The sequence below is a fragment of the Chaetodon trifascialis genome, chromosome 20 (assembly GCF_039877785.1).
Source record: "Chaetodon trifascialis isolate fChaTrf1 chromosome 20, fChaTrf1.hap1, whole genome shotgun sequence".
Lineage (NCBI taxonomy): Eukaryota > Metazoa > Chordata > Actinopteri > Chaetodontiformes > Chaetodontidae > Chaetodon > Chaetodon trifascialis.
This window is the reverse complement of record NC_092075.1, coordinates 14,074,681-14,342,735: the sequence shown is the minus strand read 5'-3', so window position 1 is coordinate 14,342,735 and position 268,055 is coordinate 14,074,681. Positions and strand designations below refer to the sequence as shown.

Genomic DNA, 268,055 nt, shown 5'->3' with positions numbered 1-268,055 from the left:
TCTCAGGTGTTATTAGACTATGAGACTGACCTTGAAAATCTAGTTAGAGTAGCATAACTGAATCTATCCTTAGATGAATCAATGGCAACCACTTTTCTTTCTGCTTTAATTTGATGATGATGCACATTTATTTACTTGTAGAAGTGGTGTGTCCAGCAAACCAACTGCTCTGCAATTTGCTGATGCCAAAATGATAAATATGTTTTTTTTTTTCTTGTTAGAAAAGTTTATCACAGATCATCCCTTTTGAGGGGAAAGAAGTTCAAAACAAGTAGAGAGAAAATCCTCCTGATTGAGCAATAACAAGGGAACTGTCAGCCACTCTGAAGCCACTGCCTTTCCAAAATAAGTAACTCAAGTCTAAATACACCTTTTCAGCCTAACTAAAGTTACGAGTTTGATCCCAGTCTACAGCCCAGTCACTGCCATGGCAGTTCTTTGCCTTTTTCCAGACAATATTGAGTAAATCTATCCCGTGGACCAATAAATACATGAGAACTGAAAAATACATCTGTCATAGCCTTGTGATATACTGGAGATCTGTCCAGGGTGTACCCGACTTCTTAGCCAATGTAAACTGGAATAGGCTCCAGCCCTCCATGACGACCCTGAAAAAAGATATGTGGGCATAGATAATGGCTGCAAATCTGTGATGCTGCATTGAACTCCACACCCCTGATGTATCACATTCACTCTGAATAAAGAAATACTGTATAAACACAGAAATCAACCATCTGCAGAGTGCAGGCTTTGGAGTTAAATTCACAGAGAGATTTAAAGCATGCAGCAGGGAGAAGTAGTGGCAGTGATAGTATTTCCAATGTTGATGATAGCAGCAAGTCGACGACCTCCCGACAAAAAATTAAACACTTAGTGGCTTTAACGGTTAATCAAGCTGTTTAAGTCAAAGTACAATCAGGGATTTTATATTCTTCTAAAAAGTAATATCCCCTGATGAGTTACTTCCCACCCCCGATGCCAGTAAAGTACAAATTGAGTTAAATGAAGTGACCTGCAGAGAGGGACAGACAACGAGAGACAGAGGAAGAGAAAAACAGAAAAAAAAAAAAACATTTATGTAAAGAATAGGAAGGAACAAAGTGTGCAAAATTGCTATTACAGAAGAGAGAGGGGAAGTAAACGGGAACGCGAGGTTAGAGGAGGGAAATGTCCGGTGGCTGATTGAGGTGAAGTGGAAGTTTGGGTGTGATTGTTCAAACTGCAGGACACACTCCCTCGTCTGTATCCTGAACCCCTCCCACCCTCTAACCTACTGGCCCTGCACACACACACACACACACACACACACACACACACACACACACACACACACACACACACACACACACACACACACACACACAGATAAACACACGCACACAAACATACACTGAAATGTGCTGTAATGCTGCAGCTCAAGAGAGAGAGACTTTGGTCCATTAAACTGTTGAAAGAACACATAAGGGCTTTTATCCAGCTGCTTATTCAAACTCTGCTTGGCTTGCACATGAGAGGAGGGCTGTTTTTAGGTTTAGTTCCCAGGATGTTGAATAATAGACTCTGCAGCCTGGTTTCTTAAGCGAAGGGGTCACACCCAAAATGGGTCACAGTTCAGCTGGTGACGAGCCCTCTCATGATGAGAGTGGTGGTGTGTTTTAATGAGCCTGGATCCCACGCTGAGAGGATTACCGTCTTGTCATTTGGGATGGAAAAGTCTTTTAAGTGTTTTTTTCTTTCTTTTCAACGCTCAAGCTAAACTAATTTGAATGTTTACATTGCGTTCACATGCAAGGAATTAATTGTTTCTGCCCATCAGGACCCATTTGCTGGGAAATTCTGATGCTCAATGCAAATAAGCATTTCTAATTACAAATATACAATTACTTACAAGCCCAATTTCACAAAAGTTGTGTAAAAAGTAAACAAAAACAGAATGCTTTTTTGAAATCTGGATTCTATAATGCAACTACAGAAGAGATAAAATATATTTGCCTGTTTACTGTTACCTACTTGGAAATAAAAAGCAAACATTTCAAAGTTATTCCCAAAGTCATTTTAGATATTGCAGAGCAACTTCCTGGTTTCACTTTGAAGTACCACAGTTGCGTGCTTGTAGCTTTAGGATGCAAGGGAGAGATATGATGCATATTTTGGGTTCATTAGTTCTCACTTTCACATTGGTGGTTTAATTATGTTACACTTGATATTTAACCATCTGTTTGTCAGACTGGTCGTGTTGCTCGCCCTCTTGGACACTGTTGTAAAGCTGTGGCTAACACTGTCGTTGCAACCACAGAATCAGGAAGCTAATAAGTAAACAGTAACCTTTGAACCAAAACTACAAAAACTGAGAAAGTTATGTATTTTAATCAAATGAATGATCACCTATAAGGTTATTAGCTGTGCAGATACATGTTTTTCTATAGACATATTCACTTAAGTTGCAACATGCTCATCTCACTGAATACAATTGTTTGCTGTCCTTTGACTTTACCAAAATGAATCTTCTATTAATGCTAGAAACAACAATCCAACATAGACCAGTACGCAGGTCCTGAGAATTCTTGGTGGGTTCTCTGAGAGCAGTACCAGGGACTGTGAAACTGGTAGAACACAAGCTAAAGAACAGGAACCACCTGGATAAGGCAAACAGTGCAGACCAGGAAGAGATGGAGTATTGGGACCGATTTAACTCCAGCAGCAGCTAAAACAACAAAAAACACAGCACACAGCTGGACAGACAAACCTAAAAGGCCTTTGCTTCTTATCGTTTCAGCAACGCTTGGCTTAACGTTCAACTGAACATGTAAAGAAAAGAAAACAGAAAGCCAAGCCTCCTTCCCTCTTGGAAAAAATGGACAATCTTTTCCCATCCTTCCTTCCTTCCTTCCTTCCTTCCTCACCTTTGTGTCTTATCCTATATGTGCTGGCACATTTGCTCATGCTTGCACACGTGTCAGGTCCAGGTTTCATGAGGCATTTGATGGAGATCTATTGATTTTTGAGTTGCTAAACAAACATTAAAAAAAAGAACAAAAAAAGCCCAGCGCGTTATCTACCTGTGCAGCCCAGATCAATGAGTCACCGTGTTTTGATACTGCAGCAAAAATAAAGTTAATGGAAGAAGGCTTAAAACTATGTGTGGGCTCGGCTATAAACCTTGGCCTGAGCCTTTAGTCCATTTCCAGTATAAATACAGTAATTGAGTGACACATCCATTTTCTATTTATGAGCTGGTTGCATAAGAACAGAGAGAGAAAAAAATGGGGCTGTGGAGAAAGGCCAGAGTCTCAGACAGAGAGAAGTTTAGAGAGGCTGTCTGAGGGTGGAGGTCTATAGGTAGACATTAAACCAGAAACAACGCAGACAATTAACAAGCTGCTGTTTTTCTTTGCTCCGGGCCTTTTTAGCATTTAGCTTAAATATCATGGCATTTTTAACAAAACTCAACAAAGAGCAGCTCAGGACATTTGATCCTGTGGAGTCGGGGGAGTGCATGTTTGTGTGGGTGCGTGTGCGCGTTTGTGAGGGAGGGAGGCCAGAGCTTGGCCAGCCATTCATTAGGTGGACTCTCACCATCCCTGGCAAATACGAGGTGCATTAAGTCGTAAGACACACCAGTCTATTCACAGTCAGTGTGTGTGTGTGTGTGTGTGTGTGTGTGTGTGTGTGTGTGTGTGTGTGTGTGTGTGTGTGTGTGTGCGCTCCATCTCCAGAGGCACCTCTTCAAATCTTTCGGGGATCTTTTCAGATATTTGATATTTCTCTCCTAAAACATGCAACGTGATGCTGGGACCAGCTGCTACCTTTGCTTAGGGACACCTTCGAGTCTTTGTTTGCGTGTGTGTGTGTGTTAGTGTTTGTGTTAGTGTGTGCGTGTGTTAATGTGTGCGTGCCCACGTTCACAGGAAAGTGATTGAGGTGTGAGTCACATTGAGTCATAGCTGCTTTTTTTAGTTCACCCGTCGAAAGAGAAGCAGCAACATAATAAGACACAAGAAGAGGTGATAAGAATCAGAGACTGGATGACAAAATTTAACATCAGAAGTTCAAATGAAATCATTCATCAAAGATAAGAAAAAAGACAAGAAGCAGCAGGGCTCACTACAGTATCTTTACTCCACCGTCCAACAGAAAACAGACCAACTGCTCATCCTCTCCTGCTTGCCAGCCATTCAGTCTTGTCTTGGATCTGGTCTTGTCTCTTTGCAGGTGTTGCTGGCTCTCACACACTTTGGGAAATAAGATTAAAAGTAAGCCCAGCTAGCAGCTCAATCACAGCATGCTAACATACTACAGCAGTGCTAGCATAGTGATGTTTAGCAGGCATGTAGTTTTCCATGTTCACTAGTGTAATGTGTTAGCATGCTAATATTTGCTAATATCATAAAGCACGAACTACAGCTGAGACTGATGGGAAGGTCAGTGGTTCTGCAAGTTTTTGTCATAAGTACTGGATATTTTTTTGCCTGATGATGATGCAAGATAAGAAGTTAAGGACTCACCAAATTTATGCAGCTCAGCCTGAGGGAGGCCGACAGACCAACAGACACAAGCTCTAATTCATAGTCATTTTGAGCTCCTGGTAGCCTACACCGCATTAACACCTCAAAAGCAAACTATGAAAGGCCCAAAATAAACTGATAATGGTGATATTAGAAACCCATTTACATACACATCATGATCCTGCACATTTGAAAACATTTGGCTGGTTGACAATAAAGAAAGAACCATTTATATTAATATGTTTCTCACCGACAAAATTGTTAAAACGTATGGTACCAAAGTAGGCTACTTGATTATTTCTCAGTGCTTAGACACAATCATGGCTACTTTATAAGAGGTAGCTTGACAGACTCAATTTAAGAGCCTACACACAGTTCTCTGCAGTACAGCAGCACAGAGGAATAATCTGCCCACAAATCAGAAATTGAGTGTTTCACAGACTAAATTTGTAGTGGCCTTAAAGAAATGACTACAAAGTACCACGTGCTGTCGCATTCTCAGCTGTAATTCATGACCAAGAAAACATGAGCCGTTAAATGTGTTTTTTAATCATCACATACATTCATTCATTCGTTCACTCATGGCAGGTAAAGCACAGGCGGAAACACGAACATTAACGATGGCTCAGCTCCATTGAAGTGTCCCAGTGAGTTCACAATACCAGGGCCGCAAAGAGGCAAGACTGAGTGGAATGCAGCCATCGTTTATGTTACAAGTTACACCTGTGTTTTTCTGGCTATTGCCACATGTCCACTCTGAAAAGGATACCTTTAAGATAACACCATGTTTTCTTGATTTCTAGCACACTGTATTTGACTTTGACTTTGGAACTTTTGCAAACTCCATCGGCTCAAATCCCAACTGTCTTCAGACAGTTACTTTAAATTTCCTCTCCTCCTTACCAACCTATAAATCACAGATCACTCTGAGAAAACAAAGACGGGCAACATCTGCGACCTCAGCACTCACAGTGAGGACTGACGGAAGGGAAAGTGCACAGAAGGAAGGATGGGAAGGGATGAGAGGAAGCGACCGGTGGTTATCTTCCAATGTTTTTTCTATCAACTCGGAAAGAAAGAAGAGGGAGAAGCCTGCTCACAAGTCAGGAGGTCTTGGTCTTCAGTGCTTTCTTTTTGCAATGTTCAGCTCTATGAACAGTCATGCAAGAGTGGTGATTCTCTTCCAAAACCTTCCAAAACAAGTGCACGAGGAAATCACACCACAGCCTTTGTCTGAATTCAATTTTTCCATGATTTAACACTTTGATCACATGCACTTAAACAAGCTCAAAAGCGTAAGAACACGCTTTTAAATCTAAAAACATGCATGCATGCAGGCACTTGAATCCTTAACAAGTTACATGGATCATTTTGCTCTCTTCCACACACTGCTCCTCTGACACAATGTCACGCTTTCAGCTGTAGACTGTTTTGCTCTTGTTTCAAGTCTTCCTCTCCATCACTGTGACAAAGGTCAGTCCCCAGAGACAATGGCTGCCAGCAGCTGGTGGCCTGACTCACCGCCAAACCACTTGACCCTGCTGCTTCGGGTGATTTAACATTGTTAAAGATTTCGTAGCAAAACATCATCTGAGTCACTGCTTCTGTCTTAGTCATAACAGCAAGTGCTCTACGTACTATATGAAACGATAGACACTGCACATCACGTCACTCTCTAAGCTGGACTTTGACATGTTTGTTGTACACATTTACAGTCGGCTACAGCACACCACGTGATCGATGACACGCACAGGGCACGGTAGCTTCACTGTCCTGCGCACAACGTGCCAGCACAACTTGGCGCTTTGTTAGTTTTCAAACATTTCAAACTTTCCTCTTGCTTATGGGCCTTAAAAAACAGACGACAGGCTAGTTCGTGAGTTCAAAAACAGGAAATTCGTTACAAATCATGTGCTGCACCCAAAACTAATGTCTGCTCTCTCCCTGTGATCTTCTCCCATGCGACATCTAACTGGATTATCTGAGGTTATACAGTGCACTCACCAGAAGCTGTTGGAGTGGCGGCGATTTTTCATCCCAGGAATATCAAACAAAAACAGCATGATGCTGAAAATGTGATCATAATATTTAATGTGCTGACACAGTGGACACAGTGTGTGCCTAAAGCAGAATGTGGTAATATTACCTTAGTAGTTTTCATCACCTATTCAGTCTTTTTTTTTTTTTTTTTTTTTTTTTACAACCAATTCACTGCCACAGTTAATAAGCAGTATGCAAAACTGAAATGAAGAAACATTCACTCTGTGTTGCACAGTAACAGATTTATCAGTTTCTACGTAGTTATTTGTATCCTTTACCAGCTCTAATGTGCAGATGCACAAAGATCTTGACTATGCCTGGATTTCAGGGACTCCTTTGTTGCCAGCTAAACTAGCAAAACCAGTACAACAGCTCCTTACTGTCTTGTCTTTTTAAAAAACAACGGTGACCCTGGGAAGACAGGCAGTCTGATGGATGTATGAAAGAGCCAGTTGTAAAGTTGAACTAATTAGGAGGCCACGATTGAGAGTCAGGGACAAAAACCGGGGTCAGAGGGTCAAACTGCAACCTGGTCATTAAGTGAGTTAGATATGAATCAGCTATTGTTGTCTAACTGTCTCATTTTTAGGCCTTATACTGTAATTGAGTTTTACTCTAATATAAGAAGTATTCATTAAATGAGCTCATTCACAGGAAACATGTCGGCGCATTTGTCCTCCTCATTACATCTCTTGCACAGTTTACAGAAAACTGCTACGCATCACGCTGAGGAGTGATTAGATGCTGTTGTGAAGCCAGCCGCTTTAAAGCGTCACTGCTTGTGTTTGAACACGGCCAAAAATTTTGTGAGACAAGCTCGGATGTGTATCGTGTGTTGAGGAAAAGATTTTTTTTTTCCTTCATCACAAAAGGGTTTGGGAACAAAACCGGCTAACGCTAAAATTTTCTCTTGTCACATAGAAGCTAACTGGCAGGAAGTCCTTTAACTTTTAACTATGGTTTAGTTGGCCAGAGCCTGAGAAAAAAAATTATATTTGCTGTTTTTGTTTCTGGATGTTTGACCCAGGATATCTGACTTTGTCGCTCTACAACAGCGTCACCTGACTTCCTCTTTTGCTCACATCAGAAGAATTTTAGACACTGAGGTGTTTGACATATGTGTCATTTTGGAGAAACTTGACTTTATGATTTAAAAAAATCTGATTTTGCTAATTAAAATTTGTGTTTATCTCACCTCTCAAATACCTTATGGAAACTACTGTGTAGGCTTTCTCGCATTTTGTTGTATCCCCCCCCCTCTATGTCTCTCTCTGTCTCTCATTTGCTTCAGGAATGAATCACTCCCATGAGAGGAGCTGGAGTGGCACTTCACTCTAAAAACAAGCAAACTCCACCCTCAATTTTGGCGCCGATGTTTACAGAGGAGCTGTTTGTAGCCCAGATTCAGGTCACAAATCATTGTTGTTATGTGAAAACAACAAAATATATCTGCTGATATTCATAGGAAAATCACGAAAATCCTGCTGAAGGATCACTCACTCATCCAAGAACTGCAGCCATTTTCAATCTCATGACACACTTTTAAAATCAAGTTGCATAAACCCAGAAACAATTGGCAGTGTGGCTGGAATTTTGTTTTTTCCCATTCCTGAAAACTTGACATCTCAGAGCTGCAATGTCTCCACAAGATTTGTGACTATTCTAAAATAATCACTTCAAAAACATTTGTTACACTCAAATGCACAACTGCTTAACCCACAAACTGTCTCAAAGTTCCTCCTATCAGTTACTTCAGACGATTGCACAAATCATCCTCCAGGCCAAAATGAGACAAAAGCAATTTTAAGAAATCCTATGATAGCTGGATTGTGCCAGAGTCAGTCAGCAAATCCTCCAAACTGGAGGAAAAATTAGAGCTAAGCAAACAGACGACCCCTCCCGTAACAAACTGTCTGCCCCAAAACACGTTTCTCAAGTCTGAGACGAAGTGACGGGAGTGAGAGGACAGCATGAAGACACAGACAGGCAGGAATGTTTGCCGTGACTCGTTAGTGACGCACTATTTGTTGTTGTGTCGTGCTGCAGTGCACTTATTGTTGAGGAGGGACACTTGGCACTTGTTGGGGGAGGAGAAGGGGGCAGCGTGGGGAAGGGGCAGAGGGAGGGGTTTTGTTGTGAGAATGAAAAGTCGAGGGTGTTCTCCTTTCGTTTCCTTCTTTCCCTGAAAGCCCCCCCGTCTCCCTCCCCTCTCCCCAACACTCCTGTTGTTCCAAATGTCTTTCCGGTGTAGGGGTAGGACCTGTTCCCACACCGTGTAGGACATCCCTCAGACACACACACACACAAGGAAAACACACCCTGCTACATATACAGACCTACATACTGTTGCAGCCTGGCCAGACAACAAACTTCATAGTGTGAAGGACAGCATTGGACATTTTAGGGCAATCATTAAAACTTTGAATGCTTTGGCAGCGACATTTCTTTATTCCTTAAGAGTAAGTTCAGTTTTTTGCTGAGCAAATGAATAAAACTGTCGTTCAGAACGTGCCTAATTTCGAGTGCTGAGCTTTATTGCTCTGAGGTTTGTTATAAATGTTTTCCCAAAAGACTCTCTGTCACTTTATCATATGTCCTACACTTTTCTCTTTTGTCACCTTATTGCCTTTTTTCTCCCCCAGTGGTTCACATTGCCTGGATTTTTCACACTCTTGCCGGCTGCCTGGTGCTAACACTTTTACTGCTTAGACTCAGTATTTGCTTGTTTTGGGTTCAAACGACCCTTTTTAATGTGTTCTGGCTGAGAGCAAATACAGAAAGACTTGTCTGGTCTGTCCCCAATACTGAGACAAAGAGGACAGTTGTCCTATATTTTACGAATGCTTTTTTTAGCATGTTCAAAGGTGAATATGCTAAAAAAAGAGACTTGTTTTGGCATCACTTTTTTGAATCAAGAAGCATTTCCTGAACTTCCACTGGCATTTTGCCCAGACCTCCCATTAAGTTCTGACTCAGATCTGTTCTCACATAGAGGTCTGTGAGAAGATAAAAACTGTGATCAATGAGACTTAAAAAGATTTCAGAATGATGGAGGTGAATTTAGTAGGTTAATATCTTTCAACAGCTCTTGTTATGTAAGCTCCTGGCAAAACACATTGTGTTAGATAAGCCTACAAAATAGCATGCACAGGGGAGAAGTTTGGAATAAACCTTTCGTGTGCACTGCTGAGCAGAAGGGAGCACAAAGCTTGTTTCCTGTTTGTGTCACATTCAAACCCCTCCCCTCCATTTCCTTCCCTTGGGTTTGATTGTGCACCTGCACCTAGAGGCCACCACAAACACTCAGCGCTCGACTGGACGCCGAATTCATCAGCAAAACAACACATGTGGAGAAACAATACAGCTCCTGGGTGAAAACAAGTTTGTTTTTCACTGATCCTTGACTGCATGAATAGAAAGTCCAGGATGCCTTCAGATTCCTTGGCATCCCTCTCATTTGTTGTTGATTGTTGACATTTGGTCAGTGAGATGAATATAGATGTCGTATCCATCTTATTATGTCGAGGACTGAAAGGAATGCGACCAGCTGCTGGACTCTGTTAAAATGTAAAGATGGGGGTTACATTGATGGACGCTGTAGGGACTGGTCAAGGTGCTTTAGAACACGTATAGACAAATAGCGCAAGAATCATAAGAAAAACAGTACAGAGTCAGGAGGTAAGTTTTTTTGAAGCTATTGAGCTCACAGCGGTTATGTTTACAGACAGTTTATGACTGAAATGTTGCCTATAACCTTGTTTGAACTCTGGTCTGGATTATAAATTATCATGAACAATATGCAAGCCAATAATATCTTCCATAGCTATGGTACAACAACCATTAATATACAGTGTTATTATGCATTAAGTCACTGTATTTTTGGAAGCAAGGCAATGACAGCTTTGCAGATGGAAGCTCTGTATTGTATCTTTTCTTTTCTATTTTTAATAAATGGCCTTGTGAAATTGTAGGGAGGAGGTTAACGTTTTACTGAATCTTGAAAACAAAGTTTGTGTGACCCAGAGTTTGAAAAACATTGCAAATTGTAGCCACAACCAGGCAGGAAGTTTTCATTTTTCTGATTAAACTGTGACCAAAGTCTGAGGCAAAGTTGTTTCACTGACCTGTTTCAACACTTCACTGTTTTGAACATGAGGGACATAGAAAGAGGTTGTGTTACTTACGAAATGTGGCTGTTGACTGATGTCACATACTCTCTCTATATACTGTATATATACACTATATGCATATATATGTATATATAGAGAGAGTATTAACTGTTTTTTGGCCCTCTGAGAGCAGCAGAAACAGGTTGTAAACACAGCACTGATATGTTACTAACTTCCAAGTTGATATGCAGAAGTTGTTAGCATCCAGCAGCTTTAGAGCGACATTGGCATCTGTGTTCCTGAGCACCTGGAGAACAAAGGCAAGTCCAATCTTCACCAGAATTTTAGCTCAAATTTTTGGTCTCCACCAGCTCCTTATAGAAATGTTTTGGCTTTTGAGCTGCTAAATGCTCCATTTTGTTTATTAGCTAGTCTGCTGTTCAACGCTGGACAGCTTGCTGTTTAGACATCTGAAAACAACAGTGATGAAAGCTGTGAGAGTGAACCGAAACAGTGAGCTGAAAGATGCTGAGACTCTCGAGACCTGAGGGGACCTGCAGAGTTGGTGTTCACATACATTTAGTCACACGATCCATTATTAACATATCTTCCGTTCCTTGCATCAGGCCTTGCTGCACTCTGAAATTTTCTCTCAACAGGACTCATCAGAGGTCTGCGGCATGTCATCGGATTTTATTGTTTAGACCACTAACGAGTGCAGAATTTTAGTCAGAAAACACATTTTGCTGTGTTTTCAATTGTCCTGCAAAAGAGTGATTGATTAACCCTTGTGAAGAGTGAAGTCAGTTTGCTTTGAAAACACTTGTGGAATTCCTTCGAAAGAATCCAATTTGGTTTGGACATGTAGCAGAACACACACACACCCACACACCCACACACACACACACACACACACACACACACACACACACACACACACACACACACACACACACACACACACACACACACACATACATTCCCTCCCACTAAATCCAGTGCCACATCTGCAGACAGTGTAGGAGTGGTTTACAGTAAAACCACCGGAGCTACAGTGAAATTACAGAAGTAAATCAAAACACTCACAGACTGTGCTCGCTCCCAGATGTATCTTTACTTTTGTTTTTAGTAAGAGCGTGGGCAGCTCACATCCCACCTCAGACATCTACTGGGTTTAACACTTTATTGGGAGGACTGGGAAGCTGCAGAGTGGGCACTTCATACGGATATAGAGCTGAACGAAAGCCTACGCTGTGTCTTTAAAAAAAGACCGCTACTTGAATATGTGTTTCACTGACTCAGTTTAAATATTTACTTTTCATGGGTTGTCACCTTTAATTAGACAGTAAATAGGGTCATGAGAGGAGGGATAATTGAGACCAACAGAGGCAAGGAGACAGAGTGAGATGTGAACTGGTGCATGAACTCTGGAAACCACAGTCAGACCTTCACCTTCCAAATGAACAGTAAAGACATGGACATGGAAAAGAATATCTTAAAAAACAAAAGTTTTTTTTTCTGTTGTCACAAAATTCTGTCCAAATCTCACCCACATACGAAGTGCTGCGCATGGCTGTGACGGCAGCATTTTCATTGTCCACTTGGCAATGAAATAGTGTGCAACTAGAGTGTTATTAACAGGTTTTGTTTTTAGTGACCCATAATCCAAACAATAAATCCCACAATGGAAAGAAAAAGTTGTATTTTCAAAGCTTTTTTTTTTTGTATTATCCTCACACAAGAGACCAAGAACATGTCTTTCAGAATTGGTATCTTAAAGAAAGAGCTCCTCCATAATGAAAACGAGTTACATCACCCAAATTGAACAAAACATCTTTCTTCAAAGATGACGAAACACACTCTTAAGAGCGTGTTGGCCGTCAGTGCACCACAGTATAACTGAGGTTAAGGTTGGAATTTTCTGTGCAGTGATGCACATGTTTTCCATGGATTTATTGGAAGCAAGTTTGTAGTTTTTGGCAGAACATTTAGTCTGAGGAGGGTTGGGTGAAAGGGTCCACCTGGCCGATGCCTTTTCGCAGGTACTGATCATATTTTATAGGCTTGCTGTGCTGTAACACGATGTGACTTAAAATGTTCTAAACGTATGCACAGAGACGTCAGGCACATAAAAAGTCTTTGATATAGAAAGAAAAAAGTTCTAATGAACTGACATTTGACCTTCTATCTATCTAACCTTTCGTCTTTCATCTCCCATCTTTCATACTGAGCAGATGTAGGTCAGTGTCAGGACTGTAAGGTTTTTCTCTCCAGAGAGAATAATATGGAGGGTTGTGTTGTGCATGTGAATGTGTGCGTATGCGTGTTCCTCCCATCCTCAGAGGATATCTGTATGTGTGACATGGAAGCTAAGGCCACGTCCAGGAAACAGGTCCTCTGCCCTCCCATCATCCATCACCAGCAACCCTCACAGGAGTCCCACGCGAAGAGAGCAGGCAGATCCAATTTGTTCTTCAAAATTGCAGTCTTGTTTCACAGATATTTTTAAGTTCAAGCAACTTGAGTCAAGTGGAAAGTTGATTCTCACTAAAGGTGCGATTTGCTGGTGGACTTTTCCTGGTGGCGAAATGCGGTGCAGTTTTCTAGCAGTGAGAACACAAACCAAACCAGATAAGGAAAACACTAAACACAAAAGATTCGGGGTATGAAAGGATGGGTGCTGAACTGGCAAGCAACAGTTCCTCTCGCTTGGTTTGATGCCTCTTCATGTGTTCAGATCTGTTCTTAACAGCAGGAGAGAGCACACGCAGATGACGAGTGACGTTCGAGCTTTAGTCATCAATTACGTAATCAAACACCTGCAATTTCCCCGTTGTTTTGCTAAATAACAGCCAAAAACAAAGAACAAATAGCACAAAAGAAACCTTCAAAATGCTGTAAAAGTTGGCGTTCATTTACATATCAGCTGTCTGCCAGACTGACTCATAATGGAGCATCACTTCAGCGGTTCCCGTCATTACACGGCTGCTGTTGCTGTGGAAGAAAGTGATCCCCTTTCAGAGCAGAAAGATGGATCACTTCAAAGAAACAGCCGAGCTGTGGGAGTGACTGAATCAAACAATGTGTACATGAATGAATGGCGAATAGTGTGCTTTTAATAGGGAGGGTGAGGTGGGAATCATATGCTCAGTGCAAATGGGTGTGACTCAAATACTCATATTTTCTCGAAGTCAGAGGATCCTTAAAACTGATCTGAGGCCTGTTGCTGCTGCTGACAAAAGTGTCTGAGGATCTTTTTCTTTTTTTTTCTCTCCAGTCACAAAAGCATGTCTTCAAAACACATAAGAAGAACCCAAACATTGTGCATTATTCACAATGCCGACAGTTTATACACACATTTCCACCTCTAACTGTCGGTTAGCGTAAATACTCCCTTGCTGCAATCTTTTTGTTTTCCATGACATTTTGGGTCTCTCTTTTTTCCACTAAAGTGAAAACACAGATTATTGCCCACATATTGTCTCCAGCCTGGGTCAGGGGGCTTCCAGAAGCTGAGTCAGACCTCTTACTGGAAGCCTCTGAGTCACCCTTCTTCCTCTCCCCCCCAAAGCCACCCCTCTTCTCCACTCCTCATACGTATATCCCACATATCAACTACTCCTCTCATCCTGAACTGTCCTCGTGCTCTCTTGCTGCAGGTCCACCATGCATGTTAACATAAATGCAAAAGGACAGCTAGAGCATGTTGGGATTTGAAGAGGGTTGGTGTTATTCTGCATCTAGATTATTGCTCCTTTTGAACTTTTCCAACATGTAAGTGTGCATGCATTCCTCAGAGAAAAGAATGTCACTATAAAAGCCTCCCACCCCTCTGCCCCAACACCCATTATTCCCTGTCCCCTCCCCTCCCCCGATTCTCGAGTTCTCCCCCTTCTTGTCCCCCTTTCCCGAATCGTAATGATCTCACCCAGCTGTCACTGTGTAATCCCACCCACACTACACACACTACAGCACTAAAGTCTGTTGCTGCTGCTGGTGGCGGCTGACATCATTTGTTTTGTCCGTGTCATCGTTTCCCTGAAATCCAAAATACGCTGCCGGTCTGAAGCTTTTTATGGCATTTTGCTGAACTTTAAGCAAAGTGCTAACTGTCAATGCTCTAAAACGTAAAAATGGAAAAGGAAAAGGGAATAACTTTGTCACATTTTAATTTTATACTGTAGAGTTGGAAATAATAATGATTAGGATTATAATGAGGATTTGGATTATATTGTGCGACTGGGGTTCAAAGCAGAAAGCACAAATCCTATTAATGTGAGACAAACTGAACAAGATTAGTAGGACTAATATGGACAAAATATTACAGACGTAATTCAATATAAAGCAGTACAAGACAGCACCATCACTAATTACTGAATCAAAAATCTAGCTGCTGAAGGAAATATCTGGCTCTTAAGCAGCTAAATGCTCCACTAGCTAGAAGACATTTCACATGGTGAAACACATGTGATTCGATCTGATCACCCAAAACACATTTTCCACATGATTTCAACTAAAGTGCGTCACAGTTCTGAAAGATAGTCAATTTCTTGGAACTGTCTAATATCTGTTACACAACCTTTCATTGCTCAGAGCCTCTCATGATGACTCTTGAGTGTCATACTGAATTTACTATTGTCACATCTTACTGGGCCGAGTAGTATAAATAATGTTAAATTCAATACCTGCTCCCCAGAAAGATCAGCCACTGAACCTGAAGACAAGTGAAGGCAACAAGTGCATCTCTAATACAATAAAAAAAAGTAATTTCTCAATTAAACTATGTCTGTTCCTGACTTATTTACAATTGGATTGCATCACATTTTACCTGGAAACATTCGGATGATAGTATACAACCCTGATTCCAAAGAAGTTGGGATGTTGTGTAAAACAGAATGCAGTCATCTGCAAACAAACTGTTCACCGACAACAGTTTTACAAAGTGTTTCTGAGTCCATGTAGTTAAATCCTATATACAATCATGTGTTCACAAATGGTGAACCTCTCTCCAGCCTTACTTGTGAACCCCTGAGCCTTTCCAGGATGCCCCTTTCATATCCAATCATGACACGATCACCTGTTACCAATGAACCTGTTTACCTGTGGAATGATCCAAACAGGTGTTTTGGAGAATTCCACAACTTTCACAGTCTTAAGTTGCTTCTGTCCCAACTTGTTTGAAACACATCATATTCAGAATAAGCATATATTTACAAAAAAATCAATGAAGTTGCGTAGGTAAAACATTAAATATGTTGTCTTTGTGCTGTTTTCAATTGAGTATGTCAAGAAAGATGAGCAAGAACTAAGAACCAAGGGCAAGACACCTACTGTCATTGTTTCTCCTGATGATGCTTTCAGTGTCTGCTTGAACAATTTCGATGAACACTGTCTGTGTGTGTGAGACCTGTGGGCAAGATGATGAGTGGTTCTCTAGTGGTTTCCATAAATACTGAGCAACTTAAACAAAGTGACCTTTATACTAAATGGCTGCACATCAGCTATGTGCATTTACACAGGAAAACAGATTATTTTTTCAGAACTATTTTCTTTTCACTAATGTTCTGACTGTTTTCTGACACAACAATGCAGGCAGACAAGATGCAGAAAGCGTCCTAAACTCAATAAGCCACCTTTTAACCAATTAAGTGCCTGCAACCAAGTGGCCTCGGCTTGAATCCTGCAGGATGTTCCCCTCCTGTTTCTCCATTATTACATTCTCTCTTGTTAGAGGAAATTACATCATACTAAAAAGACAGTGAATTCTCTTTTCTATCTGAGGTTTGCAACAGAGCAAGGTGACATGATGAATAGAGGACAAACATCCAAGCTGGGAAAGTAACTGTATGCCATACACGTCCATAAAGCACACATTTGGGTGATGTTGGTGGTGTTACCATCATGGTGAGCGCTAGATGAGGTTAATCTTATTTACACTGACATCAACTGAATTCATATGCCACTCGGACACAGAGTCTTCCTCAACAGCACTCTGGCGGCTGTAGGTGTTAAGCAATCAATCAAGAACCAGCAAAAAAGAGGCAAATCTCATGAGCGTCCTCACCAGAGCGTCGCCATGGTCAAGCACCACCGGAAGCACATGTGTATACGTGCGTGCATGGGCGGACTTTGTGTTTCAGCACATTTGTGATCCACACACAGCCGAGTGCAGCCGGAAGCTGTGTGCTCGGGTGCTTGGTGTGGGAGTTGGGTTATTGAAATGAGAAAACCCTGCAGCCTGAAAGACTCAGAGATCAGCTATTCTCGCCTGAGCGGTGATGTGTCAGAATGTAAGAGGCGTCAGTGATCAAAAAATGAGCGCCGCCCACAACTCCAGGGCCTGGCCGTAGTGTATGTCTAACGGTGTGTTTATGTAATTTGATGTTTATGCAATGAAAAGGACTGGACTGTACTGAGGTGGATGGTAGTGGTGCAGTGGTGGTTGAGGGGGTGGGTATAGAGTGCACCCACCTTGCTTTAATTATCATATTTCAGAGGAAATTAGACTGTTGGAGGCAGTGTAGTATATATATTTAGAGTATATTCTAAACATTTACAGAAAGAGATGGGGTGTGTTTTATACTCTGACAGTAAAAGTAAAAAAGTGTCCACAGTCTGATTTTTGCTTTGTTTTAACCTTGTCGTGCCCAAAAAGACCCGCACAGGGCCGAAAGCACACAAGCACAGCAGAATTCACTGTTTATATTCCTGTTGTTTTTGACAACCTACTTCTGATAATCTTCTTGTTTTCACTTCAATTTAAGGATTACGTTGCGTTATGGGTTGAGTAACTTGTGGGTTTGCGAAATCGTTTCAAAACCCCATCGGATATCGAGAAAATCAGTGTCATCAACACTGTTTTTTCTTAATTCCTGAAAAAAAAAAGTTAATGCAACCACATGCAATTAATGCAGTCCCTGTAAATAAAAAAGATCCTGTAAATTACCACTTTGCCCTTACTGCCTGCCGGCTTGAACAGTGTACTCACTACGGCTGAGAGAGTCAATAACTGTGTTTATGCGTTTACTCAAAGCCAGGTACAATTTAACGGTTTAGAAATATACGGTTACAACTAACAGCTATGACCAGGTATAATTACCTGTGACCAACAGTCTGGTGTGAATGACCCAATGTGGTTTTAGAGTGTGTGCATCATACTGCACCTTCACACACAAACATCATATGCAAAAGTGGTAATAGGTGAAATGTAATACGACGTGCAATTGTAAAAAATGACTAAGTGTAATTGAATAAAAGAGATGACACCACCAACAACACTTGATTAATCCTGCCTTAAACTGCACTACTACCAGACAATGACACAACTAAAAGAAAAAGCTTTAAGCCAACGCGTTCCTGAGTCAGGCCAATTTTAAAGATGCGTCCACACACTGCAATCTGATGCTGGAATGAATGGCAGCATAAGGCAGGTCGGCCAAAACACTCCAATGGTCAGTAATGTATTACAGCAAATAACCTTCATATGCAAAAACAATGATACAACAAGCAATGCTATGTCTCAGGACTACTCTTCATAACACCATCATCTTTCTAAGAATATAGATAAAGAATAGCTGCTACATTTCCACTAACATTCCATTAAAAACAGTGCTTCATGACATCATTTTCAACATAAAACCTGACAAACACACACTAAACCAGCTCAGAGGCTTCTGCTCTTTCAAACTCTTCACTTTTAAGTCACTGAGAGCAACTTAGAGCCTCGCACACAATCACATTCCGGGCGGAAACCTTACACCTTCCATATTTCGGCTCTCCAACAAAAACACTCGCTGCTTCTGGCTGTGGTTGAAAAGAAAGAACTCGACGAACGACGAGCCAGCCAATCAAAACGTCCGGAGATTTCGATTTTTCCACTCCTCCACCGCGATTGGTGCGCGCCGCCCCCTGAGGCACCCTCCCCCGCGCTGTGATTGGCCGCTTTTCCCGGCTCTCTGGAAGTCATTTGAATACGCCTCGCTTTGAGGCTCATCACAGCGCCGCTGGTTCAAATTGACTCAACTAAGAGGAACGGAGTACAATGGAGGAGAGCGCGGTGTAGACTCACTGCTGAAAGACTGAACCCACACCAGTGTTTCCACACCGTGCAGCTTTAACCGGATCGGAGATTACAAGTCTGGGATCGTCTCTTATTTTTTTCAGCCAGAGGAAGAGATTGCATTCGGACGTTGAGCTGCATCTCATAAGAGGTAAGTACTTCAGGGTGTGGATGATGGGGTTATTTATAGACACAATAAACTTTATTTTTATGGAAATAAGCTTCATGGTCATAAAGTTTTTGTTTTTGTCTTTTTTGGTAATGTCATGTAACTCCTGGAGACGTTTAATGGGATGGCGTTACCACATTTTACCTCATATAATCAACATTTTTTTAGTCACAAAAGTATGTGTGCATGTTCATTTCATTGCATTTAGGTTTTTAGAAGTCAGGTTTAGAAATGGAAATTCATAAAAAATAAACTTTATACAACAAACAAACAAACAAACTCAAAAGCTTTTGTTCAGTCTGGTGTTATTTGAACAAAAAAACAAGAACTATCCTCCCTTGTGTCCATGTTCCTGCTACATTTGTTGTTGTTATTGTTTACCACCCATGTGAGTTTATAATTAGGCTGGCTGTCAGACACAAACAAACCTTACTCACCAGCACCTGTGATGGGACTGTGGTTACACAGCATGGCGTTTTCACAGTCAGCTTTTACTTTTACTGTGTTGTGACTCAGTTAGAAGCCCATAATGTAGACCAGGCATGGTGGGCTGGTGTGTGTATGTGTGTGCGAGAGAATAACAGATTGTGTATGAGTCTGTAGGGAAAAGAAAAAAGAGTGAGAGAAAGTGTGTGTACTTCTGGCCAAACAGACTTTAAACAGCTTTATTCCCTCCACACCTCTCTATATAGACCAATGGACTGTTAACTCGATGAAATGAATACCTCCATTCCCCCTGACTTTGCAAGCTTACCTGACATGCTCCTTACATAAACCTCAAATTAAACAGTTTAATAATTAACACAAAGGCAGTTTGGGGAGCACAAGCCACATTCGGGGGTTTCGGCTGATCAAGTGCAGTTTGTTTCCCAACTTTAAATCTACTATAAAATGCTCCTGTTGTGCTGTGAGGCGGTGGCTTGTGGGACCTGTGCGTTTATAGACAGCAGAAAATGTGTGTGTGTGTGTGTGTGTGTGTGAGTGTGAGAGAGCTTAGCTTTACTATATCCCAGCAGCACAGATAATGTGTCTTTATCCTTTCTGACTCTAGGTTAATACTGTACTAGCCTACCAGATCATACTAGGGACAGGTGTGTGTGTGTGTGCGTGAGCGTGTGCTTGTTTGGCCCTGTGGGCGTGTGCGTAGAGCCTACACACAAAGAAATGCATGCTTGAATGCAGTGTGTGTGGGAATAAAAGATGAAAAACAGGACCAGCAGTGGGTGAATTGTACTCCACATATCTCTCCAGCCAATCTGAGCGTGGTGTCTGTATCCGGCTCTGTTTGCCTGTCTATCAGATTTCGTTGCAGGTGCAGCCTTTTAAACTGGTCAGCGGGTCCCAGCGTCTGGTGTTTTGACAGCGGCTGCAGGCCTCGTCTGACCCCGTGCGCTTACTCGAGCATGAGGGGAGCGGTTTGTTTGAGCTCAGCAGTGTTTCCTAACCTTAGTTTGGCTCGTTCGGGCAGGTGGTGATGACGATGGAGGCCTGGTGGTTAAGATCTCAGACCTCAGACTCGAGAGCTGTGGTCCAGGTTAAGGGTGTTGGATTGAATAGTCAGCTAGAAGAAAATTCAGCTGCTTATTCATAAGTTCTAAAAGACAGAATAAAGACAGGCAAGTCCATTATGTAAGTGGACTCAAGTATGGTGGCAAACGTTATTTTAACTATCGATGATTATGTTTAAAGTTTAAAAATGTCAGAAAATAGTGAAAAATGTCCTTTTCCGTTTCCTTGATGTTTTGCTTTGTTTGACCAACCTTGCAACATTCAATTTATGCTCACATAAGCTAAAAAGAAGACACAAATCTTTACATTAGAAGAGTGTAATGTTTGTAATGTTTGACATTTTAAATATATTTTATTGCTGAATGAAAAACATACTCATGGATTTTCCTGCATAGAACATTTTAATGCCCGTTGATCAAATTCTGCCCCACGGTTGCTAAAACTTGTCAATTTCTGCGGGGGTAAAAAGAGCGTTTCTTCAGAACACCTCTGCCAACTGTAATGTCAACAAGCAGAATCAGTGCAAGGTGGTGTCAGGTGAAAGGTGACGTAGCCGGATCGTGACACACCAGCTAATTAAAACTATGAAGGTGGGGTGAGTTAGTCAGGTCTGGTGGTATTTGAAGGTTTCAGCTGGCCACACTGGCAGCACTTCATAAAATTAAGACCAGACTGTCCTCGCTCCATGAATTGCAGCATCATATATTCATCTTAGTCGACCTAAATGGCATTCTGAAGTGAAGTAAAGTCGCTACTCCTGTCACAGGAAGTAACAAATCAAAGTTTGGGAGTGAAGGCTTTTGAGCCGCAGTGAGTAAAGCCCTCTTTGCAGAGAAAAAATGAACTGACTAATGTAAGATCTCTTCCCTCCCTGTCTTTGTTTTTCTTAGTGCTCTGCGCGGTTCACTGAGCTGGTCTTCCAGCATTTCAGAGTCTGGCAATGAGCTGTTGAAAGGGTTAACTCTTGTACTTGTTTAGTGTGCAGCTTTCACAAAACTAGGAGTAAGTGATGCGAGCACATCCTGTACTTTAACGTGCTTTATTGTGACAAATAAGGCTGACTGCGAAGGATTTGCCCCCCAACTCCTGACCTGCTGCAACTTATTAGTGTCAAAGTACATCAGGTACAAAGTAGAACAAAGATAGCACTGCATTACGTTGGCCTTTTACTACTCTGATAAATAGTTTTACAGGTCCTGTTATCAGCTGCTTTGCTCTCACGCCATGTGGTCACGTTGTTTTAACCTACATGCTGAAGTCAGTCCATTAAAAGCAGCTTGGCATCCCTATTGTTAACGCAGATTATGGCACGTATCAGGAGCTCCATTGGTTGCTTTCCAATAAACTGGGCAGAATATCCCAATTGTGATAAATTAGTCAGTAATTTAGTTGATTTCATAGTGCTTTAGATACGTTAGATAACTTCACCCTCGCATGACTTGAAAGATGCTGTAATGTTGAATTGTTTTCTAGTGACTAGTCCTGCTTAAAGGCTTCAAATTTGATTAGACAGCTCAAAAAGCAGGAGCCCCTGCAAACAGATCTTCTCTTGTTCCTCTCAGCTCCTGCTGTGGTGGAGCATCAGGGGGTTTCGGCACTGACTATTATTAGGTCGGTGTGTGCGTAGATGCTCACAGGGGTCAGTTAGCTTTGAATAATGACAATTTAGACTGGCCAAGTTAGCTGCAGACTGCTTAGACGTGACATTGCTTGATTATGCTGTGCTTGTATTTCCCCTTACACTAAATGAGAGCTGACCTTGAGGCCCTTGAGACCCTTGAGACACGTGCCATTATATCTGCTTATGTCAATATATAAGTTTCGATATGCTCCTTCACTGAAGCCATCAAGACACATTCCTGTATTTTTATTGCACTTGGCAAATAAAAGTGGTGGCCTTATGGTGCATTACCTCACATTAGATGATGCATGGCAAGGTGTAATAAGAGTTCACACCTTTCAGAAGAAGGAGAAAGTCTACAATACTGGTTCGACTGATGTGAAAATGATCCCAGCCTCAGTTCGTGGAAAAGCAGGGCGTCATATGTCCCGGCGGTGGCGAGCAGAGTGTGTGAAAGCTGCTGTGTGTGTCTGATCTGCTGTGATCTGCTCTGATCTCTTCCTGGGGGTCTTTGTGTGGCTGTTAATGCCATGACAGGATAGATAATACCTCTATTGTTGAAGACCTCCCCCTCGTTCTCCCCCGCCCGTTATAACCGGCCTCAGCGTGGCAGGGTGTACCTTTTTAAAATCACATTATGTGATTTAGGAAAAAAAAAAAAACAGTCCAGCAAAGGTTGAAAAATTGAGGTTTTCAGCTCTGGAACCAACTGGAGTGAAGTTGGTCTTAAACCAGCTGTGATTGTGATAATCTGCAGGGATCCAAGAGGGAAGACGATCCAGCTGCAAAACAAATGGATTAACACTTCCCACTAATCAGTTTATTCTTGTCAGGTCCAAAAATTCTCGAAAAATCTCTTCAGACATTTCATAAAACGCTAAAACTAAAGCCAGACAAAAGGTACAGTAGGATATTTGACAGCTGTCACATTCACTGAAACCATCGAATCATGTCTCTTTGAAACAGTTTGTACAGATTTCACTGGTTCGAAGCCATTAGCAGATGATATTTTGCCTGCAGCTCCATCAAACATTCAATTACTTTTAACCTTTTGATGAACCGGGCTGTGACATTCAGGCACCGCAGACTACAGTCTGTGCCATTTGTCAGCACGGGAGATATTGTCTGTTGTGCCACATTACAAAACTGATGCCAGATAAAGGGAAAATGCAAAGCACACATGAAACAGTATTCTTGTGGTTTTGTTGGTACGACGTTTGAACGAATCTTTACATTTCTGCCTTTTCCTCTGTTTTCTATTCCCACATCAAACCTCCTTGTAAGGCTGCAATTTTTCAAAGTTTACAAACAAGAGAATTTAAACAATGCTCTCAATATGAAATTATGCTCCCAACGCCATCATTAAGTCGTCCATAGAGAGTCCAACCTATGATTTAGAGCGAGTAAAATTTCAGTGCTGCAGCACGGCAGCCGCAAACGAGCCAAAGGGTCAACTTTTCAGGAAGCCAGTCTGGAAAAACCGAGATTGGTTTTAAAATTTTGAGACGTGTTTTCCATTTGTGTGAGGTCACTTTTCAATGCGAACACGAGCTTGGAGACAGAAAACAAACAAAAAAAAACGGCATCCAAACTGGAGCAAGTATCAGTGGATTCTTATCTCAGCTTGACCAGCAGAGCTGCGCTGTTCCCGATCGCATATTGTAAGTTTAGGAAGGTGAAGCCACTGTAATCTTTTAACCGAGTTAGAAGGAAAACAGCAGGCAGAGATCACAGAGTTCAGAAGACGGGCTGGCACTGGACTGGCTTACACTGGCGTGACGCCAGGCGCTGTGGTACACAAGAGTGTGCGTGTGTGTCGCTCAAACCATCATTTGTTTATGTGTGACATGTGTGTGTGTTTGGATTGTACCGGCATGGGGCTAGGCGCCATGGTGGACAAGGGTGTGTGTATGTGTGTGTAAGATGTTGGCTCAGGCAGACACTCCTCTGCCGGCGCTGTGATGGACAAACAAAAGTCTGCTGGATTCCTGCGGGGTTTTGTTTTCTGGCACAGTGTACGTGCATGTGTATACGTCGATGTGTGGGGTACATATGTGTGTGTGTGTGTGGCTTGAATTACCCTGGCATGTGGTTCCTAGACAGACAACAGTAGCAGGATAAAGATGGCTCCAGAGTTAAAGCACGCCTTGGTGGTGATCTGGGATCAGCTTACCTACCTCAGATCCAATTATCTCCACCATTACGGCAAAAAAAATCATCGCTGCCTTGAGATCATCCATCTGTTGGCCTATTTTTTTTCCTTATGCAGCCCTGATGGCGAAAAGTTAGCTAAAGCACAAGACAAAATCTGCATTTTGAAGTCGATTTGTAAAATTTTTCACCAACAAATAACCTTTAGGGAAAGTGGATTTCACAATCTTTCAACAGTTCAAAGTCAAAACAGTAAACAGAGGAGGGTAAAATTATGTGATTAAGTATAATTACTTTCACAGACAGGTCTAACTCTCTGCTTTGCGTGATCGAGTTGCTCAAACAGTTATTTTCACAACATGCGAACGCAACAGAAACACTCCCAGGGAGTGAGGGGGGGTTGTGTCGTAGTATAAAAGCACAGTGTGCTGACTGTTGCACACGTTCTTCATCTACAGACTCATTTATTACTACGTGCTGGTCCCTGCTTCTTCAGTCTGTGGATGGCTGCTTTTAAATAAACTGAATAGATGTGGGTTTTAGAGTGCCAAAAAAAAAAGCAAGGAAGAAATTGATTCATTCAGGGAACAGTCATACGGCGTCATTCACACCTTCTGACGGGTTGGGCAATGACAAAATGTGCTCTGAGACAATGTGAATTTGTCTGCACTTGCTTGGTTGCTACACTTTTCTGCTCGATGTAGGTCAGTGGTTCCCAGAGCAAGATAAATCTGAGTGGTCATGAGATGAGTAATTACAACAAAAACTATATTTATTGCACTGTTCTTGTGAAATACTACTAATGAAATAATAAAGTTATCCTTCAGGCTACCAGAAATCACTCATAAGATAGTGAATATTGTACTGTTTTAGACAAGGTGAGGGGTCACAAGTGGATGTGGCTTAGTTTTAAGGGGATACAGGCCAAAAAGGAAGCACTGCATTAGACTAGATTAGGGCAGTGTTGCGAGTCTGCTTCATTGGTTTTTATATGATTTTTGCATCTATGTGATGAAATACCTTGATGTATTACAACAGGGATGCAATCTCTCACTCGACTGAGGTATTATATCAACATCATGGCCTGAAAGTGCATATTGCATGTTAGGGGATTTGGTCCATACACCCCACTCCTAACCTCCTCCTGTCTTTTCAACAGGTCATCATGCCCCCCACAACACCGTATGCCGGAAAGTTCAACTCTTACGGCAACAACAACAGCCATCCTCAGCCTCACAGCCCGTATCGCAGCGGCACCGCCCCGAAGCCCGCGAAGGAAAACGTCTACAACGGCGCCTACTCTTCCTCAGAAAACCCCTACGACATACCACAGCCGCACAGTTCGTACCGCAGCTCTTCTGTCTCCTCTGCCGCCACTAAGGAGCATCACTACAAGAGCAGCTGCGCCGTGTCGGACAACCCGTACTGCTCACCGCCGCCCCACAGCCCGCGGCAGCACAGCACTTCCTGCCCTGGACGTGCGTACCGCCACACCAGCAGCAGCAGCGGCAGCGAGCAGTCGTGTCGTAACAACTCAACGAAAGGCCGACTTTACGGACACGGCATCACCGCTAGCTATGGGGAGATGTGTTACCATGACAACAGTTTGGTTTCCGCATCCCTCGAGGCGCTGATCCAGCACCTGGTCCCCACAGTCGACTACTACCCTGATGTAAGGAAGCTCCTCTAAATGTTGTGGTAGTAGTTGTGAGCAGACCGCCTGTGTCACCCTTTCTCGTCCTCTGTCGTATCTCTGAGAGCTGTTTTCTTCCCTCGTCATCAGAGGTCGTACGTGTTCACCTTCCTGCTGAGTTCACGCCTCTTCCTGCACCCGTACGAGCTCATGACCAGGGTTTGTCACCTGTGTGTGGAGCAGCAGCGGTCTGGAGACGCCCTGCTGGATAAGGTGGGCGGATTACATACACACACGCACAGACCCACACATTTGTGTACATACCCAATGAGGTCTAATTATTCCTCTCTGTTTCACTCACCCACAGAAACTCACACCCACCTTAACGCTGTTACACTCTCTCACCCACACACACACGCACACAAACCTCTGTCATTCTTTTTTTGGAGAAAATATTTATTGACAATTTCATAAGCAAAATTAAAATGAAGGGAGCACATTTAATGGGAACAATAAAGCAAATGAACAAATAACAGCAGCACATTTTCTCAGAAGGACAGACCACAGTGGTGACTTTTGTGCTCTCTGAGAGCTTTAGGTTTTGTCTCAACTGATTACATCCACAGTTGCTATAGAATTATGGAACATCTACTTGACTCTTGACGTGATGTTTTCTTAGATCCGTTTCCGTGAGGTGGCTCCGAAGCTGGTGCAGCTGCTGACCGAGTGGACGGAGACGTTTCCATACGACTTCAGAGACGAGAGGATGATGCGTTGCCTCAAGGACATGACGCACCACGTGGCCCGTGGCGACGAGGCTGGTGTAAGTTCTGCTCTGTAGTTACATTTCAAAACAGTTTTAAACAAAGAACACGTGGGCAAATGTGGAGAGCGATATGTGGCAAGAGTGATTTCTGTTGGCCACTAAATCCAGCAAACCACTCTCAGACTCATGAAGAATAACACATCTTGAGCCCCTGGAATGATTATAAGTGGCGAAACTAGCCCAAAGCTAATTGCTGCTGATTTTAGCTCAAATCCGGCCGAGGTTGCACCCCCACGTCCTAACCAAATAAGGCGGTCAGAACTGGCTTACATTTGGTAGCAAAGTAACACAAAGTAGTCTCAGTCAGCCCAACTCAGCTAGCTGCCATGCTAACCTCTCAAACCATCATATTCATTTAACATTTTTTAGCCATGCTAGCGGCTTGTACTTTGATAAATGGCCAAATACCTAAAAAATTGTGACATTCCCATCAGCTTGTGCTTTTTTGTGTTTAGTGCTAATTAGCAAATGACGACATGCTAATGCTGAAAAACATTATACCTGTTCAGTATCAGCATGTTAGCTGTTGTCACTGAGAGCAGATTAGCATGCTTGTGGTAGTATTTAGCTCAAAGCAGCCTCACAGAGCTGCTAGCATGGCTGTAGACTTGTTTATGGCTGCAGTCTGGACAAACGTGTACGTGAGTCTGTAGTTTGAGCTGGTTAATGAAGGAAATCTGAACGGGGTGACCTTGTCTGGGATCCTATCGAGCCAAAGTCTGTGCATGTGTTGGGATTCCTCTGGTCTTAGTCAAGTGAGAGTTTCATGTTCCTCTTTTTGCGTCATGCGTGTTGATTTGCGTCATGTTTGTGTCGTGCCTCCAGTACTCATGGCGAGCCATGCAGCAGATGACCCAGCGGCTGATCAAACGTCTGTCTGCCCTCGGCCAGTACGAGGAGGCCGTCGCCGCGCTCAACGCCGTGGCGATGGAGCGTCCCGCATCCCTGAAGAGCAAACAAGCCTCGGGCCAGCGAAGCGACGTAATGAGCGTGTGTGACGACCCATTCATCCTCGCCCAGCAGCTCACACACGTCGAACTGGTAGGAGGCGCCCAGATTTTGGACTCGTTTTTATGTAGTAATGTGTCATAAGTCTCTCCTGTGTAACCCTCTGCTGTTGTGTCAGTGATGAAACAGCCCTTTTTTTTCATGAGTGCTGCTTTACAGGCCTTTTTCACTCATCTAAATATAGCAAGTTTATTATTTGGTGGTGTATAACAGTGTTTCAGATCACTCTTAATGAAACTGTTAAACTGCTAAGTTGCCTTCTATTCGTTGTGTGCTCTGTGTGTGTTTTGACCTTTTGTTTTATGATAGTTATTTCTTGGTTTTATTGTCTTGCCATAAACCACCTTTGTGCGGTCTGTTTTGGTGTGGCAGCGATGATATAGAAAGTGTATGAACACTGTAATTTTATAGAAAGATAAATGGCTTTCAGCCACGTGTCGTCTTATGTATCACTGCCATCGCTGTCCTGACGATTTTCTCTCCCTGTTCTCTGCCTATCAGGACAGACTGAGTTTCATCGGTCCTGAGGAGTTCATCCAGACATTCGCCATGAAGGATCCTCTGGAGAACCATAAGGTACAATTGAGTTTGAATGAATGCCATGTATTAGCTTTGTCTCATAGCTTGCAGCATTTCTCGTCGCTTTATTGAGACCATAACCCTGTGAGGTAGTTAGTCACTGAACATTATCATAAACCAGATAACGTGTTTTTGGCTTCTGGAATTTTATGTCACTCATTAAAAGGATTTGTGAATGATTAAAGCAGTCTCTCCACTACAAGATTCAGTGATCACATTAGATGAACTAGCTCCAGTCTGAATTGGCAGATTGATGGATCTAGCAGCTACGACTAGCTGCACAGTGTGAAGACGGCTTAAGAATACATCAACATGACCTGTTTTTAATTATCAGCATCAAAGGAATGATACAGAAAAGCCTCAGATTGTAGTCATTTTTAACTCATTCCTTATTATTTTGATTTCAAGTGCCTTCATTTTAGATCTGCTTTGAGTGCAATTTGTGGTCTGCTTCACTTCAAGTTAATTTGCTTTAGAAACCACATGAAAGATCCGACTGGGAGATTTTGTGCAGCGTTTTTGGGGGGGATTTGGCTTTTGAAATGCATCAAACACATGATGAAAGGGCCATTCTGCGTACGTCTAAGTGTATCTGAAGGGCTGTTTCCCTCCTAAGTGGCCCTGTGAGTCAGCTGAAGGGTCGTTTTCAATCAGTGATGCTTAGAACAAGCTTTCAGCCGCTGTTTGTGACCGCGCTGCCTCACCGGTGCTACGCCACTTATATAAGATCCACTTTGTGTAAAAGAGCGGTTGAGTCAGCGTAAGGGGTCCTGGAGTGTAGAAGGGAAGTTTGGAGTGGAGTGGGCTGCCGGTGTTGTGTAAGCATTTAATAGAGCCATGAATCTCCGGATTACATCATCACAGCCAAGTCAAGGTTATTTATACAGAGCTTTTACAATGTTTATTTATATAAAAGTGCCCCCGGCAAACAGGTTCATCACTGAGTGTCTAACAGGAAATCGAAAGCAGATGTAAATGAGATGAAAATAACAACAGACACGTCACTGTGCAGGTCCACAGGTTGTGTGGGTTGAAGGCTGTCAAGATCCATTTGAAAAGGAAATCACAGAGTGGCACATTTATCTTTTCATCCACTTAATTATTGGACACTCTCAAGAAAATTAGGATGCAGAATTTCATTGAGCTGAGCAGAATTTGTCCTCTTACAAATTACAGTGTGTTCCAAATGCCCAAAAAGATCATCATAGATTATCATAACAAAAAGCAGCCTGAACTCAACATCCACTTACTCACTGGCTTTCTCTTGGTCGTCCTCAGCGGGTCGAGTTAGCTTTATATTTGCTGTGTATTGATACTCCTCAGTACTCTTGACCAAACCTCATCTGCTGAGGAAACCATGAGGTGCAGTTGAAAGCTTCAGAAAATGCTAGCAAGGGTACTTAGCGTCATTTCTTCCATTTATCACACAGATACGTTATACATTTGTATATTTAGAGATTTAGAGGAAAGAAAGGCTTGAGTAGGATTCAAATCTTGGCGCTGAGGCAGCGGCAAGACTCCTTCTACCCAAAATCCCTTGATACTGTATTTTTTTTCTGGATGGTTCACTAAAACAATGACATACTGACAGAAACATGATTGAGAAAGACTGATAAAAACACTAAGAAAAGCATCCTTTTCACTCTGTGGGCTTGTATGTGTGTTGATAATGTTATCTCCCTCCTTTTTGTTAGGGTTTCTTCCGGAAGCGTAAAACCAGTAACCTGGAGGCCTACGTCAACTGGTTCAACAGACTGAGTTACCTGGTGGCCACAGAGATTTGCATGGTACGTGTTTTACACGCACCAGAGCTCTTGTTGTTCACTGGCAGGTTCCAGTTTTAAGTCTATCCAGCCATTTATATCTGACAAAACGTCAAAATCTCAAACTTCTCCTGCAGCTTAAACAAGATTTGCCTTCTGCACACATGCTCATTATGCTCTGAAAACATGTATCTATAAGAAATAATTTACGTGAACATTGTACTCATATTTCACGGCCAGTGATCAAGGAGTCTTTGATTCACTTCCTGTTGTGTTCTTTCATTACAGCCAGTGAAGAAGAAACACAGAGCTCGGATCATAGAATTCTTCATTGATGTGGCTCAGGAGTGTTTCAACATTGGCAACTTCAACTCCCTCATGGCCATCATCAGTGAGTGTTGGACAGAAAAACGTACAAAAACTGGCTTTTCATCAACAGACAATTAAAAACCGCCCACATGCTGTTTTGAGTGATGGGTGATTTCTGGGGAGTGAAGTGCAGAATCACCACGGTGCTTAAACCTGTGTCAGCACACATTAAAGAAAGTAGAAATCCTGCAGCAGCTCACGCAGATCACATGCTGCTGAAGGCGCTTGATATTTCTGAAATGATTTTAATGGCTTCCACTTAAATCAGTAATTAACATTCTTCTTGAGTTCAGAAACCATTTGTGACAGCTTGTTTTTGAAACAGGGGACGCAGTTAAAATGTAGTTACCACTATGTCTTTGTCCTTTAGCCAATAATCAAATTCAATAAGGTGTACAAATAGAGTGCCAGCTCAAGTTTAGGCTAACGCTAAGCAGTTCATGGAAGCTCAAACTGAATAAGTGGAGACTTGAAGCTGTCCAGCCTGCTCATTTTCCTCACGCTGCCTCTGTAAATACTCATACTGTCTCTTTCTTTCAGCTGGGATGAACATGAGTCCTGTTGCCAGATTGAAGAAAACCTGGAGTAAAGTCAACACTGACAAGTTTGAAATCCTGGAGGTGAGAAAACCTGCACACATCAGTCATTCTTGTACTCACGTGCACCAGCGGACTGAAGATTTTATGCTGGGATGTGCGTGCATGTCTTCACGTTTGATCAATGTCTGCTCTGTCTGACCTCATGCAGCACCAGATGGATCCCTCAAGTAACTTCAGCAACTACCGCACTGCGCTCCGTGGCGCCACCCAGAGGTCTGAGACTGCACACAGCAGCCAGGAGAAGGTAAGAGAACCCACAGGACACTTAGAAATTAAAAAAACAATAAATATCCCAAATGTAAAATGTCAATATAAACTGTTGCCTCTTTCCTCCAGATTGTGATCCCGTTCTTCAGTCTCCTCATTAAAGACATCTACTTCCTGAATGAAGGCTGTGCCACCAGGCTGGCCAACGGTCACATCAACTTTGAGGTCAGTCCAAGTAAAGATATTTGTTTTAAAAAGATGCCTTCAGTGTCTGAATGAATCAGACTGAGGTCTGTGCCTGTGTTTTAAACTTTAAACACAGAAAGAGCTGATAATTTACTGTGAGATTATGTAACACTACACACTGATAGTTAAGGCTTTCACATGTGATGTAATCGCTCCCCCTTCTGACTGAAAAGAGAATTTCAGTGTGGAGACCCTTTGTATTTCCACAATCCATGAGAGCCAGTCAGACACATATTGTTAAATTTATGTCATAAAGTCTGTTGTTGCTGTGTCTCAACAGAAACTGTGGGACCTTGCAAAGCAGGTGAGCGAGTTCCTGGTTTGGCGTCAGGTGATTTGTCCATTTGACAGAGACCGCCGCATCCTACAGTACCTCGTCACCACGCCTGTCTTCAGCGAAGATGGTCAGTGTGCGATCTGCTCCGCTTTCTATAGAAATCACACAGCCAGCCTGTTTAGGAGAAAACATAGGAATGATGCAGTACAATACAATATAGCTTCTCTTTTTCAACTTTTTCACTTTTGACTGTTTGCCAGCAAGTGCGAGAGCAAACTCAACTCAGGTTTTGTCTTGTTTTATCGCTGCAGAGCTGCATCTGGCCTCATATGAGAGTGAAGGACCTGAGAACAACATGGAGAAAGACAGTCGTAGGTCTCTCAGGTGAGTGTCCACACTTGAAACAATCAAACCACCTCAACAGTAATGTATAATAAATCAATTAACATAATTAATTAATTACCTACGTTCTGTTTTGCAGATCTTCCCTCCTACATCGAGAGAATCGAACCTAAGAGAATGACAATCCCCCCACTCAACACACTGTAAATGAACGAGGTGTTTTACAGGTTCCTCAGTATTATCCTATGGACACATTTTTACATCCCCTCGGCCAAATGTTAGGTCTCAGACAAACACTGATCTACAGGGTAACAAACGCAGCTGGACCCATATTCTCACAGAGTAATATGCTCTCAAAGAGCATAAATGATTCAGAAATCAGATACTGTTCCAGTCCTTGATGAGATCCATCCAGTGCCAAAGCACCTCAGTGCTGAAGTTATTACTACAACCCTCTGCCTTGCAAGCATTCATGGACTGAAACCATTCTTGAAACTAATGAGTCCTAAGAGGAGCTCGGATTACCGATCTGTCATCACCTTCAACATCAGCTCTGCCCAAAGGCACTTAGAGGATTTCAGACTGCAGAACATGTATGGATTCTGGTTATATCTCCAGTGGACCTCCATCATGGCGTCACCGGCCTCATGCTATGGAAGCACAAAGGGCTGGTTTTGTCTCTGAATGAACCCAATTGGTCACATCACAACATTAGCACTGCCTCTCTGCTGAGTTCAGTCAAACAGGAGAGAGAGAGAGAGAGAGAGAGAGATCCACTCTGAAAGCAAGAGTTGATTATCATTGATTTGTATTATAAATAATGGGCTAACAACTGCTTTTAGAAGTGGTGTTGTCTGCATTGTTGTCTTGTTGAGTGCATGATTTGGCAGCAACTGTACCACATCCAGTCCATCTGCTCTCAGTTTGCACACAGCAGCAATGTCCGGCTATTTCGCAGCCATTCGAGCCGCCTTTTATCTAATTAAACATATAATGCAAGCCAATGCATCTGCTCCATATTTCCAAACCCGCTTTACAGACACTGTTTTCATCAATCGTGCTATTTGGTTCTAAACATATTGTGAGGTGTGCACTTTGACTGCGTATTGGTGATGCAAAATTGTGCTAATCATGCAAGTTAAATCAAATGCACTTCAGTGGGTTCTTGCGTATTGTATTATAGGATATGGTGACTCCTATTTTAAGGCGTCTTTCTATACAGTATTATGTTGTATTTTGTATCAGAAGGCTAAAAAAAGGTTTTTTCTTTGTGTACTTTCTCTGAAGTTTCACCGTGAGCTTGTTGCTGGTTGGCTGGCTCTGCGTTGGTAAGCTATCTTGTTAATACAGCACCAGTTCGTGTGTGACAAAGAAGTGTTTTGGGTGTGAGTGAAGCACAAATTGGTGTGTGTGTGTGTGTGTGTGTGTGTGGGTGTGCAGCTTAGATACAAACAGGATCCTCATCCTCCTCTTCATCTCATCTGTGATGATGTGAGCGTGATGTGATCCTTTCAAAACTGCCTGTGAGTGAACGTGATGCTATTTTTATGTTTTAAAAAAGCTCATTTTATGTTTCATTCTATAAGTGTTTCACATGTATGCTTTTCCAATCTTGTTTTTTCTTTGTGTATCATTTGTGTTACCGGTCAGGGTACTTGTACTGAAGGTCTTTGTGAAAAGAGAATTATATTTTTTCTTTCAAATAAACAGAATAACTGAGTCATGTGTTCTTTGGTTTGGTTTTAACTGATGCACAAGAACAAGTCATAACAGGTCACGTTTTTCAAAATACAAAAATAACACCAGAATATAAGTAAATACATTTATTTACAAGACACAACAAATCTGAACATTTATCTCTTGAGTGTACATCTTTGGCCAAAAACTGGAATAAAGTGAAAAGTGTTGGTCGTCATGTTTGAACATCAGTGACTCTGAACTCTGGTGAAATGAATGCAGCGGCCCTGGAGACAACAAAAGACAAAGAAACAATACGTAAAACAACACAAGCCAAACAGCGTGAAGCTAAATGTCACCTTCTCCTGAGAAGGAACCTGCGTCAGGCCGCTGCCAAAATGCATTTTCCTTAAACTTTTTGGACGCTGTAAGGCCATTGAGAATATTTAAACACTTGACCACAGTCAGAAACTGTAGCATCCTTCAAATTTGCGCCAAATCTGCTTGAGATGGCAAATAATAATAATTGATGTTTAAAATGTTGCCTTTAATAAGAGCTCAGCTCAGATCATCCATATCAGGCCAGTCAATATTGTAAGAAGCACACAATGCTAAATAACTGGAGGGCCTGTAGCCTGTCTCATGATGCACTGAACGAGTGTTGGTATTTAGACTGTTACTTATAACAACTGAGTTGATGTAGTAAGCGTCAACGTCAACACGTCTGTTGAGTGGATACGTAGAGGGGCGAAATCGGGCAGGATTATTTTCTGTTATTATCTAATCAAAATCCAGTCATGTGGGTGGATCCATTTGCTAATCAAATGAATTTGTCCTAGATGGCTGCAGACAGTCTAACCGGAAGATGTGATAATCAAAGTACTCTTAATTGTTTTCTTTCATCCCAAGCAGACTTTTAATTGTTTTTGGGGGGGCGTTTCTTACCTTGTCCTGAGATGTCGGTCTCATGATCGCCACTCTGTCGTACTGTCTCCTCAGTAATGCCAGCAGTGCATCAAAACGCCCCTGAGGGTCCAACCACGTCAGGTTAATGCATTACAGAGAAACATCTGATCAAAGTGGACAGCACTGATTGGTGATTAATGAGCCTGTTGCCTTACCTTGATGGGAGTGTACCATTTGGACTGTGATGGGGGGTTGTAGACCGGAGGAGGTCGTGGTGGGGGTCGGGGTATGATGGGCTCCTCCACTTCCTCAGGCATAGTGACGACGGCATCTTTGGCTTTCTCTAGCCGTGAGCCTTCCTCTGTGGACCCCTTCTGCCCCCAACGCACCTACAGACCAAAGGTAAAAGGCTGCATTTTGAAGTTGAAAACCTCAATGAATGTAAAAATCTATACGTAGGGGGGCCATCAAAGTGGATAGACTGTGGATATTTTATATGATTATTGTGTCTGTATTTTGCTTACCTCCATGCGTTTGATTCCTCCAGGGCCTCTGCCTCCATAGTACGAAGCATCCACCGTAGGCCACCTGTGTTTGGGTGAAGAAGCTTCCTCTGGATCCTTGAAAACAAGAGAAGTAAACTGACATAACTTTTTCAATGATAACACAAGGTTTAAAGAGAGACATGTTTAGAAGTGTGATTGTCAGGAGCTGCAGCCAATCAGACACAGCTGCAGGTAGTAAATTATTTAATGTGTCGGGCATATAGAAGCTCTGAGCCCAAACAGACTTATAGACACTGAAAATATGGCTGAAACAATGAAACGTTCATCAGACTAGAACCTCGTACATGTAACATTACATTGCAAACAGAGAACGCTGTTTTCCAGAAGTTCTGCAAATCAAATTAGCCAAAAAAAAAAGCTTGTCTCCCTAAAAACACACGACCCAGTTTTTAAATAATTATCCAACCTCAGAAATGCAGGACATTTTACTAAAAAAGGGCTCATAAATCATCATATAAAGAGCAACACAACATGAAATCTCACCTAAAAAACTTAACAAACAAAGCCTTTCTCTCTTCAGTGAGACCAAAAAACTTCCTGAACTTAACTTTGCAAGTAAAGATCTTTGACTTTCAACTTTAAATTCTGCTTCAGATAAAGTGCTACACTGAGGTGTCTTTTCATGAGGCAACATGCTCGTAATTTAGGTTTGTAAGAAAGGCTTTAGGACATCAGATGATGCAGCATTAAGACCTAACAAAGTTCATCTTTGGAGCAAGCTGTGGTGGATACATTTTGATTGGGGTTCGTGTTCAGTGTGAAACCAAATGTCAGTGATGGCTAATTGATTTTTGGACTCATTTGACATATTTTCATTTTCTTTTTTTAAGTATTATTTGCAGTTGCACTTTGGTTAGGTTTTGGAAAAAAAAAAAAGTGGTTCAGGTTAAATAGACCTTTTCAGAAAGTTAGCCATTCTGTCAGAAAATGCGTTCTGGAGGCAAACTTCAGCAGACCATCTTTCCTCATACATATGAATTAAATGCAAAAATCCCGATCCACATTAGTCTCACTATAAAGTTGTTCTTTGTTGCTGCAGTTTTGATCTCTTCAGATTTGCTTCCTTTTCTTCATGCATCTTCAAAGTGGGTGAAGTTTTGACAGAAATCTCTACTCTGCTCCTTGAAAAATAGTCTCTCCAGTCAGTGCAAAAAAACCCCCAAAAACCCCAGACTTCAGGCTCAAATTGGCCCTTCGGAAACCCACTGGTGATGTAAGAGAAATATATTTGTCAGCAGTCTGCGGTCTACTCACAATGACAGGAGGTGGAGGTGGCGGGCGAGAGGGGGGTGGGTCTCTGATCACCTGTAAGAAACAATATGACTAAGTACTAAACAACACTTAACACCGTCTATGGACGAAATCAATAGGAGTGTTACTAAAGGAACCCTGGCCAACCTGCAACACTTACACTCAAGCTATTTCCATAAATAACAATAGCACTGAATTATGGTTCGTGCTTCCACGGGCACATACACATACTTCAGACTCACCACAGTGCAGCAGAGAGGCCAGAACCACCAGAGTAAAACCAGAGCCAGTAACAGCAACAGAGCCAGCAGCAACCAGAGCACCCACGTCCCATCTGACTGCAATAAACACACGCTAATCAGCCAAACACGTTACACCATACACCTGCAGATGTGCTTTTATATCTTATGTTGTGATTACACTGGCACGGATACCACTGAGCCACATGTGCACTGACTCAGAGATACTTATTTTCCCATTTGTTTTTAAGTGCTCCTCTTCAGTTATAACAGCAGGTATGATGGGTAAATGTTGACTCTTTGGTTATATAAGGCTAAATGCAAAATTGGCTATATTCATACTGTAGTGATATAATTGTAATTACTGGCAATCTATCATGACAGCATCATATCATGAGTTGATATTCATTTCTGACTCTAATATGAATTGGGCAAATCAACTGATCTCCTTCAAGCCTCTGTGTTTTTGGTGCTATGCGACTGCTACTCACACACGTCGTGGCATAGATGGTGATGGGACTGGAGATGTAGGACTGTCCATTGTTGAGGCTGACCAGCACTTCGATTGACCTGCAGTTATCAGGCAGAATGACTGAAAACACCATCAAAAGAAGAGACAGTTGCTGCACGCCTATGAACAGCATATTTGCCTGCATTATCCATTGGTTTGATGCTTCAGTGAACTAACCTTGACCTCTATGAAGTCAGAAAGGTTCGTGACAAGGTTGGAGTTGAGTAAAACCTGAGTACAAGTTACTCAAAAGTTACTTATAGGCCCCATCAGCTACAACGTTTGAGCAGCACTGCCTTGTAGCTGCGTGTCTTGGTAACCTTGTCACTTTCCCTGTTGACCTTCCGACATCATTAGTGCCAAGAACATTGACTCACTGAAAAAGGAAGCCATTGCCATTCATATTCTTATCATTTTGGAGGCAGATTTCCTTGTTTGCCATCATAGCTCGCAGTTAAATATTGTTTGCTTCCAGCATTTGAGGGCGGACTCAGCTGAGATTGTTTCAGCTTTGTCCCTGAGAAACTGCACAAACTATGAGCGAGTGTTTCAGCGAGGAGGGAGCGTTACAGAGTGGGCGAGACGCGATGGAAAGTGAGAGGTGACTCGGGACAGATAGAGGGAGGGAGGGACAGACGCTGTTTGAAGTGGGTGAAGTTAAATCAGCTTTGGCTCGCTCGCTAAATGCCACAGAGATATTCTGGTCAGACTGGCTTCAGCTCGTCCGACGCTTTGAGCTGTTCGCAGATATTTCTACTGTAAACACTGGTCTGGTCTCTCTCTCTGTTGCACAAACAACACCTTTCGAGATTCTAATTTCAACCTGCTGGGTACGCACAGACCTGGTGTTATGATTCGACGCAGCAAGACACGTCGATTGAGTTAAACTGCTAAACTGGACATCTACAAATATCATTTAGAGAAAAGGGAGAATTCCTTTTACATTCTTGCGAACGAGGCGTTTAAGATCAGCTTAATCAGCTGTGTGAATTGTTGCCACACCTTAGTGCTGTCCTGATGTGACACCACCACTGGGCCCATGTTAGACTTGTAAGCCTGCGTCGAGCCGGTGCTGTCAGAGAAATGCCAATGTAGTGATGTTATAAAATGATGTCATGCTGAAGTGCTTTCCAGAACTTTTTTTTTTTCTTTTCTAAAAATTCATGTCTTTTTTCTAATGACGGTTAAGAGAAAAGGCTGATGGGGAATTTAATATCTCCAAGTATTTTCGACGAACTCACAGCCTTTGCTGCTAATACGTATTAATCTTTGAGGGTTTTGTAGCACGACAAAGGAACTAGAAAGAGAAAAAAACGAGGACAAAAAAACAGATCATGTGAGCAGACATAATGAGAGCTTCAGTCACTATTTTCAGTGTTCAAACACCAGTGTGGTTTCTCAGCTGTAGATTAAGAAATTCTTGTGGCTACTGTTTATTATGTGGGTGACTGCGACTATACATCATTAACTCTAAATAACAATGACCAGAGTGCTATAATGTGACTGTGCAAAAATATAATTGGAATTTCAAAAATATAACCGCCTTTAAGAAGAGACTTTGTGCTGATATGAAGCTCCTTTTTTTAATTTTTCTCTTGCAGCTAGTTTACAGTTTCACACAGAGTTACAAACAGTCTGCGTGTGTGTGTGCGCTTGACTTACTGTCCGACCTCGTGCAGAACGGGAGCTGGACACAGCAGATGGCCGTCTGTAACCACTGTTGGCTTCTGGTCTGAGAGGAAACAGAGACAAACTCTGAGACCCTGTTTGTGCCTACAAAGACGTTCTTGCAAAAACATTACAACAAATCAACAGTAATTACTGCCTCGCGGTTATATGCCTCCGCCAACCAATCAGGATTCAGTTGACATCTACGCCTGTGAATTAAAGTTAGCACTATATTGAAGATTCTATGAATCCAGTGAATAATTTCCAGTGAGACATCTGCTGTCTTCACTCAGAGACTATTCCTGAGGAGTACAGAGGACTGACAGAGAGCTTCATCACATGGAGCAACGGCAATCACCTGAAGCTCAATATCAGCAAAACCACTGAGCCTGTGGTCGACGACAATGCTTTAAATATGGACGTTGCTGCAAAGAAGCTACAAACTGACAGTTTTAAGGTGGACAGGTGAGTTATGGTGTTGAATAATGGCCAGAACAGTGTTTCTACAGAACATAACAAAGTCACAGTGAAGCTGACCTTTGACCTCTTGGATATAAAATGTCACCACGCCATCATTTTATCCTATGAAACACCTGTGTGAAATTCTGTAATGAGTTCAATGTGAATTCTTGAGTTATGGCCAAAAACATGTTTTGTATAATAATTTAGTTCCAGCCGTTGGTGCATCATCTAATTTTCCACTCGCTGTCATGCCATTACTTTTCCTGTGTGTTCATTATGAGTTAAACTTGTTCGACAATTGTCAATGCCATGCTACTTCCAGAAACTATTTTACTGGAAAAATAGAATCTTGGGGCTGCACAGTGGCGCAGCAGGTAGTGCGCGTGCCTCACAGCAAGAAGGTCGCCGGTTCGATTCCCGGGTCGGGCCTTTCTGTGTGAGCCTTGCATGTTCTTCCCGTGCATGCGTGGGTTCTCTCCGGGTACTCCGGCTTCCTCCCACAGACCAAAAACATGCTCATTAGGTTGATTGGTGACTCTAAATTGCTCCTAGGTGTGAGTGTGAGTGTGAATGGTTGTGTGCTTGTGCCCTGAGATCGGCTGGCGACCAGGGTGTACCCCGCCTCCCGCCCGTTGACAGCCGAGATAGGCCCCCGCGACCCCGAAAGGGATAAGCGGCATAGAAAATGGATGGAAATAGATTCTTTTATTGTACTGTTCCCTCATAAGAAATTTTAAAAACATCAAAGTCAAATGAAAACTCAAAGCGACAGAGCAACAGCAAAAGAAAGAACGAAGGGAATTCCAGCAGAGCCGATAAAAACAAGCCGGTCAGAAGAAGAAGCCAAAGATAAAACGTAGTTATGTGTTATCCATTCATGTCCTCTCAGTGACACCGCCCCCTCCCCTTCCCTTCGATCTGTTAATAGATAAATGAGAGGGAGAGATACACAGATCTCCTCCCTCTGCCTCATAATGTCTCCTCTGTTCTCCAGCTGAAGTCAATAAAAAGCAGCCACTGTTTGTTTCCGGACGTCATGACTGTGACTTTCCACTGCAGATCTGCACAATGGGTCACATTTCACTTCATACATGATGTTGTCCTGCAGTCCCGTGTGGGCACGCGCTTCGCCTCCTTCCACATAGGTGCGACCATCCAAAACCAAGCTGTGTATCAGCTGATAGGTCATGAGTGCGCCGTGTCATGTACTGACCGTATGTGTTGTGATTGACGGTGAGGGAGCAGAGTATGTTGTCTGTCCTCTTGGATCCGCTGAAGCCACTGCCCCTCAGCACCACACTGAAAGACTCTGGGAAACATCAGTCGCATCATTACACAAGCATGACATTGTGCTCAGATTGCAGCAAACAGGAACAGCAATCATTAAACAGCAAGTGTGGTGACTGAGCAAATTAAAATTAAACAAGACAAATGGGCTACAGCCATGCTAGAGGCTCCGTGAGGGTTCTTTGGCACAGCGGCGCTTTTAGCCAAATGCTCACGCCAGTACGCTGACAAGCTCACAGTGTCAATGCTAATATTTAGCAGGTATTTTTTATCACGTTCACCTTCTTAGTTTAGTTTACTGGCGTGCTAACATTTACTCATCAGCATTAACGCTCAATGCACACCTGAGGCTGATGGGAATGTTATCAGTTTTGCAGTTATTTGGTCAAACTAAAAATGCATTTTACATAACAGCATAATGTATTTACACCATACATTAGCTGCATTATTCTATTCAAACATTACAGATGCAACAAACTAACTTACCGTTCACGCAAACACTCGACGGCTCTATTGTGAATACGTCTGTGCATGACTGCCTCAGGATCTGTTTGGAGACGCATATAACAGCTCAGTTTGGAAGTCTGTACTCACACAGTGTCAAGCCACACTGTTTTTGTACATTGCTGTATGTGATGTGACCTCACCGAGCTGACGATGTCCTTGAGGGCATGAAACCCGGACAGCACTGGGAAGACTTGTTCTGTGCCGTCTGCTATTTCAGCGAGCTGCGACGAAAATCAGAAGAACTGCAGTTCATTTTAATTCTCATACCAGTGAAATTTTTCATTTCAGTGTTCACTTCTTGCAGCCTCTGCAGGAGATCTGCTTGTTTCGGGTCAGCGCTTCAGCAGCGGTTTGGGAGGAAAAGTCAGTTTATAGGAGATGAAAGCTCTGGACAGCTGGCTGAAGCTTTCATCTCCTGTTTTAACGGTAACAGAACAGGAAGCTGGCCTGGCATTATCTAATTAGGGAGTGATATAATTATTTCCTCCTCAGCCTGCAAAATGCACTCGGTCAGTAACAGGGCAGAAGCACTTGTGCACCCGTTGACTTTCCCAGTCATGAATTATACAATTCTGAAGCCTTTCAGTTATGCTTATTCATACTTATTTTGCAGCTCAACACTGTCACTATAACACGATTAAGGCAGCATGAATGATTCAGGGCGGGGGGGTTGTGCTGCAATGAATGCCACTTTACATGAAACATTGTATTATTATATTTCTCAACAAATATAATTACAGTTTTTCATTGCACTGTAAATTTCATTAAGAATAACTTCTGACATGGTGTTGACTGTGGAAAATATCACATATCACAGCATTATTACAAACACTGCAGACCAGTGGTTCTTTTGCATAATGCCAGTTTTTCCCCTTTGTATTTCTTACAGCCTTCACAGTCAGCAGAAGAACATGAAAAACAACTTTGAGGGCACATTAGGTTTCATCCTCAGTGAGTTCAGTGTTTTCATTACCACCACAAGGCTCCTTTTCAATAACCTGATACCTGCAAAGAAGAAATCAAAGACTCTCAGAGGAAATGGTAACTCAAAACAAAATGTATTCCATGATTTTACATAAACCGATCGCAGCATAAACTATAAACTTTGAATCTCAGCCAGCTGCTTGCTGTTCTGTGGGAGGCTCCAGTTGAACTCAAGCAGACTAACCAATCAGGTCAAGGTGAGTTAAGAAATCTGGGCCAAAAACAGCAGCCAAGCTAACGCACACAGAGAGAAAGTCAAATAAAACCGCAGCATTTACACAGCCAACAGTATCAGTGACAGAGACAAGTTTCTTTCTCACAGGCCGACGTGAGAGTCAAGAGAGAAGAGTCACCTAAAAAAACTCCTCCTACCTGTTTCTGGTCAAAGTCCATGACCCCGACACAGTACACTCTGGCTCCGAACCCTCTGGCTTTGTCCGCCTGGGAGGCACAACACACAGTCCTGGATCAAGATCTGCCTTGACTGACATCTAATCAACCCATGTCGATGTTATCAGAAAAGATCATATGATCTTGCTACAGTTCAGTCATGTCAAGTCCTGCAAAACTTATAAAACAGCCAAGAAAACACACTATCAGGTTTCAGAGTGATAAATGTTTTTGCTTCTTCCAATCAGTGACCGGTTCAGTTCATGCCTCATGATACAAAAATCAACATGCAGACCCTTGAAACTGTTGACGAGCTGCTTTATTTGTCCCTAAAGGGCAACTGGCCGTGAAACACAAGAAAAAAAAACAAGAGCAAATAGCACATGAACTCATCCTGAAACTGCACAAAAAGGAGGGAACAGAGCTCATCAGCAACAAACCCACAAACCAAATAAAACAGCGGAACATGAACTTATAGGGAAAAATAGGGAAAATGATCATTGTGAGCATTATTCTTTGTCCTACGTGTCATCAACGTCATGGTTTCAATGTCATTTATGCTGTAAAGTGTGTGTGTGTGTGTGTGTGTGTGTGTGTGTGTGTGCGCGCGCGTGTGTGATACCTCCTGCACACTCAGTTCATAGGGGTAAACCTCCAGCTTGCCATCAGTCAGAACGATGATGATGCTGGATGAGGGCGAAGTTTGCGTCTTCATCTGCTCTGATACCTGAGGAGTGAGAGTCGGAGGAGAGTCTTCACATGTGGCTCCCACGGGATCATGACACTTTGACTGTCATATAGTTGGGTTTGATTGAACCGATAGCACTGTTAGATGAGTGAACATACCGCCTTCATGCCTTCGTGCATGTATGTTTCACCAGCAGGTTTGATTTGGCTCAGCTTCTTCAGACCCTCGTCTATCTTAGACCTGCACAGATCACAAAGCACGGACGACACAGTGTCAGTAAAGACTGATGATGGCTCTGTGTGATCTGGTTACCAGTGTTGTGATGATGTTTATCAGTGAGGAAGAGGAGGAGGAGGAGCAGGAGGAGGATGGGCTTGGGAGTGAGGTGGAGAAGGAGCAAAGGAGAGGGATGTTTTAAAAGGTGAAGACGGTACCTGTCTCCAGTTAGTGGCAGGATTACGACTGCTTTGGCTGAAAAGACAATGTAGGAAACCTTCATCCTGGGACTGAAACACGCACACACACACACACACACACACACAGACAGAGAGAGAGAGAGAGAGAGAGAGAGAGAGAGAGAGAGAGAGCTTGTGAATCTACAAAGCTACACGACCTATAAAATCAGAAACTATGTTTTGTGTTTTTACAAGGTGGCTTTGGAACTACAGACAACAAAACGAATTCCCATAAATTCAATTACATATAATTTCATTTTGATTGGACAGAAAATAGACGAAACCATCAACGGCAACAGGATGACATGAAATAAGATGATATACCGCCTAATGTACTGAAACAAAACACGACATGACATCACATCACAGTTTCGTTACCTAGAAGGTGGATGGTGGTGCGCATGCAACGCAAGACCCTTCTCCCAAAGTTTGACTAGTTTATCTCAAATGTCTGTCTGCTCTCTGTCTGCTTCATCTGGATAGATGCTAAAGTGACACATATGACACTGACATATAGCAAAACTTTTAATCTTATCATGAAGTGTATTGTAATGACAAAGCAGACGATACAATGCTGCATAACATAAATGCACAAAGCATGAAATTAAACTTCATCAAGCAGCATTTCGTTTCATCAAACGCCTTCTTCGGCTGAATCACACCCTCTGATCTCCACACAGTAAAGAACTGAAGCCCTCACCCCCGTCAGCGCTACACCCGCGCTCTGCCCCTTCAGGCTGTGAAGGGGGACAGGACTGTCTGTTGTGGTCAGCACCACCTTCGACATCTGGCTGGATGTTTTGCACTCATATTTAGCAACCCACTATTAAACCTAAAGATATCGCAGACACACACACACACACACACACACACACACACACACACACACCCTCTGCACCATTACCCAGAGGGGTTTTGGAGCAGTTGGTGGCCTCTTATGATGTCTGCTGCCCAAAATAGACGTGCCCTACTTTTCTACTCACTACTACTGTTTGTACTGTAATTTAAAGACCTATAACGACTCCTCAGACTTTAAATAGCCTTTTTTCATTAGTTTAGCTTCCAGTGTAATATGCCTGGTTGTCTGTTACGCACTTTTTCACTTTGTTTTGAAGTGTGCCATAAAAAGTTCTCCATTACTGTGATGGGACGAGCAGGAGAGACACGAGAGGAATAAGAAGCTGTAACAGTGATTTACGCTTACCTGACAAACCTGCTGGTGAGCTGCTCCACAAATCCATAGATCTCATCCCAGTGTCCCGACACGCTGCCTGATCTGCAAAAACAGGCGGCAGCAGAGGGATAAATCACACTCACCCAAACGTGAAATATCAAATATAACCAAACTCAAGCACTGAGGACAACACAAGTGAATAAAAACAAGGGGAGGTACATGAATCGGTCAAACCAAACTTCATTTGAATGCATGAGTTTAGTTTGGATGCTGTATTGACAGAGTAGAGGAACTAAAATACAGAAATAAAAAAATATATACATATAAATAAATACATGCAAACAGATATAGAAGTTCAGAACAATCTACAAATATGGAGATTTATGTAGAAATTTGATCAGCTTTCCCAGAACATCAATGGAGCGCTATTATTCAGGTCCATCCGAACTTAAAACATCATGCATGCGTAAGAAAAACAAACAGGATGGGTGTTGGTCAGTTTATTCTGCTGCTGCATAGAATAAACAGATACCTCATTGTGTTACTGCCTGTTTAGAACTTAGTTCACCCTGTGAGGATCAATGCAGGCTCTAAAAGTGAACTTTCTCCAAGTTTACACCCCAAACGCTGATGATCAGACAGAAGAGATGAGCAGCAGCTCTGTCCAACCTGCAGTGAGGCAGCAGAGGGACGTGGAAAACTAAACACAGCCATACAAGGAGAGAGGACCGAGTCAAGAGTCCCTGCACTTATGAGACATGTATGAAATAAATCAACCGCTCTGCCCCTGCTGGCTGCAAACAAACGCACGCGTGCAGACAGAAACGGTCCGCATTCACTCACCTGTCTAACACAAAATAAATATCAAACGCTCCATCACAAGACGCGTCGTCGCCGTCATGCAGCGACGAATTGACGCACACGCTGAGGAAAAGGAGGATTCTGCAACATATCCACATCCGATCCATAATCCATGCGTTTCATATCAGCATCAGCCGACGCAGCGACGGTGTGAGACCTTCATCGTCATCCTCACAGCATCAGTCCGGGGTTCACATGTTGTCTCAGCGCTGGGTGGAGGTACAGGCTGACGGTGCTCATGGCGTGAAGGGGGCAGGACACTGAGCTGCTGCCCACCACAGTCCCAGCAGCAGGATCAGGATCAGGATCAGCAGAGCAGAGCTTCCCTCAGGATTCTTCAAATTAAACTGAACTCACCGACGCAGCAAAATACCACCACTGCTGCTGCAATACATCAAGAAGATTTGACATGTTTATTTCTATAAATCTATTTTATATTTTAACACCGCAAATTTAAATATAGTGCTATAATTGGGCCATAATTAGACTCTTGAGTGTTTTTTTTTCCATATCTATATCTATACTTTAGATTTATTCAATGAGTGTAGTTTTCATTTATATATGAATATCTACCAATGTTCTATAACTGAGAGTCATGTATAATCAAAATTAAATTTAAATAGTTCTATAGGTCTATGTAAATTCAATCAAATTTGCTATATTAAAGGCGTAGTTTTTAATCTCCAGAGACAGCATAGCCCACATCTTCAGGCGAAGGTATACAGTAAATACATATTACAGATACATATAATGTATATTACGTTGCAAAATACGACAAAATAAGAGAGAATGTGTGGGGAAAAAAATCTTAACATTTTATTGAGTCTGATTTTATTCCTATTTGCTTTATCTGACTCCATGATGTTTTTATTTTGAAGGCAAAGTCACTTATCTTCCTGTGTTGCCATCTGACTGGACTTTCAGTTGCCAAAGCAGCTGGCATACATAGTGACTGACTGGGAAAACAGAAACACAAGGAATGACAGACTGATGGCTCAGATGACTTAATAGAACTACTAAAGAAAGCATTTGACCCGTAAATATCCCAGTATTTTAAGATAGATGCGAAGGCAACCATTCTCCTCCTCTGAAACGATGAATTCATTCCTTTCACTGTTTGAAATGTGTTTTATAAGGGTGCTGTGTTTCAAGATTTAATGAAAGTTTGCCTCTCAGTACATGAACAATTCATCAGTGGCTGATTTCAGTACATTTCTCACTGACACATGAACCACTCTCCCAATAATGTGCTATATGCCTGATGTTTCTTCATTGTTTTTTTTTTTTGGACAAACAAGTGCATGGTGTTCTTGTAAATCAATAGCAGATGGAAAGCAGCATTGAATACGCTAACACAACGTCCTTGGTATGTCAGAGTGATTTGTTTGGCGTGCATGAGGCTGATCCAGAATATGACTCCCCAACAGCTGAAATTAAACCTACTCCTTTGTCTCAAGAGGAAAGACTGGGCTCTCTGACTCTTCCACATATGTCTCTTTGACAGAAGAACATGATTACACCCTCAAAAGTACACTTTATCATGACATAAGCTTAAACCTTTACATGAATACCATCCATCTCATCTAAGATGCTCAACACATTCCAGGAAGTGTGGCACTGTAATTATACATTTCATTGCGTCTACAGGGACGCCAATGCACCGACTGCCTGTGGCTTCCTAGTAGGTTTAATTTCATCTTTTAAGTAGGAAGAAGTCATGACAGTTAACAACTCAAATAAGAACATACCAAAGTCATTGTGTCAACAAATGGCATCTCATCTGTGATTGCCAGGGGTCTCCCCTTGGAGATTTCATGGGTGGCTGTAATGGATTATGTGATCTGCTTTATTTTTGGGTGTAGTCATTGGACAGGGATGCAGGGACTCTTGTTGGATGTCCTCTCCAATTGTTGCTCTTTCATATGTAGTATAATAAAGGAAGAAAAGTAATGTTTAAAACAGCTACAGAGTGAAAAAGTGGAAAGAGGAAGATTACCAAGTCATCATTATAGCAGTCTTAAAGAAGATACTCATATATATGTGTGTGTATACACACACACACACACACACACACACACACACACACACACACACACACACACACACACACACACACACACACACACACACACACACACACATAAAATAATGCTAGGGAATGTGGAATAAAATTGTTTTCCCCACCTTAAAACACTTAATGTAGAATAAAAGAAAACTGGATGATACAACCTCAGTTTAAAATGGGAAAAGTTGCCTGTCAGAGCTGGAGGTGGATGGTGATGGAAGAAGGAGGACTGGTCTTGTTTCTTCCAGGCTAAAGGGACTGATGGCAGAGAGGAGGAATCACCAGATGTTCTGCTTTGACCTCCGCTGAAAAACAAAACGAGAAAGGCCTGGATTTCTTCATAACACTGTGGCTGAAATTTGAGCAGAGTGTGACCACAGTCAATCCCTCCATCAAAGCCAAAACTGATTAAATTATGAAGGGTGTGGTCACAAGTCCGGCTTATTAAATGAAAACATTTAAAATGTCAGTAAACAATGTGCATTGTAATTAAACTACTGCCTTAAGCAAGGGCGTGATTGTCATTTCAGCTGTGGTGGAGATATCTACTGGGAGCTCCTCAAACCTCTAGACTACAATAAGCACTACTTTAAAAAGTCTAATACTTAAATTTAGAGAACAGACCTAAGTCTAAGCCTCTGAGAAATCAATTTAATAGAGAATTTTGGACATATTTTGCAGGAAAGTTCAGAATCTTATTTTGTTTCCAAATGGGAATAGATACGATCCTTCACACTCCACACCAGCTGGTGGCGGTAGCGTGCCGCTTCGTCCTCGTTTACCATCAACATCAAATAGAAGAAGATGGCTGCTGTTATTCAGTAGCGGAGGTTATGACTTTCTTTTTTATCAAAATGTGATATTTTGTAACGCTATGCTAGCTTGATAGCCACCCAGATATGGCTGAATTGCCCGAACAAGGACACCCACAGTGGGGCTGCGACTAATGGTGAGTTGTATAAACCTGTTTTCAATCAGTTTAGCTAGCTACAACAGTGCCTGTTAGCAGTTGATGGCATTGCACCGGAATTTAGCCTGCTAACATGGCTTGACAATAACAAAACGACCTGACACACAGGAAGAAGAGGTCAGTAACGTCATTTGTTTTCTTATCTGAAATCATTTATCTATAAGTGAAAGAGATACTGATAGTGAGAGGATACAGCCGTTGGTAAACATTATAACCGAGGTTAGCGTAAGCTAGCTTACTTGTAAACACATTAATACAAATGGGGTCATTGGTGGAATGAAGCTAAGTAACGTTACATTTACTCAAGTATTTCCATTTTCTGCTACTTTATGCTTCTACTTTGAAGCCATTGCTGTACTTTTTACTCAACTGCATTTATTTGTTAAGAGTTGTTACTGGTTATCTTGTCAGATTATTAATGCGAAATATAAATAAACTAATAAGTGATGATATATTATTGTGGATTCGCTGACTGGACAGTATATCAAGAAGTTTTATTAATTCCACCTTTACCAGCTGCATTTTTAGTGGTGTTTATTTGGCAATGCACCACTAATTATAGCTAAGTCATTAGATATATTATTCTGAAATGTCCCTTTTTTGCAGCGTGTGCTTTTACCTTTGTTACTTTAAGTATATTTCGATACCAACATGGACAGAGTATCTTTATACCATGCTGTTGCTACTTTCACTTAAATAGAGGATCTGAGCACTTCTTCCACCACTGAATGGGGTTTATCAACACTGGTGTTTGTGTCATAAACACTACATGTTAACATTGTTTTCTGCTCCTGAAAATGTGAAAAGCCTGTGATTACTTACTCTCACTTACCATCCTGTCACATACTAACCTGTGGTTTCTCTTTCCCTCTCTCCAAACTTAGCCTTAACCTCCCCAGCTTGCCTTGTACCAGAGGAGCAGAGGACAAGATGCTGCTCAAGATGCCCCAGAAACTGCTGAAGACTGCCCACTACATCGAGCTGGGCAGCTACCACCACTGGCCGGTGCTGATACCCCACAGGATAAGACTGTACACCTACGAACAAATCCCGCTCTTTCTCAAAGAAAATCCCTACATCACAGATGGCTACAGGGCTCACCTGCCCTCCAAACTCTGCCTGAGGAGGTGGGAGTTTAAGACTTACTCACTACGTCCTAGTCCAGTTCCTTTTTCTACTTATTGAATGAATTTCTGGAGCTAATGATCTAGAACCATACTATGGCTCGCTCTTATGCAAATATCCTGCATGTTATAGTATAGGAACATTACTCACACGCGTCTCAGTGTGTATACACGCTGGCCTTGTGGTACATCTTTGTGCCTTCTGTTCTGTTGCAGTATTTTTATTCTGTCCAATGAGACGGTGAATATCTGGAGCCACCTTCTTGGTTTCCTGCTCTTCTTCTCTCTTGGGGTCAACGACCTCTCCTCAGTACTGCCAGCCTCTGGAGCTAACAGAGAGGACTACGTCATCTATGCTATAGGACTCTTCTGCTTCCAGGTAAGCGTTATTTGTTTAGGTGTCGCTGTGATAATAATACTAATAGACTTCATTTGTATAGCGCCTTTCATACAGGAGCTGTGGTTAGGGGTCAGGGGTCTGTGCTTCCTGTGCGATGAGACGGAGTGGGGGCCAAATTGCTCCATAGTTTATTGTGAAAATCTGAGTACTTGTACTGTATAATAAAATATATACATCCTGTGTGCCCGTGCATGGTTGAATAAACTGATTCATATAGGTTTCATGTTTCCTGCCACAGGTGCAATCAGTTCACCTCTACCTGGGTAAGGTGTGTAAGCTGCGTATAGGTGTAACTGTTGTAAAGGAGAGGCACTTACGAAGAGCTACAATAGGAATAATAGCATAGTTCAGAGTCCCTATTGGCAGCTGATGAATTATTCAGTATAGTGGTGGTCTTAGTTGTTTGTGTGATAGCAGTGAACGGTTTGTATATATTTGTACATGTTACCTTCCCACCCTCCTCCTAAAGCCCCTTTCTCTGTCTGTAGAAATGCATGTTAAAGTAAAACAAAGCAATGAAGCCAATAAAGACATCCATTAAAAAAAGCTTGAAACATATATCAATAGTCACAAACAATAATCTCAGTATCTTTTGTGTTTTCATCCCAGGTGTGCATGTTGTGCTCTGTGGGGTATCACCTGTTCTCGTGCCACCGTTCAGAGAAAACTAGCCGTCGCTGGCTGGCGTTGGACTACGCAGGCATCTCTGTTGGCATCCTCGGTTGTTACGTGCCTGGGATCTTCTACGCTTTCTACTGTAATGCTGTAAGCATGAACACTCAACATGGCGATTTACATCACAGTGCAAAGTTGGAAAAAAGATCTGATCCCAAATTTCCACCATTCTGTTCTTTTTGCTGAAATGTTATAGTATTGATGAAACAAAATCTCCAGCTCTGACTGGACTGTATCTAATCGGTTCCTCTCCCGTCTTGCAGTTTTGGCGACAGGTCTACCTGCTAACAGTCCTGTCACTCATCCTGGCGGTCTTCTGTGCTCAGGTCCACCCTCGTTACCTCAGTAACGACTGGCGACGGATACGGATGACAATCTTCTGCTGTGTGGCTGGCATCAGTGTGGTCCCTGCGTGCCACTGGGTCTGGCTCAATGGAGGGTTCACCTCCGATGCTGTACAGGTGTGGAAATACAGTAATATTAGACAAAAAGCAAAATTAGAGCATGTAAGTCTGCTCCCATGTACATTTTTACACCTCTGTGTACACTATGTTGCAGCTTAGTTAAAAGAAATATTCCTCAAGAAGTCATGAATCTCAGCTCTTTATTCTCCTGGCTGCATAATGTCTGGTCATATAAACTTTGGTGTTGTCGTATGTGCAGCTGTTCCTGCCTCGTGTCATAGTGATGTACCTGATAGCTGGATCTGCCTTCCTGTTCTACGTCACCAAGATCCCTGAACGCTGTTTCCCTGGTGAGTCCTTCTCCTCTGTCTCTGTGTGTGAAGTAGGGAGCTGTAGTGTTAAACCAATGAAACATCTCTTTTGTTTCGCAACTATTAGCTGTAGAGTTTAAGACGAGCTTAAACCTACGCTGCCTGGAACAAAATCACATGGTCTCTCAAACCTCACTGCTCTGTCTAGCAGCACCACTAGAGGGCATCATATCTAAGGTTTCTTCTTCTGTAGACATGGTCTAAGATGTAAGAACCTGAAAAAGTTAAAATCCTTCATCTTATGAAAGCAATTCTACAATAAGTGTCAAAACAATGTAACTGTTTTGTACAGTGAAACTGTGCCACACTGACCTCAATCCATTTCTGAATCCAGGAAATCTGAAGAGGTCAGGGGATTAACAAATGCAAAGCACCTAATGCAAGAAAGTTTGTCAGTAATTTTCAATTGTTCAGTTATCTTTGTTCTTTATTGGATCCCCATCAGCGTCCACAAAGTGGTTGCTTGTCTTCCTGGAGTGCTATACAAAATTCAAATTGCACTGTATCAATACGATCAAAAAAGTCTACAGATCAGATATCATGAAACAACCAACAACAGTAACTCATAATAGAGACAGACAAACAAACAAAGAAAAGGATCCAGCCACAGCACCGGTAATGTCTTTCAGCTGAAGCCAAAGTCATGAGAAAAATAATAATCTAACAATAATCCTGTTGTAAAACAGATTCCCACTGCTGTTTTATCTAAGACAATGTATTTTATAGATTATTGATGCTGCAGTAGATTCTGAGGAGGCAGTGTTATACTGATAAATATGTCTCTATATTATTTTAGAAGACTAGAAATGATGAAACACACACTATTATATGTCAACAGTACTTCTTAAATTCTTAGAACAATTTCCTTAATGACCACTGAACAAGTGAATGTACAGTGTTGTAGGCCTTTCTCTCATTTTAGCTTGCCATGCTAGGAAAATCACAGAATGATGCATTGTGTCCCAAAAACCATGACGCTGAGCAGTGTCAAGAGGGCCAGACTGATGCATAACATGTTAAGCTCTTACACTGGATCTTTAACTTTTTCCTGAGCACTTCAAGGAACCTTTCACTGAAAAGGACGGACTTTGAATTTCATCCCTCTGGTCTTTGTGATTTCCTCCTGACACATATTTCCATTCTCCTACACTGTGAAGAAAGTCTGAGAATGAACAAAACCAGCATACACACTTTTTAGAGCATTTTCTTCCTCTCTTCTCCTAGGCCAGCTGAACTACCTAGGTGCCAGCCACCAGGTGTGGCACATACTGGTGGTGGTGATGTTTTACTGGTGGCATCAGACAGCTGTGCACATCATGCGCTTCAGACACAGCCAGGCCTGCCCCACCCGGACCAGCAGCAGCTAAGTTTGATCAAATAAAGTGATGGGAAGACAATCAGTTGCAGGCAAATGATTGATAGTAGATCGCAGTTAAACCCATTACATTTCTATTTATAGACTTCTTACCAGTTAGCTCCCGGGGAGAAGTTGCTACCTAAAGGTATTCCGACCACTAACCACCAGCAGCTCCTGACTGTTTGCTGCTGAGGTGTCAAACTGAGAGTCTGACAGTAACTATTAGCTACCACTGAGCCATCGGTTACTGTCTGGCTGCTTGTACTCTCGGCCAGTATCTTCTCTAAAGCCCCTGTCACATATGCCAGTATCTCCTCTAAATCCGCTTTCACACATGCAGTCCATCCCTGAAATGTTCAGGAGCATTTCCTGCATGGGGTCATGTGTGAAAGGGAGCAGGGATTGATATTCAGGGTAATCTGTACGGTCAGTTTCCCACCTCGAGACCATTTCAGGGGAAATGCTGGAATGGCTTTGTTGTGAATGAAAGCAGTAACACTGCAGAGAAAGTATATAAAGTATCTAAAGACACTGTCACATGGAGCGAGCGAACCAATCACAAGACTGCTGAAATTTGTCTCTACTTCTGTACAGTTCAGCATCCAACGCACTTAATGTTCCTTTCAATGTATCAAATGCTGGTTACCGATCTAAGTAGATCTTCCGCACACGTATATCAGCCTTGCCTCGTCTTCTTCTTCTGATGAGTTTTATGACAGTAAACGCTGATTTGATGTCAAAAGCGATGTAGCTGCACCACACTGATCGCCCCGATAGACAGAAAAAACCCTCCATGTTGCACTATTATGATCAATGTATCAAACAGGAATCTGTTTATTTCTAGAAACAGACTAAGGTTTCTTGTTTTGAACGGGAGATCATGTTATATCATGGCTGGTTTAGATTGTGATTTTGTTTGTACAGAAGTATTGAAAATGATCTTTACAGATTCTTTTGAATCAACCCTAATAGCCTCTGTGAACAATGAGTTTTGCGTCTAATTTTGTTATGTATCAGTTTGCACAAGATTAGTTTTTGTATGAAATGTCTTGATGAAAGCCCAGAGGGAAAACAAAGCATGGCAAATGGAAGAGACTGAATTGTCTGTCTGGGAGAAGCAATGTCTCAACACCTTGGGTATTTTTAGCTTTTGAACAAATGGTTAAAGGTCAGTCAATGATCAAACTGCAGTATGTAAAGTGCAGACCTGGAAAAAAACAAAAAAACAGTGGGAACCTTATCTAGGTCAGAGGGCATTGTTTTCTTAGCACTGCTTGATTTGTGTCTTTTTGTCTTTTGTATGTACTCTATGTCTATGGAACAAATAAGGTGTCAGTTTTGAAAAAAACAGAAGCATTAATATCTCTTTACAGCAGCTGAAGCCAGTATGTGTGGGCTGCTCATTGAATACACCTCTGACCTGTAGACGACCTCTGATTCAAAAAAGTTTGGATGCTGTGTAAGAAAAAAATAAAGCAGTGATCATTTGGTAATTCTTTTGGACATATACTCAACTGAAAACAGTACAAAGACAATAAATTTAATGTTTGACCTCATCAACTGCAGCGACACTTTTCAGACAAGTTAGAACAGGAGCAACTAAAGACTGGGAAAGTTGTGAAATGCTCCAAAAACACCTGTTTGGAACACTCCACAGGTAAACAGGTTCATTGGTAACAGGTGATAGTATAGTATAGTATCAAGCAAGGATGGAGCGATGGTCACCACTTTGTGAACACATGATTTTATAAAGGATGTTACTACATGGGTTCAAGAACACTTCATAAAACTACTTATGGCATTACTGTTTTATTTATGCTTACACAGCGTCCCAGCAAATCAGTGTTGCACTACACAGTCGAGTTTCCTAACGAGGCTATACCAACAATGCTGTGTTTATATAGGGGTGGTTCATCCAAATCATCACAGAAATATTTTCACTGTACTGGTATGCACATAGTTTTGCTTTTATGTGCTCATTTTTGCAGCTTACAGCATTCAAAATCATTTCATTCATTTAAAACAAATGGTTCTTCTTTAAGGACTGCTGTATGTGTTTGATGGAGAGCAGTTTGAAAAGCTGAGCAAATAAAACCAAAACTATCTGCACTCTGCATGGCTGGACATCACCAGGTGATCCAAGAACAAAAAAAATAAAACACTGAAGCTCTCGCTGACTCTATCAGCCATCATGGTTGTCAGTTATCAGCCGAAGCCGCTGTCATCATCATTTTTTATGTAGTCCAATATAATGTTTAGAGCATGTTGTGAATATCATATCAGGCTTCTGCAGACTGCAGAGCTGAGCGGTGCTGAAAGAAGTGACTATTTTGCCTTTTTGAGTTTTTGTTGTTATTCTTGAACATGAACTCTGATCATCACAAACTGCTTGAACTCTCTTCAGTGATCTCATCCAGTGATCGTTCTATCCTGTGTTTGACTTTTTCTTGAATATCATTTGTATGCTAAAGCACTGGCACTGACCTACAAGATGTATACTCTTTATTACAGTGCCTGTGTGCCTGTTATTCTTTTTAAAGGAATAAAGAATGCTGGGAAAAAAAGTGTCGCTCAGAAAGGTCTGACTTCTTGAAGAAATGGCTTCACCTAATAACTTCATTTTGATTGCTGAGGATCAGTGTGTGCTTGTTTCTGCTGTTCACATTATTAACCAAGAGAGGGCAGCATTGATGCAAAAGTTTCCCATCCCCAATGAGGAGTCCAAGGAAGATGTGTGTGAACATCTTCTGATTTTTGTCATATCACTTTCTCTCAATGAGTTTGTCCTCAAAACAGGAACCATGTTGTGTTCAATGGAGGTGGATTTTCTGTTCACCCAGAGTCAAGTGATTCACTTCAGTTAGCAGCTTGACGTACTTGTTACTTCCTGATGACTCAGTAGGTCAAAGGTCAGATGACAGGCTCACAGCATTGGTCTCAGCAGCCTGAAGTGCACGGGAAACCCTCCTCTGTCAAACTTTATTGTGCAAAAAGAATATCACAGTCAGAAACAAGGGAAATGTGTTTTTCTTCATCTTGTTTTTAAATCCCTGTCTGATGGCACTGCTGTCATCCAGAGTGACTGCCGATCTTTCTCCCGATGACCTTGCAGATATGATAATTATATCAGACAATGACATACCGTCTCTGAATTGCCTCATCCGCTGATGCATATTTATGCAAACGGTGCATGACACAGCAATGATGAGGAATCATCCACAGATCACAGTTGGCTTTGAGCTGATGTTCTCCAGGTTTCTAAGGAATTTTCAGTACAGAGAAAAAACAAAATACATATATGTTTTGTTTTTTTTGTTTTTTGTTATAACCAGGAAGGAGACTATTGGAGCTGACATACTGACTTTGACTGTAAAGCATTACATGAAAATTATACATCTGGAACTGTTCAGAACCTGTGCAAGAAGCATAAAGGTTTGGTGATGTGCCATAAAAAACACAAGCTATCTCAAATAATATCATGACTTTATTAAAGCAATAGTTTTTGTATTTTCAGGAACAAAACTATTCACATTCTTGCTGAGTTTTAGTTGATCCCGCTCGCCTCACGGTCCAGCAGCTGGTTAGCTTAGCTTAGCATAAATACTGGAAACGGGGAAACAACTAGCCTGGCCTCACATAACTCTGTTGTAAAAGAGACACTTGGCATTTTTTTACCATTCTGTTTTTGTATGGACGGGACAGACAAGTTAGCTCTCGAGGCGCTCTGACAGCAGGCAGATTTTGTTATATTTGGACAGAGACAGTTTCAGTGGTTAATCATTCATGGATTTTTGACCACAGCAGTAAAACTTCATGCAAAGTGAAGCAGGTGAGGAGCAAACTCATTTCATATCTGTGGCATTTTATCAACACATGTTTGAGGCTGATCTTTTGGGTCATGATATAAGAGTGACAATTACATTTCGAGAGACAGGACTCACATCTCAACCAGCTGCAGGCTGCAATAGACATGTAAGTGGTGTCTGTCTTCTCATTTAATGTCCACCAGAAAGTTGGTAAGCATATTTCCCCCCTGAAAAAACACTATTCCTTTCAGGTGCTTTCTTTTCAAATCAACAGGATCATTTTTGATCAGTTTGGTGCCACTGAGGTCTTTCTGCTTTAGAGTGCTCGTTTCTAGATAGGTGTCCGTAGAAATCTGTCCATGCTTTAAATGAATTAAAATGACATGTAATTGTGTAATGTATTATTTTTTATCATGTCACCAGATTCAGTAAACACCTCAGGTTCAGGCTGTGTTCAGCTCTGTTGCACTCATGAAATGAGCCACAGATCATGGTTTTGGCATGTGCACGACACGTAAACATATTTAATCATTAGCAATCATGGTGCAGGCAAACAGCTTTTTTAAGTTAATAAGTAAATTATGGCCCATTAAAATATACCTGAATGTGTAACTATGCTATGAATAATTACATGGCCTATATGTTTCCGTCTTCCTGTTGTCGGTCGGGTCGGTCACATGGACTGCTACAGCTGTGCTATCATTTAGGATGACTTCGGCCATAACAAGTCATACTTAAGTGTTATAAGTATGATGATTATGTTCGCAAATAATAGGCATGGGCGTATCACCTCATGAGCTAATGGGTAGTTGTGAGGAGCCTGACACAGCAGCACTGTTAAAGCTTCTCAGGTTGTCTGCACCTAATCAGCACTTTGTAACAGTCAACTTTCCTTTGGAGGACTTCTTAAAAATGTAGTTGAGTCGAAAATGAGTGGCATTGTCTTTTATGCTTTCATATATAAATATTCTTTGCTGCTTTGTGACAAACCTCAAGTGGCACAAAGTGCCAATTTACATTTGATCCATTGCTAATATAAGAATATTGACAAATGCAGCTTTAATATTCCTTCCTTTGGCAAAATAATATAGTTAAATAACATTTGTCATCAACAGATATTCCCTTGATATGATGAATGTCTGTTACTAATAGCAATAAGTCAGTCACAGACACAAGCACTCAGAATGTGTCAGTTTAATTCAAGTATTGAACATTAAGGCAGTGTTTGTATGAGTGTTGAATGTCAACACTATGAAATCCAAGTCAAACGGACTTCCCCTAAAATATGATGTAATCACTATCATGATTTGAGTGGTTCAATTAACGCATGGAAAATGACAAAATAAGTGTATGAAAATATGAAATGAGAATTTTCTACATTTACAAACAAGAATGTCGCCATCTCATTACAACGCCAGTTCATCATCACTTGTCTTTTTGACATGAACATGTTCACATGAAAGTACAAAAGACTTTACTGTTTTAATTCAAATTTTACAGCAACGGAATGAAAGACCTAAGAAAAAAGAGCGATTTAACAGAAAACATTGAACAACCAGTGGCAACGAGGCATTTTGATAAAGATCGTGGCATCACCTGTTGCCATCAGTTTATTCACAAGAAATCTACATTTCAGAAGCACTGTTTGATGACTAGCTTTCAACCCAACATATCAGAGGTGTGTAAATCTTTTATTTGAATGAGAACAGATCATAGTGTTCTTGTTGGGTGACCAGAAAGCAGGTGTGTTGTAATGAGCCCTGGTCTGAAGGAGGTGGTCTCTGTGTGAGATGCAATCATGTGAAGCTTCTGCTCCTCTGGGCTTTCGCAAATTATTTTGAGGTCAAAGGTAATGGATGGCACCTCAGGGAATACTGCTGATAGTAGCTGAATGTCATGCGTGAACTCTGGACACCTGGATTAGGGCCATTACGGACTTTGGCCAAAGGCGTGAAGTGATATAAAAAGTTAAAACAGTTTTATTGTGACACAGCTGTATCATCTGAAAAACACTAACACTAATCAACATCTGAAAAGAACTAACATGGAAATTGAAGAAAACAAATTTGTGACTAGGAACATTCATACAAAACAACTGTCAAATAAAGCACTACATAAGCGAGCATGTGCAGATCAAATATAAATTACAGTACTGTGTTTACGTGTATTAGACCCCATTCTTTGCTATCACTGATGCTGTGGATCATGGGCAGTCCCTGAAAAGTCTTCAGACACACACCTTGGTCTGTGAGTCCCAGCATTCAGATCACTGCTTAAAAAGAAGTACAAAGCATTTGTTCCATTTGTCTTTCCTGCTGCTCATTTTCTTTTCTTTCCTACTACCCGTGTCCAGCCAGGACGATATTATTATTAAATGTAGAAAGTACGGGGAGAAGATTAATGAGAGGAGGAAATAGAAGTGACCACAACTGGCACAGTCTATTACAGATTAAGTAGCTCTAACTAAAGCTGCAACAAATGTGGCTACTGGCTTAGAGTCAACCAACAAATATGGACTACATACAGGCTGCAACAACATTTTGTCATATATGTAATTTTCAATTTTCGTAAGTGGGATATCGGTCAAATTTGAAGCAATATGTTAGCTGTATTGTAGCTGGGATAGGCTCCAGCCCCCCGCAACCCCGAAAGGGATAGGCGGTATAGATAATGGATGGATGGATGGATGTTGGCTGTAGTGTATTACCGGACATTACCTTGACCATACCTTCATTTTACTTTTATTCAAAGGCCAACTTCTCTCATTTTCAACTTGATTCCTCTTGTTCTAATGTTTGGAGTCCATATGTGTGCGACGCTGCTTTATGTGACACACAACGTGTAGTTTTACGATATAATGTCAGAATCAGATATTAGGAGCTCCTTATCCAGGCCCTGTGGAGTCAGGCAGTATATCTGAACAAAGAGGCCTCTGCAGCCTCCGTTGCCACAAAGGAGTCGCATAAGAGGTGCCTTGGAGGGCACAGTCGAAGGGCACCAGTCTAAAACAGTCATCTTTCTGGCAGTGAAATTGCATTTAAAATCTTGTAAAACTGCTTTAAAGAATGCACCTCGGGCAAATCCGGTTTTATGTGACGTGCTTTTTTAAGGGCACAAATCATCATAGTTATCTGATAGGACTCTCTTCCTACTTGGATCATCTTGCTACCCCCATATTTTCTTGGGCAAAGCTTCCCAATAGGCAACCTCAAAGCTACCTACTGCAGTATTGTTGCAAATGGCTGGATAGCATACCAAAATCCACTTTTAGGTTTATCAAGGAGAAGTAGAAATACAATACGCAACAATGTTTTCTCTCTTCTCCTCTTCTTCCATCTGCTCTACACCACAGAGTCTTCTGACCTGCTTTCTGCTGCTGCAAATGTAGTGTTTGCATGAAGAACTGCATCATGGACTGTATGAAACAGCAGGTTGCTCATGTCTTTATCATCCTTCCCAAAGAATTCTCCTTTCTGCAGGATATCAACGATTGAGGTGTTGCAGTTGGCAAGGAGTACGCTTACCCCGATCTCTTTATATTCCTTGACCAGCCCTTTAAATGTGGCCATGCCTGTTGAGTCTATGAAGGGGATGGCAGAGCAGTCTAAAACTATGGTGTGGAAATCCAGTTGTCTTGGTACGAGTCCAATAACGACCTCTCCGTTGTTTTTATCGCCATTTGCCTTGGCCTGTTTGGAGGACATATCTTTGGCCTTCTTCTCCGCCTTTCTCCTCTTAGTCATCTCCAAGAAAGGTTCAACTCCGACAGCTTTGTAGAGAGATCTGAGGAATGAGTCCTTGTTGGCGTAGAACAGAGGAGCCTGGAAGCGGAAGACTTGAACCCGAGGTGGCGGCATGAGGTTCTTGTACTCGTCCATGTCTTCATAAAAATCAGTGCCGCTGGCCCGACCCAGGAGAGAGACCTGACGTCAGGTGTCAGATTAGATGAGATTATGAAAGGGAATTTTTTTTTTAAATATTTGATACCAGCAAGTCATAGCTGCAAAATCTGTAATCAATTTTCAATGTCAGCTTTCAAAAACCATCATCAGCATGAGGTCCATCACTCACCTTAGGGTTCTGGGTCTTGAAGATGATACACATCATGGAAAAAACTATTCCAACCAGGAGGCCCATCTCCACACTGATCAGAGTCGTGGCTGACATTGTGACCAGCCACACGATGGCATCATTCCGGCTGGCGCGCCACTTGGCCGGGATGTCCTTGAACTTTCTTAGCGCACCTCGAAGGCTGACGATAATAATACAGGCAAGAACACACTTCTGGAGATCGTAGAAGAAAGGTGCGAAAAAAAGGAGGACTAGAAGGACAACTAAGGCGCTGATCAAACTCGATACCTGATGGAGGAGAAACAGAGAAAGAGAATGGGAGAGATGTTTATCATGAACACAATCCACACAGTTAACACAAACAGGTAGAATACATTATGTTATATGGAGTGGCCCCTTGACAGACTTCAGTGGTATTCCTGGAAACCAGTTCCTCAAGCAGGAAGCAGTCAATCTTTGCCTTATGAAAGACTTTTTCCCCTTGCTTTTGACAGCACAATGGGGCATCCCACTTTTCATCACTGGGTATTAAATATAATATTTAATAAATACTGTTTATTGCAAGTAGAGGTAGTGAGAACAGTTTTCCCAGATCTCTATAAACATAAGTTGTGAAGACTTAAGTATAATGCAAACCTAAGATCTACAGTGGATTACTTAATTTTGTAGTAGGAGGTATTTGCTTGAAAGAAAGCATGCAATCTGAAATCTTAATGACTGATTGGACCAACCATTAAAGAAATGGATTCACCAGATATGAAATTCACCTGTGTCTTGCAGCCTGTTGAGTCCTTCACCATGGTTTTTGCCAGTGCTGCACTGGTGGTGAAAGAGTGGAAGAAGGAGGGGATGATGTTACAGAAGCCGATGGCCAGCATCTCCTGGTTAGGACGAACCGTGTAGCCGTTTTTCTTAGCAAACATCTCGGACAGTGACACTGTAAAGGCAAAACTTCAAGACAAAATGAACACTTGTTTCCCAATTGAGGCTGTGAATTAATGTTTTCCCTTATAAAAGCATGAGGAGACAACTTCAGACCTGATGTAAACACACATTTAATGTGATCATAATGTCATTGTTTTTCACCCAAAAATCATCCAACAAAAGTGGAAATAAAAGAGCATTTTTATTCCCTTACAATTACTATTTAGGGGAAGATAGATACATCCATTATGCATCCATAAATACTTTTGTTGTTGTTGTCTTCCAAGTACATCACTTAAAAGCCTTGCTACAATGTATAAATGAAACCCACTTAAATAATAGAGGAGGAAATGTCCATAGCTGGATGTATTTTGGGGAGTGTGTGCAGTCAGATCTCAATCTAGATGATTAGGGCACATATCCCTGCCAGACAGCAATCAAGCTAATAAGAGCAATAATAGCAATAACAGGACAGATAAGAGACATGCATCAATGCCAAGCAATTAATGTTGTACAATTTATTGTACAGTTACCTAATGACTGCCAGAGGAATGGCATCCAGTGCCACCCGTGCCATCAAACCAAAGCTGGGCACCTGGGGAGGAATGAACCCTGTGGGGATGTGTCCAGAAACACTGGAGCTATAACGGATGTTCAGCTCCCCAAAATGGCTGGCCAGTGTCGCTCCAACCACTACTAAGAGCTCAGTCGGCAGAGGGATCTTTAGACGATCCCTGTAGCGGTCCTGGATCTCCTTCCCTGCCACTGTAATTAAGAATATTGTGTTATGAAAGAAATCTAAAAATTCAAATTTGGTCTATGCTACATTAAAGCAAATCTCTAATTCTGCAGATTTTCATATGGAATATTAGTTGTGTGGAAAAACTCAAATTGCTTTTTTAGGCTTTTGAAAATGTATGGACAGTACTTATATGCCTTCTCCCATGCCATTCTGGGAAGTGTAGTATAATCATATTAATATTCTGACTGAGAATCTGATGGAGAGTATGTAAAATAGAAGTCTTTACATAACACAGAGATACAGATGGCACTAGTGATGAGGTCACACAAGTTGGTCTTGTGAATATTGGTGAAGATATTAATCCAAGTGATGACAGCTGTGCCGTAGCCCTGGTGACGAGGAATCTTTAGCCCCAACAGGTATTTAGCCTGCACAGTCAGGATGGTGAAAGAGGCTCCGGTGGCAAAACCATCCAGCATAGGAGCTGAAAGGTATACAGAGACGAAGCCAAGCTGAAACACTGCCATCATGACCTGGTGAGGGGAGGAACAGAAGCGGAAGAGGAAAGGAAGAGGAAGGGAATAAGGAGATGGATGGGAATGAGAAAGTTAGTCATTTAAAATGAAAGCCTCTGCAGCACTGTGTCCCATGTGCATGTATGCATGTGAATTGTCATGTGTGCACTTGATACAAACAAAACAAGAACCTACCCCTGAAAGCATTGCTCTATAGTACTGCTAGTGGGCGAAAACTGTACAGGGTGCCTTTAGATTTACAGTGTTTTATCTCCTGCATTAGAACTTTGGGACGACTAGGTCAGAATACAGCTATTCCTTTACCTGATAGATGCCAGCCAGAAATGTAAGTGCAGCAGCGATGCTGATGGCGTAACACTCCTTCCCGCACTGCAGACCCATTAGCTCCACGGTGTGAAGTTTATCCGCTGTGATGTTGGTGCCCAGTGTGGCATTCAACATATCAGGGCCAGATGTTGTGGAGTCCTCATTGAGGTCAAAACCTGCCAAGAATAGCTCCTTATCCACCACCTGCAGGCAGGAAGAAACCACCAGCAACAAATCTTAATTAATCAGTTAAAGCAAACCTAGGAAATACAACTGTAAATTATTACACTCAAGTTATACATTTAATTAATCGTTGTGCTTTTGATTTGAACTTGAAAATAAGTGAAACAAGAAGACCCTCAACATTCTATTAAGGGCCCAAATGGTATGGTCATTACCTGTCCAACCATGAGGCTCATGAGACTGAAGATCCCCACAGAGACATGCCTGGACGTTCCCATCAAGAAGTAGATGATGTTGGCATAAAATGAAGTGTATAAACCATAGATGGGCTCCACTCCTGCCAGCAAGCAGTAGGCGATAGCCTGTGGTACCAGGATGATGCCGACGATCAAACCCGACATCACGTCACCCCAGACATACTCTCTGAGCTTGTATTGTGGCAGCCAGCGCACCACAGGGAAGAAACCGGTCAGGGTGGATCGGACTCTGGGCACAGAGCACGTCACAGTCTGCTTCAGCTTGGATTTGAGGACTGAAACAGCAGGCTGTCGCTGGCGAACCTGCCGTTCCAAGAAAAGTGGTGGGGCCACTGGGGTCTCGGGGACCTTGGTGACCTCCTCCATGGTCTTTGTGATGAAGAGGGGGCCGCACAGTGAGAGAAAGAGGGAGGAGAAGTGGATAATGTTGTCAGCTGTGCTCCTTTGTTGTCATCATCAAGGGAAAATGAGGGAGGGAGAGAGAGGAGAGGGAGATAGAGGACAGACAGGGAAACGGAAACGATCAATATCAGTGGAGATGACTTCAATCAGTAGATAAGATCCTGTATCTTCCTGTTAGGTCGCTTTCGAACCTAGCATGTTTGTTGTGGTATGTCTGAATTCTTGGGCATTTACAGATTTGTTTTGTAGGAACTATTTGTAGTTTTTGTCCTCTTCTGAGAGAGCTGTAGTCATGCTCAGTTTGGATCGAGAAATCAGAGAACCTACATACGTCATCCCGAAACACAAGGGATTATGGCAGCAGAACAACAAGAAGTCTTCACTGATGTCATGATAAAGGTGCCCTGTGGAATCTTCTTGCAAACAAAAAGCATTCACTCTCAGTATTTCTTACAAAAATGTATTGTTTTTATCCTCAAGGTCATTGTCATTGCTTATAAAAATGTTTGATAGCCTTTGTGGGTGCATTGCTACGCTTATTTGTGTGTTACTGCCACCAACGAATAGCGGGAAACCATGGGAAACGTGTATTGAGTCACCTGTAAGCTTGTGCATCCTCCTGTGTATGCATGATACGAACACAATGGTGCTCACTCCGAAAACATTGCTCGTTGTCAAAAACTGCACAGAGTGCCTTTAAGCTATTTCGTTTTGCTTAAAATCGTTAAAATTGGAATCGAACTCTCTAACCTGGCAGGACTACAGATTGAGGAAATGCTGTCAAAATAATTTTGACTCAGTGTAAGGAGTGAATAATGCTTCATGTAATGGTCTTCAGTTTCATGAGGACAATATAGTTTCCCTTATAGAGATCATTTGTGTGTTGGTTTATCATCATTTAAACATATGAATCAGCCCCTTGTGTTAAAATGCAGTCAGAATTATGAATTAAGTGTTGCGTTAAATGACTTTTTTCCAAAAAGACCAAATGTACAAATTCAGCTGTTTGCCCAGGACACTGTTCTGTTAACCTTCAATGAATAGTTGCGTAACAATACAGACTGTACAGTCTGTTTCTTGGTAAACACACAGTTGAGTTAATTAGCTCATTTTCCGAGCTTACCAGTTAGTCGCTGACTAATGTGCTTTTATAAACCTTTCAGTTAAGCCTCCACACGTTCAAAGAGCTGAGCTGCTATAGCCATTTAGACTACACTTCTTATAAACATGCAGTGTTGGAGTTATTATTGTCATTGTGGCCTGTTTCATACACATTTAGAATTAACTTAGATGTGCTCTAGGCAGTGGACAATTAGCCCTGGAGTGAGGGAAAATGCCTCAGCTTCTTATCTCTTTTAGTCCATATCTCTGCCAGTTCTTCATCTAAACTGCCTGTTTGATCTTTTGCCACTATTCACTACACTGATACATGTGCAGCACTCCTTGTAGTTTATCTATCCGTTGAGATGTTGAGGTCTGGAATGTGGGTTAAGGCCGAGCAGAACAGGGTTACTACAAAGTGTAAGATTTAAGGACAGCGAGAAAACCAATGACCACTGTCACCATTGAATCAATTTTGGTGGTGCTTTTTGGAAAATAAAATGTTGTTTTTATGCTGACTTTGCAACATTTTTAGCCATGAACAGCATTGTGACTGGTGGCTTTGGTGATCCCCTGATGTCTCCTCTTGTGCCACCAACAATTCTAAATCTTATTTTACAGTAGATGTCAGCTTTGATTGACAAACAATGGAACCTAGAAACGAAAGCAGAAGACCTTTCTCTGATTTGTTCTCTGTCGCAGGTGCGTCTCAGCAGAGATAACCATGTCACAGAGTCCATAAAACACTTAAACTGACGTGCTATCAGCCTCTGCCATCACAGCAACACTGTTATGTACTTAAGCTTCCTGTGGCAGAGCTGGCAACTGGCATGACTGATATGACAGGGAGATTTAAAAAATGGAGGAATGAGTTTTTTATGTTTACTTAAATGAGATTTGTGAGATTTGTTGTTTTGCAGTTGTTTTAATTTATTCATATCTCAGGGTTTTTTTTTGTTTTTTACTCACTGTTTCTAGGCAGTCGTACTTTAGGGCAGAGTCATGGTTCACTCTGCATGGAAATGCTCTTTTAAATAATCTAATACAGAGCCCAGTTTGTGTTCATATGGGCTTTATAAATGCAAATTTATAAAGCCCATATGAACAGATAAAAGACACAGGAGATAAATAATGAGCCAATGTTGCTTTAAAGTACAACACTTAAAGTAAGAAAGAGACCAAGAACACAATAACTACCTTAGATTTGTGTTTCACACTCTCGCCAAAACTGTCCACTTGAACAAGGTTTTCTTTAAGTAGAGACACACACATACCTGATTAACTGCCCAACATGACAGGAGGCACACTGAGCACCTCAAAGCTGAATTTAAGACAATGTCAGCCCTTGACAACACTGAAAACAACTGATTAAAGCTGTTTCCTGGGAACCATTTCTAATCAATGTTCTCCGTCTTTAATCATGTGATACAAAAGCACTCCACCACTGCTTAGAAATGACCTGAAAGCTTCCTTTCAGGGTGGAGCTTGCCTGTCCTGTATAACTCTTTTCTGTCCGTTAAGAGACTAAAGGCTGAAAATAAGTAACTCATGTTTTTTTTACGCAGGAACATCAACTTTTTTTCAGTTTATTGCCCTGAAATAGCCCAAATGTTATTTTCCTTGATTTTGTCTTGCTTGTGCAAATCTAAAAAACAATTATAGTATGATTGTATTGGGCAAAAGTCTCAACATACAGGATATTCCAGTCTTTAAAATCCTGAATCCTTATTTAATGACAAATATCATGGCTGAGTCATATGCTGACTCTTCAAAACCAATATCAAGCTCCTAAAACTAGGACTATTATCCCTAGTAGACTTTTAGTTGTAAAACACAACAATAAAGATACATCATGACATAACCATGAAAGCTGAGTCAACAAGAGGCGAGTACTCTTCTGACTTCAGGTTTGCTTTACAGCTTTACATTAAGGAAAAAGGTAACATTCTGGGCTGGAAACAGTGATTACTATTTAAATGCTCTAATCAAGTGCTTGACTTTAATGAAGCACACATGAGATGATTCATGCTAAGAATTACTCAGGTCTCATATGGACCAGCCAACATCTTTCCAACTCAGCAATGCTCTGCACAGACTGAAAATCCACATTCAACCTGAAACAAACCACAGCAGAACTGCAAGGTCTCCTGTCATTCTCACCTGTGGTTAATATAGCACTTGTGCAAAGGACTATTAATGATTGTAGATAAAAGTAGTACATGAAGAAATGTCAATGGGACTGCAGGTTGAATAAAGACATTTTAACTACTCTTCACATGTTTTCCAGTTGGAATACGAACTCACTTTGAGTGCACCAGTGGTTATTACTTGAACATCTATACACACAGTTCCAGTCAGTGATCAGTGAAAGCACACTCACCTGCCGAATCACTGCCACAGGGACAAACAGGACCACAAGTCTGCGATGTGTCGTAGTTTAATCAGCTCTGTGTTGACTGTCTCAACTCTACTCATTCTCTGCCTGCCTGAGTGTGATCTCTGCTGGATAAATACTAAGATAAGAGCAGCCCTTTGCTCACACTCACCCTGTTCCCTATTGGCTTGGGAAGAGGGTGAGTGGCAAGCATAGGTGGGGCTTGTCATTGTTGGCCCCAGCTAAAAGACAGTTGTGTGTGTGTCAATGTGTAATACGTGCATTGTGGGGAACAATATTGCTTTTGGAGACAAAACTCAAGTCCCCCATAACATAAATAATGAAATATACAGGTGATTCAATGTTAGAGGATAAAGTTATGATTAGAGTAATTCTCTAGGGAATGAATGTAAGTCAATGTTGTGTCTGTGTGTGTGTTACTGACATTATGAGGACGTACATGTAAATCAGTTTACACTCTCACATTGTGGGTTAGGGTTGACTGCCTAATGAGGTCAAAATGCAAGTCCCCATATTGTAAATCATTAAATTTTAGGGTTTTTCAAGGTTAGAGTAAGGTTCAGTTAAGAGGGGGTCAGATTACATCCCAAGAATATAGTTCATGGTGCAGGGGCACAAGTGAATTTCAAAATAAACCTCCTCTAATGAAAAAACGTCCTATTAAAAAATCATAGGGTGACACAAGTAGCGGAGTACAAGCAGGGTTAAGGTTAGGGTAATTCTCTATGTGTGTGTGGATCTGTGTTACTCATCTTGTGGGGACATAAATCTGTTTCTGGAGTCACATTGTGGGGGCTCACAGGCCTTAGGGGAAAAAAGTTAAGGTGAGGGTAAAGTTAGTTTTAGGTTAAGGTTACAGGAAAGGAATTAGGCAAAACATGTTTGTGGTTAGTGTATGTCCCCAAGAAATTAACAAAAGTCTGTGTAATGTTTCCAGAAGTCATGGAAAAATGTATGTGTGTGTGTCTAGAAGAGTCAACTCTGGGCAGGTTTTACTAGGTCATTGTGGTAATCTGCTCTGCTGGTGTTTGAGGCCTACAACCGTGTTTGTAATTGAAAATGAGCACAGAGTCGTCTTGTTGTTTAAATACATCCTGCAGAATGAGCGAATTACATAGCAAACAGAAGATAAGCTGTGGTGGAGGTGCAACAAGCAAATAAGTGTTGCTGTTATCTGTGTGAAGAGCGTGAGAAACAACCTATATATGTGTCTTGAACACACTCATATCACACATGAGTTAAGTGTGTTTATCAGAAGTGGAACTAACAATGATTTGTACCTCCCATGTTGGATAAAAAAAACTAACACACAAGCAGACTGAAAATAACACACAGGTAAAAGTAGTATATTACATTAACTGTATATTTTAGATTGTTATTTATTTTACATTTCTAAAATAAAAATCTGAGCTCATAACCAGAAGCATTATAGTTGCGTGCCTCTGAAAATCTGACATACTAATCTTCATTTTTAAAGAAAAAGCATTGTAATTAATAAAAGTGATCAATATTTCACAGGCAATAAGTCTTAATAATAAGTAATAATAGTAAGTATTTATTTATTGTCACTAAATGTTTTAAAGTCAAAGACGACAAATCAGAACAAAATTTAACACACGTTTACTTACACTTACATACTTAACTGAACTTGGTGTATCTTGTGCTCCTGGATAGGAAAAAAACAAAAAGTTGCTAGATAATAGAAAATTAATTTTAACGCTACATTAACATTAAATTGTCTGTCTATTTCCTTACAATAAGAAAATCTGCTTGATCTCAGGTGCAGTCAGTCTCGTCTGTACTTTCAGTGGTCAAAGCTGTGTTATTTTTTTGATACAGTGCAGCTCTCAGTTCAGACTGGTTTGAAAAGTCTGTTTTAAATCACTACAAAAGAGCAGTAAAGGCATACATGATCAAACAAGTCTCTATGAGTGGACTGAAAAGCTGCCTCGTTGGTGCAGGAAAACAACTTAGACAACAGTCTAAAACGTACTTGGCAGTAATGCAAATTATACACGATTTACAGTAACTAGGAAAAAGTGTGTATGAACACTGGTACAATCTGGCACCTTTGATTTTAGGCTTTGCTGGGGGCATGTTTGCTTCGAGGCATTTAGCATATGTACATTTCAGTCTTGACAATCACATCGTCAAGCTGAGCTGTCTACACTGAATCACCATTGCCACTGAACACATCAGTGGTTTTCAGTGGTGGAGATGGAGAGCACGCTCTCAGCTCAGCTCAGCTCAGCTCAGCTCAGCTCAGCTCAGCAGTCATTTCTTCCTGGTTAAAGGCTCACTGAAACACTGAACAAGGTACAGGCAACAGGAGACTACAGACATGTCACTGTGACAAGTGCTGTCTGTTGTGTTGTCTGTTTTAGTAGTTTTGTAACCATGGAGGATGTATCATTTATCATTTTAGAGGATAAATGCTGGCAATTTCATTTGAAAAAGACATAGGACTCATTTTTTATAAATAGGGCTGATATTCACTGTCTGAGACAAAAGTGGGTCTGTGCATGTGCAAGTGTGTGGGTGTGTCCCTTGACTGAAAGCCATCATTGTCAGTGTGAAGACGGCAATTTACTTCTTTATGTTCCTCTAATACAGTCAGTCACAGTTGAGATTAAGGCCACATGTATAACACATCACAGAAACGTCAAAGGACAGGCAGCTTCTTTTTGGTATGTGTGGGTGTTTTGTGTGTGTTTATGTGTGAGTGTCACTTCAAGCTGACAAAACCAAACAATTGTAAGATGTTAGGGGGTTTCTCCCATCTTGTCACCTTTGCTGACCCCTCACTGCAAAGCAGAAACAGCACACAACCTGAAAGCATTCCTGCACTGTCCCTTTAATTCCACCGGCAGCATCCATCTGTCTGCATGCCAGCTTCATCACATCATGAGCACTGGACACTGTTCGCTTTTCTGTAAGAGACAAGTGAAACGAGGGAGGACTCACCCAGAAAAAAGGAGCAGCTTGGATACAAACAGGAGGCAACATCAGCCATACCTCCCTGGCTGTTACCCCCGCATCCACCATCAGTCTGTTTTCATCTGTACCTCCATCCAGTCTGCTGCTCACTGATTGCTCCTGACTTCTTCCTGCTTCCTTCTGCAAGGCATGATGGGAGAAGCAGCCTCCGTCTCGTTCCTGTCCACGGATTGGAGCCGAGCAAAGGGGGAGGGGAGGGAGGAGAGCAGACGGAGGGAGGGAGGAAGGACTGTTGGCAGGGGATGGTGGTTACTATGGTGACTAAGCTCCTGCTGGTGTGTGTGTGTGTGTGTGTGTGTGTGTGTGTGTGTGTGTGTGTGTGTGTGTGTGTGTGTGTGTGTGTGTGTGTGTGTGTGTGTGTGTGTGTGTGTGTGCATGTGTGTGCATGTGTGTGCGCATATTAACATCCTCTCAAAAACCAATGCTCCACTCCTTTATATTAACTGATTGTAAAGGCGACATAACAAATATGGTGTGTTTTGGTCTTTTCAATTCAATTCAGTTCAATTCAATTCAATTCAATTCAATTCAATTCAATTCAATTCAATTCAATTCAATTCAATTCAATTCAATATTCCAGACAAAGTGCATGCAGTTAACACAAAGTATATACAAAAGGGTGTACCGGGAATAGTATTTACAGACTTTTATGTTCTAAAATATTGCACAGTTTACGGAGAAATATTGCACAGATTACAGGCTTTTATGTACTGAAATATTGCACAGATTATTGCCCAGGTTATTGCACAGATTGCACAGAATGTTATGCAGATTATTGTACCGCCTACTTGGAGCAGTTTCTATTGTAAAGTCTGATGGCTGCAGGAAGGAAAGACCTGCGATGCCGCTCCTTCACACACTTTGGATGTAGCATCCTGTCACTGATGGAGCTCCTCAGTGCAGTGAGTGTGTGTTGGAGGGGTGGGAGTCATTGTCTGTCATGGAGGACAGCTTGGCTGTCATCCTCCTTTCCCCCACCTCCTCCACCGGTTCCTGAGGGCATCCCAGGACAGAGCTGGCCTTCTTGATGAGTTTTTCCACTTGATCATCAACAATTCTCATGATATATTTCTGGATTTCCTGCGTACACAAAGCATGATACAGCATATAGGTTTATCTTGAACCAGTGATCTTGCGGGAGCAGGTCTGCATCCCTAACTGTTAGGTCATCACTCCACAATGCAGGCCTCAGCTTTCCACACCAACTCTGTTGTCTTTGTTGTTGTTGGTACATCATTTGAGCAACCTCTTGCTGTGCACCACCAGATGAGAACAAGGACCATGTTATACTGGTGCGTTCACGAACCAATCTTTTTCCTTATGAGCAGAAGTGGCCTCACTGGTTTATTCAAAGACTTGATTTTCAGATTGTCAGTTGTCCTTAAGAACTGAGCAGGCAAGTGGGATTCAAGCAAATCAAACATAAATCCGTGAGCAGGAATTGAGCTGAATTTAACAGCAGGATGATATGCATGAGAGGGTCGAAGAGAAAGGTCAAGGTTTGAGGATGACTTGAGTTATACAATCAAGCAGAATAAAACAGCAGATTTCTTATCTTATAAGATGGAAAGATAAGATAAGATACAATGAGATGGTGGTAAATTGCTGGAAAAAATGGAAGCTTCCTCAGGCCAGTTTCGGATATATATTACTGACTTTCAGCAACTTTCCACTCATGCATGTCTGTTTTGTTATAAAGACATTAGATCCTGACTGCTGGTAATGTATTAACCTGTGATTTTTGCTCAAAGCTGCAGTAACCACAAATTCTCCAATAATACTTCATGTACATAAGTGGTTACATAAGTGGCTGCTGTAACCAATGTTTTTATGTGAACAATGAATCAAAATGACTTTGTGTAAGATGAAAGGCTCATACAGGCAGCCCCACAGATAAGTATCACTTTGCATTTTCCCTCAGTTATATGACATTTTTTTATTGTCTTTCAGCTCATTGTTTAGGTTTACTGGCCCACAGCTTTATTGTTCTGGTTCTCTCTCACCACTCTGACCAGTGCTGTTACAGGTAGCTGTTATCAAGCTGTATGTTACCTGCACAGCAGCAAACAGCAGCCAGAAAAAGTTAGGAGACTTCAGAGACACTTGCTCTATGTTAAGTACCACATTTATGCACCAATTATCAATGATAAAATGGCCTTTTCTGGTAAAAGTTGAAAGGGTTGGTAGCTGGTAAGACAAGGGTTTACACTATAATTCCAAGAGATTTCTATGAATTAGGTTTGTATTTTTCTGTTTTAAAGCTTTGCACTTTCACATTTCATAGAGAGATTTCACATGTAGGCTTATCTGTGAGTGTAGCAGGGGTTTAGCCATTAAAGAAAACAATGTGTGTAACCTGCCATGTGCGGTGAAGACTTGAAAGATGACTGTCAGAGAGGACCTTTAAATTTTAAAGTGACATCCTGATAACCCCATGACATGCCACCATTTATCCTCCTCCAACATTTCTCAAGGGTTACACGGGTCCCAAAACAAACACTGAGCAAGAGTAGTTTATTCTTTCTATTTATTAACTTTCTGAGTTGAGGAACCACTGTGAGGAACGTGAATGTTTAAGGAGGATTAGCAGCAACAGAGGAAAAGGTCATGCACGCGAAATGTGAAGTTGTTACCTACACGAACACCTCGAATATAACCGACTCCTACTGCGGGCTGATCCAGGAGGCGTAGTACAGTTGTTACACAACATCGTCCCTGAGAACAAAAAGTAAGAACATAAGAACATAGAGTAGGACTTGTAACAGGACGTTTATAATTTAGCAATCCGACCTCTAGTTGCAGGTGAGAGCCGTTAAGAACTTTTTTTCAGGCCTCTGATTGGCCAGCATGGCTTTAGGGTTATATCACCACCTGATGGTTTGATGTGCTTTTCACATTACTTGAATTGTGTTTTTGTGTTTTCATAGGCACAGAGATGAAAAAAAAACCAAAAACAAATAAAAACAAAACAGTGCCTCTGTGTGCGGACAGGATTTTTTAAAATGTTTTTTTTTTTTTTTTTTTTGGTTTTGAGAATGAAAGAGGAAAAACCCCATTTTAGAAAATACCCATGTGCACGTGGACAAGTCACTTACATGACCTGAAATCAGAAATCTGTCAGCGCTGATGGATGTCAGTGAGGACAGCAATGTTTCCAAGTTTTTAACAATAAAATGATTCAGTGGGGAAAACCCAGAGGATAAAATCAGCAATAAAACCTGCAAAAATGATAAAACAATGCTACAATAACAGCAATAAATAAATGAGCTTTCACCTTTTGCACTAGCAGAATAGTGTAGTAATATTACTAATGGCTCTGATCTATAAGTGTCCCAGTAAACCATGATAGCATGATTTCCTTTAATTTAGCCATCGTTAATTGTATCATTTACATCTGTGCTTTTCCTGCTGTGATATGTCAACACGTTCAGATCAACAGGCCCTCTGCTTAAACCTTTTGTCCACACTATAAAATCCCATTCTGAACACATCAGCAGAGCTTTTAACTGCAACAGTCAAATTTAGTTGCTGGTGTTGCAGCCACATCTAGTGGTGGTAATGAGAGGAGCAGGGAGGATGTTGGAGCTGCTGATGCCGCTTCTTTCTTTCCACAGTCTGATAAATGAACACACGCATGCACACTCAGGGTCAGTGCTGTGGGCTCATTACATTATTTCTTTACATAAAAAACAGCTTTAATGCTTGAAGATTCTGACTGTCAGGATGGCACCACAGTTTTTGTAAACCAGGTGTGAGTCTCAGAGCTCATCCCACAGGACTTATTTCATTGGCTTTGTTGTGTCTTAATGTGTTAACCAATATAACCAGGCCTGTGGCTCAGGTAAATACTCACCTGTGCGGGCTTCTCTGTCTTGTTTTGTTCTTCATTCTATGGTCTTTCATGTTGAGTTGAGTGTTGATAGAGATGCTGGTTTCACATTTCATTTATTTTTGTCGGGCTGCTGCTGACAGTGTTACCACAATTACTATTTCAGATCTTTTATCTCAGTCTCTCTTTAGGTCCCAACGTCCGGAACTGCAGTGCATCACCAGAAAAGGGGCAAAAATTTATGCGTTTGCCTGGGTGTCATATTTCTGAGCCAGGAATAAATGCTGATTGTTTGTGTTTGTGTGTTTTTTGTTCAGTGTGAAAGGGGTTTTAATTGGACGAGCAACGCAAGGGTGAGAATTATAATTCATCAGAAGTGTTTTGAAACTTTTTTCACATTTTACATGGGAAAAGACTCTTTCTAACTTTCCGAGCTTTTCTACAGGAACCATCCCAAATGCAGTTAGGCCCAGAGTTATTGCTTTGAGGTGAGGCTGACCTCTTACCTCCACATGGAAGGAGATAAGCATTAAATCCCCCTCAAAGGCTTTATCAAAAAAAAAAAAAAATCACATTTTAAACCCAAGAGCAAATTGTTTTTTCAATGGACGTTTATGTTAGAGAAGCAGATTAGGCTGGATTCACACAAGAACAAAAACTTACACGACTAATTTCTCGCAGCCCATAGAAGGAAAAATACTTTATCTGTGTCTTATGGAGTTAAAAATAATTTTGTGTTTCTGTGTTAACTGCAGACTAATCTTAGAACTCTGGTCCAGCTGTGGCACTGCTGTGTTATGAGTCAAAGCCTTGAGATCTTCATGCTTTCGGCAGTACGTAAGCCCAGAGAGATTGTGCTGGAGTCAGTGAATGTTGAGAGGGCTCACAGAATAATGAATTCCAACTCTGGAGTTTTCCGTAATTGGTTAATGGCCAACAGACTTGGGGGTCAGCACCAATCAATCCAGCAAATCAGCTCAAAGATTGTTTTCAGAGGCGGAGGGAATGAGTGGGGATAATCATATTTGCTGTTGCCAAATAGGCTTGCTGATGAGGGGCTTTGTTTTTAAGTGCCGCCTGCCACCGCCAACAGTAATAAAGGCTTGATAAGATGTGTTTCAGGCCCGCACTGAATAAAACTGCTGGATGCTCATGTTGTTTTACTGAAGACAGGAGAACATCACAGAGCTCAAGCAATGATGAGTAAATCATCAACACAAGACTGAAATAGTTATCGACCTGCCTAAAATGGTGAGAAAGGTATTTGCTTTAAAAAAAATCAGTTGAGAAGATGTGAGAGTTCACCATATTTGACAGGCACTGGGCAGCGGTTCTCCAAGATCAGGCCCCTTCAGGTGATCGAAAAGTGAGTTTTGTGGGTCATGATACGATACGTAAGATACGTAAGAAGGAAATGAGACAATGTTTTTGTTGTGCAAATTAAAATCATGTTTTTGTAACTTCAGGGAGTGTAAAGTCAATGATTAAACACAATTTTTTCTTGTTTTTCTCAAACTGTACACTAATGCACCAATCTCAGCTTGTGCAGCTAAAGAGCTTATTTAAACAAAGCATCCCTGTAGAAGAAAGAATGATTGTAATGTCCTTTAAACAGCATGAAACTCTACAGAGCTTACCACATTCTGGTTTTAAGTGACATGGAGATGGTTTCGATGTCCTCATCTTCTGTTGAAGGCCTGGCTAAAACTGCCAAAAGACAAAATTGAACAAAAAAACGACCTTTAAAGATGCTCTCAGAAATATTTTCATACAAACAATAGATCAAGTGACTATGTATAATGCAAGAGGACTCCCTCATAGCATGAACCCACAGAGAATTATGTGTTTCCCACAGCTTTTTGCATCATTTTACCATCATTGTTTTAGTTTTACTGTTTTGGTTCACTCTCACTGCTCTCATCAGCACCATTTTCAGCTGCAACAGGCACCTGTTTTCAGAGAAAAAGCTCAAAGAAACTCACTGTGCACTACATGCCCAGCACCAAACGACAGACAAAATCAGAATAACTAGCTGGTGAATGTAGTGGAGCATTTGACAGTTATAGAGCCAGACACCAGCCAGAGGAGTTGATGGAAAGCAAAACAGAGCTGAAAGGAGAGTGAATATTGGATTTCCTTTCTTCAAGTGTACAGAAACACAAGTCCAAATGATTCAGTGCTGGGTGTGTAAATAAACCACTCCTGTAATGTAAGACAAGTAGCCAAATAAATAAATTCATGCAGGTGTAATGAGCCATAACTACACTACTGACTCTGAACTAACATGCCACTGATGCTGGGTCTGAAATATGTTTGTCATCTTGGGTCTGTTTATCCTGCAGGTTAGAAGCTAAAATCTCCGGCCCAGAGAGGAATCTGTTTGCACCAAATCATTGTCAGATTCTGTGTTTATTCGTCATCACACACAATAAAGATGAAATACAGGGCACAGTGGACTATTAAAAGCTCAGTCAGTCATTTAGCGCCTCATCTTTGAAGCTGGAGTATGGTTGTGCAACTTGTTTTTCTGAGGCAGAGATGCAGAAAGAGTCTGAAACAAAAATGCAGATCTCAGCGATGACTGTAGGCGGCCGAGTCGGTTTCACACCTCGATGTGTCAATCTCCTGAATGTGTTGTGATAGGCAGAGAGACTGCGACAGACAGAGTTCAGATCTGTAAACTAAGCATCAAACACCAGAGGAGAGTTGAGCCTGTGTTATATTCTTGAATCTACCTTTGAATCAAATCACTAGTGACTAGTGCTGCCAAAGTCATTGAGAAACAGCCAACACTGCATGTACCTGCTTTTGGCCACTTTTTACTCATTATATTTGGGTTTTCCAAGCCCTGGCTCTCACAGACTCCCTCGTGAGAGTATGCTACATGCCCAACACAAAACTGCAGAGGGCCAAACTGAGTGGATGGCAAAGAAAATAGAGACCAAATCAAAGCATAGAAGCGAGCAAATATTGGACTTCTTCAGCTAGCCTGAACAGAACTTTTCTGCCCTCTAGTGGTCAAAAGTTGCACAATGCAGCTTTAAAACCGTCAAATCATCAACTCAAAGACACAGACAAACCTCTTTTTCAGGACTTGTGCTGACAAACATGTGTCACTGCGAATTTAACTCGTTTTCATTTGTTCGATTTTTGTAACTCTCTTTAAAAGTTGGTGTTGGTGGTGGTTTAGTTTTCCACCATGAAAGGATTATGTCTCAGAAGCATCAGCTGGACAATGTAGCAGGAAGAAGATACTGAAGTTGGTGGTTGAAGGAAAAAAGATGTAAAATGGTTAACAGAAGAATGTCAGCGCCAGTCAGTTTATAATTTGTTTTTTGTTATTAAACACATTCTTCAAGCCCTCAATGTGAGAAAAGTAAAGTAGTTGTACAGTTCTTAAATCTGGGAATATTTTCTTATTGTCAACAAACCTTGTGAAAAGACCAAAACCACCACCTGCTATTCATGCATTCCATAATGACCGAGTGATATGATTAAAAAAAGTTTTTCTCTGCGCTCTTCTTACTGGTTTTGTGGGCAGAACTCCCTTAGAAATACCTTGCCTTGTTGTTGCTCACTGCACTGTGAATACTGAATGTTATTGAGAAATACTCGATGTTAACCCAGATTTTCATGTGCTCTAAGGCCAAACTCTGGGCTAAAATGAAAATGTGACGTAGGATCTCAGGTGTCCATGTGCAGGATGGCTCCCTGCACAGCTTGTCTTGTCTCTCAGCCTTGTCATGGTGGTTTCCAGCTGCTTCGCTCAAGCTGCAGGTTCAGTTTCCTTAGTGTGAGACCAACAAGAAACTTTCATCTGTAGCTGCTAAGCTTTAACATACATTTGGTCATGTGTAAAACTTCATGTTTCATAGAAGTCTATCATGGATGGGGATATTTTTTCATGCACAGAACACATTACCTGCAGTTGGAGACATTCTGCTCATTTAACAAGCTTTCAATCAAACCAGACACTTTGTTTTCTCAGATTCCTGAAACTTTTACTTTTTGAGATGCGGTGCATGTACTGTATGGGAGCGTGTCTGTTTGAGTTATGTATGTTTGTATGCTCGGTGCTCTGAAAGCATGTCTTATTCATTTAACAGTAAATTCCTACATATGCCACTATCACTTCTTGCAGGATGATGATGATGATGATGTCTGTGAAGAGTCTTCCGCCTTGCTGCGGTGATGTAGAGCTGCACTACAAGACCAGCGTAACATCACTGTTGGGTGTGGTCAGAGGCAACAGAGGAGAAACTTCCAACCCATGAAGGTAAGTGCAACAAGATTTTATGTACCATGACACGTTTAGGCAAGTGCTTCATCACAATGGTGAATGATAGAAGAGTTTTTATGATGCTGTATCACAGTAATTAGTTCCTAATTCAACATCCTCAGCTTCAAAACTGAATATGAATTGAAGGATAGGGGTTAAAACATCCACTTCTGACATTACATCTCGCAGTCTCAGAGTGCCATGCTGGTAAAAAGCAAGAATACAAACTGCTGTACAATAAACTGAACTTTAGTCTTGCTAAACTCAATTCTTATTCACAACTTGGCACCAGAAGATGCCAGTTCTACGATATGATGGAAAGTCATCATAGGGGTTAAAGGGTAGAAGAGGCCTCTAGGGATTTAGAATGGCAAGAGACCTGGAAACATATTGGCAGTGTGTTTCAGTCCATGGACACAAGTACTCTACAACCAGTACATGAATTCTGCACCAATATGCGATTTCTTTTCCCATTTAGAGACACCAAGAATCACGTTTGAGTTTCCTCACTTGTCTGATGCCCAGCAACAGTGCCTCTAACCTTTAGATTACCCCGAACAGCATCAAGATATGTGTAAAAAAAAGTCAGTGATGATGATGCTGGATCATAGAGTGAACACCCAGGTAAGACAACATCCTCATGAACAGGTCACAGCAGACGGTTTAGATCACAGAGGCCAAGACGTGTTTGTCTCTAAACCATCCTCATCAGCTGATCATGTCGCAGCTCTGTCAAGTCCTCTTCATAGTGGTCCAAGAGAGTCCTGGGACTCCTGCTCGTTGGCTAGTATTGTCCGTCCGTTGTCACTGTGGCTCCGGTTTGGCAGGAAGGACAATCTGAAAGAAAGACAGACCTCTTTAGTGAACTTAGAAAGTTCTATATAAGCCTCACTGTTCACTCTCCTACTGGAAGTTAGTGCTAATGCAAACTAAGCATTTCTTATTGCCACCTTCAGCTCACTTTTATTGTGAAGCAGCCACTAAAAATGCAACTAAGTCATGCAAAGTTAGTGCTGTCTGTGATTCTTGTTGAAGACAAAAGCCATTTTGGGCATTTTTCGACAGCAGACCCTTTTTAAATATTGCAGGGAGTAAGGGAACAAGAAGCAGAAGCAACAGTGAGCTGTTAGATGAAGAGCTGCAGGCGGCCGGCTGCACACCTTGTCTAACACTTCCTAATGTGCCCTACGTCAGCTCAGGTGTTCTCACAGTGCAGCACAGAACAGGGTGTCACACCATAACCAGTCGCAACAGTAACTGACTTTATACTCAAATGTCGCTGATGTCAGGACATCTATCAGCAGCCTCAAACTCTCTCAAAGTCCGCCTTAAGCGGTTATATAAAAAAACAAACTGATTTGATTGGTATTGCAAGAAATAGTTGGGAGGAAAGGTTAAAGTCAAGGCAGACGCGGTTGTGTGATCGCTCTGCTGGCAGAGAAGAGTTTCTGTGGCAGAGCCAGTGGGAATACAAGAGGAAAGAGGCATGGGAAATGAACAAAGAGCGAGTGGGAACCACTGTCCACATTTTTCTTAAAGTCAGCAGCAAAGTCCTCTGCAGAGAGGGAGGAAGAAAAAAAAAAAGGTTGTTTAAAATGGCAAAAGGACATTTTAATATTTGTTTCTGCAGTGACGGTTTATTTAGTAAGTACAACCTTAATAGAATATAAATATAAAAATAGTTATCATAGCAAAAAGGAAAAAAATTTGTGATTTATTATGTACTGTATGTTTTCACTGGTTGAGGACTGAGCTCAAGAAAACAGCAGCAGCATTTATTTGTTTAGAATCCGAATAGATGCTTGTTCATGATGTTCTGGTAGCTTTACAGCCATGACAGTTTGAGCTTTTCCAAGTACTGCAAGCACACAGGCACTAAATACTGTGACCAAATGCAGTACTGTATGTACACAGTGTTGTCTATAGACAACTATAGACTCGTCGTTTCTCGCAGATTGTGCAGAAAACACAAAAGCAAGCCACAGGAGTGTGATGCCACTTATTTCAGCACACACATCTACTTAAAGAGCTCCTTCACCCCAGCTGGAAATCTTGTTCGGCTGACATTCACATTTCTCTAAAAACAGAAATGAACACAATGAGAATCATTTCAAATATGCTGTAATCACATAAGAGTTCTGCACCTAGTACCTTTAAAATGCTGAACGTATCGTCAGAGACAGCGGTGCTGTGTAATTCATTTGTGCACCACTCTTAGTATCAAAGTGACAAGGGTCATTTTGGGAAATGTGCAGAGGGTTAAAACGCTGTGGTTTAAATCTTCCATTCACTCCAACATGTTTTTCGGTGTTAACCAGATCAGTGTTCTGGTAAGAGATTCAATCCAAGCACAAATTGAACCCCAAATGTATCCTGAGGTGTCCCATCTGCGTGAAGACTATATGACATCATAAGCAAAGGACAACAGCACCAAAAAACACACACACACACACACACACACACACACACACACACACACACACACACACACACACACACACACACCTGAGCGGAAGTCCGGGTGGATTCCTTTTGGTAAGTCCCTGTGATTAACTCTTATCAGACCTTTCACTACAGTGACCACACACACACCCACACACAGTCCCTTGTGGAGGCATGTCCAGGGTGAGGAGGCGACGGGGGGAATATAAACAGAAATGTTCTCTAACTTCTGCTCCTCTGCTTTGTGTGTTTTCTGTACAGCGAGTCTGTTTACTGTCCAAACACAGCTTTGTCTGTCCCTCTGTCTGTCTGTCTGTCACACAGTCATGCATGAGAACAGCCACTAGGGGAAGGATCAGTATCAGACAACACCACCCGGAAACACGGAGGAGGAAATTTGGAGGAAACGGGCGCATAGATTCTAAATAAAGATAGAATGAGAGTGTGAGGTCCAAAACCTCAGTCACAAAACCACTTATCTGAGTTTATCTCACGCGACTCATCTGACAAACAAGAGAGGGTGAATGGTTGGATGTAAAAAGCACAAGACTGTGACATGAGAGTCCAGGTACGTAGCATCCTGTATCCCAGGTGTGGTTTGGCTTTGGATGCTTCAACTCATGGTGAGGGTCAGACCTAAATGAGTCGTGAAAAAGAGTCAACACTGAACCAAGACCACAATCTTTCCTTGACCTTTGCTAAGTGCTCTCAGCTCCCAGGAGTAAATCTTGCAGGGAAAACAAATGAAAGACGCTAAATATGAACATTTTTCACAAGCATGTTTTACTGCTGAAAAATCGTGCTGAAAAATGTAGAAGAATTATGTCTCCTACGAAACGCACAGCGTCAGCCGCGCGCCAATGAAAAGAGTGTATTTAGCTGATTGAAACAATGTGATGCCTGCATGTTTAGATTTGACTCGGAGAAAGTGTATCAATCACGGGGTTCAGAGCACGTTGTCCGTGCATACCTGAAAAATGTCTTCATATTTGTTTAACCCCCTCACATCCATAGTATCCTGGGTTCATCCTGCATACTCTCTGCATAAACACACTTCAGCTTGAATAAGTAGTCTGAAAACAATATTGGCAGCTTCTCTCCCAGCAACAAACCACTGCCAGCAACAGCTGCCCCTGCTGCCCTCAAGAAGATTAGATGTTTATTTAGTTTCTTTTAATCGAATTGTCATGCAGAATTCCTTAAATAGACCCTTCTGCGAAATCCTTTTTCCCCTCATCTCCTGCTCTTTACGAAGCAAAACCCTTCCTTATCCCAGAGCTCCGAGTCTGGACAGCATTATGTGAAAACTACATGGAACTTCTTTGCAGGGATGAAGATGAAAACCGCTTTAATTCAACCATAAACAAATTCATGCTTACATTTAGCATCATTAAATGAATGCTTTCCTCAACATCTGGGGGCATTTTGGATTTAAGATTGATTCACAGTTAAATTCACATGTACAGTTTGAGTAAAACACCAATATACCACTGATAAAAGATGTTTATACTTATTTACTTATACTTACCACAAATGAATTCACATACAGTTGAGATACAGATCACTTTCCTGGACTTACATATACGGTATTGTTCACGAGCAAAACACGAGCATATTATCCTTAAATCTTATCCGTAAGGCTGAAGCAGATGTTTTGACTGCGCATATGACTCAGATGAAAGATGACATTTCTAACACATACACATTAAACATATGAGTCCAATGCACTGCACATATCTCCCCTCGACAGCTTTTAACCGCAAGAGGTGTAGCTTGAATTTGGCAAGTGTCGTAAAACAAATAGCATTTTTCCTCATAATAATAGAACATAAAAGGAGGGGTGTGTTGGAACTTTCCCAAAAGTCAAATCAGATCTTCTAATGTGAGTTTGATGAGGAAATCGCAGGGCTAACGCTCTGTCCAGAGAGAGCTCAGAGTTGACTCCCAGCAGAGTTTTCCTTCCTGTGTCTCCTCTAATCTGTCTCGCTTTCTGTTTTTTTCACAGTCCAACTGAGAGAAAAGGAGAAAAAGGATGAGGTGAGAGGGATTTCTCTTCCAACACATGTGCACTTTGGTAACTGTCCATCCTTTTGTTTAGTTTCAGGGCAGTAAAAGGCTTTGTGAGGCCGTGTCCGCTGTCAGTTCCAAACATAAATGTGTAGGGAAACAGTGGAGCCTCCTGCGTGGTCGCAAAGAGAGAAAACAGAAACGACTTGTGGGATTTTACTAATTTCTCTCGTGGGAATCTTCAAATATGTCTCTGTTTCTATTCTGATTCTCAGCAGCAACTGAACCTGAACTGAACTGCAGGGGTGATGACAGCACAGCTCATGTACACTGAAATTTTCATGGCACGAAACCCCATTTTTGACACTATTTATGGACCGCGTTTCTTCCTTCTTCTTTTTTTATTATTCCCTCTTTATGTAATGGTTTTCTTTGTGGCTGAGTGGCGGGTTCTGTCATTCCTGTGCTGGACTCAAACTACCTTCAATCCCATATGGGGTTGACAGGAAATGATGCAGCCTGTGATCCGGCCTCACCCTCATAGCCGTCAAATAGCAGTAATGGGTGGAAACAAGTGTTCACACGTATTGTCTTTTAAAGCTGATTTTCTCAAAATTTGCTACAAATTTGTGATACATTTGGATGGCAACCCAGCTAATGATATCAGCCTCACGGTCTCTCCACTCTCCCACAGCTGTGCCAGAGTACTAGTTACTGTTCATGCTATCCCAACCTCTCCTACTGGTGCGGCTTCACATTCAAAGCATTAAACTGTCGAAACGTGGGGTGAAACAATACATATAGTAAAATCGAGAATACTGCTGAAAAGATGAAAATCTGAGCTTTGTAGCACTGAAGTTGTTCTGTCTGTAACCTTAAAAGTACTAAAAGTGTCCCCGTTGAAAGCAGCTGTTGGTCACCTGCAGCCCCTACCAGCCAGTTAAGAGCAGTGAGGGGTCAGCAGATTATGGTGGTATAACGCAAGATAGTTTTTAAAAAAAACCTCAAGAAGTCCTTGATCATACAGTACTTTGTACAGTACTTAGGCAGTCTTTGTGTCCTTTTGTCTCTAGTTAAAAACGTATTAACAAAACACGATGTGGTCATTCTGGTCACAGTGGATCATATTTATATATTGCATGGAGTCATGCAACAAATAGGAGCACAGTGTTTGGCTGCACACCTCTAAATCCTCAGCAAGGTAACCAAGTTTACTCTCTGCTGTTGTGTGGAAAATTACTCCCGCCGTGTGCAGCGTGAAATCAGATCTGTGCTGCCATTATTACTGTCTGACTTCCTTATTAAAGCAATGCGAGTGTGCTAGGCTGTAAACAGATGCACCAGCTGCTCTTCTACCTGTAGCCTACTTTTGACAAAGTAGCTGCTCGAGGACTGTTTGCTGTCGTATTAAACCTCATTTGCTGTTACCACAGTCACCACAGGTGTTGCCAGATTAACCAGGACTGACTAACAGTAACATCTGAGGTGTTCGTTTATTCTAATTTCTTTGATCCACAAACTCCTTTCAGTGGAAACATGCCTGAGAATCAGCTCTGAGGCCAGTTAAAAACAGACCAGTGCAGGTCATGTATTCAACTTGCTGCCCTTAACTGCATCTGGCGCCTGTATGCAGCCAGATTTGCTGTTATCCATCAGTTAGTTTGATCTGTGGCTGAACTCCAGTCGGACAAATTAAAACAGCAGATGAAAACACACATCAAAAAGCTACATGCGCGGGAAGAAGATCGTGAGAAAGGAGGACTCCTTGATCTGATTTTTAAAGGGATTGTAGCTCTTTTGGGAAAAAGAGCGGGTTTTAAGTGACAGCAGGCATTTCAGATGAGGCTTCTGAAACGATATTTATTGTTTTATTTGTTGTTTAGGCAGTCGTTTGTGTTTGTTGGCCGCGACGTTTCTACTGCTTCAGGCCGTTGATTGTTTTCTGATGGGCTGCTTGTGCTATATGTGGATATTTGACAAACAAAAACGGTTTCGTCTTCTTTTAAATGAAAAAAATGGGGAAAAAATACAAGTTTTTGATTAAAAGACGCAAGCCCTTAACTTCCAGTTTTATGGGAATTTAATAAAGGATGCTACTCCCTGAAGGTCTCATGAAATCCTGACACTAAAAAGTCTTTGTTCTGAGGCTGCAATCACAACCGAGCCATTTGTAAATGTATCAAAGCCACATTCAGTACCTGTCCTCCTGCTTAGGACTCATGCGTGGTTCAAGTATATTTAAACATTATAAATAATCATGCTGAGAAATAATACACATGTTGAACACAGCAGCTTTCAGTGGTGGAAAGAAAAGTAGGAATACGACACTGGAAATGCAAATATTGGCATCAAAATATACATACAGAAAGAAAAGTACTCAGTATGCAGAATGATCTATTTCAGAATAATATATTTTATTACTTTTCTATTACTATAGTTTTCACTATATACACTGCTAGGTAGCTTTTTACTACACTCTCACTACGGGTCAATAAAGTCTCATCAATATTTTATGTGTTGATTGTATTTTGTATTCTTAATTTGAACCTGTAACAGTAACTATAGTCAAGTAAAGTACAAATACCTGAAAACTGTACTTAAGTATAGTACTTCAGTAAATGTGTTTTGTTTCATTCCGCCATTGACAACATTATCTAAGCAGTCTTTGTGTACGGTGTGCTTGCATGTCTGTTATGAGGGTAATATCTCAGGTAGCATCCTGCGGTTGCTGTCAAATCCCTTTAAAAGTCATCCATGCACCCCCTCATATTTCCTCTGGCTGCGCCACTCCAAATGCAAAAATTCCCTGTTTCCTTCCCACTGTCCTGCGCAACAAGCGACTTGTGTGAAAAACATCATCTAATCTGTAACGTGACCTGAAGAGAGATCGACTCGAGATAGAGGAAAGGATTGTGTTCCTTTAATTTTGTGCTAATATCTTTCGGGGACATTAAATAATCAAATTTCACTCTTATCTCCTCTTTTTGGGAGCTGAAGAAGTGAGGAGGGAGCGCTGATGGGGAAGAGAGATTAGGTGAGTTTTCCCACAGGAACAGTGAGGAGCAGGCTGGCGTGGATGCAGTGGCGGTGTTAGCCTGACAGCAACAGATGAGCCTCCCTCGATCAGGCAGCAGATATTACTGGAGGAGCTGCTTTAGCTCTTTCTAAACAATCTACTGATGTCCACCTATGAGACCATGCAGCAGGTAAATCCTCTCAGCTGCGTTCAGTTGCACTGTGCCCTGCTGGCTGCAGGCTCATGCCGTGTGCAGCATAAAATCAGATCACGGTTGCTAACAGAATGAAGGAAAATCACAGACTTTTACATTAAAACCAATAGTTTGTTTTGCTGCCCACAGAATTATACAACCTGTAGTCAAAGTAAATGCTATTTTTATTCAATACAACAACCAAGACATTTATTTTGACCCACACTCCAACACTTGTGCACATGCACACGCGCATAAATGGAACGACAAATCCAGGCTGAAGCCTCGCTTGGACAGCTCCGGCACTCGAGGGAAGTTCTTTGGCTAATTGGCAGTGTGAATTCATTCTGATAGCCTGGAATCTGGGCCAGTGAGGCTCCAGTGCAACAAATATGCTGGACAGACAGCTGGGAGTCGAAAGATGCATCTTGGGTGCCAAAATCCAAGTATGCTGGGCTCTAGTTTTATCATTTAGGGACACCTGAACTGTGGATACAGAGAAACACAGAAACATGAGGTGCAGCCTTTTAGAGAGCCACATTTCCACTTATACTGCTTTCTCCACACAAACAATGCCAATCCCTCCCTCCTCCATGAATTTGTTTTGCTCCTTGTGGTAAATGCATTAGATATCTGCTGCTCTCGTCCAGGCCTGCCTAATTTCAGAGGGTGACTTTTCTTTCCAAAACCTCAGCTCATTCCAAATTGAAGATTTCTCGTCTCTCTTCCTCGGACCAAAGCGAATGAAAGTATCCAGGGCATGAAAGAACTTAAAAACTGTGGACACCCTGAGCACAGTACACAACCAAAAATCCCAACATAAACAGAAATAAAAGGGTCTCATCGTGAGATTGATATCATTTTATTGAGGACAGAAGGAAGAATGAGTTTGGTTCAAGACCCACGTCATCTTCTGACATCAAAACATGTTCTGAGAAACCCGAGACGCTCAACTGGAGCTTCTTTGCTTCTCAGAAAATTACAAATACTGACCACACAGTGACAAACGCTCTGCTTTTAGATGGCCAAAAGATGCATTTGGATTTTAAGTTGAGGCCACAAACGCGCCTTTCAAAACAAACTTTAACACTGAGCCACAGACTGCACACATCACCATCCGTCCACACTGGTGTCCTGCAGCCCCATTTTTGAGCGTGGACAGAAAATGATCAGCCTTTCGTGTTTGGTTTTCTGCTGTTTTGCTGTGGATGATGCAGCAGCAGCCATCCAGAACAAAGAAATGTTTTTATGCAGTGACTTGACACCGTCTCCCAGCAGATCTTATGAGGAGTAACTAAGCACGGTCTTCATTAATATACAAGATGCTATTTTTATTAGGAACACGCTGGCAAATGTTTTATGTTGACTTTCATATTTGATCACTCACTGAAAATGTTTAAGACATATTTATAGGGCTCTGCAGTCCGCTGGAATGAGATCAGCTTATTTATTTAATGTGGTTCTGCATATCTTATATATATCAGTCTTGAATGTGATATTAATTTTGGCCATATCGCTCCGCTTCAGGGCTGACTCCCACCATATAGCAAGCACCGGCTTTAACAAAACAAAGAAAATTCCTTCCTCTCTCCAAACAGAGCTTGCTTTGTGAGAAGAATAAAAAAGATTTCATCTGACTGACTTTGGGTCCTGATCTCTCTCCATCCCGCTGAAGTTAAACCAACTCACTTCCTGCACCGAGATGGACCACCTGATAGTGAGTAGCTGCTTCTATTTTAGACGTTGTATGTCTGTGTGTTTGCATACGTGTGTGTGACTGTGCATCCAAGAGGAAGACGATCTTATTTGTCTCCTATTTGCATTTTTCAACACTATTTCCTTTTTTTTTTTTGCTGGATGAAATTGTGCTCAATCACTAAACCTAACTTTCTGTGACACATCAAAAAACTAATTAAAGCGATACAGTGAATACAATACAGCAGCATTTCACAGCCTTCAGTGGCAGAACCATGGCTGACACTTACAGATATACTTTAAGTCCCATTATTTAGCATCTATAAGCGCTACATACACACCTAATAAATGGTTTATAACCTGCTATCATGTAATTGTGAGCAGATTTATGTGTATATTAACGTATTTGTCATAATTATGTCTCTTCCTGTGAATGACAATATAGTAAAACACAGTTGTAATGACATGAATTATGTCTTTATATGAGAAGTAGTCATTGTTGGCAAATGCTGTGCATTAATAATAACTTAGAAATATAATCTTATAGTGGCTTACAATTACATTATACTAATCTCGAGAGCAATGTAATTAAAGTATGAACAAGCCTAATGTGTCGTCTCCACTTAACAAAATAACTAGTTGTGTTCCAGTGACAGCCTCATATTAGCTTACAAGTAATTCCCTGCACTGAGGAAGCCTTATACAGACCTTAAATTTGAGGGAAATAGAGTTGGATCGGTACGAATCCAAAGCATTCTGGCACACATCTTCAGTTTTTAAAGCACATCATGCATATTTTCTGTAGCCCTCTAATATTGATGTGAACGCTGGCTGCCTCAGAGAAAGGACATTAAACTAAAAACCCAGAAAAATGGCCAGCAGTTGCTAAGTTTACACAATTTATAGTTAATGAGCAAAAACATACAAAAACGCAGGTATGGTCTTATTTTTTGAAGGTTTAAATGGAAGTCTATGCGTGTGTATGCACGTGTAGCCGTTGTGTATTTACCACAAAGCTTCTCCAGCGGAGATCTTTCCCATCGATTCAGAAATCCAATCGCAATATCAATCTATACCCGAGAGTGGCGGTTGTTTTTATTTAATAAAACTCAATTAAAATAAAGTAAAGTGAGTGACAAGCAGCCTAGCCCTGAGTTTTATCTGGCTGCACCAGAAAATGTTGGACCGAGCTCTAACGCCTGCAGAACTACTAGCCGATCACTACTCAGACAAAAAACTTGCAACTATCTTCCTGCCAATCAAACTAACACACACACGCACACACACAGCGCCTTGTCAGCCAGTATAACTTAAGTGTGAAAAACACACTTCAGTCTTTTGGCAAAAGCTGAAACAGTCAGAAGCTGTCTGCAGCCAAGGTCCATCTGGAAAGCAGCAGAAGAAGAACATCAGCGCCGATGGATGATGGCAGATCCAGCAGCGGCCATTAGCGTCAAGCTGCGTGTCAACTTCCATTGTCCCATCTGAGCGCGCGTCCACGCTCTCTGCAGAAGGGTTGCCTGCCAGTAATTCCTGATGGCATCCAAATCAATGCAAGATTCTGCAGGTCAGCCAGATCGTGTACAAATTGCTCAAAATTAAGCCAACGGAGAGCAGGATCGCTGAGGGAAAAAAAACTCCCGTCAAAAAGTTTCAGTGCACTTGCAGTGCATTTTCAGTTTGGTTCTCAGTCCCTGAAAAGTTCCACAGGTGGGAAAAAAGCTATAAAAAAAAGGCTTTTAGCATGTTTTGCAAGAGTCCAAGTACACAGTGTGCTGTCTCTTGAGTGGAACATGATGGAATAAAAGCTAATGAATTAAAAAAACCTTTGCAGATGATATAAATCAGACTTTAACACAAACATATTACACACTCAAAATCCTCAAAATACCAGTTTATAGAGTGCTCAGTTGTTTTTAAAATGCCATGTATACTTTCCCAACAGCCATAACTGAATAATTGAGATTTCACCATGTGATATATTGAGTTAACCATCAGCTGAAAACACCACCATCTATTCTGGGAAAAACAACAGACTGATGGAATGATGATTCATCATTAAAGCAATTAGCTGTTTACATTTCAGATGTCCTAAAAGTCTCCGTCTTCATTCTCGCTTCAAACACGTGGACACGTTTTCCACAAAGGCATCTATCTTTTCACTGTTAAACCCGTCAGACGCTGATCTGTCTTATCTTTCAAGTACATTAGAGTGTAATCTGTGACCTATTTGATGACTAACCCACGGGTTAAGAGAAAAGGCTCATTTTCTCCTATCTGCTTGCTGTTGCTAAGGATACAAATAGTATTTATTTATTTATTTTTTAACAAAAAACTCTTTAAACGTCTGGTTCACTGGAGGGCTTACAGCACACAGAGTATCGCAGAGAGACAGGAGAGAATCTGGAGGAAGACGGTAAATAAGAAGTGCTTTCTCTCCTCGGTGGCTCCGCTGATTTCAGCGTGACCACAGAGTGGAGCGGCTCAGCGGGCGGCAGCAGAGGGCTGAGGCTAAACTGAGCTCTGTGAATATGTGTGACAGTGTGAAATGCTCACTGTTGCTAAAACACAACTTTCCCTGAGTAAATGCAGTGCACACACACACACAAAAAAAAGAGAACATGAGCCGCAAGGTGAGCATGTGCTGGTACTGAGGTGGTGTAATGAAGGATGTGTGACACATGTTAATCAGATTTGCGAGGGGAAGTGACCCTGGTTGGCCTCAGCTGCAGTCTAATAAGTCCATCATGCTGTTATCACGTTGTGTTTATGCCATTGCCAGCCTGATGGTTACATTTAAAAGACAGTAATAAGCAGCTGCTTTTAACAAAATCAATGTAAAAAATGAACATGTGATATGGCAGGACATCTGAAAAACAGCGTGTTTGAAGAAATGTCTTTAATTGTTATTTCCCACAGAGAGTAGATTTCTGACCCACTTCACAACCAGCACCTCCATTCCTCAGCCGTCTCCCTCAACTATTCAAAATTTTAGATTTCATTTATATTTTTGTCCAAAAGCTAATTGTTATAGTTGTTGCATATGAACATGATGAGCTGAATACCAGTAGCTGAGATGCCGGCATGTCCCGTAATTCTCAACCAAATTAACGCCCTTTTCATGGGATCAAGAAGAGTCTGCAGCACGCTGGCAGCTCTGTGATACTTAAGCACAGCAGCCCTTTGAGCTAAATGCATCGCAATCAAAATAACATGCTGATGTTGATTGGGTATAATACTTATCATCCTCACCATCTTAGTTTAGCTTGTTACCATGCTAACATTTGCTAATTAGCACTAAAGGCAGCAGAGACTGATGGGAACGTCAGTAGTTTTTGTTGCGCTTATTGAAATTTTGATCGGATGATTGTGCCGGATAAAAAGTGAAAGTTATTACAATTGATCTTGAGAGGGGCACGAATGTTCGAAATTTTGAAATTTCATGACAGTCCTTCAGACAAACATGTCAAACTTGTGGTGCAATGGGAAAAGTCAGGGGGTCACCAGAGATTCATCCCATGGGGAGCATTTCAAGAGCCAGACTGCCAGCATGGAGAGAAGTACCTGCAGGCGCCTGGGATCACCACATATTATCAAGTGCCTGCTTGTGTGTCTTCATACTGAAGACTGTATCGTTTGTACTGAAACAAGGCCAACTGTTGTAACTAAACGCTAAACCCGACCATGAAATGCCACTATTACAGGGAAATATAACCGAATCAGTTTTTCAGCAGCAGCGGCTTCTTCCAGTTATGTTTCAGGTTAGACTGGCAGCGTGCCACCCACCTGTGATACCAAAATACCTGTTAGACTAAGTGTGAACTTGTGTGTGAGTTCATAACCTGTGAAACAGACAGAGATCCATCTTTGTTTGACAGAGATCATTTCTGCCTCAGCCAGCCTCTCTTCCTCTCTGTCTTCCTTGAGTTTCTATCACTTTTACAACAATTTCCTCTCTACCATTTATCTAACCGTACACTTTACAATCCATAAAACACTTCCAGCAAAGGGCTTCAAGATATCTCCAACACACACACAGTTTACAGTTCATCAAGCAATGAGAGGCAGTAAAGTCACATGCGATGCTCGGCATGCTGGGGGAGGCTACTGAAGCTCTGACTGAAAACACAGCGTCCAAACAGTTTAGAAAGCAATTTAACTGATCTCGACTGAATTGGACTGAATGAATTGAACCAAACTCATTGCTTCTTTGGGGGAAATATGTTCTGCAGACAGAGTTTAAAGTAAAAACACATGATCTGAACGGTGAAAGCAAATGAACAAACAAATCCGAAAGAATGCCTGAACCTCATCCCCGGATTTAATATCAGCTCTGCACAACGCACAAGCTGACTGGCAGACTTTCTGTCAGGTTTAACCTGAGCCTTTATATTGTTGAATCAGACATGACTCTGTTATTTTTCTCTCTTTTGATCGGACAGAGAAATGTAAAGTATGTGACTCACCTGAAGCTAAAACAAGGTAAGCCTACAGAGTGACAGACGCTCCAACTCCACCGAACACACAAACACACACACACACACACATACACATATCTCTGCAGTTGTTCTGTTTCCAGCAGCTTATAAAAGCAACAGCAGCAAAAACTTCAGGAATGAACACGTGACGACAGAAAGTAATCGCACAGTGGATTATGGGTAGCAGAAGCTCGACGCTAACGTGATTAGCAGCAGGTGCTCATGCTTGAAAAGCTAAGCAGAAATAAAAAGAGTCATCATCTTGATTTTTTTTAACTCATTCCTTCCTAAAATGTCTAACCTGGCAGGGCGACAGGTTATCAAAAGTTTGTCCAGTGAATAAACTGCTTATGAGTCATGTTCGTCGGCTAAAAATGAGGCCAGAGCACCCAAAGAAAGCAAACACAACAAAATGCAACAAAGCTGACATTCCCAGAATTGTTTGGACAGTTTGCAGGTGTGATCGCACCCTTACTCATCATCATCATCATCATCATTGCATACAGTTTTTATCCACCTGCTGATGACATCAGCAGGGAAAGACGTAGAGTAGTCCGGCATTTGGAAACGTAACATAGAGTCTGCTCACAGAGCGATGGGAATAGTGATAGTGACAGAGATAGTGTAAGTCCTCAGAAGCCCCATCAGAAGCCTGGCAAGAGATCTGATGCAAAGTTCAGTCACAATGTTTCAACGCACTGAAATGAAGTTAGTTAGATTTATTTTCCTGCGCTGTGTTGGTTTTAGCTGCGTCTCCATCAGGCCGACAGTCGGCTGAGGGTGAAGCCCCGGTGGAGTTCTGGCTGAGGGTCACTTTCTTTGGACAATTCTGTGACTCAGATGTCTGAATGACTAACAAAGCACACACTGACTCCACCATCCCTTTTTTTTAATTCAGGAATATTCTTGATTTCATGAGGAATTTTCCTACCTACGTCACGATCATTGAGAGCTCCAGTATCTTCAACACATCTCCATGCATATAAATAAGAAACAGGGAATATTTATATCGCTGCAGTCAAACAGTGCAAATGTGATGTCATTCGTTGATTTGAGGCCAGTCCCTGGGAATTTAAACACAATGAATCAGCTCTCATCAAACTGTGAACATGTAGATGTTTCATCCTAATGTCTAAAGTTAAACAGGCTAGGGCTGTCTGAATAACTCTCATATGCTGAGGGTATGAGGGTAATATTTTTGGTTTTGGTGGGGTTTTTTGTACTTTAAAACTACTATTATCAATATTTTTTATTAGCAGTGCATCACACGACTACTTGCGTGTGACAGAAGTCGCTGACCACAAGTCGTGACGAGTCCACAGAAAGTCCACCAGATTCTGCAGATCCCCTCAGCTCTATGTAGCATTTTAGCATCTTTTAGCTTGTTGTTTTGATTTTCGGCCCACCGCTTGATTGATATTTCCCTCAGGAGACCATATTCACTGCAGACGTTCGTCTTGTCATGCACAGGTGTTACTAATAACATTGGCTATGGCTACATCTGGCCTACAAGGACCCTGAGACTCAAGCATCTAAATGGAATTCAGCCATTATTAATTTTAGCCTTTACACCTGCTTTTCCTGCCTGTGACACAGGTCTATCATAGTTCAACAAATACTGTCTTTATATTTGCCAGGACATCCCTACCTGGCAAACACGTAACTAATTATAAAACTAATTCAACTTTTGTTCAAAGGCTGAATAAATGTGCACCTGAGTTAATAGTCTGTGAGACAGAGATGGTTACAGATTCCCAGAAGGTCTTCAATGCCCCAAATAATTTTTAAAGAATAAATAAATAAATAAAAGACGCCTTTTGTCCCCCACAGAAAAAGACTGCCTTAATTGAATTTCAAAGAGCTGATTAGCCCAGGTGGGTCCATTCTATGGTCCAATTTGTAACCAAGGCAACAGCGTCTCTATTACAGAGGAGAACAGAGCAGCCAGAGACACATGAGAGGCTGAGGGAGAGATGAGTCTCATTTAGCATCACAGATGAGTTCAGAGCGTCCAAACCGAGCCGAAACCCGAGGAGGAAGAGACAGCAGCTGCTGTGATCAGGACAACAGTCGTTTAGGTGTCTGTATCTGTATGTTCCCTTTTTTTATTATCTAAATGTGAGGCTCTCATGTTCTTTTTTTCAAGTACAAAAGATGATAATTGACATTAAGCCTGTTTTTTTTAGAGCTAGAGATGAGAGAGGCAGGGACGCCCTGGTGAGCTAGTGGAGACATTAATTGCACATAATTTCTCTCTTTGCCTTCCCTTTGTCTCTTTACTCTCAATTTGAGTCATAAAGGTCAGACAGATCCTCTCTTCAAATCCTTCAATCCTAAATTTTTAAAGTTAATCCTAGAAATCAAAGATGGCAAGTAGCAGCTGAGAAGAGAGAGAATGGTGATTATAGAAACAAACATTGTACGCCAGTGTTGAGCAAGAAGAAGTGAAGGAACAGAAGATAACAAACCTTCTGGGCGAGAAAGAAAGAGACAGAGAGGGAGGACAGTGAGACACGGAGAGGAGCAGCTGGAGGATTTTAGGTTTCAATCAAACAATAATAAATCATACAAGTCTCATAATAAATCACAGACTGGAGTGTTTACACGTCTCCGGCCTGCCTGTCCACACTGAGTGTCTGCGGTCGATAATACAAGCTCTTCTTCAGCTCTGACCTACTTCTCATTCATACAGTTACACACCTGCGGAAAGTGCTGCCGCCTGTACGACCGCAATCCGAGCAAGGCGAGTGCTAACAATCAACTTTCATGTTTTTTGATGATGTTGACAGTGCTTGGCTCCGGCATCTCTGGGCAGTCGTACTCTCCTGATGATGTGAGGGCTAAACCACATGAGAGCGACGGGTGATCATCCTCAATAACACAGAATAAAACCATGCAACCTCAACCAAGATGGACAGATCTATTCTGGGACACTATTTTCCCAAGACAAGAAGCCGCTCAGTCTTCGGTTCTTAATCTCCTCCCTCAAATATCTGAACAGAGCTACAGACTTAAGGCCAAACTTAAGTTAAAAAAAATGAAGGCTCGACTTGGACTGCACTGCACTAGGACCTGACTTACTTGAGAAATGTCTCTCTAAAGATTTGATTTGAATCATCAAACAAATGAAGCAAATGAATAGGACAGCAACAGGCAGGCTTTGAATAACCGCACAGCTTGAAGCAGAGCCTTGGCTTTCAAAGACTTGTTCCGCAGGACTTACAACAGCCCTGTCCCCAGTTTACTGGCATGAGCTACAATCAGGGTCTGAAATTAATTTGAAACAATTTGTCCTCACCTGCCACTGTGGCAACATTTCTATCAGCCACTAGAACACTCAGTGCTGTACTGTACGTGTATTAAAGGCTATTAAAGGCGGTATTCCCCTGATTTAGTGTTGGATTTTTACAATGATGAGCAACATGTGAGAGACAGGTAAAAAAGATCAAAACAAAAGCACCAAAGTCTTAAATAGCCTCAGTTTTAGTCTCTAGTAGGGGTCAAGCTCAACCCAAACCCTGGATCTTACTCTAGCTTGCTCTGTTTCATACTCTTCAAATCCAATCTGCGACAACCCTGATGACATCACTATAACATCATCATTTGGGTCGTATTCTCAGACTTGACAAACCTCCTCAAGCACCACAGAGGCCAATATACATAATAACTCACAATGTACATCGTCTCCGTGTGCAAAATTGGAGTGCTGCTTTAAAATATCCAAATCATTTGCATTCTCTCCAATAGTCTTTTGGTTTCATTATTTTGGTGTTTCAACAACTATTTTGCACTGCAGTTTTGCACCCGTAGCTCATCTGTCTTCTTCCCAGCTGAAACCTCCTGCACGGACCTTATTTCCCTACATGGAGCTGAATGTTTTATCTTATCGTAACAATCACAACACAGAAACATTCAGGGTGGAAAGAAAACAGCATTGATTGAGCACGGCGGCAGGGCCTCGAGCCAACGGTTCATCTTTCCCTTCTCCCACGTGACCTTCATTCCTGAGAGATTTCAAATTCTGCTGTTTTCAAATCGCTGAACAGCTGTGCTTTGCTTCGGCACTGGCTGCCAGTTAAATCACACAGGAATCACACTGATTGTACGTGGCTGGTAACAGTGGCCGCCGCTGGGTTGTATTAACGGGATCCTACAGGGCTTGTGATCTCAAGTGAACTCAGGACGGCTAACGCCAAACCTGATTAACTGTTACAGGAAGAGTTTGACATTCTGAGTTGTAGCTTGTTATTTTTCTCACCAGACACTTGACACTACAGGGAAACAAGTGTTCATAATGGCTCTTCCTGCCCTCCCTAAAATGTTTAACTCCTTGCTCTGTTATTATGTCGACCTGTCTACCTGTGCAGGTTTGCCTCTGAAAGCTAGGCAGGTCATCTGAGGTCTGATGTGTTCACATTCAGGCCAAATCAACCTTGTAAATTACACCTTTCACTCTGGTTTGACTCACTTTTATTTTTGAGTTCAAGCTCACACATTCAGCCCACACTGTTTTAGGCACTGATGTCAGCTGCTCTGAAGGAGGTAAGATGACAGAGCTGCGAGTATTAAAGAGGAGATTGACCTTGTAAAACTTGAAAAAGTCATTGTCTCACTTTTAACCACCTGTAGAATCAGTCACTGTGCTGATGATGCAAGGTTTTTTTTCTCTAATACCAAGGTTTTTGTCTTGACTTTGTTCAGCTGCATTACACCTTTTAACCTTATCAAACTAAACCTGAGCCTATGTTTACACATAGCAGGGTATTATGGAAAACTGATATTTTGGCCCCTCTGTTTTCAAAAATAAGATCGTGCACACAACATCGTTTTCAAAAATGTTGTCATTTACATGAACCCGGATAAGTATGACGTTGAGCACATCATAACTATGCCAAACCTATGGGCGCAAGTGTAAACATAGGTCGCTCACATGACGTTAAGTATTTTCAGTTGCATGTTGTGACGTTTCGGAACCTAAAACGCTGTTTAACCCAGTTTACACGCCAACACATAACCAGCGTTTTCTGAAATCTCCACTTTGGCCGGAATTTTTAAAAATGATCGTTTTTCATGAAAAAAAAACTCTGTTTGTGTGTAAACAAGAGGCCAAACCGCATGAAAACATATGCGTTTTCCCTAAGTGTAAACGCAGGCTTAGTCTTAATTGCAATATAGGCACAAGTGTGGCTGTGATCCTCTTTTATGTCACAATATGAAGATCAAGCAGGCAACTACTTTGTTTCCAAACTGTCAGTAATTATTTGCACGTGAAACATGTGAAATCTAACTGATTTAAATCCTTTCAGAAATGATTCAGGGATGGGTTTACGAAAATAGAGCTGAAATTATTCTTTTAACTGGGATTTGTGGCAAATGTGCACTACAGCTGTCCTGAATGAGGTAATTAAAAGTGCAATTAGGTTTTCTGGCTCTTATACAGGGTTATCACATCTTTACCATCTGGAGCTCAAAAAGGATCATCGAGCTGAATCAACTTAGCTAAACATTAATACGAGCTTTACCAATCATTTTCTCCACCTCCAGCTCATAACAAGGCTTCTCCCAGTGTCACATCAGCGTCAGGCCTGAACAAACAATCATTGACCAGTTCAGTTCAGATCAGTTTGTCCGCTCGTGATATTCTTGTAAATGTTGCAGCAGTGAACAAAGATTAAAATACTGTAAAACTAAGGTGTACAGTATCCGCTCACAAGGACCCAAAGGACACTGCTACTGGATCTACTTAGCAGCTTTAACTTGGTTCAGGTGCTCTAGATGTCTTTCGTACCTTCGTTACTCGTGGCCACAACACAAAGTCTTTGTTATGACTCTAATCACAAACAAGTGTCTACTATCCACTGCTGTAGCTGTGAGTGTCTACTGCGTGTGTGTGTTTAGCCGTTTTCTCATATGAACTCCAGATAATGTTTGGAGAATCCGGTCCAGACATTGTCCAGAGTTGCCCTTTCACACATGTGGCAGACCACAGGAGATCCAATGTCACGCGCTCCAGGCAACTGGAAATACTCTTTGGTTTCAGGTGGTGGCACATGGGCAGAGCATGCAGGAGGCAGGACATGACGCATAAAGTTCTGTTTACAGCACCTGGAGGACGGCGGATGAGGCGTGATAGAAATGTCATCAACATGCCTACCCGCTCGCTCTGGTTCTCCTGTCGTTGACCTGCTTAACTGGACAATACATATACTTAGTATTATAGACTAACAGGGTGAAGGCAGTTTAATGTCCAGTCCACCTGGACATTTGCTCACGTGCAGCTCCTCCGGGGGAACATTTAGGGTTTCAGGGCACGTGCGGAATGGACATTCGTCTGTTTGTTGGTGGGGCCACTCGGCATCATACTGATGCTGTTTCTTCCATGAACACATTTTGTGAGCAGAGCAGTGATGTGCACTGAATCAAAAGCCAGAACTCACACACATTTTTTATGTGTGAAAAGACCTTTGTTCTTCCTGTACTTATCTATCAATGCCGAGAAGTGAATAAGATTCAGTTAAAGATTCAAGAATTTTCATTTTATAGCATCATCGTGGTGGTTTTCATGCTTTTACCCATTTACTCAAATACTGTAAACTCAATATTACTGATGGCTACTTTCCAAAGTATTCTGAGGTTTTATGTTGTTTTTCTTCCCCGAACGCTGTAACTGTTTCAGTTATTTTCAGTAAAATCAACTTGCAGTGACACAAAACTTGCAAAAGATAGCTTGTAAGCAACAACATGACCATTGCTTCAATCTTACCTATTAAACAAAACCAATGCAAAAATTGCTGAGCAATGGCAGGTAATCCAAAAATATCAAATGGAAATCCTCCTCCTCACTCCCTGCACAATACTCGCCGAAAATAACCGCCGACCTCATGTTATTTGTCTGAAACTGTTTTATAAGGTGCACCAAAGTGAAGGCTGAGGATGAAACACAGTGGTCTAACCACCACAGGTCACTGGTGAAGAAAACAATCAATGGCTGACTAAAGCAGGGACACCATTCTTAAAAAACACACCTTTGAGAACCATTCACAGTGTTGTGAAGTATAAAATTTAACAACATTATCAGGGACAGATCAGCCTTTTATCAGGTCTAAGTCTCACAAACTGGCTATTTCAGCATATGTGCACACAAGCACAGACACAGAGATATAAATAAAAGACAGGATTGTGTTTTAAAAACACTATAGAGAAATACCCACCAGAGCACGTACACCATCTGACCACACACTGCGCCTAAACACCTAGACAGAATAATGTGACAGGATTCCTCCAGTAATTTCAGTTTCCATTATCCTGCCAGCTGTAATCAGATTGTCTGAGTCTGTTTTCTGTCCCAGACAGAATTTAAGGGAGGACAACAGATTGGAGTGAGCACTGTTTGCCTTTCTGTTTCCTACACACAAAGACAGAAAGCCCAAAAAATACACCAGGGAAACACCCACAGAGTGCACACACACGATACACAACAAAAACCAGTACAACTGGAGCAGACACATAAGGCCAGCATGTTGCTTTACTGCGCACGACAGACACACATGTACTTGTGTGTAGTACACATAACACCATAGAGCACTGGGAGATCGCTCAGTACTAATAAACAGGCAATACCAAAGAAGCACATGTAGAATTAAAGTGTGTGGAGTGTCATGTTAGATAATGCCAGAGGGTCTCACTCACATGCCTGCGCTGTGCTCCAGTTTTGTATAAATTCATTTGTCAGCTGTGCGGTTGACTGTGTGTGTGTGTGTGTGTGTGTGTGTGTGTGTGTGTGTGTGTGTGTGTGTGTGTGTGTGTGTGTGTGTGTGTGTGTGTGTGTGTGTGTGTGTGTGTGTGTGTGTGTGTGTGTGTGTGTGTGTGTGTGTACGCGCGTGTGTGTGTGACTGCTTCTGTTTCTCTGCGGCGGTGAAGTACTTGTATTTAAGTTAAACAGTGCAGACACAAGCAGGTCACCTCCTCCGTCAACCCCACTCGAAGGAGCTGAGAGAACAAACACGGACGTCAACTAAATCATCGCCATTAACGTCAGTAGACACCCTGTTGTAAGGAAACAAAAGGCCGCTGGAGTATTATTGTGATAATATTAGCATTTAATTAAAGATTCTGACCTGTGGAAAAGACAAATTTGGAGAAATTCAATGTATCGCTCCTGAAGTCCGTTATTGTTTCAACACCTCAAAGGAGTCGAATCTGAGAAAAACTCTGGACAAATGACTCAATGACTCACATCTTCAACAGCAACATAAGGTTTACTTTCAAGGCGAAAAGTATTTTGTAGGAGTAGGTGTTGTTTTTTTTTTTCTGAGGGCTTTAAAAAGGCAATAAATACAAAGGCAATAACAATTAAAGTCAAGGATAATACTCACAGAAAAGCACCTGAGGTCCTTTAGTTGTAAAATCAACCAAATCATCAAGATGTAATTAATAATCAGTTAAATAAAGTTTTCACATTCAGCTATTAAAAACAGCTTTTACGTAGTATTCAATTTATGAATATCGATTTTTAACAAGGCCCGACTATTTAGCCAATGACAACATTATTATTTAAGAAACAGGACTACAGCCATGCTTGGCTGCTATGAGCTACATGCTAACACCACTGCTAACCTGCTAATGTTTATCATTTCGTTTTAGCATGTTGCATCTGCCAATTAGCTCTAAACATAGTGTACAGCTACTGTAAGGCTAATGGGAATTTGCACATGATGAACCAAAGTATTGCACAATTTTGACCTGATGATGAATGGATTTGGATGGATATCATCACAACACAAGCCTTATTATAATATGATTTTGATTAGGATCCCAAACAACACAGACATTATAACCTGACCAGCTCTCACTCTCAGCCCCTTCTGGTGATAATGGTGCTGCTGCTGGTTTGTTACTCCTACCTGCAACATGCTGTTACTGTTTGCGTTGTCTTAATTCTTCATCCACCTCCCCTCATGCTTCTAAATTAGAGAAAGTACTTCTATCTGCACAAAACACACTGCATGTGCACCAAAATGTGGACAGCCTTAACTGTATCTTTAAAGCATAGCTTAGATCATCCTCCCTGATGGACATGATCGACAGGAAAGCCTATAGCAGAGTTCATGGGCCAACTCCATATCCACAACACAACCAGGCTCCAAAACTGACTGATTTGACTATCAAGTCCAAGACCGTTTTCTTTTTTCTCTCAAAGTCTTTCATCTGCAGAGCACCACAGCTGCTTTGACCATGAGCATTTATTTCCAGAGAAGGCACAGCATGTCCACATCTATTATTTACACATTAGGGTATGACACATGGCCTAAAAGAGAAATAGTGACTTAATTCAAAGAAGATGATGATTGAATCATAATACTGTGCCTCTGCTCAACAGGATGACATGAAATCAACTATTTTTATTATTTTAATTGCCTTAAAAAACTGCAGTACCTTAACCCGGTCCATGCAGCCAATCAGTAATTTAAATAGTACAGTAGGTCACCTCTCACTTAACTTTACATGCCGTGTCCTCGTTATTCATGAGTTCCTCGTTAGTTTAACAGCAACGGTACAATGCAGCAGCTCTTTGGGCTGACTGGGCTAACTTTTGAAATTGTGACAACAAAACAAAACGTTGTTAATTCTAATCTGTGGTGTCAAATAGACAAATAAGAGTCCAATCTATCATCCTCTTCTCAATTATACAACAAAGTGCACCAAAGGCTTACGAATACAAAGAAAACAGACTTTCAAATAGCCTACTGGCATGCAGTCGACATGGAGAGGAAGGTGATGATCTCTCTTTTGCAGGAACAGACAAATGAACCTGATTTCCTGCCTGAGGCCTTGATTTGTTCTTTTAGCAGAGAAGACAGCAGGACAACACACACACGCTTTTAGACCCATTTACTCACACGTATATTTACTGTCCTTCACAACAGGACTGAGATCGTGACAAAGGACAGGTGGTAAGACAGGTGGAGTGTAAAATGGCACAGTTGATCATGCAAAGTCCTTGGTCAAACAGGAAAATAAGCTTGATTGTATGAAGTGAAAGACAAATGTGCAAATGTGACTGAGCCTTTACTGTGTCTTTACCTCAGCGCCATAGACGTCCCGTTAACCGACGCAGCCGAGCACGCTCTGTGGGTGTGTCCATAGGAGAAGCTCCCCTGCCGTGCGTACCGCTCATCCCCACAGCAGAGAATCACCAGAAATGCCCTCCGAAACGCCCGGTTCAGAAAGGCGTACAGGAAGGGGTTCAACCCTGAGTTAATGTACCCGAGCCACAGCCAGGCTGTCCACAGCTGCCAGGGCACTGAGTAATGGATGAAGGGGTCCACCACGTTGGTGATGAAGAATGGCGCCCAGCATAGACAGAAACAACCCATTATAACCGCCAGGGTCTTGGCCGCCTTGGTCTCAACTCGCATGCGGCTGTTCGCCATGGGAGCCTGCTCTGAGGAGGAGGAGCCCGTTGTGGTCCTGAGGCGGTAGTGCTCCAACGGGTCTGAGGAAGTGGAGGACCTCACGGTGATCACCGGGGCTGACCCGGTGACGGGAGCGGAGCCGGCCCGCTGTAGTGTCTCGATCTGCCGCACGTGGGTCATGGCGGTGACGTAGATACGCTGGTAGGCCAGGACCATGAGGGCTAACGGGACGTAGAAGGCCACCGCAGAGCAGATCAGGGCGTACGGCCGGTTGACCAGAAACACGCAGCTTGTGTCGTTAGAGCCTCCCGCCGCGGCTCGCCTCTCCTCAATCTGCAAGGGGGACGAAGGCACAGACACAGATGTAATCCAGGACTTCAGTTGACCTCCACTGGTGACCAGCAGGAAGTTTACAGGAATCAAAAAATACACCAAGGTCAGAATTAGACATAAAGCTTTTCACTGCAACTTGTAAGCAACTGAATTTCATAATTATGAGTCACAGCCTGAAGTTAAGGGAATAAATAGATTCAACAGAAATATGTTTTTCTGTCCTTGAGTCAGAGTCATGTGTGTGCATTTACTGTGGAGCCAGGAGGCAATTGGCTGAGCTTAGTGTAAAGACTAGAAGAAAGGGGAGAATGCAAGGCCAGCTCAACAAAGTGTATGTGAATTTGTAAGCCTTAGAGGTGTTAGTAGAGAGGATAGCTGCTAAGCTAGGCTGAGAATAGAGGTAATATACTGTAATATTATACATATAACAGTTCTATTAAATGTAATTTCCTATTCTAAAAAAGGAGGTTAAGCCTATCTGGCCAGCTGCCCAGATCTGTGTCCTCAATTGAAAATATGAGGTCAGAGTAAACTGAACGTCCTGCAGGTAGAGAGGCGCCTCAAGCTGAATCTTATTCTCTTGTGTAGTCGTTGGGCTTGGGTGCTGATGAACTGCCCTCAGAGCTCATAAAAAAATCATTAATTATGATAGTTATTTTTTAAAGTGGGGCAGTAAAATCCAAACCTACACATATTAAAGGAGATCCTGCACATATTACACATACAAAGTACGTCTGGCTTGGAGGCTAAAAGGCTTTCACAAGTCATTTCAAGTCCTATGCAATACTGCCTGTGACATATGACTTCAAGAGAACCAGCCATCTGTTAAAAGCAGATTGTTGTTTGGGTGCTGCCGGACTAAAAGACAGAGAAAAGAGCCGTGTATTTCATTAACTCTGGCTGAATAAATTCATCTATCCCTGTCTACCTCTGGGAGGCCTGCAGCTCATTTCAAGGCAGCTCAGAAATAACCTCACGCCAAAACATATCCAAACCAGCAGAAAATGCTCGCTGAAGTGCTGTCTTTGCTCGCAGCAAGAGAGCCTCCACAGGGACTGGAATTGTTTTGTGATCACTGCATTACCTTGTCATTGTTCAAGGGATTGGAAACGTTATTGGAAAGAGAGAATATTAGGTTGGAAAGGTTTATGCTGCATTTGCCCTGGCAGAGAGAACATCTTTCTCTTAGGGCGTTTGAGGGAGGTATATGAACTCTTCAGCTTGAGACTTTGCTAAAATATAGTGTATACTTTGTCGATGCAGGATTACAAAATCATTTTTATTAATAATAATGTCACCAGCAGTTGTTTAGGAGTTCATTACTGTGGCACCTCTCACTACCTCCGTCATTTCTGATCTTAGCTTCTGAGGACTCACAATGTCCTCGATGCCGATGGCGTTCCAGCTTTGCATGATGGGCAGGAAGGAGATGAATGTGGGGATGAGCCAGCAGCCGCCGAGCATCACTGCCACTCTGACCGGGGTCATCTTGTGTCTGTAGACCAGCGGCTGGCAGCAGATGGCATAATACCTGGAACAGTACACACAGACAAACACACAAATGCTGTATACTAGAGTGTGCAGTTTTTTTTGGTGGTACTTCATAAAAGTATCATCTCTCACTCACACATAAACACACAGACCTGTCCAGTGCAATGCAGCAGAGGTGCAGGATGGACGCTGTGGTCAACAGGACGTCCAGAGACGTTCGGACCAGGCAGAAGATCTCACCGTACCGCCAATGGCCAGTGGTCAACTCGATCGCAGCGAAGGGCATCACCACCAGAGCAACCAGCAAGTCGGCAAACGCCAGCGACACAATGAAGTAGTTAGTCTTCTTCTTTCTAAAGAGAGGAGAGGAGACGACAAAGCTAGAAAACGATCATCAGCTTTCATCGTTAACTTGTAGTTTGACATTTTTTAGGGAAGTCATTAAATGTCAAAGGTACTTAAAACCTTACCTGTCCAGTTAGAGGATGTTTCAGGACAGGCTTTCTGTAACGTGGGTGCTTTGACATTTGTTTTGTTTGCATCACATATTCTCAAAAAAACAAAACAGGTTTCATTTAAAAAAAAAACAAAACAAAAAAACAAAACAAAACTGAGACTCGATATCACGCCCGACCCGATTTCCAACTTGCCACACATGTGAGGCACTGTGAAGTTTCATGACGGAGACAACGTGAGCTTTGTTATTGTTGCATGTGGCATTTTTGAACACTGCTGTTTCCCTTACAGGAACATGTGTGTTTTCAATACAAATAGCAGGATACAATCGCCCTGGCTTTGTCTCTTTGTCACATCTGTCTTTAATGGCAACAGTTTTCCAACATCGACCCTACAGGCAGCTATTAAATACTGTAACCTTGGCTTTTTGTTCATGTTACAGCAGGAACTTTGAGGCTGGCTGCACTGGCTGCAGACAGACCCTTTGGACTACTGTTACTATGTTCAGCTTTTAAAAAGAGAACAGGCTCACCGAAGATGTCTGTCCTTGCAGAGCGCCACCATGACCAGCAGGTTTCCAAACACTGTCATGATGATAATGATGGAGAGAAAGACGGTGAGAACGATCGTCTCCAGCGAGCTCAGGAACTCCTGCTGCTGTTCCTGTTGTTCCGTGTTTATTACGTCATCCAACAAACTGCAGGAAGAGACAAAAAAAAGTCAACATTTTGATATCTATCTGTCAGTATATCTAGAGAGGAAACACATGCAGCAGAACGAGAGATCATATTGAGACTGAATATGAACGTGTGTTTAGAACAAATAAGCCCAGTGGTGTCACTGAGGACAGTCTCTTTAATTCATTCGAAAGCCACATTTAGTTTGCAATTAAAAGCAAATAATATATTAAGTGAAACAAGACTTGCAATGAAATTAATTGGATGATTCGACGGAGATTAAACAGAAAGCTAATTGAGCTGATTTATTATTTATCAAATGTAAACTGGCTAATTACTTCGATTGCTTCATTTTTTTCCCTTTTTTTTTTTTTTTTTAATTTAACAGAGTTTGAATTTATGACTTACTGTTGAGGGGATGCTGTGGCCATCACTGGTCATCTGCATTGAGGTCAGCAGAGGATAGTCCTCATCACCCCATGCTCTGGCCCTGTCCACACACGCACACACAGAGACGCACACACAGTAATTGTGTAATTGTACTGGCTCTAGCAAAAAGTCTACATTTTTCCGAAAATAGCAGCCTGCCTGCGTGTGCAAACAGGCTGGATTTTTTCATGTTTGTCCATCTTGTGGCAATATTAAAGGGCCAAAAATGTGGTATTTGTACCTCAAATAAGTAACTGGATCACATCTTGAAAGCGTGTGATATTTATAAGACAAACAGGCTGCAACGGGCCGCAGCTGTGTCTGCCAGATTCAGTCAGCATGTTAGTTTGTCTGTATAATGCAACAATAACAGCATGCTTTAGTGAGTACCACGAGGGAAATTCTCCTTTGTTATGGCCCTGTTAAGGGAGGTCAAAGGTCAGATATCAGCTCAAGGGCAGCACCTGTGGGACCGGTAGAGATTCAGCAGATTCTGCTTCTCCCCCTTGAAGGACAGTCTGTCTGACCCTGCAGCCCATATTTAACCTGATAAATAAAGTAAACATATTGATTTTTATCACAACAGCCTGAAGTAAGAAGAGGACAATTAGTTTACAAACAGCTGAGGGAGGTTAAAGCACTGACTCCAAGCCCAGTTTTATTTTGTGTTTTTCAGTCCAATCAATAACTTCTCATTCAGATCATTACCGCTTGGTTATACAGCTTTCTAATTAGGTTCATCAGTGGATACAGTTTTGATATTGTAGCTACAATGATTGGTTCTTCTAGTGGCAGATGCTGTAGACACTGCCTCAACAAAAGGCTCTGAACATGGAAATGATAGAAAATATAGATTTTTTTCAACTAATTGAGCTATTGGTAACTAATCTTTCATTCTAAGTCTTGGAGGCAGTTTCAGAAATTGTTAAGATTTATTGAATTCAGCCTTTTTTTCCTTTTCCTTATGTAAATATCAGTGTCTCATGACAACATACTTTTCAAATATTTTTCTGACCATCTGTCTGTAAGGTGTACTGTAACATGACTGCATAGTGACTGAAGACTAAGAGTTTACAGTAATCTTGAGGATAGTTCAGTTTTGAGATAAATGCTAACATGCTTCATAATGTTTACCACGTTTGTTAACATTAACATTTGCTAATTAGCACTAAACACAAAGTACAGCTTTGGAGGTTGATGAGAATGTCAGTAGTTTTGCAGGTATTTGTCATAAACCCAAATGAAAAATTTGCCCTGATGGTGGCACTAGATGAATCAAAGTTAATAAGTCCATCCTCCAGGGACCATCAATATATGTATCAAATTTCACAACAGTCTATCTAGTTGAATCCAAAAATGTCAACCTTGTGGTGGTGCTAAAGGAAAAGTCAGAGGATAACCAAAGTTCCTAGAACTTATGCAATAGGAACCTTGAGTTTCATGGGAATCTATTCCATACAAGATATTTCATTCTGCACTGCAAATATGAAGTCACATTGGTGCTAAATAAAAGGTTAGGGGAATGCCAAAGTCAACAGGATTCATTCTTTGGGGACCTTGAATGAATCTAAAACATTTCATAACAAGCCACTTTAGCTTTGTTGAGATATTATAGGACTGGTGGGCCATTGGACAGACATACTGACCTACTATATATATATAGACAAAATAGGTCACACTCAGCATCATTTTACAGTCTGTTCTTGGAGTACAGCAGAGAGCTTGTAGATGCCTTATCAGCTTTAAGCACATATGACAACATCTGCTGTGTATCAGTCTTTTATATGATTGCTGTCTGGTCTTATTGCACTCGAGGGTCAACATCATCACCTGACAGGCTGTGACAGCCGGCGATCCTGTCAACAACACCTACTTCCTGCAAGCAGATCACCATCTACAGATTGTCATGTCTGCATATCATGTAGTCCAGTAATTCTGAGACCTGGTGTCATTGCAGTGTTGGCTGTAAGGCTTTGATTCAAGATTAAATGAGCTCTCCCCATATATCATCTTGACACTTTTCGTAAGAATCCGCCATTTACTAGACTAGACTCAGAGACAAAAAGGCTGAGAACCCCCTGATCTCAACGACAGTTTTTCCAGTTCTTTCAAATGTCCTGAAAATCGAGCTGACATTGATATCAAAATAGAGGTGACAAGAAGAGTTCAGGGTGATTCCTATCAGCGGCTCGATTTCCCAGAGAGAGAACACAACCCTGATACTTACATACACACTCTGTACTTACAAGGGCCGTTACGACACAATGTTCTTTTTCCAAACACATGAGGACCATGGAGAGACTATAAAATGCCACCTCCCACCACCGTCATCATCTTTGGTGACTGACTACCCACATAGGTGTTCAATGATTTCTTAATTTAGTGATTCCCAACCAGGGGTACATGTACCCAAGAGGGCACTTCTCTAGTTCAACTAATGTGAAAAAAAACTGAATTGTGCTTTGTTAAAACAAACAGGACAAAAATAAACACCCTGAATTACATTTAATACATCCATTTTTATAACCACTAAACTACTACCTCCAACAGGCCGACTGGACAGCACACGCTCCGCACCAGCCTGAGCCAGTTGTAACACCTGAACGCCACATGCTGCTGTTGACAGTTTGCTAGCAAGCAAGCAGAGAAGTTGAAATCCAAAGTTAAAAGTGATGATAAATGGTTAAAACATCCCATTTCAGCACTTCAAGAGGTAGTACAAACGCAAACTGAACCAAATCTAACAGAAAAAAAGAAAGAAACCAAGGTGAAACACTGACAAAACCAGGACCATTACGTTTTGTATGGAAACACTTTCTAACAATAGGCTTCTGTATCATTACTAGTGCTAAATAGCACCTGCTTTAAAATCCAAACCAGTCTCTACACGAAGGCGTCGTGGTGTTGCACATATGAAAAGTGACTGAGGTCGTTTTTGTGAACAATAAACAAAATTAAACACATGCCACCTAACAAGAATCTAATTTGAAGTGCACTGAGGCCTATAGGGGCCACTTTGGGGCGCCTGGGCCTGTACCTGCATGCACGATTTGAACACAAGAACACTGATTATACACACAGTAAATATAATTAAATGTCAAGTTGCTGATGGAATAATTCAGCTCAACAATGGTGCACAGATTGGATCAGTTTTGCATTCTCGTCACAACACCCAGTTTTCAACAGCACACTGAAAAATGACTGATTACTGCTTGCGTCTTTAAATGGTTTGTGGAGGAAACTGGAATAAGCATTATTTCCTGGCTCTGTCTCTCTCTCTCTCTCTCTCACACACACACACACATACCCAGAAATCATCACTGAACAATAAAGCTAACACTACCCACTATTGTACTCGTTGCTCACTCGGTTACTCACACATCGGAATCTAAGGAATGAGAAAATATTTGCTCAATCTGAATCTCAACCATAGAAAAAAAAAAAATAGAAGACAAAAAAAAAGAGCAAGAGGGGCGAGGAGCCGTGTTTCTGACAGGTTGCTGTGGTGCTCCTGTGTGATGTGCGTCCACGGAGGCGTGTTTTCACAGCTCACCGTGTCCATTTCACATCTGACTGACACACAGTTGAACTGAACAGAATGAACTCTGGAGAGCAGTGGGCAGGAAGATGCTGGCCTGCTTTTGTCTATTTTATGTCCTGTGTAGCCCACAGTTGTTATTATTTCTATTATTACCATTAAAACAATAGCTTCTTTTGATTTTATCCATGATTTACCATCATCCTTTCTGTCATCATTGACTATGATCAAAGCTCTAGAGTAAAGCTAAAGTGTGCTGATTGAATAGCATTGCTGTAAATGAAAAGAGGAACAAGACTAAGAGTCTGAAGTCATGCTAGCAGCTCTGTGAGACTTAGGCACAGGAGTGCTTTGAGTTAAATGCTAACATGCCCGCAATGACAATGCTAACATGCTGATGTTTAGCAGATGTAATGTTTGCTATGCTCGTCATCTGAGTTTTGCATGTTAGCATGCTAATTAGCAACAGACGCAAAGCTTGGCCGGTATTAGCAAATCATTAAGTAGGCTATTATATTCTGAATGTCTCCAGTGAATAAGAGAGGTGATATTGCTGATGTTTGTGACTTAAATGTATTCTACCAAGGGGACACCCATTTCAATTATTTGAGTAAAAATAGAGAAACAGACAAGCAGGCAGGTGAGAATGGGAATAGCTGAGCGTCACGTAGTGCCCCCTGGTAATGCAGTTTATTTAGGGCCGCTATGAATCGCCCAGAGAATCTGCGATGAAGAGGCAAGAAAAAAGCACTTGCAGCTTTAGAGAAATGCTGGTGGCCAACTAAAAGTCATGGCAAAAGAGTACACCAACATTTTACCTGAGACCACAAATCTGAATCTCATAGTGACAGTAAAGGAAAAGTCAAGGAAACACCACCGTAGAATTCATCCTCTGGGCACCATATCTATACAAAATGTAGTGCCAATCCATCAAATTTCCAGCAATACATCCAAAAGTTGTTGTCAGTGACATTTCAATCTGACCGGCCGACATCATCGGTAAAGCCATGGCTGAGGATGGCGATCCCAAGGGTATTGCCAGTGCCTTCCTGTCTCTCTACAAAAAAGATAAGCAGACATACAGATCGAGTTTCTCTTGGGTTGTGCTCCTCTAAAAGAAGAAATCCTTTATTAGCTGAGTTTCCATCCAAATGTATCATAATGGAATTTCAAATAAAACTGGTGAGAGGAAACCTGAATGAATGCTTGTTTCCATCCACTGCTGTTATGCAATTATTAGGTGTTAGTTCATGGAGATAAGCGGCGGGTAGTGCCAGTTATCCAGTCAGACAGCCATTATGCCACTGCAGAGGAAGAGGCCGCAGCAAGATGATATAATTAAAAGAGCGCCAGTCGGACGTCAAGTGGTGAAAAAAAAAAATTGACATAGGACATTTCTTTTTCATGCATTAATGTGAGGAGGTTACATCAGATCTGTGTGGAGAAATGAGAGGACATTTTCCTTTTTCTTCTCTGAGGCAGAAACAGCTGATCAGTCATATGAGTTAAACATTACAATGTGAGAACTTATCTGAGCGCATTAAGCACATTAACTGTTCATGAAAAAACTTTTTCGGCAAACTGAGGACTTTTTTTTTTATTTCGCCATTTCCATCAACCTTTTCTAAGATAGACAGATAGACGTGGACTGAGACTGACTGATTAACAAAAACAAACAGGCAGACAGACGATGTAGGAGGACTGACTGACTCATCTGATGTGAGCTGTAATTAGAAGATGCTCGCCATCTGCGAAACTTCCTGATCTATAGGGCTGCACAAACTGCCGACCTGCTGCTTGTCTAAAAACCTGACTCTACTTGATTCAAAGATAAAGTTTATGTTCCTGTCAACGACATCCTGGGAAAGATGTAGTCTTCTCTTGATGCTATCACATTATGATCAGATTAGCCTTGCCTTCGACAGCTACCACATCGCTCTATTTCTGTCGACAGTCAGCAGCAACAGGTGCTGTTAAAAGGACTGTTTTATATGCACTCTTAAGAAGTGTGTCATGAGGTCAGTGAGAAGACAGTGAGATGTTAGACAATCCTTATGAAACTAAAGCACACTTACGTCTTTGCTACCACTTGGAATCACTCTATTGGCTCTATAGCTATTTTTACTTTTGCATCAGGACTCGAGTATTTCCTCCTCCTGTGGGCACGACACTCTTCTCTTTAATAGTAATTTGTTGCAGAATTTTGACTGATTTACAGATTGTATTCCTCTTCTGCAGCCCTGTTTCTAATCTTTTCTGGCACATAAGCGTCCACACACACAAGCAAAATTCCACACTACATAAACAATGACTTCCAAAGAAGTGCACAAAAATCGAAATAGGAATAATTTGTCATGTGCTGACTCTTAACAACGTGGCCGCGAGTGTGCACTGAGATCATATGTAATGTAGCGAAAGTCTAAAAGTCAGTTGCAAATCATATTTGATTAAACAGTTGTGTGTGGTGACCATTGTATCACTATGAACACAACAAAAGCAGCAAATGCTTTTTAACTCTCTGCTCATTTGCTTTTTTGTCAGGTGGGAAGTACTTCTCACATAATCTCACACCTCAGATTGTGAGAGGGCTGAACTCTGCGTGTGTGTGTGCTCATATGCATATTTGTTTGTTTGTACGTGGAGGAGGAGTCCTGTTGCCAAGGAGACTGAGAGGTATCATGCTCTGCAGACTCTCCTCCTGTAATCTTAAATGTTTGAGTCAGGAAGACACACTACTGTTGGGGCAGACGCTCTCACCAGAGGCTTTACTGTTAAGTGTGTGTGGTCTGATTCGACTTACCTCTGCGGCCAAAGTCTGATATAACTTATTCCTCTGTGCCGTAGACCTCTATTCAAATAATTATCAGTGAGCCACAGTGTTACACTGGATGACATGTTCCTTCATAACCATGAATAAGGAAACAGTAGTTTCCAAATGACCTATTTTTCTCTTGTCTGAGCTGTTTTAGGGAATAATTTTGCCTTTTTTTTTAAATGAAAGTATATGATTTGCTTTGAAAGATTTATTTTTTCATTTGGAACCAATGGACTTGGCTACTACTGAAGACATAAATCTTAAACGGGCTGAATGCCACGAAAAAGCTAAAGGAGTTGTAAATTACAAAGACAGAGCAACACAGTTTTGATTTTCAGCTTTATCCACACAAGAAATATTTTACTTTGCTTATCGTTTTAAAATTTACTAGTGTCCACTTTCCCGGAATGTGTACACGTTTGCCTCTTTTGGTGATTCCGGCATGTCCTCTCATATGTTGCATGCAGGTGGAGGGAGCGATAGCAACAGCACAGGAAGAGCAAGACAGTCATGGAAATAAGCACTCCTCAAGCTGTTCTGTCGAGCTGCACTGGATTCTGGTCTACTTGGCTGCTATTGTGAGTGTACACATTTCTGCAATGCATTTGTGATGCTAAATGATGGCATCACAAAAAAGCTCTTTTTCATTCAGGTCTGCCAATATTTTTGGAGTGCATCTTAAGCATTTGCCAAATGTTAATGGGTGGTATGATTAGGACTCATTGGTGAAGGTGTTGTTTACTCATACTGTATGTTAAGATTAAGATCTGACAACAACTCTGAACAACAAGCTTCTTTTTCTAAATGCACTGCACAGAAGCCCAGTGAGCCAACCACACACCCTGCACGAGTTCAAACACAAGTACAGAGGACTGATAGAGAGCTTCATCACATGGTGCGCTGACAGTCACCTGAAGCTCAATATCAGTAAAACCTCTGAGCTTGTGGTGATCACAATGCTTCAGATATGGATGTTGTTGCAAAGAAGCTACAAACTGTAAAACATGGATGCTTCACACACATCTTCAGTCCAACAGCACAGAAGATCTGTACAATCAGTGCAGTTTCAAGGTGGACACCCAAGATTAGTGTCACCAATTCAGTACCTGACCAAATGTGAGCTATGATGTACCCTCCAGGCCTTTCTGATATATTGTCTCATGAGAATGAGGTCACAGTGACCTTTGACAGCTGGAGAGGGACAGGAAGGGTCCTCTGGTGGGAATTGAACATGGACCGCTGCTGTGAGGACTCTGCCTTGATGCATGGTACAGGCTCTACCAGGTGAGCTACTGGGGAGCCCACTGACACTACTTTTAACTGATATTCAAGTGACATTGCATCATGAATAAAGACAGGTACACACTCACAAGTTCAGAACTTCAAGTTCTGTCAGTTTAACTCAGCAATCATCAGCCAAAAGCAAAAAAACACCATTCAGTCGCTCTCTCTCTCACTCTCTCTCTCTCTCTCTCTCTCTCTCACACACACACACACACACACACACACACACACACACACACACACACACACACACACACACACACACACACAGAGCCAGAGAGTTTTGACTCTGCAGCATTATGTTGACTGAAAGCAGTATCAGGAAATAGAGGCACTGTACAACTGACAGACAGGTGTATTTTTCTCAGGAACCAATTGGTTTGGGATGACAATCAAAACCATGAAATAACTCCCCACCACAAGCAGCAGCCAGCTCACCAACACACACACACACATACATACACACACACCAACACACACTCTTTCTCCAGCTGGGTTGAAAAGGCCTCTTCAATAAAGCATTTAACACGAAACTGCAACCAATACACATTCAATCTTCAATTAATTAATGTCTTAATTAAAAATGGTGGGAAGATCAGTTACAGTGTTTGTCTGTGAAACACTCTGCAGAAAAAGTATTTCAAGTGGTACAGCCATCACTCAGATCATCATGTTTTTTCTTAACTGTAATATCCAGAGATCACCTGTCAATCATAGAGATACTGTCTGCCTTTGAATTGTCTGTCAATAAAGTTTTGTGGAGAGGATGCTGTCTGTGTAGCTGCAATGGTAAGCACTGCTCATGCTAACAACTCCATTCCGGTGCTGGTCAAGTAACATGAAATTTCATCAATTGCCCATGACATATTACTTATTTAAAAAGTAATTACAGCACATTACTCAATATGAAAAGTAATTAGATACATTAGGCTCTTTCTATTACTTTTGTTACACAGCTGTAAGCTACCAAAACAATTAAAATTTGATGCAAACCGTAGTCATTCAGCGTCATTGGTGCGATGATGCGATGACATTGATGCAAAGCTTACCTCATTTATTGAGGTAATTTTTTTTTTTTACAAATTAATAGCAAGGGGTAGCAAGTTGTGCATAGCGAACGTAAAACCATTCAGTGGTATGCTCCCCAAGAGAAAACTGAAGAAAAGAATCACTAAAATAATGCGTCTCAAGTCAAGTAAGGCATTACTGCCCAAAGTTACCAGAGCACAGCTGGAAATCTACTGTAAACTTTCAAATTACTGTTGTCATATAAGTCACTAAAAATGGACAAAAAACTGGAATACCTTTGCTGCACCCCTGAGGAGAATAATTCATCTACAGGTTGAACAACCCTGTTGTCCATCAGCCTGGAATAGCTGCTGCAATGGACAAAGTCTGCTGAGCATTAACTCATTATCTCAAACGAGGGTCTAATATAGGAAAAGAAGCTTAGAAATCACATACAAGACAGCCTCTGCTCCACTTGCTGTCTTTCTGAATCCACATAGGCTCTGAAGATGTGGCATGTCATGTGCAAACAGAACGGTTACTCTGGTGGGTTTTTCCTAAACTACTAGTCTGTGTAACAAGCAGCTGAAAAACCAGCCAGCATCTAGACACCAGTTTCCAGTTTAAAGACCATATTTGGAATATATTTTGGAATTTGAAAGAGATTGCTTGCTGGCTGCAACAACATAATTTCCCTGCTTTGGGATCAATAAAGTTGTATCTTATCTTATCTTGTTGCACCACCATGTCTCTACAGTAGCCCAGAATGCACAAAACAAACACTGGCTTTTCATGTTCTTGACATTTTAGAGGCCGCTGTAGGTTCTCCTACATGCCAGTCAGTATATCCTACACACTGGTGGCCCTTTAATTTGACTCAGGTCATTGTTTTTTCTTAAATTAAATAAGCAAACTCATTAAAAAATGTAAACAATTTTAAGCATTGGAGCAAAACTTTTCTCCATTTTGAAGTACAGTAATGATTATTTATTATCTACAGTCTTTTCCTCCATGTCAACATGATTGCATATGAATATAGATATTTTCTTTATATGGCTACCTTGTTGCCAAGGTAACAACTAAAGGAGATCCAAAGAAACAATAAACAATGTTCTTTTCTACTCCAAAAGCCACAAGTCAACATTTTACATCCAGAACTCATCCTTACACCGGCAGCAGAATGAATCTGCTGCTCCCATAAGGTTGAACAAAACCTCAGACATATCCTCAAATCAACAATGTCACCTACAATTACTGCATGTTCAAAAACCCTTCATTTTTCCCTCATTTCCTCCCTTGGTGAAGAGGCACTGACTTTTCCATGCGCTCACAGGGATGCACTAAATCCCACACCAGCCTGCTGCACGCATGAGCAAGATGTTACTCTGAGTGGATGGAGCGTGTCATCTGAATAAAGCTGTGTGGGTGAGGGTAATGGGCTATGGGCTCGCCTCAATGAGGGCGCCAAGCCTGCTGGATGAAGGGGATAAACAGGGAGTGACTACAGAATAAAGTGAATGACACACAAACATGCACACACACGCACAAAGCGATGTACATGTGCACAGATGTGAAAGACAGACAGGCTGTGGAAATAAAGATCTACCCAGAGCCATCACCCAGTCTGTGCCTCCCCATGGATTTAGTTCAGAATGATCAGTTTTCCGCTTTCTCATCACACCACTGTCCACATCAATATCTCCTTTTGCACACACACTGCTGCTGCTGGGAAATTGTGCTTAAAATATGCTCAAGGAAACAATCACATGCCAACCAATAAAAGAGAATAAATAAATAAATAAATAAATAAAGCTCCTCCCCATGAAGATTTTGTGAGAAACCAAACAAAATAAATACTAAAAGCAACAGCTATTTAACATGTTAGAAGTTCCACTTTGCTAATTTACACGCAGATGCATAGTGGTTAACTAGATGTGTGCATGACCTTCTCCTTTGTGTCCAGGTATTCAAAATAGATGCTCAAAATTCAAAACATTTAACGTGTTAATATTTAACAGAACTTATCTAGCACCAGGGGAGATGGACGTGCAACAAATCGTCTGAGTAACATCAGCTCATCTCGTGAACTAGCCGAACTGAAAGAAAAGAATAATCTCCCTTGTTCCTCCAGAAAAGAAACCCTATCCTGTCATCCTTCCACCTGCTTCTCTCATTAAGTAACTTGTAGCAGATATAGATGGGCAACAACGATTCAGGAATTTCCAGCACAAGCTTGAAACTGAATACCGGCTGCATTAAGAGACAAACATGCTAACAGCTCCATCAGTGTGATGGGCTGCCAGCCAAAGTTTTACTTTCAGTGGCAGCTGATTATTATCTGCTTTGGAGACTCAGCGCTGTTTGTTCACTGGTATGTGGGATATAAACCCAGCACGTGATCGTACACGAGGAAGTCAGAGAACGTCAAAGAACAGCTGAACAACGGCGCTCGAGGAAGTAGCTCGAGGTTTTCTGACAGTAAATGCCAGCAGAGTTGCAGCTTCGGGCTCTGCGGAACGTCTGAGGCGTGTACACCAGCAAGCAACTGTTTGCTCATTGGCCGTCTGCAATGTCAATCACAGACACCTCCACTGATTTCCCGGCAACACAAGTGCGCTGCTGTTGTGAAAAAGAAACCTCTTATTTCACCGTATTCTTGCAGATAATGGCAATGCCCATGCGATAACATATCCCTAACGATAACCAACAGGGATTATAGTATAGACGGATATGCTGCTTTGGGTGAGGTGACACTGACAATGAATAAGGTCTGGCTAGCCCTGGAATCAGGCTAATGAGTTGCACTTGCTACAGACGGCCTAAAATTGGCCTGAAGGCGGTGGCTCTCCTCAATGTCTGTGGGGAGTGGCTAATAAGGACAGAACAGTGGGCAATCGCAGGGACAAGAAGTTAACTGTTTCTGGTAAAGGCAGAAACCAGGGCTGATCCCCAGAATCACTTCTTCTGTGACTAATATAGTTTTCTTCTCACAGGGGCAGGTTACTTGAGTACATTCACCGTCTCTCAACAGCAGCTTGTTTCACCAGCTCAACTCATTTACAGATGCTTGTATCCGGAAAGTGGCCAAGGCTATCAGACTGCTAATGGCTGCTGGCCAGTGTTGGAGTTGTGCCTTGCTTAGGATTTCAGCTTTTGGATGAGGGAGGAGTGCTTATTTTCTAAGATAATCAAAATCCAATTTAAATGTTGTCCAGATTCGGCTTTTGATAAATAAATAATAATAAATTGTCTAATAATGGCAAATCACCACGACTGCCTGTTTTCACAAATTGCCTTTTATTTATTTTGTCTTCTTCCCAGATGTTGCCAGAGGTTACACAATTGGGACTACTTATTCCTGGGAAGCAACTTAAGGGAAGATGAGTGATGAGCAAACATTGGTTCTTATTCTTAGGACCAATGCAGTGTGTTTAAAGGATTACTCAGGGTGGACCCCATGTAATATGTTTTGTGCATGTGGACGAGCCAAAAAAGACGTTGGCAAGCTAATGCTGCCTTGGACAAGATTTACTGAGAATAGGAGCTGTGTCAAGGGAAAGTGATTTATTACCAGAGAGGGGATTTAAACAATGGCCTGGAGAGCTGCTTTAAGATGACACCACTGCATCAGCCTATTTTGAAAACGCTGCCTCCCCTGTGACAGCTTAGACATGTTCCAGTCCAACTAAATATAAGTCATCCCTTCTTAAGATCTGTAATATTTGATGCTTTAGCAAAGACCGCAGGCTATGGACTGTGGGTCATCGTAGTCTTGTTGAGCTGCTGTGTCATATTGATTATGTTTCATTACATCACTGCAATGGGAAATATTTCAAGTGAGATCAGTGAATGAGACCCTGGATCCACTGTCCACTTCTGCCACTTCACTACCTAATACCTACTTTATCCAAACTCGCCTCAACCCTCATGAACACAACACGCCGGGTCAACGAAACGATCATCTACATGCAATCAATATTCTCCAAAAAGGCAAAAATAAATGCTATTACGGTTTGTATAGTTTTCTGCATGCCTCTGCTCTATACAATAGTACTCTGTGATCTGTATTTGCCAAAATCTTTCTGTTTGAAGACTATAATGGTTAGATAATGTATAACTTAATGCAGCTGTGCCCTCACACAACAAGGTGCAGTAATGCACCTCAGTTTCACAGGAAAACTCAGCTTCTGTTTTCAGGAAATCAGTCTTAGGCAGGCTTAAAAAAGTTTGAAAACCCATTGTCAGACTTGAAGGAATGTTTCCTGCACTCGCCACCTGATTTCTGCACGACTAGAGTACTGCAATATCAGTGTACTTCTACTTAGGACATTATGCTCTTTTCACAACTTTTCTTGGAATTAGAAATTGCTTTTCACAGCTTGTCAAACACCGCTTCTCTGCCTCTCTCTGTTTTGATCCCTCTCTTTCTTTCACGCACGCACGCACGCACGCACGCACGCACGCACGCACGCACGCACGCACGCACGCACACACACACACACACACACACACACACACGTGCTCTCCTCGTGCAAACAGTACAATCTACAGTGTCAGGGCGGTTACTGTTGTGCAGTACTATTACAATGTTAACAGTCAATTAAAAGCGTAATCGATTGAAAAGCAGCCAAATATACAGCAGCAGCACCCGCCTCCCCTTGCTGACCTGCACTTGCATTCGTGGATGTCATATGTGTCACACACACACACACACACACACACACACACACACACACACACGTGCCCTGTGTGGATACAGTAATAGGTGTGTGTGTTTGCATGCGTGGTTCATGATCCTAATAGTAAATTATATTGCAATAAAGTAACAAGGGCGGAAAAATTACAGCACGTCTGCGATGAAATGTCAGCGATCAGTTCCCTGTGTTCGGGATAATTGAACAACAGCAGACCTTTTCACGTGCCCTGACAGCCAGCAAGCGTTTTTGGAGGCGATGACGTGAAACAAACTCTTACTAGTCTTTCCATGGACCACCACGCTCAGGAATGACTGGGCAGATGGCCCTGACCTCTCCTCCTCTCGACCCCTCATAACTGCCATGTTTTCACCTTTTACACACATCTGCTGCATGTTTACATCCAAACTGTCTGATGGACACACTTGTCATAAATCAAGTGATAACACCTGAAGCTCCAATAAGGCTTCACTGGGACTACTTTTATTAGAATTTGCACTAAATATAAAACAAAAACCCTCTCTGTCTTTATGCAAAGTTATCCCGCTGTAGTCTCTGAACTTTGCCTCCTGTGCCATTAACTTCTTCTTCATAAAAACTCACCTTACTGTATACATCTAACTGTAGGAAGTTTCTAGAATATACCTGAACACTACTGTATATTTCTGTCTGTGCAAAAGTCTCAGCAGGTGTACATTTCAATGTTTTATTGTTCCAATGAAATAACAAGTTGTAGCACTTCAAATGGTGAATTTAGGGCCATCAGCTATTTTAAGAGGTAAATCCAGTCTAATAGTATAAAACTGATGTCCTCTTAGAGGGCAAACCCCGCACTCTTAATGACCATCAAATTGAGTTCAAAGGTCATTCTCTCTTGTTCACAACTGGGTTGATATATGTAAATGATAATTCATAAAACTGTATGACAGATAGTGGTAATTGTGCCCATTGTGAATGAGTCTAGAAGAGAATGGTCGTTTTAAAATGATGAACAGCCATGAAGGATGCAGATCTGCTGCTGCATCAGTGTCAATAAACAGATGTGACAATGACCAATAGAAAACGGTTTTTAGTTCTTTCCTAATTCAACTCTCATGTGTCTCAAGCTGAACTCAACTCTGCAAAACATGCGGACAAATGGAAACATCTGTGAGAATCTCGTCTACCTTTCTTGCTCCTGCCTGTCAAAACTTTTAAAAGACATTTTTTTTTGTACCGTGCTCACCTGTGATGGGCTCCTCGCCTCCGTCCCTCCGACCCAGGAGCCCCAGCGCGTGCTGCTGCCTCTCATGCTGTGGCTGAAATGAAGAAGCGGGAAAAAAAAATGCCGCGTGCCTAGAGTCCGATCCGCACGAGCTGCAGATGAGTGACACTGGACGACAGTCCGCCTCGTGCCATTGAGAGAGAGAGAGAGAGAGAGAGAGAGAGAGAGAGAGAGAGAGGTGATGGATGCTGCCATCTTGTGGTCTTATAGTGCTTGTTTAGGCCTATATTTAGAAGATGCGAATGATATTACAGATAGGTTATGTATAAAATAAAGAAATCATTTCTTTTACAATTATCCATATGACCCTGAATTATTTTTTACCTGCATTAATTTCCTTGCAATCCAATCATTTTTACCACTTTAGGTGTCTTTAAAATAGAAGGCAATCAGTTTTAGGTCGCGTTGGCCCACTTCAAGCACTGGACTAGAAGATTGCTGCCTCCTTTTGGGGGTTCATATATTAATAAAATAAATACATAAAGCTAAACATGGTCATCCTGAACTATGGGAGGAGAGGTTATTTTACGATCGCAGCCCTCACACATAGCCTACTTTATCTGAAATAACTATATTTATTATTAATGATAATAAAACTTCTCTTATCCCTTATAGTATGAAAATTGAATTTTGTTAGTTGGTTGATTAGTTGGTTGTCATCTTCTGAATTTCATCTGAATGTCTAGGTAATTTTTTGGTGCAGTTTCTATTGATTCTCTTCAGTTTCTAAAGAACTATAATAATAATAAAAAAAAGTACCATTATTAACTCCATGGACATTTTTATGGGAGATATTTCTATTCTGAATAAACTCTGCAGGAACAGACAGAGAAGAGATGTTTTGGACACTCCCTGCAACAAAATGAGTGATTGATGAGTGATGGTGATTTACAATGGAAAAAGGCTTGTTGTAGTCTAAATAAATACTGTATTAATGATGAAATGAAAGACATTTCACTTCAGGATTTTACATTGAATTTACCCTGTTGAGAAGTGTTAGAAAAATTCAAGCTAATTACAGAAAATTCAGATCGAGAAACAATCCATTTGTTTTATTACTGTGATCATTCAAATTTATTTATTTCAGACAGATATGCAAAACATCACAAATAGAAAAATGGTACTAATGTACACTATTACACTCAAATACTACTTTCTGTCTTGCAATGCATCTTAGTTGCTAAGAGTTGTAGTTTGTTTGATTAGCATAATTAGCTAATTATCAGTAGAGCTCAACCAGATATTTTGTGCACAGACTAAATCAGAAAATCACACTCAATGCACTGCAATCAATGCAATCTGCTGAAGTTCAAACCAAGCATTAGAAGGGGAAGACAGGTGATTTAAGTGACATTGAACATGGTGTGGTTGTTGCTGCCAGACAGGCTAGTTTGACTGTTTCAATACTGCTAATCTGCTGGGATTTTCATGCACAGCCATCTCTAGGGTTTTCCAGTGAGTGGACATTCTCTGAGTGAAAATGCCTCGTTGATGGCAGAGGTCAGATTAGAGGTGAGTTGGAGGTTAAGAGTTGGAGGTGTCTGAGCTCCACTTTGCAGAATGATGCATGTTTGACATTCGAAGGCTGCTTTCACATTCACTGGTGAGAATGCAAATTTTCTCCGTGCTAACAGAAAATCTGATTTTCAGAGGTCGGCCTAGGAACATGACCCCAGTGCACATATGGACTTTACACTCTTGTGTCCAGCAGTTAAACTTGTGAGGTGAAAAATACTTGCATTTGCAAAGTTTCGATGAGGGAGAAGGAGCAGGTGCCATTTTATGGATTTTAATGTGTACCTTTTATGTGCAAAAACCATGTCAGACACACATTAGACAATTTCTATGTAAGCATTCATTCATGTATAGAAAAAGTTTAAGAAAAAGTGAACATTAACAACATAGTGCATTTCACACTAAGGCACTGTGCAATTACATTTATTTCAATAGCATCTGTGGCAGCCAGAGGTTGATGCTTGGACTGATGTCAGGGAATCAGGGAATAACAAAGTACACTTTTAAAATTTGATGTTGACAAAACCGCCTGTCGAAGTAGTGTACACATATGTCCAAAGTACTTGAATGGGTGGTTTTGTATACATACAGTATGTCCACAGTAGCTATCCTGTGTAAATGACACCTATGACCGCGTGAGCAGGGTTTCCATAGGAACATAGCCGTCGAGGCTTTCGTCACACTTAAGTGGATCTAGAGTGTGTTGGGAAAACGAAAGTTAAAGATTAGCCTAGACACCTATAGCAGTTATGTTAGCATACAGCTGTTGTAATACAGTACAAGAAGTAGCAACAGAAGTAACTTTGCAGTAGGAATTACAAAGAACAGACTAAAACTACCGCGTGAGTAACAGGTAGCCCTAAATTACGGAGAGCACCTGAAGGCGTCATTCTGCCGGGCAGCTGGATACTTTCGGTAACCTCAGAAAAAGCAGTGCCAGCAGAGAGATAGCAGTAATTTGACACACAGCACAGGTCGCTCTTGCGGAACCACGCGGATTAAAAGAATTAACAGGCGAAGACAGGAGAATATTCTCTGGACCTGGAACGAATCTTAAAGTCCAGAGTCACTGGTGTCCGAGCAAAGAATCGTTAACATCCTGAGTGAATACAAAAAAAAAAGTAGGCGCCATTCCGACCCTAAAGTCGGTCCTGAATGTCTAAACTACCGGGAAATGCAGGTGTGTCGGTGCTCGGGGACAAGTCGCTGGAGTTTTACCGGGACCCGGTAAGCTTCTGCCGGCAGAAGATCGAGAAACACGGGAGCAGAGTGTTTCAGTGCCGGCTGCTGAACAGACCGACCGCCTTCATCTGCTCAGTGCAGGGGATGAGGGAGCTATTGTGTGGTACGTGTGTCTCTCTCTGTGTCTGTGTGTATACGTCTCAGGTGAGCACCAGCGCCTGAAAGAACATATTTTGCTCCCAACGACAAAAAATCACAACATGTCAGTGGTGATTTCAAAGATTTCATTGCCTGCAGGGAATTATTTGGGTCCAAGCCCGGAAGAGGCTTCAGACGGGCTCGAACCCGGTTTCCAAATACGCTAGAACATTTAACTCAACAACTGAAGTGATGCGCCAGTGCATCCCAAGAAATATGAGCTCAATTGGCCAGATGGTGGCGCTGTAATTAATGGTGGCGCTGTAATCAAGGCCCAAAAATACGATTTTGGGACGGCCAGGCCCCTCACACTGTACATCAGACTGACTTGAAGTTTAACTCTTCAGCCTGCTCAGTGGTACTATTCGAAACCTCTTGGCACATAAAGTCTGCCATGATTGATTTTTTTGTTAATTAGCATAAAATCAAAAAGTAATTTTGGGTTTTGACTGTATCAACCCCAAAATTGTTATACAGTACCAGAGTACTGAGATACACATTATAAATGAGCATCATCAGTCAAAAAAACATGGCTGCCATCAATAAAAAAAAAGGGGGGTGGGGGGTGGGCTTAACGTCAGTTAACTTGCTAACGATTTGTCCATTCATCATAAATCTGGGCTTTGAAATTTGAAAAATATGTACCTTAAATGCGATGAAGGGAAGACAAATGGCAGAAGTTTGTGCACGATGATGATGGTGAATGGTGAAAATTAAACAAGCGTTGTTAAAACAAAATCAAAGTAGCTGAAGTCATTTTGTTCACCTTTGTAAGGTATCGCAGCTCGCTGCCGCTCATGGTTTTAAGATAAGATAAGATAAGATAAGATAAGATAAGATAAGATAAGATAAGATGAATCTTTATTGATCCCACTCCAGTGAAACTGTTACAGACAGCAAGAATAAAAAGGAGAAGTAGAAAAAGAACAAACAGACAATAAAAAAGGATCCAAAATAAAATCAAGTTTTATATGCACATAATACAAATAATATAATATAATATAATATTGGCTTGTCAAGGATGGCTCAGCTTCACAGTGGAAAATGGTGAATTGCACATGAGTAAGCTAAGGATAATAAAATACAGTGACTTTGTACTATTACTATATATAACTCAGTGAAAATATGTAATATTGCACAAGATAGTTGCTTGGATGTCATGGATCTTAGCACAGGTTATCATAAATAATGGAGCAATTCATTATGGCACATTGATCTTCTCCCTTTGGCCTAATGGAAACATGTATTTGATAACTTTATTAGATGTGATACCTTTTGGGTTTTAATCATGTCTGTGTCACTACACAGATATATCCTTCCAGGGAAACAAGTGTATCTGTAGTTTCCAGTGAGCTCAGAGTGGCCGTGTCTCCTTTGCCTCAGGACAATGAGTCAGGCAAAGGAACAAACGGGAAATTTCCTCTGTATGAAGTAAAATTCACCGCGGGATTAGACTGTTCTGTCATGAGAGAGACTCGTGACTGGCTGGGGGTGGGGGTAACTCAGATGAAGTTATATTGTAGTCTTAGTATAGTCTACCACCCTACTACTAATTGTGATGTCAGCATAAGTTATAAAATATTAGAAGAAGAGCTATAGAAAATCACTGTTTACTGGTGTCATGTAATACAGTAAGATTCATTTCACTTGTGCATTATTGAATCCTGTTTTTTTCTTGTCTTGCAACTGGATATCTGTTACACTTCTATCCTTAATATCTTTGTCCCTCTTGCTATTTATTTTTAGCTGCAGGCAGACTCAAACATTCATTATGTGTTTGTGTGTGATCAGCGTGTGTGTGTGTTTGTAATAAAGTTCATGTTGTGTGTTTCAGAGAAGTCCAGCTTGTTTCTGAAGGATCCAACTGACTTGATGACCAACGTGTACAGCGACACCGTCGTCACCACTAATGGTAAACCTGACCCTGAAATATGACAGCAGCAGAGCTACAATGATTTTTTCCATTGGCAGCTTAAAAAAGTGCTTGAGTTCAGCTCTGCAGGTAGAAATATGAGTAAGTCGTGTGTGTGTGTGTCTTAGGTGAGGAGGCGTGTCTCCTCCGTCTGTCTCTCACCAGCCTGTTCACTGGAAGCTGTTTGGAATCCTCCAGCGAGTACATCAGCAGGTAGGACGAGTACTGCGATGAGAGCAGCGTTTCTGCGTTCGTTCATATTACATGTTGTTGTTGTGGATGCTTTTGACTGAAGTCTTGAAGTTTGTGTTGATGTGTGTTTTATGGCCTGGAGAGTCACAGACAGACGGAAGGTAGCTCATGTTAATGTCACGCTGCACTGAATGTCGCAAACTGCACTGCCAGGACTTGTATGAGGCTAAAGCATGTGTGTGTCTTTGTCTCCACAGTGTGTGCGAGCGCTGTCTGAAGAACCTCTCTCTCAGGTAACGTTTAACCCAAACCTCCAGCATTCACAGAGTTTCCATTCTGGCATTCTGACGCTTCTGCCCACTGCGCCGTGCAAAGCAGGATTACAAGCTGTTCCACAAGCAGGAGACAAATCAATGTAAATGCATTTGGATAAACAATAACAGCAGTGACATAAAAAGAGGCTTAGAGAGAGGAGAGGATGTGTTTCGCTGTGTGCTCACATTGTGTAGCACAGGCTTGTATAGCTGTATAGAAATAATGACCATCTTCTTCACGTTCCTGTTTATTTTCAGTCCATTATGATGTATGTCTGCAACTTATGTGTGCATGTGTGTGTGCGTGCAGTGGCCAGCCGGAGTGCGTGTACTCCACCTTTAAGCGCCTCGGGACAGAGTTGGTGTTGGGTCTTTTCCTGAATGTGCGAGCGGAGGAGCAGCCTGAACTTTACCAGGAGATCGTGCAGCTCTGCACCCAGCACTGGCACGGTAGAGACACACAGATATGCTGTACACACACACACACACACGCACACACAAAAACCACAACTGATTGCTCATGTGTTACAGATGCGAGTGCAGCTGCCCCTGACCTGCCTCCTTTTCTTTCTGCAGCCATCAGTTCAAATAAACGGCTCCAGGGAGGGTTTATGTAAATCTGTATATCGCTGGTGTTGTAATGTTTCTGTCTCTTGCAAACACGCAGTATCTTGTAAATCGGCTGTGTTGTCTGCAATATGATCTTGCAAAATACTCTGCTTCCCCTTTTGTTTCTCTTCAGCAAACCTTTCTCGTGTGGTTTTGACCATCTTTGTGTGTCGGCTGAACACCTCCTCCTCTTCTCCCCCCTGCAGGTCTGATCTCTGTTCCGGTGAACGTGAAGGTTCCTCTGTGGTCATCAGGCCTCTCCACCGCTCTGGACGCCAGAGACAAACTGATGGACATCATCAAAGATAAACTGGAGAATGACACAGAGGGGTGAGACTGCATATGTCTCTGTCTGAGACACACACACACACACACACACACACACACACACACACACACACACACACACACACACACACACACCACACAGTTCCTAATAGAGACAGAAGGAACCGCTCCACTGCTTCTCTTCTTCTCCTCTCCGTCTCTTGCATCTTCCTTCTTCCAGCAAGACATTTACAAGTACACATCTGGACATCCAGCACAGACAAAAATGTTGCTTCTCTTTGTTTCTGTTTGATGAAGATTGCTAAGTCATGTTTCAACTTTTTCTTATGCTAATATGTATTTATTTAGTGGAGGCATGTAAGGGTAAGTCTAGAAGAAGCAGAAGTGGTTTCCATCCTATTCAGATGCAGCATGCTTGTACTACAATCTAACATTAATAACGCAGGTGACTAATGTTGCACAGAGGCATGCAGGAAGCACTCACTGTCATTTGTTCATTGTAACCGTGCTGTTAATCAGCACTGATCTGTTTAACACAGCATCATAATCTTAACGTCGCTCTCGTCGGCCCTTCAGCTTTGTCAGCTCTCTTGGCTCTTTGCCGCTGCCCGACTCCAGCTCTGCCTCCCAGCATCTCCTGCTGTTCATCTCAGCTCCGATCCCCAAAGCTCTGGCATCGCTGCTCACCTCCTTCACGCTGGCACTCGGTGGAAAGGAACAGGTACTCAAACACAGCTCTCATGGCTCTTTGCTTCGTACAGTAAGAACGTGATAAGATAAAGCACCAAAAGGAAAAGTACGCCATGGCCTTGAATGTAGTGAAACCGTACCACTCATGCTACCGCACGTGTTTCAGCTCTTTGCATTCTCAGATCCACGCTTATTCTGATAAAAACCTTGTGATGGAAATCGGTGTTAATGCAGCGCTGCACGTCAAGTGAAAGTTATTACCAGTGTTTCTTTTCCTCCTGAGCAACAGTCCGGCCTCTCTCATAACAATAACAAAAACCTTCCTCCATGTTCATGAGGAGACACGTCGGCGAGCGATGGAAGACCCTGATTACCTGCGCAGAGTACTGCTGGAGGTCCAGAGACTTTGGCCTCCTTTCATTGGTGGACGCAGAATAGCTGATCAGGTAGGACTGCTCTCCTGGGGACTGCTTTGCATCATATTGCACATCACATAGTACTGAATGAGTATTTAGGATTTATTTTGTACAGTTTAGAGAAGAAATATGACTGAAAATCTTTTATTTAGCTGAGAATTTACTTCATGCATCTGTTGTTATTTCAACAAGGCTGTTAAACAGACAAACTATTACAATTAAGAGTTTCAAGGTTGAACTATTGTGGCTGAATTCCCTCCTGAGGAAACCCTGTGCTAATATATACAGTTTTACCTTTTTTGTGTAGCACTTTTTGCCTCTAGATGGCGACATATTCCTGCAGGTGAAAGTCTCTTCCACTGTCAGGGCCTCTCTGGTGAGTGCTGAACAGTACTGAGAATTACAGGGGCTGGACAAAAAAACACGAACACCTTACAGCACATATCAGCCCGGCACTAAATACCAGTTTGGTCAGTCTTAGAGCTCTCAGTGTTTGTTGATGGTCAGTTTGAGGCTCGCCGCTTCTGAGACGTTTCCTCTTGCAGCGTGACATTTTTTGCAGGGTAGCAGATGAGGCAGAAGCTACAGTAAAACAAGGACAGCAACACGAGCGAGTCCTGTTACACTGATGACGGCGAGCGTTGTGTGTCAGCTTCAACAGAGGTCTGACTGTCAGCATTTGAGCAGCACATGTATTTTAATGTAAGCATGACGGATGAAACGTCATTCCACCAATTACATTCAGCTGGTATTTATTGCACGATTGTTTTATTACGCATTTCTGTTATTTCGGACACCCTTTGTTTATTATAGATTGTTCCATGCAGCAGTCATTTCCACACGCCTCATTTACTGCTGCCTTGCTATCTGTGAAGGCCTGTTGAATATTCTAGTCTATAACCTCTACTAAGCATCTTATATCCTGTCGTCCCGCTGAATTTGTTACCACATCGATTTTCATTCATTAAAATGATCGCTCTCTGGTTTGACATCACCGCTGTCAGCCAATAGAATCCCACCTTCACTCAGAGTTCCATGTCCGGATTGGTCGGCTGCTCACTCCTAGGGCGGGGCGTTCACGGCGTCGCTGCCTCCTCCTGCACCAGCTGTCTTTGATCATTGTGACCTCATCAAACAGCCTTATGCAACAGTCCAATCAGAGGCATTGATCTGTCTCTGTGATTGATCGGCGCTGCTTCCCCGGAAGGAAGGGAGCTGGGCGGGGGAGGTGTTCGGGGGGGTGCTGGCAGGGTTTTGGGTGGGAGTGATGTGTGCTGGTGACACTGTGAAGCCGAGTGGAAACTCATTTGTCACTTCTTGGAAACGCACCAGTACACTTTGATTCGTGACGGCCTCAGCGGGACACGGGTTCATGACATGTGGGGGTTTAGAGAACTTTAGAATTCATCTTTCAGACCGCGAGTCCACAAAGGTTATTTTTTAAAACAATGAAAGTGGAAAAGAAGTAAATGCAAGATGGATTTGACATCAATGGTGGAGGGTGCTTGAATATCCATGCGGGCTCAAGTCGACCACCATATTTGTGTTTATATTGAAGTCAGAGTACAGAAGTAGCTCTTTTGAAGACGCCTTACAGTTAATGAGTGACATATTGCCACTGTAAAGTGTCAGTGTGGCAGAATGACTGTAACTGTAAACTCCAATGATTGATTTGAAGTCTCACATATTATACCGTTAAATTTAAATGTTATAACGATTCAATCCAGAAAAGTATGGCATGTTTTCATGCAGTCCTTTCTGCTGGTTTGCTGGAAAGTCATGACAGCATGATGATGTTTTAATATTAAACAATTAACAAGGAACAATGCCAGAAAGAGTGACAGTTGAAGTGCAAGACCTGGAGTCAAAAGAGTTGATGAGATGTTTATGTGCGCAGGTAGCTGTGTGAGAAAGGGAGAGATTATTAGTATTCACAATCAGGTGGAAAAAAGCTCCAAGCTCCATCCAGGTGGAACTAAGATATGCAGTAGTTTTAGCAACTTGAATGTGTGTGTGTGTGTTTGTGTGTGTGTGTGTGTGTGTTTGTGTGTGTGTGTGTGTGTGTGAGAGAGAGAGAGAGAGAGAGAGAGAGAGGGAATGAAGTCAGAAAGAGCCCAGACATCTCTCAGCAGATAGAGAGAGATTTGTGAAAGATTTTCCAGTCCAGCAGAGAGAGGCCGAGAGAAAAATGAGAAAGAGGGTAGTGAAAAGAGAAACAGTGATCATGTTCTCTGGCAGTCCATTAGCGCAGCGCCTAATGGATGCAGTGAAAAGATGAATTAAAAGGGCAACAATTGGGTGAGTGGGCTTTTTGCCCCAAGGTGGCTCCTTTTACCAGAGCTTAGTGAAACAGCTACTCGGGAAATTTTTGTTTAGCATTTCAAAATCGGAGCCAAACAGCAGGGTTAAAGAAGTCTGCCATTCATTTTGGGTCAAAGGGGTACACAAGCATGCTCTCAACGTTACGTCATTTCAGTGCTGCTGCAGGATTTAGCATTGCCTGATTATCCAGTTTGAAAATTAGACATGAAAACCAGTCTGAGCGCACTGAGCCTGTACGTTCATCCAGTCAGGTGCAGGGATTGTCTTGGCGACTAAGATAAAACCTACTTTCCAACACTTGATTGTCCATTAAACTCCCAGCACAAACAGCTACAGATATCACAATACTTTGCAAGCTCATCATTTAAATTGATGCTTCAAAGGCCCCAAAGGACATTTCTCGGACAGCCCTGAATGCATGACAAAACAGAGTTGCTGGAAGTTGCAGGACAATCAATGGAGCTGATCACACAAATGATCACGACCAGCAAGTTCGTTGGCTTTTCAATCCAGATGAGTAGAAACAGAGGAAGACAAGTGATAATCAATTAATTTAAATGATAATGTGATACCTCCCCGTGTGTGTGTGTCTGTGTGTGTGTAGGACTCCACCCTCACAGGGTTTCATGTCCCAAAGGGTTATGGTGCAATCTATATCAGCCACGCTGTCCACCGCGACCCAGAGGTGTTCCAGCAGCCGGACAGCTTCCTGCCAGACAGATGGAGCGGAAGGTGAGGATCTCTTTACAACGACTCTGTTTATTTAAGAAGAAAATTAACATGCAGCAGAACATACAGGTCTACTACAATGAGCCCCAAAGACAAGATGAGCAAAACGTATGGAAAGGAGGAAAAACTGTTCAGAAATGTCATCGAAAAGGTGTGTTTTTATTCATGTGTTCATACAAAGCCTGGATCCCGCACATGGGGATGCTTTGCATATAAACACCATCTGCAACCCAAGCAGAAAAGACAGGAAAAGAATCGGATCTGTTCGTGGGTTAAAGTTTTGTCTTTCTGTAGCCGGTACGTCTTAAAGTTCACTCAAAAGCATCAGGATCTGAGATTGTTTCAGCGCTTCACTGTCAAAAAGGCATTTAAAACACTGAAATGTCACGTTGAAATCAGGTCTTTTCAGCGAAATCACCATTTTTACGGGATTCGCTTGAGGAGCTTAAACTAAATCTGTACAGTTTTTTTAAAGTCACGTCCGACTTTGGTGAACTTAGACACATGAATCTGAATGGTTATCAACAGCAAGCCTTGACAGTGCTGACCTTTGAGGGAACAGAAGCTGTCGTCGCTGTGCAGTCCTGATCCAAGTGCCGGGGGGGAGTAAACGACCCAGAGCAGAGAAAAAGGAAAAAAGCTCCCAGAGCTGCTGTGACTGACTAGCACTAGCATTTTCCTGGCCCGGTTGCATGTTTGCTGTTAGCTTGCCAGCTATGCTACAGTCATAGCAATCAGCTGTGTGAGTAGCCTATATGTGTCAATCTCAACTCCTCGCTGGTAACTTTTGGCCTTTTTCTCTCAGTCCATGTCACTTTTGTCTTGGACCTATAATAGGGTAGAGACAGAGTAGTGTGTCCTTCATGATCAAAGGGACAAATAGGAGTGTGTAGTCGTGGAAGAGCGAGAGGATCATAGAGACACACTGCTGCCTGTAGTGTTCCTATAATATTCCTGTGATCGTTCAGTCGCATCTATAGTGCTGAAAATACATCCCAGGATCAAACCACCTCAGTAACAGAATATCATATGAGAGACATGACTACTGTGTTGACTGACTGTGACATGACATGACTGTGTTGGTTGGTGGTGCGGGGGCAGGCGGGGTCCTCCCAATGTCCATCCCCCCTGTTAGAAAGGAGCAAATCACTCAACGGTGACAAGATATCCTGATACACAAAAACCAATGGGTGAGGCTCGGGCAAGGAATCCTCTGCGTGTGCTTGCTCACATGATGGACACCCCTTTTCCAGATCAGAGCTGGATTTTCCCAGAAGAAATAACTAAAAACCAGACAGATAGAGTTCGTTATCCTTCCGCACACAGAATAGACGAGTAATCAGCTTATCTCACTTAATGATTCCGTATTGGAAAATCATGCTCGTTCGTGCCACACATGCATACGCCTACGTTGTTACCATAGAGACCAGATAGATTAACATGGCCTGAGCACACAAATCTGACCTGATCGCTCTCACATATACTGCACAGCACAGACAGACAGAAGGCATCAGACACACAAACGGACAGTGAAAACCGTCCCTCGCCCACATCCCTCGCCCTCTGTCCGCTGCCTGCTCCGCTAAACTGAAACCTGATGTGGCGCCTTCACTCATTCACTCCCTCCATCAACCGTCCCTCCGTTCATCCCCTCCCTCATTCACCTGTTCATTCTCATTCACGCCTGTTCATTCAGGCGGCCGAGCAGAAGGGGGGAAAAATCTATGAATGTATGTATGTAGGTACTGTAGCTGCTGCCATGGAAACTGGTCACCTGACACCGTCTTTACCAATAGGGATTCCCCCTGTGCGTGTGTGTGTGTGCAGGGTGGGGGAGAAAAATGCCCTGTGGAGTGGGATGGGATACAGAGAAATGAGTCAGAGAAGATCTTATCTTGTGTGTGTGTGTGTGTGTGTGTGTGTGTGTGTTTGTGTGTGTGTGTGTGTGTGTGTGTGTGTGTGTGTGTGTGTGTGTGTGTTTGTGTGTGTGTGTGTGTGCGTGCGTGCGTGCGTGCGTGAGTGCGTGTGTGTGTGTTAGGGAGAGTCCTGTGTGTTTGGGGCTTCCCTCTATCAGTTATGTATCACCACCATTATAAAAGCTTTTAGTGGAGCTGGCAAACTGATAAATATAAAATACAAGCGCGCACACACACACACACACACACACACACACACACACACACACACACATGTTTAGCAGCATCCCTTGAAGCAGTTTCACAGGAACAATGACACACATCTCTTCTGTCCTTTCTTTTTGCTGCCGCTCACATCATAACGCAGTGTCTGATTAGCTTGCACAGCTCTCTGACGTGTGTCAAGGTCAAGAAATCATTCATTTTCTTAGACAAAATCCAAACGCCTGAGTGTGTTTTGTCTTGACGTTAGCATTTTGCCTGCAGGTTAGTTTATTATTTTATTGTAATTTGATTTTTCCCACAGCTGAAACGTCCACTGGGTGACCTTGTGGATTTATCAAGGGTAAAGCTTCAGTCTCTTAGCTCATGAAGGGAAATCTTTAGACCACACCATTCAGTCACCATTCAGTCATGAAAATAAATATCAAACTTAAAAACAGCAGATACAGAATATTCTATAGATGATCCACTTATATATAACACAGTGTTAACTTAGCAGCGGGTGCCATTTCCAATTGAAAAGTGTGTGTAAAAGCAGCCGAACGCTCAGCTGAAGAGAGGAATCTATGAATGAATGCATAGGTAGCTGCCATGGTAACTGGCCACCTCACACCCGTTTTTACCAATGGGGATTCCCTGTGTGCTTCGTGTGTGTGTGTGTGTGTGTGTGTGTGTGTGTGTGTGTGTGTGCGCGTGTGGGTGGGTGGGATGGGGTAAAAGAATGAGTCAGAGGAGACTTTCCTTGTGACGGTGTGATGTAAAATCCAGCACACGTCTTGTAAAAAAAAAAAAAAGGAAAAGAAAAGAAAGTACTTGCCAAAAATTTTGGCCGTAGCTCAGCTGAGATCACAGACGTCCACATTTAAAGCATGTGAGCATTCTGTGGCGTAACGGATAAAAAAAACAACACGATGTGGTAATATGTACACTCAATAAATCCCATTAAAGGATAAAACCAACAGTGAATTGATCCTGCTTTTATTATTGTTACTGTTATTATGGTCTGTATTAACAATGAGCCACTCTGGGTGACACCATCCTTTATTACAATGAGCATGGCCACTGTAGTTTATTTTGAGTGATATATAAATAGCTATAAATCCTCACTAGCACACCAAATTAACCAGCTAAACATCAGCCCCCAACAAATGCACCATTTCCTCCTGTCAGGGTATCGATTAGCGAAAACTACAGCTGTGTCAGGAGGCTGTTCAGCCTTTTTTAAAGAGTGATTGTACTGTAGGTGTTGGAGAGTCATCTTGATTTATGCATGTGTATCGTAGTTAAGTGTCTCTGGATTTCCCACAGGATGAACAAAGGAGCCGTCTTTCTGTCTGTTTATGTGTTTGCTGTGGCTTCTCCCCCAACCCTCTGTTTATCTTCCGGTCTGTTTCTCTTTCCTCCTACCTGCTTCTTTCTCCGCTTCTCCATCTGTCAGTCTTCCTGGAGATTATTTTCCTGTCTGCCTTGATAGTTGCCTGGCTCCTTTCCTCGCCACCTGGCTGTTTAATTTAATGACTGCAGTCCTGTTACATAACGATCCCACCTACAATAACTACACTTTAACCACACCGTCAGTTTGGGTTCGTGCGTCTCCCTGCGATAGTTGCGTAGATCGTCTGCTGCGTGTGTGTGTCCCAGTACATAGCGTCAGCCTGTGCGTGTGTGTGCGTGTGTGCATGCTTTTCCAGTTGGAAGCAAATAGCAGAGCTGGCAAGTTAACATCCTATCAGCCAAACGCCCACACAGGCTGTGGCCGTAGATAAATGAATCGGAAACGCTACCAAACACAGATAAAAATCCGAGCTACTGCAGGGGGCTGTGTTGCTAGTTTTAGATAAAACTGAGAACAGGGAGTTTTGTTCGTGTCTGCAAAATATACTGACATGCATCTGTTTCCGTTTGAACAACAAATCTTAAATATTGGATTGCAGATTAGAGGGCGGCTGCAAGATTACGTAGACTTTTCTCCGTTTCAGTAAATCCAGTGCTGTGTGAATGCTGAGGAATCGTATAAGTCCCTGAAGATAACTTCAGCTCTGTTTGCCCTGGCCTGTGTGTTAATGGACGTACTGTGTACAGACTTTGGTATTATTCCAGTTCAATCAAACTGTAGATTTGATAGGAGATTTTGTCTTAATTCCTATCATTAAATTTCTCGGAAATAATTTCAAAAAAAGCATTCTGAAACAGTTATAGTAGTTCAGTTAATTCATTTATTCATTTGTAATTTATTTCCAGATTCATTTCCTTGAAAGAGCTGCTCCATTTAAACCCATCTAAATATGTATTTGTCATGTATTTCTAATTGCAGTCTTTATATAATTATGCTCAGTTGTATGTTTTGCTGTAGACAGATATCAGCCTTTACATCTGACCTGCTGTGCACTGAGTTAAACTTTCAAGGTGACTAGCTTAGCATTTGGAGTTAATCAGATGTATGTACCAATTTAGTCTCTATTTTCCCTATGATAAATTCCAGATTACATGAGGCAGAATATACGGACCTGTAAACTAAAGCTTTACTGATTGTTTTAAAACAAACAGCTTCTCAGGAAAATGTCTGATTTCCTGATTAAATGAAATTTTAATATTCTCAGTTTGTGTACAAATGAAGGCACCAAGCATTAAAAGGATCACAAAAAGGCTTGCACAGACAGCGACTCAAAACTGAGTGTATCTAGAAATAAAGTCTGTTTATTAAACTGTACTGTATGTTATGTGATATGCATGTGATGCTCAAGCCTCAATCAGACTGAATGACCTTGTAATTGCTCTTTATTCATTTAGCGTGACATTGTGTTCCTGTTAGCTGACGTCGCATTGGGAAAGGTTTTTCCTCTAACCAATCCGGAGCACTGATCATAACTGGCTAGCCATGTAGGAAGATGACGCTCTTGATCCCGCCTACTTACCTCTGATTTGTCAGCTGTTTGGCTAACGGGGAGCAAAAGCCATCGATGGACACAGCATCAGACCTGGTTTTACTACATTGCTCAGTGTTCAAACATCTTATCATGAAGCTGTGTTGCTGTTGAATATCAATGTAATGCACGCACAGTCAGCAAGTTATACATGGGAATATAAGCAAAGACATCACTACATAAGACAATAAGAGACTTTTAAAGTTCAGCTGGAGCTCTTCTGTTGAAACTCTAGCTTAATTGGATGAATTTAACGTCATGATGCTCAGTTGTGGCATTTCAGACTGTCCTCTCATTACATGCTACAGTAGAAGCATTAATTATGCTGTACAATAGATTGCACTTGTCTGATTGACTTCCCTTCCATTCAGCGTATTTGATACAGCCTCGTGCTGGTCTGCTGGGTAACGCTTCCCTCTCTGTGTCTCAGTATTACAGATCTGCTCTGCACGCTGCACATCTCACTGTTTCAGGATGGGCCTAATAGAACATTAAACCATTACACTGAGAACACTAATATTCTCGCTTCTCCCTCCGTCTCTAACTCTCACACACACACACACACACACACACACACAAAGCCCTCGGATACACACGGGAGCCAGACTGTACACGCCACTAATGCTTCCTGTTTGCCTTTAATCAGAGCTCAGGTTTCAGGAAGACAGGATGCATTAGCGGTGAGAGGCGAGAGATGGCCTGCATTAGCAGGCTGTTGACAAACCTGCCGGCTGGAAACAACCAGCATCTCTTTATTTTAAGTATATTTTTAGAGGACTTCCAGCAGGTATGGCAGAGAGAGTCAGACAGACAACGTGTGTCAAGCTGTGACGATGATTCAGGCCCTCGTGGTGCCGTCGTGCTCCTTCAGACTTCAGGTGACTTTCTCTTGAGCCTTGAAAGATAAGTCGAAGGTGTAATTGGCTACAGAGAGGTCAGAGGTGGAGGTGTGTTGTTCACGGATGCTTTTCCAGTTCAGTTGTGTTTTGAGTCCTTGAACTTTGATACATAAAGGGATCATCCATTTGTACATTATACATGAAAGAGGTTTACTTGCATGATCGGTGACCACTGGCCACCATTCGAGCCATATCATTGGTTGAGATCGTCTGCCCATCGTGTCGCCATCATCTGATCAGGATATGATCATCTTCAGCTCCATCTTTCGTTAGAGACATGAGACAGAGGCCTGAAGTGCTTCAGTCCTGGTTGCCTGCTCTGATTCGTAGAAAATCGTCTTTAAAAAGTTTTGCGTTCCTTGAACTCTAAGCCTTGTCAGAATGTTGATTTGTACATCTCTGATTTCTTGGCACACGTTTCGCATTTGTGTGTAATCATGTAACTCTGTTTTTGAATGCGCAGGAACGCAGGCCAGGAGCACTTCTTGTGTTCCTTCGGCAGCGGGCCCAGAAACTGCATTGGAGTCAAACTCACCGACGTCTTCCTTAAGGTGACTCATATATACACATACATCCATGCACACGCAGTTTGTTATTCAGTCTGTAGAATTGTCTTTTTCACCTCCTCTCTGCCTTGCCGTTAATGAATATTCTTCAGCCACAGAAACAGACACAAAGAAGTTAAAATGCTGAGACGTTGAGACGTTTGTGGTCTAGCGGCCTCAGCGCTTCAGTTTTCAGCTTCACAGTTGGAGGGAAGTCTGTTTATCTGTCTGTTTATCCTCGTCACAGAGGAGACGATACCACAGAGCTGATGTAAACAATGTAGAATCGGTCGGTTAGGTCGCCCTAATCTGCCCACAGTAATTACACCAATACAACTGCCAACCTGAGAAGACCCCTATTTCCTTTGATATAGTTAGCATTATGTTTTGAAAATATGAATTCTGTCGCCCTAAGATATTTTCTTCAGCTGCAACCAAACAAGAACACAATGTACTTTACAAATTTATGCTACAGCTCTCAACTGAACACGCCCGCCCATGCAGACACCCAAGTATCAGGAAATTTGCAGTAATCATACATCAGAATATTTCACAGAAATAGAACTCCCTCAATGATATGACGTAATTCCTCCTTTCACAAGGTCTTTCAGTTTCTGTTTGGGCAAAACGTCCCTCCTAAATCCTTCACTGCCAAAAAGCCAACTGAAAGCAAGACCGATTCCTGCGTGTGTGTCTGCGAAAACTAAAAATAGTGTGATTTCATGATGTGACTAATATAATGAGAGATACACTGCTTGCATTATGTTTTTAATCATGAGTGAATGTGTGCACTAAAGGGGAGAAAAATGGGAATCTGCAACCAAAAGGACACCAGCAGAGGGAAGATTCTGGAAAAACCCCTCTTTATCTTTTGTTGCACCACTACTGTGACCATCGCTGACATAATATGGAACATAAACCAAGACAAAAGTCAGTCTGAGTAGCACCAACTCAGTGAAATAAGAGAGAAACGGACAGTGACACATAGAAAGAGGTGGACCATCCCCCAGCCATTCAGCTAAGAGAACACTGCTCACAATGATGAATTGCTTGGCTTTGTGTGTGTGTGCGTGCGTGCATGCGTGTGTGTGTGAGCCCAGGTACAGACTGTCCTGTTCAAACCACCTGCTGGTCCCCACGGCAGCACTCACCATAGCCACCACTGCCTATATGCACCAGAGACACATAGACAAAACACACGCACACACACACACACTCACACACATACATGCAAACACGGTCTATGGAAGGCACCAGAGCAGGACAGGTGAGCTGCAGGTGTGACAACAGGAAGGAGAGAGATTTATTTCCCATGTGAGGACGTTCCCTCTGGGAGCAGCTGTGTGTTGTGAGCCTCGACCCTGGGGACTGGTGGGCGACACCAGTTTGAAAACAACCACTTTGAGCTTACAGATTCCCAAGGTTTTAATTGGACGCTGGTGCAACTGGGTTGGAAGGATCCCCTCTGCTTTCAAGTCATCACCTTGTTTTGTCTCATACAGGCTCTAGCTTTACAAATGCCCTCTAGTTTAAAGTAAAATTTAATGGACTCTTCCCGAAGCCCCGCTGTCCTGAGGCTGCATGAAGTCTGATTGCAGACAGCGGTAGACGAAAGCAGAGCTGGCCAGCCGAAATGTCAACTGTTGCGAGTCGTTTTTATCAGTTGTAGTAATGGAAGACATGGAAACGGCAATTATTCTGCAGTGTAGAAGTATGATAAGGAAAAATGTAAGATCAGGGCTTCTTTTTTAACAGCCTGTCACCTTACAAAATGCAGTTAGCTCATGAGATGCTCCTTCCATTTAATGCTTTGTTAGGAGACTACAGTAAGCTAGTTAGCCGGACATGCTAACGTTAGCAGCTAGCATTCGAGCAGATAAACACACAAGGTCAGTTTTTAAGACCACATGTTTTCTGATTCAACCACGAAGCCTTTTTTTTTTTTTTTTTTTTTTTGCTGCCAAACCTTTGAAATGTACATAAGACAACATATTTCTGTTTTAGTTCGAGCCGACAGGCAACGCAGTCTTTGTTTGCATGACTTCGTTCATTGTCATCTGCTTATCGTCGCTGCTGACCAGACGAGAGAGCAGAGGGAAGGAAGCAGATTGCACCAGTCAGCCAATGAGAGGCTTATCTCAGCAGTTGACATCCGTTGAGTCACACTATTAACTAACACTCTCAAAGTATGTTATTTAACCGATGCTGGTAGATTACAGCCACTAAGACAGCATCTACGCATTTTCCCTCTCAGGTTATTAAAGAGCAAAAGCAGCGAGGCATGCACACAAAAAGCAGTGTGGTCGGGATGATACTGCAAGCCCTCCAAACGCAGCCATGAGGGATGTCTCTCTCTCGCTCTCTCTCTCTCACACACACACACACACACACACACACACACACTCGTGAGTCATTGTTAATATTGGGCCTGATTGAATGGAGCTCAGGTGAAATGTGTAAAGCGGTTTAATGGTCTGCTCTCTCCTCGTTCAGCTCTCCTCATTGTTGAGGAGGACAATCATATCCCATTATTTCAAATTGGATTACTTATTGGAGATAACCAGGGGCTGCTTGTTTTTTATTGTTTAAGCATGTGGCATGAATGGGATAATGCAGGCACAGCGTTACTGCTCTTGCTCTGCAAATGGACAATCATCGTCACGTTCCATATATGTGTGTGTGTGTGTGTGTGTGTGTGTGTGTGTGTGTGTGTGTGTGTCTCCCCCTCCCCCCAGGCAACATCTGTACACCCATGAGAAGCTGGTTGAAGGACAAACTCATGTTCTTATTGCTGCTTCGTAGCTACTTGTACACACACAACTACAAATATGTAGAGAACAAATCAGAGCGCATGAATAATCAATCAATAAATCAGTTTTTGTAGTTTATTTAATGTATTTATAATATAATTGGTAATTGAATTAGAAATATAGTTTCAGTTGCTTAAATTGAATGTTTCACTAAATATTTTTTTATTTGATCAAATTTGGACATGAACATGAATTCAGTATTCGGTTTGATACAATTATTTAATGCAGTTGTTTTCATTTTAATAAAACAAATATTTCAATTTAATTACCTTTCTTTATATTTTCTTAGAATAAATAAATTTGTTTTAGTCTAATTAAATCAAATGAAATGTGTTTTTAAATCTAAATGTAAATGAATGTGGTGGAATCCAGTCTCCCTCCCTTCATCTATTGATGAATACTTCATTTCATATTCACTGACACAGTCCGGTCACCTGCTGTCAACTAATCACTGCAGACTAAATTCATTCAGAAACATGATGTCATCCATGGCAATGGGGTCAACCCTGCTCCTTATGTTTAGCTCAGGAAAGTTGCTCTCTGCGACACTGAGCAGCCCGACCCGACACTGCTCTGTGATAACAGACGAGACGCACACACATTACCCGTCGTTGTTCAGGTTTGTTTTGCACACTGCACTTCATCTCTCACTGTAACCTGCTCTGTTACTGCTGAAGGACCAGAGCATTTGGCTGACCACTTGCACATACCACCACACACACACACACGCACACACACAGAGGGGTGTGACCAGAGTAAAAAGTAGACCACAGGGATCTAGGTCAAAGATGTGACTCATCGCCTCCTTGCTCCGTCCTCCCCCTTCCCTCCCTTTTCCCACCCCCACCCTCATCGTCCTTCCTCCGTTCCCCCACTTCTTCCCTGCCTTCCTCCATCCCCGTTCATTCATCCTGCTCCTCCCCCTCTATCAGGAAAATCTTCATTCATAAAATGGAGAGAGGCGGAGCAACTGGCTTTGGCAGGCGCGATTGGTCGACTCTTTGGCCGAGAAGCAGCCAATGGGGAATGCTGGCTATGATATCACCAGCCATGGAGCTCTGAGTGCACTTAGTATGTAGAATAAAGTGGAGCAGAATATCAGGTTTTTCCTGTCTTGTGGTTCAGCTTTTACAAGTGGACGGTTGCAGTGGAATGATAAGTAGCGACATTTCAGTGAAAAATGAGAATTTTAGATAGTTAGACAGCTCTTATTGATGCTCAGATGATCGCGTATATAAAGAAAGTGTTTAGGATTTGAGTCATTCCTGCCATCAACTGCATCCAAACACCTCATGTTCTCACGCAACTTGGCTGCTGAAAGGTGTTGCGTTGTATTGCTATTTTCCAACCTGGAAACAGCATACAAGCATACATACTGCGTTATGGAGGCTGTAGCTTTACAAGTCGGAGACTTATTCAGCGTTGGCTGAGGCTGACACTCTGCCAAATGCCCTCTGGTTGGACATTTTGTTTTTGCGCTGCTGTAAAAAAATCAGGAAATCGTGGCTTTCACCCCCCACTGCTTTTAACTTTAAATATCACGCGCGAGGCCGAAAGCAAGTTCTGTTTAAATCGATGCAACAACATAGAGATACTGAAGTTTTCTTTGGTTTTGCTTCCAGGAGGCGTGCATGTACCTGTTAAAGCACTACAGCTGGTGTTTGGACCCTCCATCACAGGACCTTGAGTACAAATGGCTCCCCGTGTCTCGCCCCGCCAACCCCACCACCATCTCCTTCACCCGACTGGATCAAACCAGATCTGACAGGAGCGACGCCAGCTAGGCACGCACAGTATGTGTAGGGATGCACCTGCTGATAAATTGGGGAGGGGGAAGCACTGAAAACCGTAGCTTGAGGGCCGTGCAGAAAGAGCTGGAAACTATGAAAACACATACGCACAGAGGGAAGCCGGCAAATGGCGAGGCTTTCCCCTGCTGCGTGTAATACAGTAATCGTCCTGGGGAAAGCCGAGGAGCGTGCTGGTTTCGCTCTGTGTGTTCCTCTGCCAGCTTTCCTTCATGAATCTGCAACACAAGACAAAATAAATGACTCATTCTTCCCATTGTTGTTGAATCTGACACCGCCAGACAGCAATTTATGGTCTGTTTTCTGATGAGTCATTCGTTACAGTTTAAAAAGATTCGCCATGGAACGCCGCGGCTCACCGAACCTTTTGTCAGACCTCACTGAGGTTGAATGAGATGCACCTTTTCCATTTTTTATGTTTTGTTTTTTTTTTGTGAACAGGAATTGAAATCACCTCCAAAACGGCAGCTTTCATGTGGCACAAACACTGTGGTATCAATATCCAAGCCAAATAAATGCAAAGGCACACACAAGCACATGTGCACGCGCAGAGGTGAGCCCTCAGATTCCATCACTGACTGCAAACCTGTCGTCCCGCCCCCCTCCACCACCTAGCAACCGCCACAGCTTAGCAACAGTTCGTCATACCAACACTGACTTGCTTCCCTTTAGTATGCAAGTCTCACACACATGTACACACACACACACACACACACACACACACACACAGTAACCTGGTTATTTTTATGAAAGCAGTAGGCAGTGATACACACATCATCTGGATCACATGATCCCAGCACACAGCTCAATTTGAAATGTTAGCAACCTCAATGATTTTTAGCATGAGTCATAAACTAAACTGCACTTATTCTGTCGGCTACAAGCATAAAGATTAGTTTTAACTTCATATTTATTAATGTTCAAGTGTCGTACACATTCTTTGTATTATATTACATATTGTGTATGTTTACATGTGTCTTTCTTAATAATTTAAATGCTGTAATTGTTTTTTTTAATGTCGCCTTATGGTTTGAGTAATTTTAAGAAAAATGTACATTTTTCATATCACATTGTCACTCTGTGAGCCTGTGTGAGTTAATATATATATATATATATATATATATATATATATATATATATATATATATATATATATATATATATATATATATATATATATATATAAAAACAGATTTTCTTTCATTTGTGTTGTTTTATTTGGAAATACTGGACACTTTTACCTCTTCAGGCACATTAAAGTCCTTCAAATGGCACTGTCAGAAATCCCTCTGAGGAGGTGAAATTCATCGATTCGTTTTAAGGTGTCACAAGCAAGCAAAAATAAAACAATATGTTCACCAGATGCTTTCACAAGACTGAAAGCTAATTCTAAAATATAACAAATGACTATTCTCCAGCAAATTCCAAGTACAATACAGTCAAATAGAACGGCATAAAAATGAACAGTAACACGGTTTCATGACACTTACAATGAAGTTGTCTTATTGTATTTTAAGTCTTTAACATCCCAGCAGTGAGATTATGCTCTGTATGAGCCGTCGCATGTCCAGCTACAGTGTGAATGAGGCCTGCAGAGTGGACCATGTATGAAATGTGAGCTATGCTGTTAATGCTGTCTGCAGTCAGCATAATCAGCTATAGGCATGCGTCTCAGAAAGATGCTTTTGTCCTGCAGAGAGCTGTTCAACAAACCTACTGTCCCCCCCCATATACACACAACTATACTCCTGCATATACACACTGAATTATGCTGCAGATTTCTGACTGGTCTCCCTCAGCCGTTGTCTCTCTCACATACACATACGCAGACATATACACAGGATCTGGCAGAAAATGGGGGGTCTTGTGAGCTGGGTGGTATGACTCACTGCTCCCCCTGCACTTGTCCATTAGCTGCTGCTCCTGCTCACAACAGTTTAGAACAGGCAAAAGTGACTTAACAGTGAATCCTCCTTTGCACAAGGACACCCATCTTAGCTTGTTTCATGTGATTTACTTCCTACTACTGAGAACGGGCTGTCTTTAGAAGTCCATCAGAGCACCCTGCATGTTGAAAAATGACACTAAATTAGTAACCAGTGTCTTAAAATTTGACGCATCTTTCACTTGAATATGAAGTTCCAGCATGCAGCCTGTTAGCTTAGCTTAGCTTAGCATAAAGAGTGGAAACAGACGGAAGCAGCTAGCCTTGCTCTATCCAAAAGTAACAAAATCTACTGACCAGCACCTTTTAAAAACTCACTAATCAGCATGGAATCCATGCAAACGCGTAAAAGCAGCAATGGCAGTAACTTCCTGGAGTCTCTGCCCATCACCTGGCTGCAACTGCTCATGGCCAAAAAAAATAGTCCTGCACATAACATCAAGTAAAACTGTGAAATTACATTTTTACACGTTGTTTTAAGGTACAGATTATGATCTAAAACTTGCAGAATATGGCCCTTTAAATCCTGATGTCCTGCACTCTTGACATACAGGAAATTGACTAGATTAGGACGTGTTGTTGCAGGGAATCAACGCGAGACCTTCACTTCAGGTCACCAGATGAACAAATCAGCATTTCATGTCGCATATTTGTTGCATTCCAGCTATACCAACTGTCTGTGTGCGTCCTCGTGGTCCACCCCTTCACATTTTAAAACATAATTTAAAACTCAGCTGACCGTGTGCCAACAAACAATGGCCCAGTGAATTTGCCCTTGTCAATGTAATGTTAATGCATTTCAAGAATGTGATGAGCTGAGGCGGCATATATTCTCCTTGCTATGTGTGGATTACAACAAAATGCAGCTCATTTAGAATTAAGTGGAAGCGCAAGTGTGCATTATGTGCACATGATCATTCATTCACTCACAATTCATACAGTTGCATTTAGTAATGTTGAGACAAACGAGTTGAAAGTTCAGAAATGTGGTCAGTGTTTTACTGTTTCCCAGGGACAGAGGACTTCCAGTTTTGTTTTCGAGATGATGTTTTATCAAAGGACAGATCAATAACTAGAATAGAAAATTAGAAATAACCAATACTCTACAGGTGGGGTCATTTTCCATCCAGCGCTGTGAGATAAAGGAAATCATGTCAGTCACTCACACACACACATTTGTCTAACAGGAGGTGGGACAATGTATCCAGATGGCAGAACAAAGCCTGAGGTCAGTTTTAATGAGCACAGCTAATTACCACATGACTGTCCTATCCGTCCACTCCCAGCGGACTGTCGGCTTTAATACGGTATACAACAGGATGTAACGGCAGGAAAACCCCTGCCCCCGCCACACATGCTGAGACACTCACAAACTCTAGTCACTGTAAATACTGTGTGTTCCAGCACAGACAGTCAACTGCTTGTGAGAACAGAGTGTACAGAGCTACGAACTTGCACACAGTTCAAGCTGCAAGTACGAACCTTGACGTGCTAATAATGCTAAGCTAAATCTGAGTTCTTGGACATTTCTGAAATAAATGGGAACCTTGACCTCATTTCTGGTCAGTGACCCGTCGATTTTGTTAGCTGTAATGTCAACTGTCGCTAGCAGATTTTATCCACTCTGGCTAGCTAGCTAGTTAAAGCTGGAATGCGGAACTTTTACATATAAATGAAAGTGTGTTGTATTGACGACTTCACACAATGCTGATTTAGCCTGTCACCGCCAGGTAAATCTCTGTAGTTCTCGAGTTTTCACGATAGTTTGTGAACATTCAGCACAGTAATAAAATGTAAACAACAGGTATCATGAAGAATTTTGGTTACCATCGAGATCATTCCCAAAACTGTGCAGCCTTTTCAAGTATACAAGTGTTTGTCTACCTGGCAATTCCTGCTACAAACCTGCAGCCCAGAAACAGAGACACACTCACAAAAACACACAAGCTTGCGTCCATCAATGCAGCACACACAGTCCTTGCTGCTTACTACTGTGTTTGTCTGTGCTCAGACAAGCAGGAAGGAAAAGCCATTAGTCACTGAGGTGCCATCAAGCGCTGTTTAATTGTCTCGTTTATCTTCCCTGTGCTGCTGAACTCGGCGCTGCTCCTCAGATTCACCAGGAAGCCCTCAGGAGCAGAGCACTCCACCAAATATAAGTATATAATCATTCGCTGCAGCAAATGGCTCTGTATCTACTGATGTAAGTGTCTCTGACACAGAGAGAATTTGAGAAGTGGTCAGCTAGTTTCCGGATATACTGTAACATCAGTTGAGTTTCGGGTCCCTCGGCTCCATAGAATATTAATGAACTTCCTGTGACTTGCTGAGGAAGTTGATGGATGCGTAGACACAGTTTATAGTCGACAGTCATGTCCTCACTCAACAGCACTGACATCACACAGTGAATGCCTTCATGGAGTGTGGCCAATATCAGCCTGCAAATAAGCCCCGTGTTACAATGGCAGGTATAATGTTTATTATGTTCACCATCTTAGTTAAGTATCTCAGCATGCTAACATTAGCTTATTGTCACTAAACAGACAGTACAGCTGAGGCTGATGGGAATGTCATTTGTTTTGCAGTCATAAAGCATAGGATTTTGACCTGATGATGGTGCTTTGGGGGCCATCACTTCATCCTTGTGATGCGCTCCTAGCGTGGTTTAACAACACTGCTCACAGGGCTTAAAAGAAAGGAACCAAAACCACCCACACCGTCAGTAGTTCATTTGTCTCCTCTTTGCTTTTCCTTCACTCACTCATAGTCATTTTCTGAACTGTGCTCTTCACATTAGGACCTTTTAAATATCGTCTTACAGCCAGAAACTTGGATGCGTGAGTGTGCAGTCTAGGTGAACGTTGGTTTTAACCAATGTTCTCGATTCAGAATAAATTATTTATATCATAGACTATAATACTTTATTACTATAAATACTCAAATGCCTTAGTCACACAAACACACGCAGAAACATCCCCATAAATCATTTAGCTTAAGTCAAACTAATGCGACTGCTACTTTTAGTCTTCTTAAATGCATTTGCATAGACATCTTGACCCAAATGCTCCCGGCTCTGAAATAACAACAGCTTTCTACGCATGTGGACTATTTCAGGACTAGCTGTCATCCTCTTGTGACTCTCATTATAATTTCAAAATTAAAATCAAACGCTGTTCCATGATGTTGCAATTGTAATGTTAGAGACGGAGAGGGAACAGGGGAGTCATACGAGCTGTTGGGAGTACAGTTGAGTAAAAGCACCCTTCTCCAAACACCCTCCTCCCTCTCTCATTGACATACTCTCGTCCTGTCCTTTAAACGCTTTCAACCACTCGTCCTCCTCTTCTGTCTCTCATATCGCTCTCCTCCATCTCTCCCCCTCGTCTCTCTTTGGGACTGCAGTCATTAATTTCGACATCACGGAACAACACTCGACCTGTTTTTAGCCGCTGGGGTAATGGCTCTGTCTCGGGTGACGTCCGCTTGGGAAGGAGAGGAGGTGGAATGGGAGGGGAACAGAAGAGGGATGGAAGGAATGAAAGGTCGGAGGAGAGGAAGTTGAATGAAAAGTTCAGCAGAATCTGAACATTTAGCAACTGTATTTTTGGACCGAACTGAGTTATTGGCATTAATCTGAGCCACTTCTCAGTTTACTTAAATGCGACCTGTTCCGTGTCAAAAATATTTGTTTTACCTCGCAACAATAAAGACGAGGATTTAGAAAAGTTTTCTTATGGTTGATAAATCCCATGAAAAGATCCAAACCAACAGTGAATTGATCATGCTGACAGGCATTATCTGTATACGCAAAGCCTGATATATCTCATTCCTCTTTGCTATAGAGCTCCTCTGTGTCCAAAAACTATTTAAAAACACGTGAAGACCTCACTGTTGCACTGGGCGACAACTCCCTTCATTACCCTGAGCTTGGACAGTGTCACTTGCATACTGTCCAGGTGTTGTAAATACTCACCATTCTGCCATTGTGTGTTAATCCACCTGTGAAAAAAAATAGTAATGCTTGTTTTGGGTAATATTCACTAAAGACCACAATGCCCGGCCGTTTTCAGTAATGATTTCACCTTTCTTAAAGATGAAAGTAAATATCCATGTCATGTGTCACATGTAGAATAGAATAGAATAATGGCATCCTTTAAGATGTTGGTGGCAGGTTTGGTTAAGATAAGTTAAGGTTTTGGTCATATTTAAATATAAAAACTGTTCTTTGATCAAATTGTTCCTAGTTTAATCAAACTTTTGTTTGTTTTTTTGGCATCAATAGAAAACTGACTATTGTGTTATGTGTTTTAGCATGCATATGTATATATGCATTTTAAATTGCATTTAGCTGTCACTAACCACTCCACCTCCTGGATTAAATGAATGCTGAAAAATATCACAAATCTTGCTCAGGCCCTGCGCACACTTGTGCAGACACACAGCAAGCAAGCAGACCAGGCCACCATCCAGACATGCTGCATTCCTTACCCTCAGTCTGTGCCGTTTGCTTGGTGTTACAGAGCTCAGTATGTTTATCCTCAGCTGTTAGGAAAGCTGGCTTCCCAACACGCTCAGATACAGAGACAACAATAGCAGGCCTGTTTCTTCTACAGCTTTAGCCGTGCTCACATAGTTTGAATTAAGAGGTCAGGCCATTTTTTAAGAGTCCCCCTTTCACTCCTGACCATGAATTACACACAGTGAATTTAGCTGTTCATTCAAGTAAGTAAACAAGCAAATATAGAATATTTTGGCACATACAATCACACATTATTTCAGATATACAATGTTTTCTAACAGAATTCAGATGCAGAGCTCAGAAACAGGTGATTGATTGAGGTCATTCATCATCATGAGTTTACTGAGCCTTTAAGACTGTCCATGTTTCAACTCGTGCAATGGATACTTACATGAATGTAAAATATGTACAGTCAATATTTGGTCCTCCCTGCAAGAATACAGCAAGCTCAGCACAGCAGCGTTTGGGGAGTGACAATAATAACCTTCACCGTGGGGAATGGAAAGGTGTGGCTTATGACAAACTAGCCGCAGTGGCAGCTTCAGTTTTCAGGTAAGCATTGCAATAGCCGGCATGGCAGAGCATAACATTGGCCTATTTCCTATAAGGGTGCTTTGGAAATATGTCACAGCAGGTAGATTGTATTACGTTTGAGTTTTGCAAGAAAGGTGAGTCAACCACTTCAACTGCAGAATGTGCTTCATATTAATTCCAATACTTCACTTTATTTATAATGATAACCAGAGCAGTAAGTGGACATACTAAACTAGATTCATTCTGGGGCAGCCAGGCTTCAATGAAAGGGGAAACCGTAAACTACCGGAAAACCCTCACAAGTGCTTGCAATGCAATAAGCCAAAATAATGTAAATAGTTCCATTTAGAAAGGAAATATATCTCAAATAATACATTTGCAATGCTAGGATGCTTTCTGCCAAACAGAAACATACTTAACTGTCTACTTTTGTTTTTCTTGTTCGTCAGAACTCATCACATAGGGAGTGTAGGAGGAGATGTTTGTCTTTGTACAGAGTAGGAAGAGTTACAACAAAACTCGCTCAGTCCTGACACTCCGATGAAAAAGAAAGAAAAACAAACCCCGCTTTTTCAGAAACTGATGAATGGGCCTGATATTCGGCTGTTACTGCGGAATGAGTAGGAGGTGGACTGTGAGTTCCAGTGAATATTCCATTGTTTTATCCTCCTCCTGGGGGTTTGATGGTTTCACGATTTGAAAATGAGCTAAAATATTAAAAGGCTGCCCACAATAGTGTCTTCCTGGATGCTATAAACAAGGTGATAAGTAAAGTGAAAATAGATAATATTCCCAGCAGTAGACAACAAATGATGCACATCTCAAAATATTATCAAGCGTTTCCTGGCAACCACAAGTTTCAGTGCCATAAAAGCACATTGCTGAGGCGAATGCATGACAGGCTTCAGGCATAATTCATGGGAAACATTTTAAAAGAAGAGGCATTTCCCCTGCAGCTTCAGTGGGAGCTGGTTAGGGGGACATATCTGATATGGATAATACAGTCAGTCCTTAAAAAAATAATATCACTCAAAATATCTTTGGTTCCCAGAATCAGGTCCGCCTTCAAAATTATGTAAGTTCCTCCAACAGGCCAACTCTCCAGTAAGTATTGCCCAAATATTGCTCTTTACCAAGCTATTTAAAGACAGCGTTTTAAAGCAAAGGGCATGGGCAGTATTGCTTGCAGCATAAACAGACAATGGGTGTCCATGGCAAAGTCAATGTGAATCATGCAGTGCACTTTAAAAGAGCACAATATATAAAATACCATGTCATATCAGCCACAACACAATGAGATCAGCAGAGAGGTCCAACTAATACGACTTGACCCTCACATCTGCGAATATAATGATATTTAGTGGTCTGGCTGGAAGTTACTATAGCAGACAGTGTGCAATTAAACAGCATGTGATTTTCAGACAATGTGACATTGCTGGAACCTGTGACAGCAGAGAGCAGTGTGACCTTTATGAAGTGAGGAGCAGTTCACTCGAAGCGCACAGTATTCTGTCTCATAGAAAAACACAATTCAAAAAGTTTAATGCATCCACGGCAGAAAGCTCACCTCCAAAACCTACAGGTCTTATTCTGCTGGTCATAGACAAGCAGGCAGGAGAGGCAGTTATTCATCTATCTATACATCCACATTTTACTACCCAGCATACAATATTAATTTATTTGCACATTAAGAAATTATAATATAAAACTGTATAACATGAAACAGAAACGTGCACCTATATACACTCAGACAGCCACATATAAACAGAAAAAGACACCAGGACCTTTAAATAAAGCAACAAGTGTGCAGGAGAATGGAAAAAAAAGAACCCAAATACGACATTTAAGTTTAAAAAAGAGCAATGTTTTTCTGGAACAGTATGAAAGTATCATCCATCCTCCAATTAATACTGCTGAACTGAAATCTATTTTGGGCAGATTGTGGGTGTTTGTTAGTTGACTCTTGAGTCACGTTGGTTGAATTGTGTGTTTATTTTTTATCCTGAAGGAGATACTGATTCACAGAATTAAAAATATGCATCAGATTCATGGCTGTGCAGCACTCGCCTCCGTCTTCTCAGTATTTTTATCGTTTCAAGGACTCAAACTGGTAATCTTCCAGCTGCAAGCCCGATTCCCTACCGGCCTCGTGTTATTTCAAGTTGTGCAATTTTCTTCTGTAGAAACACACCTGTCTTAAAGGGCAGCCCACATAGATGGAGACACTAATTGCTCAAATGAAACTAAGCAACATGTTGTGTTTGGGTAGGGTGTGTTGGTGATAAAAGTTGCTTTAATGATCATATTATTGCCAGAAGTCTGGCGCCAAATAAGTCAAGTGTAACGTTATCCTTGTTATCCTTGGTATCCTTTCTTCAATCAAACAGGGTACCTTGTAACTTGTAACTTGTTGATCGATGCTATTTTTGTTTGTGTTAATGTCCATGCTGGTTTTGCCATATAGTGACCATTTTCTCCCTTTTGCGATATTTGCATAATTTCAGTAAAATACATAAAGAATTTAAAGTAAATTTAATGATGAAATATCACAAGACAAGTGTAGAAATCTTCCTTGCTGTTGGCTTGGCTGGTTGTTGTGACCACTCCAGCGCTTTGCATTGTGGGACACAGAAGGCGAAATAGATTGGAGATTTTTGATGAATCAGTGGGACAGTCAGGTATTTTTGGCATACTGAAGATTTTGCTTCAAACTGCTTAGGCAGTTTCGAAAACAGCCCACATGTTGAGTATCAAACGATCACTGTCTATTGGCTTGAAATGTTATTGCTCTTTTGTGGAGGTCACAACAAAAATCAGTACTCAGAAACATGCATTTTTTAAAAATTTTTTTTGCCAAAATATGCCTAAATGCACTGCTTCCATTTGACGCTAGCTCAATTAGCCTTATGTTTTTCGCATGCATGCTACATTTGCTGTTGAGCAACTGCTGCTAACAAAAGAAGGTTTGATGCACCATGTCCGCCCACACTGTGTCTGTGGGCAGTAGCTGGCAGGTTACTTCTGTTAGCAGGCTATTGTTAGCAGGTTCACGCATAACTGTCAGTTGGTTTTCCTTAAGGCGACGTTACACAACAATGTGTGTTTGCTTTTCAGGCAATATCAAATAAAGAAATCCATGAGAGACATCTAATTGCAGGTCTCCTGGTTTCTCATGGAGTTAATTCATTCGAATGGATTGAGCTCTAGTGCTTTGATTGTATTGCTCCACTGCTGTTTCCCAACCGGTGGCGCTTTGCTGGATTCAGCTGGTTCAGCTGATATCACTACCAGCAGATTTGCTTACATGCTAATGTTTCATATATGCAGATCCACAATTTTTCTGGAATTTCTAGATGGGTTTGACAGTTTTGAAAAGAAGAGAACGCATTTCGCATACTGTGCAAATTCAGGTAAATCAAGGATGTAAATTGTTGTTTAGATAAGGCTCGTCCATGAGGCTCTGTAAGGTTGATGTGTGGTAACAATCATCTTACATTTACCTTGACTTCTCTGCTGCATATTCTTACAGCTGAGTACAGCATGAGAGCAGGAAGCAAGCAGGAAGAGGCAGTGTGTTGCATAACTCTGGTCATGTTGGCTGTCAAGCAGTTGGGCAACTGAGTCATTGCTATGAACTCACACACACACACACACACACACACACACACAGGCACACACACACAGGCACACAGAGGAAATTCAATCACTAAAATGTGACCATGTCACATTAACAAGGACACTCTGCTTCCTCCAGTTACTCCTCCATTCATCTCCTGTCTTCCTAGTCAAATGTGACATGAAACACATGAGACATAAGTTCAACATGGTTTGTCTCTCCACATATATGCACTTGCCTTGTGCATGTGTGTCGCGCCCACGTGTTTGTGTGTCTGTACCTGTTGTCACCAGTCATATTTGCCCTACTCGTTGCCATAGTAACCACGGTTTCTTGCTCTGTCACGCTTTCTCAAACAAAAACGTGAGAGATTGATGACGTCATGATGCATGTCGAGTTGGACGCATATCTGTGACCTAAGAGTGCAGCGCCAGGTTGTTTTTTTGTGTGTGTGTGTGTGTGTGTGTGTGTGTGTGTGTGTGTGTGTGTGTGTGTGTGTGTGTGTGTGTGTGTGTGTGTGTGTGTGTGTTTGAGACTGCCTGGGTACATGTTCGCAAAATATACAATAATTGGATTCAGAGTCACAAATTGTGCGGTTGACTGCAGGAAAAAGGCACATAAGAGCGTGTGTGTTTGTGTACAGATGTGCAAAGGGTTTCAAGCCAGTCTGTTTCCTGTCCTTAATCCCCATGTCTGTTCTGCTCAGACTGTCACATGTTAGACAAACACACTCGCAAAACACACAACTTGTGCTTTAGTCCTGCCTGCTTTTGACCTGCAGATAATCCTCCTTACAGTCTTCATTCATAGTTGGTCATTCACAAACACACTGAGACGAGCTGAGCCACTGATGCAAATAGTATGAAAATCATTTCCAAACAAAAAAGGGAAGACTTGGGTTTAATAAGAAGTCATGTCACCGTATAGTTAACACTTGTTTTCCTTTGCAATGAATGGTAATGTTATTTTGTTTGCACTTCTAACAGAAATAAAAATATAAGCTACATAAGCAATTAGCGTTAGCCCATGTTGGACAGGAAACTAATATGGGAACAAACACAACGATTTATTCTCACATTTACACCTACAAGCAGCTGGTCACACAACCCTTTAAAACAATAGCATTTTGAAACAAACCACTAGTAAAACCAGCAGATTAAGTAAATCTGTGCATATTTTGAGAGTTCAACTTTGGTGAACTTTGACACATTTTGACACTGCTGACCTTTTGGCAGTCAATGGCACAAATATGTCTTTGTGATAAAAGCTAATAAGCAAACTTATTAGCTTTTATCTCTCTTCAGTAACATTTTATTGAAAGAACAAAAAGCTAGTGGTTGTCCTATACAGAGAAAACAAAGTTACAGAACTATTGTGACTTACTGGTGTTTCCATGTAGCATGTTAGCAATTAGCTTGTCAGCTACAATAGTTTAGCAACTAGCCCAGCAGTCAGTATGTCAGAAAGCTTCAGTGACTACGGATGAACTTTACTGTGCCAGTGTCCAGTACAACCGGAGCTGAACATTAGCAGTTAGTGATAAAAAGCTCACCTTGGTACTGTTTCGTATTACATTATCCAAATATGATGACTGCTTGTACAATGTACCTTCACCTTTCTTTTTGGCATCTTTGGCAGCATTAGCCAGATTGCCAAACATATAAAACAAGCAGTCTGGCCTCATGCCAAAGCTGACAGGAAGGTTCTTTAAAAACCTTAGCCTCCTTTGGGCAGTGATCATGAACTCTCTCCTACTCTCATTTACTAAAACAATATTTGTATTAGCTTGAAAACACAGTTTGAACGTTGCAGGTGTAACAGGAATGTTCAGCTGCACACATGCCCCTGGGTTACAGATGTTTGGGTAAAATATGAATAGGTTTGAATATGATCTCACGTTCCATCCTGTGACGCTTTGCCTATTCAAAACAGCAGTGAGATTTGAATGAGGAATAAGTGGGTTTTTTTATGTGAATGTGTGTGTGAGAGAGAGATTGAGACAGAAGGAAAAAAATATAGTTTATAAATGTCAGTCCACTCTAAAAGCATTCTCCCATGACAAGCAGATGCGTGTTTTGTGTAAGGTACATTTCTGTTAGGTTGGGCTCACTGGAAGACTTTATTATTTGTGCTTACTATCTTGATTTTCTGTGGTTAGCTTGGCTTTGTTCAAACTAACAAAATCCTCATACTAGCACCTTATTAAAGGTTCAGTTTCAGGGCTAACACTTCTGTTTCAATTCTGTTTTCCACCGTTGTATCATGGTTTGTCCCATTGTTGTTGTTTTTTTTTGTTTCTTTCCCAATTTGAAGTTAAAAAACTTTTTCTTGGCAAGTTTACATCATTGTAAATTTGTTCTCAATCAACTTTCCTACTTAAATAAAGGCTCAAACTGACATTCTGTCAGTGGTCGAGGATTGTCAGACAGTGTGATGATTGCTCTTGAGGCTGAGGAGGAAGTAGCTATCAAATAAGAAACACACAAGTAACATTCATAAAGACTGGTGGGAGCAAAGAGGCCATAAGACATGAGCATGTGTGTGTTAGGGCCAGACAAGAAGGGATTCAGAGCAATGAACTTGCCTCTGTGTGTGTGTGTGCTCAGTAAGTTGATCCATTCAAATGGGGATAAGCAGCTGGTGACCTGTTTTTATCACTCATTAACACACAGACTCTTCACAAACAGCTCTGGACAAACATGACATCAACCCAAAAAGTCCATCGTTTCAGCATTAAACTCACATCTTACAGGTGACAGAATTCAAAGCAGCACCTTCTGTCACTGACACATAAAGAAAGTCACATAAATGAGCAGCAGATGTCAAAAACAGCTGACATGAATGCTAGAATTGATAGCGAGAATACACCAGAAATCAAAATATATATGAATTTAAAAAATTAAAAGTGTGTTTTCTAACTTACTCCATGCAGATTGTATCCTGAGTAACTGGGACATTGTTTCCACAAAGACATTGCTGTTAATTATTACTTTCTCTTTTGAAACTCTGAGCAGCACAAACTGAATTCTACTCACCAGCACTGTGAAGCGTGCTTTTTTTTTTTTTTCAATGAACCAGCTTTTTGATGTATGAGACACCTGTTGCATATTTTGCCATTGTTTGTCATTTTTCAAAAGAGTAAAACCAGATGCTACCATTACAGCAAAGTCTGGGTGTCTGTTTTTGACCAACAAGCAAAATATCTCTGACAAAATGTGGCTGATTACTGTTTTTATGTCAGCAGAAGAGTGGAGAAATATCATCTTTATTATTTGGTTGTTCCAGTGGAAAGGTTAAAGTGCTTGTCAGCCACGAGAACTCTGCGTTTGTACAGAGAGAAAATATGGATCTGCTCCAAACAGAATAACAACCCCCACCACGCCACTCGCTCACTCCCACTGCTCAACTCGCCATGCCTTCCTTCTCTCTCCATGCCTTTGTTCTACTTTTCTCTCCTCTGTGTCCTACTCGCAGCCTTCCTCTCCTTTCACTCTTTCATATGTTCATTCATCTTTTTGTCTTACACACATATAACCCTCTGCCTCTCCTTCATCCTTCTCTCTCTCTATCAGCACGCTCACGCAGACACATGACAAATGACACAAACTCATTCATGAAAATGTTGCGGCACTCAGTCAAGGCTTAACCACTGGATTATGGGATTAGAGAGTGGGACAGATCTAGAGTGTATACACATGAATCACACGCACACTGACTTGTGTGTGCGTGTATGTGCGTTGTTTTTTTTGTTTTTTTGGTATGTTGGTGTTTAATTATCCTGCCTTGTGGACTTTATTTGTACTTAATGTCTACAGACTTTCTAGTTAGTGTTAGTGGGTACTATTTATTACATAGATTATATAATTACATTGCATGCTGATTTACATACAATAGACATAATTAGAGCTCATTTAAAGGGATAATTTTGAGAAATGCGCTTCAACGCTTTCTTGCTGAGAGTTAGATGAGAAGATTGACACCACTCTTCAAACAAGAGTAAACAATTAACCTGGCCCTGTCAAAAGATGAAAAAAATGTCATTAAGTGAGGTTTAAAGGTGCTGGTAGGACTGGGACTGGCTGCTTTTCCCTGCTTTCAGTCTTTATGTTAAGCTAAGTTAACGGGCTACTAGCTATAGCTTTACATTTAGCGTACAGACATGAGAGTGGTATCCATATTCAAATTCCAGAAATGTCAAACTATTCCTTTAAGGAAAAGCTCTGTTGGCATGATAAGTAAATGCTAACATATGCTAAAAGGGCTACATTTGTGTGGCACTTTTAGACCTATACAACGAGCCTCTCATTCAGCCACACACACATACACACACACACTGATGCAAAGTGCTGGTCTGGCCATTGAGACCAATGTGCATGTGCTGCTCAAGGATGTTTCAAGTCAGGGACTGAACCACCAACCTTGTGATGGATGACTCGCTCTACCTGCTGAGCCACAGCTGTAAATCGCTCCTCTGTCGTCACTGTGCTGTCAGTCAGTCTGTCTGTGTGCTTGTTGTCACTTTGCTATATGCTTTTTTTTCTGTTGCTTGCTTGCATAAATTGTACAATTTGCCTCTGTGTTGCATGCGTCTAATTCATGCGCTAATGTTGCCTTTTTTATGATTGCTCTGCATGCTTAACTGTTTTTTTTTGGGGGGGGGGGGGCTATGTAACAGCTGTCTAGGGACTACATGTAAAGTCCACTGCATTTACGGGCATAGTGCGTAATACATGACTGTAATATGCACTCTGCCGCTAAATAAAGCATAGAAATTGACAACAGTACAGTGAGGGGATGATGAGGGTGAAGGACGTCAGAGAGACAGAGTGAGGGATCAGAGAGAAGAAAATGGAGTTAAAAAAGAGGATGAGAGATATTTACCAACAGTGATGCGTGCAAAGCTCATACACAAAATATCCTCCCTCTCTCTCGTTCACTGTATTGACGGATGACGGCATGCAAGCGAGGGATGTGAGAGGATGAATGGATGGACAGGGGAGAGCAGAGGGAGGGAGAGATGACATCAGTGCAGAGTCTGTTTCCGGCCAATCCCCTTGCAGCCCCCTGCCTGCTGTCTCCACCCTCCCACACCTCTCTCTTGTTGCTACGGCAGCAGCACCATCCCGTCTGTACGAGGCATTGTTTAGGCTTGGTAGTAATGCGATGCGGTGTGTATGTGTGTGTGTTAATATGGGACACCAGAGGCTGCAATCCAGCACAAGTAATCACCTCTTTTTTTCTTACTCAATCACCCCTCCCTCACCCACCCTCCTTCCTCTCCCTCTTTGTCATCCTCCATCTCTTCCTCCACTTCATCCCCATTGTGCCTGTCTCGTCTTCCATCTTCCATCTTCCATCTCACCTTCTCTCACCTCTCTTAACATTCAAGGTCCTTTCACTCATGATTTATTTTTGCTGCAGTGCTTCTGTCAACTATTTCCACTTCATGTTCACATGCAGCAAACACCACACACACATTCACATGCACACACCATATATACACATATTATGACTCATAGTGTCACAATTCTGATTTTTCTGCACTTTTTTCTCTTGTTATTTGGACAACATGGATATATTATACAAAATCTGCTGCAGAGACATGAATCTATAGACACATGCCGAATTAAAGGAAAAAATTGAGTAAAAAATGAATTTAGGCACTTCACACAGGATGACACACTGAATGATGTCATTTTTTCTGTTCTGTTTCAGAACAGAAACGCTGCATCGGAAACAAATGCCAAGCTTGAAAGACATGGGCAGGGAAGGTCTAAAGAAAGACGCTACTGTGTTGCATAATGGGAAATGTAGGATCCAGTGTGCTCAGAGTTTGACCCATACTAGGGACTAAAAGTAGTAACTCCAGCTAAAATGCATCCAACAAAAAACGAAATATTTTCGTGTTATATTGCTCAAAAATGGAAAGAAAGACTTCATATTAGGCAAAAAGTGACTGTTGTTGCCTTATACCACTGAGATGGCTTCCATATTTCCTCTGATGAGGCTCGGCTTTTGCTTACAATTGGCTACAGAAAGTCTAATTTTTTCACCATCTCAGACAAAAGTAAGCAGTTTAAATGCTAATAATTTCCCAGGAGTTCAAGCTAGTTAGAAACAGGCAGCTCCTGATACTGATTGTACGCCTACAAGAGTCATTTCAACACTGCTGTCAGATTATACTTGTATTACATGAGTTACGTCTTGTAATATTCATTAAAAATAAACCAGGCCTTTGAACCAAATCCTAACAAACACAGATCCATATGCCCATGTATTGCCTATGAGCACACACACGGTTTCCCACATAAACCCATTCATACTGAATCTATCTGAGAATGATACAGCATTAAAATGATCTGTTTTTTTAATGCAGTCTGTTTGTCTGTCTCTTTCAGCTGGAGCGTCTGCCTACTTTGCAGCCTGTTTGTGTCAGGGTGTCTGCATTTTCCTCCTCTCATCTCCTGCCATGCTGCTCTCTTTCCTCTCGTAACCATGGAAATGAGATCAACATGCAAATACCTGAGCACGCTCGCTAAGGCGGTGTGATAGAAGATGCAAATTGCGTTTCCGCTTGTAGGATTACACACCCACACACACAGATGCACACTCAGACGTATATACGCACGCACACACAAACGTTTGTGTGCGCACATACGTAAGCACACCCACCTGCAGTCCAATGCACATGACACCACAGCCACACTGGAATGATCTTATAGGCGAATTAATGGTCCTGAAACATAAATGAAAATGAATCAAATATAGTCAAAATTTTCATTGAAATGCTAATGTTTAAAGACAATATGAAACATTCCCATTGAGGCTTAACATTAAAATACATTCATTATTGATACTACATGACAAGGAATCTAAGAAGTGATATGACCTTAAAGCTGCATTAGTTGATTTTTGGTCACTAGGGGGCAGAAAATATCTGAGCAAGCTGATGGGTAAGTCGCTAATGCCATCATATGACGTTGCTAAAATGTTAGCATAAGCTGCCTACTTTCACATCCAGGGGAAACAAAGCAATGCTAGCATTCATTTACAGTTGTATTTTTGACCAAATGACAAATTTAGGTCCAATATTCACTGTTCTATCTATCGTTCTATCTCGTACAACACCGCTCAGACAAATATCTAATGTTAGCACTTCAGCTACTATGCTCGTCTTTATCACACAAGATAGTTTAACCAAATTTTTATGTCTTTTGGTGCTGGACAGGTAGAATTAAGTTGGGTTTATACAGCTTATTATGCTGGAAATGGTTAAAGGTTTAATCAGAGCGGTGAGAGTGAGTATACAGTTTATTTCTTTAAATGAAAAACAAGCATAGAGGCTGCAAGCTAGCTAGCATAGCCAAGCTTTGCAGCTATGTTTTAATTTTTAGTGATATATGTAGCCTATGCACAAGCAATCTTTTCACATTACACAATCATTTGACTCACTTTATTATTAAAAAAAGGTTGTTTTTTTTTTAATGCTGGTAATGTCTTTATAAAATAGGAATTAGAAATTGAACAGGGCATCACTACTGTAACATGTTCCTTCCCAAATAAACAAGGGTCAGACCCTAATAGGAACTGTGGAACAACTGTTTAAGACTCATTTAAAATGCCATCAGTCCATTTATTCTAATGGTCCTGGGCTAAGGCCAGACTCCACTGTACGCCTATGGAGTCTAATCTCCATCCCCATCGCTTCTCGTTTCATTGATGTCTCTTTTTTTATGAATGAACGACAGAGGCGGAAAGGGGACGGGAAACTGGACGCCCGGTGATAGGCTGCTATCGGTTGACGTCACCTCCGCCGTGACGCGATGCACCCATTCATAAAAAAAGGAAAAAAGAGAAACAAGCCAGTGGAGGCATACGCAGAGAGGGAGAGGGAGAAAGAGAGCGGTGACAGCACTGAGCGTGAACAGAAGAGCGGTCACAATGCGCGGGATGATACGCGGATAGAGAAGAGGCGCGAGGGGAATCCAGCGCAGGATCCGCAGGTTTGGAGGGCGGTGGGGGCACAGAGAGGGGAGATACGCGACAGTGAACGAAGCCTACACACGCAGCCTGAAACGACGTGCGATGGAGGACCTGGGCGAGATGGACTGCCCGGTGCTGAAGCGGCTCCTGAAGGACGACAGCGCCAAGTGCCTGCTGCTGGACTGCCGCTCCTTCCTCGCCTTCAGCGCGGGGCACATCCGCGGCGCCGTCAATGCCCGCTGTAACACCATCGTCCGCCGCAGGGCCAAGGGCTCCGCGCTGAGCCTGGACCAGATCCTGGCCGGGGACGAGGAGGTCCGGGGCCGCCTGCGCTCCGGGATGTACTCCGCGGCGGTGCTGTACGATGAGAGGACGCCGGACTCAGAGACGGTGAAGGAGGACAGCACTCTGACTCTGGTGCTCAACGCGCTGTGCAGGGACTCCTCCGGAACAGACATATACCTGCTCAAAGGTGCGCTTCATTTCTATACCATAGAACCATTTAATTTAACGTCACGGATGAATTATTCCTTACCTTAGTATACGCCGGTAAAGAGGTATAAAAATGAAAATGATAGGAATGAAAAATCCTTTAGATTCCCATTATACTATTCTAGTAATGGTAATGCAAATAATGTTTATTCACTGTTAAATCCAGTCTTTAAATTGAGTTTCTTGAATGTTCTTCTTGAATAAGCCTTTATAATAGTATAAAAAAAGGTATGATGATAAAGTGCAGTTAGGCCGAGAAGATGATAATGTTTTTGATAATACTGAGGCTTTAAACTGGTCAGTCACAGCCAATAATAATCATAGCTCCAAATTTCATTAATAGCCCAGTTTCATGAGCCTATCTGGGGCATTGCCCATTTTCTTTTTGCCCAACATAATCAATATTATTTCCATACCTCCATGTATACACTGAATGCTGTTTTTGTCGCTGCTGATCGGTCTATAAACCAGATTTAGAAATTCTCACTGTGCCTGCTTTATTTTTACACAGTTGATGGGTTTTTTGTTTTTTTGTTTTTTTACAATACACACACTCAGTCACTCACAGCTACACACATTCACACACAGACCAATGGCCGTGAGCTGAGTGAATGAGGTAATGCTGATGCGTAGAAGCCACATCAAACCGGAGAGACTCACAGGACACACAAGATCCTTTCAGAAACAGTCCTCTTCGAGTAAATCACAGACGGGAGGCTGTGAAATCTAAAATCAACACTCGATTTGCCCACCAGACTATATTTAGACTGCAGGAAATGTGAAAACCAAATCTGCTGCATGCTGTGGCGCATTCTTTTTTTCTTTTTTTTTTGTGCATCCTAATGACGCAGACGCCTTGAAGCGCAGGAGTGTTTGTATGTAGCTTCCAAAGATGACATTTTCCCAGTTAATCTGGTTTGATCCCTGAGGTGCAGAGAGCAGTGGTCAGCTTGCAGATGTATAAAAAAAAAAAAAGCCAAGGGATGATGAAATTGTTTTCAAATCCATGAGCAGTAGACTCAGGACAGACTAGGTCAGGGTTTGCTTTACTGGACTTTGTGTCAGGCTCACTGAATGCAGAGTGTGCTGGGATGAAGATGTGGGCTGGCAGTGCTTCTTTTTGTTTGCCACTAATGTAATAATTTAAGATGTACTGGAGTCCTTTTGTGGAGCAAAGCGCTGCATTTGATGCATCATATTTGATCATGGGGCCTCTTTTCCAGGTGGCTACGACAGGTTTTTCACAGAATACCCCGAGTATTGTTTGAAGACCAAGTCCTTGCCGCCCCTCACCAGCCAGTCCAGCATCGACTCTGCATGCTCATCTTGTGGGACGCCACACCATGACCAGGTAACGCACAGTGGGAAACACACAAACAGGAACTCAGGCCTCACACACGTCATCAGCCTGAAAAAAGTATTTTCATAATTAACATAGTTAACATTTCCCAGCGTCAACCTGATGTAGGTGTAAGCTGTTGAGGTTGCGACTAATGAACGTTTTCTTTCATAAGTGTGAAAAATAATCACAAACGCCACAAGTTCCCCAACCAAAAAGCAATGTCTTATTTTAATATGCGACAGAAAATGATGAGCAACTTTTTGTGTTTGCTTAATAAATGATTAAAACTGTCAATGCCTTATCAAAATTGTCCTAAAGTCATGTCAGGCACATTAACTGTAAAAGTCAACGTCACTTGCACACGTGTAGACAGAGAGCTGCCATGTGCAAACACTGCAAGTTATTTGCCTTGCAACTCAGCTGTTGTTCACCTTCTCACGTTCATTCAACCCCCCCAGTGAAAGCGCAGTTCCAAACTTGTTTTCTCAGCCTAGAAAAAGTAAACTAATGTGAAAATATTCTGGAAAAACTCTTTCTGTTTAAATTACTTATTTATCTTGTGATATGGCTGCAGCGGAGGTCAGAGCTCACCATTGATTCGCCCCTTCGTCACTTCCTGTGACCCGGGTGGCCTCGTTTCGTTGGTCAGTGATCTGCTGTTTGAGCCTGCGGATTTTTCCACAGTCACATGCGGTGTGGGTTTAATTCCCCTGGAACGCATGAGGAGAGAGACGCAGACAATCCAGCCTCTGTATGTTTTCTAAGGAAAATGCCTGATGGTCTCAGACCTCGCTGTCAGGTGGAGTTTTCACCCCAGGAACGCTGCAGCTTCCTGTTGAACCATAGAAATGATGGACTGGGGAAGAGGAGCCAGTTGGGTATCTCACTGGCTGTTTTCCTGTCACTCTCCACCCCCCTCCTCACATTACATCTCTTAGCAGTATTGATCATTTCCTGACGCTGTGTCAGTACCGAGGTCGTCAGCGGCAGTGACATAAACAGACAGAGCCCTCGTCAATAAGTCTCACTACCGGTATAGACTGCCAACCAGCTGGTCACTCAGATCCAATGAAAGGGAAAACAATACTTCCACTTTTACCACCGACTGCTCTGCCTCCAAAGGCAATGCAATAAAAACTAGAATATTTAATAAATGTAACGGTTTCAGTGGGCATATTTCACCTCTAGAGCTTTTAACTCATGAGAGCTTAGTGTTTTTGATTGTGAATGGTGACAGCAGTGCTCTGGTTGTTGGTATAGACATTCAAATGTTATGGCCAACAGTTCCTGTTTTTAACCAAAACACAGCAAAACCAGAAAGAACAAATGCACGCTCACAGGTCAGAGATACTTCCTTTTTCCAGGAAATGTAACAAAACCGTCCTGACCGCAGTCAGCGCTACTGCGTGTTCACCAACTGACAGCGTGGACTGTACTTCACGCGGCTGCACGTTGTGCTGGAGCAGCTTCGGACGCGTTATTTCTGAGGAAACGTTTCTTGAAAACAGTTGGCGTGGAGCGCGTTTATCTCAGAGGAACTGGTTTTTACTCTGATAAAGTGTGATCACAGAAAAAGCACAAGGTGTTCCTATTGAAACACGAGAGCCTGTCGAATGGAGATCGCCGAGATAAAGCTGTTGTACTTCTGATGAATCGAAAACATGCTAGCATTTCCATTGAATTCTGCAGTTGGAGCCTGTAATCAGTGGTCAGCTCACCTCAGACACAGCTCCTATAGTGAGATGTATTTCCGTACGGGCAAATTACTTAACGTCTACTTAACGAGTAAAAGCGACCTTGCATTACTCGCACAGATAATAAGCTAGCCCTGTCCGACAATAAGCATGGCTAATGTGATTAACAAAATATTATGCGAGGTCACGCATACGCTGAAGTCATTTGGGACCTGGCCTCTGCTGCTCACCCAGACAGTGAATTCTTTGTTTCATAATATAAGCTGTTTTTTTTTTTTTTTTAATTCAAGTGAATTATGTCCAGCGTGGTTTTCTAAGTTAGGTGGGGTCAGGAGGTATTCCTTTATGTAATAATGGCTCCATGAACTGACTGACTGGACAAGTGAATTATGAACAAACTGCCCCAGAGCAGAAAAATGTGCCTCTTCAGTGTGAACTTCTGAGAAATAATTGATGAATCGTCATCCTCCCGTCTGTCTTTCATCCAGGGCGGCCCGGTTGAGATCCTCCCGTTCCTCTACCTTGGCAGCGCCCTCCACGCCTCAAAGAAAGAGGTTTTGGACAGCATAGGAATCTCCGCCTTGCTCAACGTGTCCGCTGACTGTCCCAACCACTTCGAAGGGGCGTACCAGTACAAATGTATCCCTGTGGAGGACAACCATAAAGAAGACATCAGCTGCTGGTTCCTGGAGGCTATTGAGTTCATAGGTCAGTAAATAATTCTGTGTGTGTGGTGTCTTAGCAGAACAAATGAATTCCCATGGTGGATAATCACAAATGCAGTGAGCGACCTTCAGGCTGCAGTGTGCTTGTGGTTTACGTGCTTCATTTTTGGGTCATTTTTCATGTTAAAAAGGGTTCATCTTATTAGAGAAAGCAGCAAATACTAACATTTGAGAAGCTGAAACCATCAGATGTCTGGCATTTATGCTGGAAATTTGACTCGCAGGTCTAGACATGTTTACTTTAACGACATCGAATCCATGGAATATCTTTGTTTCCACAATGGCGGCTCATCACTGCTCATGCTAACCAGACCCTTTTCATTAAACCATAACTGAGCATGAATGTAAAGTGCTTCGCATCTCGTCTGCAGCTTGAGAATTTTTCCCAGAAAAGAGCTTTCAGAGAGCCACAATGGAAAAGCATTCATGCACTGGATACCCTGCGCATATAGAGCAGGCAGATGATGACAAATCAGACATTTATTCATTGGAATCTGTCACAGATGATTATTTCTAAGAAGCCCTTTATCACACACACATTTCAGCAGACTTTGCAGAGGCAGAAACAGAAAGAAAACAGAGCAAACAAAATGATGTAATGCAATCAAGGAAAAAGGCAGGGTAGCACTTGCCGTGAGAAAATATTCCAGTCAGTCATTTCTCTGCAGCGTGATTTGGGTTTGTACTATAGTGCTAATGAAAATCGTGAAATCTGGAGAAATGTATGCATTTTCTCTCCTTGTTTTGTGACATCTTTACTGGTACCTTGTCAAATCCAACATCTTATACAGTAAGCAGCAAAGGCGAGTGTGTGTGATTTGCTTTCGCTTTGCATATCCGCCCTCTGTGCAGACATGGCGTGTGTGGTTTCCGTGCTGTGAATGTATGTCCGTGAGTCTGATGTGTGTGTGTGTGTGTGTGTGTGTGTGTAGGTGCTGGTATGCGTCATAGTTAGCTGCTGTGGGACCAGAGTCTGACTCATCCGCTGTTACCGGGTGAACAGACGCTGTGGTGGAGTTACCTGAAATCTGTGTATTTGTGTTTGACAGTTTGAGAGAGAAAAAAATGGAGACATCTGAGAAGCAGAGCAAGACACAAAGAATAAGGGGGGGGTTAGCAGTCACGCATCTGTGCATGTCGAGAAATGCCAGTAAATATTTCAGAAAGGTCACTGAGTGAACTGGATTCAAAGCAGTCATTTTATATTCCGAGTGCAGCGCGGCCGACAGTGCTGTAAAATTAGATTATAATAATCAACATGAAAAAACTAGAAAAGAAGCCTCTCCATTATCTTCATCATACTCTGTGCTTCCAGTCTCCAGCAGGCCGCCGCACATGCTTAAGGACATTAACATGACTTTCCAATTAATCATTCAAACGCAGCCTGTTGGGGAAATTGAGTTACTGTAAACGCTTGAATCAAACTATTACCTAAATCTGATTATTCGCAGTAATGAAGTAAGAGCATGCGTCCAAACATACTGAAAGAGGCAGAGGCAGAAATAGAACGCGGCAGGAAGTGTGAAAGAGGCTGGTGACTCAAATTTTTTTGCACTTGCGTGTTTCAGTGAAATGTGATTTGCTGCTCTCTCACTTTTGAGGTTAGTTCGTGGTTTGATAGCGCAGAGAGGGGGAAGCGTGAGGGAAGAGGAAATGAAAAGAGCTGCATCTGTCCTGTTTGAAATACTGTGGCGGCTCTGAAAAGAAAAAAAAGATTAACACTGAGTGCAGTCGAGGCTGAGGCTAATTTCATTTGTTTTAGAGGCATCCGGCTTTAAACAAAAGTATTGGACGCATTCAAAATTTGGCCTAAAGATGGCGCTAGAGAGTCATCCTGAGGGGGACGTGAATGTCTCTGCCAAATGTCATGGCAATCCATCCAGCAGTTGTTGAGACATTTCATTCAAAACAGAGTGAGATTGATGAGGGTTAGGGTAAGAATATTAGGGTAAGCCAATCAGAGACAGAGGAGGGAGGGTCATGCCTTCACCATCCTGGGAAAAAAAAAATCACTCAGGGTACATTGTCTGGGAGCCATGAAAGTCAGTCCAAACTTTGGTGCCAATCATTCAGAAATCTCTTTCGACTGTGTAATCAAACCACCTGATAGTGACATGATATAATAACTGAATTGTATTCATTGTTGCTGACCTCTGACCTCCTCTCTCTCAGATTCAGTCCGGGACTCCAGTGGGCGCGTGCTTGTCCATTGCCAAGCAGGCATCTCCCGCTCCGCCACCATCTGCCTGGCCTACCTGATGAAGAGGAAGCGGGTGCGTCTGGATGAGGCCTTCGAGTTTGTGCGCCGGCGCCGCAGCATCATCTCCCCCAACTTCAGCTTCATGGGCCAGCTGCTGCAGTTCGAGTCGCAGCTCCTCGCCACCTCGTGCGCCGCCGAAGCGGCCGCCACGGCGAGCCCGCTGCTCGGACCCAAGTCCTCGACGACCACCACCTCCACGTCAGCCACGCCCACCTCGCCGTTCATTTTCAACTTCCCCGTTTCTGTGGTGAACTCTGCCTACCTGCACCACAGCCCGCTCACAACTTCCCCCGGCTGCTGATGGATAGCCAATCACCGCTTTCCCCCAGCGAACTAACTGAGCGCAGACTGGGCTGCCATTGGCTGGAGGAGCTGTCAGCCTTACTGACCGCTGCACATGCTTCCAAGGCGGGGAGGTGAGAAGCATCACGGTGCCTGATTCAAAACTCAGACTGGAGACAGACAAAAAAAAAAAAAAAAAAAACTTTTTAAAGTTCAGAAACCAGCCAACGCTCCTTCCATTCAACGAGAGATTTCTTCAAATTGACCAAAAATGAACCGGCTTTGAAAAGTTGTTCCCGTAAACGAGCTCGGACGGAGTGTTGGACTGACAAGAAAACACCCTCTTCCTTCATAAACAACAACAACAACATGCACAGAGGCACACTGACACACAAACACCGACACGGGGAGGCATGAGCAGCAGGGAACACACACACTCTCCCTCTCTCTCTGCCTCACACACACACACATTCACGACTACCAACTGAATAAGCTCAGTATGAAGACAGGGTCTGTTGCTATGGAGACAACAGGTCTTTAGGAGAGGAGATGGACACAGGAAGGAAGGAGGAATTTTAAGCACCCGCTCTTTCCCCTTCGGGTGTCCCTCCCGCTGCCGGACAAAAGAGATGGATGGAAATAAGAGGGGAGGAGACGGTGATAGAAAGCAGGAGGCTCTTCAGTGACAGGTGCTCTGCCGGGGATCCGACCGGAGCTTCCTGTCTTTCATATGTCCTCTTCCTCCCTCTGTCTCTCCCCCACACCTTCCTCTCCTCTCATCTCCTTTTCATCCTTTTATATTCCCTCCCTCCCTCTCTCCTCCTCCTCCTCCTCCTCCTCTCATGTCTGCCTCTCATCTTCACCCCGTCCGCCCCCTCTCCTCTGCTCCTCACTGAAGAGAGGCTAAATAAATAAAATAAGATGCCAAATAAAGGCCAGGGCCCTCGTAAATGGACTGGGAAACCCCAGTGCAGGCCCCTGATACACACTGTAGGAAGCCCCTTCACAGAATAGTTGTTTTGGATCAGAGGGGAAACTTTTCTAGCACGGTGGCTCTGGAAGACAGCCACTTAAAGGACCATGCTGGTGGTTTTGTACATTTTAATTCATTCTAAATAACCCAGTCTTTATTGTTAGCCATTTTCCAAAACACACGTAACTTTGAGGATTATTTTATTTTCACAGTTCACACAAATGAACTGAGAACGCTGGCTCCTATGGGATGCTTTGGAACATGGTATTTTTTTCAGTTAATGGGCTAAAATGTGCATCACCAGCTGATGGTCCTTTAAGGTGTTTGTGCCTTGTTCATACATAAAGGTGTTTTTTTTTTCTTCTTCTTCTTCTTTTTCTTTAGATGCCCGAAAGCAGATTGCTGAATGTCAGTCAGAGTCGGAGGAAAAACATGTCAGCATCTCGCAGCACAGACTCTTATTCCACAATGTCAAAAGAGCAAAAGCTTCTCTTCATCTCTGCTCATGCACACTCACAGTTTGACACAAACACGTAATATGCTGTATTTGAGTAGGTGGGAGTTCCACCTTTAAAAAGGCTTTTTCAGGCTGGCTAAACCGTGAATATGTACATTTTTAGGGGCAATATTTTCTCGCATGTATCCGCCTGCCGTGGCTGGATTTTCGGACACGACATCCAAACATGGGTGTTTTACTCTTTGCCTACCAAACATCAGGGACCCTCAGTGTTGTTCCTTGTGAGGGGAATCCAGGTTAAAATCAAACGATCACCTATTGCTTTCCTTTTTTTAAAAAATCCAGAAGTGATGGAGACAAAGAGAAGAAAGCTTTTGTGCTTTGAGGCCACACTCCAATAACAGGAAGCCGTCCTTATAATCCAGTTCCTTCAGCGTATATCTGAGTCCAATTGTGCACACACACACACACACACACACACACACACACCGTAACTCTTCCTCGTTTTTAAAGGTTGTCCACAGTCCTCTCCGTGGCACTTTGAAGTCATGCAATACTGTGCTTACGTTAAAGCTTCATAATACCACAGTCTGAGACAATGTTTGTATTGCTTCTGCTTCTGACCTGGCTAAAGCTCTACACTCTGTGCTAGACGTCCAAAGGCACAAAGTCCAACCATGGTTGCTTTTACATCCGGGTACACACACACTCATACACACACGCACAGACATGGTCTCAAAGGAAACAAACCTTTCTCTGTTTTTGAAGATTGTCAGCACCTATCTCTGTAGCACTTTGAAGTGATGCAATACTGTATTTATAATTTCTGGTTTGTACATCGCGGTGACGGTAGACTGACTAGACTTTGCGTTAAGACATTTCGTCCACGTGGAGAGAACGAGAGAGACAGAAAGAGGGAGAAGAGAGCCAATCGTTGACAAAAACGCAATACTTTGTAAACGTCTCTGTGGTGTCTGTCTGTGTTAGTCCATCCGTCTAGACTGTCTGTCTGTCTGTCTGTCTGGTCAATGCTGTTTTACGCATCATGGCAATATCAACCCTCCACTTGGACATTTATATAAGAAAAAAATACTTTCCCTCAATTTTATTGTGGAATGAATGATCTGTGCATTTATTTATTAATGAAGAGCCACTGTTGAATAAACAATGTTCTTAATGAAGTGGTGTGCACTTTCTTTGTATGACGCAAATTAAGAGAGGGAGTATTATATTTAGTACACACAGAAAGTAGAAATACAGTTTAGTGAATGTGGGTTCAAGAAAGAAAAAAAAAAACACTGAATGACTCATCCAATCACAGACTGATGACATAATGGCGTCAAAGCAAGCAGCGGGGGGGTTTTACGCAAGTGCCACCTCATCTAACTCATTCCACTTTCCGAACCAATTGATTATACATAAACTTGTCCAAAATAAGGACGACAGAGCTTAAAGACAAACTGCAACATGTTAAAGCTTTGATTGGCTTGCGTTACGTTCTTCATCATATCAGGCTCATGATGTTTGATTAGAGACAGACTGAACGTGAAAAGGTCAGGGGGAAATGAATGGAATAACATATGAAGGTAAACAAGTTAAGTGGAGAACACAGCTGTGATTCCAGCATTCATTTAGCAAGTTTAGCACATCCACAGTCCTTATACTACAACTGCTCTTATCTCCATCGACATGCAGGCTGTAGCTGTGAGTGATGTCAAACAACAAATCCTCTCAAAAAGATTTTTTTATATGATGATATGGGGAATCTATGGACAGCATGTGCTTCCTTTGTCATCCAGGAACCTCTTGGTGTGGCAAGCCATACAGACATTAGAGGGACTGTTGGCTTGCATCGCCATCCAGTGGTGAGAACATTTAATTTTCCTCATTCAGCCTGCTTGAGATGACAACAGCCACAAAACATGAGCGAAGCATTAACACAGAAACAGGTACAATTCATGATAGCTGTTGTTATTTACCTTGAGGAGGGCAGCTTCTGTGCACGGCAAAGCTCTAAAACCTGACTGAAAGATTATGACACATAAAAGCTACAAGTAACAAAGAAATTGGCGTAAAATGGTTACGAACTGAAGAACAGTATGTTTAAAAGAAGATGGAAAAATGCTATTTGCTAAGGAGCTGCTAATAATCAATAAGATACACTTGACTTGCCTGCTTCAGAGGAGGAATGATAACACAGTCAATAAACTGGACACACAAAAAGACACTTTGTTAAGATCTTTTATTAAGGGTTTTCTTCTGTACAAGAGAGGAGTTTCTCTGTTCCACATGTTAGAGTCTGTACATCACTGATGAGGAAATGTGTTAATTAAACCGGTGGCTTTTGGCAGAAGGCAGGTCAGAAGGTGAGGCGTAGCTTGATTGAACACACGCACACACGCGCACACACGCCCCTCCAAACTATTTACAACAAGATGGCTGACTGGCCCGTGAGACAGATAAGCGGAGACAGACCAGCTAAAACACGAGTCAAATAGTTATCACATTAAAAAAAGTCTTTGAAAAGTCTTTCAAAGGACAAGAAGCAAGAAAAATAAACTCAAAATCGCCCATAAAAGGCCCGTTAAAAGGCCCATCTGGAGCCAGTTTATTTACAGTCTCCTTTAAAACAAAGCCCGTGGCTCTCTGCTAGTAAAGGTTGCGCTGACCTTATTGAGGTCAACACCATAAAGTCCACCTGCTCTGTACGAGCCATGAGGGGCGACAGTGACGCAGCCGCTTCATGGGAGACCTCTGCCCCCGTGCTGACTGATCAGGGACGACACAGACAAGGACAGACAGAGGAATCCGGCTGGTCTCCAACAAAAACATCAACACGTTTGCTTTGTTTGTCATTCAGCAGTGAAATCTCAGACCTTAAATAAGTGACTTCATTCTGTATCTTGTATACTTCTATATTTTTATTTTGACCTCTTTATGCCGCTGTGTTTGCTTTTTGTAACCTGCTTGCTGTAACGACTAAATTTCCCTCAATAAAGTCTTATCTTATCTTAAAAACAACAAGTTGATGGACAGCGTAAGAGAGACGTCTTACATCATCATTTCAGTCATGTCTTAAAAACTAATAAATACCTACATACGGTCGCATAATGTGTGAACTGCGTCCGACTGCTGCAACTCTTTTTTCCCCGAGAAAACTTTTTTCATTACAGTTTAATTTCAAGCTTATTAGCTTTTCTCATTTTTCCTTTAGTCATCAGTTGTTGTTCCTGTCTACCAGTTTATTTTTTCACTTTCATTTCATTTCCTTTTCATTTTCCCTGCCATGAATCACTTTGTAATTTGCTGAAATGTGCTGCTGTCCACGTCCTTTTTGTTATCATTCATTGTTATTAGGATGAACTGTTGCTATCAAACGTGTGGGCGGCAAAAAAAAAAAAAAAAAAATGCTGATGTGAAAACTCCACAGCTTGAACACAGTCTGACAAAACGTCAGCTTTAGAGCTGCCGCTGCTCTCCGACAACATGAAGATTTTAGGCTCATTTCACACCTGACGTGGATTTCATGCTTGCTTTGCACTTTGCTCAGACCAACGTCATCTTCACCTTGAAAATGCAAATCAGCTGCAATCTGAGTTTGACTCACAAACACGATTTCAAGGCAACCCAATCACTCTCAGAAACTTTCCGAGGCTGTTTCCCTGCCCGTCCCGCGCAGCTTCAAAGACCTTCAGCGATGCCTGACTCGACCTGATGCGATAAAAGAAACTGAACTCGTGTGTGTGGTCCTGTATGGTCATAAATAAACTATCAACAGAAAAACATGGTCAATATAGTGATTAAAAAGAAAAAAAGGCAGTTCAAGCTTACAACAGTGCGTAGTGTGAGGAGTGTGCTAAGCTAACGATGTTAGTGTGCCACCACGAATGGTTAATACAGATAAGTGACAGCTCATCTTTATGTACAACATATGCATAATCCTCTTCCTCATCCTCAGTCAGATTTCTGGTTCAATAAATAACTTGTTTTGTTAAGCCTGTGACCAGCCTGCTGAACGGCTTGCTAACATACAGTGAACAGGCTCACATTTCACATTTGCTTGTAGAATGTTTGAGGAGTGTAAACCTAAAGATGACAGATGATGGAAAAATAAAAAAAATGGAATATGCCTCAGAAAAAAACACACAAATAAATAGTAGTGTGTAGAAACGTCTTCCTGAATAAACCATATGTTTGTTCTCTTTGACTGAATACTGCAAGCCAGCAATTCCTCCCTTGCACCACTAGGGGGCATCGACAGCTAAAGGTAGAGAGGAACGGGGCGAAAAAGGCAGCAGGATCATGTAAACAGCAACGCAGGAAATGTGGGTCCCTCTGACAGACGTTAACACAGAAAACCAAAAAGAGGCTACAGATCTAAGTGTACATGAGTGACACACAGGTGTAGCTGCAGACAGGTGTAGCTGCAGACAGGTGTGAATGTTGAGCAAGATGGTCAAGAGTACACATGTGTGTGTTTGTGCATGTACACATAACAGTGCCTCAGTCTGGTCTCTTGTGGTCCTCTTGGTTCTGGCAAAAGAAGGAGTTTGGACTGCTTCAACGTGACGTGGACTCAAACAAGCAGCATCCACCATGTTTGACCGTCAGAGCCAATGAGGAAGCTGTTTAAGATGCAGCTCCATCATTGGCCGCTACAATCAAGACTCCAAAAAAATTTCCTGGGCATGATTGACAGGTGTCTCAGCCTTTGTGGTTGCTGCTTGCTTGTCACCAAATACTGGTCAAGTAAACCAAAAAAAAAAAAAAACCTGTCTTCTGGTCAGACAGGTGGGATGTAGAGGGTGGTCCCGGTACGGACTGCGGTGGGAAAGTCTGCAGCCGGCACTGGCAGCAGCCGTGGATTGTGTTTGCTTTCTCCTTGTTGACTTCTGGGTATTTGTCCGCTGTAATCTGTTTTACTTCTCCCTGCTCATGCTCGTTTCATCACTTCTCTGCCGCTTACAGCAGGGGAGATGTGAGAGAACACAAAGAGCCGTGTCTTGTTTACATGAGCCTCATTGGTGCAAATGTGACAAGCTGGGACATGAAATGAACGGGATTTCTGTTCTCTCAGCACGGCGATCACTGTTTCTGGAAGCGGCCTCGGGGTGTTGTTTTGTTGCTGTGGATGATGCACAAAGCCCACAGAGGACACGATATCAAAACAACACATTAAAAACTGGGGGCAGAATACACAAGCAGTGCAAAGGTGCAAAATCAGGGATGTTTGTTTTGCTCTGGACTGTGTCCTGCTCTAATTGCTTCCTTAATTGTTTTCAGGATCGAGCCAGAGGCCTGCAAACTTAAAAATGAGCTTACTGGTACACTTCCCGAAATGTTGACAAACCATTTTCTCTCTCTGCTGCAAAACTAGACCCAGTTAATTAAAGAACGTGCCGCCTGCTGCTTTGCACTGAGCATGTATCGTCCTCCAGCGCTGCCTCCTCATCCTCCTTTTCTTCTTCTGCTCACACACGTTTGCGTATCCCTTCCAGCGGCTGCCTTGACTACGTCCCGGTCGACACTTCACCTGACCCACCTCAAGTTCAGCTCCGGAGACCTTCATTTTGGGGCTGAGGTTTGAAACACCTTGCAGTTCAGTTCTAGCCCTCTTAGAGAGCGGTTCCAGTCCACCACGGTTCGACCTTCTTCAGATCCAGCTGTGACTGAATCTTAGGACTTCTGCTCGGAGGTGGCAGCAGGCGCCGCCGGACTCTCTGGCTTCACGATCTGGTACGTGATCAAGTATTCTGGGTAAGCCTGTGGACGATCAAAAGGGAAACTAAATACCAGGCTTAGTTCTAGAGCTGGACTTGTACGTGCATATGTTGATGGAACAGAAAAGAACAGTGATGATCATCGATTACTGCGTTAATAAGTCTTTTAATTCAAATGTGAGATTAAAGTCACAAACTTTTCACAAATTTTTTTTGTTGATGTTTTGTTGTCAGGGAACCAAAAATCTTTCATTTTGCAACGTTGGATCAACCTCCTCACACCACAGATGCTGCTGCCTGCTGTGCATTGTACCCACAATCACCACATTATCGTAAACATCCAGACTTTAAATAAGTTGCTCGTAGATGTCATTAATTTGTGAGTTTTTTTCTCAGAAATTTACCACTTTAATCTCAGAAATTCAGTTATTTTCTTGGAATATTACCCCTCTCCCCGACTTGGTAATTTATGTTTGTTTTTTGGAACATTTTTATAGATTAAGTGATAAATGATCTGTAAATCACAGATTTCCCAATGAAAATGGCACAACTCTGCTTATTTCAGATGCAAGCATGAAAGCAGTGTGCACACTGACCTGCTCCCCTCTGTAGATGACGTACTCTGCATACGCCAGTCCATTGACGCTGGGTCGTCCTATAACGGAGTGGTGTCCGGGGGGTGCGTGGGCCATTTTCATGGCGCTAAACTGAAGAAAGGACTTACCCAGCGTCACTCTGCAGAACAGCATCTGCCTGCAATACAAACGCGCAGAACAATGCTGTCAACGATCAGGTCATGTCAGCGGACATATGCAGTTTATACCAGGTGTCACACACAAATATTTGTTTATTTAATTCATGCATCTTTAATCAGAGCGATAATGTCTCTCTTCATTGCTTCCTGCGGTGACACAGCGATTCGAATCATTTGATCTAAACCAATGAGACGTCTCACCTGTGGCACACGTAGCAGGACCGGTCTTTGTGGGTGGGACATCCTGTGCCTCCACCAATCCCGTACACGTACTGGTTGCTTTTGGAGGAGTTCTCGGCAAAATAGATCCCGGCGCCGAACATGCCGCCGATGTAGGCGTGTCGCTCGTCGAAGCCCTTATGGATGATGGCATTGATGAAGGGAGAACCTGGTGGGAAGAATTTGAAAAAAGATGAGGAAGGACATCCATGCTTCTCCTGCAGACCTCTGCTGTGAGGACACTTCCCGTATGGACATGTCTGCTTTGCGGGAATCTGGAAAAGCTCCCAAAACATGAAGTATGATGTTGTTTTTTTGGAGTCGCCACCAGAAAAATCCTCAAATGCAAGAAGCTAACAAAGACACAGTCTGCAATTAGCGCTACTCCTGTTTTCTAAACTGGTCTCTTCTGCAGACAGTGAAGCACAAATAAATAAAGCATAACACTATGAAGAATGCAGAAAGGCAGAGATCCAGATTCTGTTTGACTAAGTGTTATCCTGGGAAATCCATGATCTAAGAGACTTTGAACGCAGCATGATTGCTGGTGCCAGCCGCATCGTTTCAGGCGTCGCAGAAGCCATGCGACTTCCTGGGATTCAGCGCTCGAGAGTGTTTAAAGAAGGCGAACTGGGCTGCAGTCCTGACGGCTGTGTCCTCGCCGGGCCTTGCGGTTGAAGGGGGAAGATTAATGAGGTTCGTTCAGGCTTACGGTCAGGCCGCAAGAATGAAAACACTGCAGTACAAAGCGGAGTTCACCTCAGAGCGCAGGGATAATTGAACCTTGATGCAGGAGACCAAGCAGCGCTTTACTTCTGTCGACTTAAAGGAAGTGACTGGAGCTGCGGGGAGATGTGACCCAAACTTCATGGCGGTGAGGAGGGACACATTCATGACGTGCATGTACCCATCGACTGAGCATCAGCGACATCTCAGAGGTGAGGTGCCTGTCAGCGGCCTCAGCCACAGCCTCTTTAGTCTGCTGCTGTCTGCCAAGCGATACAGAAGCGCCCGCTGCCGTGCCACCAGACTACAGAGCAGCTTCTCTCCTCAGGCTCAGACTCCTCAACTCATCCTCCACACTCCAGCATGAAAAGAGTTTTTCTCGTGTAGCATAAATGGACTGCAGCTTGATGGAATGACAAATAAATGAACTTTTGACCTTGAAATTGAGTCATAGTCACTTTTGAAAGCTAACGAGCAAAACTTTTCTGAATTTATGCTCAGCACTCATCCTGCAACACACAGCCTCCTTCAACAGGTCAACAGTGTCATACGACTGCATTTTGAATTTTATGGATACACATGAAATCAAGTTTGGATGATATAGGTACCTTTTTTTAAAAAAAAAAAGTAATGATCAAGTCAAAATATCATTTGAAAAGGCACAAAAGTGAGAGTAAAGCAACAAGAACTGTTGCTACCCTTGATAATACATACAGTAATATATGACGATGAAACCCAGCCTGCTGAATTATATGGCATGTTAAATTACCGTGAAAGAGCATTCGCTCGTTGTGATGGTTGTGATTCTCGTCTGCGATTTCCTTTTGTCTGTGCGCGTATCTTTCCCGCAGCTTCTTATTCACCACCTTCTGAATCTGCAGAGTCAGAGAGAGGAACACAACACAACATGTAACACAGGCCTCATCGCTTTTTGACATTTTAATGTGACATATTATCCCTTTACTTCATTTCCAAGTCCATATCTGTGATCTTAAGGAGAGAAAACTGGTCTGTGTGTGCGTGTGTGTGTGTGTGGGCACACACCTTAATGATGTTGTACCGGCTGAAGACTCCACCTGCGTTGCCTCCGTCACGGTGCTCTCTGATGGTGCTCTGCAGCTGAGGAGGAAATAAACAGACACAAGAGGACCAAAATGACCACATATGCAAATCCATCAAAGGCTAAAATGGGAAATGTGTGTGACAAACATGCTAATTCCCATATCGCGAAGGCGAAGGTGTGATTCATTCACCCGGAGATGAGGTGTCTTCATCCAGCGTCCACCTCCACTAACATTTCAAACCTCTAAACAGTCTCAGCAGACCTTGCGCCGAGTCCTCCAGTAGGGCTGGGCCGATAAAACAATAGCAATATGTCTCGCGATAGACACGTCATCAATATCAATATAAAATGTGTTCGATAAACCTGAAGTTGCGAAGCGAGGCTGGTTGCATGAACAAAGGCACTCGCTCTCAGGTAACCAAGCAACGTAGGGAGTAATTGCTAATCAGTGAGAGAGACACGCTAACACGCCAATCATGTAACATCATCAAGTTCGGTTGTGCCATGTCGTTGTCAAGTGTTTGATGCTTCACGAGGAGTGAGATGAGAAATAGAAAGTGAGCGCTGCAGCGAGCGAAGAAATCGTCAATAGAACAGGGAAAGTCAGCTCGCCAGTATGGAGTTTTTTGGATTTTATAAGTTGGCCCGTAGTCAGACCAATGTGGTCTGTAACTTATGCAAGACTGTCGTCCCCACCAAGACCAGTAACACCACAAACTTATTTAACCACCTTAGCTGCGCTCACTCTTTGGAACGCAGCCGTATTCGCCAACGTCCACCAACCACAGCACCACCGCACAAGCAGCTGACCACCATGCAGAGGTATCTGCTTCAGTGCCTGATGACAAATCATCTAAAAGGCACGAAGACGTAACGGAGGCAGCAGCATATCATATAGCTAAAGACATGCTTCCACTGAGCACTGTGGAGAAGCCAGGTTACAAACATCTCTGACACGTGCTTTTTTTTTTTTCTTAAACACACTTGCAATAAAAATATAATTGAATAGTTCATGTATGTTTAGAGTAAGAAGAGTGACTAAAGTTGTTCATATGTCTAGGCTGGTTTTATAGTTCAGTCAGTGTTACTGTACTGTCTGTCATGTTTGTTTGTTTGTTTGTTTGTATGTTACAGATGTCAAGTCCACCTCAGTTTCTGCTATGTTTACAAAACACTGCACATATCTGAAAACATTTTATTCAGCAGAAGGTGAATCAGCTTGTGAACTTTTTGCACTAAACCTTCAGAAAAAAAAGGTTTCTCTCTGTTTACATTTTTACACTTTTTTTACATTTATTATTTGAGTGTTTTCCATGGTTGTGTTGACATTTCCTTTCTGCCTTGATAGCTGAGGGGATTATAATCAGAGGAAAGTTCAATTTAAAATAATAATGTTTAAACTGAATGTATTTTTCTCCTGGTCCTTATTTTAAATAGGTCATAAAAAAATATCAATAATTATCAATATCGACCAATATAAAACACTTATATCATGATAGAGTTTTCAGCCATATCACCCAGCCCTACCCTCCGTAAAAATTCCAGTTTAAATGACCTGTTAAATGTCTGTTAACATCTGACAGATCCTCATTAATTTCACACCCATTCACACTGATATCTGCTGTCTCTCTGAATTACTGCTTTCATTTACAAGAGACATAGAATCAGCGGAGCGGCGACACTCATATGGAGTGCTGCATCCTTTGTCAGATGGCTCAAATTGCTAATGACATGCTCAAATTAGATAAATCATTAAATCGTTCCACCAGGCTGCTATAAAGTCATGCAGGTAGTGAGGTGACGGTGAGGTACGTGTGTGTCGTGGAAGCTGGAGGTGTGTATAAAAGGTGTGTTTGCGTACTTCCTCCTCCACAGACTGGAACTCCTTGTCGTCAGGGGCCAGGTCGATCAGCACGGTGCCCTGGCTCGAGCAGTGGAACGTCAGGTATGGATTTCCACCTACAAACGCACATTTGGAAGAAAATGTGTCACAATCATGTGTTTTATGCTCTTTTAAACTCTCATTGAGTGCATCTCAATACACACATTTTGACATTACGCTGGCTAGTTTTATACAAATGATTTTTTGGGGGGGGGGGAATAGTTGTATAACTTCTCGTATATGCGTGTGTTTTTTCCTGACCTTGCTGGCCTCCCAGCAGCCTCTCGATGCCCTTGATGAGCTTGTGTCTGTGACCGTAAGCGTTGATGCCGATTTCTTTCAGCTCCTCGTGACCCATGTCTGCCAACACATCCAGCGAAATCTGCCCGGAGACCAGAACAAAAAAAGTCACGTCAGTCCTGCTTATGCTTGTTTCTGCTGGCAAAAGAACGTAAACTGCCAGGAAAATTACGTTTCATAATCCTAACGTGCAATAACTCGTCAAGCTATGCTCCAAATTCCAAAAAAACTTCAACACATAAAAAATATTTGAGTTTAAAGGTGACACAGAAGGTCGCGCGGCAAACTGTGAGCGATCAATAGTTCAGAGTTCAGCGACCTAAGACATATCGCAGAGACAATAGGTCTGACAAATATTCATGAGAGAAAGAGAGAAGCGGCATGAAGGAAAGGTCAGTGAATGAATGGCAGTAATCAAGCCATTGATATGCAAATTAATGATGCTGAAGTGAAGAGTTTGTTCGGGGCGAGAGATGAGATTCACGCTGGAGGCAGAGATAACGCCGCCGTTCAAACGCTAACCTTTGCCTACTTTCATCCATGTTGCTGCGATCAGCTGCTACAGGTGTAAATCATCACAGCCTCAATACTCTGCTGGGAGTTTGATGAGAGAGGTGCCAGGCAGAGAGTTGCAAACCATGAAAACTTTACACTTCTGCAGAGGCCTGTGTAATCTCTGTATCGGAACAAAAAAGTTAACGTCACACCCCATTTGATGTCATCATGTAAAACCAATAACAGTGACGCATCAGCCTGGATCTCAACCCCGGTGCAAGCAGCATCAGAGCAATCGGCCACCTGGAACATCCGACTAAATAACTTTGCGATGTTTGCAAAATTACTGCCATTTTTTCTATAAATTTAGACGCTCAGTTTCAGCATTAACTGAACTATCAAACATTTGTTGACAAAGGTTTTCCACTAATTCTCTTCTGCGACAACAAACAAGTGAGCAGTGAGGCTTCACGGAAGGGCGATTCACACGGCATCATTACAGCTGAAATAGGTTGCGTTCTTTGCTTTAACTTTGAACAAAATGCTGTAATTGAGCACGTAACGTATGGCTTTACAATAATCAAATATGTTAAACAGCTCGTCTCTTTGTTCGAACTGAGTCCTTGTTTGTCTCACTCTGAAACAAAAATGGAATTTTCCATTAACACCCAGCTGACCTCCATCTCACTCTTTATCTGAATATTAATGACAGCTTGTTTCCCTTAAGGGGGGCCGAGAATAAGTGTAATGCAAGTCCACACATATCCTCCATATTGCCTTCTATGCTTAGCCTTTTGCCCGCTGTCACCTTTCAATCTCACTTTCTATTTCCGTCTCCCTCCTTGTCTGTTTTCTCCTCTTTCTGTCGCCCCATCTGTCTCGCTGTCTCCCTCTGTCCTTCTCATTTCCTTCATCTTTCTCCTCAAGCCTCTCTCTCTCTTTCTTCTCTCACTCCGTCCATCTGTATCCTTCTTCTGTCTCTGGCCTTTGTTATTTCGTGCAATAATATTTACATAAGAACATGACTAAGAGTCTACTGGCTCTGCGAGGCTGTATTTAGGTACATGAGTGCTTTGAGCTAAATGCTAATGCTAACATGCTCACAATGAGGCAGCTGAGGCTGATGGGAATGTCATTACTTTTCCATAAAACGAGCCATAATAAAAGTTACGGGATCACCAATGTCATCATAGCTCATCCCGAGGGGAACGTGGATGTCTGAAGCAATTTTTATGACCCTCCATCTGTTGTTGATATATTTCAGTCTGGACCAAAGTGGCGCACTCACATAAGAACATTAGCGTCCCCTGAGCCAGGCTGCTAGAAAGGTCTAAAAACTGATGCTGAAACAAAGGACGGATTAAATAAATACATTTGAAAGAAGACTGAATTAGCGTGTAATCCTGAGAGAAATAAACCACAAGCTGAAAAGTTGGATATTCACATTCGAAAATATGACCTAAAAAAATCCTTCGCTGACAAAGCGAAGCTGCTTCCTTGTCTGTCTTTCCAGCGTTCTCTCTCTGGTGTCTCTCCAGTTCGACACATATTTTGCAGCTCCCTCTCACTTTTGTCTTCTACCAGACACATAAAAAAAAAGTGTGCAAGTACCTGTTCCCTCTGGAAGATGTCTCGGAGGTGTTCCAGCCCCAGACTCTTCAAGAACTGGTTGATGGTCATGTCGAGCAGAGCTGCAGAGACACAGTAACATCAGCAGAGTCCCGGCTGTTAGACACGTTTACATCAGCAACATCTGAGACACCTGTGCAGGTAGAAAGTCTATTAAACAGCCCCTGATTTAGGAGTTTGTACGTACTTTCTCCTTCCTTCCTGTCAGACCCAGACGCGCCGTCTGCTGGTCCAGTGGCCCCGCCCACGGTGATGTCACCAAGGGGCGCGGCCAGGTTGTCTATGCTGCTGGCTGCGGACAGGCAGGACGGGGACGGGGAGGGTGAGATGACCACACCCCCTGCTGCACCTGTACTCACCACGCCTGCACTCACCTGAGCAGAGAAGAGGTTCGGTTTAAAGGGCCAGCACGTCAAATCTTATTGCCAAACCTTTGCTGAAATGGACCTTTCACACTGACTTTTTACAGCGCACACTTTTTCATCCGCGCTCACTGTTTACAGTCCGACTTTCATTTCTAATCTTTCATGACAGTTCAGCTGCTTTCATCTCTGCACTCGAGCCGATAATTCGTCTGCTTCCAGTGCTTTTGAGTCATCTGACATTTCAGCTGCTTTCATCTCAGCCGAGAGTTCAGATGCTTTCAGGTCTCACGTGGACGCTGGCAACGTGCCGACGGGGCTTCGCCTTGAAGCTCGGCGTTCAGCCGTTACACTTCAACTGATTTCAGCTGTTTTAAGATCACACGCTTAGGGGCCGTGTCCGCCAAAGAGTTTAAATACTGTGCATTCACAGTAAGCTACAAATGGCAGCAGCGTGTCATTGTGTCGTGAACACAGCCTCTTAAACTGCCACATAAACTCCTTCCAATGCTCACATTTCAACTGATCTATTTCAGTGACTTCAGTTTCAGCTCAGACTGAATTCAGCTCTTTCCACACACGTTAGCAAACACATAATACAGACACCACACGATTATGGCTCAGCTGTCCGTACTCTTACGCGTGTGTGTGGACACTCACCACAGTGGCCTGGGGTTTCAAACAGCTTGGCAGGGCATCCGGCGGCATGGCGTCGATCAGCAACGCTCTGATGTCGTCGGCCTGCAACAGGCAAAGAGACACACATATTGACAAGATGTAGACAGATGTTTGTATTTTCGCACACTGTTGGAAGTCACCTGCCACATTTGCTGGGAACTTGCTGAGACAAAAACACCTAAATAGCTTTCAACGAGTCATTTCCTTTTTCCCAACTTCATTCCCGCTCTCTGACCCTCAGCCAATTAAATCAAACAACAAGACGCACGAGAAGCGTCCTCTCAAAGCCCGACGGCGAATCATCTACTGAACTGTGGCTGCAAATGACAAGGACGGGATAATGCTAATGATTTCACGTCTTATGAATTCAACTTCTCTTTTGTGAGCTGAAGAATTTGTTTTTCCTCTCTCAAAAGTTTGCAAAGAGTGTTTGCATCCTAGTCTTGTTGCAATGCCTTGAAATAACAGCCAAGACGAACAACAAAATGAATCATCCACTCGATGGACGGGGATTGTGAAAAATGTCTTGTTTAATGCATGTAAAAGAAGCAGCTGGATTATCCAGACTGTTCTTGGGAGCGCTCTACCAGTTCAGAGCTGAGGCTCAGCTTCATGCTCTGTAGATTCCCTGATTGTACAGTAGTCATGATCAACAGTTCAGCAGATTTTTTTCAATCTCTAATCTGGAGCAAAATTGTGAGTTAATGTGAACAACATCACAAGGTGAGCTGTTCTCTCAAACGGTGGTACCTGCAGTCAAACATGAAACCTTATTAGGAGGCTTGTTAGGAAGCCTCATTAGGGTGCAGCGAGCCTAAAAGCATCTCCTCCACCTTCTCCTCCTCCTGCAAACTTTCCTCATGGTGCTCCGCTGTCTGATTAGTGATCCCAACCACCCAAATATCAATTAGAGCTAACGCTACAGCCATGTGCAGACTCATAACACTTCGCACCGTTGCCAAGTCCAGCGGCGTCTGTCCCTCCTGGTTCTTCATGGTGGGATCGGCTCCATGGGCCAATAGGAGAGCGCAGAGCTGAGTCCGCCCCTTCTGGGCCGCTTCATGGAGGGGCGTGAAGGCCCACTTATCTGTGGCGTTGACGCACGTGTTGTACTTAATCAGCAGGGCGGCTATGTCCACGTGCTAGACAGAGAAAGAGAGGTAGAGGTGAGGAAGAGGGAGGAGGAAGTGATGACGGACACCCAGAGAAGAAGGAAAGCAGAGAAGAGGAAGCAGAAAGAAGAGGAGGCGGTGAGAGGAGGCAAAGAGACGAGAGCAACAAAAGCATTTCACAAGAACGAATGTGTGAAGTCTGCTGAGTGAGTGCTAGAAAAATTGTGATCAGAGAAAAAGGACTATGTGGGATTCTCTCGATCCTCTGTGAATTATTAACTCCATCGTGAGTCTTGTTTTCTTAGTCCATCCTTTCTTTCTCCCCCCCATCATCAGTCTACAGCTCCTTCTTTGCATCTAACACAATGTAGCTCATGTAGAGCACCAGCGGGGCATGCTAAACTCTGTGTGTGTGTGTGAGTGAGCGTCTCCAAAATGCAGAGCTCATCAAATTTTCATTCAAACATGTGTTTCATGACTCTTTCAGCAGCAGAATGCTGTCGAGCTATAAGGGAAATGTGACTGAGAGGCAGCCAAGGGCTCCAGATGAAGGGAAACTGCATACATGCCTCATTTCTGTTTACTAATGATGATCATAATAACGATTTTAATGGGGAAATTATTGACCAATACCACAAACTCTAAATTAATAAAGTTTTACAAAGATTAAAAGCAGCATCCGTGAACTGAACATGAAGCACGTGTGTGTTTGTGTGTGTGTCTTACCCCGTATGAAGCAGCGTTGTGCAAAGGTATCAGCCCTCCTTTGTCCTGCGCGTTCACATCGGCTCCATGTTCCAACAGATACTCTGCTACCTCCAAGTTGTTGTAGCCAGCTGGAGCATCGGGCGGGGTTGGGTTGTGTGGAAAATGCAGCCGGACGGCAAAAAAAGTCGATGGATGAGAGATAAATGGAGAACCAAAAAGGTGGTCAGGTAACAAGAGAGGAGGAAATACAGAGAGAAAAACAGAGAGACATGTCAGCCTACATCAGCCGCAGCGTGACAGCGTATAATCATCTTTTCCTTTCACAAGCAAGTACATGAAGGCAGAGGGTGCGTGGGCGTGTGTCTAAGTGGTCAGATCTCAGAGAAATCACAGACCTTCAAAGTGGTTTTCAGCAGTTTCTTAACTTTAAAAGCGCCCGTCATGCCGCGAACCGGTCGCTAATTGAGATATACTTTATCATCTGTTGGAGGCGAGCCTGCTCTCTAAATTCTCTATAAATACAGAGTCTAAAAAATGTGACAAGAGCACAAAGGGTAATCAGTTTCCTCACCAGAGGAGGGTGACATGGAGACACAGTGCAGGAAGAACATGAGAGACAGGCAGAGGCACTCAACCGCGATGACAGCGGTTCAATTTCCAGCTCATGGCAACATGTTTCCCACCGGGGAGCGGCTTCTTTTAAGACTGAGACACCGTGTGTCACCCAAACCTCAAGCAAGCTCTTAGCAAACTAAAAGTCAACAGAATTAGTGGGTCTTTTCACATTACTCATGTCAGACTTTCTGCTCACCGTGAGCCTCTTGGTAAGCATGAAGATAAAAACACACAATGTAAATATTTACCCTTCATTAAGGTTATGGCATGTTCTATATTTATGCCCGTGAGGGGCTGCGGTGGTGTCTATCTGGTTCATATCTCTCCTGTTATCTCTGAAACTGATGTAATCATGATTACAAATCCCATACATATACATGAGGATGTGTGTGTGTGCTCCTTTGAGGACCTACAGAATCTCTGCTATCATGAATTAAAAATCCTCATGAACTTTCATGAAGGAGATTCAAGGTTGTTACAGCACACTATAGTTTAATGCATACTGTAAACTGTGACAATATAGTCCTTTCAAGTTAATGGTAAAATAGGATATTACTTATGCACAAATAGGAATATTTGCAGTTACTATTTTAATTGCAAACCTAAAAACAGTCATGCAAATGAACCGAGATCAGAGGTCTTCTCGGCATCAGCGCTCCTGTCTCGTCGCAGCTGAGTCATCTATTATTCATGAAGAAAGGACAGTGCACGCAGCTTGGGAGTGATGTTTGACTACCGTGATTCCCCTTATTCAGGCCCCGGCCATAAATTAGTTGCCAATCTCCATCTTATCCAAGCCGCCGCTGCCCAGCTCTCAACAGCGACGAGGACAAGAGAACACATCTGGCCCCCGCTGCATTTCAGGACTGATTTAAAATCCTGCAGATAACGTTTAAGGCACGGCACCGTCTGACTCTCGCTTATACTCCACACATGTTGATCCCTAGGAGTCATAACCCAGCTTAAGATGCTGAGGCAGGGGACTGCTGGCTGGTGCAAGTGCTTGCTATATTACCAGGGGCCTTTTCAGCCTGGGCCCCCAAGCTGTTCAGCAGTTTAACCCACACAGGCTTTAAATAACTACTAATATTGAAAATATGACTGTTCCTGACTGATAAGAACTTTTGTAACAAGATAAAATGTATGATTTGGAAAAAATATAGATATACTTGATCATTTATGTTACTGCAGGAAGATCCATTACATCATATCCTTTATTTAAAACACGATTTGGGGCATTAGTTTGCAGAATTGGTCAATGACAAAAAATGTACACGGATTCAAGGACTTGTTTGCAATGGAGCCTGTAAATAAAGACCACATGAGCCTGCTACTTAGGCAACAGTTACATAAACTGGGCTGATGGTGACATTAAAAAGCTCATATTCCAAAATGACATTAACTTTTTGAATGTCCTCATAAAGTGACTGCAGCGCACCAGTAAACCAAGTCTGGTTTCAGACCAGCTGCCCGCTCGCCTGCTGAAGCTTATATTCAATGATTGCTGTCGTCAGAAATGGTGTTATGAAAAATTATTGACAAATTGCTAAGTTGTCCCAACCGCGCTTGTCTATAAACAAAGTGTTTTTGTCCTCAAGGCTTAAGCTGTCTGGATGTGTTTATTTCCTTGTTCTTGGCACGGCACGGAGCCAAAATCCCTGGAGGTCGGCTGTTTCTGAGACGCTGCAGCCACAGTGACTGGCACCAGCAAGCGCACATACCATGTCCAAATATGCTTCGATCCTGCGAACTTCAGCCAAACAGGCACTAGAAATTTCGGTCTCTTCATTTTACTGAGTCTGCAAAGTGAGCGTTACCCAATTTGAGGAGATGTGTGCTTATCAAACTGACCTGTGTGTGTGTGTGTGTGTTGCTTGGTGTTTCCACATGCATGTTACCTGCAAGGTGCAGAGGTGTGGAGTTGCGCCCTTGCGTGTCCCGACAGTTAATGTTGTCGGGGCTGCATAACTTCTGAACCCTGGCCAGGCAGCCTTTCTTAGCGGCATCCAGCAGCGCAGCGTCTCCTCTCAGCAGGTCCTGGATATCGGTGTCCCCGTCCTTCACCAGGTCCAGAGGCGTGTTCCCGTCTCGGTTCTTCTTGGTGGGGTCTGCCCCGTGCTGGAGAGAGAAAGCCAAAATGGCCAGATGTGTTAATCCATCTTAACACAGAGGACTTTTAAAGACTGAATTGTGGCACAAAAGTTGATTCTACAAAATATCAGCTCTCAAAAACCCCTCGTCGCCTCAACCCCGGTGGAAGCGTTTCACTCAGACGGGGAAGAGATGTTGACAAGTGACGAGTGAGAAGTGGATGAAGGTAATTCACCGGAGAGAAGAAGAGAGGGAGAGACGAAAGGCGGCAGAGAGGTGAGGACGTGACATCCACTGAAGTGGAAAACACCACATCCCCTGGAGACTGGGACATTTTCATCGCTCAACTGTCTCCTAGGTTACGGTTTAACTTGTCATTTCATTGGAAGTTTTGAAATCCGCTCATTAAAATTTGATGTTGCGGGACCAATCCCCTGAGTATCCACCGCTGGCCTGAAACTGTCCATTATTCATCTCTCATGGCTGTATTTCCCTTTCTTTCTAATGTTTTTTTTTTTTTAAACCTACCCATGTTATGATTTTTCTGCCCTACTTCTCCATTTCTATTATCTCTTGCTGCTGATGCAATCACATTCTCACTGTAATTTATTCTCTATCGAGGAAAATTAAAAGAGGGACCCATTTAAGTAACAACTGGGACATTTCCATAGAAATGAATGCTGGATTCAGTTCATGAAAGATATTTCATTTATTGTAGTGAGCAATTCTGGAGCCTCCAAACTCTCTTGAGAACAATCAGCTGGCTCGTAGGAGGTAATGAATTTCACATTTTTGATCTGTTCACACGCAAGGTCAAGAGTCTACAGCTATGTTAGCAGTTCTGAGAGGCTCTAAGTGCTAATAGTAGCATGCTAACATGCTCAGAATGACAGAGGACGTTCAGATTTTAAGCAGGTGTAATGTTGAGTCATGTAGTAGAGTTATGTGAGTTCACACATTTCATTCCAAGTGCTAAGAAGATGGATTCTTCTCCTGTAATGGAAGAGAAATGTGTCATGTTCTCGCATTTCTTTCCGAACAAAGAAAATGCTTATGCGCATTTTGTATGTCTCACAAGATCCCGGCAGAATCTCACAGCACTGGGAGCGAAAGCTGCCGAGTGTTATTCTGAGCACAAATCCAGCACAGAAAGGGGACAATAGAAAGTTGACAACAAACAGCGGAGACAAAGGCAAACCTGCTGCTGAACTCCGGAATAGTTTATTCAAAAAGAGAGAACAGTTGCATCCCGGGGCCATGGCGGATTAACACCAGAGCGCGGGAACACTCTGTTACTTGTGTGTTAAAGGGGAAACGAGGGCACTGCCATGTGTACACAGGAAGCACAAACGCAAGCTTAAAATCCAGCTGAACGTCGCCGGTATGAGGATTTTCCAACCACAGTGGAAAAATGCCAAACCTTCCCACCACCTTGAACAATTAATCGTCTGCCTGCGTCTCTAACCTCTGCCTCCAGACCATCAGATCAGCGAGAGTGCGGCCTGAGGGAGCGGCTGTATCTCTGAACTCCAGCACTGTTTGGAGAGCACTGACTGGGATTTATCTGCACAAGAGGCTTCACACACTGACGCCGAGGAACACATTTGATGAGCTGCTGCATATGTAATGATAACGCTAATGACAGGAGGACCGGCCCCCAGCAGCCGCCAAGACACGAACACAACAGCAGAAACAACAAAGGACAACTGCTTTGCATGCTGGTAAAGGGAAAAAGTCCACCGCTGAGGTTACGACAAACGAGGATGAACAATCGCTGGTGATAAACTCCCGCTAAGCGAGCCTTTTGTTGGATGAACACAAACAAAGCTGCTGAAGCAGATGGTGTTCCTGGACATGCACTGAAGTCCTGCGGTGACCGACTGCAGTCGCACCGATCTCCATGAGCGTCACAAACACCGCCAGGTCAAAGTTCCCAAACAAGTTAGCAGCAACAAATGCAAATGAAGGTAACACCAAACACCTGGAGGGATTATCAGGGATTACTCCAAAAGATACGCACTCAATTTGGGATGTTGATGGTGGAGAGCGCCAAGATGATGGTCCAAAATCTCCAAATTCAACCATGCAGCCAGTCCACTGAAAAATCTATTTATTACTAATACTGCCCTTTGACACTCACCCTCATAATCACAAAGTCTTTCAAGAAGAAGACCCTTCATTCCCAAAGTTTGGATCAATACCAGTTTGGCTTTGGGGCAAACAGTATGTCACCTACCTTTCACACAACAACAATTATTTTACCTCACCACACCATTTTTCTGAGCGAGGCAGCCTCCAAAAACTCCTCGATAACCTTTTCATCATTAATCCTAAACACTAGAGCGCCACCTGGCTGAGTCCTGAGTCCCCCTGCCGCTATTTATACACAACAGCAGAGGAAGTACAGGGCAGACTTCACAGTTTATGGCACTGAGCCTTCATGACAGCCGACAGTGGACTGCAACTCATTATTATTTTCATTACGGACTCATTATTTTTTCAATTAAACACTGATTAAACCATTAACAGCTTTTCCCTGAGTTGAGGGTGACGTCTTCTAATTGCTTGAACCAGCAGTCAAAAACTCAAAAAAGATATTAAGTTAACAACAGTCAAGCAAATGTCGCACAAAGTTCACCTGAATTTCCAGAAAACAGGTAAAAGACAATGCCATTGAGCGTTTCCTTCCATCCGCTGCCTTTAATATTAGGAGTTGGGTGCATCAAGTATGGCACCAATTCTCCATTCGGGTGCAACGGGAAGATGTGACTGTGATGGAAATATTGCATTTATATTGATTGTATGTACGCATGTATTAGTTTGAGGATTTGCTCCACATGGATGTGATGTCTTCATCTGCTGCGGCTCTTAGTCATGATTCGTTTGTCAAGTCTGTTTCCGTCTGCACTTTGTTGCATCCTGTTTTTATCGATACACCAACTCTTCTGCCTTCAAGGATAAACACTGTTTTTTTGACAACAAGTGGAAGAAAAGCAGGAAATTCTCCCATTTTTGAGGAGCTGCAATATTTAACTGACCGTGAGCAATATCTTTTTTCCTCTCTCACCGCCTGTGTACAAATGTAATATTGGAGCATTTTTGGCTTCTATTATATTGTTTTTTCATAAGTATTAAAAATGTTATAAGGTTGTTTTATGTTCTTCAAAGCATCTTATGCAGATTGCTCCGAACTTAATCTCATTGTGCGACGACAGTGAAGTCCAGAGGTGGCACATTTCCCCTGCAGCTGATGCAGCCTCCACGTGTGTGAATTCAGCAGTGTTGATCTAATAATAATTTATGCAGCACCATATGGCAACAACACAGCGGTGATGGAGCCTTGTCTGGAGGTGATTATGATGGGGAAAACAAAAACACATTCAGCTGAAAAGCTGCAACATTTCACGGGACTCATTTAGAATCTATGAGATGTGACAATCGAGCGCCACACGGCAGATATTTTCAGCCTCGCAGTCTGATTAGTCGGAGTTCATCTAGATTAAAACTCCAGAGATCATGGCAAGTTTTCGTGCTCGCTTCCGATGGGCCAATCAAAGGCCTGTCATCACTGTTACTTCAGATCCATTCGCAGGGCACATGGGGAGCCACGTGCCATTTATTGCATGAGCAACAGGTGATACTGTGTCGCCAGTTTTTGTGCCACGTGGCAGAACAGATTTCTGAGTTCCACTGAGGCTCTGTCATGTCTTGTAAATACCGTCCTCTGAAGCTCTGTGTAAAAAAGGATAAGGTGTGTTTACAGAGCGTTACGGCTGTACAGAGAAAACGGCTGCAGAATTTCAATGTTCCAATCCTGCAGACTTCAACGCACCCAGAAGTCCTGCATGGTGGCTGCAAACAGCATGCTAATGTTTGCAAATGTGGCCCATGTGAAGAGACAGCAGAGGAAAAACATGCGACACTCGTGAGCCCAGCTTTCTCTGGACGCTTCCTCACTGTGGTTCAGAAAGCTGCTTTGAATGGAGAAATTCAGATGCCTGCTGTGGGTTTCTAAAGAGCTGATTGATCACCAGCATCTTTAGAACTGTTTCCATTCACCTGCATATACCCGGCTGCATGAAACTAACAGAAATGTCAGATTTCCATCACTGGTTCCACGTTGTTTTCCACCATTAGAGGTGGTGCTCCTTTCGTGACATCACCTCGTTGTTCCTTTCTTCTGCTATGGTTTAACGGCATCTGGGCGGAGAATTAGGGCTCCGGATGTTCATTCTGAGGTGCTTAACTTCTAATATTCGCATGGTGAATGAAGGGTTTATTTTAGCCAAACCAGAGATGGAGGTGATTGTTGAAACCATGAACAATGAACCAATAAGGTTTTGCTGAGTTTTATTTTGTTTCTGTCGAGTTTGAATTTAATATGTCTTAGGATGATAAAATCACCGTTTCTATGAATGGAGTCTGGTGGCTTTGGTGAGAGCAGCTGTTTCTGGTCGAACAAAACGGGAGTTACTCTGAAACAAAAAGGACCATCTCTGAAGAGATCCTTTCCATAATGCTGTCACATACTTAGAATAACAGTCTGAGCCTGTCAGTGGCAAAAACAAACACTTTTAGTGGACGTACACTGGAGGTGCGCACACACCTGAAGTGACTCCATAGAAGTCCAACTCGCGGTCACAGCGCTCTTGTTCAAAATTGGACCAATTTCTAAAATTGTTGTTCCCATTACTCACTTAGACACAAAAGTATGGGGAAATAGCGTCCAGAAACACGGATAATATTTAACCCGAGTTTTTCCTATTTGTCTGGGACACTGAAATCTTCCAGGAGATGCAGTTCAGCATGTTCTTCAGCGCAAATTAAACCATTAGTTACTGGTTTAAGGCTGCTGGGCTATCAAAAGCAACATGAACCAAAGCTGAAATCCACAGCTGCATTGAATAGAAAGTGAATTATGTGCATCGGCTGATTGTGGCAATAAACTGTCCACCTGAGCACAAAAGGTTCCAATGTGAGGGAGAAGAAACAGCTCGGCTGTCTAGACGTTACTTCTGTTGGACAGGTTCTTTTGTTTCAGCTGTGAGACCTCAGTTTTTGCTTTGCAGTTGTATAAATGAACAGAAAAACTAAATTGAATCGATAGTTGCAATCATTCGCGTGACAATTAACCACCAACCGTCACGATGGTGACAGGCCTGGAATAAAAATGAATTTAAATGTGGGGCTGAAAGTTAGTTCGGTGCTATGGAGGAAAACGCAGCTCTAACCTTGAGCAGCAGTTTGCAGATCTCGTATTTGCCCTTGGCAGCGGCTTCGTGGAGCGGCGTGAACTTCCACAAGTCGGCCACGTTGACGGAGGCTCCGTGTCTGACCAGCAGCTCGGCCACCTCGTAGTGACCGTAGGAACAGGCGTTGTGGAGGGGAACCAGCCCACTGCAAAGGTTACACACACATACATCATTATATTGTCACCTTCCATAACTTTGCTATGACTTCCTGATTCATCATGTAAACAAAAATGGACTAAAGTCTGCCTGTAAATGTTACTTAAAGGGTCGCACCCTTTGTCCTTGGCGTGCACGTCGGCCCCGTGGTGCAGCAGGTACTCCACCACTGTCACTCTGTTGTAGCCAGCAGCAAAGTGAAGGGGAGTGGAGTGCCGTCCCTCCAGGTCTCTGCAATTCACATTCTGAGCCGTACACAACGACTGGGGAGAGACGAATGAAGAGACAGAGAGGGAAGATAAAAATGAATGTCTGTCTTCAAATTAAAGAGCTGATGTACCAAAGAGGCACAAAGAAATACATCTATTCTCTGCGGCCGCAGTTCCAATCATGGAGTAATTGCAATCAAGATTTATTTTCATTGTCGTTCCGTTATTTTGCTTTAAAAAGACAAAATTCCTCGGGAGACAGGTTTCAATTTGGTACGAGGTTAAATTGCTTCAAGAGGTTTTCCGTCAAGCGCGACGCGACAGTTATTTTCACGTTTAAACTGGAGATGGACGACGGACGCGCAAATTAATCGATTTCAAAACTGAGAGAAGGAAAAAAGGGACTGGAAGGAAACGCACACATGGCTTTTCTCTGATAAAAAAAATAATTTACACACAAATATTAAGACTGAACATTTCTCTGTTCAGCCTGATGACACCATTTTGTAATCAGATGAATCATTTAAGAAACAATTTATGGCTAATTTGATTCTGTTTTTCAGCCACATGAGGACTAGCTTGAAATATCTCAACAGCTCTTGGATGGATTGCCATGAAATTTGGTGCAGACAAACTGTAATAACTTCAGTGAACTCTTAACTTTTTATTTAGCGTAATTGACTCTAACATTTACTCAAACACCTCTGTGCAGCCTGGCAGGGCTGCTAGCATCGCTGTGGACTATGCATACACTTTTCTTAAAGTAAGCTAGCAAATTAGGACACATATCCAGTAGAAAGATCTTGTGAAGAGGTAATACATCACCTACACTCAAAAGTTTACATCATCCTTTTTATTCCCTTCCGATGAACCAAACCCTACATCAAAAAGACAAACTACTTCTGGGAGGCGGCAAGAAAGAGACACAGAAAGAGAGGAAAGAGTAGCATTGTTCCTCTGCCCAACCATCGTGCTTTATGATGAAAAATATGTCAGTGAAATGAAATATGTGGGAAAAAACAGTTTTGGGGAGCAACAGCAACATTATTAAAGTTATAAACTTTAGTTGAGTAAAAAAAAAAAGCAGGAGTCTGCTGAGCTGTGGCAAACACCTGCTGCCCTGCTGAAAATAAAAGCGCTCCTTTTCTTTTATTTCACACTCAATTATACTTAAATTCAGGACTAAGAGGAGACGCGGTGGGAAATTCATTTGAAGGTTTATTTCCGCCACTCTTTAGGACGCTGCGTTACAGGAAATAAAATGAAACGTCCTGCTGGCGGTGTTATCCTCAATGTTGAGGCATTATCCCTCACTTCCACTGCAGTGCAGCGTCTGTCTGTGAAGGCTGTGTTTCCAGGAACAGTAGTCTGCACCAGGGCGAGTGGAATTTGAATTCTGCATACCCTGAAAGTGATGTGATTACTTTTGATTGAGGCTGGCGGATACGATTAAACTTGTAAACATTGGGTGTCACACAAATCAAAAGGCAGGAACAATGGTGCGTAGAGACATTATGGATCAATTCCAGTCTGTGCTGGAGCTTCTGAAGGCTTGTCGCCTACACAGTAATATCAGTAGACTGTGTCCGGCTGGGTGTTTCCCTTCCACAGGGTAAAGACGACTCCATATGCAGCAGCAATATCAGTAATAACCAATACACAGCTGCAGCTGATAGATAATGAGATTAAACCTCACAGCCCTAAACTAATGTGAAAATAAGGGAAAAGAAAATAAGCAAAACTTGAAATCAAAAGATTCATCATTTGCTCCTCAAAATCTGATTGTACTGAAGGGCTGGATCTCATGTAAAAGGTGCATTAAAGTACATTAAATTAAGGCGGCATGCTGGGATCCATCACCGAGTCTGTAATTATGAATTAAAACCTGGAATAACTGTTTTTTTTTTTGAGCAGAAACAACATTCGCGTTCTATTTGCTCCAGTTTTGGTCTCTACCAACTCCTCCTGAGGGAAATGTCTCTATAACTCTTTAGCTGCTGTTCAGCAGATGGTCACTAACTGTGTGTGTCTGCTGTTTGGTGCAGGCAGTGCGCAGCGGAACGAATGATGAAAGAAACTCATATTGCCATTATTGTGACAGATACTGTGATTGCGAAACATGAGTCACGACATTAGTGGCAATGGTAATTTTTGAAAAGAAAAAATCTAAAAATGATGATGATGTGATTTCTGCTGGGCTGTGTACCAAACAAGCATGTGCTCTGAAATCTAAGGAATAATATTTATAGGCACCACAGTGCTTCATTTATTTATTTTTTTATTTTTTGGGGGGGGGGGCTTTTTAGCCTTTATGACAGTGATAGCTGAAGAGATGACAGGAAATGGGGCAGAGAGAGAGGGGAAGACATGCAGCAAATGAGCCACAGGCAGGAGTCGAACCTACGGCCACTGCAGAGGACCTACAGCCTCAATGCATGGGGCAACCACCCTACCAGTGCTTCATTTCTAATGGTATGCTCTGACACATTTTACATTTATCGGACAAGTACGATTTGGATATTGTACTTAGCCACATTTCAGTTTTGGTGACATTTCAATTGATTGTTCAGCACTAGCGCAGGGTGGAGTTTTAGGGTTTTTTTCTCAGCGGCATGCTGCGGCACAAAACGCTATGAGAGCGAAACAGTGAAGCTGAGGATTTAACAGCCGAACAATGAGCTGAAACTGAGCACAAAGCTCTGTGAAGCTGACAGAAAGTGATAATTCTACGCAGGTTTATCTCAACCATCGACCTCTTTTGATACATTGTTATCATAAAAATACAGATTATAGCATACGTCTTGCAGGAATTTCTTCATTATCCTTATTCTCTTGAAGAACTTCTTCTTCTGCATTATGGAGCAAGAAATAACTGAGCATTTTAAAATTTAAAAATTATTTTAATTTATTCATTTAAAATAGTACCTCCTGCTTTGAATGCTGTGAAAAATGCTGCTGAATGACACCATCTGTCTTTCTCTGACCGTCATCTCGGGTGACCGTCTAACAGTCACAGCCTAACAGTTCAGCCTGAAACTCTTCAGCATCTCAGCAGCAGATGACAGAAATCAGTGCAGGAACAGCGCAGAGTGATATTTCTCTGAGAACGTCAATCAGTAGCTCATCCAGGCTGTTAACCCTCGGCCGCGTACGTGTGTTAGGTAGAAAGTGACTGACAGAAAGCCGGAGCAGAGCTGATCGTCTGTTCTGCTCCGATCTCCTGCCCACCTGCCAAAGCATCACATTTCAGGCAATGACAGACCCTCGTCATCTGGATAACCCTATTACAGCCTGTCTCTGTGGGTGAAGACACAGATTTTCACTCCGCACCAAATACTTCTGTCAAATACTTTAGCGAATCTTCCCAGGTCCTGACATTTGGTGGGTGGTTTTATCCGAGGCACATTACAGCGCATCATGAGCGCCTACATGTTTAACACGGCTGGGCCCAGAGCAAATCAAAGCACCGACAGCGGCGGCGCAAAGAGCTTGTTTCTCTGAAATTTGGCCTTTAACGAAAAGAAAAGTCTGTGGTTATATTTTGAATCAATGCGGACACTAAGACAAAGACATGAATAGAAAACATTTGATGACATTTAACAAAAATCACACTGACCAGAAGGCCACAAGAACAGCGGGAACGCTCACAAAGGTCAGAACATTATGCTCTGTTTTCAATTAAAAAATAAAAAACGTCGGTGTTGGCGGACGGGATTATCTGTGCCGCAATTTCAAGGACTTCCCTTTCAACGTAAAAGCAATGAGGTTTTGACAGATTTAAGAAGAATAAACTGACACATTCAGCATGTTTTTCAACCGGTGTCTGTACAAACTGAGGATGTCGGTTCAGGCATCATCAGGGTTGGGCTGAGCCCATGTTCAGTCACGCTGCTGGTCAAGTTTCACACACGCTCCTCTGGACATGATCCCACATTATCCCCGAACTGTAATGAGGAAATTAAAAAAGATTTCTGCTCCCCCAGAGCAAATTATTTCCCAAGATCGCTGTCATTACACACACCAAGGCTACTCAGGTCATGTTCTTTTTTCCATGTCCACGACCAACACTAATCGTTTGGAGGGGAATGAATTGTGTCTTTTCAGTCATTTAACACACCGCTATTAGGTGTGATCTATCCAAATAAAAGCACATTGATTACTTTTAAGTGTTAGACCCTTGTAATGAAATTGGGCATAAAGCTTTCAAGGATTTATTACACTGTTGGACTGACAGTACAGATATACCTGGAGTATATTTACCACAAAAACTCAGTTCATATTGGAGCTAAAAAAATCTCTACAAAGGGTAACCAGTACAACCAAACTACCTTGACAGTGTCCAGGTCTCCAGCTTTAGCAGCTTCCAGAAGTCTGTAGTCCACGTCTGAGTTTCTCACTGGGACGTTCTCTACAGGGCAGAACACACACGACAATATTGGAGAAACATTCATTTAAACACGCACCACAAATGATCATGACAGCAAACTCATCACCCGCAACGAGGTGGAGAGAGGGGATGAGGTCAGACTGAAGTCACCCACAGCTAGCCTGGCTCTGTCTGAAGGTAAAAAAAATCCACCTACAGCACCTCTAAACCTCACTAATTAACACGTTGCGTCATATCTAATCTGTACAAACCACAAACCACCAAGCTGTGGTTTTAGAGAAGGTCGTGTGCCACACTGTTTCTTGATTGAACTCCGATGGTTGCCTGGCAACATCACAGTGACCACAAGACTCCATGTTCGCTCATGGCTACAAAACAGTCCATCAGAAAAAAACCCTCCCATAAACCATTTTACACTTTGGTTTCTGGAGCGATTAAACAAATGAGATATAACATGTTAACTATAGAGCTTTAAAGGTGATGGTCAGGCTAGCTGTTTCCCTCTGATACCACTCTTTATGCTAAGCTAAGCTAAGCGACTGCTGATTGTACTTTCATATTTAACCAACAGACATCAGGTATCAGTCTTCTTGTTTTGTCCTATTCTTGGCAAGGAAGTGTACATTTGCATCTGCCATTGTGCAGATTTATATTTATTCTTTCAGGTGATCAGATTTACCTCAATATCAATAAAAGAAACAATAATCAATTTCATTATTCTAATAGTTTGTCACTCTCGCCCGTCGAAAGCTGGGATAGGCTCCAGCCCCCCCGCAACCCCCGGGTATAGACAATGGATGGATGGATGGATGGATGGATGGATGGATGGATGGATGGATGGATGGATGGATGGATGGATGGATGGATAATAGTTTGTCACAGTATGAGACCAGTTAAACACACTGGGCTGCACCTTCAGTCTGACACTATCAATATTGACCTTTTAAAAATACTTTCATTTAATCTTGTTGTTGCTAGCTGATGTTTAACAACCGAAACGCGGCACCTACACATCTGCACTGCCAGCCTCCCACACACACACCCACCCACACACACACACACACACACACACACACACACACACACACACACACACACACACACACACACACACACACACACACACACACACACACACACACACACAAACACACACACACAAAGGGTGGCCTACGGCCTACCGTTGAGTATTTGCTGAACGGCTTCATTTCCCATTTGAGCAGCAGTGAAGCCCTGCAGGGACACCAGCGAGGCGTCTGCCCCGTATCCTAGCAACAGCCTGCAGGTCTGAAGGTGGCCTGCCAGCGCCGCGCGGTGCAACGCCGTCTGACCCAGCGTGTCCAGGGCGTTCACCTGCAAAACAAACACCTCTGTGTCATGATATGTTAAAACAACCTTTAACTGCTTCAAAAAACAGTTTCCAGCATGAGACGCTCTTTAAACTGTCATGTCCTCAATCTGTGATGAGTTATTCTGGATAAAATGTATGTAATTTACTCACCTGGTGGACCCTGAAATAGACTCATCGACAGAGTTTCTTGTTGATTATTTCCTATTTTATCAACCTGCAATTCTAAATACATTTCCATCTGGGTGGAGTTTTGATCTGACGCTCCGGCCGGAAAAACCCCGGTATACGTACTTTTCATATTTTTAAACATCATCATCACAATGCTGTCCTGATCACTGATTTACAATGTTCATGTGACTTTGATCATATTTGTCCCCGTATTCTAATTTAGCCGCTGTTATATAAATAACGTGCACACTCGAACGCATCAGCATCAATAGCGGCACCAGAAGCAATTTTTTCCGGTATTGAAAAGAGGTGAGTCACCACTTATTCTGAAAACCCAGGGTCGTGCTGCTGCATGCCATTCTGGTCTTCTTTCTTTTAACGTGTCAACACGAGGGCTCCTTCCACACTTAATCTAACCCTGCGTAAGTGTTGAACATCGGATCAAAACGGCAGCTCTCAGAGTAAAGTATGTCTGACAGCCAAAAAAACAATGACGCTTAACGCTGATATTTCAGACTGCAGAAATATCTACCGCAATTACACGACTGTGACATTAAAAGGGCCTTTTTGTGTTGTGAGTGTCAGAACAGTGACGCTAAATCTGCTTTGATTCAATGTTTTGATGCACGGGAATGAGACAGATACCAACAACAAAACACAGTGATATAAATCTACATGTGTTTACAGACAGAGATTTACAGAATGCATGATTATAAAGAGCACATTTGCATGGATTAAAAAAGGATTAAAGCGAAAGTAAAGGGATCAATAAACAGACAGCTGCGTGACGGCGGCGACCTGAGCGGAGGAAATGCTGCGGTTTACCTTGGCACCATGTTTCTGCAGCACCTCCATGATGTCATTATGAGCACGCTCTGCTGCCACATGGAGAGGAGTCATGAAACTACAGAGGGGGAGAGAGGAGGAGATAAATGTGAGGGAAAGTGGACAAAAACAATCGGCAATCAGCTGTTTATGCTCACTCATTTTGTACACAATCACAGCAACGACCTCACTTCACTCACTCTTTATTCTTCTCATTGACGTTGGCGCCTTTCCTCAACAGCAGCTCCGTCACCTGTTTCCTCTTCGGGTGCGGCGATGCGACTGCGCAGTGCTGTTCCACACAGACGGAAACATCACCTTAGCATCTGTGCAACAGCGGACGAATCCCAATCTGGCGTGTGTGTGTGTGTGTGTGTGTGTGTGTGTGTGTGTGTGTGTATTTATCTCACCAGCGCCGTCTCGTGCGTGTGAGGGTGTTTGAAGTTGATGATCTCCAGCGCCAGGGTCTTCTTAGCTTTGGCCATGTCGGCCTCCCGAGCAGCTTGAAGCAGGGAGTGGCCCTTAAACTCATCTGAACACACACACACACACACACACACACACACACACACACACACACACACACACACACACACACAAATGTCAGTATGTCAGATGTATCTACACCCACTGCGGAGCATCTGACGCCTCACCTGAATGAACGTGACCTAAACTGGAGTTACGAGGTTCTCACCCAGCCATAACAATGTATTCTTTCACTTGCAGTGACCCTGCAGCTTACAAATACTTCAGACAGATTACTTCAAAGTTTTTCGCCAGCGAGCTAATAACTCATGATGCAACAGTCTGTCTGCTGGAGTTGGAGCGGAAACAAGTGATTATCCCTCCGAGGGTCGAAAATTACACACAACAAACTATTTTGCTTCAGACACATTTCGGGCCGCATAAAAGGAGTCTGTTCAAGTCCATCTACCGACTGAGCGGCGGCGTTCAAGCGCTCACAATCGGACATGTAGACAAATGGTACGAGCGCCACACAGAAGTCACATCTTCAAGGGAAGGCGGTCAAGAGAGAGAAAATCAACAACAGAAGCGGCCGCTGCAGTTTGTTCTTGAAGAGAAGCCATTTTTCATCCTTGTTAGTCTACCGCAGTGCGCCTAAAACTTCTGGATTTGTGACCCGTTAACATGAAGGAAGGTCTGCTCTCCAGCTCTCATCACAGCTAACAGGCTTGGTGTGGACATGCGCTGTGGAGCAATTCGACCAAAGCAGTATTTCCTTCTCTCATTGTTTCATTTGAAGGATTTTTAGAGCCCTGATGAGGACAAAGTATCCAGTATTTCTGATAAATTCAGAGATAATGGACATAGTTTGGTGTAACTGCATGGAGAGTGTATTCTTGTAAAATACACACTCCTGCCTTTATTCTACATCACTGAAAAGTATCTGCAGGTATAAAAGGTGTCTGCAGGTGCAGCTGCTTTCGTGTGGAGACAGCGTGAAAGCCAGACTTTTAGTATCTTCAAACATGCTTCAGACAGGAAATCCATTGCAATGCAGAGCTCATGTGATTTATAAGCTGTTGCTGCTGTTGCTTTAAATCACAGCCCAGCAGCCAAGATTTGACAAGCAGCTGCTGAACGGCGACCACTCAAATCTAAGTGATATCTGTGGTTTCATTTTCTTGACTGATGGATTTCATCAGCTGCCTGTGAACGCCACGATGTCACACACAAACCATGTGGACTTTCTGAGGCTATACACTTATTCACTGTCTTGCTGAGCATTGAAGCATATGAAGCTACAGCCAGGAGTCAGTTAGCATAGCTTGGCATAAAGACTGGAAACAGGGGGAAACAGCTAGCCTGGCTCTGTCGTAAGACAAGATTCAAATGACGAGACAGAAATAAGCTTATGGTAAACTATTCCTCTAAAACACAATGCCTGGCTTGATCACACATTTAAAAACTAACTGCCCTGAACTACTTCCACTTCTCTTAGTCGTCTGGGTCTTTTGTGTTTATATATTGATTTTCTACTGTCTACAAAAAGACGTGTATCCCATATCTGTATTCAAGACACTAGGAGGCTTAATGTCAGGGTATCAAAGGTTCAATAACACACATCTTAAATACTTTTCACAGTCTGTGCTGGTCAAACAACTATTTCCTACAGGAAAAGAAAAAGAACTTCCTCTGAACTCTTTCGATCTCTACACAGAGCAAACACACTTTCACATGAACACACACACACACAGGGACACACACAGGGACACACAACCTATAGGCTATTGTCCAATTAGGCCTCTGTTTACCAGCTAGAGGGCCCCATCTCCACACTTGGAGTACACAGTGCATCCCCAAATATGGCAAAAGATCAAATCTGGAAGAACACTGTGGAGACAAGTCTGATTTTGAAAACAGAAAATCTTAAGCTTTACGTTTGTATTCCTGCGTCGAGCGTTGTTATTGCAGAAACTGTCCCACTGAGACGCCTTTTCAGAGACACACCCTCATCAAAAAGCAAACAACGGGAGCAATTGTCCTGCAGCTGTACACAAACTCAAGATGGCTTATGATTCATGCGGCATTCGATTCTTGTTTTGATCCGCCTCATTACAAAGATAACGCAACAAGTGCAGCGGCGAGAGAGCTGCCTCGCTAATTAACTTTCAAAGAGTTGCAGGGAGCTTTCTGGCAGAGACAAAGACTCAGCTTGTCTGCTTTGACTCTGTGGTAGCTGCGGACGTAAAGGAAACGCTGCATGGATTTAACTGTAGCGCGCTTTCTGTTTAATTAAATTAATATCGTACATCTGCCAAATGTTCAATTAAGAACATAGGAGTATAAACCCACACATCTGAATCAGCTTCAGCCAACCAAATCAACCTGGAGATTGATGCAGATTGGAGTGAAAGGCTGATGAAAACGGTCTTGATCCTCACATCCTGAGGTGAAGGTTCACTGCTTCTATCAATGAGCTTCTGTATGCAGCAATTCAAAGGCAGGAGCTATAAATGTCAGTCACAGTCGAGTGGGAAAATTATGGATTTGGGTTTCCGGAATAACTCTACATGTGTCTGCATACATTAATACGTATGAGGCTGAGCATTTTCTAGCATTCTTGGATTTAATTGTGCTCTCCTTGCTTTATTAAGGTAGTTTAAAGTTCAGCACGTCCCCCAGCATATGCACATCATCTAAGGTGGTTTTCTTTTACCTGGAACACTAGATCATGTATTGGCCTCAATATAAGACAATACATCGCTCTGGACATTACATTTGAAAAAGTGGGGCTCACAACATCAGATGACATCACACATCATGATGGACAGTTTAAAAAAAGGACTGGAATCGATGCAGCAGGAACAGAAATATTGTCTTTTTTCACTCCATGCATTCTTCTTCCTTGTCAAACCCTCCCGCCTACATTACCCAGCATGCAACGTGACTGCTGACAGTTCAGACAGAGATTTGAGAGTGTTATGCTAACAGTTCCTGACGTAGTTTCGAGCCTCAAAGCTCATGCAGAGCTCCACAACAACAGATTTATTTCATTTTCAAACGTGTAGTCTTCAGCCAAGTTATGGTGACTCAAGTGACATCACTTGAGGCAATTTTGCACAGCTCCCTGTGGAGCCACAGAAGTCTTTAAGGGTTGTGTGTGTTCTTCATGGTGCTCGGCTACAGAGATTCTTCAGGTGTGTTTATAGAGCATCTTTTCATTCGTTGGACAGAGTTCTTTTCCTTAGACAACAGATTTTGGAAGCTAAGGATCAAAAAACTCTAAAAATGAGCAGTGTGAGCACCAGTCGAGTCTAAGCGTGTGGCACTGCTGCTGGCTGTCAGATGCTAGCATCTTCAGCAACAGAAGATAACAATCCTCTAGTTAAAAGGTTGAGATTCACCTTCTCAGCTGTCGCAGTGCTGAACAAGTTCGAATCAACGGCTCCAAACATGGCTGTTGTAAACACACCCTTGATGAAACAACCTATTCATTAATTCAGCACCATGACACATTTAGCAGGGTTGTACACTGCAGCTGCAGTTTATGCAAATGAAGCAGCACACTCACATGTAAGTCTCTCCTTCAGCTCAGGAGTGGGCGCCATGTCCACAGAGCTCTTGCTGTGGCAGTTGAGCAGGGTCGGGTCGGCCCCGTGGCTCAGCAGCAGAGAGCAGACCTCCACTCGGTTTTTGGACGCCGCTTCGTGGAGCGGGGTGAACTGCCACAGATCCATGGCGTTCACACAGGCTCCGTGCTGAACAACAACAGCAACAAAGTGTATAAATAACAACTGTTAATTGTTCAAGTTGTTAATGAAATGACAAAATCAACAAAACGCTGAAGCTTGAATCTCTTTGGATTCAATTGCCATTTCTATTTTTTTTTTTTTTTTTTTATCATATTAATTAAGATTCCGTGCTTCTGCCTGGGTAAACAGTGAGCTAACGTGTGAGTGTGTGTGTTTGTGTGTGTGTGTGTGTGTACCTTTAGCAGCAGCTCAGTAACTTCATAGTGTCCATAGGAGCAGGCGTTATGTAGGGGCACCAGACCACTGGAGGGGCAAAACGCAAAACAGCATTTTCATCATACAGAAATAAACAATTTCATTCTTTACCTCAACGTTATATCTTTATTCTAAGGTTCAGTTATGAATTTTGTGACAAGACTAAGAATCTAGCAGCTCTTTGAGGTCGTACTTACGCTTTCAGCTCAATGGAAACATCAACACGCTAACATGCTCACCATGAAAATGCTAACACATGTTTGGCGGGTATAATATTTTCCATGTTCACCATCATAGCTTAATGTGTTAGCATGACAACAATTACTTATTAGCATCAAACAAAAATAATAGTGTGAATGTCATTAGATTTGCAGACTTAAACTAACTGGAACAATCTGGACTGAAGTGGTGGACCGACCAACAGTGACACCTTGAGAGTGACTCTGCAAGCGCAGTTAAAAATTCAGTACTTTCACCAAACACATTGTGAAGGATGAAATTCAAATTCAATTTCACCTCTTCATGCTGTCACCCCAGAGGGTTTCTTTTAGCCTGCCTAAATCTAATGAGCTTCATTTTAGCTCTAAATAACATCTATTGAAGCCAACAGCTGGAATCAGTCTTAACTAGCGACTCCTCTCGCCAACCTCTTGAAACTCCCAAACCTATAATCAAAATGGATGATGTCTCACTGAAGAGCGTGGCCTAGTTTTACCTCAAATGTATTCAGAAAGCCATTCTGATGGGTAATGGAAGATAAATTTGAAAACACTGTCAAAACTGCAGCCATGTTTTTCCGGTTTGGAAATCAGAGGACAGCCACTGAAAGCCCTGTGAGCGTGTGTTCGTCCAATCAGCAGTAAGGCTTCTTGATGCTGTCTCACTAATGGACAGTACTGTTGATCATATGTCAAACAGCCTACTTGCGACTACAACTACTGAAATAATATAGATTTAAGGCTTCAAAGGATCAAAATTCTGCCACATTCACAATTTGCTCTTCTTTTTTTTTCTATTTTAATTTATTTGTACGTACCCTTTGTCCTTGGCGTGAACATCTGCTCCGTGCTGTAGTAACAGCTGAACTATCCTCACCCTGTTGTATCCTGCTGCCAGGTGGAGTGGAGTGGACTGGGGAGACAGGAAGAGACACGAGAGAGGGAGACAAAGAGGGACCATGAGAGGAAGAGGAGGGAGGAGAAACAGAAAAGAGAAATGTAAAGTAAATGTTAGCCCACATGTTCGCTCGGCAGTACAACAACCTATCATCACGATTTCATAACACCAGTCCTGCACACAAAGAGCGCGATAAGGAAGAACACACACTGGTCCTCGCCGAGCAGCCAGATGTATGAGCAAGACTTTTCAGAGAGAGCCGGGCTTATTCCACTACTGAATCAGTCTCCAGTGATAACGCTTGACGTTATTTCCTCCATTAAATTGATGAAAAGCAGCAGTTGTGAGGACGCTAAGATGGGAATGAGATGAGATGGCTTCAGCTGTCCGTGTAAAGTTTCTCAGCAAAGGCCGCTCTGCTTCAAAGCTGGAGAGTCACCCGGACCGACGGAGAAACGTTACGGCGGCGGGAACGTTCCCATTATTCAGTCAAATGGAACTTGTTACGGGAATAGAAATAATGGAAATCCTGCCTCGAAGTCATGATATGAAAGCCATTTTACAGCACTGGATGGACTAGAGATCACGCTGTGAATAGGGCTGGGATTAAAGGCGCTACACTCAGCGGGCAGATACAAAGATTCTCACATTGAGGCAGCTAGAAATGCGGCGTGGGCAAGAAGAGTACAGTCCAGTACAATGTGACAGAATCCCTTTCACACATGAGATCTGGCCTGCAAACTGCTCTGTCTGGGTCATGCCAAGAGTCAGTGCCTGCTGAAATTCCTCTGAGTAAAACGCTTAAATAAAGAATGAAAGCAGCTTAAAATAAATAAATAAGGTTTATGATTCCTGGGTGGAAAGGGAAATAATTGTGTTTACCCAATTTTATTGCACGGTAATTACCTATGCACACCCTCTCAGCTGTCTCTGCAGTAGCTAATAGTTCCGCTAAAAACTGTTTATGGATTATCCAAAGTAACCAGGCCTGTGAGTGCGTTTCCATCCAACCTCTGTGGACACACTCGGCTAAACAGACGAAAAACAGCGGAGGACGAAAACATCAGATCTGCGTGGGGCGCTGAGGAAACGATGTTCCTCGAATTACGACATGAAACAAAAGTCATATTTCCATCAAATCTTCTACCGTTTGAGGTTTGACTGGCGCTCTTTTAATTGCTCAATGCGCTCTCTTCTTCTGAAGTGGTTTAATGGACCCTGACTGGAAAATTAGTGCCACCAGCTATCCTGACAAACCAATGGAAATGCGCATTCATTTGCATGTTCTCTTGCTAATTTCCTGGAAACATGGTTAAAATGTGCACTAGATTCGGATTGTAACTTGACCGCTGAAAGAAATGCTCCTGTTTAATATCAGTTTGCATGATAGCTGACAGTAGAGGGATTACAGGGAATGAGGAGAGAGTGATGGGGAACGACAGGCAACAAAGGCTCCCAGCAGGACACGAACTGGGGACACTGCGGTTTATGGTCGGTGCCCTTGGCCACCAAATTAAAGTGCAAACTTTCAATGCATGAAGTATGACAAATAAATTCAGCTTCCATTGTATTGGATTGGCAACAGAAATCCCACAGACCAATATCTTAAAACCTTGATACATAAAATCCAAATGATCTCGGCAGCTCGATACCATCAGCGGTAACTGAGATAATATGTTTTCTAAGTAAGAATGCTCTGATCCAACTTTTGCTCTCCTGATTCTACTCTCAGGGTCTCTGCTGATACAACGCACTGATCTGATGCCAGTGCTTTCTTTATCCCGAATGTTTTATCTGCGTACCTCACTGCACGAGATGCATTGGAACCATCTATGTGTACGGTGGCACAATGCTTGGGACTGCTGTGGCACAGAAAACCACAGCTGGCAATGAATGAATGAATGTAAAGGATCAGTGCACTGCATTCTAATGAAATATATTTGACATTGTCAGGCTACTCTAATTCTATTGCATAATTGTCTCACAAAGAGGATCATTTGTTTGAAGCTGTATGTATAAAAGCTTTGAAATCAGTCGTGTGTGTTGTTGCTGTTGATGTGCGAATCTGCTAAGCATTTCATGAGCCAACCAAAAGGATAAAGGAGATAAAGGGGGACAGAAGTTCATTGTGTGATGTTTTCCTCAAAAAAAAACAATTCTATGTGAAGATTTTACAAATATTAAGCCAATAACTTTTCTCTTTGACACTAAAACCCGTTTATATGGCAACTATATTTACATTCCCCCTGAGTTTGGTCAGGTGATGACATCTTACATGGCGATGGCACCAATGTTTTGTTTTTTTCTGCTTCAACTGCCCTCCGTGGGTTTCAAGATTATATGTTTCTCCCTTGTCTGATAAGTTATATCTGAACATGGCATTTATCAGCATGTGAGCTGAATCGGCTAAAACGACTGGCTAGCTGATCATCAAGGTAAAAACTCTCAGCTCTTTTCAGTGCCATTCCCCTCTGGGATCTGGTCTGAAAGTGCAATGATTCCTCCACATCGTGCATACAGTCATGTCACAGCAATGCAAAAGTGATTCTGCTAAAAACCCTCAAAATGCACTGAAAGAAGAACGCTGGAGCGCCGTGGCTGTGGGGCAGCAGCAGGCTTGACGATGCCTTTGGGGAAGTAAAGCGAAGGTGCTGAGGGAAGAGATTCAGATGCTGGTAGTTTCACTGCTGCACAGCCGCACACTTCACCCAGATCTTACGACAAAAGATCAGCATGGTTTCCATTCAACAAACCAATTATAACCTCAGAACACTGCATCAGTCTGAGCTGTGAGCAAACAACTTCCCAGCATTTTCTGGGATGTCCACTGCAATCAATGTCAGAAAACATCAACAAAAAGCAGAAGAAAAACAGCACAGAAATCAAACAATGACAGCAGCATTCAGAAATGCTTCGCTTTGATAATAGACGACAACCTGAGGTTCGACCACAGCCACCGGCTCCGGTTCTGAGAACCACATGTTTTCCTGTTATAAAACCCGTAATCAGTCCTTTCACAGATCACTTACAAAAAGAAAAAAACACTGTTTCAAAAGTCAGACTCCAACATTATTTCATAAGCCATGATGCAAAACCTTGGCAACATTAAAAATCTAAAAACTTGTTTACAAAGCACGGGTTTTCGAATCAGAGCATCTCGAACTTTCAGTTGGGACTTTCTTCCAAACCAAATGAAGAAAATGTTTATATTCTCACTGCTAACTTTCTTGTTTCATGAATGATTTAGCAATGCCTTCAAAAAGTTAGACAGACACGATACTCGAACTCCTATCAAAGATGGAACGATCTGGAAAATGGTATTAGTGTTGACAATTAATCTTGGAGCCAGTGTCCAGCTTGAGGAGATGTTGGAAAGCAGCTCATCCTCGGCGATCTCTGCCGCTTGCTCAGGAGTTCAGCTGAGATGCGGCGGCAGCAGTGAGGCGCAGAGGCAGAGCTGGGTGGACAGATGGTTCACTTGTATTTACAGGATGTGACAGCAGTATTTGGAGGGAACAGGACATGGTACACAGTTAGTCATCATCCTCATTTTAAATGCAGTGTCTTTCTGCGTGTGTGTGTGTGTGCACGCTTGTGCCTGTACATGTTACTGTATAAACAGAATAAAAAGCATTAATCATGTACTCAGTACATTTTAAAGCTTTAGCTACCAATGAGTCATTAGTTAGGCCACACACACACACACACACACACACACACACACACACACACACACACACACACACACACACACACACACACACACACACACATTTGCATGTACTGTTGCATCACCATGATGCTGATGCCAGGGTCAGACTGGGTACTTGAAGCTCCACCTTCTCAATCTGTCAACCCTGTGAGAGGAGCGGGTTCATGCATATTTCTGTGTGTGTGTGTGTGTGTGTGTGTGTGTGTGTGTGTGTGTGTGTGTGTGTGTGTGTGTGTGTGTGTGTGAAAGAGAGCCAACTGCCACACATGAACACCATCACTGCCTCAGTAGGTCTTGTATTAGATCCACCACACAGCTGCTTGTTTGGATTTAAGTCACAAAGAAGCAACTCCAGCTGAAGCTTTTGTTGTGATCCTCTGGCCTCAGTAGCCACAAGCCAGCAGTGCAAACAATCAAAAGCGTCACCCGTCTATTGTCTGACTGAGGCTGCCTGCATCCAACATCCTGCAACTACCCTCCACTGCTGCCTCTTCTCTTTCTAGTGCACTGAATTTATGAAGCAAAGATGTATTTTTGACAGTCAGTTTACTACGTTCAAGACCACACAGTGACCCTTCAGATGGCTCAGAGAAATGAATAAAAAAATTAAAAAACAGTCCATCGGCAGATCAGTGAGCAAAATTGACGGTCTTTAAATATTCCCATGTTTACATGAGCTCAATATTTCTGCTGGTGCCAATGCTGCAAGGGTGGAGAGGTCAGATTGGGCTGTTTACACAACCGGCTGAAATGACAAATAAAGAACATACTGAGGATTTCGAGAGATGTGAGAACCATTTAGACCATTTAGTCAAAAAATATGCTGAACAATGGCCTGTTTTTGTTTGGTTTCCACTATTTATTTCTAGGCTCGTGGCACAGTCACTACAGACACTACTACCTGTTTTAGCTGTACATGCAGAAATACCATCATTTGGCATGTGAGTGTGATTACACATGTTCAGGGGCACTGACAGTCAGTCACTAACTAACCAAATTCCCATCAGCCACCGCTGTACTTTGTGTTTAGTGCCAATTAGCAAATGTTAGCATGCTATCATGCTAAACTAAACATTTACTTGCTATTCATTCATTCTGAGCTTGTTAGCACACTGAGGTTAGCATTTAGCTCAAAGCAGCACTATGCTTGAGTACAGCCACAGGGGTGCACAGGGCTTTTTTCTGTGAATGACTGGTGACAAGCTAAACCTAGTTATTAGTTAAACGTAGCCTGTTTTGTTTGTTTGTCCTTCAACTGTTGGTTTCTCTCTACATAAAGTCCCCTGAGAATGAATTAAATATACTGGCCTAAAGTGAAAAACCGAGACAATATTTCAAACAGATGCAATCAGCACTCCCAGTGGCACACAAAAAGTGAACAATAGCAATAAAAAAAAACCACTCTGTTCTGCTTTAATCATCTAAAAGCCTTTTTGTGAAGTGGAGGAGAGTTAGGAGTGGAGGAAGGGAAGGAGATGGGGGGGTGCGAATGGTAGCAGCGAAGTGATGCAATCTCCTCACATTAAAAAATGTATTCGATGTTGCCTCTTTGGTGAACTTACAGCAAACAGAGCTGCTTCAAATCCAGCGTGGAAAAATAAGTCAGCCCATCAAAACACCAATCACGCAATTAAATTTAACACCCCATTTAAAAAAAACATGTGCTGTGTGATCTGCTGCTGTGCTACTTCCCTCTTTGTCATGTGTTTCCATTTTTCTTTCACCTCGCTCTCTCTCTCTCTCTCCATTCTCTTTACAAGCCTGTCAGCTGTTCCCATGACAACAGTGACTGGTAGCTGTCAGCAGTTGCCATAGTAATGAGAAATGATCTATCTGGGAGGGTGAACGGCCACATTTTTGGACCATTTTGTTTGGTGTTGTTTGCATGAGCGTGTGACGCTCTGATGTTAAACCTCAACTTTAGCCTGCAGAGCAGTGATTTTAATATTGACCATTTTGCAATTCGGCTAATATTTCAATTAACAGCTCAGGCCTAACACACACATGAGCCTGAAAACAGCATTGTCCTAACAAAGACTTCATTAAAGCAAGGAAATATTCTGCCAGTCAAGTGAGATTGTTCCATTTTTCAGTTTCATTTGGCTCAATTTAAACAGCTCATAATAACACAGATGGCTGCACTTCCATCAAGAAAATAGATTCTAAAAAATCATTTAAACATGTTAATTAAATTGAATTTCTCTGCAGTGAAAGCAACACCAGAGAAGACAGTGAAATAAAAAGCTGTCTGTGTCTGGACCGAAGCTGAATTCACATGTGCCTTTTGCGCACTGCTGATGTGGAAACTACAAGTGCAACAATGTGATCCACAGCATCGGCTTGAGCATCAATCAGAAAATGAATCGGTCTGTTTCACTCAAGACAAGCTATCCCTCTCACAAAGTGCACTTTTGGGGTAATAAACATCTTCTGCTGCGGAGGGAAAAAACATCACTGGTGGGAAGGTTCTTCACAGTCGATCAGCAGGGTGACAGAAATACAAAACACCTTGTGGAGTTGACACACACATTCGTCTCACTGTAATTATTCACTGTATATTACTGACGAAGGCCTGGATGGAAATATAACACAGTGCTCCATGATGGGCAAACAGTTACTGATGTTCCTCTGTAAGTCAGGTTTTATTCCTATGATGTTCAGTTCAGAATCGCAGAGCTGCTCCAGACTGATATGCACTAAAAAGTCTTTCTAATGAGTCCAAACCAAACCTAAACAATCAAATCTGTCAAACTCCTTCCCGCCCCTTTCATGCATATAATCACTGTGATTAACTGAATTAAAAAGCTTTTCGCATGATGCAAATATTTAGAAGATGGGATTAAAGGAGGCCGATTCACTTTTGTGAGCTGTTCAGACATTTCCAACAAAGTTCGTCAAAAAACATTTTGAACTGAGGAGTGAAACTGAAACTTTCATGTTAAAATAAATAGTGGAACATTGCTTTAATTTTCAGCTGCCTTAATATTCAGGTCAGGGCTGCACATCAGCAGGTGGACGCACTAACAAGATGAGTAGTGTCAGATGACTGGATCGATAAACATATTAGCAAGTCTGTGTGCTGTTCCTGTGCTGAATGACACACACGCACGCACGCACGCACGCACGCACGCACGCACGCACGCACGCACGCACACGCACACACACACACACACACACACACACACACACACACACACACACACTATAAGGTGCAGACAGCTCAGCCCAGCCAACAGCTTGGAAGATAAATAACCTGCAGCTAGTCTTCACATCTTATGCTCCCTGTGCACACTCACACAGACACACACACACAAACACACACGCTGATATCTCAACCATCACCTGTCGATCTGCTCTGCCTCTCAGCTGTAAAAAGCGACTTTTCCAAGGAGCTGAGGGCTACATGGGAAGTTTAAAGCTGAACAGCTCAGAAAGTCACTTCAGGAAAACACACCTCGAAAGTAGCCGAAAGCGTCCTTCTTACATTCCAAGACGGACATGCCAATTTTCTATTTTTCTACGTAGCTGCTACTAAACATTCTTATCGGTGGAATAAAAGTCAGTCAAGCAGGTTGAGACATCTGGTACAGCACTTCCTGCTTATCTAATTGTGACTTCCTGCTTATCTTTGTATCCGTTCAAGGTGTCTGATTGTGCTCATTTGACTGATGGAGTACCTCAAGGCTCAATCCTGGGACCTGTCTTCTTTTCTCTTTATGGCAAATTTTTGCTTGTCTTGTTTTAAACATTTATTCAAATTCCTTTCACATCTTCTTTTGTTGCCCTGGTTTGGAAAATGTTCTCTATAAATACATGTTTCTTCAATGTGTGCAAAAGGAACGGAGGTTAAAGTTTGGGAGACATCGTGGTACAAGATGTATTAAAATAGAGGATTTTTTTTTTTTTTTAGAAGAACTAAACGCCTCCTTTGTAGGCAAAGCTCGACATATTCATCCACCACCCTGACCTCTGCACCTTCGCTGTCTGCTTTGCCACATGTTGGGCAAACTGCTTCATGCACTGACACTGAACTTTGGTCTTGGGCATAAGTTGTGTTCTGCAGGATCGATCAATGTGAACAGAAGTCTTGGGGATATTGGGCTGAAATGTCAGGGTTCATGTGCTGCGTTCACTTGGGCTACAAATAAAAAAAAAACTGTTTCTCTTGCTCCACTTGACTCCTTTGTCAAAATATCTAAAGATAAATGTAGTAGAAACTACAAGCCAAGAGGTCAACCATCACTGACCATCATTAGTGATCCGTGTTGCCTTGTGAAGCAGGTTTTAATGCAGATCCAGAATTATTAAACACAACTAAACATTCTTTTAAACAACCGTAGGTGTTTCAAATGAGAATAATTTAGATTAACTTAAATTCTAGCACTTAATTTAATGTTTGGGAGTTGGTTAGTTTGGAGAGCTGATTCTTCCTACCTGTGGGCCTGTGGGCTCCAGCTACATACAGTGTCCTGAGATAACAACATGCCATGGGCTTAAATGAAAGCACGATGCCAAATTTGTCACTGACAAAAGTTTACTGAAACTTCTCCTTACCCTATTTGTCATCTGTCACCTGAACAGTTAACAAATGCCCCTGGATATTTTTATTCTCCGTTACAAAGGAGCAGAAGTCTAATCTCTCTCTCAGACAGGGCATCAGGTTACATTTATACACTCACTGACTCGGCAGTGAAATATCTCCTGTCAAGCAGAATTCAAAGTCACTCCTGCCACCTTGTTCATGTTTGCCTGGATTTGTAAACACGAGCGAACTTCCGCCAAGACAAGAGCCACAACGGGCTTGACTCTGATCTGCAGACTCATCAGGACCCCAGAGAACCCCAACAAATGAGAGCTTAATATTGAAGGAGAGTTTCTGGGCAAGTTGGCACATTTTCCAATACAGAGATGTCAGCGCCGGGAATGAAAAGAGCCTCATTCGGTTGTGCTGTAAAAGCTCAGGAGAAAGCCAACCTTACATGTCAGCACAGAGTGCCTGCACCTTTGCCTCTTAACAGTGCTGTCATATGAAGTCTGGAGGCCCAAAAGTGACAAAATGGAGTAAAATGTTTTCAAACTAGTGAAAAATAAAGCTGGATACATTCATAAATAATATGACTGGGAGTGACAATGGTTTTATTTTTCCTGCACAAACTGTGCTCTCTCACTCTAAAAAACAAGTTATATTGTACATTGGCAACAAAGCTGATTCTGATCAAACAGTTCATTCAGTTAATTAAAATTTTCTATTTACTCATTTGTTAATTTTATTTTAGTTTCTTTTTTCATTTTTCTAGATTCCCCACAACATTTCCTTTTTTAAACCATGTTTCCATTTCTTATTACATACCCAATGGGATGGGCGTGTCCATGCATGTCCAGAGAAATGATTGGTCCTGGTTTGTTAGTGTGTTTCAGTGCAGCAATCAGCTGACTGGAGATCAATTATTCAACTCACAAAATGTAATTATTTATACATATTCAGTCATATTTTGAACTTGTCTGATAACCATTTATTACACTCATTCAGCTCTGGGGCTCCATGGCAAACACGACATGTAATTTTAGTGACTTGACATTGTAAACTGAAATATAACATCATCTTCAAATGGCCTTGAATTACTGTCGTTCCTCTGAGGCTTTTGTTAAACTTTAATAACCACCACATTCCTGAAAAGTTCACTTTTGGAGATGCATGTATTTCACCAGGCAGGGATGAAAAAACACTGTCAGTCAGCGTGGTGCTCTCAGCAGGATAAGCTCCCATAATCAACATTTAAACAAGGCTTCAATGAAAGTCTTTTCTCTTCTCTTCTCTCTCGCGCTCTGAATCTGAATCTTAGTCTTACTCCTCAGCTGTCTGATTCTTTGATGTTCGTGCCAGCTAGGATACGAGTGGGTGCGATGATTCTCGCTGGTAAGATATAGATCCAAAATTCACAATATTCGCAAACACACCGACACACATTCGCAACAGACGGGGCTCGACGGAGTCCAGAACATGAAATGCACTCCCTGAAAAACGAACAGAGAGCTGAATTTCCAGCACGACTGCGGACAGTTGGTCCAGCTGAAGCGCGTAAGAAAGGAAAATGAAGGCGAAAGAACAAATGAGTCCGTGTGGCCTGTGTGTTTGTGTGTGTAGTCAGAAAGCAGAGGTGATTTTCCTGAGGAAGAAATCTCTCAGGAGTAAATGTGTCTGAGTGTGTGTGTGTGTGTGTGTGTGTGTGTGTGTGTGTGGGAGTAAGCGGTAGGTTTCAATAGAGGCAGCTTGATAACACTCTCCACTCAGCTGTGTTAATAATATCCCACTCTGATGGGCCCTCAATCATCAGAGTGTGCGCGGACACACACACACACACACACACACACACACACACACACACACACACAAAAGGCGGATGTTATACTGCTGTTGCCTATATAGAGCAGTGTAATACGAACAAAAAGCTCTTAGTAGAATTAGAGCTGTGGAGGGAAAACAGTTTGCCTGAAAAAGGAAAAGTCCACCACATGGTCAAAAGTATGTGGACAACCCAACATTACACCCATGTGTGATTGTTGTATGTCCTGTTTGAGAAACATGAGCATTAAGATGCTGTTATTAACAGCCTCTATTATACTAATAACTCAGATTCCTCCCTCAGTTCAAACTGAGGCGTCCAGCCCAAACCGGGAAAAAATGTTCCAGACAAGCACTATGGCATGCAGACAAGGGTGTCCACATACTTTTGGCCACATAGTCTATATCTCTCTCTTTCCCTCCTCTCTTGTGCGTATGCCGTGTACAGCCGAGCTTTTTAATTCCCCAAGAGGCATCTGCAATCAACATTTATGCTCCAGATCTGTGTGTTTGTATGTGTGGTTGGAGAGGAGAGAGCGGGGAGCCTGTGCCACTTCTAATTAAAATGAAACAGAGAAGAAGGAAGAGGAGGAGGAGGAGGAGGAGGGAGAGGGAGAGAGAGTGAAGGAAGTGCCGCTTGCCTAATTTTAAGGGAAGCATCATTATTATCAATCAATAGGATTCCGCCACGCTCTGTTTTGCCCATGATTATCATTAGTGCCCTTGCATCAATTTGTCAGTGTGTGTATGTCATCCGAGTAACTGTAATTCTTTCAAAGTTGGCATGAATTTAATCTGAAAGATGTTCTTGCGTCAACCCATTATCCGTCTCACTTTAAATCACTTCTTATGAAGTTACAGTTATCATATTTTAATCTGATCGTTTGGTGCTCTGACTCACTGCCATCCAAGGCCCACGTCTATGTTTATGTCACAATGACTGCCTCTTACTCCACATTGAGATTAGATTGCTTTCTTGCGGCATCGGCACTCCTCACGCGATCAAATATTCCCAATCATACCTCAACAACACCATTGCAATGGATCATATTTCATTAGTGGATGCAGTCAAAGGACAAGAACGTCAAGTGGGAAAGTTTTCGTTGTCCCTCGCTTTCACCTAAGGTCTGCAGCTATTAAGCAGAATTCACTCTGTAATTTCTGTTAGCGGTGGGAATGTAAATCCCCATCGCCCCATTAAATTACCCTAAGACCATAATGAGGATAAAACTGCACTGGCGTTAAAATATATTCCATCTACTGTGCACAGCCGCATTCAGCCTGAGCAATTAAAGAGCATTACAAATACAGATTGTGCAGGAGAGGTCATTTCAGAATATGTCTGGGCGCGGTTTTTATATTCTGGTCGTGGCTGCATTTATCTACTCATGAGCCATTAAATTTCAGCGTTTCTCGATGATCTCGTGTTTGTCCCTCGCATCTCCGAAGAATTTCAAATTACACGGTTTTTCCCTCGGGGTATCACTTCCTCAGCGGGCCACCTGCGCAGATAATAGCCAGAGGATGCGCTCTCACAATTATGGGTGTGATGGTGATATGATGGATACAAGCTGCAGCTGAGCATCATCAACAACACTGAAGTACCCGTAATTATAGGAAAGAGCCTCCTCAAGGCTGTTATAGCATTTACATGACAGTGACCGGGAGCAAAGAATAAAAAGCTCCCTCTGGCTCCGTGGTTGTCCCGGCAGTTGTCATAGCAACCAATGAAATACAGTGGGCTTGGTTTTCGTGACCAATTAATTAGAGCAAAATGCCTCTGACCAATGAGGTCTCTTAGAGCAAATGATCTCTCCATCATAGCTTGCTTCTACAAACCCACTTCGGACCAGCTTTATATTCAAATGGATGGAGTCTGTTCCCTATACTACATCAGTTTTAGTTCACATGATACTTGAAATGTTGGAACAGGCACTTTTCTATGCTGTCAAGGGGAACAGTTGAGTAGTAAAGCCCAGAGAGAGAGAAGTCAATAAGGACCCCAAACCTTTTTGGCCAATTGCTGCTGCAGAGTGGAGCGTCAATCTCGATCAGCTCTCAAGAGACTAGAATCACCGCCTTGCAGTCCTACCCCTCTGCCAACCAGTCAAGCTGCAGTTTACATCCACGTCTGGCCAGATTCATTTGATACATGCATGTTTTGGTGAAATGGTCGCTTTCACTATACTGATGTGAATGAGTCCAGTGGGTAATGTCCAGTGAGAAACATGTTGTCTTCGCTCAGAGTCTATTTTGACAGAGGAGTTCAGAGGACTGATAGAGAGCTTCATCACATGGAGCAACGACAATCACCTGAAGCTCAATATCAGCAGAACCAATGAGCCTGTGGTCGACTACAACGTTTCAGATATGGATGTTGCTGCAAAGAAGCTACAAACAGCAAAATATGGATGCTTCACACACATCTTCAACCCAGCAGCAGTTCCAAGGTTGAGACCAAGATTAGTGCCACCAACTCAGTATCTGACCAAATGTGATCTATGGTCGCTATCTGCCCTTCTGTTCACGACTTATGGTGTTGAATAATGGCCAGAAAAGTTGTCGCAGAACATTATGACGCCACGGTGAAGTTGACCTTTGACCTCTTCGATACAAAATGCCATCGCTTCATCATTTTATCCCGCGAGACATTTGTGTGAAAGTTTGTCATAATGAGCGTATGAAGGGATGGCCAAGACCATGTTTTGTGAGGTCACGGTGACCTTTGACCAGCCAAATCCAATCAGTTCATCCAGTCGAACATTTGTGCCAACTCTGCCTCCAGCCACAGCTGCTGCCAGCGCGCAGGCATCAAAACAGCAGCAGCCTTTATTTCTGCCAGGTTGGAAAACAGAGATACAGTGGACTACGGGGAGTGCTTCGAGAGTTCTTCGACTAAAGCTGGAAAACACACAACTGGAAAGTGGTCTTCCAGTTATTCATCCAAGGGACTAATCAGTCACAATCCAGACGCGCTGCTGTGACCCAGCAGAGCTCAAGCTCTGGCTCGGGACTCCCTGAGGACATGTGAGTGGATGCTGTGGTCGCAAAACAATCTCTGTTTAGTGATATAATGCATCATTTTTCTCTGTTGGCAGGCTGGTGTTACCTGCGCCGCCCTGCACTCCCCAATCGAAAAACACCAGAATTGACTCCCGAGTGCAAAATTAGCTGTTTAAAGTCTGACCTAATTTCCTCGTCGAGAAAGCAAAACATGCAGCTGATTACAAATAGGTGACGCACTCTGTATAACACACAGGTGACGAGCACAGGCGACTCAGACAAACTGAGCTCGTTCTGTGTTCAGCTTTGTGCATCGCTGCACCGGAAATGAACCCGCCTCCGTGAGGCCTGCATACAGGAGTTACACTATCAGACTTTTCACTTCCGCATATATGTACAATGTATTTGCACAGCCTCATACACAATGTCACGTCTCAAGTCCTGCCACGTATACAGCCTAAGTATTGTTAAATATTTATTGTTTCTAATAGCTTTTTATCTGTTTCCTTACTCCAAAAACACCTGTTTGGAACCTTCCACAGGTAAACAGGTTCATTAGTAACAGGTGATAGTATGATGACTGGGTATGAAAGGGGCATCCTGGAAAGGCTCAGTCGTTCACATGCATGGATGGAGTGAAGGTCCCCCACTTTGTGAACACACGATTGTACAAAGGATTGGAACCAACACGAGGCTGTGTGAGCAGCGGCACATCTGCACTGTTAGAGATTCAGGTCCACCTGAACTTCAGTCAGCTCTTGGCCAGAGCAATTCACTGAATCTGACAAGAGAAATATGTAAAACATGTCTTTATGTGAACCGGCTTCCTCGGTTAAAATCCTCCTCTGTAAGGTAAAGGCCTAGCCACAGGGGGTGGTGCCTTCCTGTACCGAGTCAGACTCAATTCTCTGCGCTGGAAAGTGTTACTACGAATGCAGGAATACTGCTGTCTGCTCCTCTCGCTCTCCAAAATCCATTTATCTGAAGGAAATACCGCACGTGAACCGCAGCCACTGCCAGCAGCTAAATAAGAACACCTCCACCGTCCCCATGTTCTTCACTCACCTGAAAACACTTGAATCGCACCATGTTTCTGGTAGTCTGACTGGCTTTGCCGTGCGCTGCCATTGTTCAGCACGAGTGCTAATTTATTCACTGACGGGTTCGTGTCTCCATCTAATCTAATGACCGACAGCCAAGAAAGGCTATCAACGGATTATTTGATACCACCGAGGCCCGCAGCCGCCAATAGCAGCGCTTGTTTTCTGATCAGAGAATAAAAAATAAAATCTTTCAGCACCAGTTTGATGGTTTTTGTAACCTTAATGACTTTCCTGAGGTGCAGTGCATGCCGGTGATGAGCTTGTTACTGCGTTGCCGTGTGCGGTTTGGTGCTTCGCTCTCACCTTGCGGCCGTCGCTCGCGTGGCAGTTGACGTTGAGCGGCGTAAGCAGGGCCATTAGCTTCTCCTCGTTTCCACTCCTGCGAATGCACACACGGAAATGCACACATTAGAGACAGAAAACATCCAACGCCACAGAGGATTAGCACTGTTCCTCAGCAGGAGAGCGTGGGGGAGAAAATGAGGGCGAATGAGATAAGAAGCTTGAGGCTGAAGGGAAAAGAGACATTTCTTCGGCAGAAACAGAATGACATATAGAAATGTTCAGATCGAAGTGTGTGCGTGCATGTGTGTGTGTGTGTGTGTGTTCTTGTAAAACTCATTGCAACAAGCTAAAGAAAATCTGTCAGAGAAGACCGTTTAGCCTAGCGACAGAGGAGTGAACGTTTTGTTTATGTTGTTGATGTGTGTTTCCTGGTTCCGGGGGCTCACTGCCCTGGCATTCGCTGACCACCAGGAAAGTGCTGCCAAGGCAGTGGCCCAGTCCAGCCATCATCCCCGCGACAGGCGTAAAGGAAAAAGCTGTCAGATGGAGAGAAAAGGATTATTCTCCTGCGTTTCCACTCCTCTCCCTCTCTCCTTTCCTTTTGTTTTTCCGCTGGGCCTCTCCTTCCTTCTCACACATTCACATCCTCTTTATCCCCTCACTCTCTACCCATCCAAACTGTCCACCTTTACCCTCCCGCTCACCACCCTCAGTTCCTCCTTCTCCACCTTTACCTCCACCGTTCAGCATCTTCCATTTTGTTCTCTCACTCGTTTCCTTTCCTCTGCTCAGCTCGCCACCTCCTACCGCTGGTGCCCTAACACAAGAGAGCCTTCATTTCCATGCAAACGACATCTTCGGGATTAAACGGGGATGAAGGACATGGCGTTGTATGTGTGTGTCCTTGTCTGTTTGCAGATGTATGGACAGCACGACTTAGCATCGAGACAATTAACAATGATATGAATCAAGTCAAGGGACAGAACCAGAAAAAAACCTGAAGAACGCTGGAAAACACATTATTTGCTAAACAGGAAGCTCGACCCAGCAGCAGACTGCTACCTTTGGACAGTGCCAGACTAGCAGCTAACTAGCATGTCCCAGCTTCAGATATAATGGACAGGTTTGGCAGTGGTATCAATCTTCTCATCTAACTCTTGGAAAAAAGGCAAATAAGCACATTTCCCAAAGGAAATGGTCCAGAGTGAACAGTCATGTATTAAATCTTGATTCTGCACAACTTTGTGACACTGGGGCGTTTCAAGGGTGCAATTAGTGAGAGTTTATCATCTCTTTGTCGTGAATAATCTAAAGGAAGGCCCGATCTCACATAAATGATCTACAGTGGCCCACGAGGGACAGTACTCATAACCATTCCTGAATATTTATCAATCTTTAAACGTGAAGGGAAATGAAAATTTCATTGCATTTCTCAGAATCTCTGTAAGTCTGATTGTTTCTTACATCGAGACCTGCAGCTTATCTCAAAGACTTTCAGTTCATTGGTTAAAGTTGCTCTAATCAACGCTGTTATATTATGCATGGATCAAATAACGATGTGTAACATGAAAGGTATCCCTTGAAGTAAAAACCCCACAGAGAATCGTCACCTGACTGCCATTCTCCTCAGCTCCAGTGAGCATTTTATCATATTTCGGCTCATAATTTTGTTTTTATCGCTCGCAACTTTCCTGTTTTGGTTCTCAGCAGCATTGTTTCCAGACACAGCAAGAGAAAAAGCTCTAGCAGAAAGCTCTGATGAACACACTTCAGTAACGGGGGGCTTTAAGCAGCTAAAACAGACCATTTTCCAGTCAATGCATGGAGTCACTGCATTACTCTCAGACTACACAGAACCATTTCACCAGCTCTGCTTACTATTCTTCTATACTGCTGTGCAAGGCTGCTATCTGGGCCACAAATAAAAAGGTAAAAAAATAAAGCGGAAAAACAACAACATCCCATAAGCCATGTGTGGGAGTTATCTGACCAAACACAACTCTAAAAAAGGTATAAAAAAAAAAGAAAAAGAAACTCTTCTGAAAAATGACATTGCTGATGAGCCAGTCAGTGGCTCAGCTGTGTGAGGCACACTGAGTTCACAGTTCACACTTAAACAGCCTGCTGACCCCATAATACACTGGGGTACTGCTATGCTAGGCCAGCTGCTTCCTTTTGTGTGTGTGTGTGTGTGTGTGTGTGTGTGTGTGTGTGTGTGTGTGTGTGTGTGTGTGTGTGTATGTGTGTGCCTGGGAGAGGGAGAGAGAGAGGGAGAGGGGGAGAGGAAAAGAGAGGGAGCGGGAGGCAGGCTGTTGAGGCATTGAGCGCTCAGCCACCCACACACAATCCCAAACGAAAGCTATGCCATTTCCACATGCAAGAGACGAAAACACACACACACACACACACACACACACACACACACACACACACAAGCACATTGCCCACATGCACTGCCTGCAACCATAACATGCCTCCAAAATGCACAAGTGTCCCTGGCCCACATGTGCTGAGCTCTCCGGATCTGAACCCCTGTCTAGTGTAGGAGCTGAGAGTGTGAGCGTGTGCGTGCGTGTGTGCATGTGTGCACGCGTGTGTGTGTGTGTGTGTGTGTGTGTGTGTGTGTGTGTGTGTGTGTGTGTGTGTGTGTATGGTGGTTGTGATGGAGGGAAAGAAAGGACAAGCAATAAACTGTTTGACACACAGGGAGAAAATCAACAACAGAGAAGAAGAAGAAGAAGAAGAAGAAGAAGAAGAAGAAGAAGAAGAAGAAGAAGAAGAAAAGAAGATGAAGAAATAGAGGGAGAAGAGAGTAAATGAAAGAAGTAAACAACATAGGAGGAAAGGAGAGGAGAGGAAAGGGAAGAGGAAATGAAACGAAATAGAAATGAGAAAGGAGAGGAAAGACAGGAAAGATGAGGAAATCAAGAAAACAAGGGGGATAGATGAAAGAGGAAATAACAGGAAATGAGGAACAAGAGAGATGCTGAGAGGGAGGGATAAGAGGAGGATAAGAAACAAGGACCGGAAACAAAAAACAAAAGTGGATCAGAGTGGAGAGGAAAAGGAGAGAGCAAAGGAGAAAGAAGAGGGCCAAACATGGAAACGAGAATAAAAGGGAAAGCAGACAAAAGGCTAGAAATAAGAAGATGGAACGACAAGAAAAAGTGAAAAAGGAGCAGAGCGTAGAGGGGATGAGAGGAGGGGAGCAGAGAAAGAAAGTAAGCCTGGAAACAAGAAGAGAGGCAGCCGCAGACCTGAACAGGTGAACAAGGAAGAGGAAAAAAACGAGCAGGAGAGGAAAAAAAACATGAAAGGATGCCACCAGAGCAGGAAAAAACCCCAACACACAGTAAGGCGAGAAAAGGGGAGAAGAAACTGAAATGAAAACAAAGAGCATGCAGAGTGTGGTACTCACCTCGCCGCCTCCAGCAGCTCATCCTTCTTGTATTCACCTAGATGGTTACAGAAGATCATGGTGTCAGACAACTGGCCGCGAACACACAGCAACCGCACACACACACACGTACATGATCAGAGAGAGCCACACACACACACGTAAAGACACACAGAGGAAGGGTCTAGCTATTGGGGGGAAGACACCATCTCTCCTTCTATCTCCCCTCCTTCCTCCCCCCTCCTCTTCCTTCTCTCTTTCTCTGCCATTCTCGCTCAGTGCGCACCCCTCTGGCCCCGGTTGCCGTGACGATGCGTTGCCGGCAGCGACCACAGCGCGTTCATTGTTTGGGCGGCGAGCGGCGGATTGACACGCGCTCTGCCTCTATCCCTCCGTGCGTCGGTCCATCCCTCCCTCCTTTGCCGCGTTTGTCTCCCGTCTCTCGGCCGCCGCTCGTACTGCTAACCATCTTCCCTCGTTCTCCATCATCTCTCTCTCTCTCTCGCTCCCTCTCTCCCTCCCTCCTCAGGAGGCGCAGTTACCATCAAAGAACACAACAGAAATAAACAAACCCCTCCCCCTACCTCCCTCTCTCTCCTCTCTTAGCCCTGCCCCCCCCCACATACCCCCACTCCCCGCTACTACAGTCACAACACACACCTTCCCATATGTGTCTCTTCTGCCTGGGAAACAGACGAGGGTGGGGGGAGACGGAGGCTCTCCTCCGACATGGAATCTGTAACATTCATCTGTCTGTTGATTCGTGTTGATTAACGTGAGACTAAAGAGAGATTCCAAATTGAGACAGCAGAGGTGGGAATGACTCCTGATGTTTGGTCCCTATCGTGGGTCAAGCTCCAAAAACACTACATTTCCCATGATGCAACCCTACACCATCTTCCATCAGACCACCCTCCTGCCTCCCGAATGCCCACTTCTTTCAAACATCTTCGGGTTGAAACACAGGCTTTCATCTAAGCGTTTCAGGTCTCCAGCTGAGCCTGGCGTGACTCTGATGACATAATCAGGGTCGTTTTGGTGAACTTTGGAGGGCTCCCACCAGAACCACAGAGGACGACAGAAAACTGTTTTCACAAGATGAGTAGGAGACGAGTAAACAACTTCATGTGTCCAATAGCTGGTGTATTAAGCCAGAGCGAGGGGACTTTTAGCTTAGCTCAGGTTAGCTTAGCATCCCAATATCACTAATTAACGTGTTACATCTCGTTATGGTTTCAGTGGGAGCCACATGCTGGAGCTATTTCTTTTCTGGGTTTGGTGACCTGCTCAGTGCTGGAAGGGAGGTTAATGTTATGGAAATCCTGAAATTCTGATGATAAAATATTAAACACCTCCTGTAAATCATTGCACTGGACCACGCCTATTCAGGCTGGGAGGCGGAAATGCTAATGGTCTTCTTTTTCCACGGGGCAGGTTTAGCCCGTCTCTGCTTAACATTAAAAGCTTTCCAATGGTGAACCGGTGGAAGACTTTCCAGCGGCTGTAACTTTGTTAGCAGCACTGTTCTTCAGTTCAATGTGGGCTGCACAAGAAAATATGAACATATCGGAGGCAATTTTGTCAGCAGATCAGCTTTAACTATTGCAGGGAGGAGCAGTAGAAGGAGAATAGAAAAGAAGCTACAGTGAGATGTTGGATGTAGAGGGCTTCAGGCTCCAACGTGACATCAAGGTAAACAATGCATTTTACAGAAAATCACACCATGAAGTGCGACCCAGTGAGATTACCATTGCAGCTTCTACTGAAAACTGACTTCAGGGCTTATTCCCACATAAAAATCAATATGCAAAATTGCTATCGCACATTTATGTAACAAAGTTCATCTCAGAGAGGGGCTGGAGGGAAAGAGAGGGGTACAAAATTGAAATAGGAAATACAAAAAAAAAAATACAAAAAAACTCTAAGATGGAGAGGTAAATGTGATACAGATAAATGGAAAGAGGATGAGGAGGACGGGCCGCGTGTGCACGCCGCAGACGGAGGGTTGGGGTGGGGTGAGGAGTGAAGAAGAAAGGTTACAGAGAAGGGAAAAGGGGGAGGAGGGAGGAACAAAGGATTTGTAGATGAAAGAGAGAAGGGATGATTAGGGATCTGGAAACTGACATGCATGGATTTGACACAGTATAATTGGTGTTAGGGAGGCTAAGGCAGAACAGGCAGAGGAAGAAGAGGGGGGGCGGGGGAGAGGGGCCGAGATAGAAAAATATGAATACAACGAGAGAAGAGAAAAATGTACAGCCAGAGATCAAGACACTAAATTAGCTGTTATAGTTCTGAGGCAGATTTTGTGCTTTCCATTCCACACCTGACAGCCACGGCCCTCACAGCTGTCTGGATCAGACCATCATCATCATCATCAGAATCATTAGTATCAGCACGATTGAAGCGCAGCACACACAGCCGCTTGTTTGTTAAGCTAGTTTTCATTTGATTACATCTTTTCAGTTTTCCAAAATTCACACAAATGTGAGACTGTTTTTCCTCCCAGAGAAAGTGGGAAAGAGTGCCTCATATCTGAAGCATTAAACATTCGTCACACTTCAGTCTTCATGCAAACTAAAGCGGTCAACACTTTGAACTCGGCTGCTTTAAAATCAAGCTTTTAAGCTTTTTGATATCTGCTATAGCAAGAGTGGGGAAGTCATCAAGCTCTCTGAGTAGCAACGGGTTTCAAAGCACCAACAACAACAACAAACAACAAAAAAACAACTTTAAGTGATTTCACTCCCACAAGTTTCACCCTTCAAACGCGCATTTTACATCAAAACACTCAGCTACGCCTCCTTCCACCTGAAGTCTAAGAATCTACGGAGCAGAGTCATGACTGATGACAGGAAGGGAGTGAGTCTCTCAATTCAATTAGAGTGCAGCTAATACCTGAACAGTGTCTGTGGCATTATGCTCAGCTGAGTCTGCTGTCATGCACCGCATGCACGCGAAGGAATAGAAATGAATTGCAGGCGAAACGAGATAGGCGCGGCCAGAGTTTGCTTTCAATATCATTAATGCTCTGAGAGCTAAAGTGATGGTGACTCAGCAGTTTTAATTAGTCTCTCACAGACGCGCACACACACACACACACAAAGCAAGGACAAGCCAGACTATGCCTCCCATACTTTAGGCACCACATCAAAACATAATCATGAAACATTTTTCCTTTGTAGGGATTATCCTTTTTTCCCTCACTTAAAAAACATTTGCAATCAAGAAAGAGATTCCACCACCAGGGGTCGCCAAAGACGCAAATCTGCAACTTGCATGAAAACAGTAAACAAGGTGAAAACGCCTTTTATCATTTCCTTGTGACCATACTGAAACTGTCACATCTTCGAGCATATCCCCATCCCCCGGCTGTGCGGTGGCTAGCTCGCTAACGTGGCTAAGGGCTGGTGATGACAACAACAGCACAGAGGATGCGAAGAGGAGGAACTTGGCTTCATCCCAGCTGCTTCTTTTAAGTGAGACGGGGTCAGAACATGCCTGCTCGCTCACGGTAAGTGATACTGAGTCACAGAGTCAGCGAAGCACTTCAGATGTCATATATTAATAGGATAAATCAAATATTGATGGCAACACTGGCAGCAGATACCTGTGGTTGGCTGCATCCACACATTCAAAGCGGCCAATTTCAGGCAGCTTTGTGTTGTAAGACAGAGGAGGATGTATGCATTTAAGTATGTATGAATGTATCTGAGCCTGACAGGGTGTGTGTGTGTGTGTGTGTGTGTGTGTGTGTGTGTGTGTGTGTGTGTGTGTGTGTGTGTGTGTGTGTGTGTGTGTGTGTGTGTGTGTGTGTGTGTGTGTGTCTGCAATACTGCTGACTCCAAACAGAAGAGACAAGGACAGGTTAAAGCTCGGGACAGGATAGCTGCCTCCTGAATGATGATATTATGTGTGTTTGTGTGTGCGTGAGGGAGTGTAATTGTGTGTGTGTAGGTGTGTGCATGCGACACCAGCAGTCACTGTTTGAATTCCAAATGTTGCATACATGAAAGCATGTATGCGTCTGTGTGCTTGCGCGAGCACGAGTGTGATTCCGGGGTCATGCACAGGTGAGCACAAGTCAATGTCACACTCTTATATATATCTTGACCATGCAGCAAGGGCCTCGCGTGCTCTGTGAGGGTGGATGTGTGTTCCGAGTGGTTGTACAAGCACAGATGATGCTGACTGATGCTGACTGGACCATGAGTCGCCTCGGTGCCCAGCTGGTGCCCTGCTGTGTGCGCGTGTGTGTCCGTGTTGGTGTGAGTGTTTAAATCAAATATCATTTATTGTAGAAGCAGTTTATCCGCTCTTATACAACAACTGGCTTTGAGTCGGGTGTTGAGCGATCCACTTATAACCCCAGCAAGGTCGCAACTGCTGAGGCTGGAAGTGGATCTGTGCGCCCTGAGACCAATCAGAAAGGGGCAGTAAATAAATAAATAAACGGGGGAAGTGAGCGGAAATTGTAAAAGATGGTGTTTTGGGCCCGTTACTGGCTGGCTCAGCTTACTTCACACATCCTCGCCACTTACACCGTGTGATTAATTGCTTCACACGGTGCACCAAAGAGGAGCGCTCAGGATTAACTGTGGTCTTTTGGGCCACCTGCCCCGCCCTCTCCCAGTGTGCGGAGTTTTGCAAAGGCAAGAATGGGTTTTTGTCGGCGCGTGCCTGAACCAGAGGAAGGACCGTTTGTAATTCATCATGACGCAATACGAGCGTCTGTCTGTGACCTTGATCCGGCACAGCCAAATGAGTCACTATAACCTGCTACAATTACAATTCACTGTGGGTGTAGCCAGAGGTGAGCGGAGGTGCGCTTCTTCTGAATGATTATTTCTTTTGTTTTCAATATGTCAACCCACCAAAATGTGAGTGTGACACTAAATGAGACAGTGATGTTGTTGATGTTCATGAAAGCAGAAGTTGCTGAACAAAGAGATGTTTGATGTTCGAAATTACACCAGCTGAGCAAAATAAAAGCACTGTTGTTGTCATTGCTGTCATGAGCGACAACAGTTAGCGAGACACAATTAGGTTTATAGACAACAACAACTTCCTCTTTAGTAAAAAACTTCAGATTTGAAACTTTTCTTTCTTGAATACCGCGAGAAACACCTCCCCTGAGAAGCTTTCCTGGACGACAATAAAAAATAAATGAGTGCTGATCCGTGATGGTATCAGGAAATGAGTTAGCGCGCCTGTAAAAGAGCCACAACACATCAGCACGGGTTCCCCTTCACTGTTCGTTAAACAGATACAAAAGGACAGGAAGGAGGTCGAAGCGCCCACTCCCCCTCTCGAGAGCAAAGCTATAAACAACAAACATGGAAGACAACAAAGTGAGCTGCGGACAAATGAGTATGGATAAGATTAGATCATATTGCAGCTGTCCTGAGCGCGGCACGCGCATGGGAGTCACGCAACGGCGAAGGAGCGACGCAGACGGCTCATTCCTCGGCATCTGATCCTCAGAGGTCCGCCGAGCTGCTCCGCAGAGTGACTCACGACAGATAATGACAAGAGCTTATTCTGATGTTCGATGGATATGTTGTAACTTCAGTCGGTTATGCTTTAGCAGGGCGTGCTTTCTATCATTTATAGTTATTCAATATTTTAATGACTTTTCTCCCTTTTAAACAGATAAGTAATCTCGTCGAGAGCACTTCTCACATTTTTGAAGTGTAAAATTGGTTGTTTCCTGAGGATGGAAAGCTTCATTTAGTCATTCTGTATTCCTCGGTGATTCATAAAGAATCACTTGCGGACGCGTAAAGCATTTCACAATTCCTGCAAGGCAAGCCAGTCTGCTTGATTTCACTAAAATCTCTTTCCCAAGTTTTTCTCGTTTTTGCATTTTTAGACGACCAACACACGTTTAATATGCCCACGTCAAGCAAGAGTTCGCCTCGTCCTTTGGTACACATTCAATTCATCCAAACTTTCCAGTTTTCCAGACAATTTCCACGTCTGGGAGACGTGGATTAGTCCGTGCTTCTCTTTCCTTTACTTCTGCTGAGTTCATTAACCAAATTCTGTCAGTCTACTCTTGCGGAGTGGCCAACTGCCCTCACCGGCTCACTCAGCGTTGTGCTGCTGTGCGGCCGTGTGGAAAACTAGGCAATTTCAGCTGCAGGAAAATTGCCCCAATGGGGTGAGGGAACCTTGGTTGTGCATCTCACACACACACATACACACACACACATACACACACACACACACACACACACACACACACACACACACACACACACACACACACACACACACACACACACTAATACTAAAAAAGCCCAACACTTTGTTTTGCTTCTCTTGCAGGGTCATTTTGGAAATGGGGCTGGTGCTCATTTATCACTGGGGACCGATCGAACAGCAGTCATCCTGGTAATCAATGAGCATGTCACTGATAAGAGGAAGAAAGCTACACGGTTGGCCTCGCAGCCGCAGGAATCCGCACTTTCTCTCTGCCTCACGCGCACACACACGGGCACACAAAGGTGCACGCAGGTGCGAGATTGCCTTTGCCCCCGCTGCATTAGCAGGACGAAGCCTTCAGAGCAGCTACAGCGGCTCTTTGTCTTCATGATGAGGCTGCTAACATGCACCCCGCTCAGAGCAGCCCTCTCTTCCAGTTTCTTTGCATTCGCTTGACGTCGGATCGGTTCATCGCCGCCCGCCACCCAGGCCAGTGAGCATCGTCATCTTCACCCGTTTCACTTGCACCATCCTTCCTTTCAATTCCCGATCTCGTTCCCTTCGTCTGCATTCATCCACTTCCTTCCTTTTCCTTTGCTCATTTTCTCCGACCCCGGCTCTTTCTCTTCCCCCTCCCCTCGTCCATCAACTTTCTCTCAATCTCCCAGCCTCCCCCCACCTCATCCCTCGCTCTCTTAAATCTCTCGTCATTTTCCGCCGGCCCGTGTGAGAGACTGCGCTGGCTAATTTTATGCTATGTTAAAGCTGCCTGCCCACCACGGACCTCTCTTCAAAGCAACAATTTTCCTTTTCTCTTTATTTACAATAGAGCGGAAGCGCTCGCTGACAGCACGTCTTCAGCACCCAGGAATACAGTTCTAATGGAAACACACACACACATTTTCTGTTCAAGCACACCAGGCTTCAAACTGCTTCTTTTTTTTTTTCTCCTGTTACTCGTCACAAAGCAACAGCAGGAGCAGGGACAAACGCTTCCCAAAGCTTCTGTTCAGCGCTGCGAGCTTGAAAAGCAGCGCAGGGTGGAAACAAGCCCCTAATTGATTCCAAGAGATGAAAACCTGTCTGGCAGTGAAAAAAATGTGATTAGTACCAGTTCCACTTACGACAAGATGACAGGGATACTGCACAAAATGCAGTTCGAGTGTGTTTGTATAGCCCATTTCATATCCGATGTGCTTTACATAATGTATCGAAAACATAAAAAAAACAGCTCTTCCATTTTGTCAGTGAGTCCCAAAAGGGCTGAGGCAGAGGGGGAGCGAAGGGAGGAGGAAGTGGCAGACTCATCCATGAGCTGGTTATTATCATACACAGAGGCTGTCACAGAGACTGTGGGGTTTTGTTTTTCCTGGTGCCGTGTGAGCTGGGTGGCATCGCGCTGACGCCGAGGCTGCCGTGCGTCAGGGTGCGTCGTCTTAGGCCTGGCTGATGGGGATGGGTGTCCAAAAATGTTGAGCCGCTACTCCAGATCTGCTTGGGTGGAGCCAATTTGCTCTGAAAAAACGCAGACGTCCACCAGAACGAATTAGAGTCATCCACGCAGTTGATCCCCTTCAGGCTTTGCTGAGCTGTGTATTCAATTTTAAAATTCTGCCGAACCTGTTGATCCCTCTGTTGACTGCTGGCAGCGGTCCACTAATAAACAACTGGACATCAAACAGTTTAATGAAATCCTGCCTTAGCCCTTCTCTGCTCTCTGCCTCCGGCATGTAGAATAATTTGATTAGTTTGGGGAAGCTGAGTTATCAGTTAAGGCGATTTTTCCTTATGTCACAGTTCATAGCATGCGCTGGTAAGCACTTAATAGCTGCGTCTCCCACACCCAAATTGACAAGATGAACTGTCTCCTTCAGTGGGTTTTTCCATCCATAGCTCTCCCTTGTCCAGTCTTATCAGCACCCATCTCCACCGCAGATTTATAAATGGTTCAAACCTTTGTTCCAGTTCTACTGTCAGGGCTGACTGTGGTCCGTGTTTATGTCCGCCTCTGGCCGTCCTCCAGGTGTCCGGGGTTGAAGTTGGCTGAGCTGAAGCCATAATTGTCGCCCTCGGTGGGAGTAAAGTCAGATTATCCCACCAGGAAGAAATCCCAGGCAGCACATGACCTCACTGCTTCAGTCTCAGTGAGTCTGGGAAAAGTTATGGTGTCATTTAGCTATCCATTTAAACCCTATTGAGCTGTGTTCTGCCGCACTAACTCGCCAGCGGGAGACATTGGGAGAGTTTGATGGAGTTCACCAGCCCCCCTCCCCCCGGGCCCGTCCCACTCACATCAGCATGTCCTTGCAGCCCCAGTTTCTTTGTCAGTGCCTGTATTTTACTGCTGTCTGCGACTCATTCCTGAGGATGAAAAGCGAACCACGACAAGATGATGGGGGATTCTTGACAACAACAAAAAAAACCTGTTCAAAGTCGTTTAATTCTGCATTTGTTCACTCGGGCTCTTCAAGTTCTCCGCAATCTGGCTTCGTGACAGACCGGAGACGAAACAGGATCCAAGTTACAGCTGGACATGGAGCTGAAAACCATATGGGGCAGACACGCCGTATCTGTCATATCTGAACCGAGCTCTAGCGGCGGCGTCTTTGACTGAAAGAGCAAAAACCAAAGGAATGTGACAACAAACTCCAGTCTTAAAAGTCTTTGAAGTCAAGTTCTGCTCAAGTCCAAGTGTGAGCTCAACTTTGACCACTTGTGTTGTTGAAGTGAGACTAATGCTTTGTTTGTTCAATTCAGGAAATTGATTGGCCTCGTGAAGCTGCAAATGTACAAACAGAATTAATACGAAGAGACACAAAAACTCGATTGATTTTCATGGTGCAACTAGGTCACTGCTTTGGTAAAGGTAATAGGATTCATCAAAGAAAGATAATGGGAAAAGAGCCTCGGATCTATCACTTACTCATAGTGGACACCATCTTTCTCCATATACGGATTCAACCACACCTCTGACAGGACAAAAACAGCTGCAGCTTCAGTCCACTGATCCAAAGACTGTATCATACATCCTTTATATCCAGTGCTCCATTGTTTTGACCAAGAGGGGAATCCTGGACCTTCACCTGTCTGTCAGCAGCAGTCTGGTAAAAGGTCACGCAGATATTGCCTTGCACTTTCTGACCCATGCTGAGCAACACCGTGCATGTGTGTGTTTGTCTACACTTTTACTGCAAACAGAATGAAAATAGAAATACGGACCAAAGGACGTCTTTACAGTGACACTTGAGGCGTCCTAACTTTACAGCTGGAGTTGGTGACGTTGGAGAAACATATACAACAAACATTGCTGCTTCTAGTACTTAAAGCTTCTCTTCTACTCTTGTGCAACTAGCTCACTACAGCTTTAGCAACTCTGCCAAGCCTTGCGGAAGACCTCGGCCACGTGCAATGAGTGCACAGGGGGAGTGCACGTGGGTAGGCAGGCATAGTACGGAGGTAGGTAGACAGACAGGCAGGCAGGCAGGCAGGCAGGCAGGCCATGTAAGTATTACACTGGGGCTGAATGAGATGATTGGATGTGTTTATTACAAGCCTGCAGCAGCCACAGACACTGGATTTTTCAACAAACATAACAAAAACTGTTTTTAAAATATGCTGCCTACTCTCGCTTTAAGCCTGTTCCCTCAGATCAGATCGATCTCAACAACAAAAAGTTAAAGACACAATTTAGAGCGCGTATCCTGAGATTCCCCCCTGCCATACAAGGGGCTGATGCTCATTTTTGGATTTGCACTGATGTGACAACAAGCAAGATGGTTTGTCACGCTTTTTTTTTTTTCTCAGCTTCACTGAGCAGCTTTAGCATGAAAGACAACGAGACGCGACATCGGAAACTCGGGGCCCGCACTAGTCAACATTTTGTCAGATTACCTGCAGTAATTTCCTCCGAGAGACGACTCAAGTCACTCTGAAAAGAAAACACGTCTTCCTCGCGTCACTCTGCTTGCAAGCGTCGCCTCCAGCCGCGCTGAGTTCATGTTAGCATAAGATGTGACGCGGCCTATACGCCGGAACGAGCGCTAAATCTCATATGAAAGAACTGCGTTTTAATACGCCTGTGAATGAATGAAATCAGAGAGGGATAAAAGTGTGAGTAAGAGTTCAAACAAGTGAAGCCAAAGGAATAATGAGTGTGTGTGTGTGTGTGTGTGTGTGTGTGTGTGTGTGTGTGTGTGTGTGTGTGTGTGTGTTTTGACTGAGGTCCAGAGTGGAGAATTGATCTCTCTGAGGCTCAGAAGCAGCTAGTCTGTGAATACCAATCAGAGGTAATTAATAGCAGCTAATGGACTCTGTTTCTCACTCTCTCTCTGTTCTCGTCTCTCTCCCGTCTGTATTTATCCCCTCCAGTGTTTTTCTCTCTCTCTCTCTCCCTTTTATTATGCAGCAATAATGAATACAGGGATGAATAATCACTCCGCTCATTCCTTCTTTATTTACTGTCCTAAGCTATAGGCTTCCTCAAAGACATTTCAAACTTCCACATACATGTGATCTGACCCTCTCCTATTGGCTGATCTGTGGTGACAGATGATGTCGCACCACTTTGCACAAAACCTGATCAGCACAGCGCCGTTTTCTACTCTAGAACAGCGAGTACCAGCCCAGGGAGACCAAATACTTCATAACTGGGGGACAAAAGCAGCTGAGAAACGCAGCCGTCCTTTGGAAAAGGTGCTTCATTTGTAGCTCGGCGTCCCAAAACACATTGTTCTGAAGTTGCTGTCCATTGTTCTCATTTTATTGCCACTAGGGTTGTGCGATTGGACAAACACATAATTGCCCCGGTCTTTTTTGGGGCCAGTTTTTGTCATTTTATTTTGCTAATTTCATGGTCTGTCTCCAAAGAACAAGTGAGAGCAGCTGCTCAGCAACAGACTGTGCAACGAGCTAACCCAGCATCTAGAGCCAGAATATTTCCACACTGAACTCCAAATTGAGGGTTTATTTCGACCAAACCGGAGTCGGTTTCTTTCTGATGAGCTTGAGTGAAGTGTGCTTTACAATTTACAGCAATTAAACTCATCTTAGCTCAGAGACACTTGATTTCAGAAGGCGTGCAGTTGTATTTTTCTGTAGTTTGAACCACTGCTTACCAGTGGGAGGTCACTGACAGACAAGCTTACAAAGGTAAAAGAACGTTTCCTTATTCTGTTTGTTTTTTAGACTAATACATTAAGATAGTAAATTTGCAGTCCGCACACATCTGAAACTCTGGGACTGAGACTAATTAGTGTATTCAATTCAACTGTGACATAGAATGTGGTCCGTTAATCAACTGACAGATGACAGAAAATCAGCTGATCACCAACCAGCAATGCTCAACATGTGCTCATTTCAGCATTGCCTTTGGATTTTCTACAGCTGATCAAACAAAAGGAGCATTTTAAGCATTGGTGTAACCTCTCATTCAGCATTTCTAGTCTGTCAAAAATAAATCAATGAATTAATTAAACGTGTTCCTGGGGGGCTTAAGGTCTAGCGGTAGTGGGAAACTGTACCTTTTTTTTAAGGCCACTAAATAGACAAATATTACGACATGGTGTAGAGAAAAGCTCTGCTCCAAGGTTGTATCTTCAGTAATTAATGTTGTTACAAAATGTGCATTTTGAACGAGGTTTTCTTGCTAGCAAATGTTGGCATGTGTAACACTCTAAATGAAGCTGGTAAATAAGGCAAACATTATACCGTATCCTCCATCAGCCTATCAGCATTGTCTTTATAAGACTATTAACTTGCTAATGTTAGCATTTAGCTCAAAGCACCACTGTGCCTAAACACAGCCTCACAGAGACACTAGCTTGGCTGTGGATTTTTAGACTTGTTGCTTACGATGCAGCAAATCCCTGATGGCTGCTTCCACTTATCATACGGCGTTGTTTGCTTCTCATAATAAATCTGTCAGCGCTCTGAACACAACATTCAATATGGAACTTCTGCCCTTAGTCCCGCCCTCCTCCCCCTCAGTGGCTCTTAGTTCAGCCCACACACCTGTCACTCATTCTCTCATCTCGCCTGAGGCTGAAGCAACTGCATCTATAAAGTTTCTTCTTCTTCTATTATTTGTCTGAAAAAATAAATCTATATGTTTTTATAGAGCCAAGTCAGTTTGTTTCCTATTTCAGACCAAAACAAACAAAGCTACAGAGCTTAATACCAAAGATGCAGCCAAAATCAACAATGGCTGCTTAATACCGGAGACAATTATACAGAGATTACCGCATAAATTGCCTCTCCCAGTTAAGTTACACACAGCTTATGTCTCACCAGGCTGTTTGTAAGAAGGATATTAAAAGTATTTGGCTGAACAAAAAAAAAAGTCACCAACCTCCACCTTTGCTGAGATCTTTGAAGCGCTGACAGCTTATCTATGTGAGCTTCATAGACTGATATAAGACTGGAATCATGTTAGTGTCAGAGATTTAAAGGGGACGAGGCAGAGTGCGAAAAGGAATAAATGTCACGGGGAAGATGGAGAGGCTGATTGGCGTAAAGCATGAGACGGGTGAGAGACAGCAGGGGGCAAGAGGACGAAGAGTATGGATGACGTGTCAGAGGGAAAGAGAGCGACACCGAGGCTGGTGTAAGGATGAGGGGTGGATGGAGTACATGCTGTACTTGCGAGCTCATTAAACAGCGCTGTAATTGATGAGTGGAGAAAGAAAGCCACGGAGAGATGAGGGGAGAAGAGAAAGAACCGTCAAGGGCAGAAACAACTTGATGAAAGTGTCCTAATCACTGCTCACCGGCCAGAGGAAGATCAATCACCGACGACAGGAAAGACGGATGCAAAGAAGGAGCCTCCTGGTGATCCTTTTGTTTCCTACATTAGCTCCTCGGGGGATTTTCACATCATTACTGCGGGTTTCTCTCAAATGCTTCCCCGCAGTCCGACATTTAGGACATTTCAGGTTTTAATAACCCTCGCGCTGGTGCAGCGCCTTGGGAGAACAGGAGCGAACAGGTCAACGTGGATTATCTGGTCGCACAACACACTGTATGAACCAGCTGCTGTTTAGTAAAAGCCATATAGTCTCGGCTGAAGTCCACAATTCTGTGAAGTACCTGTCCGTCAAATCTAGGGCTGCCCAAAGCCTCCGAACTTCATTCGTAACGCTGAACAGAATTCTGAACAGTTGAATGCGGCTTTGCAGGGTGTTGTGAGGGGAGGACCGGGCGGAGCAGAGGGGGAAGCGCTGGCAGACGACCGCTACGAGCCGGGGAGCTCTGGAGGAAAGAGCCGGGGGCAGAGCGACGCTTCTGGAGGAATCAACACCCAGAGTCACACCGGATTCTGCTCTGATCCGGAGCTGTTTACCGGTGGGAGGAGAGCTCCGAGTTTATTTTTGAAACTTTTGGGATTAAAAAGTGTATTTTTCTTCACTTCAACCTGTCTGCACCAGCAACGTCGCAGAAGTGCCAACCTGTACAGTAATTCTCTCTTCGATGGCTGCTTACTGGAGGGGAAATGTACTGTACGTCATGAACGTACAGAGAGGAGAGGGAAGAAAGTGGAGGGAAATAAGTGAAAGGACTGGAGCTTGGTGAGTGCAGAGTTCAGTCAGAGGCTGGACTGAAAGCAAACACACACACACTCCCTCGGTGCCTCCCATTGCTCGCTAGCTTACTGCTAATGTGCAGTACTGTGGCCTTTTGGGGCAAATAAACAGACATGATCCCGTGGTCAAACACACAGGAGCACTAACAGGCACTAAATCAAACAATCAAACGCTAAATGTTGTGCACGACTGATTACATTCCTGAGTAGACAGGCGACCCAGAAAGCACGTCCTCCCATTCGCTCTGCGATAAAACGACCGGGCTTGATCACAAAATGCAAATCTGTCGAGCGTTCCTCAACTTGTTCCACACTGACGCAGGACTATAAAATCAGGTCAAAACAGACCAGCTCCGCTCTAACATCTGATAAACGCTACGTACCGCGGGGCATCGGAATTAAGCTCTAGGAGCTGGTGACCATTTAGCGATAAGCTAATCTCGAAGAAAATCTGCGCCTGCCCTCCTTTGTAACCTGATAAGGAACAATGTAACTACGACTTGAAACTCTCTAAGCTTTTACACTACAAAAGCACAATAAAGTACTGAAGAGCGTTTTACTACCAGGTTTTGGAGCGACTCCACAAACACCTGACAATCATCGACACCCTGCCCCGTCGCGACATGTTCAGCCTGATCAGGAAAACAAACCGCATGATGAAAATCTTAATTAAAATGCAGCGTGAGGTGTGTTTGAAGCTGCTTCTGAAAAAGAAAAAGAAAAAAAAAAAGAATCTTCTCTGTTTCTCAGTCTCACGTCTCCGGCTAACAGGGAATGGAGTCTATCATTTCTGAGAGCAGTTGGTTGGATGTGGCGGGGCAGTAGAGCTTATTTATGGGTCAATATAAACTTCCATCACCTCAGGCCGAAGCTGAAAGAAGTGCTGGCCTGCGGCAGAGATGAGGAATGGAGCAGAACCTCCATATTCTAGACACAGAACATATAGGACAGGGAGGGAAAAGGCTCCTGCAGGGTGTCACTGTAGGCGATTCAAATATACAAGCATATATGTTCCCATTTACATTCGGTGGACTTTTCCTGGAAAGACAGTGTATCAAAACGTGACCACACCGGCAACAGTAAGAGTCTTTAAGAAGACTGCATTAAATGCATCACTGCCAACAGTAATTGCTACAGTGGAATCACTCCAGGGTGGCCCTGTGTGAGAGGACAGTGTAACAGGACGGCAGTTTAGCTCATCAAAATTCACCTTAGATCTGGTAAATATGTCCAATCTGAACCACACAGAATGAAAAACAAGCACCGCAGGAGGAAGAGACTGATGATGGAGGCGGAGAGTATTGGCGTTATGGATCAACCGGTTTCTCTGTTAGCTGTTTATTTTCACCTGAGTGCATCGGCAGATGCCTGTGGAAACAGCAGATGCTGAAAACGGTGGATAACATTTAGCTCGCCTTGTTAATGTCTCATTGTTGTCTTTTTCATTAAAATTTCAAAACGCGCCCATCTGCTCCTTTCGGAGGCGTAGACTTGAGTGACACGACGTGTGCACAGTCGTGTTTTTCTGTGTTTTTGAGGATGAGTGTGGAGGATTTCGGGGGATCTATTGGCAGAGATGTAGTAGAATATTCACACTTGTGTTTTCATTAGAGTACAGTCGTCTGAAAATGAGAATTGGGTTTCCGTTACATTAGAACGAGCTATAATAATGTCCATTACAGCCCGAATCACTCACAGTAGGCACAGTATCATGCATCTGATTAAAAGATGCATGATACTGTGCCTATCTAAAGAGTTATGACAAAGTTCTGCTGAAGCACCTTAACTGCCTCCATCGTCACATCAAAGTCATTACTGCTGCTGGGAAGGAGGCGAAACCAGCAGGTTAAAAATACAAGAAGCTAATTCGAGCTGTCCCCTCCGCCTCGGGCAGCACCCTCGACTCGCGGCGCTCCCTCCACGCCTCACATTCTGAAAACCTCTGGTCCGAACCGCTGAAAGAATTCTTTGTTCCTCTTTTGATGAAAAGATTCTGCTCACATCTTTCTTTCAGCGCTCGACAAAGTGAGAGTTCACTCGAACTGTTTTTTGTTTTTTTTTTCTTCCCTAATCCTCACTTCGGAGCCATCTTTGATGCTCTGTCATGACCTCCGCTACTGTGGAGTGTCAATAAACAAACATCACAAAGCTGCACCAAGTAAACTCCAATTTGTAAGCAGCACTGTGTTTCAGGCTGTCTTCTGTATAGTCTATACTACACACACACACACAGATATGTACACACACACAGATATAATTGACTGCACACCATTTTCTGTCACATATAGACGAAGATCAATTAAATTACTCCACAGCTAAATCTTCCACTGCTCATAAATTGCTTTTCCGTGACAGCTCCACTTTAAACTTGCATCACGGGCGATACTGCGCCGGGGTGAAGGGGCTAACTGCGACGCATGCAGCAACGCTCAATAACTCCAAACTACCTCATTTCAATTCCAGCTGGCAAGAAACAATCAGCTTTCACAGTGCAGCTACAGTGAAATCCCCCCATCATGTTTTGACGCCGTGCAGCTCCTCACCTTGGTATCGGGAGGCTTATCTCATTTACCACAGAGCCTAACGATGGGAATTGGTGATGTAAACACGAACGTGGCGCTGTGAAAACTGATTTGCAGCCTACGTCAATAACCACACAGAGGCAGCGAACACAGGAGGAGATTTTACATTTAAGATTCTCTTCACTCGTCCGCTACGGTAAACAAAAGCTAATTGAGCTCAGTAAGAAGCGTGACTCCAACCGTCTCCATCTGGAGAAGAGGTGAGAGAGGGGCTCTCAACTCATCAGCCAGCACTTACAGCAACGAGCTGGACTGCGCGTTTGCAATCTTGATTCTGGATTTGATGCCAGCGACATGTTTCAAACAAGTTGGGACAGGAGCAACTAAAGACTGGGAAAGTTGTGGAATGCTCCAAAAACACCTGTTTGGTACATTCCACAGGTAAACAGGTTCATTGGTCACATTTTCTGCATGTCTGAATTCAGCCATATTCCTAACCTTGAAAACATAAAGGTCAAAATGACCTATGTGTAAAGGCAGATGAGAGACGCTGTGTGCATTTACACACGAGGCACAGCAGCATAACTTCATTGATTATTTTAAGCTCTGCACACGGCGACACGACCGGTCAGGATCTCATATTAGTTAATGTTCTGTTCTCCTCTCCGCATCCAAAAGGTCACACACACACAGTCCAGGTTCACAAAGGGAAATTGTTTAGCAGCCGTCCACCTGATAAACCCTTCGCTCCATCAGAGCTGTATAAAAATCCTTATTTCTGAAGCTAAAGGCTGAATTCTGTTTCATCTGGAGAGTCAAGTTTGTAACTACAGTTTTTAAGTTCTGCTGCTTATTTGTCCCACAATATCTGCTGCAGCGACATTACGACACATGGAAACATGTAAAATTAATGAAAGCAGCCTCTCTGACTATTCAAGTCAATCATAAAAGAAAGCAATCAACAGAAAACACAACAAAGAAATCGCCTGGACCGCTCGACACGATTTAACGTAGCCTACAGGGACTGGTAGAGGTGGAGCGAAATGTTCGTGTAGCAGCGGGTAATAATTCATTCGGTTGGGTGGCGGATGAATACATGCAGATTCTGATGAGCTCGGAGCCGATCCACACCCAACTACTGATGCTTTAATAGAAAAGAGCTCACGCCAATTCACTCTGAAAGAGCAACGGCGAATGGCGCCAATGGTGCAGCATGAAAACTGGTCCAAACCCAAGAGGGACAACGAAGATGATGATGATGGTCCAGCCAAACATCAGGCCCGAAAACCTGCAAAAAGTTTTCTGTATTTTCTAACTAAAATAAGAAAAATTATTTATTTAAAAAGGCTGTATATTTTTAATTAGTTCCTCGTTTAAAGGCTGTGACTGTGTCCCTGTGGTTCTTCTGCCACTGAGCAAGTCTAATGAGTCCTGCTGCCTTTAAGTGCTTGTAACAATGATAGAACCAGTAATTAGTCCGAGTTTCACTGCAAAGTTTTAGCGTCCCATGTTGGCCACTAAAGCTCTCCAATGAGTCCATCGATTGGTTTGCTTTAAAGGGGGTAAAAAGCCTCTTTCAGCAGTTTTACTGAAGGGAAAACGTTGAATAGTTTGGTGTGAAAACTGGTCTAAACCCAAGTGGGACAATGATGATGGTGATGGTGGTGGTGGTGAAGGCTTTCCCTGGCTTCCCTGTTACAGTCTCAAGGAAGGAAGGAAGGACAGAAAGAGAAAAGAAGGAAAAGAATGGCAATCAAACCAAACTCCAACACAGAGAGTGAGTTTATTGAGCAGTCGATCAATGAGTGCAGCCTTAGCCAGAAGAGGAGTCAAAGAAAAGAGAAATGAGAACAGAAAAGAAAAGTCAAGAAAGCAGAGACACAAACACATTTCTGACCCTTGGAGAAAAGCAAATGTGATGTGGCGACCAACGTACAGCCTTGGACACAAAGGCTGAATAACAAGCGTAGTGAGTGCATGAGCGGCACGGCCTTGCAAAATAAGACGAGTGAAAGACTGGCAGGGGAAGAAAAAGGTGATGCTGCCTGCAGCCTTGGACAAAATGAGGAAATGAATGTTGGCAGAGAGTTGTGGGCAGAATGGTAACATTTCGATAAAAGCGGAAGTGTGCATCCTTTAAGAAAAGACCGAATCAGAGAAAGCAAACGGGAAACTAAGAACGGGAAAGATACAAACAAACACAAGCGATCTGCAGCAGAGTGCGAGTCACGAGGAGCGAGGCGGGCGGAAATACAGACATGTGCTGACCTGTGTGTGTGTGCGGCGTTTGACAAGACGGACACACGGGAAACTGACCTGTGAGCACAGCCTTGGCGGAGGGTTCAGCCAGGTCCAGGGCGGACTTGCCGTCGGTGTTGCGGATGTTGGGGTCGGCTCCATGCTGCAGTAGCACTGTACAACAACAGGGCAGACACAGACAGTAGCTGAGCTCCTGGACTGACATGCAAACTCCCCGACACACACCTCCTCCTAGTCCTCCTCCTCCTCCGCCTCCTCCTGCCCCTGCTCCCCCTCCTCCTCCTGCTGAACCACATCCTGCCACACAAACTGCTCTTCCTGGACCTCTCTTCTCTCCCCCTTGCTCCTCTACTCTCCCGCCTCCTCTGATTGTGTCTCCTGGCTCTCCTGGCAATCCTTCTGCACGTCCTGCTTCACATTTCTCTCCTCCTCCTCCTCCTCCTCCTCCTCCTCCTCCCCCTCCTCCAGCTGCTCCTCCTCTGTTGCTAGCGCTGCTCCCTTGGCTGCCCCTGGCTGCCCCTGCCCTGCGAGCCATGCTGCTGATGTAAACAGACATGCCACAACAAGAGCAGCGAAAGCTACGCTACAGCACACCGCCAGAGAAACAGCGGACCTTACAAAGCGGCTACGTGACCGGCTACAAAACACATCACACTTCCATGGAGGAGGTGGGGGAGGCTACAGTTAATCTGAGAAAATAAATAAAGATGAGTGAGGAAGGGAGAGACGAGTGGCTACAGCTAATCAAGGCGGCAGCAGCAGCAGCAGCAGCAGCAGCGATGAGGCGGGCAGGCAGTGCGAGTGGAGAGACTCTCGCCTCTCCGACTGACTGAGCGATGCAGCGGAGAGCAAGATGAGAGGGGAGAGGGGAGGTGGAGGAGGGGAGGGATGGGGGGGGCGCTGAGAGTCAGGGAGGATGGGAGAGGTAGAGGACGAAAAGTGGGGAGGGAGAGCAAAACAAAACAAGTGTGTTTGAGTGACGGAGAGGGAGCAGGGAGTAGGAAAAACAGAGGAGAGGAAAAGAGAGGAGAGCAGAGGGAAAAAGAGAAGACATGGGATGCAAGTAGAAAGGAGAAGAGATGACAAGGGAGAAAAGGAAAAGTGAGAAGAGAAGAGAAGAGAAGAGAAGAGAAGAGAAGAGAAGAGAAGAGAAGAGAAGAGAAGAGAAGAGAAGAAACGTGGAGGAAAGGAAAGGAAAGGAAAGGAAAGGAAAGGAAAGGAAAGGAAAGGAAAGGAAAGGAAAGGAAAGGAAAGGAAAGAAGCAAGAGGAGAGGGAAGGAGAGGAGGAAAGATAATAAAAGGAGAGAGGTGAGGGCAGAGTCCCGTGACTACCAAACAGGTATGAGCTGAATAACAAACTCTGCCTGCGCTCAGTTCTTTTTGTAAATAACTCTTTTGAGGGGGCTAATGTCAATACTCTCACTGCCTTCCTCTCCATCTCACTTCCCACTATTGTGATTGCTGAGCAGTCCCCGGTGCACATGCCCTTTGACTTGTGCACACTTCAAACCACCCTGCTCAACCCCAGCGAGAGAGGAGGGTAGAAGAGGAGACAACCAGGCGTGTGTGTGTGTGTGCGCGCGTGTGTCTGTGTGCATGCAAATGTGCATGTATGTGTGCCTCTGCCCCAGCACTGACGCAGACCTTAGTCACCCACTCGCCCCTCAACAAAAATATGATTTAGCTCTGCACCAATCCCACACACACACACACACACACACACACACACACACACACACATGAGTGAGCACAGACACTCACTGATACCAGCAGCGAGAGAATAAAGATATGTCCAGAGTGAGGCAGACAGAGAAATGATGCACAGCCATACGTCAACATACGTCCAGGTTAGAAGAGTTCCCACGTCACGTGACCTCATCTGCACCACTGTTTCTGATTCATTTACAGCTTGTACATTTTTCAGTCTGGTCTCTGGTGGTTCGTCTATAACACCTGCAAAAGCCTTCTCTTGACAACCTTTGTGGCTTTTTAACACGCATTAACATTTGGAGCTGCAGAGCTGATTTGGGCAAAACTCAAACCTGCACCCGACATGATAAAGATAAGAAATTTCTAAAACTGAGGACGCGGTTAAACCGTGCGCCCAGCTGTCATTTAGGGAGGCGGCCGTTCTCAAACTCAGAGCCAGCTGCGTGACTGCCTTCAGATTTCTGCGATCTTCTTATCCCGAGTTCGCTGATGAGATTTTCTCCAGGCCGTGAGCTCAAAGAGTCGCAGGTCTGGTAATGAAAGATTAATTTCTTACACAAGTTGTCTGAACACCAGAGAAGGGGCTCGAGCGTCCATCCCGCTGAGCTGGACTCACAGTCTAATCACAGTTGATTTGACTCTCGCTCTGCTGCCAAATCTCTAACCTGGCAGGGTGACAGGCCACAAAACTCTGTCCAATAAACAAGCCGCGAGAGGTCATGTGATTTTTGTTGACGTGCCTCGGTGAAACTGTGCAAACCAAACATTCAAAAATGCGACAAAGTCAGCTTTAGAAACGAACCTTTGACCTCTGATGCTGTTTGGACAAAAGCACGTTTGAGGTTCAACCTGAGCGGTTTCCTACATGCATCTGTTTCAGATCACAGAAGTGAGATACGCAATATATGAAGGGAAATGTTTAGTCCCCTTCACGGTTTGTCAGTTTTCTTACTGTCGTGCAGCGATGGGGAAAAATGTCCCTCTGTTGTTGCAAGGACATCGAGGACACTGACATCCAGGACTTGAGAATGATGGTTGTCTGTGCTTAAATTAAGATGCCAGCTTTTCAAATGATCTCACAAAAACCGAAAACATTTGCCTTTTAAACCAGTGGCGAATAACAGATTTATCATCCACCTGCTTTGCAAATGTGTCCGCCATGACGGCGCTCGGTCCTGCATTCTGCTGGGATAACCAGAGCAGTGTATGAGAGCAGGTGGACTTGTCTGTGTGGCAAGGACACAGCGTCACAATAAAACTGTGGAAGAGTGCAACTGAACTAAGTGTAGCCACAGAACAACAACAACTTCTTTCATTTTTTTTATTTCCATTTTCTTCATTTTGGTCTGATATCGACGTGGTATCACAAGAGAGAAACACAAAGTCTGGAATCTCTTCGTTGGAGAGCTCCTCGTCTGTTGAGAGGTTTGAGAAGCTGCTGCGAAGCTAAAAGCAAACCCACTGAGAGATTCACTTCTCCGCACAGCAGTCCAGCTGTTAAATCAGCTACCCTGAATGAATTCATTAACCGAGACACGGAGCTGAAACGGAAATCAAACGTGCTGAATTGCGTCCGTTCGTTAAACCCTTTGCATGCCGGCAAGCGAGACTGTATTTAATGTGAAGCGCTGCTCAAAGTCAGACAACAAAGAGAGAATATTTGACTCAATTCCAGTGTCATTCATACTCATTGATGAATCAATAGCTGCTCTCGGGCCTGACAACACGGTGACGTCTGTGCGCAGCGATCATCAGAGCTCCACAAAGGCCTCTGCTGCTATGCAGTCACTCAGGGTGCAGACACTCTGCAGCAGCTTGGAGAAATAAAAATGACTGGAGCAACTTTCCCCCCTTGTTGCTCTCAGCGCTCCACCCCGACGCCGGCAGCAAGGTGACGCCGACCATCAGCGCAGTCATTTGTTATTACTACTCACTCTGAGTGACGCTTTTCCATTAAGATCATAAAGATTAGCCTCCAAACTTACTGCTCAGACGCTTTTTGGTGCTGCGGCGGCGGCATAGGGTCTCGTCTGCGTCGGGCCTTCATCGGGGATCAGTAAATCAGCCTCTATATTATTCAATGCACCTTTAAAGATCAACTGCCGCGGCGGATGTCCTTTCTGAAATGAACCTGTGGTGCCGTTTCTCTTTTTAAATGAAAGCCACCTTGGTGGTAGCTCACATAATGTAAGACACAAAGAAATCAATGCTCTTTTGTCCCCCTGTGTGGGTTTAGGAATAAGCAGTAACACAGTAATTGCAATTTGCAGGTCATTTGCTGCTTTGTGCTTAATGGAAAATAATAGCGCACGGTGCGTGGGTGGTTTATTATAGTTTCTAAAATTACTGTGTGATTATACAGAACTCTGGGTTGCAACTTTGGAGGGGAACAAACACCATGCTTCAAAACCAACAGAGGATTTAATATCTCCAACTTTGCCACAGCAGAACCGCCGCGAATAATGAAACATATTAAGCAAAATGTCACAGAAGAGCCACTTACTTTTAATGTGCCCAAAGGAACGATGCAACTCTGCGGCAGCCAGTGTTTGTGCTCACATGACTAACTGAGCCTAAAAAAAAACTCCAAATGCCACCAGATAATTTATCATAAACACACTGACTCACTGTGTAATCAGGCATCCTGGAAAGCGCGTTTACATCTGCGGCAGTGTTTCTGTGCTTACCTATACAGACGTCTATCTTGCCCTTGATGGCGGCCTCGTGTAGCGGCGTGTAGTTCCAGTTGTCTCGAGCGTTGGGGTCGGCGCCCTGACACAGCAGCAAGGACACCACCTGGAAACAGCACGCCAAACATCACAGTTACTCTTTACTCTGCATCTACCAGGGGAGTGAAAAAGATGCCCAGACCCCAACTTAACAGTTTAAATCCTCCATTTTCCAGCAGCGATGCGAGCGCCAGACCCCCGCACTTACCCCTGCGCTACACTTTTTGGTTCAAGTGTACAAATCACACTTAAAACAAGGCAAACAACCACTTTCCGAGGTTCCTCCGTGTGTGCTCCTGTGATTGATTTCTCATCACAATGCTAATCACCGCCGCTGTCGCGCAGCTGCATCCGCCCGCCACTTTTCTGACAAGGCTTCAAAGTGCTCTCCTGGAAAGCTCTAAAAGCCTCCGAAGCATCAGCGTCTGTAAACATTACATTGATCACCGCGATTACGGCCCGGGATCATCACCATGCACGGGCGTGACCGGAATGTCGAAGAGCCAATCAGAGCGGGCGTGTCCTCGGTGTGATCTTTAAGGCTGACTGTGCACATTATTGTTTACAGGCAAACAGAGCTGATTTGCATGTTTGGACAGAGTTTTTCCGACCTCCCCCAACTTTTTTTAATCGCCAGCAATTATTTCAATTCTAAAGCATTAACGGTTCGGCTATTTTGTTCCAAGCAGGATATTGGAAGAGCGGCATGCATTTTTCACCTTTGTGTGTTTCCCTGATGGGTACTCACACTCACTTCCACTGCTCTCTGTGGAGTATTGTGTATCTTCAGCACGCTTATTTGCCCATAACAACAAGTATCATACTGCAGTAGCACAGTCATGGTGTTGGCAAACACTTACTTAAGTAAAATAATAATACCACATTATGAAGACACTCCTCTACAAGTCCTGCATTCAGAACATCGTCGTGGAGTAAACAGTACAGTATTTGCCTCAGAGGTGTAGTGCGGTGGCCGCAGTGCCTCACATTTGTGCTGAAGTATCGTACTTGAGTAAATACGCTTAATTACGCTCCACCACTGCGGATGACTGTATCGGCCCAACCCAGTGTTGCTGTGCGCAGCCTCACCTCGGAGTGACCGAACGAGCAGGCGTTGTGAAGCGGGATCAGACCGCCGTCATCCCGAGCGTGCACGTTGGCACCCGTCTGAAGCAGGTGGTCCACCACGTCTTTCCGTCCAAAACCTGAGATCAGAGCAGAGGGAGGAGAGAGAGGAGATCGGTGTGACAGCAACAAAGAAACTTTCGCACGTGGATTCAATCAAATCCGCAACTTCGACAGATTTCCAAGAGGTTTCGCTTCTGCCGCTTCTGTTTTCATTCCCCTTCAGGTTAATAATTAACACTCAAACCGTCTTTTTGTAAGGCACTTGCAGCAGCTGTTTGGGAAAGCGCTGCAGTGAAGTGAGGCTCGTTACATCTTCACTACAAACATGCAGCGGGACCCCAGAGAGTCTGTTCTAGTTCAGGCTGCTGAGAATTAGGAAGACCCCGATGTAACACAGCTGTGCGTGTTTTCCTTTTTTTCCATCTTTGTTGTCTACGCTGGTGAGATAATTAAAAACAGAGATGAGCGCTGTGGAGCTCCTTGATTCATAAACAAATCCAAATGAAAAAAAAAATTCTGTGATTGGTGAATATACCTAAAAAAGATTAAATAACAAAATCACAGTTACAACAGTGTCGGTCACTCAAACAGTGCAATTGCTCCGCTCATTCGCATTGTGTGGTGTCCTTTTGAACTTTATTATTTGGGATTTGTGGTGTGACTGAGGACTGTGGTGGCAGCGGCACAAAAGCCGCTTCCTCTCCGCTGCTGGAAGTGAGAAAACTAGAGGAAGCAGAAGCAGCAGCTTTAAACAAATGACCCATCAAGGCTTTTCAATGCCACTGTGCGGCCGCTGTTACTGACATGAGAAAGAGGGATGGGAGGATTGATTTTGACAACAGAAGTAAACATTTGGTATTTGCTTGATATAATCAGGCCCATCAGGCAAACTGATCAACACTACATTTTCTTCATAGATGCATTTTAAATGTTTTCTGCTGATCGTCTGCCAGCACCATCCTGAAAACTGCTTATTACTGCTGCTTATTATAGTTTATCCGCTGCTTTCGGGTCACTCCCTGAAGGCAGCTCTCGGCTAACAGCCTGTGAACACCTGGGCTTGTTTAAAGGTGATCTGACGTTACCTGCAGCGAAATGCAGGGGTGTCGATTTACGTCCTGCCATGTCTTTCGCGTTCACGTTCACCGCATCCACGAGTTTCTTCACCCTCGAAACGTCCCCGTTGCGACAGGCTTCAAAAAGCTCCCTGAACGCCCCGTTTGCACCGCCGCCGCCGCCTCCGCTGCTGCTAGCGCTGCTGCTGCTGCTGCTGCTGCTGCTGCCCGGGTTTCCGCTGCCCGAGTCGGGCGTAGAGCCGGGGCTGGTCCCGCTCCCCTCGGTGGTGGTCGGGGAGCTAGCGCTGCTGCTAGCGCCGCTGCTACTGCTGCTGGCCGTGAGGGCCAAAGCTGGGGAGGTGGTGGTGGGAGAGGCAGGGGTTACCTCACCGTCAGCCGCGTTCTCCGTCGCTCCTCTGTGGGAAAGTGGGCTGGCATCGTCGGTCGGTACCGGCGGAGAGCCAGGCGGGGTGCCGGGGACAGAGGAGCCGCGGGGCGGAGAGGACAGCAGGGAATTTGGCTGCTGCTGCTGAGAGGTGCGACGAGGCGTCGCCATTTTCACAACACAACAGTCCCCACTGGCAACAAAAACACTGCTGACAATTTCCTGCCCAGAGAGACAAACTTCCGCTCAGGCTGGCTGCGATGACATTTTCTGGAGCGTATCCCCAAAAATGTTTCTTAAAGCTTTACTGGGATATCAGAGCAGTTTAATTCAATAACAGAATCTTTATGCAGGATTACAGAGTAAACACCAATAAAACATGGTTTCTTGACAGTTTACTCAAATGTGTTTTAGCCTGTTTGAGTCTTTTTTTAGGTTGGGTGTGTTTCCTTTTTTTTCTATCTTATATATAAACACGTCTTAAATTCGCTATTGTTTAATGTGTGTTATTCATGTTGTGTTTAGTCTTCATGCATCAGATGACACATTGTCTTGGCGGATTTTGCCGTCTAGTTTGCTGTTTTTGTAACAAAACTAATCACTAATAGTTTTATCTGGGGCACATAATTGGCAGACACAATAAACGTTAGTTATTAGACTTTGCTGGGCGAATGTATTTTTTTATTTTTGAGTCTTTACGCCAAAAATAGACCAAAAATATCTATTTTAGTTCAATGATGGTGAAGCCAGCTGGCCTGACTGAATACAATATCGCCATCTAGTGGACACCGTCGGTAATAACTGCAGAATGCAGGAGCTGCACCCTCTAACACAGCCAAGCCTTGCCAGACATTTCAGCACAATTTTACATTTTTACACGTTTATACAGACAGACAAAAATATATAACATTGTACAGACAATATGTGGCACTAAACTATGTGTGTATATGATATAATCATGTGAAAAAAATACACGTGCTCATCAAGTTTTCTGGATAACTTTGTGCATTTACAGAAATAGCATTTCACAATGATCGGTGGCTTGTGTTGCTGCTTTTAATGGTGGGCCAATGTATTTGCAAAAAAAAAATCAATTTGTAAACTATTGCAATCTATTATACTCTGCCATGTGAGTTGCCACACTGGTTTTGTGTGTCTTTATTGCTCCACTGGAGCTGCACCCTCTTGTTCAAATTAAACCAGGAATTTTCATTCACAGACCATTCAGAGGTCTGTATCTACATATGTCAGCATACGATCAGTGGTGGAAACAAGCTTCTTTTACTCTGTGCAGAACCCCAGTCAGTGACATGTTATTGAAGGTGTAGTTTTCTTGACCTGAGCTGCATGTTTTTGTACTGAAACCTGAGCACCCAGATGAAAATCTGTCCAAACATGATGAAAACTCCAGATAACTGGCTGTGATTTGAGCTGAGAACCATCTCCCTGCAGAGCAACACTGAGACTAATAGCTGAGATACTGAGCCACATATCAACAATAATTTAGTTATGGAAAATTTTCCTTCCTGTCAGACACTAACAGAATATTAAAGTAGTTACATTAACCGTCCACCAGGTAGTAGCAGACATCCTGCCAGAACAGTGTTTTGTTTGGGTTGCATAAACTAGCACCTCTCATCTCTCAGGCTTCTTAAGCTATTTCTGAATTTAGCATATTTTCTCACATGGAAAACACTAATTGAACACCAGATGTGGTCTCATATGGGTCATGCATTGAACTAAGATCCTTGTGTTTGAGTCAAAGGCATGTTCCGCATTGTAAAACATTTGCATTGTGAAGTGAAGTTTAAAAACCTTTTCATGAACTTCATTAATCCCTGAGAAAGAAATGCCCTGTGCTGTTCTTACAGTAAAAAAAAGGGTAAACTCTATACTTTCCTTCTAGCTGATCTCAGGCAGGCTGTTCATGGCAGCCAGCTTGTTTGTTCCCATGGATCAATATTCACCAATTATAGCAATTTGCAAATGTGTTGAATGAGCTGAAACGTGACCTGCAAAACAAATGCCATCATGAATTAAACTGTAGATGTACAGTTGACTACATTAAAAACAAGCATGCAGCATCATTGTGACATTCAGAAAGAAAACCTGGAACAAAGATGGTCCTGACTTATCCATGATTTGTATTCACATCATGAAAAGTTTGCCCTGCAGCGAAACAAAAATGCCAGAACCTTTTCCCATTATTTAATAAGGTCTGACATGATACAATCTGTTAGGATGCAATTAAAGAATATAGACAATTCCCAGCATTCCCATCCAAATCATCTGAAATAAAGTAAAACAGTACATTTAAAAGCAAACACATTGACTAAAAGCGTTATTTCCAGATCCTTTTGTTTTTTTAATGGTAAAGATGAAGATCTTCTTGGAAGAATTTGGAAAACTGTTGTTAAGAGAGAGCTTTTCAAGTTTTGGTTCAAGTGCAGGCTGGAAGGTGTGTTTAAAGAGCCAACATCTCTGCTTGAAGCCAAAAAAGTTGAGCTAAAAAGTTACTGGGTCAAACCAATAAGCTACCACAGGTACATTATGCTCATTTGTGGCTTCAGCACACTGATAATATGATTTTTTTTTTTTTGTACCATAACATACATCTGGGCCATAGTGGTAGTAGTACTGCTGGTAGCTGTGCTGGTGGTTTCAGCACCAAAAGGTTAATTATAAATGGAAATGTACAGTGTTTCACAACAGATCCTCTCCAGTTTTTATATTCAAGCATGACAAAAGTTGGCCAAAGCAATGCCGTGACAGCTGATCACACAATGACAGCTGTGACTCAGCTCGTGCAAGTGACAAAACCAGACTGCAGTATGTGCAAAGTTCTGCGTGATTGGTTGGTTGACATACTTCTCATACCTCTCTCAACTGCTCTTTGTGTGTCAAAGCTCAAACATGAAACTCAAATCAGAGAACAACAAAAGGTTCCCAACGGCTTCAAGAACATGTGACCAGTTTGAATTTATACAGTCAAAAGCATCGCGCATGTAAAGGACAAAACAAATGCAGCTAATGGTGAAGCAACCAATGCAACAGTGGAGTCTCTGGGCGCATCATCAGCTGTTCACAGGTTGTTCAGTTCCTTAATCACTTTCATGAGGGGTTGCTTTCAATGTCTGCGCACAATGATGCAATGAGAGTTGTTCGCATTTGGGCTTTTGAGCATCATTAACATGCACCTCTGAGCTTCACCTCCTGAAGAGACTTTATTAGCATTTGTTAATAATCCACTTTCATGGGACTGACTCGAGAGGAGCCCTCAGACAGAGCAGGGCCAGTCAGAAGGAGACAGAAAACAAGACAAACAAAGAGATAAATAGAGACAGAGATACGCAGGAGAGAGGACGAGAAGAAAACGAGGCAGAAAGGTATTTGAGCTGCTGTCAGAGGATTCCTGCAGGACTACATTCTTAGCAAAAACGGTTCCCACACAGACACGGTGGCATCTTCTAACCAAAGAAATCATCACAATCTCCGGCTGTGCTCGACTAAACACGATCACCTGCTGGGAAATTTCAAACATGTTTTTATAATGAAGACCTCCAAATTAAGAAAATGGTTGAATTTGCAGAAGTAGCAGCCTGTTGTTTGTTTTGCTGAGTACAAGAGCATCAAATAAAGGCATCTTTTAGACACAAGCCCTGCGCTCAAGTTCGTCTTCTTGTATTTAATATTTCCAAGTGTCATTCTTGTTTTACTGTATTCATTGCACCCCACCCCTCATCATCCTGTTGAATAGGCCTACTGCTTTGTTTTCTTGGTCCTGCTCTACAAAACTTTTTTTTAAGAGGACAAAGAGCTGACAAATCCAGATATGTTGTGACTGATTGATTTAAAATCCTTGGAAAACTACATTAATCATGTAATCATGTGATTGTTTTTGTGGTAGTCATTTAAGTGATTAAAACAGTATTTGAGGATTACAACCCCTTTATTACAGACATCAAATGTTTATGGGACAAGGACAATTTGGGTGCGTTAATAAATGGGTATAAATATAGAACTTGTATGAAATTGAAACTTGCGCCTGCAGGTGATAAGACGCCCCCGCTGCAGAGACTGACAAAAAATGTAATCTATTCTTGTTCTTTGTCGCTTATCACACGCATTTGCATGATAAAAGTCACGCCGAAACTCCCCTCTGCCCGTCCTTGCTGCAGCAAATGAAGATGAAACAGCTCCCAGCCCGGCTGCGCACGGCGCGCCACACCTGTCCTATTTGGGGACTTGGAGGCAGGCAGGTAAGGCCAACGCCACGCCCACTGACAGGTTTCAGTCGGACTTGTTTTTAAGAGCAGCTGTTGCTGTCAAAAGTCCATCTATACAGAATTTTGGAGTGAGAACGCACAGGACAAGCAGCAATCATGCCGAGGCGATCAGCGGAGGAGTGGATCCGACTATCCATGCGCACCCCGGGCATCCTGATCTTCGGGATGGTTATGGCTCCATGCGGATGGATCCTGGACCTGACCGCCACCGTGGCCCCAAACTGGAGGACCCTCCACAACATCCCCAACACCCCATCCGACGAGTACATCCAACAAGGCATCTGGTACATCTGCAGGGCCACCACTACCAATACCAGAGAGGACTGCAGCCTGGGGGACACCACGTATTTTGGCAATCAGATCATCGAGGTGGCCCAGGGTTTGATGGTGGCCTCCCTGATCGTCACTCTACTCGGGTTGGCTGTGGCAATCCCGGGGGTCCGGTGCTGGAAGGACACGCCTAACTGGACAGTAGCCGGCCTAGGCGGGCTGTTGATCTTCCTCTCAGGCGTCATGACCATCATACCCATCGCCTGGTACACCCACATCCTCACAGACATCGCAACGGTGTCCCCGCAGACAGATGTGCGCGTCGGCTACTGCATCGTCCTGGGCTACATCGGCGGGATATTTGAAGTCCTGGGCGGCTTCGTCATGTTCATCGGGATCTGCAGGTGCTGCGGAGGGAAGAACAGAGGGGAGAGACGGGTCGAGGAGGTCATGGCCAGCCGCTTCAACCACAACAAGCCGCCGCCGAGACGGGTTGAAGTGCCAAGCCTGAACCGGGCCAGGAGCAGCGCCAGCAGCAGTGTGCCGTACTCCAAAGACTCCATGGAAGAAGATGTGTCCTTCCCCCGGGCCAAGAGCCCCGCAGCCCGGTCAGTCAACACCTCCTACAGCGGCAGACCCTACGATGCCGATCTATGAGAGGGGACATGTGGAGACCCACAGGAGACCACAGGAAAACAACTGGAAGATGGACATGACTGTTTGCAAAAGGGACTGAGAGTGGAAAATATTCTAGGAGGAAGAAATGGTAATTACACAATGACAAATCCACCGTATTAAAACGTTAGTGTCTATAATACTGAAGTGAAGCAGAATCATTTTAAATGCCTCTTCCATCATTACACTGTTTCATCATTAGGGCAGTGATAAATGAAGGCAAACATCTATAATAGTGTTGAAAGTGGCTGCAGATGAGACTCATCACGGGCTTAGCTGGGCTATGATTAATCCTAACATCATTATAATGCATTATACAGTAGGTGTGTGCCTCCGGCGGTGCAGTTATGGAAAGTGTTCTTTATTATTACAACTCTGAAAGATGGAGAGAAAACCTCCTCTGGTTTGAAGAAAAATTGTATTAAGTTAAGTTTACTGTGGCTGTTTTACAATCTGCAAATGATGCTGAACTTCATTCGTAAATAGTCATCTTTAAGGAAGCTTTTGCATTTTTTTGTGTACATTGACTAATGCATGAATCAGTTTCTCCCCCACCCCCATTTTTTTTTTATGTAAATACTGTATTCTTATGCACTTTACACTTACGGCCAACCTTGTAGGACAGCAGGACACCTGTTGAAAAAGCATCCCAAGGTGATCAATAATCTAATTGCTCTGTGATACAAGTGCTGTTTATTAAATGTGCACTGTTTCCTAACAGATGACTGAGTGCATTTTCTCAACTCAACTGTTTTTGTGTTGCTTTGGTGGAGGCAAGCCTGAAAAGGAATCTCCAAAAGTTCAACTATTACTGGAAAAAAGGGATTTGATACCTTGAAATGTCAGTTAGCATTAAATGTTTAACACACACACAAACAGGCAACATTTTACAGTGTTATTTTTCTTTATACACCCTGTCTACTCTGTCATAAGTATACACAATGCCAGAAGACAATGTGGCCTGACCGGTCTGAGAGGTTGCTTTCTTTACACATCTTGTCTGACAACATTACCTCTCCTCTTTAAACTGGCCAACATCTCAAACAAGGTGGCACTGTATTGAACAAATGTCCCTCTGTCGCTCCTGCTGAGTCTTTTGTAGTTAAATTGACCTCCCTGAATGCACGATGGAGTTCTCCCTGGAGGACCTGCTGAACGCCACAGCCAACAACAACTGCGTTAGAAGCACTTTTTAAAGCAAAATTACACATTTTTATACTTTTATGCTGCTGCTCTTAAAGAAAGAGTACGGTTGCTCCACTTGTCGTTGAAAGAAATCGAGAAACAGTATTTTTTTAATGACCACTCAGAGTGATGTTACATGGAATAGTCAGCTGAAATGGAAAATCTTGCAGATTGTGATAGACATGGGCTTTTCAAAGCTAGTTGCCAAATTAGAAGTACACGATAAAGCAACCAATCATGGTGTCAGTAGTAATTTCAATTATTTTCTCCTCACTGTGGAGAAAGAATGGCTTGCTTCATTCCAGAGCAATCATTAGACTTCATCAGGCCTGATCACGCTGATAATGAACAAGCTTTATTCTGAAAGAATCTGTTATGCTCCCTCCAGTCCCATTTCCTCTGAAGTGCTCCTATAAGCTAAAACATCCTGTCTGTCGCTTCGGCTGAGTGACAGAAGTGTGTTACCACCTCACTTGCAAATACAAGAATGTGTTTGACAGCGACAGTGCTGCTCTGATTGAGAGGTTCCCGGGCCCTTATTGTATCAGACTGGAACAAATAAAATGTATTTTGACATCAGATAATCTCTTTTTCAGTAAGACAAGATGATTGTTCTTGTTATATCAGCGTTTTAGCCTTCTCCTGATAAAGAATGCCTTTGCAGTAAGTGCAGGAGAAGTAATTAATTCTTCGCTCTCAGTAACAGTGACGCACAGCAAAGGACAAAAAACCCTATTCACTGGCTTTTGTTGTGTTTCACACTACTGTATGAAAAACTGCCACGCTGACTCCAGTGACTCACACAGTGATGGTCCAGGACAGGTGGGGTGAGCACTGGATGCTGCGTTCAGGGTGTGACAAAAGTCATGAGTTTTTATTTATAGACTCGCCCTCCCGGGTTGCTGAGCAGCCTCCTCTTGTCTCTCCATCCGCGCAAAGTTACGCTTTTCTAGATTCATTCTCAAAACTTAAAATGAAATCATCAAATCAAATCCTTTAATCTGTGTGCTTTGGAAAACATTACAAATATCACTGCAGGGAATGAAACCAGGAATACAGAATGATGGTTTACTTACACAGTGAGTGATTGAAATCAGCACAGGAAAATGGGACAAAGGTTACTCCTGCGAATTAGTACGGCTCTTTAAAGTAGGGAGACTCATGAGAAATGGGTTAAGGAGGCAGAAATATCCTGATTTTTAATTTCCACTGTGGGTCAAACTCAAAGACCCACATGCGTCAAAGTCCACTGCCTACCTGAAACAGACTTCCTGCCAAAAAATTTGAGTCTGCAAGCCCAAGCTGAGATACCCCTGATGGGTTATTTTCCACAAGCCACAGAAAACATTACACAACTCTTTTCATGGGCAGGTAGAGCTCTGCGTGGCTATTACACCTAACATTATGTATGTAATCAGTTTCCCTTGAATAAGGGCAAATGAAAAACTAGTACTGCAAGTGTTTTTCCATTATTTCGGTGTGCTCCTCCTGTCAATCAAAAATGCAGCGTCTGCTTATTAAAGCAGGAGTTGACAGCGTCGCCCTCATTGCAGACACTTCCTGTTCCTTGTTGTAACAGATACACATTTTCTCCCATAACAAACACTGCTAGCACCTCAGCCTGCATGACTGCAGATCAGTCTCTGCTCAGTTTATTCAACATGGAAGCTGATACTATCATGTCACTGGATCCCAGAAAGAGGGTGAACAGGCAGCAAGTGGATGTTTGGGAGTATGCATAACACACACACACACACACACACACACACACACACACACACACACACACACACACACACACACACACACACACACACACACACACACACACACACACACACACACACACACACACACACACACACACACACACACACACACACACACACACACACACAGACAGCTGCCTGTTGTCTGTGCTAATACACACTGACACCCTGTAGCACCTTGTAAGAACAACTCAGTAATGATTTTAAAGTGACAAACCCATTAGCGAAATATAGTGCTATAGCTGCTGTTGCCTTGTATCTCATACAAAATCCTAAAAAGCTGACACAAAATCTTTTGCATATTCAATTTGAAAGCTGCTAAACACACAATGCAGTACATACAGTATAACGAGCGTATGTGCAGTAATACAAACACTGAATTCTATACATTTGCTCTTCTTAAACAGCGTGCACAAACTGACTTTACGACCATCACTGGTCCTGAGAGAAAAGGTGCTTTTGAAGCGTTCTGATCAGGAGAAAATTAAACATTTTTTACACTGAGAACAAACTACGTCAACCACCTGAAACTAAAACGTGTGCGCACACCTTCGCAGATCCTGTTCTTCTTCATTTTTAAATTCCTCCCGTCACACGTTTGACTCAGTAACACGAAAGCCAGTGTTGTCATTGTCTTTTGGCTTGATTAATCTTTTTAAATATCTTGTAGTGTTTATTTTTAGTTACTTTTGTTAATAATAACAATAAATTAATAGCAATAATTGCCTTGTACTTGATGCAGGTAATGATAATGAGCATTTTTTTATTTCTTACATCCTGTTTCACGTCAGTTCTGTACGGAACCAGCATTGAATATGCGGAACAAGTCCGGGGATGAACTGATTTGTCTTTCCATGCCCATACATTCATCAAAGACGTCAATCCTTATGGTCTATTTCGTTGGCATGTATATTTTTATGTAGGTGCCAGATAAGACTCAAATAAAACGAGCCCTTTATTTCCGTAATTCACCAGAGGTAGATATTATTAGTTGTTTGGTCACCCTGATCCCATCACTTCATACAGAGAAGAAAGACAAACTGTTCTGCCATGTAGAATCTGTTTATATAGAAAAACGCACATTCTCAATGTGTCCAACACACTCAGTGTTTATACATAAGACACATGTCTGACTACATTAATTATTGTGTAATGCAAGCAACACAAAAACAGAGGGGAAGGCAGGTTTATATAAAAAAAAGTTATGCATCTTGATAATGCCTGTGGTTATCATCACAGTTTCAAACATAAAATAAAACATAGGTCAGTCAATAATTTCCAAAAGAAACAGACAATACAGCACAAAAAAGGGTAATTGAGAGTAATTTGATTACTCAGCTAGGACCAGTTCATGTTGGAGGGTTGCTGTCTAGCTTTGATTTGGACACATCTGCACAGATACAGAGGTTTATTTATGAAAACAGTCTGCGAGCTGAGACTCAGAGCGCACTACTTTGAAAGCACACAGACACAGTGGACATGGAACAAAGTGCACAATGTGTTAGAGAGGAAATCTAGAGACACAACTGCATCTGCAAACATCTGTAAAGATTCTGTCCTTGCCTACTCTCAAAATGTGTTTGCTGTTAATCTTTTCTGCCGGTTCCAGTTTTTGCAGATTACTTTTGTTTTTGTTAGGATGGAAGTACACACATTGGTGCATTTTTCACTGGGAGCAGACCAGATTCTTCCTGAACAAACAAACACCACAAGAGGCTAAAAGCAGCTGAATGTAAGAGAGATGGCATGAAAAAGCAGTTATTACACAAAGTGCAAAAACGCTTCAATCTCTCAACTTCATGAAACCACATCATGCTGGCTAAAGTGCGTCCTGTCTGACTGAAGCCTTCATCAAAACATAATGACATATTAAATAGTTCCTGGCTTACCCTGTCTGAAATGGATCCCGATGGAAACACCTGAAGTCCTTCCACCTTTGGTTTTCAATACCTGTGTGATCTATCACTGTAGCAGTCACCTCTGCTTTCTCTGTATTTAAAGCAAACCGCTGCACGACGAGGAGAGTAACTGACTGGCGAACATTTGCATTATTTTGCTAAATGTAGCCGGCGTTAGAGGACACAATCAGCTTATCCATGTAAACAAGCTTTTGCATACATGAAGGAAATACAGTGCGCAGACAGATCCTGACATTTCTCACTGTGAATTCAAACTGTGATCAACATCCACTTCAGTGGATCATTTAGTCCATGAAACTCAGTGTGTGGACAGTCAAACATTATGCCCACCACACCTACATTATTGCACCGAGTGTTGGGATTGATGGTTAGAATTAAACTTATGTTTAATTGTAGTTCATTAGCACTGGATAGCCACAATAACTCATCACAATTCTATTAATAAGACTATGAATATTAAAGCAAACAAACCGTGTATTGCAGCTGCATTGCATTGAAGTTTAAAACATGTAGCTGGTGATAGATACAGTGCACTATACAGGAAGTCTAAAACGGCTACTGTGCAAATAAGGAAATAATGGATGTGACAAAACCATGTTCCAAAACTGATGCTTTTCACACATCATTTTTCTATGCATTTTTTTTAAACTATTCAACCCCTTAAATGCAGTTTCAGAGTTGGCAAATGCCAGAGATATATTATGTAAACATCAGATTAAAGTCTCTGTTGTGTTCTCCAGGTAAAAGTTCTCTATTACCTGCCTGTGATACATGCATGTCATTTGCCCTCAGCTGATCAGGTGTTTGGGGATGCTCTTCGAAGCTGTATATTTTCCATCATCACACAATATACGAAAAGCATAATTTCTGCAGAAACTGCATCACTGTTAAGCCTGTTAGAGCTCAGCTCATCAGTTTGAGCTTCTGAGATGATCAGTCAAAACGGACTTGAAACCTCAAAAACAATAGATCTGATTCCCTTTATGCAAAATTCACACAACTGTGCTGGAAGCTTGCTGTAGAAGAAAGCTGATGGAAGCTCAATAATGTTACTGGACGGCATGTCATGGTTGACCTGGATGAGAACGAGAGAGAAGTTATTTTCATGTCTCAGTTATGGTGGCAGAAAAGCATCTGGCCTCCACATGAACAGATTTGAAGTGTCAGCAATGGTACCATGTGGCGTTTCAACCACTAGTAGCACTGTTGAGCAATGTTTTTGAAAGTGGGACGAGCAAACATGGACGTTAACAACGCAGGAAATAAAATGTTTTAAAAATCATTTTGCAAACTTTTGATGATTCCAGGAGTCAGTTTTACCCAAAGCGGGAAGCATGTTGGAAATGAATATGCTGAATAGTCAAATGCCTACCTCAGATATAATGTTTATCCGCATTACACAGCGATATTGTAGCCGTGACTCTCTGCCAGAAGTTTCCTGTTGACAACAGACAAAAACACACAATTAATCTTATATTGATGTCATCAGTTTTGTGCCGACACGACTGCTGTTCACATACAGCACTTTACAATAAACATTCTAAACACTTGCTGCTTTTGTTACTGGTCCATCATTGTCAGAGGCATGATGAAAGCATCATTCCAGGGTGATGACACGTTTACTAATGCAAACTGCTGGTTTCTGTGAGCCTGAAGTTTCTGTTGACCTTTTTTCTTCATCTGTTCGACCAAGGTGACTATCACCGCTCTGCTGATGATCCCGCTCTCCTCCCTCTCTTGCTGCATGTGCAAAGAGGAGCAGATTTCTTGTTGATATCGTATGAAATCTGGCAGCCCCACTGCGAAGACATTCACTTCACCCAGCTGCTGTTAAGAAATGATCCAGCACTGGTCTCCCCCTGTAAGGCCAGTTTTAATAATTCATCCTGGAGTGGAGAGGAACTGAAATTAAAATTCTCCTTGGATTCTGCAGCCATTGTGCATTATCCCATTTATCAAAAGAGGATAATTGAGCACATTTATTTGAATTGAACAGACTGCCATCTGCCTGTGTGGACACTGGATCTGAAATGATAATATTCTGAACTATTTTTGCTGCCTGTCCTCACAGATATTTCGGTAATTAATCTACTCAGTGCTAAAGTTGTCAGTCGAAACTAAAAATTCACTCTCCTAGATGAACACTAATGTGAGAGGCTCTGTCATCACAGAAAAATAAATGAAACAGAAATTTCTTCTTGTCCATAATTGCAGTTTTGACCAAATGAGCATATAAATCAAAACTAATACAAAGAATATAATTATTTCTTAGCAACATTTCAGTTCAGCTTTAAACAAACAGGTTACATCATGTTAGTTAGAAAGTTTAAGAGATTGTTTTGAATTTCTTTACTTCACAGCCAGGCTAAGGGTTTCCCTCTGTTTCCAGTCATTATGCTAAGCTAGGCTAATCATGTCCTGTCTCCAGCTCTGTTTTTAAAGCACAGATGAAGTCGTCATTTTTCTCAAATAAGTGTAAAATGGAAAAGCTTTGAGCGCTCACTTATTTCAGTACCTTTGCCTCTTCTTTTGCTTCTGCCTCAGTTTAGCAAAGATGAAAGCCAAGATCAGCAGCCCAATGATGACAGCCAGCACGCTCAGGGTCAGCGGTAAACTTAACGCCCCGTTGACCGTGTCCTCGCAGGATTCTCCCTGGTAGCCAAGCACACAGTCACACACAAAACCGGCGCCGCCACCAGGAGGTACCACACAGGTACCATGGCTATTGCACTGAAGGTCTCCACAGGTGGGCAGGCTGTAGTCGATGCCTCTTGCCTGAGGAAGAGGAGGGGCAGGGGTGGACATCGTATAGGGAGGAGTGGACTATAGGGGGAGGGAATGGTAGGTGGAAGGAGAACAGGAGAGGAGAGAGATGAATGGGAGGAAGCCACACCCAAACACACAATGAAGAAACGTGACAATGAGGAACACAGAGGTGTTTCTGCAGCACAGCCTCACATGGAGGTACTCAGTCAGACGGCAAGTCTGTTTTAGCTGACCTCCTTTAGCTCCACCTTAGCAGTGACTGACTGAAGCTCTGTCATTGACTAATCAAAACAGAATGTGTCGTAACTCGTTTGATTATTCCTGCATGGCAACATTCAGTGGATCACGTTTCTTTGCACACACTGTCGCAGCGTCCAACATGGAAAAGTAAGCCTTGCAGATATTCTATGAAAAGCCTCTGATGCCTGCTGTCTTTGGCACATCTTGTCAAACTTAACATTTTGAGTGCTCATTCTGTGTTTGTGGCTGAACTTCTGTTGTTTTGGCCTCGCCTGGTTGGACTGAGCTCATAGAAACTGGTGTCAAGGACCATTTCTCACTGTGGGGAAAGACAGTGATGAAAATAAAGTTGAAAAGATCCTCACATTCATAACCATCTTTCTCCCCATGACATTTAGAATTTGGTACATTCCACCTTTCATACCCTTTTTGGGCATCGTGACTTACATTTTAAAACTGTGCTGCCTTCAGGTGCCTGACACAAATGCTAGAATTGCACGCTTTGTACGATGCCATAAAGAAAATATATGACAGGGACGGGATGTGACATTTATGATGCTTCTTAACAATCCCCCAAAATATATAAATTAATACCACAAAGCTTTGTTGATGCATTTCTATGATTATACATAAAAAAATGTTTAAAAAAGGAAAAAAAAGAACCAAGATGTTGTGGTTTTTCCAGCTTTTCACAGCCCTCATACATAAAGGAACTGTTAGCAGCTTGCTGTGTCGCCTCTAGCCCTCAAAACATTTTACTTTTAAATCATCAGATACAAATGAGCAAAAGCACATGATCGTCTGGGTGCAGGCACACAGGAGTGTGAGAAACTATTTGAAGGATTACACATCATGCATTGTCCTACACACCCCTTTCATCAACAACAGCATTGGGCACAAAGAGACTGACATATATTGACTAAATAACACAGTATCAGTACAGGACACATTCACTAACACACTGGATAAAATGTTGTGGATAAGCCTGCAGTAACTGTGACATAAAGCGTTATTTCTTTAGTCCAAAACACATGAATGAAGAGCACATTGTCAATCCATTCTGAGCCTCAACACACTAAGCTGACAAGGCTGACAATCTGGATAACAACCCAGAGTTATACAGCGTGGCAAGTTAACTGATAAATAAGTGGTGAAGGTAAAAAGGTATCTCACTTCTCAAGCATCTCGTCATTCAGGTTTCCCACTAACACAGAGACTGCGTTCAACACTGGCTTCATGGCATATAGTGAAGTAAATCAGCACATCAAAATTACAAAAAAATCAAAAATGTCTACTCACTCAAGTAAAGAGACCTGGCGTCTCCAAATAGAGGCGGTGTGAGGTCGTCCAGGTGTCTGTGTCTGCGTGTGTGTGAAGGTCCTTTGAAAAAGAATTTGAAGTTCCTCTTTCAGTGAGGGAATCTGCAACAATAGGAGGGAGGGAAGAGGAAGAAAGGCGAAACCTGTGAATACCTGCCTGTTTTTTTTCCCATAAACACACACACATACAAAATCACCTCCTCCTCCCTCTGCCTTATCTTTAAATGGGCTGAGTCATACACACACTCTTGCTCACACCAAATATCCCTGACACTGATGTAGCAACTTTACATTTCATAAGGAGAGAACCTCATTTTATGCTTCAGATACTAACTGACTCATGCTGACACAGAACTTGATGCTCTGGCATCCCCGAGAGAACTAAACTTCATTTGTGTGGCACCAATCAGAAAGTGTCTCGCTGAATAAAGGCATGACGCAAAGAGGGGAGTAACATGGGCAAATCCAACGTGACAAAGACAAATAAAGATTTTTGAAATAAAATGTTGAATGTGGCATTTATTTGGCTATAATAGACACCTCCCTTTTCCTGAGAATCAAAGCCTAAATTACATAAACACACACACACACCCTTGCCCTAAGGACTATCATACCCAAATACAGTAGGTGTGTTTGCCAGACCGGTGGGGGATGGGAGGACGAGGAGGAAAAGGAGGCAGGTTAGAACGAGACTCGGGAGGCAAGACCTGACAAGCCTGACATGTCTGTGTAACACGCAGCAGTTCAAACATCTGTTTGTGTGATTGTCCACTACTTTCGTCCAAACCTAAATATCTCAACAACTACTGGATGGACCACATTTGTGGTCCACAGAGGACAAAATCCCACTGACTTTGGTGATCTGCTCATTTTGCTTTGAACGCCACCATCAGGTCAAAGTTTCAGCTTGTCCACTGTCAGCTTGTAATGACATTCCCATCAGCCTCAGCTTCACTTAGCGAATGTTAGCTTGCTAATATGGTTAGCATGCCCTGCGATCGGCTGGCGACCGGTCCAGGGTGTACCCCGCCTCTCACCCATTGACAGCCGAGATAGGCTCCGGCCCCCCCCGCGACCCCGAAAGGGATAAGTGGCATAGAAAATGGATGGATGGATGGATGGATGGATGGATGGATGGATGGATGGATGGATGGATGGACGGTTAGCATGAGCCTGTACTCCACTGAAGTAGCATTACACCCTTAAAACATTGAGTTATGGTGGATAGTTGTTGTTTAAAAAAAAAAAAAAAAAAAAAAAAAAATTGATGCTGCAGCCTCCCAGACTTGGCAGCATAGCTGTCTTGTTTGCCCATTTAAACCCTCCCATGCTTTCTTCTTTAAAAAAACATTTTGGTTAGATTCAATGCGCCTGGGTATTTAGTGATTAGTTGCTTAAGTAAATGAGCCTGAGTGATCAATGAAAGTGCTTGTAAACTCTTCAGAACATTAACTATAATACACCACCCACAAAAAAGTTGTCATGACTTGTTCATATCTATCAAACATAGCCTAGTATATTTCATGTTTGCATATATTTTACTGTGTTAGAGCAGTTGCTCAAAGACTGCTTCTTACCAAACACGAATCAGCACAGATTAGTCATTGTTATGCGGTTATTGCAACATGGCGGCATGCTCATCAGCCCTCTGTTATGTTGTCAAACTCATGCCCCACTTCTTCATTCTTGTGCATGTGCTTCTAAAGACGTAAAGTATGCACCAAAAATCTCAGTAACCTTCAGTTAGAGTACACTTGGAAATGGTAATCTTAAAAAATGTTGTCATTTCCAAGAATTACTGGGCTTTTGTGGAGGGAGAGGACCTCAGATGTCGAGAGGGATCTCAAAGCAGAAGTGATGCTTTGTATTAAGGTGGTTTGGGAATGTGACCATGGAGCCTCTGCAGAACGCAAGGCAGATCAGAACATGCTGGAGGGATTGCATGTTTAATCTGGGCTCGCTTTGGGATCTCCCAGGAGGGTTACGGAGTAATAAATGATTTAGAACACACTATAACACATGAAAGATGATGAGTTTGTCTTGAAAGTTACCTCTCAAGAACAGCCTACTTTATGCTGTACATCACATCCTCATAGCAGCCTTCATCAATAATGACTCATATCAGTTCGATGATGTGGTGAGTTTTTCTGCCTTAAACACCTACTGCATATTTGTTAGTTCACACACAAAAAATATAACAGTAAAACAAATTTGCATAGCAAACCACACCTCCGTTTATATTCTCAGATATCCTGTGCACCTGAGTGTCTGAGTCAACAGGAGAGCTCACTCCAGGCAGAAAATATTCAATGACTTAGACTTAATGTTTGCTTTCTTAGGCTCCAGTGTGACGCAGAGACAAGATGAGCACACATGACTTCAGTGAAACTATGCACACACACGTTTTTAGGTACAGGTTTGAGGTAGACACTTATCATATGTAAGGTAAGGGTACATGAATTGCACCTCTACATTTGGTTTTCAAATGTTCAACGGAAGAAGACACTATGTATTACTGTATCACTAATTTTGTCAGGATAGGACATATTATTAAGGTCATGAAGTAGTTTTTCATTTAGTTTCACTTTGCTTTGTAGGGCAGAATGTGATGCAACACAGACAAGCAGTAAAAACATGCACACACATGTCCTGACAACCTGTGGATTGAATTTGGCTGACAGACAGGTGGAAGAACATCAACAAAGAGATCTGTTACACCAAATATGTTTCTGTGGAAGCAAAATGTCACAAGGAAGCATTGTGTCAAACTGGCATCAAATTAGATGAGAGCTACGAACATGTGACATTTTGGCGGCACACAAAAACTGTAAGGAGAGCTCGTAGGATGTCAGGGTGACCTGTGGTGTACTTGGGAAAAGATTAAGGCGAAAATGCTAATAAGCACTAAGTTTAAAGCATCAGCTTTGGATGCTGTACAGGATTTCTCTGCTTTTGAGAAGAAATGTTAGTGTGTGTGATCATTCTGCTAAACTAGGCTAATCTGATTGAAACCAAATTATTATAAGTGTGGTGCACAGTTACGCACCAGGCGGTCTAAGCAGAAAGGCACCGCTATGACAACACTGAAACAGTGTCACCACAGTAGCATTAGTAAGACATACAATATATATATACACACAAATACTGTCTGGGGGTTGAAGAAACATGAAGCAGACTTCCTAAATGATGACAGACAAGTAAAGACAAAAAGGCAGACAGACATGAAGAGATTAAACCTGGTGACAAATCTGTCTGCTTCAGAGTCAAAGTTTGTCACAGGATGTGAAAATTCCTCACGTTGCTGAATTAGCTTATCACTTTATGAACAATAATGCACAAAATTAAAGTCAGTGTCTGTCTGCAGACTTTGGACTAATGTTTGCAGCTGGAGGTCAACTGTCTTAAGAGATGTCTTTATGTGTACCGAGATTAAGGATCAAATTCTAGACTTTGGTACACATACATACTTTCTAAAACAAACTGGACAGTAAAGTATAAAGCAGTAAAGCTCTCCTGCATTTTTTCTGTCTGTTAAGGGGCCTTCACATGATAAGAAATTTGCTCTTCGCTCACCGCCAGGTTGGGCGGAGAGGCCCTGAGCGGAGGCGGCGGACCTCAGGTATACGTCATCAACAAGTGCGAGCGATTCACCGTTGCTAGGCAACGCAAGTACTTCCTCTCACTCCGGAAAGATAATCGTTGTTTGTAAATTATTACACACAATGTATCTGAGTTTGTCGCAAACGTTAGCATTGTATTTAGCTTAACGGTAGTTCGTTAACGCTGCCTATTCACAAACCTGGTAGCCCGATCTGACTACTGACATTTCGCCATGCAAGACTCTTCCTGTCTTCCTGCCATGCAAGACTCTTCCTGCCGAGATCGTGATATGTTTTTTAAGTTGTACAGTATAGTTCAGCGAACTCAGAAACACACAGAATAAGTTTTTCCTCCATTTCTCTCCCTCCTCTGTTTGTATGTGTCGCTTTTGGTTACGTCACACAGACCTGTTATCTCATTGGTTGCGCTTTGAAAGGTCAGCGGCAAACGAGGTCAAAGTTCAAGTAATTTGAACTTGGAGCGCAGCGGTAAGCGGCAGATCCTAGCGGTGCCGTTATGGAGCGCTCTCTCCATAGGAAAACAATGGGACAGCCGGCGCAAAGCGTTTTTACCGCTGATCATGTGTAGGGGCCTTGAGTGCTGCTGTGCCAGCACACACCACAACACCCCATCTCTGAGCTGCTATTGAATGAATGGTGGCGGAACCAGTTTCATTTGAGTTCACCACGTAAACCTCGCATAATTCCATTCCACTCATTGGGACGCGGGGAAATCCACAACTTATTTGTGTAATGGATGAGTGTACCTCACAGCCAGTGTCTCCGTTTGTGTCTTACATACACACACACACAAAAAACACTTGCTAACCGAAGAGCAGGTAAACCCGTAACGTTAGGTTAAAGTTGCATGACTCAATTCAGAGTAAAAAACACGCGCTTGCGAACCAAACAGCAGGTGAAAACGGTCCACAGAAAACAAACA

General features: G+C 42.8%; 10 protein-coding genes across 16 annotated transcripts; 5 read left to right on the top strand and 5 right to left on the bottom strand.

Moving 5' to 3' along the window:
- Nucleotides 1-18,645: 18,645 nt before the first annotated feature.
- Nucleotides 18,646-33,734, top strand: LOC139348499 (ras-GEF domain-containing family member 1B-B-like). 3 transcript variants are annotated; one of them, XM_070988675.1, is made up of 14 exons: nt 18,646-18,864; nt 25,323-25,835; nt 25,947-26,069; nt 26,476-26,619; nt 27,448-27,663; nt 28,132-28,206; nt 29,904-29,996; nt 30,261-30,363; nt 30,882-30,961; nt 31,089-31,184; nt 31,277-31,372; nt 31,674-31,797; nt 31,982-32,054; nt 32,152-33,734. In XM_070988675.1, the coding sequence occupies exons 2-14, from the start codon at nt 25,329-25,331 to the stop codon at nt 32,183-32,185; spliced, it is 1,764 nt and encodes a 587-aa protein (XP_070844776.1). In that variant the 5' UTR covers nt 18,646-18,864; nt 25,323-25,328; the 3' UTR covers nt 32,186-33,734. The 3 variants fall into 3 exon arrangements, with proteins under 3 accessions (XP_070844776.1, XP_070844777.1, XP_070844778.1); XM_070988676.1 differs by having other exon boundaries at nt 18,693-18,864; nt 26,476-26,613; XM_070988677.1 differs by lacking the exon at nt 32,152-33,734 and having other exon boundaries at nt 18,693-18,864; nt 26,476-26,613; nt 31,982-32,058.
- Nucleotides 33,735-33,820: 86 nt separating this feature from the next.
- LOC139348500 (anthrax toxin receptor 2-like) lies at nt 33,821-45,950 on the bottom strand. Its single transcript, XM_070988678.1, has 17 exons — nt 45,621-45,950; nt 44,808-44,879; nt 43,583-43,654; nt 43,307-43,388; nt 43,083-43,187; nt 42,443-42,511; nt 41,227-41,307; nt 41,066-41,126; nt 40,506-40,601; nt 38,825-38,894; nt 37,143-37,221; nt 36,655-36,750; nt 36,416-36,466; nt 35,120-35,215; nt 34,811-34,984; nt 34,635-34,715; nt 33,821-33,976 (listed from the first exon to the last, which is right to left on the bottom strand). The coding sequence occupies exons 1-17, from the start codon at nt 45,743-45,745 to the stop codon at nt 33,938-33,940; spliced, it is 1,449 nt and encodes a 482-aa protein (XP_070844779.1). The 5' UTR covers nt 45,746-45,950; the 3' UTR covers nt 33,821-33,937.
- Nucleotides 45,951-48,479: 2,529 nt separating this feature from the next.
- Nucleotides 48,480-54,357, top strand: LOC139348769 (progestin and adipoQ receptor family member 3-like). Of its 3 annotated transcripts, none has more exons than XM_070989098.1 (7): nt 48,480-48,652; nt 49,558-49,800; nt 50,014-50,176; nt 50,807-50,962; nt 51,136-51,333; nt 51,536-51,626; nt 52,872-54,357. In XM_070989098.1, the coding sequence occupies exons 2-7, from the start codon at nt 49,604-49,606 to the stop codon at nt 53,012-53,014; spliced, it is 948 nt and encodes a 315-aa protein (XP_070845199.1). In that variant the 5' UTR covers nt 48,480-48,652; nt 49,558-49,603; the 3' UTR covers nt 53,015-54,357. The 3 variants fall into 3 exon arrangements, with proteins under 3 accessions (XP_070845199.1, XP_070845201.1, XP_070845202.1); XM_070989100.1 differs by having other exon boundaries at nt 48,484-48,652; nt 51,199-51,333; XM_070989101.1 differs by lacking the exons at nt 48,480-48,652; nt 49,558-49,800; nt 50,014-50,176 and adding an exon at nt 50,391-50,465.
- Nucleotides 54,358-57,986: 3,629 nt separating this feature from the next.
- Nucleotides 57,987-70,780, bottom strand: slc26a1 (solute carrier family 26 member 1). Its single transcript, XM_070988887.1, is given in 9 exon segments — nt 57,987-60,733; nt 60,882-61,169; nt 61,649-61,832; nt 62,339-62,570; nt 62,834-63,080; nt 63,387-63,593; nt 63,788-64,239; nt 64,242-64,271; nt 70,692-70,780. Coding segments are annotated over 9 exon segments (2,271 nt in total). The 5' UTR covers nt 70,741-70,780; the 3' UTR covers nt 57,987-60,151.
- A 6,164-nt stretch (nt 70,781-76,944) lies between these two features.
- LOC139348768 (5-hydroxytryptamine receptor 4) lies at nt 76,945-121,177 on the bottom strand. Its single transcript, XM_070989097.1, has 7 exons — nt 121,029-121,177; nt 106,444-106,525; nt 105,891-106,055; nt 105,055-105,255; nt 104,789-104,942; nt 102,747-103,411; nt 76,945-79,669 (listed from the first exon to the last, which is right to left on the bottom strand). The coding sequence occupies exons 2-7, from the start codon at nt 106,464-106,466 to the stop codon at nt 79,576-79,578; spliced, it is 1,302 nt and encodes a 433-aa protein (XP_070845198.1). The 5' UTR covers nt 106,467-106,525; nt 121,029-121,177; the 3' UTR covers nt 76,945-79,575.
- A 2,331-nt stretch (nt 121,178-123,508) lies between these two features.
- On the top strand, nt 123,509-159,089 carry LOC139348612 (uncharacterized). 3 transcript variants are annotated; one of them, XM_070988864.1, is made up of 12 exons: nt 123,509-123,927; nt 125,797-125,874; nt 126,003-126,087; nt 126,324-126,359; nt 126,691-126,830; nt 127,196-127,319; nt 127,854-127,998; nt 128,306-128,413; nt 131,310-131,437; nt 137,859-137,946; nt 142,373-142,543; nt 158,888-159,089. In XM_070988864.1, exons 1-11 carry the CDS (start codon nt 123,738-123,740, stop codon nt 142,532-142,534), a joined length of 1,284 nt encoding a protein of 427 aa, XP_070844965.1. In that variant the 5' UTR covers nt 123,509-123,737; the 3' UTR covers nt 142,535-142,543; nt 158,888-159,089. The 3 variants fall into 3 exon arrangements, with proteins under 3 accessions (XP_070844965.1, XP_070844968.1, XP_070844967.1); XM_070988867.1 differs by lacking the exon at nt 158,888-159,089 and having other exon boundaries at nt 123,672-123,927; nt 128,309-128,413; nt 142,373-142,656; XM_070988866.1 differs by lacking the exon at nt 158,888-159,089 and having other exon boundaries at nt 123,672-123,927; nt 142,373-142,656.
- On the top strand, nt 158,894-170,516 carry dusp4 (dual specificity phosphatase 4). Its single transcript, XM_070988868.1, has 4 exons — nt 158,894-161,627; nt 162,871-162,998; nt 165,172-165,391; nt 167,581-170,516. The coding sequence occupies exons 1-4, from the start codon at nt 161,258-161,260 to the stop codon at nt 167,967-167,969; spliced, it is 1,107 nt and encodes a 368-aa protein (XP_070844969.1). The 5' UTR covers nt 158,894-161,257; the 3' UTR covers nt 167,970-170,516.
- Nucleotides 170,517-171,603: 1,087 nt separating this feature from the next.
- On the bottom strand, nt 171,604-249,284 carry LOC139348397 (poly [ADP-ribose] polymerase tankyrase-1-like). Its single transcript, XM_070988471.1, has 29 exons — nt 248,730-249,284; nt 247,606-247,721; nt 246,475-246,583; nt 242,135-242,230; nt 223,535-223,571; nt 220,135-220,210; nt 205,591-205,685; nt 204,536-204,602; nt 204,119-204,305; nt 200,493-200,614; nt 200,283-200,374; nt 200,083-200,161; nt 198,920-199,091; nt 197,680-197,759; nt 193,260-193,405; nt 192,966-193,131; nt 187,542-187,761; nt 185,047-185,156; nt 184,162-184,350; nt 183,191-183,271; nt 182,356-182,542; nt 182,151-182,230; nt 180,006-180,126; nt 179,724-179,821; nt 177,844-177,918; nt 177,569-177,674; nt 176,056-176,242; nt 175,697-175,853; nt 171,604-175,143 (listed from the first exon to the last, which is right to left on the bottom strand). The coding sequence occupies exons 1-29, from the start codon at nt 249,253-249,255 to the stop codon at nt 175,057-175,059; spliced, it is 3,864 nt and encodes a 1,287-aa protein (XP_070844572.1). The 5' UTR covers nt 249,256-249,284; the 3' UTR covers nt 171,604-175,056.
- Nucleotides 249,285-252,999: 3,715 nt separating this feature from the next.
- On the top strand, nt 253,000-255,187 carry LOC139348750 (claudin-23-like). Its single transcript, XM_070989066.1, has one exon. It carries the CDS (start codon nt 253,467-253,469, stop codon nt 254,295-254,297), a length of 831 nt encoding a protein of 276 aa, XP_070845167.1. The 5' UTR covers nt 253,000-253,466; the 3' UTR covers nt 254,298-255,187.
- A 3,130-nt stretch (nt 255,188-258,317) lies between these two features.
- LOC139348398 (fibropellin-1-like) lies at nt 258,318-262,034 on the bottom strand. The gene is made up of 3 exons (XM_070988473.1): nt 261,704-262,034; nt 260,561-260,626; nt 258,318-260,263 (listed from the first exon to the last, which is right to left on the bottom strand). Exons 1-2 carry the CDS (start codon nt 261,991-261,993, stop codon nt 260,584-260,586), a joined length of 333 nt encoding a protein of 110 aa, XP_070844574.1. The 5' UTR covers nt 261,994-262,034; the 3' UTR covers nt 258,318-260,263; nt 260,561-260,583.
- Between the last annotated feature and the right edge of the window lie 6,021 nt (nt 262,035-268,055).

What these genes read in the sequence shown, in the direction of transcription:
- LOC139348499 (XM_070988675.1), top strand. Translation starts at nt 25,329, where the DNA reads ATGCCCCCCACAACACCGTATGCCGGAAAGTTCAACTCTTACGGCAAC. An exon ending in ACAAGTTTGAAATCCTGGAG is followed by an intron (nt 30,962 to 31,088) that starts GTGAGAAAACCT and finishes GACCTCATGCAG; the next exon opens with CACCAGATGGATCCCTCAAG. An exon ending in GCCTGTCTTCAGCGAAGATG is followed by an intron (nt 31,798 to 31,981) that starts GTCAGTGTGCGA and finishes TTATCGCTGCAG; the next exon opens with AGCTGCATCTGGCCTCATAT.
- LOC139348500 (XM_070988678.1), bottom strand. Translation starts at nt 45,745, where the DNA reads ATGGATCGGATGTGGATATGTTGCAGAATCCTCCTTTTCCTCAGCGTG. An exon ending in ATGAACTGAGTGTGCAGGAG is followed by an intron (nt 42,512 to 43,082) that starts GTATCACACACG and finishes TGTGCCTCCCAG; the next exon opens with GCGGACAAAGCCAGAGGGTT. An exon ending in GACCGACATCTCAGGACAAG is followed by an intron (nt 33,977 to 34,634) that starts GTAAGAAACGCC and finishes TGTTGTCTCCAG; the next exon opens with GGCCGCTGCATTCATTTCAC.
- LOC139348769 (XM_070989098.1), top strand. Translation starts at nt 49,604, where the DNA reads ATGCTGCTCAAGATGCCCCAGAAACTGCTGAAGACTGCCCACTACATC. An exon ending in TAGGACTCTTCTGCTTCCAG is followed by an intron (nt 50,177 to 50,806) that starts GTAAGCGTTATT and finishes TTTTCATCCCAG; the next exon opens with GTGTGCATGTTGTGCTCTGT. An exon ending in CCCTGAACGCTGTTTCCCTG is followed by an intron (nt 51,627 to 52,871) that starts GTGAGTCCTTCT and finishes CTCTTCTCCTAG; the next exon opens with GCCAGCTGAACTACCTAGGT.
- LOC139348768 (XM_070989097.1), bottom strand. Translation starts at nt 106,466, where the DNA reads ATGGCCACAGCATCCCCTCAACA. An exon ending in TGCAAGGACAGACATCTTCG is followed by an intron (nt 105,256 to 105,890) that starts GTGAGCCTGTTC and finishes TCCTCTCTTTAG; the next exon opens with AAAGAAGAAGACTAACTACT. An exon ending in TGCTGCATTGCACTGGACAG is followed by an intron (nt 104,943 to 105,054) that starts GTCTGTGTGTTT and finishes GTACTGTTCCAG; the next exon opens with GTATTATGCCATCTGCTGCC.
- LOC139348612 (XM_070988864.1), top strand. Translation starts at nt 123,738, where the DNA reads ATGTCTAAACTACCGGGAAATGCAGGTGTGTCGGTGCTCGGGGACAAG. An exon ending in CACCGTCGTCACCACTAATG is followed by an intron (nt 125,875 to 126,002) that starts GTAAACCTGACC and finishes TGTGTGTCTTAG; the next exon opens with GTGAGGAGGCGTGTCTCCTC. An exon ending in CTGAAGAACCTCTCTCTCAG is followed by an intron (nt 126,360 to 126,690) that starts GTAACGTTTAAC and finishes GTGTGCGTGCAG; the next exon opens with TGGCCAGCCGGAGTGCGTGT.
- dusp4 (XM_070988868.1), top strand. Translation starts at nt 161,258, where the DNA reads ATGGAGGACCTGGGCGAGATGGACTGCCCGGTGCTGAAGCGGCTCCTG. An exon ending in AGACATATACCTGCTCAAAG is followed by an intron (nt 161,628 to 162,870) that starts GTGCGCTTCATT and finishes CCTCTTTTCCAG; the next exon opens with GTGGCTACGACAGGTTTTTC. An exon ending in GGACGCCACACCATGACCAG is followed by an intron (nt 162,999 to 165,171) that starts GTAACGCACAGT and finishes TCTTTCATCCAG; the next exon opens with GGCGGCCCGGTTGAGATCCT.
- LOC139348397 (XM_070988471.1), bottom strand. Translation starts at nt 249,255, where the DNA reads ATGGCGACGCCTCGTCGCACCTCTCAGCAGCAGCAGCCAAATTCCCTG. An exon ending in TTACTGAGCTGCTGCTAAAG is followed by an intron (nt 204,306 to 204,535) that starts GTACACACACAC and finishes GTTGTTGTTCAG; the next exon opens with CACGGAGCCTGTGTGAACGC. An exon ending in GCTGAAGGAGAGACTTACAT is followed by an intron (nt 200,615 to 204,118) that starts GTGAGTGTGCTG and finishes GTGTGTGTTCAG; the next exon opens with ATGAGTTTAAGGGCCACTCC.
- LOC139348750 (XM_070989066.1), top strand. Translation starts at nt 253,467, where the DNA reads ATGCCGAGGCGATCAGCGGAGGAGTGGATCCGACTATCCATGCGCACC.
- LOC139348398 (XM_070988473.1), bottom strand. Translation starts at nt 261,993, where the DNA reads ATGTCCACCCCTGCCCCTCCTCTTCCTCAGGCAAGAGGCATCGACTAC. An exon ending in AAGCAAAAGAAGAGGCAAAG is followed by an intron (nt 260,627 to 261,703) that starts GTACTGAAATAA and finishes TGTTGTCAACAG; the next exon opens with GAAACTTCTGGCAGAGAGTC.